General features: G+C 46.8%; 3 protein-coding genes and 2 long non-coding RNA genes across 8 annotated transcripts; 1 reads left to right on the forward strand and 4 right to left on the reverse strand.

Annotated features, from left to right (window-relative positions):
- Nucleotides 1–17,518: 17,518 nt before the first annotated feature.
- On the forward strand, nucleotides 17,519–23,439 carry LOC139057052 (uncharacterized). Of its 2 annotated transcripts, none has more exons than XR_011512552.1 (2): nucleotides 17,519–17,835; nucleotides 23,291–23,439. It is a non-coding gene; the product is annotated as an uncharacterized lncRNA (long non-coding RNA). The 2 variants fall into 2 exon arrangements; XR_011512551.1 differs by lacking the exon at nucleotides 17,519–17,835 and adding an exon at nucleotides 21,346–22,481.
- Nucleotides 23,440–24,781: 1,342 nt separating this feature from the next.
- Nucleotides 24,782–166,420, reverse strand: LOC139057673 (nitric oxide synthase-interacting protein). The gene is made up of 8 exons (XM_070536371.1): nucleotides 166,100–166,420; nucleotides 141,681–141,792; nucleotides 111,653–111,758; nucleotides 100,593–100,708; nucleotides 67,658–67,774; nucleotides 53,394–53,464; nucleotides 40,827–40,935; nucleotides 24,782–24,955 (listed from the first exon to the last, which is right to left on the reverse strand). The coding sequence occupies exons 1-8, from the start codon at nucleotides 166,273–166,275 to the stop codon at nucleotides 24,884–24,886; spliced, it is 879 nt and encodes a 292-aa protein (XP_070392472.1). The 5' UTR covers nucleotides 166,276–166,420; the 3' UTR covers nucleotides 24,782–24,883.
- On the reverse strand, nucleotides 88,250–99,190 carry LOC139057674 (uncharacterized). 3 transcript variants are annotated; one of them, XR_011512982.1, is made up of 4 exons: nucleotides 99,143–99,190; nucleotides 98,342–98,443; nucleotides 89,340–89,427; nucleotides 88,250–88,923 (listed from the first exon to the last, which is right to left on the reverse strand). It is a non-coding gene; the product is annotated as an uncharacterized lncRNA (long non-coding RNA). The 3 variants fall into 3 exon arrangements; XR_011512980.1 differs by lacking the exon at nucleotides 89,340–89,427; XR_011512981.1 differs by lacking the exon at nucleotides 88,250–88,923 and having other exon boundaries at nucleotides 88,969–89,427.
- Nucleotides 166,421–182,091: 15,671 nt separating the features above from the next.
- LOC139057788 (uncharacterized) lies at nucleotides 182,092–183,648 on the reverse strand. The gene has a single exon (XM_070536543.1). The coding sequence runs from the start codon at nucleotides 183,646–183,648 to the stop codon at nucleotides 182,461–182,463; it is 1,188 nt and encodes a 395-aa protein (XP_070392644.1). The 3' UTR covers nucleotides 182,092–182,460.
- Nucleotides 183,649–235,324: 51,676 nt separating this feature from the next.
- LOC135905190 (uncharacterized) lies at nucleotides 235,325–237,187 on the reverse strand. Its single transcript, XM_065436214.2, has one exon. The coding sequence runs from the start codon at nucleotides 237,185–237,187 to the stop codon at nucleotides 235,325–235,327; it is 1,863 nt and encodes a 620-aa protein (XP_065292286.2).
- Nucleotides 237,188–287,162: the final 49,975 nt, after the last annotated feature.

Genomic DNA, 287,162 nt, shown 5'->3' on the forward strand with positions numbered 1-287,162 from the left:
CCAAATTCCCTGAGTTTTCCAGGTTTTCCCTGAGTTTTCCAGGTTTTCCCTGAGTGCCTTTGCAAAATTCCCTGAGTGATGCAGAACTATGTTTTATGTCAAGTCGCGCTGAAACCATATCGCCCTATGCTGTCACTCTCTAGTAAGCATATAAAAAAAATTTAAAGAAAACCGACTTAATCCAATTTGAATACTAAGGAGTAGTGTTTCTGTTATTCAAAAAAAATATAAGGGAGGGGTTATTAAAATGCACAGCAAATAAAATGTCTTCGAAAAAATTTTCAAATCGAGTTGGACATTCTCTAGCACAAATAAAAAGGAGATGCATACAGAAGGAAACATTTTCGAATGTGAGCTATTTCTATGAACTGATAGCATGCTCAGTGTCATGCAACTGTCCTGACATACTCTCAGCTCGCACAAAACGCCTCAGTGTTGTGTTTCACTGCTTTAAAGAGTTTATATTGGTTTGGATGAGGGACACCTGCATCTCAGCATCAGCCAACAATTTGTTTTTTGAGCGCAGGCTCCTTCAAAGAAGTGGTCGTTCATTCCTCAGTGCGTCGATCCTTTCTGTTCTCGTCCTCCTTTCGCCGCGCGTTCGCCCCACGGACCACTTGAAGAATGCTCTTGGTCAATTTAAAGTCAACGTCCAATTTTTCAGACCCCCTAGGGGCCGCGAAAACTTCCAAAAAATCAGGCAGTCCGAAAAAATAAATTCCTGTCTTTTACTGCCCTTAAGGGCTAAAATCGACACATGTACGTCTGAAAATGCTCTGAATGACTGTCAGTGCACTTATTAGGTATATCGGTGCTCCTACTGTGACAGGTGAGGGCGAGTGCACACGGGTAAAATTAAGAAATACATACAGTGTCCCGCGACAATTGCCCCTTCCTACGCTTGTACGCTTCACCGCGTGACACGACTGTAATGAGGCGAAGCAGACTTTTGGGAAAGAGCATTATGCAATGCGCCGTGCTTTCCGAGCTTCGAAGACAAAATTATTGCTGTCAGCGGAGAAATGAAGAAACACGGCACCGAACGACAAGAAGCTTAACAGCGAACGTCGAAGCAGCTAGGCCTACCGTTGCCGCAGTGGTGGCCACGGCTGCCAGCGCATCTGCGTGCGAGAGCACCGGTTCAAGGCGGCGAGGTAATCAAAATAGCAGCGGTGGTGGTTTTCATTAATGCCGTCTCGGACCTGCGATCACGCAAAACGTTTAGAAAATCGGACGGCGAAGAGTTCTTGCGTCTGAATTTTCAGACGTTATGATACATTGACTCTTTGCGGTACGTGGTGGTGCCGCGAAGCCGTCCGAGTTATCGGGAATCCGGAAAGTCGGTCGTTGACTGTACACTGGCAACTCCTCCAGCCGACGACGATTCGTTACGAGTCCTGTCTGTTTCTCGAGCCAGCATACCGCGACTTTTGACCCTCTAAAAAAATTACAGCTAATTTTCCCTGATAGAAGCACAAATTCCCTGAGTTTTCCCTGAGTTTTTCCAGACTACTCAAAATCCCTGAGAATTCCCGGTTTTCCCGGTTGGTAGACACCCTGGTAGTACAGGCCTTGACCTGCTTGGCCCTTTTTTGAAGACGACTAGAGGGAATAAGTGGATCGCTGTCGCTACTGATTACGCGACACGCTACGCGATAACAAAGGCACTGCCGACTGCTTGCGCAACTGATGTCGCTGATTTTCTCCTTCATGACGTCATTCTCCAGCATGGAGCATTGCAACAGTTACTTACAGACCGTGGACGCTTGTTCTTGTCTCGAGTTGTAGACGACCTCCTGCGCTATCGTGCTACTGAGCACAGGCTGTCCATTCCTATCACCCACAAACGAACGGTCTTACGGAACATCTCAACCAAACACTCACAGAGATGCTGTCGATGTACGTTTCCAACGATCACCGCGACTGAGACGGTACACTGGTCTACGTGACATTCGCGTATAACTTGTCCCGACACGACACCGCAGGATACAGTCGATCCCGGATATATAGAACCCGGATATATTGAATTATTGCCTATATCGAACAGTTGAAAAATCCCCTTGGGAATCCCATGCAAAAGTATAGTGCTATTGTTCCGGACAGGCCGCCATTGGAATATGAACCTGGCAACGTTTAACGCTAGAACGTTATCTAGTGAGGCGAGTCTAGCAGTGCTATTGGAGGAATTAGATGGAAGTAAATGGGATATAATAGGGCTCAGTGAAGTTAGGAGGCCAAAAGAAGCATATACAGTGTTGAAAAGCGGGCACGTCCTGTGCTACCGGGGCTTAGCGGAGAGAAGAGAACTAGGAGTCGGATTCCTGGTTAATAAGAATATAGCTGGTAACATACAGGAATTCTATAGCATTAACGAGAGGGTGGCAGGTCTTGTTGTGAAACTTAATAAGAGGTACAAAATGAAGATTGTACAGGTCTACGCCCCTACATCCAATCATGATGACCAGGAAGTCGAAAGCTTCTATGAAGACGTGGAATCGGCGATGGGTAGAGTGAAAACTAAATACACTATACTAATGGGCGACTTTAATGCCAAGGTAGGCAAGAAGCAGGCTGGAGACAAGGCAGTGGGCGAATATGGCATAGGCACTAGGAATAGCAGGGGAGAGTTATTAGTAGAGTTTGCGGAACAGAATAATATGAGGATAATGAATACCTTCTTCCGCAAGCGGGATAGCCGAAAGTGGACGTGGAGGAGCCCGAACGGCGAGACTAGAAATGAAATAGACTTCATACTCTGCGCTAACCCTGGCATCATACAAGATGTGGACGTGCTCGGCAAGGTGCGCTGCAGTGACCACAGGATGGTAAGAACTCGAATTAGCCTAGACCTGAGGAGGGAACGGAAGAAACTGGTACATAAGAAGCCGATCAATGGGTTAGCGGTAAGAGGGAAAATAGAGGAATTCCAGATCAAGCTACAGAACAGGTATTCAGCTTTAACTCAGGAAGAGGACCTTAGTGTTGAAGCAATGAACGACAATCTTGTGGGCATCATTAAGGAGTGTGCAAAGGAAGTCGGTGGTAACTCCGTTAGGCAGGATACCAGCAAACTATCGCAGGAGACGAAAGATCTGATCAAGAAACGCCAATGTATGAAAGCATCTAACCCTACAGCTAGAATAGAACTGGCAGAACTTTCGAAGTTAATCAACAAGCGTAAGACAGCTGACATAAGGAAGTATAATATGGATAGAATAGAACATGCTCTCAGGAATGGAGGAAGCCTAAAAACAGTGAAGAAGAAACTAGGAATTGGCAAGAATCAGATGTATGCGTTAAGAGACAAAGCCGGCAATATCATTACGAATATGGATGAGATAGTTCAAGTGGCTGAGGAGTTCTATAGAGATTTATACAGTACCAGTGGCACCCACGACAATAATGGAAGAGAAAATAGTCTAGAGGAATTCGAAATACCGAAGGTAACGCCGGAAGAAGTAAAGAAAGCCTTAGGAGATATGCAAAGGGGGAAGGTAGCTGGGGAGGATCAGGTAACAGCAGATTTGTTGAAGGATGGTGGACAGATTGTTCTAGAGAAACTGGCCACCCTGTATACGCAATGCCTCATGACCTCGAGCGTACCGGAATCATGGAAGAACGCTAACATAATCCTAATCCATAAGAAAGGGGACGCCAAAGACTTGAAAAATTATAGACCGATCAGCTTACTGTCCGTTACCTACAAAGTATTTACTAAGGTAATTGCAAATAGAATCAGGAACGCCTTAGACTTCTGTCAACCAAAGGACCAGGCAGGATTCCGTAAAGGCTACTCAACAATAGACCATATTCACACTATCAATCAAGTGATAGAGAAATATGCAGAATATAACCAACCCTTATATATAGCTTTCATTGATTACGAGAAAGCGTTTGATTCAGTCGAAACCTCAGCAGTCATGGAGGCATTAAGGAATCAGGGTGTAGATGAGCCATATGTAAAAATACTGGAAGATATCTATAGCGGCTCCACAGCCACCGTAGTCCTCCATAAAGCAAGCAACAAAATCCCAATAAAGAAAGGCGTCAGGCAGGGAGATACCATATCTCCAATGCTATTCACAGCGTGTTTACAGGAGGTATTCAGAGACCTGGATTGGGAAGAATTGGGGATAAAAGTTAATGGAGAATACCTTAGTAACTTGCGATTCGCTGATGATATTGCCTTGCTTAGTAACTTAGGGGACCAATTGCAATGCATGCTCACTGACCTGGAGAGGCAAAGCAGAAGAGTGGGTTTAAAAATTAATCTGCAGAAAACTAAGGTAATGCTTAACAGTCTCGGGAGAGAACAGCAATTTACAATAGGCAGCGAGGCACTGGAAGTCGTAAGGGAATACATCTACTTAGGGCAGGTAGTGAAGGCGGATCCGGATCATGAGACGGAAATAATCAGAAGAATAAGAATGAGCTGGGGTGCGTTTGGCAGGCATTCCCAAATCATGAACAGCAGGTTGCCATTATCCCTTAAGAGAAAAGTATATAATACCTGTGTCTTACCAGTACTCACCTACGGGGCAGAAACCTGGAGGCTTACGAAAAGGGTTCTACTCAAATTGAGGACGACACAACGAGCTATGGAAAGAAGAATGATAGGTGTAACGTTAAGGGATAAGAAAAGAGCAGATTGGGTGAGGGAACAAACGCGAGTTAATGACATCTTAGTTGAAATCAAGAAAAATAAATGGGCATGGGCAGGACATGTAATGAGGAGGGAAGATAACCGATGGTCATTAAGGGTTACGGACTGGATCCCAAGGGAAGGGAAGCGTAGCAGGGGGCGGCAGAAAGTTAGGTGGGCGCATCATGAGATTAAGAAGTTTGCAGGCACGGCATGGCCACAATTAGTACATGACCGGGGTTGTTGGAGAAGCATGGGAGAGGCCTTTGCCCTGCAGTGGGCGCAACCAGGCTGATGATGATGATGATGATGATGATGATGATGATGATGATTGTTCGCGTATATAGAACTCCCGTGCAACGGCATAGCGATGTATCGAACTCCGTGCTGAGCTGCGCCCCGGCAAGTGCACTTCTCCCACCATCATCATCATCAGCCTGGTTACGCCCACTATACGGCAAAGGCCTCTCCTATACTTCTCCAACTACCCCGGTCATGTACTAATTGTGGCCATGTTGTACCTACAAACTTAATCTCATCCACCCAACTAACCTTCTGCTGCCCCTTGCTACGCTTCCCTTCCCTTCCCTTGGAATCCAGTCCGTAACCTTCAATGACCATCGGTTATCTTCCCTCCTCATTACATGTCCTGCCCATGGCCATTTCTTTTTCTTGATTTCAACTAAGATGTCATTTACTCGCGTTTTTTCCCTCACCCAATCTGCTCTTTTCTTATCCCTTAACGTTACACCTATCATTCTTTCCATAGCTCGTTGCGTCGTCCTCAATTTAAGCAGAACCCTTTTCGTAAGCCGCCAGGTTTCTGCCCCGTACGTGAGTACTGGTAAGACACAGCTGTTATTCACTTTTTTCTTGAGGGATAATGGCAACCTACTGTTCATGATCCGAGAATGCCTCCCAAACGCATTCCAGCCCATTCTTATTCTGATTATTTCAGTCTCATGATACGGATCCGCAGTCACTACCTGTCCTAAGTAGATGTATTCCCTTACCACTTCCAGTGCCTCGCTACCTATTGTAAACTGCTCTTCTCTTCCGAGACTATTAAACATTACTGTAGTTTTCTGCAGATTATTTTTACTCACTCTTCTGCTTTGCCTCTCCAGGTCATTGAGCATGCATTACAATTGGTCCCCTGAGTTACTAAGCAAGGCAATATCATCAGCGAATCGCAAGTTACTAAGTTATTCTCCATTAACTTTTATCCCCAATTCTTCCCAATCCAGGTCTCTAAATACCTCCTGTAAATGTTGTGAATAGCATTGGAGAAATCGTATCTCCCTGCCTGATTCTTAATTGGGATTTTGTTGCTTTCTTTATGGAGGACTACGGTGGCTGGGAAGCCGCTAAAGATATCTTTCAGTATTTTTACATATGGCTCGTCTACACCCTGATTCCGCAATGCCTCCATGACTGCTGTGGTTTCGACTGAATCAAACGCTTTCTCTTAATCAATGAAAGCTATATACAAGGGTTGGTTATATTCCGCACATTTCTCTATCACCTGATTGATAGTGTGAATATGGTCTATTGTTGAGTAGCCTTTACAGAATCCTGCCTGGTCCTTTGGTTGACAGAAGTTCAAGGTGTTCCTGATTTTATTTGCGGTTACCTTAGTAAATACTTTGTAGGCAACGGACAGTAAGCTGATCGGTCTATAATTTTTCAAGTCTTTGGCGTCCCCTTTCTTATGGATCAGGATTATGTGAGCGTTCTTCCAAGATCCCGGTACGCTCGAAGTCATGAGGCATTGCGTATAGAGGGTGGCCAGTTTTTCTAGAACAATCTGCCCACCATCATTCAACAAATCTGCTGTTATCAGATCCCCCCCCCCAGCTGCCTTTCCCCTTTGCATAGCTCCCAAGGCTTCCTTTACTTCTTCCGGCGTTACTTGTGGGATTTCAAATTCCTCTAGACTATTATTTCTTCTCTTATCGCTGTGGGTGCCACTGGTACTGTACAAATCTCTATAGAACTCCTCAGCCACTTGAACTATCTCATCCATATTAGTAATGACATTGCTGGCTTTGTCTCTTAACGCATACATCTGATTATTGCCTATTCCTAGTTTTTTCTTCACTGCTTTTTGGTTTCCTCCGTTCCTGAGAGCATGTTCAATTCTATCCATATAATAGTTCCTTATGTCAGCTGTCTTACGCTTGTTCAATAGCTTCGAAAGTTCTGCCAGTTCTGTTCTAGCTGTAGGGCTGAAGGCTTTCGTACATTGGCGTTTCTTGATCACATCTTTTTGTCTTCTGCGTTAGCTTACTGGCATCCTGTCTGACGGAGTTACCACCGACTTCTATTGCACACTCCTTAATAATGCCCATAAGATTGTCGTTCATATCTTCAACACTAAGGTCCTCTTCCTGAGTTAAAGCCGAATACCTGTTCTGTAGCTTGATCCGGAATTACTCTATTTTCTCTCTTACCGCTAACTCATTGATCGGCTTCTTATGTACCAGTTTCTTCCGTTCCCTCCTCATGTCTAGGCTAATTCTTACCATCCTATGGTCACTATAGCGCACTTTGCCGAGTACGTCCACATCTTGTATGATGTCAGGGTTAGTGCTGAGTATAAAGTCTACTTCATTTCTAGACTCGTCATACGTATGACGAGTCTGAAAGTGCTGAAAGTGACGAGTCTGAAAGCCGAAAGTGTACATGGAGGAGCCTGTACAGGCTCCTCCATGTACACTTTCGGTTATCCCGCTTGCGGAAGAAGGTATTCATTATCCGTATAATATTCTGTTCTGCAAACTCTACTAATAGCTCTCCCACCATACCCCACCCTTGCTAGTGCGCTTCTCCCATCGCATCCCACCCCCGCAATTGCGATTCTCCTCACGAAGCTCTGCGATCTCACGCGCGCTGCCCTGCACTCTGAGAAAGGGGCATGTAGGTCACTTTTTCTGTGATTGTGCAATTTCGCAGGAAAAAAAGACAGGAATATTACAGGAAAGGTGCACGAGCAAGCCATCAGTGTCACTTTCTGAAGAAGAGATACAGTTCCTCGGCTTATATTCGTAACTATTGCAGTATGTGCTTTCACTATGCCTTGCACACGTGTACGGTTCATCGATATGCATCGATGAATTTGGAAGCACCAAACGAGCACGGATGCTGATCAATTTTTTTCTGATCGCACAGATTGTCCTGTCGAGGACCGGATTCATCGACGCAAGGTCTGAGCATGCGCTGCATCAGGCCTATCTGCTGCTACCTCCGGCTGTCTGCCCTGTTGGCTTCATCGGACGAAACACGTCGCAAGAAGCTGTACCACGTGCACTACACTGGGACCACCTGATCAGCACGGTGACGTCGACGGAGACATCGTGGCACCCGGATAAAAGCAGCAGCCTTTTCGACGTTCCCTTTAGTAGACTTGGAAGCACCGAACGAGCATGGATGCTGATCAAATTTTTTCTGATCGCACAGGTTAGTGAAAGCATTTAGTCTCTTCAGTTAGATATAACGACGTAATGTTAACGGTGCTCCCAAGTCAACAATGTTGTGTTGCTATTTTGCGGGATTGTTTTAATGTTGTTCGCTTAATGTTACTAACATCTCGAGACGTGGAACAAAATCCAGGCCCTGACTCTGATTCAGATTAATGTTCCCAGCGGGAACTAATGAAACGCATTCTAAGAGAACAAAAGGAAACGAACAAAACACTGAAACAACTGTCTTCAAATATCAAGCACGTGGAGACAATACTTGCAGATTTGCAAGAAAGAATGACAGTTATTGAGAATGAAAGGGGATTAGGGAAAAAATGCGAAGACAAGATAGCACACCGCGAGGAATCTTGTAAATCTACCATGACGCAAGTAGAATTTCTGGCATCGAAGGTCGATGATTTAGAAAATAGAAGTAAGCGGAATAACCTAGTAATTTATGAATTAAGAGAGAGCTCTGATGAAGATGTTAAACCACTCGAAGAAGTGCGAGAGGGTATAATTAAGAAGATCCTAGGAATAGAAATTAACTCAATAGAATGAGTTCATAGAATCGGTACAAAGCAAAGCCAAAGGACACGCCTCGTTATTATCAGGCTATTCAACTTCGCTGAGAAAAACAAAATATTTTCAAGCTGCTTCAAGCTGAAAAACACCCAGATTTCCATATCCGAAGATTTCTCAAAGAAAGTACGCGACACACGTGCTAAATTATGGCGTTCTGCAGTAAGTGACAAGGCGAAAGGGGCAGAGGTATCTCTGGCATTCGATAAACTAAATATAAATGGCAAAACCTTTATATAAGGAATGAGTGTGAGGACCGAAGAATTGAACTATCTAATCCGATAACTTCTGCACATGCTGGCCCAGCAGCTCGTGATGGCATGTGACAACAACATACTAAATGTATCAGAGTGTTATCACTGAATGCGCGCAGCATAGTCAATAAGTTCAGCCTACTTGGAAGCATAGTTGCAGCCCATCAACCGCACACTATAGTCTTCACGGAAACCTGGGTTCACGAAAGCGTCTAGGATTCCGAAGTGTTTCCACCTTCTTATCGGCCCATACGGAAAGACAGAGAATCGCCGGGCGGCGGTGTAGCTGTCGCAATTAAATCTAACATAAAATTCACAGTTTTAAACAGCATACCTGACCATGAAAGCGTGTGGTGTAAACTTACATTTAATGGAAAAAGCATATTTCTGGGTGGTGTATACCGACCTCCGAATGCGCCCCCTGAATACCTAGACGTTATGCACGATTACATTGCACAACACACTAATTCACGTTCCAATATTATCATCACAGGTGATTTCAATTTACCAGGAATCAATTGGTCTAATCTTTCGCACAACAGCTCTGACGTAAAAAGTGCTAAATCCCTATTCTTTATGTCATTTACCTTCTCTCTAGACCAGCTAGTTTCCGAACGGACTAGAATAGCTGGTCCGTCATGTTCTGTGCTTGATCTGATGTTCGTAAGCAGTCTATTTCAAAATAATACATTAAACGTTGAAAATGGCATTTCGGACCATAAGATGATTGTATTCTCCTGCCCAATTTCAGGAAACCGTGAATGCGTTAAGCCATCAATTGCTGTAATCAGGGATTACCCAAGAGCGGATGACAATGCTATCTCAGAATATTTAAACGCCTGCTTTCTGCAGTTTTCATTACTTCATGACGTAAATGAATTATGGTTACGTTTTAAGCATATTGTACACTTTTGTGAAGAAAACTACATTCCCTCCAGAAAGAAGCGAGTGAACAGAGAACATCCCTGGGTATCGCGCGAAATAATGCATTTAAAACAAAAAATTAAAAGGAAGCGCAGAAAGAAAACCACACGTGACCTTCAAGATCTCGTACGCTTACTACAAGATAAGATCCACATGGCCAAGGAGCGTTTTTTCACTGTTACTCTGCCTTCTTACATGACGAATAAACCACAAAAATTCTGGCGCTACCTATCGAGGGAGCGGTATACCGTATCGCAGATTACTGTTTCGAACGAGACGGTTGTTCAGCCTGACGTCATAGCAAGCAAATTTAATGAATTTTTTCAATCTGTAGTTAACAGAACTACCTATAACGGCCCCTCTCCACGGTATCAGTTCGAGAATCCAATGCCTGAAATAGATATCGACCAACAAGGAATTTTTCGACTCTTACAAAAACTGGATGTAAAAAAACCCTGTGGCCCTGACCTTATATCAAATGCATTTTTGCAAAAACATGCAGTTTGGACGTCAAAATACTTATACGTAATTTACAGGCGATCTTTGGAAACTTCAGTGATACCTGAAGACTGGCGAAGGGCCACAGAAATACCTGTGCACAAATCTGGCTCTAAACTCGAGGTAAGTAACTATAGACCTGTTTCATTAACATGTGCATCCAGTAAATTGTTCGAACATATTATTTATAAGGCCATAATATTGCACTTGGAGAATAATAACCTACTATACAGCCGGCAACATGGATTCCGTTCAGGTCTAAGTACTATTACTCAGTTAGCTGAGTTAACCCATGATGTAGCTACCGCAATAAATAACAGAGGCCAAATAGATGCCATTTTCTTCGATTTTTCAAAGGCCTTTGATGTTGTTCCTCATCCGGATCTTATTACTAAACTAATTGCCATTGGTGTACACGAGAAAACAGTGTCATGGATCAAGAACTATCTCGAAAACCGAAAGCAGTGCATAGCCGTGAATGATATGTCTGATTACATCAACGTTTTTTCTGGTGTTCCACAAGGCTCGGTTCTTGCGCCCCTCCAATTTCTGATCTACATAAATGATATTCGTTCGTGCGTTCAGCCACCTATTCAAATGTGCCTATTCGCCGATGATTGCATAGTATACACAACAGTGAATACCACAGAAGATCAGGTAAAACTAAATGATTCGTTAGCTGCTATACAAAATTGGTGCAACATTTGGGAGATGAAACTGAATGCATCAAGAACTACCAGTACCTCCTTCACACACAAGAAAAATGCGCTTCAGTTTACATACACAATAAACAACATAACACTAAGAAAATACGAGGAGGTCACATATCTCGGGGTTACTCTTACAACGAAATTAAATTGAGAAACTCATATAAATAACATATATGACAAGGCCCTAGGCAAACTACATTTCTTAAGAAAACTTAGAAACACACCTCCTAGTGTTAAATTAAATGCATACAGAACCCTCATTAGACCTGCTTTAGAGTATGCTGACATTAGTGGCGTTGGCGGCACGTCCAGAGCCGGCCCTAAAACGATTTGTTCTGTTCCTGCAGGTGCGCAACTACGTCACAAGAGTTTCAAGTGGTTCATCGGATGTCGGATGCTCTTTTGCCCGGATGGCTTCGACGGTGTGGCAGCTCTGCTGAAAAACGTGGAACTTTTCCAGTTCTTCTTGACTTCGGTTCGCGTCACAAGATGGTGCTCTGATCAACAAGCGCCGTCATCGTCCCCATAAAAGCGCATCGCTTGCAAGCAGCAAGCACAGTTGGCGGCACGTCCAGAGCCGGCCCTAAAACGATTTGTTCTGTTTCTGCAGGTGAGCTGGTTTCGCTGTAGCAACTTTTCTGTACATTCCATGCCGCCAACTGCAAAACTGTCATTTGCTTGATCTACCGCGTGTGTTCTCTTGTGCGCATGTGTGATGGAGGGAAAAGATTGTGCTCAATGTGGGGTTGATTTTGCCGGCGAAGACCGGTGCATGGAATGCTCTAACTGTGCATCGTTGTATCACCTCGGTCAAGAGTGCTCAGGTGTGGCTGAAGGCACATTCTTGTCGATGGGCCCGAAAAAGAGAGAAAAGTGGCGGTGTAAAACATGTAGATCAGCGGATTCTTCCCAAGGCAGTTCTAGCCAGTTAACAGCTATTGCTGAAAAGCTATCGTTGCTGGATTCTATTCGTGCGAAAGTTGAATCTCTTTCCTTGGTTCCGTCGAAAATAGACGAACTGTTGTGCCTCAAGTCCGAGATCGAAGTAGTGAAAACAAAAATGCAGGAAATACACGACTCGCTTGACTTTCTTTCAAATAAATATGATTCCTTGCTGAAAGGATCAGCAACACGAGAGAAACAGGTCACTGAATTGTCTTCTAGGGTGATGGTACTTGAGGATCAGGTCGCTTCTCAGGCAGCTGTCATTCAAGACCTTAGAGGAGAAATAAATACCTCTGAACAGTATAGTAGGTCTTCAAACCTCGAAATTCATAACCTACCCCAACTTCCTAGTGAAAACTTGACTACTACTGTTGCTGAACTGGCCGCTCAACTGGGCATTGATTCATTCCTGCCAGGTCACGTAGTAGCTGTGCACCGGTTGCCCAGGAAGAGCAAAACAGCTCCAGTTTTAGTGCGCTTCCTTTTGGCGGGCATACGTGACAGCTGGCTGGCAAAGCGAAAGAAACTGGAATCTCTGGCGAAGAAAAATGAGCCCTCGGATTTCTTTGTCGAAAACTTGACGAAATACAACAGAGAACTGTTCTGGGAGACAAAGACTAAGGCCAAAGAGGCCGATTTCAAGTTCGTATGGGTGAAACATGGCGAAATTTATGCCCGTAAGAAGGAGGGTGACCCAGTTGTGCGCATAATGAGCCCTTGTGACTTGTCTCGGCTAGTCTGACACCTTCTATCCTCTGCTTTGTCTGTTGTAATCTTTTTCCTGATTCGTGGCTTCGTGCGAACAATTTCGAGACTTTCCTTCTTTTTTCTGTTCTTTTAAAACCAGGTGAAGGCACATTCACTGTTTTTCATGCAAACGTGCGTAGTATTCGCAAGCACTGGAATGAATTTTGTGTCCACGCTGGTGCAGTACGTGATATAGCTGATGTTTTTGTCTTGACTGAAATTAATATTGGGCAGGAACATACTGGTCTCTTTCAACTCCAAGGTTATCACAATCATTTTTTGACGCGCAAGGACGGCCGTGGCGGTGGAATTGCCATTTTCATTAAAAATTGTTGAATTTCAAGTCCTCTGAACATAATTTTCACAAGTGCTGAATCGCTAGCCCTTCGTATTCGCACACGATCTTTTGCCATCACATTGCTCGCTATTTATAGGCCGCCAAATCAAAGTGTTAGAAAGTTTGTGGACGAATTGCATCTACTTGCTTTTCCATCTGGTCACGTGTGCATGATAGGCGATGTTAACATTGACGTGCTGAAGAAAGAACGACACATTGTAGCTGATTACTTGAACACGCTTGCTGACGTTGGAATAGATTCTATTATCAACCTTCCCACACGTGTCGAAATTTTGGGTACATCGCTTGTGTCTTCATGCATAGATCACGTCAACGTTCGCACTGAGAACGACCAGGTACTTCCGTTTATTATTGAGCAAAAGCTATCCAATCACTTCTATGTTGGGTGTAGCTTTCTATCGTCTCAGCATGCTGCGGCTAACAACCCAGTATCACAGATAGAGGTTATTGATAAAAGAAAGCTGGACTCGTTGTCGCAAGGCTACGACTGGAAATCTTTCCTAGCAGAAGTTCCTGCCAGTCACCTGTATAAATCTTTTATTGCCGTTTATACGCAGGCAGTGCACTCTTGCAAAAACGTAGTCGTCTTAAAGCAACGAAAGCCGAAATGCCCGTGGATAAATGGAAATGCTCTAACCGCGTTAGCTGAAAAAGAACTAGCCTGGGCGCGTTGTCGGCGCTCACCTAATAATCAGTATCTTCGTGAAGCTTATAAGATGGCTCGCAATAAAGTCACTGCTGTGCTTAGAGGTGCCAGGCGACAGCACTTCCAAGGTAAATTTTCTGAATTTAGAAATAACCCGTCCAAGACTTGGTCCGTGGTTAACGAATTAAGGGGTCGTCCCCGGAAAGGCGCATACCAAACTATTGCGAAGAATTTCGGTCCACCATCTATAACGTTAGCAGACCAATTTAATTCCTTTTTCTCGTCTACTGCAGCAAGCTTGTCCGGTGATACGGCTAGTTATTGTATGCCACAATCGGTAGTTGACTCTGCATTCCTGCCTGAGTGTACCGAGGATAATATTCGCTATATTTTATTTAACTTAAAACACCACAAGTCGGTTGGATTAGATGGTGTATCTGTGGACGTCCTTTGCAGAAATTTCGAGGCCCTGAAGAATGTTCTTTTAGCAATTATAAATAACATTATAACCACAAAAGAAATACCGCCTGGCCTCAAGGAAGCGCTTGTAGTTCCTCTCTTCAAAAGCGGACAGGTCAATGTTGTCACAAACTACAGGCCAATTTCGATACTTTCGTGCATTGCTCTTATACTTGAAAAGCATATTTTTCACGTAATGCAGAGCTTCATTGATGCACACAACATAATGTCGCCTAATCAGTACGGATTTACTTGTGGGAGTGGCACTAGATTAGCATTAGATGAATTAACCGATTTCCTTAATAGTACTCTTGAAATTAGTGCATTCGCTTGTGCATTATTTCTAGATGTATCAAAAGCTTTTGACTCCGTCAACCATGAAATTTTACTTTGTAAACTTCATAGCTATGGCTTCCGAGGGCCTTTTCTAACTTTCCTTGAGAATTATTTGCACGGTCGAATTCAAGTAGTAGTTCTCGGCAATATTAAAAGCAAACTTACACAGTTGAGCGCTGCAGTTCCCCAAGGGTCGATTTTAGCTCCCCTTTTATTCAACTTGTACGTTAATGATCTCCGTCAAGCAATTTTTCGCTGTCGGGTGTTTCAATACGCAGATGACACGCTTTTAGTATCTCGTCATACTAATTACCATCAAGCCGTGGCTGAATTAAAAACTGACACTACAAATGTTATCAGTTGGTACCGTAAAAACTTAATTTCTATTAACCAGAATAAAACTAAATTAGTATGTTTTCACGATCCGCTGAAATCTATTCCTGTCATCACTCCACTGTTTCTTCATTCTCCTCTGTGTAACAATTGCTCTTGCTCTCCTATTCCATACCTCTCAAGTGTCAATTATCTCGGTGTTCATTTCGATTCTAACATGTCCTGAAACACTCACTGGCTAACGTTTGTGAAAGGCTGCGCAAAATAGCCTGCCTACTGCATTCTATTAAAGCACTATGCCCAATTTACGTAAGGAAAACAATAGCATACGCATTAGCGTACAGTGTGCTGAGATATGGAATCTGTTCTTTTTATTTCTGTTCAGTGTTTTCGCGCAATAAAGTTGATTCTTTTCTAAAATCCATAATTCGGGCGGTGATGTATGGTGTGCACATTACTAACAATTCCAGTCTTTTTTCATGCTCGCACATGCCCTCGTTCAGGCTGTTCTTCAAAGAAACGGTAATCCTTGTGTATATATATGGAACAATGAGTTCTGCCTCCCGTATGTCCCCGCCAGAGCATTACGTACACGCGACCGCTTTACCTTACCAAGAGTACGGACAAGATATGGCAAACGTTTCCGTGCCTTCTATGTACCTGATGTGTTAAATGACCTGCCAGATAAAGTTTTATCTTCCAGCACACGGAAAGAAGTTAAATCTTATATTTTTGATTTGTATGTGTAATTTGGTTTCTTCCCTTTCTTTCTTTCTTTCTTTCTTTAGTTTTATTTTGAGTCTTGTACATACTTGATTTACTGTGCCGCTCCCTGGCTTGCTCCATTCTGCCGAGCGCTGCCCCACAAGCCCATTGTTGGCTTGGGCAGGCTCGTATTTGTATATCATTTTCGAAATGAATAAATAATATATATATATATATATATATATATATATATATATATATATATATATATATATATATATATATTTGGGCCCCGCACCAGAAGTATTTAACCGAGAAACTAGAACGCATACAAAACTTAGCATTGAGATTTATATAATCACAATATTCACATCAAACGAGCATTACGAACCTGTGCGTCAAGGCTAACGTTCTATCACTGGCTCAACGTAGAATGAATTCCAGATTAATATTTCTACACTTGCTTATTCGCGACTCTTACCGAATACCACAAGCAACATACATTCAAGCGCCATTCAGACTTTCTGCCTGAACCAATCATAATAAATCAATACGACACCATCCCAGCCATAATAACATTCACAAGTACTCTTTATTCCCACACGCCATTTCCCATTGGAACATACCACACTCTACAGCCGTAAATTGCCCATCTGCCAACGCATTTATTGACAGTGTTGAGAATCTGGAATTCGAATGGTGATATTACCTGTATTTCATATGCAGCCTCTGTAGATGCATTCTTATGGTAAACGCTGTTTCTCCTGCTTCCCGGACGGCTCATTTAAACAGAGAGTATATATTTATCGAGTATGTTCATTTTTGTGTGTGCTAATGCTCTTTGTTTTGGATACACTAGTTTCACTTTCTTCATATTTTTTTTACTGTTTTCCACGTTGTAACCCCTCCTGCGTGAGCCCGATGAGAGCGTGCAGTATTGTAAAATAATAAAATATTAATAATATACACCATTGAATGTTGTTTTCTTCTTGTCACATTTGTTTCCACTCAAACAGTATATATACATCGATGCATGCGAAAATAAAATCTATAGTTGAAAGTGAAGCGCTGTCTCTGTGTATCCGTTTCTTTCTACGTCCTCGTCCAGTCATTCTTATACACTCTATCATGGATTCTAACTAACTAGCCCGCCAATGTGTTTTAACACTTGCCGTATTTACTTGCATAATGATCGCACTCACGTAGTGATTGCACCCCTGAATTTTGTTCTCAAAATTCCATTTTTTTTTCTTTCTAGTGTAATGATCGCACCCGAAACTTCCCACAGCGATATGTCGTGTGCCAAGTCTAGCTATTGATGATCGCACTTAGCATCTGTCGAATGCTGTCAAATGCTGCGCGACTCTTCAAGACCCCATACCAAGCAGTCTGCAAGCACCAAGCATTCTTAAGCAGATGCCCCATTTTATTCCCTTCATCACTTTCCACACTTTCATAAAAAAAGCTACAACCAAACTTGCCTTGGCTTTATTATTTGTGGGCGTTATAATGGTTGTGGTCAACAACAACATAAAGGGCACCTTTCGATTCTTCTCATCTGCACTCGTGGGCACGCAACTAATCGCGAGCAGCAACAATAGTCGCCATGTTTACACTGGTACATTAGAAGTGTACCCTATTCATACACCGACGCTTGTAACACAGCCAGGATATTCGCTCACCCTTAGTGAAGACAAATGCCACAGTTTCCGCAGCATACCCACCATGTGTTTCTATAACACTGGCAGCTAAGCACGCCCATCTCTGTTTCTGTCCCGTCAAAGTGGACATGGCTGCGTTACTGCCACAGACTTGTCGATATTAACGATATTGCTACGGAACAATATGTGCGATCACGAAAAGGCGAGCAGTGTGAAGACGACGACGACGATTGGAAGCTAGCGCGGGCTGTCGCCTCTTGGCCAACTGCGGCGTATTGCCTTGTAAATATACTTGTAAATAGTTTTTCGTCGGTGTCTTCCTACGTAACATATCTGGTGGAGGTGGACGTTCCCTGTACCTCGTCACGGAGCTTCGCAGTGGACGGTACGTCGAGCCTTCCTTCATGGCGCCCGGCGACGACAACTCGACTCCGCCGGCTCCGACACCTGCTGCCACTTCGACGACCTACATCACTCTCTCCGCTCCCCGTGATCCTGACGTATTCTCGGCAAAAGATGGGGAAGACGTCGATGACTGGATCAGCCTGTACGAACACGTCAGCCGCAATAACCGGTGGGACCCTACTATCATGCTTGCCAACGTAGTCTTTTACCTCGGTGGCACACCTCGAGTTTGGTATCGGACGCACGAAGATGAGCTGACCAGTTGGGATTCGCTTAAGCAAAAGCTTCGAGACTTGTTCGGCAACCCCTACGGTCACCAACTTGCCGCGCAGAAGGCGCTTTCCGGTCGTGTGCAGACGTCAACGGAGCCCTACGTCACGTACATTCAGGACGTCTTGGCTCTCTGCCGTAAGTTGACGCGCACATGACTGAGTCTGACAAGGTCTCTCGTATCCTCAAAGGCATTGCTGATGACGCCTTCAACTTGCTCGTATTTAACAACATGCCCTTATAAAAGAGTGCCGCCGCCTTGAACTCGCTAAAAGCCGACGTATCGACCAACAGTTTGCCCGTCTGCCCAACACCCCAGCGACATCTTCCTTTGCCGACGCTCCTCATCCCAACAACACTGGCGATGTTACCAGGATTGTCCGGCGTGAGATCGAGGCCGCCTATCCGGCTGCCTTCGACTCCAGCCCCTCCAATGCACCTGCAGTCACTGTTTCCCTGATCCAGGCAGTTGTCCGCCAGGAGTTCGCCAACATGGGTATTCACACCATCTGCTCGGCCCATCGCCCTGATACCCACCCGGCTTCTTCGATTCCACCCCGTCCCGCACCTTCTTACCCACCACGTTTCCGCAACCCCTCTGAATGGCGCACTGCAGACAAGCCAATTTGTTTTCACTGCCATCGAATTGGGCACATTTCTCGGCACTGTCGCAGTCGCTGGAGTTCCCTGAACCAGTCTACATATACTGCCTACTCTCGCCCCCAAGTGGCCTTTCTCGTCCCTATGCTGCCCGCTCAGATAATGCCGCCACCGATTCTCCTGCGCCGAACCGCCCCTATTCTCGTTCGCCTTCGCCTCACCGACGACAATCTCGCTCCCCCCAGCCCCGTCGCTCCTATTCGCCGACTCCCTTCGGACGCCGCTCCCAGCCGCAAAACCAGACGATGCAGCGTCTCGAGGTGACGCTGCATTGCTCCCTACGCCGCCAAATCCTCTCCTCACGTTGCCCACTCATCTGAGCCTTCTTGACGTGCAAGTCGACGGTGTTCCTGTATCTGCTCTCATAGACACTGGGGCGCATTTTTCGGTAATGAGCGCTGACCTTCGTAACCGGCTGAGGAAAATAATCACGCTCGCCTCGATGCCTGTTGTCCGTGTCGCCGATGGCGGAACAGCCCCTGTAATTGGTATGTGTGCCGCCCGCATCTCCTTCGCCGGTCGCTCCACTACCGTGCTATTCACAGTCATCGCCCACTGTCCCCACGACATCATCCTCGGCTTAGACTTCCTCTCCGCACATTCTGCTCTCATCGATTGTTCCGCCAGTACTCTCCGCCTTGACCTGCCTGTTCTGGATCCTGCTGAACCACACCCCAGTCGCCTCAGTTCCGTCGACTTCGTTCGCGTGCCACCTTCGGCACTGACCTACGTTGACCTTGTGTCATCCCCACCAGTCCCCGACGGTTACTACATCGCGGCTCCTATGCAAGACGTCCTCCTTACACACGGGATCACAGTACCTCATACAGTTTCATCTACTACGGCGAATTGCGTCTGCCTGCCAGTGGTCAACTTTGGCTTGACGACACAAGTGCTGCCACGCGGGATGTCTCTGGCCCAGCTTAGCTCATTCGAGGATCACTCAGTAGCATCCATTGCAGTAGACGACACTTCATCCGATACTCCTCTACCATCGCAGTCGGCAAATTGTACCATCGCTGACTTAGAGAAAATGATTGCGCCCGACTTGCCGTCCGAGCACGCTCGTGAACTCTACCGCATTCTGTTTTCCTACCACGATATTTTTGACATTAACGACCGTCCTTTGGCCCAAACTACAGCTGTCAAACATCGCATTAATACCGGCAATGCCCCTCCTATTCATCGCCGCCCGTATCGAGTGTCACCGGCTGAGCGTCAAGTTATTCACGCGGAAGTTCGCAAAATACTTGCCAAAAACATTATTGAACCGTCATGTAGTCCATGGGCGTCACCTGTTGTACTGGCCAAAAAGAAGGATGGCTCATGGCGCTTTTGCGTGGACTATCGGCACCTTAACAGGGTTACCAAAAAGGACGTGTATCCCCTACCTCGGATTGATGACGCCCTTGACTGCCTCCACGGTGCTCGCTATTTCTCCTCTATTGACCTTCGCACCGGCTACTGGCAGATTGCCGTGGACGATCTCGACCGCGAGAAGACTGCTTTTGTAACACCCGATGGTCTTTATCAATTCAAAGTGATGCCGTTCGGTCTATGTAACGCCCCTGCCACTTTTGAACGCATGATGGACTCCCTTCTTCACGGTTTCAAATGGTTCCCGTGCCTATGCTACTTGGACGATGTTATCGTATTCTCCCCAACGTTCGCTACGCACCTCGAGCGCCTCTCATCAGACCGAACGTTTTTCGTCGAGCCGGTCTGCAACTCAACGCATCGAAGTGTCAATTCGGCCGTCGCCAGATTACCGTCCTTGGACATCTCGTTGACGCGAACGGAGTGCAACCGGACCCAGGCAAGATCCATGCTGTCGCACACTTCCCTGTTCCGAAGTGTGTCAAGGATGTGCGCAGCTTCATCGGCCTTTGCTCGTACTTCCGCCGTTTCGTGAGAAATTTCGCGGCCATAGCACGACCACTAACCGAGCTTTTGAAAAAAGACGCCCCTTTCCAGTGGGGCAATAACGAGGCCTCTATATTCTCACATCTAATCGACATTCTCACAACGCCTCCCGTTCTGGCCCATTTCTACCCTTCTGCGCCTACCGAAGTCCGTACTGATGCCAGCGGTACTGGCACAACGCCAGCGTGGCCACGACCGTGTTATCGCTTACGCCAGCAGGCTCCTCTCACCGGCGGAGCGCAACTATTCCATCACTGAGCGTGAGTGTCTGGCCCTAGTTTGGGCGGTTGCGAAATTCCGCCCATACTTACATGGCCGACCCTTTTCCGTTGTCACAGACCATCACGCGCTTTGCTGGTTATGCTCACTGAAAGATCCTACAGGAAGACTTGGTCGCTGGGCCTTACGCCTCCAAGAATATTCGTATACTGTCACCTATAAATCTGGCCGACTACACAAGGACGCTGACTGCCTGTCTCGCTACTCGGTCGACGAGTCTGACGACGCCGACAGTAGTAGCGCCAATGGCATTTTCTCTGTGTCTGCCTTCGCTAACATCGCCGATGAGCAGTACCGAGACCTATCGCTGCGAGCACTTATCGAGCGTCTGCGCTCTACACCTACCGTTCGACGCATCGGTTCGCCGATATGTCCTCCAGGGCGGCATTCTGTATCGAAGGAACTTCCTCCCTGACGGCCCTGATCTTCTTCTTGTCGTGCCAAAACAGCTACGACAGACTGTGCTCTTTGAGATGCATGATGCACCCACTGCAGGACATCTTGGGGTAACCCGCACGTACGACCGCGTCCGCCGCCGCTTCTATTGCCCTGGTCTCGCTCGCTCCGTTCGACGCTATGTTGCTGCCTGAGATCCCTGCCAGCGTCGGAAAAACACCTCAGGTGCTACCTGCCGGTCATCTCCAGCCGATCACCGTCCCTGTGGAACCATTCTTTCGTGTTGGATTAGACCTGCTCGGTCCCTTTCCCACGTCATCCTCTGGGAACAAATGGGTAGCCGTCGCGACTGATTACGCCACCCGATACGCTATCACTCGGGCTCTCCCTACCAGTTGCGCCACTGACGTCGCGGACTTTCTCGTGCGTGACATTATCTTGCTTCATGGCGCCCCGCGACAGCTGCTTACTGACCGTGGTCGAAACTTCCTCTCGAAAATTACCGCTGACATTGTGCGTTCCTGTTCCATTCAACACAAACTGACTGCCTCATACCATCCTCAAACCAATGGCCTGACAGAGCGGTTAAACCGTACTCTTACCGATATGCTGTCCAAGTAAGTTTCCAAAGACCACCACGACTGGGATATTGCCCTTCCTTACGTAACATTGGCGTATAATTCTTCCCGGCACGACACCGCCGGATTTTCTCCATTTTATCTACTGAACGGTCGCGAACCCACCTTGCCCTTAGACACGGCACTTCCTCCTCCTGCGATCTCAACAAGCGAGTCTGCGCGCGACGCCATCGCCCTCGCCGACCATGCACGCCAGGTCGCCTGTGCTCGACTGACTGCCTCACAAACCACTCGGCAGTGTCAGTACAACGCCCGCCATCGTGACGTACAGTTTTCGCCTGGTACGCTCGTGCTCCTGTGGTCGCCCTCTCGTCACGTCGGACTTTCAGAGAAGCTCTTTTCGCAATACACAAGGCCCTACCGCGTGCTGCGCCAGGTGACGCCTGTGACTTACGCAATTGCTCCTGTGGGTTCAACCTCGTCCTCTCCTCTGGCATCTAGTGATGTCGTGCACGTCAGTAGGCACAAGGCCTACTACACTGCTTCCGAGTCCGATCTTTAGTCGCTCCGGGACGGCGCTTTTGCAGCCGGGGGTAGTGCTACGGAACAATATGTGCGATCACGAAAAGGCGAGCAGTGTGAAAACGACGACGACGATTGGAAGCTAGCGCGGGCTGTCGCCTCTTGGCCAACTGCGGCGTATTGCCTAGTAAATATACTTGTAAATAGCTTTTCGTCGGTGTCTTCCTACGTAACAATACTATTCATTACTCATGCGGAAGAAACTGTCTGAATGCGCGTAATGTACTTACGAAAAGAAAAAAAATGCGTTCGGCTTGCTCCGCCGGCCACCATTTTTGTTTTGGTGTACTGCACTGACAGCGGCAGCCACCTGCTTGTCATCCTGCAGCAAATGCGGGATGAAAAAAGAAAATGTTTCTTTTCGTGGGAAATTTAACCTGCGTAATAATCACACCCCTGAATTCACATCAATTTTTTTTTACAAAAAAGTGCAATTATTATGCGAGTAAATACGGTAATGCTGCACAAGATTTCTGCTTAGAGTTGCTTCTTATTGCCTAGTGTTTCGATATAACACATACAACATCTTATGCTGCTTTTGCGTGCTAATTGTTCTGTCATGTCAGGTGGCATCATTTTTCCTTATGATGAACATTTCGAGCTGTCATATCGAACTGTGTCCTAACATTTTTACTGTATACTGAAAAGCTAACTACTGTTCGTTTATCTTCCTTTCTTTTTATTTTTCTTTATTTCGCGTTCTTTGTTTATAATTTGATTCTCGTTCTGTTGATATTTATGTAACAAAAATTATGTTATTGCTCCACAAGTGTTACCTGTACCGCCCCCCTCACGCAATACTCCTTCTGGAGCCTGTGAGGTATATGAAATAAATTATTCCTGTTTAGAAGCAAATATTGCCAGCTTAAACTTTTAGTGGTGGAACTAGCAGACCTGCTTTTAAATGTTTTTGTATGTGTGTATTTTTCTGCCCAGATTCTTTCTTAACCACTTCTTCGAAAGGATGTCCTCTGGTCGAAGTGGACTAAAAACACTGGCAATCAAGATTCCTGGCCTGATGAAGATCTCGAAAGAGCAGTCTGTAAAAATACATGCTGTGCTAATAAATGCTTCTAGCAATTTTAGCAGCTGCGCCTGTTTTTCGTTCTGCATCTGATGCGTTGCAACTTTTTCTTTCACACCAATGGGCTTGTTAGACTAGCACATTAATAGACCCATTAGACTAATAAACCAATATGTCTATTAGACTAATACACTAACAGACCTAATAGACTGCATTGGTGTCAATAACCCATAGGCTATTAGATTTTGTATTAGAATTTTGCTATTGGCAGCAGTGCACGGACTAAAGCTTCGTCACAGAGGGCGGTGTAGACAGATGAAGAGGAGCATTGGAAACTTCACACCGCCTTGCATAAGAGCTCTCAGCTTAATCGGCACTTCGAGGAATAGATGGAGGTACTGAATTTAACAGGACAGTCGTCCCGACTCTCAAGTAAGTGTCCCGATTTCATCCAACCTGAACGGCCCATTATCCCAACTTTTTGTTTTTCTGCCTGGTAACAAGAAATAGATACGATTTCCTTTTTATTATGACAACTTGTTCGCACATCCTTCCTTTTATATTCTTTGGCACTGTCATAAACATAAAAATAGTTTCGTTTTTGTCGTGGTTCTAGTTGTGTTGTAGGTTCTAACCACTCACAGTACCTCTATCCATATTGGTAGCCGTGTTAGTCAGGTGGCTATACTGCACCTTGTTGCAAACTCTAAGGCGACTCAGTGAGGCCAGTCACTCTCATGGTGCACAATGATGTGGCCGATGTGCCCCCAAGCGTGACTTTCCCTCTTCATCAGTGTAGTGCTCGCACTCGTGCAAGCCTGACAAACTCATTCAATTGACAGAACCAATAAGCACCTTTATTCAGGGCACCTCACATTATTCACAAGACAAAGGGCACACGGTTTGGCAACTGCCAATCAGCAATATGCCAAGGTGGGACATAATCCACATACACGGTGAAGCCACCTTCGAGCATTTCAGTCAGGTGATAGCACAGTGGCATCATTACCAGGTTGTGGATTGAAAACACTGTGCCCTGTGGCACTTGTGATTTCTTTGGTGCAGAGAGCGTCTGTCCTACAGCGACTTCAAATTTACAGTCATGGAGAAAGTCGTGTATGCCCAGCGTTTGCCTGTTATACTGATGTCAGTTGCAGAAGCCAGGAATGGAAACGCCTTTTTTTTTTCTTTAATGCTTGCATGAAACCAGGCACACTGCCACAAGTATTTTGAGGCTTACCTGATTAACATTACACAAATGTGCTTGCAATCTTAGTGGAGGAATTATCTAGTCTTCATACCCTTTTTGATAAGGTGTATGCTAAACACAATCCACAAAACTGCTTCAGTGAGGAGAAGCTTCGTCATTTAGTCACAGATGAAAGTGAAGACAGCTTTCAATATGCAATCTAGTTTCATTCTATTTATTTGTTACTCAAACTTTACAGGTGGGTGCACACTGCAAAATGTGAACGAAAACATGTCCAGTATAGTATGCTCTTGCCTCACACAGTCATCACAGGCTTCTTGACCTTGGCATCAAGAGTGAGGTTGGTGCTTGAGTAGCCAGTGCCGCCCTGTCAAAGAAAATAAGCCATTATCAGGGCCAGTCACAAGATATTCCACATACCTGAGAAAGCTCTAAAACCTAGTCTGTCAGGAAGTGCTTAAAATAAACATGCCAGTGGAGCTATTAAGTCTTATCAAGAAATTTAATGGCCTTAAGAAAATTAGGAACTCGCACTAGCGAACAAAGTTCTTCACCATCACCCAATGAAGAATTCGTAAAGTATGGAAAGATGTTCCCAGATTCATATGCTATTAAAATGTATGTGGCAGTCAGTGAGATAACATTCTCTGCATTCACACTGACACAACAAGCAAAAAATTCCCTTTTTGTGTCTGCATTACTATGTTTCCTTTGTTCCAAGAGCAAGTGAGGCCACACATTTGGCTGCCCAATGTGGAGCTCTTGAAAATCTGGACAGTTTCGCTTGGTAAGGCAAAGTGCAACCTTTGTTTGAATCAAACAAGTGCAGACATAGCATGGATTTTGATTGCTAGTGTCAGTGGCATGCTTTCTCAAGAACAAAGTGATGGTTTCTGTGGCATCTTTGAACTTGTCAACATGCTAAGCCTTTTTGCAAGTGTATTCAGAAGTATAAAAAATGTGTGCCAGATTGATTAAAATAATAGGACGTTACGGCGGGCTAGTTGGTTCATAGCTTAAGACGTTTCTTTTAACTGCACGAAAAACGACCCACGAAGGAAACACACATCACATAACAAGCCATTAAAATACCCCCAAAAGCTAGGATGCCATACAGACATACATTGTACGCACATGCAGAACACATAAAGAGGAACATATCTATGGGATAACAATGGGACCAAATTTTAGATATCCACTGGACATCCATTTACTATATGCTTCAGGCATTTTTAGATATTCATAAAACACCCATCAAAATTACGTCAGATGCACATTGCATGAAAGTTTAGATGTCCAAGGAATGTTTACAAAGTTTATAGGCATTGTTTGTCACACAGAACTTTCGTAATGACTACGCCTTTAATACACTTTTTAAGTGCACGATGCAGCACAGTTGGCACTTACTATAAACAGCTTTATATTTCAAATAAAATGGTGTTTTACGAATTGAAAGCCCCCCTACTTACTGTAATGCCTTGTTGGCTTTATGGGTAAAGCACAAGCAAAGTCAATAAAATAAGTAAGTAGAGCAGTCTTAAGGCAGGTAAAGCACAAATAAAACATGAACAACATTAAGAATGAGGACATATAGAGGATGTCCTAATTCTTTCCGCTGTCCATTTGCGCTTTACTTGCCTTAAGATGTCCTCGAACCAACTTGCTCAGATACAGACCCTAGTTCAAAGAAAATGCAGTTAAACCTCAACATAACAAAATTTTCAATCTAACAAAGTATTTGTAGGAATCATCAGGAAGGCGGTGGCTGAATACTGCACCAAGGATAACAATTCCTATTCTGGTGAGGGAGCGTGTTTGTTTAAGCTAAATGGGCCTTTCTACTTGAGTTGTACTTGTATTAGTATAGCCCCACTCGCTCTCGGCATCTTTTGCCGGTGTCAGGCGTCACTCCAAGCCTGCAGATGGTCACTAGAGGAGGTGAAATTCAATCTCACTATCGTAAGGGGGAAAAAAAGTCTTACAGAAGGATTTGAACTTCGGACTATGGCAACTGAGCATTCGACATAGCTAAGTCAGATAAACCCGTAAGGGGCAAGGCTACCTTAGTGCCAACAAGTAAAGCGCAGATGGCCCCACACGCCTAAAAACTTCTTCGATTTGTACACAATAGATGGGTTTAGCTGATCGCAAGGGGTAACTCAATATAGAATGATTTCTAAGCGGTTCTGGCCTTGTAGTTCCGGAATTCTCGCATGCACAGGCAGACGTGAACTTGGCTAGGCAAACTACACAGGCGTTCTGACGACCTCGGACAGCACTTAAAACGAGTAGACATTGAAAGAAAAAAATTGAGATGGGCAGGTCATGTAATGCGCAGCTTAGATAAACATTGGACCATTAAGGTTTCAGAATGGGTACCAAGAGAAGGGAAACGCAGTTGAGGACGGCAGAAGACTAGGTGGAGCGATGAAATTAGGAAATTCACTGGTGCTAATTGGAATCGCTTGGTGCAGGACAAGGGTAATTGGAGATCACTGGGAGAGGTCTTCGTCCTGCAGTGGACATAAAATAGGCTGATGATGATGATAACAATGATCAAAGTGTCTAATACCCGTGTCACACGGGCGTTTGGAAGGCCTTCCAACCGATAGTCAGTTGACTCAAAGGTCAAGTTCGAGCTGCCACACGGGCCGTTTCGAAGGCCGTCGAGTCAATAGTCTATCGAGTCAACGGAGCACCTTACAACTCTATCGAAATCTCGACGGCCTTTGAGCAACGGAAGCGGAAACAGCGCGTACATGCCCTCTCGTTCACAGTGTGCTCGTACTCACGGTTAGAAAAAAGCATCAAACCAAAATGCACTAAAAATACTATATATGAGTGTTATTAATTATTCAATAAAGTATTTTTGCCACTTGACATGTGCGAACACACACCAAAACGGCGGCCGCATCGAGCGGCGAAAGCGTTGCCGCAGTTTCGCTACTCAACAACTTGAAAACTAAACATATATGTATGGCGATGTATAAACAAATGTTTGTGTATAAACAAACAAAAGAAATTGTAGGGCTTTTAAGAGGTTTTAATGTTGTTTAACTTTTCGTGACATGAAAACGAAAATAAAGATCCGCAGCGCCACACAATTTTGCGAGTAACGCCTGAACCGCTCAACGGCCTTTCAAAAGTGCCGTGTAGCAGCGCGACAACTCCTTTGAGTCGATAGAGTTGTGGCGTTTCGAAGGCCGTCGACTGGAAGGCCTTCCAAATGTGCCCGTGTGACACAGGTATAACTTTTCATAACCTGTCCACAGCACACCATGTATTTAGAACCTCAATATAGCGAACTTCGTATGCGATTTTGATACAACGAAATTTCGCTTGTGCGGCAAAGGAATGGCGAGAAAATAAATGGAAGCTTCCTTGCATGCAGATGAAATGATTAGGAAGTTTTAGATTAGGGGGCGCAAGCGGCTTGTGTATGCAAGATGCGCAGTAACGTGGCCCCTAGGTCTTGCGTACGCAAGCTGCTTGCGTCCCCTAATCTAAAACTCTCTACTGAATCCCAAGCGGCTGCTTGTAAGCACACCTCTGAAATCGCGCATGGCGTGACAAGAGCGATAGCTGAATTGGAGCTGCATCATGTTCCGTACAAAGTCCCAGTGCACTAGGATCCTATTGCGTCCCGCGTGCTTTAGTTGTGAGTGAAAGTGTGCGAGGGTGAATAATAATAATAATATTTGGGGTTTTACGTGCCAAAACCACTTTCTGATTATGAGGCACGCCGTAGTGGAGGACTCCGGAAATTTTGACCACCTGGGGTTCTTTAACGTGCACCTAAATCTAAGCACATGGGTGTTTTCGCATTTCGCCCCCATCGAAATGCGGCCGCCGTGGCCGGGATTCGATCCCATGACCTCGTGCTCAGCAGCCCAACACTGTGCGAGGGTGAGACAAGATGGCGGCTTCAAGAGTGCTGCCTTCCTGCGTGAGCAGAGGGAAAGAGGGGGAGGGGAGCTAGCTCGCAGGAAAGCGATCAAGAGGGCGCAAAGGCCAGGAGGGGGCGGGGTTGTAAGTTGGCGTGCTCGCAATTTCTGGCGCGCGTCTCGGCCGTGGCTACGCATGGTTGTAAGCGCGGCTGAGCGCATGTGCAGCCGTGCACACTGCTTTAGAGGTAATCTGCCACGTATGGAAAGAGTGGGCGTGCCGAGATGGCGTGGCATCATGTAGGCTCTCTTGCCGTGCATTTATTATTGGAGGTTGTGTAATCTCGAGTTTCAGTGACTCGTTGGAGCGAGAGGCAGACGAAGCATTCGCTCTCTGCTGCCGGCACTTTTTATAATAGTGTTGCCCCAGTGCAGGCGATGCTATCAGCCATGGAGGCGGAGTGCACACGAAAGCCTGGCTGGCTCCACTTTTTTTGTACCACCTATATGAAGATATAGTCGACGCGGCAAGAAGCTGTATCGCTCGTCACCGATTCCTAAATTCATCAAAATGATTTGTTTTCTCATTCAAACTTGATTTTTTTTTATTGCTCGATAATTTGCAAAATTCTGTGGCCTCTTCCCATGCAAGAAAAATCGATGGGTGACTGTACTTATTTACATAAAAGGTCGAATTTCAATATAAAAAAATTTTTATAAGGAAGCAAATTGACGATTTTTACCTACTTCGTTATATTGAGGTTTAACTGTAGTGCACTTTGGGGCTACAGTAAATATGAGGTTGTGTGAGGAATTTGGAAAGGAGTAATGGTGCTAGCACTAATTTTCATAAGTTCAATTCTGTGGATAAGACAACTTTTTCGGGTTGGTAGCAGATCAATTGATCAAAGGTCGATGGGCCTATTGGTATTGGGGTCCCATGGTGAAATCACAATGAGGCAACGCAGACTAGCATGGACTGGGACTCTTTTGAAGATAGAGAAGCACTGAGCAAAATTTGTTTTGAAGGAAAACGTAGGAAGATGAATGAAAAGAAATGGGTGGCTAAAGTGCACACATATCTGTATTTCAAAAGCGTGGACACAGAACGGAGGAAGAGGTCAAGAAAATTGGCAACCAAGTACAAGGTTACTTAAAGTGTAAATAGACATTACACAGTTGTCAAAAATAAACTGAGAGGAGTGCAGACACTTTTAGAATAAGGGTGCAAATTAACACAGGTGAAGGAGAAGGCATTAATCCAGTCAGCTTGAGCCCCTCTTCTAAAAGCTATGTGTAACCGCATAACCCAATAAGGAGATAGTAAATTGTATGCAAAGAATGTTAACAAAAAAAACTTGGATATTTACAAATACAGCAAGACAGAAATCTAGAGGGAACAACTGTGCGATAACACAAAGGCCTTGGTACTTGAGGCCCTAGTTGATTGCCTGAGGACCAAACATATAGACCGTATGCATAGTGCTGACAGCCCTGTGCACTCATGGGGTTCCTGCTAAGATTGTGAAGGGTATACATGCGGGCAAGAGCACTACGCAGGATGCATGCAGGCAGTTTGTGGATCGCATGGGCTCTGCTACAGGTCTTGTGGTGGGTGGAGTGTTCACCAAACAACATGGCCCTGCGAACGCAAGCTTCAGGGTGTCTACCAAGTTGACATTTCCAAATTCCCCGAGTTTTCCAGGTTTTCCCCGAGTGCCTTTGCGAAATTCCCTGAGTGATGCAGAACTATGTTTTATGTCAAGACGGGCTGGAACCATATCGCCCGATGCTCTCACTCTTTCGTAAGCATAAGAAATTTTCTTTAAAAGAACCGACTTAATCCAATTTTAATACTGAGTAGTGTTTATGTTATTCAAAAAAAAGAAGAGAAGGGAGGGGTTAGTAAAATGCACAGCAAATAAAATGTCTTCGAAAGAAATTGCAAATTGAGTCAGACATTCTCAAATACAAATAAAAAGGAGATGCATACAGAAGCAAATATTTTCGAATATGAGCTACTTATACCAACTGATAGCAAGCTCAGTGGTATGAGGCCCGAATTTTGTCACAATTGAGTCTCTCTCAACAGCTCATAAGTCAACCTCAACTGTCCTGACATACAGCTCGCACACGACGCCTCAGTGTTGTGTTTCACGGCTTTAAAGAGTTTATTTTGGTTTGTTTGAGGGACACCTGCATCTCGGCGTCAGCCAAGAGTGTTTTTTGAGCTCAGGCTCCTTCAAAGAAGCACTCGCATACTTCATTCCCCGTTCATTCCTCAATGCGTTGGTCCTTTCTGTTCTCATGCTCCTTCTGTTGCGCATTCGCACTACAGACCATTTCAAGCATACAAGCATTTCAAGGTCAGTTTACAGTCAACGTCCAATTTTTCGGACTCCCTAGGGGCCACGAAAACTTCCGAAAAGTCAGGCAGTCCGAAAAAATAAATGCATGTCTTTTACTGCTCTTAAGGGCTCAAATCGACACAGGCACGTCTGGAAAAGCTCTGAATGACTGTCAGTACACTTATTAGGCATAGTGGGGCCCCTACTGTGACAGGAGAGGGTGGGTGCATGCATGTAAAATTGAGGAATACGTACTGTGTCCCGTGACAATTGCCCCTTCCTATGCTTAAGCTTCACCGCAATACTTTTGCTAATGCTTCACTCCGTCACACAACTGTACTGAGACAAAACTAACTTTCAGGAACCAGCATTATGGAATGCGTCGTGCTTTCCGAGCTTCGAAGCCAAAATTATTGCTGACAGCGGAGAAATGAAGAAACACTGCCCCGTACGGCAAGCAGCTTAATAGCGAACATCGAAGAAGCTAGGCGTAGCGTTGCCGCAGTGGTGGCTATGGCTGCCAGCGGATCTGCGTGTGATAGCGCCGGTTCAAGGCGGCGAGGTAATCAAAATGGCAGCGGTGGTGGCTCTGATTATTGCCGTTTCGGACCTGCGGTCATGCAGAACGTCCGGAAAATCGGACGCCAAAGAGTTCTTGCGTCCGAAATTTCAGACGTTCTGATACATTGACTCTATGGGATACGTGGTGGTGCCGCGAAGCCGTCCAAATTATCGGGAATCCGGAAAGTCGGTCGTTGACTCTACACTGGCAACTCCTCCAGCCGACGACAGGGCATCAATGACGATTCGTTACAATTCCTGTCTGTTACTCGAGCCAGCATTACCGCGACTTTCGACCCTTTCAATAAAATTACAGCTTATTTTTTCCTGATGGAGGCACAAATTCCCTGAGTTTTCCCTGAGTTTTTCCAGACTACTAAAAATCCCTGCGAATTCCCAGTTTCCCCGGTTGGTAGACACCCTGAATATGGACCTATGTGCACAGTGCAAAAGACGAGGACTGAAGGAAGAACACAACACAGGCACTGTGTTTTTGTTCTTCCTTCAGCCCTCGTCTTTTGCGCTATGCACACATGTCGATATTGAATCACCAATGCCCAAGCTTCCACCTTAACATGAAGTCAACCGTGAACCGCAACTAGGAGTCACTGATATTGATTGTAAAAAGCTAATCCTATTTCTATCGTGTTTGCGGGTGAACCATTCAAAAATGCTGGGGGAGAGGGTCATCTTCAGGGGCTCTATGCAAAATTAAAAAGTTAAATTATGGGGTTTTACGTGCCAAAACCACTTTCTGATTATGAGGCACGCCGTAGTGGAGGACTCGGGAAATTTCGACCACCTGGTGTTCTTTAACGCGCACCTAAATCTAAGTACACGGGTGTTTTCGCATTTCGACCCCATCGAAATGCGGCCACCCGCCGTGGTTGCTCAGTGGCTATGGTGTTGGGCTGCTGAGCACGAGGTCGTGGGATCGAATCCAGGCCACGGCGGCCGCATTTCGATGGGGGCGAAATGCGAAAACACCCGTGTGCTTAGATTTAGGTGCACGTTAAAGAACCCCAGGTGGTCAAAATTTCCGGAGTCCTCCACTACGGCGTGCCTCATAATCAGAAAGTGGTTTTGGCACGTAAAACCCCAAATATTATTATTATTAGAAGTGCGGCCACCATGGCCGGGATTCGATCCCGCGACCTCGTGCTCAGCAGCCCAACACCATAGCCACTCAGCTACCACGGCAGGTTGGCTCTATGCAAGAAAAGTGGGATGATCCTGGCTGCCCACTGCACATGCATTGCAGGGGCACGTGAAGCCTTCTCGCAGTGGACTAGAAGGCAACGCTGTTGGTCATAAACATCTATGACCAACCTGTCTCATTTTGCTTAAAGTGTTTCAAGTATGAGGAACACATGACCATTGTTATGCAGTAACAGACAGCTGACAGCAAGACGCAGTTTAAACATGGAGTCAACTGTGAACTGCAACTAGAAGTTACTGATATTGACTGTCAAGATCAATGATCAAGCACGCATTTGCAGGCGAATCATTCCCAAAGGCTGGGAGAGAAGGTCCCCTTCGTGGGCACTATGCAAGAAAAGTGGAATGATCCTGACTGCCCACTGCACATGCATGGCAGGGGCAGGCGAAGCATGTTCACACATTACAGCTTGCCTTTTCACAGTGGACTAGAAGGCAATTGGCATCGAGCTCCACCACTGAAAAAGCTGGCGCCACCATCGGCGTGACGTGCTATGAGGAATCACGTGGACATGGCGGCCGCGTCGGGTGCTTCAAGAGCACCGAAGCGAGCTGAAAATGAGTTTAAGTTCCCTCGTACGTTGCGGTCCTCATTTAGTGGCGAGATTTTCCCGCTTCGAGTGTCTCCTTTACAACGCTTGAAAGCACTACAATAGGTAGTGGCTGCCTTTGAAGGCGCACAACATGGTAGGCTACTGCTCGGTGACGCAGTGCCGGACGTACGATGTCAGCCTTATTCACACGTAGCTGCAGGACAAGAAGCTGCGTGAAGCTGGCTAGTGAAACATAAAACCGGCACACAGTCATCGGCTACAACTCGGGTATGCAGCAAGCACAGACGCAAGGAAGATTTCTGCCACGACGCCGGGTCTGCTATGTTCAGAAAACGCGCACTGAGATGATCGCCCGAGTCCACTGCCCAACTACGGTCATGACTGTATGGTCTATGAACTTATAAATGCTATAGATACTGGCAAGTTCACTGGAGTGGAAAGGGAGCGGTAAGAAGCACATTAAAAAAAAGCATGGCACATGGTCATGTTTGTGTTATGAATTAATGCACTGGATTACAAATAAGAAGCAGCGGGAAATCGCACGCTGAGAACACCGATAAACATGCAGTGCGACGCAACTCGAGAAATAATATTGAAAAGTTCAAGAATATAGAAGAAAAAAAAGATTGAATCGTCGCGACGGCACATCACAGTCCCCCGTAGGCATCGAAGTCTCTACCATCAAATTATTTTTGAACAGCTCTGATGGCGCCCACACAACAATGGTTGCTTGTATACTGTCAAATGCTTATATGCTGAGGCCTAAAGCTCATGGCATGATGCGAAAACGCGCACGCGGCGAAAGCGAAACAGTGCGCGGACAAGCATGCAGACGCACAGGCGGTCGCTGTGAACCTGTGCAATCGCTCCACTGAGGCTTCATTCTATTACGCTCCATTTAGTTATACAAATACTATAAGAACATATTTCACATAGTTTGCTCTCAGCATTTGCCTACCTTTCACATAAGAAGCCTGTTTGGGAGACTCCATCGTGGTGACCGCGTGCAGTGGCATTCACTGTACGTATTCGGTAAAGAGATAGCGCCTGTAAACGATTCTGTGCTTTCAGTTTGCCCAAGATTATTATTTAGACAGTAAAAAACTTGTCTCATTTCGAAAGTACTTACAGAAATGTCTGGGAGAGCTCTCGTGTGGTGTTTTCAGTGACCGGTGACAGCTAAACATATGAGGAGCGCGCCACGTACCTCATACTACGCCAGCGAGGCGCTTTCGATAGATGGCGACTCCGTAACTCCTCGCCGCCAACGCTGTTGATCATAAACATCTAAGACCAACCTGCCTCATTCTGCTTAAAGAGTTTCAAGTATGAGGAACACATGCCCATTGTTATGTTGTAACAGACAGCTGACAGTAAGGCACAGTCCAGACATGAAGTCAACTGTGAACCACAAAACCGCAAAAGATACTAACTTTACGTCGTCCGAAGGCAAGAAAACACGGCTGAAGCATCAGATAACCAACAGCCCCTTGGAGACGCAAGTCAAGAACTGTGCCGACGTTGCAGTGCCATCATCAGTTGAACCAACGAACTTCTACAGTGCTTTTCATGCCTCACCACCTGCCTTTTTCTCATAGCTACCAGGGTACTCTGCAAGCTTTAAAGAGCCAGTGCGCACTCATACAGCTCACTTGAGGAGCCTGTAGAACAAAGAACCTGGCTGACAACCTAGAGACACTCACCACAAAGACCACTCGGTTTGTGGATACATATTCAATCAGCCAAAATACTATTAAGCAGGTGGAGGCTTCAACAAAACTTCAGGCCAACTGCCTGGACTGGTCCCAATATCGAGCCGGCAGCGCAACTGCTTCATTAACGAGAAGTGCTTGCCACACAAATATCACAAGCCAAGCATTTTCTTGCTTAGGTAAATTTGTTACCCTGAAAAGCAGTTGGTGAAGACAGCAGCCATGAAATTGGGCATGGTTCATGAAAGAGATGCCTTGGACGCATATTGTCACATGGTAGTGACGGTGAAGAAAGCAGCAATACGGTGGAATACAAAACTAGCTTTTATTGGGCGAACCTGTGCCCACAAAAACAGGCCACACTTATAGCACAACGATAGCGGCGAACACGGTCGGCGATCGTCGGAAATCTGATCAGCGGGTCAAGCGCGTCGGCTTTTATAGAGCAGTCGTTGAATGTTCCAGACTAATCGTTCGGACCCACGTGCCTTCCACAAAGTTCTACACCATTCGCATCAGGTGATGAAATCAGATAACATAAGGTTCGGCGACAACAGACAGTGGATAGAAGCATCGATAACTTTCCAGAAACTTCGGATACATGCAGACGCGTCCCACGCTGTGCGATTACATTTGTTAGGCGGCGAAACGGGGTTGCCCGATAAAATTAAGTACACGTGTCGATACCCCCCTCTTGAAAAGCATCGTCCCGATGCTACAAATATAAGAGAGCGAAACACAAAAGAACACTTATTAAACATAAGTAACAAAACAACGAAAAGAAACAAAGTCCATGGTCAGTTACGCGAAGCCCCAAAGTTCATTAACGCTGGTAGTACGGCTTGAGTCGCACAACGCGGACTATTTCAGGTCGTGAGGGGCGCCACTGTGATAGCGAAATGCTGTCTGGCACGACCTTATAGTTCCGTGCACCAATACGTCGGATGATCTTGTACGGTCCGAAATCGCGACGCAAAAGCTTCTCACTCAGTCCTCGTCGGCGTATAGGGGTCCAAACCCAAACACGGTCACCGAGATAATACTCGACGAAGCGTCGTCGGAGGTTGTAGTGTCGGCTGTCAGTCCTCTGCTGGTTCTTGATTCGCAGGCGGGCGAGCTGTCGGGCTTCTTCGGTGCGCTGGAGATACGTAGCGACGTCAAGATTTTCCTCGTCAGTGATGTGCGACAGCATGGTGTCGAGCGTCGTCATCGGGTTCCTGCCGTCAACCAGCTTAAATGGCGTGATCTGTGTTGTTTCTTGCACCGCCGTGTTGTAACCGAACGTTACGTGCGGCTGGACCGCATCCCACGTCTTGTGCTCGACGTCGACGTACATTGCTAGCATGTCGGCGAGGGTCTTGATCAGGCGCTCCGTGAGACCATTCATCTGCGGATGGTAGGTAGTTGTCCTCCTGTGACTTGTCTGGCTGTATTGCAGAATGGCTTGCGTAAGCTCTGCTGTAAAAGCCGTTCCTCTGTCGGTGATGAGGACTTCTGCAGGGTGTCTACCAAGTTGACATTTCCAAATTCCCCGAGTTTTCCAGGTTTTCCCTGAGTGCTTTTGCAAAATTCCCTGAGTGATGCAGAACTAGTCTTATGTCAAGTCGCGCTGAAACCATATCGCCCTATGCTGTCACCCTATAGTAAGCATATGAAAAAAATTTTAAAGGAAACCGACTTAATCCAATTTGTTATTCAAAAAAAGAATATAAGGGAGGGGTTATCAAAATTCACAGCAAATAAAATGTCTTCGAAAAAATTTTCAAATCGAGTTAGACATTCTCTAGTACAAATAAAAAGGAGATGCATACAGAAGCAAATATTTTCGAATATGAGCTATTTCTATCAACTGATAGCATGCTCAGTGTCATGCAACTGTCCTGACATACTCTCAGCTCGCACAAAACGCCTCAGTGTTGTGTTTCACTGCTTTAAAGAGTTTATATTGGTTTGGATGAGGGACACCTGCATCTCAGCATCAGCCAACAATTTGTTTTTTGAGCGCAGGCTCCTTCAAAGAAGTGGTCGTTCATTCCTCAGTGCGTCGATCCTTTCTGTTCTCGTCCTCCTTTCGCCGCGCGTTCGCCCCACGGACCACTTGAAGAATGCTCTTGGTCAATTTAAAGTCAACGTCCAATTTTTCAGACCCCCTAGGGGCCGCGAAAACTTCGGAAAAATCAGGCAGTCCGAAAAAATAAATTCATGTCTTTTACTGCCCTTAAGGGCTAAAATCGACACATGTACATCTGAAAAAGCTCTGAATGCCTGTCAGTGCACTTATTAGGCATATCGGTGCTCCTACTGTGACAGGTGAGGGCAGGTGCACACGTGTAAAATTAAGGAATACATACAGTGTCCCCCGACAATTGCCCCTTCCTACGCTTGTTACGCTTCACCGCGTTACATGACTGTACTGAGGCGAAGCAGACTTTCGGGAAAGAGCATTATGCAATGCGCCGTGCTTTCCGAGCTTCGAAGACAAAAATATTGCTGTCAGCGGGGAAATGAAGAAACACTGCACCGAACGACAAGAAGCTTAACAGCGAACGTCGAAGCAGCTAGGCCTAGCGTTGCCGCAGTGGTGACTATGGCTGCCAGCGGATCTCCGTGCGAGAGCACCGGTTCAAGGCGGCGAGATAATCAAAATAGCAGCGGTGGTGGTTTTCATTAATGCCGTCTCGGACCTGCGATCACGCAAAACGTTTAGAAAATCGGACGGCGAAGCGTTCTTCCGTCTGAAATTTCAGACGTTATGATACATTGACTCTTTGGGGTACGTGGTGGTTATAGTGTACTAGAACATTATTCTAGTACACTATAGTGGTGGTGCCGCGAAGCCGTCCGAGTTATCGGGAATCCGGAAAGTCGGTCGTTGACTGTACACTGGCAACTCCTCCAGCCGACAACGATTCGTTACAAGTCCTGTCTGTTTCTCGAGCCAGCATTACCGCGACTTTTGACCCTCTAAAAAAATTACAGCTTATTTTCCCTGATGGAAGCACAAATTCCCTGAGTTTTCCCTGAGTTCTTCCAGACTACTCAAAATCCCTGAGAATTCCCGGTTTTCCCGGTTGGTAGACACCCTGCTTCTGGAGCACCATGTCGCAACAGGATGTTCTCGACGAAAAATTTCGCCACTTCGGCTGCACTGCCTCTCGGTAGAGCTTTAGTTTCAGCGAAGTGGGTGAGATAGTCCGTCGCCACAACGATCCACTTATTTCCGGATGTTGATGTCGGAAACGGTCCTAACAAGTCCATCCCGATCTGCTGAAAAGGTCGGTAAGGAGGCTTGATTGGCTGTAGTAATCCCACTGGCCTTGTTGGTGGTGTCTTGCGTCGCTGACAGTCTCGGCATGTCTTGACGTAACAGGCGACATCGGCGGTTAGGTGCGGCCAGTAGTACCTTTCTTGTATCCTCGATAACATCCGGGAGAAACCAAGGTGCCCAGCGGTCGGATCGTCATGTAGGGCGTGCAGTACTTCTGGATGCACCGCCGACGGAACAAGAAGGTAGTTGGCACGGACTGGTGAGAAGTTCTTCTTCACGAGTAGGTTGTTTTGAAGCATGAACGAAGATAATCCATGCTTAAATGCCCTAGGGACAACGCTGGTGTGTCCTTCCAAATACTCGACTAGGGCTTTCAGCTCCGGGTCCCCTCGTTGTTGTTCGGCGAAGTCTTCCGCGGTTATTATTCCAAGGAAGGCGTCGTCATCCTCGTCATCTTGCGGCAGCGGGTCAATGGGGGCGCGTGATAGGCAATCAGCATGTGAGTGTTTTCGTCTGGACTTGTATGTTACAGTGATATCATATTCTTGTAGTCTGAGGCTCCACCGTGCCAGCCGTCCTGAAGGGTCCTTTAAGTTAGCTAGCCTACACAACGCGTGATGGTCGCTGACCACTTTGAATGGCCCGCCATAGAGGTAAGGGCGAAATTTCGCTGTAGCCCAAACGATGGCGAGGCATTCCTTTTTGGTTGTAGAATAATTGCTTTCCGCTTGTGACAATGACCGGCTACCGTAAGCTATCACGTGTTCATGTCCATCTTTTCTCTGGACTAGGATGGCACCAAGGCCTAGGCTACTGGCGTGATCCTACTCCGGGTGTGCCCGCATGCCTTCCACAAAGTTCAACACCATTCGCGTCAGGTGATGAAATCAGATACCATAAGGTTCGGCAACAATAGACAGTGGATAGAAGCATAGATAACTTTCGAGAAACTTCGGATACATGCAGGCGCGTCCCACGCTTTGCGATGACATTTGTTAGGCGGCGAAACGTGGTTGCCCGATAAAGATAAGTACACGTGTCAATATAAAGAAACTCAAGGAAAAAAAGCATGCGGACTTCCAAGTGTGGTAGGTCGGTTGCTGCATCTCGATGCAAAGTCCGTTGGGGCGACACCTGATGCCCTTGTCTCTTGCTGCAGCACGGGTCTTGTAGAAATCAAGTGCCGTTACACTTTGCGAGATGCCGAAGCAATTTCTGACCTGAAGACATGCTTATGTGATAGTTATAGTGCAGTGCAACTGCAGAGAGACCATGCATATTACTGTCAAGTTCGGACATAAATAGCTATCTGTGAGGTGGAGTTTTACGACTTTATTGTCTGGGCACCCAGTAAGACGGGATAACGCGTTCTGCCAGAAGATATTTGGTGGTGCAAGAGAGCTCTTTACAAAGGCCATTTTGCCTGAGCTTTTCTGTAGATACTTTACAAGGCAGTAAGTACCTGAAAGCGAAGGCCAACCAGGCTGTGCAGTGTACTGTTTTTGTAAAGGACCAGAGACTGGGAAAATGAATGATTGCATGTGACAGCAACAAGTGCCAATACAAGTGGTTTCATTTTGCATGTGTCTCTTTGAAACGAGCACCAAAAAACAAAGCATTGGTGTTGCCCAGATCGTAGTGTAGCAGTACACAAACAGAAGGAACAAGGAAATGGAGAAAATCAGTTAAACGCCTAAACTGGTCAGACATTACTTTGTATAATTTTTCTGCTGTGCAAAATATTTTTTTTTCTTTAATTTACTACAGATGTGATGTGACAGTGAGAAGGAAAGAAACTATTTAGCAATACCACACAGATCCCACTTTGATGCTTTATAGTGCACTGTCTATTTACATGACCTGTTGCAAGCACAATCATACCTGTTAACATTAACTATTTATTTATTTGAACCTATGAGGACGAAATCCATGCTGAGTGGGACAAATAATATGTTTACCTAAAAACTGACTGCGCATGTGTGGCCCTCTGCTCCCTGGAAAACCTTTAATTAAACTCCGCAGTCATAAGTGAGCGTCTGTCACTCTGTTTCTTCCCGCCCAAATTTCCGCTCAACAACACTACATGATGCACCAACTGGCCCAACAGTCTACGCTTCTACCTTAAAATTCCTGCATGCGTGTACAAATTATTTTCTCAACCAAAGTATTAAATATGCTCAGAACAGATATTGGTGTATGGTTGTTGGGGGCATAAAGATCTCCTTCCTTATAACTTGGTACTACTTTTGCTACTTCGAGGGTGTCAGAGTATTTTCCTGCTTCCAAGAAGTGATTAAACATATGCAACAGATAAATACCTAATATATTTATATTATCTTTCAATAACATGAAAGAAATTTCATCTAGTCCCACCGCCTTACTTACAGAAAGGTTTTTCACTACCATTAAAATATCCACCAACTCTATATGATGCATCGCAAAATTAATTGTTAATTTTTCTGCGTTTTGAAGGGCGAGTCCACATGTAATGAACTATTGATACTACAAACACTTTTCACGGAACTAATTGGGTCTGTTATAAACGGGTTTGACTGTGAACGAAACTTAAAATTCCTGACATGGAGTTTTCATATGCACATACGGGACAAAGCTGCCCCAAGCTTTATGAGCAAGCTTTTAAAGAATCCAGACAATCTACCCACATACTTTAGGCTGACACAACATGTACTTACCCTCTGCAGAGGGATAATGTCAGATTCCTTGAGCGGCTTGCTGTTGGTTGGGTCCAGCCAGTCTTTCTTCAGCAGCTTTTCCACACACTCCATTGTGACCACATTGCCCCTGCCATAACAAGAATACTTATAACCACATCACAAAGTTGGCTTTGAAATGAATTTTACAAATAAAAAGTCAGAAAGTGTGAACTAGACGCGGATGAAAAAAGGAACACATACATGTGTACGTACCGTCGAACCACTTATAACGATACTGGTTTTAACAACATATCGGTCATAACAACGAGAAGCCACTGCACTGCCAACTTTTATATGTTTTCCATGGTGAGGAGGAGGAGGAGGAACTTTATTATTGCAGGAACCGTTGCACGGTTTATTCCTGGCTGGTTCCCTCTGACAGGGCTCCACTGGCGATCGCGGCTCGCCAAGCCTGGTCAAGGGTAACCAGTTGGCTTCCAAGGTCCAGTTCGGAGAGTCTCGCCTGCCAAGACCACGTAGTGAGTGTGTGTGTTGTGACTCGTGGCGAAATTGCGTTGCCCGGACAGTCGGTGCATTCGTGTGTTATGTGCGCGAGTGTCGCTGTGTGGTTGCTACACCAGGGGCATATCCACAACGTATATCTGCCTGGGGAGATTGCATGTAGACGAGACAAGTGTGGGTATGTGTTAGTTTGCAGGCGGCGCCAGTCCCTTGCCTGGAGTTCATTGATAGCTTTGTGTGGGGGGAGCGTATTGTTTTCTTTCGAGACGTTGGTGCTGTAGTATTTGTTGACTTGTCGTTAATAACTCGTGGGTCGCTCGTCGGGGGCTGAAGAACGGTGTTATCTGCCGCTCGGCTAGTGAGACCTCGAGCTGCGCAGTCCGCCTCTTCATTGCCCTGCAGGCCTTCATGCCCGGGGCACAAGACGATACTGTGGGTCCATTCTAGTGAGCGACCCAGGATTCAAACGGCTTGTATAGGGAGTGTTCCATTCATGTATAAACGACACGCCGCTTGTGAGTCCATAAGGACGCAGGTGGATTTACGGAAGTGCGAGAGCGATCGCTGCTGCTTCTGCTGCTGCGCTGCATGTGGCGCGGATGGAGGCAGAGGCTACCAGGTTACCCTGATTGACAACGGCGAGTGTGTATTAAATAACCCACTTACTGCAATACCCCGTTGCCACATTATCAGTTATAACAGTGAAGTCTGGCTGCTGGGTAGTGAAATGCAAAATCCTCGAGAAGAAAAAAAAACAGAGAGAAATTCGAGCCACTGCAAGGTGAGCTACTGCTTCAACAGCCACCGTGCACTCATTTTTCAACCATCTCCACGCGCCTCTACCCCGTCGCCCTTCCACCACTCCGAAACATGAATGAACCATACCAACTACGCTGCTCGCAGATTGCTCACGTGTTGCTCGTTGGCTTCTCATTCAGTGCAGTTCTACAAATAGCTTGATTGCTTGCATTCGTCTCTGCCGGCCGCATCAAAATCGTTCCTGGTCACACTGTTTCTCAGCCTCGTTTGACCACCAGTTCGTTTAACTCGCCGCCGAAACGGAAGATGGCTGATGCACCCGCTGATCATTGGTAATGCACGGCGTAGCTGGTGAAAAGAAAGTGTACGGCTATAGATTTGGAAACTAACTGCTTCTAACTGATGAGATGATCATCACAAACGTGCTTGCATCAGATAACCATGGCGACGACGGCAGCGATGACATGGTAGGGCAAGTTGCCTCAACATTGTCCTCATAGGAGGCCCGGCAGATGATTCTTCGGCAGGGGCTTCGTTTTCGCAAGGAACCTTCCATTGCACTACGTGGAGTACCTGTATGCCTTGGAGAAGGATGTCGGTGTGATGTATGGTGCGCGACATGGTGCGGTGTTCGGGACGGTCAGGAGCAGACGACACTGAGTGCACGCGCGCCGATGTGGGAGAAGGAAAACAACGACGCCGAAGAGCGTCCGGCACGAGAACGCGCGGCGCATGAAACAACCAAAGAAGAAAAGCAACCAATCAGAAAAGACCACGGGGCGTTAGGCAGCCAATCCGAGAATGCCAAATCGGCCAGACCAGAAGGAAAAGGCTGGTGCGCAAGGAAGAACGAGCACACGCAAGAGGACACGCAGGGAGACGCCGGGGAGACGCCAGGAGAGTCCCAGGAAGCGACGGCAGGAGGAGGTCAACCACCGGAGCGGGCGTTGAAGATGGGCCGTCGGGTTCCGGACCCGAGCCCACCAGGACTTCACCCGACCGGGGCCTCCTGCCAACCTGTTCCTGTGCGTCGCCCGTCTACCCAAGCGTGCCGTCAGCTCCTCAACGCCGGTGAGCTGCGCCAGTGGGCAGGACGAGAACAGTCGGGCTACGGGCCCGAGTTCTACGCCAGCTGCCCGGCCAGAACGCCGCCCCGTCTATCGCGCCGCCTGCTGCCCGAGGCCGGCGTCCGAGTTTCTGCGCCCGTGGGCGAGAAGGGAACAGTCGGGCTACGGGCCCGAGTTCTACGCCAGCTGCCCGGCCAGTACGCCGACGCCGTCTGCTCCTGCCACCCAGCCGCCAGCTTTACCTCGCCTAGCCAGAGCTGGCGCGCTCCCGGCGCCCGGTCGGTCAGCTAACGCCGCAACCTTTGGTGAGACCGGCGCCACTCCTTTCGCCAGCTTGTCGCCGCGTCGCCACGTCGAGACTCTGACGCGTCCCCGCCCTCGTGGCAAGCCCGGACTCTCGCACTCGTTAACCTCATGCTAGCCCTATGTGTGTTCCTTACCGCAATGTCCGCTTGAGTGTTTATTTTATGCATGCTTTCTGTTTCCTTCTATTTACTTTATGCCTCCTTTTTAGTTTGATTAAAAGTCTCTGTGTGTGCGTCCAAACCAACGGCTTTGTCCTCGATTGGGTTCTCGGAGGCTCCGCCTAGGAGAACCAACCGAGCCATTGAGAACACGAACCTTTGCCCCCATAAGAGGGTCATCACAGTCGGCAAGCTTCACGTAAAGCATGCAAGCCTGACAGGCATAGGGTTTTCTCTTGCAAACAAATGAGAAGTCCATGGCGAGATGCTTGTAGTGATATCTCCTCAGCATTTCTTCTGGACTTCTCCAGCTGACAGGCTGCTGCAGCAGTCTTCTCGCAATTTTTAAAAGGCCCCTTTTGGCGCCATCAAAAGTGACGCCTCTGCGGTGTTCGCATATCGCTTGCCACCTGTGACACCTCTTTGCACTTGTTATAGCAGCGCCATTCTTTAACACTGGCAGCCATGGCTTGTTACAAGCAATCGGAGCGCCCAGGAAACAGTTAAACGAGTGAACACAATCAGTGGTGGGCAGGGGCACTGGCCTCCCCACCATTTTCTTACATCAGCTCTGCCATCCCCTTATTTTGATTTTTTTCATGCAGCCTGGTTGTAACAATTATCGGTTATAACAATGGGATTTTCATGGCACTTGAATATTGCTGTAAGTGGGTTCAAATGTATTCAAGCGAAGCTTTCTTTGCCTCTTCCTTCGACTTTCCGACTGCTGCTGCTGCTGCTGCTGTCTGGCACACTGCGTCTGGGGGGTGGTTCAGAGCATGTGTACACATGACAGGAGCGAGTTAGAGAGGAATGGCAATGCGAGAAACTCTTTTGGACTCCGCTGCATTCAATGTGCACAATGCCCTCTGGAGGTCTCTGGGAGTCGCCACATTAGCCTCTTGACAGCTGTATCTATCAGTCACTCCCTCATAAGTATTGCAGAAACTGCAGCACTTCCCGTTCTACTCAGGGGACTCAGGGGAGTCCACAGGGGACGTAGATAGAAAAAAGGAAAAGACATGTTATCCTGGAGGCTGTTAGAATCGCTAATCATTCAGTTGATACCAGCTATGATGAACTGGACAGCAGGGACTATACCTGTCATTTACACATGCTCGTTATGTCACATGCTGGCTACATAAGTGACGGCAATTTCCTGTCCAACTTGGTGAACAAGGAACCTGTACGCAGTTCCAAAACATCAGATATTTCATCCAACTCGGTCAGTGACCATGATTTTTCTCACTCCATGCCTGACCAGACGAACTTTCGTCAAATCCATCATTAAGATAGAACTGTTCCCATACGAGGAGGGGAGGTGACGTGAAAGGCCAAGGAAACCCTGCTGCTATATGACAGCGGTTGCTCGGAAAATGGATAAGCCTAAGTTCAAGGTACGCTACTACCGCTACCATGCTATTTCTGAAAAATACACACCATGCAAATATGTCAACCGGAAAAATTACGCATGGTGTGCAGAAGCAGAGCCGCATTACTTGAAGCGCACCACAGTGTTCAGGTGACACTATGGAAGCAGTCGACCGTCAAAGCAACACTTCTGCGCCCGCTGTGGTAACTTTGTAGCTATGGCATTGCTAGAGGTCACGGATTTGATCCCAGCTGCGGCGGCCGCACTTCAATGAGAGGGAAATAGAAAACACACGGGCACATAGATTTTGAATGAATGAATGAATGAATGAATGAATGAATGAATGAATGAATGAATGAATGAATGAATGAATGTTTGATGTTTAATGGCACAAGGGCCAAATATGGCCAAAGAGCGCCATGCCTGTGGTAATGAGTTTGCAGTGTAGTGATGAGCTCTATGAAGTTGGTGTGACGTGGCTGAAGAGGGGCCTTAAGAATGATCATTCTAAAATGTGTAAAATTTGTATTATAAGGTTATGGCCGTGACATGTGATGTGTACTATGAACATTAGGATGCATCTGAAAAGAATGATACGATCTGATTCTAAAATTGGCTAGAGCATTACTGCCTCCTTAGAGCCCTTGAAACACAAGGGCCTGGAGGCATGTGCTATGCAAAACAGATATCGCAGCGGCATCCTCTGGAATTAGGATGCTCTATGAAATTATTGGACTTTAATATAACATGTAATATAACATCATTAGGGAAACCGAGGACTGCCTTGGTGTTAAAAAGCGGTTCCTTACCAAGAAACATAGCCGGGTGAAGAGGGATGTAATAACAGTATGCAAGAGGAAAATGTTTCCTTCTCTTGGCTTCCCAGCGCTCCAACAGCACGTGGAGGACGGTCAGCCTCTCACCACATCTACCACAGGTTGGAGGTTCATGTCCAGTAAGTAGAAAATGATGGGTCCCAAATGTGTGTCCTATTCTGAGACGACAGAATAGGACATTTGTTCCCCATGATTTTGTTGCGGAGGGCCAAGAACCGAACTGTGGCTTTATCACATGCAGTTTGTTATTTATTTCTGTGTCCCACATGAGTTGCCAGTGGTTTCACAGTTTCTTTTGTAAAGGTTTCAGATCTATGACAGGGACCGAAGCCATAGCATTAACAGCATGTGATGCAATTGACGTGGCCATCTCGTCTGCCAAAACGTTACCTTCGATTCCCTTATGGCCAGGTACCCAGCATATAATGATATGCTGGTTAGTTAGATAAGCTTTGCACAGGTCGGAATAGACCTCAATAAATACGGGATTTTTGTGTTTGCAGAATGACATCAAGGTGTTAACCACACTTAGGGAGTCTGTATATTGTAACTAACAGTTACGATGGCCGTTTCTATGCAAACTAATTTATTCTGGGCAAACCTGTGCCCGTCAGCAAAAACGTCCCTTGAGCTTTGCTTCTTCTAACGTCGTTCTCTTCTTTTTCGCCTCCTGTCACGTGCCAGTCCGATTCTCGCGCACGAGCCGCCGGTCTGTCAGCACCGGCCCAGCGTTGCCTTGCGGTGCTTTTCTTGACGCTTGCGGTCTGGTGGCTCTTTGAAACGCAGTTGGGATGTGGCGGTCGTCTTGTGTTCTCGCAATGCTGGTGGCAATATATTGTTACGAGGTTAAAAACAGTGAGACGTATATTTACAGGATATTTACAATAATCGTAGCGGCTGACAAGATGGTAGACAGCGCGCGAAGTCCAGAGCGTCGTCTTCTTCCGACAAAGCTGACAACATCTTCTTCATCAGCGTGTCACATGACCCCCGGCAGCGGAAGCACCAGCTCGGTGCTAGTTAGGAAGCGGGCGAGTGATACAACTTAAGATGCGCGACATGGACCATGTCGGAGCGATGCTGAGCCACGGTGCTGGAGCACGCATACCTGGAGTTACTCTTCAGATCTGCGGTATCGCAAGTGACTAGCCGGGACCCAGTCCTGTCTCAGGTGGTCAAGGGGGTGTCTCGTGGGGATGAATTGGCTAAGCAGGCCTACAGCCACAAGGCCGCCAAGCTGAGGTTGCAGCAGGAAAGCGTATTGTGGGGTTCCAGGGTGGTGATCCCACAAAGTCTCCACTCCAGGGTCCTGCAGTTACTGCACGCGGTTCATCCTGGTGTGGAAAAGACCAAGATAGTGGCCCAGTCCCATGTTTGGTGGCCTGGCCTGGACATCGCTGACATGGTGCAGAGCTGCCCAATCTGCCAGGAGCATCAGCAGGCCTCATGTCATGTGGAAATCACCCCCTGGCCGTCCAACAGAGACCCTGGTGCCACCTACATGTGGATTTTGGGGCCCCTTTAAGGGCCATTACTTCCTGGTAGGGTTGGATGCCTTTTCAAAGTGGATGGAGGTTCTACCTGTCACCACTCCATCAGCAGGTGCGACCATTGCAGCGCTACAACAGGTCTTTGCTGCCCAGGGGTTGCTGGACATCGTCGTGTCTGACAATGTTCCTGCTTTCGCCAGCACAGAGTACCTGGCCTGGCTGACGAAAAACGAAATCCGCCACAAGTCTTTGTATTTCCCAAGTCAGCACAAGTCTTTGTATTTCAAGCTTCTCTGTCATAACGGTACTGCACCTGCACTTTATGGCTTGCCGAAGGTTCACAAGCCTAACGTCCGCCTGTGTCCAATCGTCGACTACACCCGCTCCCCTCTACAAATTGTCTGCATACCTGAACCACCTTCGGGCTCCACTCATTGGGAAGAGCTCCACCCATGTGAGCAACTCCTGTGACTTTATTGAAAAAGATTGTGACATGTCTCTAGACGACGACAAGGCGATGGTTTCGTTCGACGTGGTGTCGCTGTTTACCTCAATTCCAAATGACATGGCTGTGGAAGCATGCACTTCTGCTTTAGAATCTGACAGGACTTTGCCAGACAGGTCACCCATTGACGTTCCCGACCTCAAGGGGCTCCTCTGTTTTTGCCTTGGAAATATGTACATCTGTTTTGACAAGGTCTTCTACAGGCAAGTCCATGGTACGGCAATGGGTGCATCCATCTCTGTTACTGCTGCCAATCTTACGATGGAGTGCTTAGAATGGCGCGCTCTCGCGTCCTTCAGTCCTGGGCCAAAAGTTTTTCTGCGCTATAGGGACGAGTGTTTTTGTCTGATTCGGCGCAGCACTTTGGATTCGTTAACTGCACACCTAAACAGTAAGGAAAAGGCCATCCAATTCACAGTTGAGGCAGAGGTCGACAGCAGACTCCCTGTTTTAGACGTACTTGTCACCAGGCGCGATGGACGGCTCTCGTTCAGCATATACCGCAAGGACACACACACTGGCCACTACCTGAACTTTCAATTCGTTCCTCCTGATGCTCACAAAAAGGTCGGCTGCTGCCTCACTGCACAACCGTACGAACCGCATTTGCACCACAGCAGAAAGTCGTTCCACTGACTTGGACCACGTGCGAGGAGATCTCTCAGCAAGCAGCTGTCCCACATCTTTTTTGAGTGCTGTGGAACGCCATCTGTCCAATCCAGCTCATCCGGCTCATCGCCGACCACGAAAGCGTGCTGCCACACCTTACGTTCCTGGGATAAGCGAAACCTTGCCTCGCGTTCTACGCAGTTATGGCATTGAGCTCGCGCACGTGCCAGTGTGTAAGCTGAGGCAAGCACTCAATGGTGGTAAGGACAGGCTTCCGAGAGAATCATTTCCTGGCGTGGTCTATAAAATACCCTGCGCAGATTGCGACTACGCATACATCGGTGAACCGGGCAACTTCAAACAGAGACTGAGGCAGAATCAGAAAGATGTTGAAAAGAAACGTACAGTTTCGGATGCCCTTGCCGAGCACACGGATACAATGAGCCGTAAGATTGACTGGGATCGCTCGAGAGTTATCGGCCAAAAAAGAAACCTGAAATCGCGGCTGTATCTGGAATCGCTGGAAATACAAAAAAAAAGACACACGCTCAATCGAAATGAGGGAACCCTCCCCCCGTCATACACACGCTGCTTACGTCATGTTCTGAAGTATACATAAGCTTCCATGAACCTTCTGTCATCCCATTGTGAACAAGGCTTCCGTAGGGAAGCCGAAACATCTTTTACATTTAATCATTTTTTAGCATTTCTGTTGGTCAGTGTCCATGGTTTTATTGCTTCATATTGTGATGCAACATATCAGGGCTTATTTTTCACGGTTTTTATGTATATGGTGTTTAAGATTGTGTAATGTTTTCAATGCATTGTTCATTTGAATGCATCCCCACCACCTTGTGAAAGCCTTCAGTGACATCATCAACAATAAATCCATATGTTCCACTTATTCTGGTTGAATAAGCCGTTATATTTGTAGTGAGACACAAACACTTACAGTCCTCTTCATCGTCATCGGCACTTCTTCTTGTGCAGTGGCATTGTGTCCTTTGTTTACTGCTCTGAGAGAGCACGAGAATTAGAAAAAGAACTTTGGGGTCTTCTTAATCCCACTTTTAAAGTAGATGCGACAGCACTCCTGTATCATCCTGAATCTGCTCAACCTTAAAATAATCAGCACATGGATTAAGTCAATTAATGCGGATTAGCGGGTAGACTGGGGTTGATTAGTGACATGAGTAAGTGAGCTAATGTGAATTAGTTGGATTGGTGTGTTGAATAATTTGGATTAGAGGACTTAGCGGACCAGGTAAGGTGGATTAATGGGTCAGACCAACCTCGATACTTTTGGGGTCCCTGGCATTTGCAAATTTACAGCGCTCTCCCTCTCGACCAATCACAAAATTTAATCGTGCACAAAAAAGCGGGAAAGTTTTTAGGTGACGGACAACCTAACTGCTATAAAATGTTCTTCTTTATGCACATATTGCGCTGTTATGTTGTTTCTAGCATAAGATCGACATCTCGCAGTGATGTTAATAAGTAATTGCCTAATGCAAATTTTGTATTCCTCCAAAGGTTTTTGATACAAATATGTATATGAGGTAAGATTGTAGGAAGCAACTAAACTGAAAGAAAAAAAATCAGGGGCTATCAACTGGTTTGATGCGAAGGAAACCCAACAGCATTCTTCAATGCCTTCTCTTCCTTTGTGCTACTGTTCTGCAGCCATGGAGTACTAGCGACCACTACCGCTGCTTGTGACTTCACTAAGCTACTATCGTTACTAGGGCCCAATTGCTGTCACCTGTCGCTGAAGAGTCATTAGCAAGTGGCTCTCGCCAGTGTCTCCCTATAACCTGTGAGTCAATATAGCTGTTCCTTCTTTCTAGCTGGTCTGTTAGCAGTTGGAAGGTGGGGAGAATAAAACCCCTCTAAACCCCACCCGCAGCGCTTGACAGGTGGAGGCTGACGTCGACGCTAGACAGTTTTCAACTCCCAGCACTGCTAATGCTGCCGCGTTAAGGCTAAAATGCCATTGAAACTATAGGTACATGAAAAGCGCAGCAGATCAATCAAATTGTTTTTTTTTTAATCCGAAAGCATTACCTGCCTCATTTAGTGAAAATATGCGTGTGTGAAGCGACATTTCATGGTACCAAAAAAAAAAGAAAATGACGGACAAGCAGGCTCTCTGCTGCCCAAAGAGGCTGCCCGCTTTCCAGTAGCCTGCCCACCTGCCTGCCTGCCAGAAGATTCAAGCAAGGATGCCAGATTTGGAAAACAGCCCGTCATCGGCCGGCCAGAAAAGTGTGGCGAGGATGCATTATTTGGAGACGAGGTGCGGCCCGTCACTGGTAAGCGAGGGGAGTGGAGCACAAGGCGGTACTGCGGTGGCTACGTCTAGCCGTTGTTTTCCTCAAGAAAAAACTGCAGGGTAAGAAACTACAGGTTTATGAGCCAAGAATAAAATTAAATTTATTTATATTAACAGACTAAAATAAATTATTAGAGATAAACTTCTGGCCATAAAGAGTAATGCTTTCACATTCACAAACATAACCAGCCTTAAGTGTCCCTGCAAACCTTTTATTTCGCTTCAGCTAGTGTTGTAATCGTTAGCCTCCCATGGAAAACATTTCGCAGTGGAATGTACAGTTGGCTAAGTCCCAACATTTACAAAAAAAAAACTGCATTATGAATTCGTTTTAATGCCGATGGGAAAACGAAAATGTAGCACTAAAATAGTAAAAAATAAAAAAAGTTTGTTTTTTTCTCTGAACCCGTTTTAACCCATTTGAACCGATTCAAACGAGCACGAAATGGCAGGAACCGAATTCGGAACCAAACCCAGATCCGAACCCTAAAGGCTTGAACCCGAAGCTGAACCGAACCCGAAAAAATTCCGGTTCGGCACCCTGCCCACAGCCGAGTGTTGTCTGCACTGGGATGATGCTATCGGGATAAGTGCCGGCAGCAGGGCGCAAATGCTTAGTCTGCTTCTCACTCCAACGAGTCACCGTAACTCGAGATTAAGCAACCTCCAATACAGGAAAACCTCATTAAACCGTACCCGCTTAAACAATAGTTTTACTTTAAAAGAAGTAAAGTCAGATCCCCGACTCGGTGGCCATTGAACATAATGTGTTTTGTATCCGCATAAACCGTACCAGCTTGTTGCGTGCAGATCGGTTAACATGTAGTGTTTCCACTTTTCGTCGCGCAATCATGGCGGTGCGACGTCTTTATCGGGCGGCCCGGCAGAACAACAAGCCTCAGAAATCAACACAACGGCCTCCAAGCGCTCTGTGCGTTTGCGCGTTAAGCCACATCAACATCAACATCATTTCGGCGCCGTGCCTGGGAGCATTGTGGCATCATGCAAGCAAGAACTCGCGTCGTGCTGAAACACGGATATAAAAGACCCAGGGTGCTTATCTTATAAGAAAAATGGGCCATCGTTTGTGCTATCGAATGTGACGCGAAAAGTCGGCGCTGCCACACGTCATGGGTCTACTGTTGACTACAGGTGTGTGGCATTTGGAATGCGAAGAAGTTGCTCGGCAGCGCTGCTGCGACCACAAAGAGATGTCAGCTATGAGGTTAAATTTTTCGGCATTGTTGCCTCTGTTGTTGCCAAAGTGACGACTAGGAACAGTGATAAGGACGACACGGAAAGCAACAGCACGGGCGATTCAGGCCCAGCAGTGGCAGAAGCTGCGCGTTACGTCAGCCTTATAAATGCAATCGTCACGACGAGAACAGCACCTCACAATGAAAAGGTGCCCCGCGACTTTTGTAACAACACTGCGCCTGTGCACGGAGAATATGTAACGCCAACAAGGAATCTGCCATGCAAGTGTTTGCCGAGAAGAGGGGGCTGGCTGAAAAGCTGGCTCACAGCTTCAGCAAGTTTGAGGCTGCTGTTGTCACTGCTAGGCCGCCGCGGCATCAAACGAAAATAACACGTTTGTCGTATGAAGTAAATAAACACCATGTTTTGTCCCCTTTCAACGCACTCTCTTCGAGTTCCGTTTTTGACAGGTAAGTGGGCGATCTCATGCTAATTCGGTCAAGTAGTACTACCGTTAAGTACATACTTTTTCCGAGCTCTTGCCAACTACAGTTTAACGAGGTTTCACTGTACTAAATGCGTAGGAAGACAGCTAACATGATGCCATGCCATCTCGGCACCCTCACTCTTTGCTCAAGCAGCAGATTACCTCTGAAGCAAGGTGCACAGCTGCATATGCGCTCAGCTGCGCTTACAGCCATGCGCAGCCGCGGCCAAGACACATGCCAGAAATCGTGAGCACGTGCTTGACCATTTTCCCATGAATTCGCTCCCCTCCCCTCTTTTCCTTTGGTCATGTGGCGAGGCAGCACTCATGAAGCCACCATCTTTTTGTCTCACCCTCGTACACTTTTACTTGTCTCTAACAATCGTATCGCACTTGGACTTTATACGGAACATGATGCGGCTCCACTTCGGCGGTCACTCTTGCTGCGCCGCGTGTGATTTGAGAGGTGTGTCTGCAAGCAGCCCCTTGTAATTCAGTCATTTGACCGTCGGCGTCCGCGGAAGCTTACATTTATTGTCTCGGCATTCCTTTGCGGCAGAAACGAAATTTCGTTATATTGAAATCGCACAGGACACATTTTGGTATGTTGAGGTTTTAAATACATGGTGTTCTATGGACAAGATTTATGAAAAGTTAAATGCTTTGTTATATAGAGAATTTCATTATACTGAAGTTCGTTATATCGAGGTTTAATTGTACATAAATACCCATGGAAGTGGACGGGAAAACAGAGCTGCAGTAGCTCAATTGGTAAGAGCATTGCACGCGTAATGCTACATGGGTTCATATTCCACCTGCAGCGAGTAGCTTTTATATTGATTTATAATAGAGAAGTAATTCCCCCTATGCATTGCTTGTGGTGATTGTCTGTTGGCTTTATGTGATTATGACACTATGACGAGGAGAGATTTTAAAGACCAAAGCAAAAGCATGCAATGTACTCACGAGGTTCTCAGTGCTGCAACAGGTACAGAATTGCCAAGGATGTCATGTGTCACAGCACACATGTATCGAGCCTGAAAAGAAAAAAAAATTGCAACACAGCCAAAGGAAGTCGAGATTAAAATGTACAGGAATGTGTTATTTGTAAAAACACATGGTGTTCGAGACATCACTTGCTGGATCATGGATTACATCAAGAAAAGTGAATTTCTTAAGAAATAATAAAGAAACTGCAAAAACATTTATTTTATAACCCCCAAGCTTTGCAGCCCGACCGGCTCCTTTGGTTGTGCAAAGGCTGCTATTTCTACTAAATATAAGTTTGGTATAATGGGGAGTTCCTTGGGACATTGGCAAATGTAGCTGACAATTGCAGTGTGACACTTAGGCTGTGTTTGTTCCACCCACATTTATTACTGCCCACAGGTTTGCGTAATAGTCTACCCATTTTAAAAAGGTTGACATTGGCGGCATTTCTAGTTAAGCCAGGGCTTTGTGCTAACGTTTATGCCACTCATCAAACACAATCATATACGCTCTAGAGCACTCAAGTATGCAATTTATTGCAAAAGCCTTTATGTGCCTTATTTCTGCCAAATACAAGCTTTGTTTAACAGTGTCCCTTCGATCCACTGGGAAACATAGCGTAAATGGACATATAATGCTTGCAAGCACTAGGTAAATTATTTTTTCACAAGAGCTGTATTTATTCCACATGAATTTAACTATGCACGCAGATTTGACAGCCTTTCTCCTTCATGTTTGCTAAATTTGATCTTCATGGCATATGTAGTTACGCCAAGGCAATGGGCTAAATTTTATGCTGCATGTAAAACACAATAAAAGAATGCTCCGGAATGCATGAACACAATTTACTGCAAAGACTGCAATTAAACCATGCACTTCATACTTTGCCTACAGATTAACCATAATGTGGTCCTTATATTCTTTAGATTAAACAAGGTACCGTACTTATGGCATGATTTGTGTGCCAAGTGCACAAGGAAAATAACAAAGGTTTAGCGAAAGGAGGACAAGCGCTAGAGCTGATCGACAACCGGATTTATTGGCCAAGAACACACAGCTATATACATAAACAAGGTGATAGGGTTATCACACACTGCATCCAAGACGGATGTCACATGGGTAGGTCTATCAACTATTAGTAAAAGCTTCCAAAAACTCTGGCCATAAAACCCGACTACATTAGGGGTTGTTTTTTCTATTTTCTTCTTTATTTTTTTGCACTCCTTATCGCGTAAACCCACTGATGGTTGACTTGTGCACCTGTCACCTCGATCATGACGCCTATCCAGCCCATTTGCCTCTTCAAAACGATGCTTACAGCTGTTGCAGTGCAACAATAAGTTAGATGTTCTAAGTTCCTGGCAAATCACTTAGACCAGCTCAGCCAAATTGCTATTCTTATTCAGTGGCTTGTTTAGTTCACCAAGGTCAGAACCCCCATGCCGCACCACAATAAGGAAAAAATGAGGGTTCAGTGACTATTTTACCCTTTATTCAGGAAAAACATAAGACGTAACATTAAGAGACAGGAAGACAGCAGCGTGGATCAAAGAGCAAACAGGGATAGCCGATATTATAATTCACATTAAGAGAAAAAAATGGAGCCGGGCAGGTCATGTACTGCATAGGTCAGAACCGGTGGATCATTAGGGTTACAGAATGGCACGCTGCTACGCCAAACAGCTATCAAGCGAGCGATGGCTCAACCGTTGCGCCTCATTCGATGAATGTACCGGCCTGCATAAGCTGTGGTAGATACAGCCATAGTTAGCAAACGAAAGTCGATCAACAACATCAGCAATGTCATGCTGGCCACCGGGGACTTGGCCCGGGGCAGGGCCCGACCCAACCCGGGGCAGAGCCCGACCCAGCCCGGCCCAGCCCAGCCCCAGCCCCAGCCCCAACCCCAACCCCAACCCCAACCTTAACCCCAACCTTAACCCCAACTTTAACCCCAACCGCCCAGCCCAGCCCAGCCCAGCCCAGCCCAGCCCAGCCCAGCCCCAGCCCCAGCGCAACCCCACATCTAGCCCTAGTCCTAGCCCAGCCCCAGCACAGTTATTTTCCAAGTTATTTACATACGTGTTCTGTACTCCTTGATTACGTAATGCCGCTATGACTGTTGGTGTCTCTACTGAATCAAATCCCTTTTCGTAATCTATGAAAGCCATACAGAGAGGCTTATTATACTCTGCAGATTTCTTGATAACCTGATTAATAACATGGATGTGATTCATTGTAGAGTATCCCTGCCTAAAGCCAGCCTGTACCCTTGGTTGACTAAAGTCCAGTATTGCCCTTACTCTATTGGAGATTATTTTGGTAAATATTTTATATAATACTGGGAGTAAGCTAATCAGCCTATAATATTTCAATTCTTTAACGTCTCCCTTTTTGTGGATTAGTACAATGCTTGCATTCTTCCAGTTTTCTGGGAAACTTGCAGTCGATAGACACTTCGTATAAAGAGCCGCCAGTTTTTCAAGCATTATGTCTCCTCCAGCTTTGATTAAATCGACTGTTATTCCTTCTCCTGCTGCTCTTCCTCGTTACATGTTTTGCAAGGCCCTTCTGATTTCATCGCTAGTTATAGGAGGAGTTCCTCTATCCTGTTCATTACTGTTTCTAATCGAGGTATCCTGACTCCTCTGGGTACTGTACAGGTTAGTATAGAATTCTTCCGCTGCTTTTACTATGTATTCGAGATTGCTGATGATATTACCTGCATATTTTTCAGTGCATACATCTTGGTTTGTCCTATGCCAAGTTTCTTTCTCACTGATTTCAGGCTGCGTCCATTCTTTACGGCTTCTTCAGCCTTTCTCACATTATATTTTCGAATATCACTTATTTTCACCTTGTTGATCAGTTTTGCAGTTTTGACAGTTCCGCGAATTCTATTTTATCTCTTCAATTGGACACTTTCATTTTTGTCATTTCTTTATTAGGTCCTTTGCTACTTGGGAGAGCTTGCCTACTGGTTGCCTTGGGGCCTTACCTCCCACTTCAATTGCTGCCTCTCAAGCCAACCTAGTTACAGTTTCATTCATTAGCTCTATGTCATCATCATCCTTCTGTTTTAAGGCTGAATTTTGTTTGCACGTACCAGCCTGAATTTGTGTGCTTTTACCCTTGCTGCCTCTAGGTTGATCTGTTTCTTCTTGACCAATTTTGCTCTTTCTCTCTTCAAATTGAGGTGAATCCTAGCCCTCATTAACCTATGATCACTACACTTTACCGTACCTATCACGTCTACATCCTGCACTACGCTGGGATCAGCAAAAAGTATGAAGTCAATTTCATTTCTTGTTTCAACATTAGGGCTTCTCCAGGTCCACTTTCTGTTGCTACACTTCCTGAAAAAGGTGTTCATTATTCGAAGTTTATTCCTTTCTGCGAATTTTAACACTATCTCTCCTCTAGCGTTCCCACAATCGAAGCAGTAGTTGCCAATTGCTTGCTCACCAGTCTGCTTTTTCCTGACTTTCGCATTGAAGTAGCCCGTTACTACAGTATACTGAGTTTGCACTTTTCTCATTGCATTCAACATTTTCATAAAACTTATCTACTTCCTCATCGTCGTGACTGGATGTCGGAGCGTAGGCTTCTACTACCTTTAATCTATACCTCTTATTAAGTTTGATTATGACTACAGCTACCTTCTCATTAATGCTGTAGAATTCGTCAATGTTGCCCGCTGTCCTTATGGATTAGGAATACCACGTATTGCTTCTTGTCTAGGAGACCTCTATAGCAGTGGACATGTCTGTTATTCAGCAATGTATAAGCCTCACTAGTTCCTTTAATCTCAGTAAGGCCGATGACATCCCAGCACCATAGCCACTAAACAACCACAGCGAGTGTGTAGTAATTTACTTAACATACCAAGTATGCATCGTGATCATGTCTTACCTACATGCAGATGCTTGTGTAACAATTTTGACCATGTGCGGGACACCATCACCATCGTGTTAATTAAGATAAATTCAGGCACTCGAATCCACTACCTTCACAGGAGTCGAACTTTCGAGCTTATGTGGGAGTCAAACCCCCGACTTTTGGTGTTAAGGTCAAGTTTATTAGGGCACAGTTAATTAAAATTAAGTTAATTAGGACACTCAAGCCCTCAACCTTCGGTTGGAGTCAGACCTGCCACCTTTGGAGTTAATTAAGCAAGGTTAATTAGGGTGCAGTTAATTAAGGCACTCGAACCTGCAACCACTGGTGAGAAAAAACAAGTACAGTCGAACCTCGATATATCGAACAGCGCGGTGATCGCAAAATAGTTCGATATAGCCAGAATTCGATATATAAAATCACGTAGAAAACGCGTCAAAAACTAGCACAAATCAATCAATGAACCAATCGTGGCGCAATAGATACTCGCACGAAGCTTCAAACAAAATATTTATTTCGTTCGCTGAAAGTACTGAAGCAGCGTAGCCTGCTTCATATTGGCAACCGCGTGCTTGACCACGGCGTCCTCAACATAGTCCAAACGGTTCACAAGAGACGGTCCAGTGCCTTCTATTGCGCCGCACTAGCGGCGTACAACGGCCAAAGCAGCTACATCCTCAGTTGCAGTCGGGAGCGGGGCAACATCAGCGCTTGCTGGATCATCCTCGGCAGCATCTTCGTTTGGCCGCTCAGCAGTCACTTCTGCCGCGATCTCCACGTCTGTTGACTCCGCCACTGTTCCGGTGCTGTCGTCAGCGCCAACGAAGTCCTCAATGCACATGCTGTGTGGCCCAGCACCGACAAAGCGCTCCAACTGACTCCACGGCCGCCTCGATCACGCGCGCATGGCGGGGGCGCGGGCGCGCGTGATTGAGGCGGCCGGGCTGGCTTACGGCCGGGGATCGCGCGCTGTAAAGCGCGCGAAGCGCGCGCTCCCCTCGAGACCGGCCGTGGCTGGCTCCAAGCCGCCACGTGTGTACGCCGCTACGTTCAAATGGCGCCCTCGGCGCAACCGATGTGGGAGCTCTCGTACGCAGCAGTCTGGAACGCCCATCGCGCCGCCGCTATCTTCGAGAGTGTTGCGGGAAAGCTCGCCTCCTGTCAACAGAGCGCACTTGGTCTGGGGCGGCGGAGTTCGATATATCCATTTTACATCCGGCCCCGTTCGAAATAAATTAAAAATGCATGCGATTTTCCACGTGATATAGAAAGTGTTCGATATACACAATAATTCGATATATCCGTGTTCGATATATCGAGGTTTGACTGTAATAAGAATAACAGCGCATTCGAATGAGAATGTCAAGTAATTTGATTAATTTATCTCGAGTGTGCAGGCTTTCACCTTCATCCTCTTTGGCGTATGCTAAAGTGACCCTCAATTTTATTGTATTCCTTTTACACATTCTTTAGACATTTTGCATATTCAAGAAGCCTTTGGGTGCAGCCTTCCGCGTCAGGTTTACCAAAGTGGTGCATTTGCTTACATCCACATCTACAGCCACTAACTTTGTTAGCTTCAAATATTGTGGGAACAGTGCATTGCTGACATGAAACAACGGCAAAATATAGCAGAACATACATATATGCGCATACGAGTTGCATCATTCCACCCAACGACAAGTCAATATGAGCGGCCCTTAAACAGTGGCACTGTGAACCAGATATATATACAGTCAAACCTTGATATATAGAACACGGATATATTGAGTTATTGCGTATATCGAACACTTTCTATACCATCCAGAAAATCACATGCATTTTAATTTTTTATTTCGAACGGGCTCGGACGTAAAATGGACATATCGAACTCCGCCACACCAGACCACGTGCGCTCTGGTGACAGGCAGTGAGCTTTCCCGCAACAGCCTCGAAGAGGGCGGTGGCACGATGGGCGTTCCTGACTGCTGCGCACTATAGCTGCACAGATCGATTGCTCCGAGGACGGCATTTGAACGTAGCAGCATACGCATGCAGCGGCTAGGCTAGTTTGACAACTTCAACTACCCTTTGCACAATGTTGGCAAACCTTTGCACTTGTCGCACTGACTCCTCCTCGGTGCCGTGCTCTGTGCCTGCCACGCTTCGCGAGGACTGGCGGTTTGCATACACAAAGACGTGCGTCAGTGCGCACTCACTGTGCTCACTCATAGGCGCCTTGGCAGATGCCACTTAATACTTCGTTACTGACACTGTTTCAAAATGCTTCGATTGACAGACGTGGAGATCGCAGCAGACGTAGCGGCCAAACAAAGATGCTGCCAAGGTTTATCCCGCAAGCACTGATGTTGCCCCGCTCCCGACTTAACTGAGGCTGTAGCTGCTTTGGCCCTTCTATGCTGCAAGAGGTCACCAGCCTATCGCTTGTGGATCGTTTATACCATGCTGAGGACTCCATGTTTAAGTACACGGCCGCCAATAAGAACCAGGCTACACTGCTGCAGCACTTTCAGCCAAATATATAGGTACTTTGTGTGAGGCTTCAAGTACGAATTACCTGCACCACGATTGAAGCGTGATCGGGGATCGTTGTTCGGAGCGCGCATTCAGTTGCGCAGTGTGCAATTGGTCAAGGCCACCCCGACTTCGCACGGCTGACAAAGTCGGCACTGCCTAGGCTGATTTCATGCAGTGCAATTGACCGCGTGCTCACGGCAGACGACGTTGGCGCGACCTAGGTCAATTGCGTGTGCCGCAACCGATCGCATGCTCGGAACAACGATCCCTGATCGTGTCCTTGGTTCATTGACTGATTTGCATACGTTTTTTACGCATCCTTTATGTGATTTTATATATTAAATTCTGGCTATATCAAACTATTTCGCGATCACCGCGCTGTTCGATATTGCTACGGAACAGCCGCCACAGTGTGGCTGCACTGAGGAGGACGAAGACGACGTGTGTCGCAGAGTGAGGTGGTAGGCGAATAAAATCTATGCAGCTCAGATGGCTTGGAGGCGGGTCCACAGGGTCGGCAAGAAGAGGCAACTCAAGGCGAAGTGAGCCGGCCGAACAGACAATGAGGGCAGAATGATGGGCAAAAAAATCCAGACCGAGAACGAGTTTGTGAGGGCAATGCTCGATGAGTCGGGCAGAAGGTGAGTCGGGCAGAAGACATGCCAACAATAGTGACAGTCCCTCCGTCGGCGACTTGTACAACTCAGTTTGGGGCGGGCGTCAGAACTTTCTTGAGCCGACGGCGAAGAGCAGCACTCATAATGGACACATGCGCCCCGGTGTCAATCAATGCGCACACAGGAACATTGTCGACGAGAACGTCCAAAAGATTCTTGTTCATGGGTAAGGTGAAGCGAGGATTTCGTGCCAATGTCGTCAATGCAGCTTCACCTCCAGAAGCTGCACTGTCTAGTTTTCCGGTCGAGGGTGCGGTGAGTAGGTCGGAGAAGAAGCACGGCGTGACGGGGGCGAGCGAGATTGGCGGCGGGAGGGAGAAGGCGAGCAAGAGTAGCGGGGTCGTGTCAAAGGTGTCGCAGGGTCAGATGATGGTGCGGGCATAGAAGGGGCGAAGGAAAAGGATGCGCTAGAGGGGCGAGGGGAGTAATCAGGAAAATAGCGCGACGGAGAAGTTCAGCGGCTGCTGCAGTGGCGAGCGACATGTCCAATGCGTCGGCAGTTAAAACAGATCGGCTTGTCGTCCACGGTTCCCCATTCGGAGGGGTTGCGCTGTCCATAGAAGGAGTAAGAAGAGCGGGGTGGGGACGTGTGTGGAGACAAAGGTTCCGAGCGTACGGAACGAATGGATCGCACGCCGACGTTGGACAACTCTTGATGGACAACAGCCTGGATCAAGGAGATTGTCACCGGAGAATTATCAGGTAACGGGAATTAAGGGGCCGCTGGTTGTGCCGCTTCGACCTCACGACGAATGATGCGAGTCAAGTTGTCACATCGCGACGGCTGGTGGAAGAAGTCATCACAGGATGACGTAGCAGGTGTGTTGGGAAGTCGCGTAATGTGCTGGGATACCCGGCGGCTTTTAGCATGCTCAAGACGGTGGCACTCCTTGAGGATGGTATCGATGCTGGTGATGTTCGTAAACACCAGTAAATTGAAGGCATCGTCAGCAATGCCTTTGAGGACGTGATTAACCTTATCGTCCTCAGTCATGTTCGGGTCAGCCTTGGCACAAAGGGCCAACACGTCGAGAATGTACGACACTTAGGACTCGGTCAACGTCGGTACACGTGTGGCAAGGGCTTTCTTGGCGTTGACTTGTCGACCAAACGGATTGCCAAAAAGGTTGCGTAGCTTGTCTTTGAAGCGATCCCAGCTCGAGATCTCCTCTTCGTGAGTCTGGAACCATGCCAATGGCGCTCCGTCAAGGTAGAAAACTATGTTGGCAAGCATAATAGTCTGATCCCGCCTGTGACTGGTGCTGACACGTTCGTATAAGCGGAGCCAGTCGTCAACATCAGGACTGCCGACTCCGTTGAAAACACTAGGATCCCGAGGTGGGGAAACGGCGACGTAGGTCGGGGCTGCAGGCGGAGACAGTTGTGTAGATGAAGTGCCGCCAGCAGGAGTCGAAGTTGCATTGTCGCCGTTGCGACCGCTGCGAAGCTCTATGACGGGTACGGGGAACGTCCACCTCCACCAAATTAATGTTACGGGAAGCTGAAGCCGAATACTATTTACAATTTACAGGTAAGCTCACGGAAGCCAAAATGGCGACGCTATATCAAGTCGGCACACACGTCGTCTTCGTCCTCCTCAGTGCAGCCACACTGTGGCAGCTGTTCTGTAGCAATATATTGAGGTTCGACTGTATCTATATTCCAGCCATGCTATTATTACCGATTATCACTATGCTTTAACTTCATCATACTTCCAGTTTGCACATTTGATAAAGTATTATTAGAGAAAACTGCTCACACCAATGCTCAAGTATAGGCTGTGTAGTTCTCTCGTGAAAACGGAAATGCCGTTGCTGGTAATGTTGGTAAGTGAGCAATTTGTTAACTTAAAAAAGAACAAATAGGAATGGTTAAACATTCTTAAGAAAAGCTTACCAAGGCAGCTGGCAAACAAGCACTATTGGGCAGTAACTTGTCACCGGAGTGGGTCCCTTATCTTGCTTCAAGATCAGAACAATGACAGCATCTTTCCATGCAGGTACCCAGCAGTGCAATAATATTGAAAAATGTGAGCTGCGTCACTGGAGTATCAATGTGGAGCTCACCGTGCAAAGCTGTTACAGTTCTTCAAGGTGGCTTCTGGCTTGACAATGGTAAAAGAATGATTGGACCGTTTGTTTAGAATAATGTCTAGACTTACGGTCGAGTGTCTCGCCGTTATGTTTCTGTTCCGCTGTACTACATGTGTGTTCATATAAAGAAAAGGTTTGTGCTGTGTGTCTAAAAGAGGGAAATCATTAGCCAAGAGAACTTTTTCTGGCCACTGTGATGCATGGTTTGAAAATTTTTGAGCACTCCAGGGAGCTGCATTATTACTTCGTTACCCGAGACGCTAATGGACCAAGGGATGTGTCTGCCGCCAAGGCACTAGATGCCCACTTGCGGTCGTTTTGAGCATCTCTGCCCAACCAGAGGCCCTAAGCTTTCAGGCCGGTTGGCTCTTCTTGCTGGGTGGCGGAGCAGGCTGCTTCTGCTCAGAAGGGCCTACCACCAGTTCACTGTGAGTGGCATAAGGTGCTCCCTGCATAGATGAGACATCCCTACATGCCTGTTTGAGTGAGATGTTTTCTTTTACCCTGACTTACACAAGACCAACAATGTGCTCAGTGCCCACAGTCTGCACAGTCAGGTGTGCTCTGCCATACCACTGAAATAAGCTGGTGGGCCTATATTTGAAAGATTATAGGCCCATTAGCTTACTCCCAGTATTATATAAAATATTCACAAAGATAATTTGCAATACCTGGACTTTAGCCAACCAAGAGAACAGGCTGGCTTCAGGAAGAGATATTCTACAATGGATCACATCCGCGTCATTATCAGGTAATCGAGAAATGCACAGAGTATAATAAGCCTCTCTAATGGCTTTCATAGATTACGAAAAGGCATTTCATTGAGTAGAGATACCAGCAGTCATAGAGGCATTACGTAATCAAGGAGTACAGAACGCTTACGTAAATACATTGGAAAATATCTACAGAGGTTCTAGAGCTACCTTAATGCTACACAAGAACATCAGGAAGATAGCTATAAAGAAAGGGGTCAGACAAGGAGACACAATCTTTCCCATGCTATTCACTACATGCTTGGATGAAGTATTCGAGCTACGAAATTGGGAAGGCTTAGGAGCAAGGACGATGGCGAATATTTCGGCAACCTTTGGTTTGCCGATGACATTGTTCTATACAGCAATACTGCAGACGAGTTACAGCAAATGATTGAGGACCTTAACAGAGAGAGTGCAAGAGTGGGGTTGAAGATTAATATGTAGAAGACAAAGATAATGATGAATAGCCGGGCAAGGGAACGAGAGTTCATGATCGCCAGTCAGCCTCTAGAGTCTGTGGAGTATGCTTACACAGGTCAATTAATCACAGGGAACCCTGATCATGAGAAGGAAATTCATAGAAGAATGAAAATGGGTTGGATCGCACATGGCAGACATTGTCAGCTCCTGAGTGGAAGCTTACCGTTATCACTGAAAAAGAAGGTGTACAATCAGTGCATTTTACTGGTACTGACATATGGGGCAGAGACTTAGAGACTGACAAAGAAGCTTGAAAACAAGTTAAGGACCGCGCAAAGAGCGATAGAACGAAGAATGCTAAGCATAACGTTAAGAGACGGAAAGAGAGTGGATTGGATCAGAGAGCAAACTGGTAGAGCCGATATTCTAATTGACATTAAGAGAAAAAAATGGAGCTGGGCAGGTCATGTAACGCGGAGGTTAGATGATCGTTGGACCATTATGGTTACAGAATGGGTACGAAAAGAAGGGAAGCAGAGTCGAGGGCAGAAGACAAGGTAGGGCGATGAAATTAGGAAATTCGCGGATGCTAGTTCTTCTGCAAATTGATACCACGCCTTCTAATATCAAGCATTCGTTCTAGCAGTTAAAAAATCATTTAGTAAATGATTTTTTACTACCCAAAAAGTACCTCTTTTCCCACAGACAGGAAAGAGTTAAGTCAACCAATTCTTGTTCTGGTGCCACTCTTTGCATGCTGTTCATGGAATAGTGTTGGCTTATGGAGATTAGGATGTTATAAAAAAACAGCAAGTTTGGGCAATTTTTCATACTGGTCCTTGTTATGGACCTCGAGGAGGAGGTCACCACTGGCCATTTTTGCGGCTTTGTATTCGCATCCAAGTGTGTCAGCGAGACATATTGCAACAAAGGGTGAAAGGTTCTAACCATCTTTCCAGGATTCTCCATATGTATAATATGGAAACATGCAAAGGTTTGTTGCTGTTGAAAAAAAAAGCTAAAAACGTATCAGTGTGTCTTCTCTTTGAAACAGGACGATCAGACAGTTTCGGAAAGGTTGATGATGCCATCAAGCCCCATTAATTTCGGCAGTGATGCCCCCTTGCACACCACCAAGCACAACAAGGAGACGCAAGAAGTGGAGGCCTATTCTGTAAGTGTCCACCTAGTGGACATGTCCATTTCGTCTGCTACTGAAGTGCTGATTGGCTATGGGTGCCTGTGTCCTTCTGACGCGTAAACCAGCCCAGCCAATTCGAACTCCAGAAGCATACAAAATGGACATGTCCACTAGCTCCACACTTACAGAATATCCCCCCTCAAGGAATAGCAGACGCTAGCTCTATATAGCTACTATAATCTAACATACCCAAGGCTGGATTCTACACTAGGTTAAAGGGACACTAGAGGCAAATATTAAGTCAAGCTTAAGGGACAGATTCGTGCTTGAGAATCTCTAAGGCATCAATATTATCGCAAACAGAACCTTAATAATCGAGAAATTGAGGTAAATGCCGGACATCATTATCCTTCATCCGCTCATACTAACCGCTGAAGTGCCAGAAAACAAAGTCAACAGATTTTTGGATAACAAACTCAGATTAATGCAACATCACATGTGTTAGTCTTATGAGCTGCGAAGCAATAAGCCATTGCTACCTTTTACATCATCTCATTCTAAGCTGATGAAATGAGCCATGGCCAAATCATGCTATCACAATACGCTTAACAAATCTTGCGTGCACTCCATGCTAGAAAGCTTCAATCATCAAACTGATTGTCTTGTAAAGGCTGGTTATCCCAAGCAGCTGCTAGTGTCAGTGTCAGAAACTATCCTCAGTAGTTTGAGCAAAAACAGAAACGGAGAACGGGTAGATTCGATGACACGAAAGGAAAAAGAACAAACCACTGTAGTGCCTTATATTCGTCATGTCTCCCACATAATAAGAAGGACAGCTAAAAGAATATGTGTCAAAGTCATTTTCTCGGCTCTGGATAAGCTTAGGAAGATGTGCAAAATAATTATTACCAATTTCGTTCCAAGAGAGTGCAACATCAAACATGAAAATCAATTCATCTCTTGTAAAGAGGGTGTTGTCTATGCCATTCCCTAGTCATGTGGTAGGCTTTATGTTGGCCAAACGGGGAGATGCCTTAATGAATGCCTGAAGGAGTGCAACAACAATGTGCATAATACTGTAGAAGGGCATCTTGGCATCCACTGTAGGGACTGCGACAGCAAGGCTTGCCACCCTGACTTTGCTCGAACACACGTTTAAGTAACCAATTAACACGTGAAATCATCGAAGCAGCGCACATCACCTGGTCAAAAGATGCATGCATCAGTAGCCCCTCCTTATCGATTTCGTCCAAAGAACTAGCATTCTAAGCGGGGGGGATATGATGATTACAGTTATCTCCCTTGATCAGAATGGCATGTATGCTTGACTGTGAATTTATGAATGTTTTTTTGTTCTCCTGTCGTTTGGAGCTGTTATATATTCTTCGTTCCAACTTCAGTTGCAAACTTCAGTTGCAAGTCAGTGCACTCTGTGTCATGTCTCCCTCGTTGTCCCTGTCAAAATACCTAGTGTTCTGTTTAAAATGATTAGAGATTCCCCCGGAAAATTCAAGTACTTGGCCGATGATGAAAGCACTCCTCCGTTATATTCTGTCACTACAACTCAACCACTTGTTACAAAAACATCCCTGTATTGCATTAAAAGACAAAATAAAAATACTACTTGTCCAGTCCTATTTTACTTTTAAAAAAAGATCTCATTGAGGTTACCCTTGGCCACAACGCGGGCAGCCAAAAGGTTTCATTTGCGCTCGACTCTGCACCACCCATGCTTGCTTGTTTCGGTAGTTTCGTAATCGTGTAGTGCTGCGCTAGTTTTGCTGGCTTGCAAAAATCGCATAAACTGCAAGTAGCAGAGAATCTAAATTTCATGTGATGTTGCAAGATGCCCGAACGGCCGACACCACTTCACCAAAAACCAGCTGCAGCGGCGAATCCACCGCTATGCCTAGGCTCGGTTTCTCCATGGCCGTGCGTTTGCATTTTGGGCAAGAAACCGTACCGCCGTCTGTTGGGCGCTGTTTTACTCACCGGCGGCAGCAAAGGGCGATGATGGCGTATGCAACATCACCACTGCTCCAGCTGGGTGGTGGGATATTTGAATAACTAAAAACGTACTCGGACCTTTCAGGTGCAATTTTCTTGTAAACTAAGTCTTTTCTTGGCATGCAACGAGCATTGCGAGGTTTCTGGAATGGTATTTAAACAGTCCACGTCAACTTAGTATTTGCCTTTAGCCCAAGCCACCTGGGAAATATTGAAATTTGGGAAGAAAGAGGAAAACAGGATAGAAAAAAAAGTTGATTGGAAAGTAAGAGATCAAGGAGAGGGATAGGGAAAAGTGACCAGCTGGTTTCCCTTGGATGGGCCAGTATGGAGTGCCGTCTACATAAAGCTGAAGCCACAGGTGTGTGCTGCGTCCACTGAGGGGCCTTAAAGGCCCACGCATTTGGCATCGCCTCAACCGTCAGAATCCACCTTGTCCTGGATACAGCTAAGATGCGCATAGCTAGGTGCGGGAGTGTCTGGCACCCACGTGCTTCAGTCCTTTATGTTGTAAGAAAGCAAATGCCTGCTGACACAGACACCCCTGCAGGGTTCAGAAGATTTCCCTTTCTGCCATTTTGAGGAGTTCAGGAGGTCTGCAATTTCACTAGTGCCCACAAGGAACTTGATAATCCTGGCATGAACATTAGGGACAAATACAATGTAAATAAAAAATCAACACACAAAAAGAAGTACTCATTTGTCATGCAGTCACGATGAAACATGGTCTTGCCTTTCTGGTGATGAGTGGTGCCTTCTCGTCTGGATCAACAACAGGTGTGAACTTGACTGGAATCAGGTCCTTGGCTCTGATTGGCTTTCCACTCATGGGACACAGCACAACGTTTTTCTGCAAAGTGCACATAAAAGCACAAGATCCTGAATTTAAATCGCACTGTTGCCTACAACACATGTTGGTTGAACTGTTATGTTGAAGCAACAAGAAAATTTCAATATGTGTTCCTAACCATTCCAAAAGGTCAAAGCTGGCTTATAGCAATTAACTGAAATGAACAGATGACGCATGGATGAAAAAATGGAGGTGCCAGCTTTCAACAACCTTTATAACCGAAACAAGGCATGCGCAAGCGGTTGCATGACCTATTTTTCAGGAAATAGCGGAATACAAGACAGACTTAAGTGCACACATAATGTTCAAAGATATGTGTTTGCAAGAGTGGAGAACTGATGCTATACTCAAGCCCAATTAGAGAGCTCCACTGTGATGTCTGTGTTATAATCTGTACAAGGGGATTAACAACTATTGAGAACCCAGTCTGGGATGCACTGTGCACATTCCATGACAGCTAAGTGAACAGCAGACAGGAAAAGCGACAGTGGAAGATGACAAAAACAAGCACCAACCAATCATCATAATCATCATCAATTACTCTGTCTTCTACCTGATGCCTCAAATTTCGTCATTTCATCCTAGAATCAAATTCTCAAACATTCTCAGCGGTGCTTCTTATCCCATGACACCCATTCTGTCACTCGTAGACGACCGGTTATTTACCCTATGCATTAGGTGGCCTGCACAGCTCCATTTTATTCCACATCATCAGCAGATTTTTATGTCCAATGCAGGACAAAGGCCTCTCCCAGTGATCCCCATTTGCCTTCGTCTAGCACTAGATGATTCCAACATGTACCTGCAAATTTCTTAAGGGCAAGATACACTCCGGCATAACGCGTGCGCGCGGCCACAGGCGGCACGGTTAAGCGACGTCGGTGAAAAGCACACAGTCTACAGTCCGGCGTCACAGCGTGGCTGGTGTGCCCAGGTGCGCTTGGCGAACTGGACGCCGCCAATGGACATAGAGCGTGTTCATTTCACGCGGCTGCCGCTAGACCAGAATGCACTGCGCACTATAGCGGCAGCGAGCAGAAGGCAGAATGGCGGCCTGCGGTGCGCATACTGACACTGCGGCTGTGATTTTTTCAACATCCGTGTGTGATGACAGCGCGAGTGAGGACGCACTTATTGAGCGCCTGCTTGAAGCGATTCACAACTATCCATGTGTATACGATGTGAAACGCATGGACTAACACGACACAGAGCGGAAGAACAACACATGGGAAGCTATACGAAAGCAGTGTGGTCTCGCCACAGGTAAGCTGCATTTCGCAGCTCCTGTACTAGCTGGTGGTAGTCGTCGAGTTGAGGGTGCTTGTTGAATAGCTCTCGTATGTACATGGTCTGCTTCCGTCACTGACGTAGCCGACGTACTAGCAATATGAGTGCGATGTTCTGGCTGTCAGGCACAGCGGCCGCATTTCGATGGGGGCGAAATGCGAAAAGCACCCGTGTGCTTAGATTTAGGAGCACATTAAAGAACCCCAGGTGGTCGAAATTTCCGGAGTCCTCCACTACGGCGTGCCTCATAATCAAAAAGTGGTTTGGCACTTAAAACCCTATAATTTTTTTTCTGGCTGTCAGGACAAGTTAAAGGGAAGCGGAAACACTTTTAGAAAAAAATGAGTTCTCTGTGGCATTCTACAGTTTTGAATCCCCTGAACACGAATATCTGGTTCAAAAAGGGCAGAAACAAACGCAAGCGGCTGTTTTTTCAAGAAAACGCGCACCAGCGCCTCAGGGCATCGCGCGAACGCCGCTGTTGCCCGTGATTGGTCGGGGCCGCTGTGACATCGTTGGCGGTAGTCGCCGGTCAGCGCCGCGGCATGTCTCCGTTTCAGAGCGTAGCACCATTCATTTCTCTCTGGTAGCATGCGGTTCTGCTGTTCTGGCTTCATAGCTGAGTTGTAAGATGGAACGTTCTCGCTGTCTTTGACAGCTTGTATTTTACCCGTACATGTTTGAACCCACAGCCGATACGGAAAACGATGGCGGCAACGGCGGCAACGACGATGTTGAGTGTGCCAACAGCGAGAGCGATGTGTGCACCTTCTCACACGCTGGAAATCTTAGCTTCAAACTCTTCATTATATGCCTGTGTCACACTGGCTGCTTCAAAATCTTCGATTGGTGATGGTAGTGGAACAGGTTCATCAGGGGCTCGGTTCTCAAGGAGCTCTGCTAGTATCTGAAAGAGTGCAAGGCATGGATGTCATGAATTTCAGCATATCAGTATACATGAGAGCAGTTGGATTACTTACAATAATTGAAATACCTTTTCAGTAATTTATGTGATGGATTAGTTGTCTAGTGATATTAATGTGAAATATTTTGTCTAATTTCATGGCTAAAGTAATTTAGTAATTGCGCTAAATATGCACCAGTAAGCTGTGTATGGCGTCAGAACGTTGGTAATGTGGTGAGGTGTCATTGAGAAACATGGGGGGAGGGCATGAAAGTGTATGTTACCTTGAAGAAAGGTTGGCGTCCCTTTATACTTTGCTTTTGGTTTCTTGTATGCATGAAAACTTTTTGGAAGCAATCGTAAAGTAATACCATTACTTTTTTAGGGCGGTAATTGGTAATGTAATTCAAATCAATGAGCGTAATAAGACAGTAATGAGTAATGTAATATAATTACTTTCAAATAATAATTTTCCCATGCGTGATGCATAGCTAGTTCCCTAGGAACAAGGCCAAGAAAATTTTTTTTGCCAAGCAGCGATGCCTGTATTGAGCTGGACCACGTCGAACGTTGATAACTTCAATACCTCACAACGTTACTTCGTTAATTGAGCCCGTTCGCCTTGCCACGGGCGCGGCTGTGCTGACGCTCGCTTTTGCGGCATTTCGCTGCTGGTAGCAAGCTGCGAGTGCGAAATCTACGGAATGAAGTTTTTACACGCCGAGTTCAACTACTCTAACGCGAGCATGAAAATATTACCGTAACACCTCATGTCATGCGATTTGAACACGAATGCTGAACAGCTAAATCTGCGAGCACCGCGAGGTAGGACGAATAACAAATGTCACTGAATGCGCAAGCGTACCCCCGGCCAGTTATTTCACCGTATCAGAACAGCGCCGAACAAACAGCTGTAGTACAGTGTTCCGTGACAAAGCGGAGAGGCAAAACAGGATGAAAACGGCAAGCACTTTGCATGTAGGTGCATATTCCTGGCTGTGCCTCCACCTCGCTTCGTCGTAGACCATTTGTTCGACACTAAGGTGATCATCTGGTAAAAAATTGCCCGTGTGCACATTAAAACCCTTACCTCACGCTTTCTCCTCTTGGCGAAGGCCGCTTTTGGAGGTGGCGAGGTGTTTCTCTTGTAGGAGAATATAGACGGAACAACGCCGGGCTTCAGTCGCGCCGATTTAACTGGAATACCGATTGCCCGCATCGTTGTCAAGCTCCGATGATAGTCACTGTCGCGGAAATGGTCCGAGCACAGCACAGTTGATTTCGTCGGCACGAACTTATCTCTCCTCACTGCACGTACCGTATTTACACGATTGTAAGTCGACCCCTTTTTTTAAATTTGAAAGTCTGAAGTTGGGGGGTCGACTTACAATCGAAACCAAAACATGGCGCCGCCAAAAAAAACGATACCAACGGGAGCTACAATGTAGTTACAATTTTATGGTTCCTCTATGGCCCTACCCGTATCTTTTCGCTATCCCGCGTGTTTGTTCGCTTTTCGGAAGGGTTTTTGAACATTTTTGAGTTTTACAGTGCATGCAACAATGATGGGTGAGGGGGTGTCGATAGTTGATGGAAGCGCCGCTGTTCCCATTTGCGGCGGCACCCTCAGAACGGCGGCGCTTGCGGGGAGCATCGGTAGTTCATGGAAGAGCAGACAGCGCTTGCGGGTTTCTCTTTTCTGTTAAAAGGCTAGACGCGTCCACTTGACTGCCGGCTACGTGCTACTTCTATGCTTCCCCAGTAGTCATGAGTGCTCCAGGCCCACTAATCGTTCGGGACTCGTTCACAGCAACGTTCAAGAGGGTTGCCATCCTTTACGCCGAAGAAACAAATCGCTGCGCAGCGGGCCGCAATTTCGATGTTTCTAAACGGGTGGTGCGAGAGTGGCGACTGCAGCGAAGCGAAATTTTCACCTGTGACGGCAAGTGAGAAATTTTCCACGTGCCGAAGTCTGGACGCTTTCCGGAGCTGTATGCTAAGCTCGCGGCGTACGTCGCTGAAATGCGTGATCGGTCCCTGCCAGTGAAGTGCGACGTGGTCATGAAACAAGCCCGGACCTTCGCCTTAATTTTAAGGTTCTGCTCCGCCGTGAGTACAACGAGTGGCTGGCGGCAGAAGACTGCGAAATTACGCTAACCGGACCTGTCAAAAGAGCCTCCCTGACGGCTGCGTGTGGTTAGGTGCATTTGGCGTGGGCTGCTGTTCTGCAAGATGTTTGCCAAATTTGAAATTTCGCTGGACCACGACGCGCTGTGGGACCGCAGCAACGATGACGATGGCAGCACTAGTGAAGACGAGTAGTCCAGTGACCATGTCAGCTACTAATAAATTTTCGTTATCGAATGCGCCCTCGGGTATGCACTCTTAATTTTTTTTTTTCGGTCACGCGATATGGGGGGGTCGACTTACATTCGAGTCGACTTACAATCGTGTAAATACGGTACCCACTGCATTGCAAGCTTCTTTTCCTTCGGGAATTTGTGAAACACCACATTGTCTCGCCCACCTGTATTCGCGTAGCCGAATGCTGCATAGAACGAGGGCATGTTGGGCGCCCTTGGCTGTAGGCACTCACGCAGCACAGAAGGAAAGAACAGTTTACGAAAATCGCAAAACAAACGTGAGCGGCGGCGGCGGCGGCAGATCTCTCGTAGCGTCGTTCAGTAAAGCGCAGGACGGAAAGAGGCATGCCAGCACATGTCAGCACGCCGGTCCGCAGCTCAGTTGGCTCGGTCTCCGCCCATGACGTCGCTCTCGCCGATTCTCTCCTCTGGCAACAACCTCACCCGGCGCTCCGGGAAGCGATGGGGGCGTGTCCGCGCGGGTGATTTAGAAAGCGATTTCCGCCCCTTATATTAACAAAACGAAAAAAAATTTTCGGAACCGTAAATTATTAGGTCTGTTCTTCCCAATCCCAGCAATTCATGGAAATTGAAAACTGTTTCAACTTCCCTTAACGCCATGCCGCAAAAGTTTTCATTTTAGGCGCGTAAACAGCGCGCGCGCTACCTGAACGGCACGGGTATATGCAAGACGCGCATGCGCCATGGAAACAGCTGTTCGCCGTGGCTGTGAAGTTGCACTCCTGGACGCAGAGATGGCGCCAGCCTCGCGCTGCATGCGCACACCGAACTGTAGAGGAAGCAAATTTCTTGCACCCCTGGCATCGCTAGCGCAGCGTATCTGACTTCGCCTGCTGCGGCCTGGTGCGCCGAGAACGCCAAACTATATACTGGCCTTTAGTTTCGCCTCCCAAATAATTTCCTGCAGACCTCAAAACTCTAATGGTCCACTGGTTATCTGCCCTACATATTACATGACCTGCCCAGCTCCATTTTTCATTGTGCGCAACGCACTGAGGGGGCGGGGGTTCCGGCAGCTGCCAATGGCACAGCCACACATGGCCTCACAGGCTTTATCTTGGAAGCCATGTGCAATGAGGACAGGTAAGCAGTCGCTTGATTTATTGAATGTGACTATCGCGGCGGCAAAACTATCGTGGAAGGCGAACGTTTCAGAATACGGCTCCTGTTGGTCAAATGAGGCTGAGAAACCACGTGGCCAGGAATGATTTCGACGCAACCAACAAAGACGAACACGGGCAACTGCGCTGTTTACCGAACTGCGCTGAATGAGGAGCCAGTGAGCAAGATGCGAGCAGTGCACTTGGCGTGGTCCATTCGGGTTTCCAAGGGTGGCGCAGCATAGAGATATGGGCGCAGCCCATTCGTGTTCGGAGGGGTGGAAGGGTGGCGGGAGGGAGGCGCGCAGAGAAGGCTGGAAAATGAGCGCGCGGCAGCCACTCGAGCAGCGGGCCATTGTGCAGCAGCTCAAATTTCTCATTTTCTTTTTTCTTCTCAAGGATTTCGCATTGCCCTACCTTTCAACTCGGACACCAAGCAGCCAGACTTCATCGTTATAACCGACAATGCGGCATTGGGGCATTGTAGTGGGCGGGTTATTTCACCATGCAAAACATACAAAAGTTGACGGTGCAGCAGCTTCTCATTGTTATAACCGATATATTGTTAAAACCGGTATCATTATAAGTGGGTTCGACTGTACAGTAAAACCTTGCTAAACCGTACCCGCTTAAACAGTAGTTTCGTTTTAAAAGTAGCACAGTCAAATCCCCGCCTCAGTGGCCATGAACATAACATGTTTTGTATCCGCATAAACTGCAGCATTTGGAATGCGAAGTTGCTCGGCAGCACTGCTGCAACCACAAAGAGATGTCGGCTACACGGTTCGACTTTTCGCCATTGTTGCCTCTGTTGTTGCCAAGTGTCGACTAGCGACAGTGATGAGGACGGCATGGAAGACGACACAGAAAGCGACAGCACGGGCGATTCAGGCCTGACAGTGGCAGTAGCTGCGCGTTACGCCAGCCTCATGGGTCGGTATAACGTATAACTATTCCATTCTGTTTTTATTCCAAAATGGCCGTCACCGCTCACTTTTTGGTCGAAATTTTTGAGGCCGTGCCCATTTTGCCTGCCTATCAAGCGACGTCAGGAATGCTCAAAAACCGACATGTCAAAGTGACGTTTACACACTCATTATGCTCAATTATGCCCAACAAAAGTGCCAAAATTGTGGAATAACGGGCGAGTGCCCCGTTCCATTTGGACTAGAAAATGCCGGCCTTTCCGATTGTATTGGCGGCAGCTCGGCAGCCCGGGTGCGGGAGGAGGGAGCCCGAGGATGCGTTTCACATGCCAGACGATCTGTTTCGGCAGCACTTTCGCCTGAAGAAAGAAACTGTGCGGTGGCTGTGCAACGAAGTGGCGGAGGAACTCGGAGGCGTGAGAACAACAGCGCTGTCGGGGGAGCGACAAGTGTTGTGCGCATTGCGATTCTTCGCAACGGGCAGCTTCCAAGCCTTGGTAGGGAGCTAGGAGACGATCGGTGTGACCCAGCCTGCGGTCGGCAAGTGTGTGCGACGCGTGGCGGAGGCAATCGTCCATGCTGGGGCCCGCAACAAGTGGGTCCATTTGCCAAGGACGTCGGAGGAGAAGGCGGCTGTGAAGGAAGGGTTCCTTCGACACGGCTCCATTCCCGGCGTCATCGGATGCATGGACGGCAGCCTTATGGCCATCATCGCACCGAAGGGCGAGCACAAGGCAGCATTCATGTGCCGCAAAGGCTATTACACCCTCAACACAATGTTCGTAAGTATCTCAATTTTTGTCTAATTTGCCCGTCATAGCAACGCGTGGCTTATGCTGTGCGGAGTCTCGTCAGATCTGCAACGCAGGCATACGGATCCTCGCCGTCCACTGCTCTGCGACCGGGGTCAGACCACGACGCCCACGTCTGGAGAACTACGTGGTTGTGTCGTCGGTTCCAGGAGGGGCATATTGCCAAGGCCGGTGAACACCTCCTCGGTGAGCAGCAAGAAAATTTTGTACAGTTGCAATTCTGGCAGCATGCAGCAAAGCGGGCTCGCGCCGTGAGAGAATATTGAAGGCGAACCCCTGATGTTATAGTAGGTTATAAGTATAGGCGAGATGTAGAAATTTTTCAATGGTATCTGCACGAAACAAAGTGACAACACACCTGCGCTGTACTTTAAACTAATTTTTAATGTGAGTGTACAGTGCACGTGTTGTCACATTCTTTTTTACACTGATAGTCATTTATGAACGAAGACTACACAACTCGCACAGAGTTGCCTTGCTGCAAATAGGGATGCTACTGTGTCCCAGCTATTGTTATCTGTGATCACAGCTGGGTCAGGTGCTCAGCCTGTATATTTTTTTATTGCAGCCTTTCTGTAGTAGGTGCATGTTACATGACCCATGCTTCGTCTACTAAACTTTGTGCAGATTTCATACCATTTTTTATGATCATGCAGGTGACAGCGGCTACCCCATGGATGGCTCTTGACCCCAGTCACAGGCCACCCTCTCATGCACACTGCAGAAGACAGGTACAACACTGCACATGCTGCCATGCGGTCCGTAGTGGAGCAGTGCATTGGGCTTCTGAAGAGCCGCTTCCACTGCCTTCAGCGGTACCGCGCCCTCCACTACGAACCAGACTGTGCTGCCAACATCGTTGCAGCATGTGCAGTGTTGCACAACTTATGTCTTGACGAAGGTGACGTGTTGGATGATGTCAGTGATGACAGCAGCAACAGCAGCAGTGACGATGAAAATGGCAACGCCTCCCCACAGAGAGTTCCCCGAATGAAGGCAGCACGCATGATGTATTTGAAAGGCTGTGCTGCCCGGGATAATGTTATTAGCTCATTCGGCACGACTCAGCAGCAGCACCAGCACTACCTGCAAAGGGTGCGAAGGCGGCTGCGTCGACAGCAGCACCGACAGCAGTAATAAACACGTGCCTGACACTGCAGGCAGATGTTTATTACTGCTGTCTACACACCTAATAGAGAGCAGGAACCAATGTGAAGAAATGTGTGCAATTAGTGGATAGCGTGCCGTTTTTTTATCGAATCTGCTCAATCATAACCAGCGTTTTCACGTGTCCTCTGCCAGTGAGCTGTCACTACTGGAAATGATTGCATCATTCCACTATGACACTACATGAGAGCCCTTCATTTAGTACCTGTGGATAGAACACTTTGTGTTCATCTGCAGAATGCCGTAGCCACTTCTCTGGGCAGCTGGGGTTTGCCAAATGATTTGCTGCTGCTGCTGTTGCTTCTGTCATCTTGATGCATTTCGCTGCTGACATCACTGACACTGTCACCGCCATCTGCACTGTGCATGGTAGGATATCGGCCTTCGTCTCCTCACTTCCTATTTGGGCTGCAGCAAAGCACCACACTTCTCGCTGCACCATGTGTACTGCTCTCACGCACCTTGTAGGCCCTGCGCTGTTTTGCCACACAACCACCACACAGGTCCTTGACAAAAGGCCAGGTTAGGCAGAAAATGATCGTCAGGCATGTCAAGCGCATTATTCTCCCTTGAGAGAGTGTACATATGTAAATAGTTCCAAAATTGAAAGAACACAAATTGTGAATATTCATTTCAAGTGCCAGTTGCATTGTTTAAGATCGTTTATTTATATCTGCAGTGTAAATAAAAACATGTGATCCATCTTCAATGCCTTCTTTCATCAAAGCAAATGACGGATATTTACACAGAGCATGATTTCACGGCGACAACATAGCAGTGTGATATTCACTACATGGGACCCAGTACACTACCAATGGGCCGTTGGCAGATGTTAAATTGCATAAATATGACACGAGCATAATGAAGTTTTTTTGAACTCTGCAGAACCATTCATCTTCATCCAGCAACTTCACAGCAAGAAAGATGTGTCTTATCTGTTATGTAGTCAACATGTTTATAGCACAAAATATAGTTTCTTTTCAGTGACTAGTGCCATAATAAGATCACAATATAAAACAGCCGTCACATGCTTTTAAGGGACAAGAGAGAAAATGCTTGGCACTTCAAGCGTATTTCATATAACGGCTGCAAGAGCAGCCTGGCAGTGAATGTCAAAATAGTCGCCACATCGATGGCTACGTTACGTGTCACAAACTGTGCTCAACTACAATGGGGACTAGACTGTATTGCTATCATAGGTAAGGACACCTGAAATATCACAATAACTGTCACAAGTAACAGGCGCCTGGCGTTAAAAAAATTCCAATTCGGCCACTTTGTCTTCCGTAGGGGCACGAAAGGTTTGATATTGCAAACATGACATACATATGGCATGAGAATTCAATTCCAGTTATCACAGCATTCTAGTTAAGTGCACCTGTATGTGTGCGAGGCAATGTCGAAGTTGCCGTAAAATTGACTGAATAGTGCATATTTTCTTTGGAAAAGCGGTGAACATTGAAACATATCAGAAACAGAAAAACAAAAGTGAACAACACCTAACGAAAATATTGAAAAAATTTTATACATAATTTATAACGCCTCACTTGGGAAAACTTGCACTGCAAGTAAAAATACACATGAAAAGAAATTACATTCGACTCCCGATAATTCGAAGCTGCTTAATTGGAATTTTCGGTTAATTAGAAGTGAAGTGCTGGTCCCGTCAGTTTTGCATGTAATCCTATGAAAGGAATCGCTCGATAATTCGAAGTCCTCATCCAGTAATATTGTTTAATTGGAAGTTAATCTTCAGCCCGGATCCTCGAGGTAACCGTCATTCTTTGGTAGAATGTGCAATTTTTCAAGTGCTGCAACAGCTCCGTGCTCCACGTTGGTGTCATCGCCACCGCAGCCGTCCGCAACGTAGCCCTTCTTGGAGCGGCGCGATTATTCATTGCTACGGCTGCCGTAGCCTCTGCGATCAGCTCCGGCAGCGAAGCGGCTGCCGCACGTGGCCAGAGCCGATCGCAGAGGCCACGTGGGTGCCATAGGTGCACTCAGCGCTGCATACTGGCAGTGGCGAGATTGTGCGAGATTAGGCTTGCAGCGTGCGCGGCGTATGTCGAGGCGTGCGCTGTGGCGTGTGTTGGTCGAGGGCCTTTGTGTGTGTAGCTCGTTGGCTAGGTTGTTCCACGGGTGATCCTACGCTTCGGAATTAACTGTACATAGTCGCACATTTGATAGGCATGGCAAATCATGGCTCTTATCGCATGCTCGACCTGGCAACGAAAGTCGAGGTTTTGAAGGAAGTTGAGTAGGGAGGTGCCGCCAAACAAGACATAGCGCGGAAGTACAGGATCAAGCCGAACCCGCTCTCAAACTACATCAAGAACAAGCGCACGATAATGGATGCATCTGAGAATGACAAGTTCAAGACTTCTCGGAAGCGAATGCGCACTGGTGCTTACCCAGAGTTGGAGAAGGCTCTGCTGGTTTGGATTAGGGAGGCCCCGGAGCAACAAACTTCCTTTCAGCGGAGACATCGTTGCGATGAAAGCCCGAACGCTTGCAGCAATGTTGGGGATCGATGACTTCGTTTCGTCAGATGGATGGCTGATGCGCTTTAAAGATCGCCATGACCTGGTTTTCAAGAGCGTGTGTGGTGAAAAGGTGTCCGTTAACCAGGAAACATGCGCCAGGTGGAAGGACGGAAAGCTGCGTGAATATCTCGGAGAATACAGACCGGAAGACATCTTCAATGCAGATGAGACTGCACTCTTCTATCGGCTTCTACCAGAGAAGACCCTGACATTCAAGGACGACGACTGTGCTGGGGGCAAACGCAGCAAGGAGAGGGTGTCGGTGCTTATCGCGGCAAACATGACTGGCACGGAACGATGTCGCTTACTTGTGATCGGGAAAGCCGCCAAGCCAAACTGTTTTAAAGGCATAAAGACGCTGCCTGTGGACTATGAGCCGAACAAGAAAGCGTGGATGACGGCCGAAATCTACAAGACCTGGATAATGAAATTGGACCGCAAGTTTGCTTCTTCGAACCGCAAGGTGTTGTTCCTTGTGGATCACTGCAGTGCTCACGTGAATTTGCCAGCCTTGAGTGCAATACGCCTCCCATTTTTGCCTGCAAACACAACAGCTGTTTTGCAGCCAATGGACCAAGGCATCATCAAGAATGTTAAGGTCCTGTACAGGCGGCACCTCCTCGAGCGCATGATTTTGTGTATGGATAATTCTGCAAAATACAAGGTGAGCCTGCTCAGTGCCATTCACTTGTTAGCGTGAGCATGGCATCCTGTGAAGAAACAATCGCAAACTGCTTTAGGGCTTGCGGTTTTGTGGCAGCTTTTCCGGAGGATGCCTCAGCAATTTCATCGGAGGAAGCGTCAAATCAGTGCTTGACAACACTGATTTTGGTGATGCTCTCGGGGACGTCAATTTTGAAGATTACATCGCCGTAGACAAGGTGGTCGAAATGTGCGGTGCACTAACGGATAAAGAGATTGTGCAGATTATTCGGCCCCAGGAAGCGACCCAGGAAGGAGACGATGACATTGAAGACCAGCCGCCACCTAAGGCTGCTGATGCAGCTGCGGGCCTTGCTCTCGCAGAGTGCTTGTTCGCCACTGAAGGTAACGCAGAAGAAGCGTTCCACCACATCTACAGCCTGCAGAAATTGGTTTCAGCAGCGCGATTCGGCAAGAAGAAACAGAGCAAGATGACCACCTATTTTTCTTCGAGAAAATACTCGATTTCGCTACCTTATAATAAAGTGCTGCTTTTGTGTTTTCTGCTTAATTAGAAGTTCGTTTAAATCGCAGTTTTCTGTGGTCCCCGTGAACTTCGTATTAACAAGAGTCGACTGTACCTTGCAAAAAAAATATGATTAGGGACAGAAATGTACAGAAAACAGTCATATCATCCTTTAGTGCTACATACCAAAGAAAAACATGCATTCTTGTTTCAAGTGATATCACAGCACTATCAGTTTTCACTGCCACGGTCGCGCATGACATGCACATCATTTCACAAGGCTGGCTACAACTCTTCACAACAGCTTGTGAGGACGTATGGGCACCACCACCAAATGCTGCAGCAGTGATTTGAATGGAAAGATAGGCAACACTTGTACCTGCTAGCACTAAAGGGTGATATAGGGGGGAGGGAAAAAAAAAACCTGTCCCTCATGGCTGAGGCGGCTCGTGCAGGCCAGGAGCCAGGGCAGCCAGGAGCTGGCGCAGCGTGGTCACTATAAGGACAGTGGCCTCTCTCAAACCATGCAACTCTGCTGCCAGCTGCTGATGATGCTGCGAAACGAATTCACTTACTTCAGCTACAGGTTATGCAATGTAAATGTTTGATTCGCACTGTTTGCAAGTGTTACAGTTTCAGCAAGGTAACGAGAGGGCAGCGAGATCATATACATATGACATGAGAAATGGCCGTGCAAATGTATATGGTCTGTTATGTTAAGAACATGTGAAACGCAGCAAATCCTACGAAGCTGCCTCTGCCTGTCAGAAGACAGTATCATACCTGCCAACCTGGTGAGATAAAAAATCGGGAGACTTTATTTGCAGCAGCGGGGGGGTGTCGTTCAAACTTTCAAGCAGTGTTCGATGAGTCCTTTAGCAGGGACCTTGCCGTAGCAGGCTTTGCTCGCTTCAAAAGTTTGTCGGAGTAGCTCTGCTCGAAACATGGTCCAGACTGATGGCCCTTCACTAGCAGCAGGTTCTGGAGGGTTGCGTTGCACATTGATGAGCGGAACTCGGTCCTAGTTTTTCGCATCGTGCTAAAAACCCTCTCACACTCTGCGTTGCTGTGCGGCATCACGAGTAAATCCAGCATCACCTTGGCAACTCAGTGAAACATCTGTTTTCCGTCAGTATTTTTCATTTTTCGAATCATAGACCACTGCACGTCGCACCTTTCTTCATTCAGAATGTTCTCTGGAAAACTGTACGCTTGTAGTGTTGCAAACTCACCTTCAAGAGCATCTAAAGCATCTTCAGCATTGGAATCACGGGGCAGCAGCTGAGGGAAACTCTGAATAAAGTAACGCAGACTCGAGAGCGATGCCTCAGAAACAAATTTTAGGTTGGCCACCTCCGCATTCTTCAGAGTTGCGTTTTCAAGTGGGAATTTGTGCCTCATGTAATCGCACACAGTGGTAAATTAAGAGCAGACACAAGTGAAAAATTGCGTCTGATCATGTGGACTAAGTTTCTCTACCAATGCTGCTGTACGACACCCAATGACCAGATCACTGTCTGCTTTCTGATTGCGGATATCTTGATATAGAACTTCAAGCAGAGAAGGAGCATCCTTTACAGCAGTTGGCAAGACAAACCTAGTCAAAAGCTTAGTGAGGAGTTGGAGCAGAACCGACTGCAGAATATGTATTTGAGGTTCCTGTGATTGTAGCTGGCAATTGGCTTTCTCAAAAAGTGGGATCGCACTTTTAAAAAAAAGTCCGAAAGCCAAGTTAATGTCAGAGGTAAAAAAATGAAACAGCCTTTCTTCACGAGTCAGAACAGCTTCTTGTCTTGCAGACTCTGTTAACACTTTGGCTTTTTTTGTACCTGGGGCATCCTTCTTCTCAGTTGGTGCTTTACGCCTGCGACTGGCTTTGTCAGCCTTTGCACCTCCTGATGGTTCGGGCCTACGAGGAACCTGATACGACTCTAAAAAGGATTGGCACTGCTTCTGTGATTTGATTTCGTTCAAGAAAAAGCTTACTAGAGGTTGCCACTGGTCAAGAATTCTTGTCAGGCACTTGCCTAGTGACAACCAATGAGTCTGTTCATGCTTCAAAATTTTTCGCACTTCCTCGCACGAAGTGACTGCAAGCCAGAACGCTATTTTTCTAGCTCAGCAATTTTCGAATGCAGCAAGCTGCCAGGAGCGTGCTGGTATCAAGTTTCAAGGTTGGAAACGTTTTTTGGCTACTTTAGAAAGCACTTCTGCCTGAGCAACGCTGACGCCGACGCCGCGTTCAGACGCTGGGCACGCCTGGAGGCAAGCCTAGGCGAGCTACCGCCCGCCAGGCCTAACAATACTCAAGCCCTAAGAATCACTTTTCGCCAAGCATGGAGGTCCAGGTCGACGGAGAGGAGATGTCTCCCGAGGAATTCGGTGAAGATGCCGGCTGGTGCATGATCGGCTCCAAAAGCCGGTCCAGCCCCAGCGCATCGCGGGATAGACCTAAGAACGAAGCCTACTCCCGCACCGGCGAGGGAGACGGTCGACAACCGCCACGACGCTCACAGAACGTAAAACAACAAATACTCAAGGCCAGCAGAATGCCGGCTCTCCCGAGGAACGACATCAAGATCATCATTAGACGCAAGGGCGGCCTCAACACTGCAACGATTGGCGCAGTCAGGATTGCGTCAGCTATATACCGGGCTGCAGGAGTGTCCGATCAAGACGCCAGCGAAGACACCGTCTGCCCCAACACCCACCAAAATATCGTCGTTATCAGCACACCCAGCAGCACCAACGCAGAAAAATACAGGAAGCTCGAGGTCATCAGGATCGGCGCCCGCCAATACGAAGTCAACGCGTATGAAACGGCGCCTGATCATACGGCCAAGGGGGTCATCCGAGGCATACCATTCGAGGAAGACTCCAGGACAATTAACTCCAAGATCGTGAACGACAGGAACCCGACAGCCCTGGCAGCCAAGCGTCTTAGCAACACGAGCACAGCCATCATCGCCTTCGAAGGCCTAAATGTGCCCACTCTCGTCAGGTATGGAGGCACTCTGCTTCGCTGTTCGCTGTACAGGAAGCAGGTGGACATCTGTAACCAATGCGGTAGACTGGGGCACCGTATGGACGTCTGCCCAAATCCCCAGGACAAGATCTGCAGGGGCTGCGGTGCCAAGAACCCAGACCCCAATCACCAGTGCACGCCAAACTGCCGCTTATGCGGAGAGAAACACCCTACGGCAGACAAATCCTGCCGAGCAAAATTCAAGACCCCATATATAGTCAAGAAACGAAGATGGGAAAGGAAAAGAGCCGAAGCGGAAGCAGAACTCGAGGCGGTTAAGGAATCCGGAGAAGATCAAGCCCCCGCCCTGCAAAAGCCAAGGTCCAGATCCAGAGGCCGAGCCAGGTCCAGATCGACGTCGGCTACCGGGACCCCTCGTTCCCGCCAGCACAGCCAGTCGAGAAGCAGAGCTCGCAGTCACACCTTAGGATCGGGCCGAGCCAAGTCCAGATCCATCCAGGCCCTCCCAGAAAAGGTGAGCTGGGCAGACGCGGTCAAGGGTGCGCCAAGGCGCGGGGTCTACGGAGTAACTGCCTCAGAACCGCAAGTCACAAAGAACATAGACAATGAGATTATTGCAGAAATAAAACGTGAGAACGCCATGCTCAGGAGCCTTGTACAACAGCTAACCCAAGAGGTACGCGAACTGAGAAAGGTCACGCCTGCCGCGCAAATCCCCATACCCACTCCCGTCAGTACTCCTGCTCCGAGCAACAATGGCGAGGAACCGGACAAAGCAACCCCACCCGCGAAAAAGCAAGCCGTACAAAGCCAAGACACCAGCCGCGCCGAACAGGCGAGATCGGAAATAAAAGCCATGCTTACCGAACTACAAAGTGCAATCGGCAATCTGTCTTCCGCCATATCCGGCCTCACAACCAGGGTGGTCAAGCTCGAAGAATGTGCGATGTGGGCACCGTCTCTGTCGCAATCACCACAGCCAAACATGGGAACTCATAATATAAATCCCGTATTCTCAGACGTTCCCATGGTGGCACCACCCCCCGTGCACCGCTCCAGTTTTCCTACAGCTTCTTCTTCAAGACTCCAGGATGGCCAGACACGATAAAGAGTTATTGGTCTGGCAGTGGAACTGCAGAGGTATAGCGGGGAAAAAACCTGTCCTACAACAATACGTAAGAAACATCCAACCCAAACCCGATGTGATAATGCTACAAGAAACCGTGGGCGCATCGGCCAACATCCCGGGCTACCACGCCCTCGTCCCTAAATTCCAAAACGATAGGGGCATCGCCACACTAATCAGAAAGGGTCTAGTACCCATTGAACATGAGATTACAAGCCCGCAGGCCGAGCATATAATGATAGAAATTATTCCTAACAGAATGCAAAAGAATAGCATCTTCATATTGAACATATACAGTAGCCCATCCAAAAGACGGCAGCGTTTTCTCTCCCTGCTCAAAAAGGCAGCCGAGCTCGCTGGCCTGAACCCGCTAATAGTGGGTGGGGATTTCAACGCGCCGTGCCATGCCTGGGGATACGGCCACACCACAACCAAGGGCAAACAGTTATGGCAGGACTCGCAAGACTTGGGATACACGCTCATCACGGATTCCAGCGCCCCAACGCGTATGGGCAATTCGGTTGCAAGAGATACCACACCGGACTTAACAGTGGTCAAAAACATCGAGAGGGCTACCTGGAGAAACACCCTAGAAGACCTAGGTAGCGACCACATGATCATCGAGATCACGATCCCCCGAGTGGGAACCACCCTCCCAGTCAAAAGCTTCAAATGGACAGACTGGGACAAGTTCCGCAAGCACCGGGATATCAGGCAAGATGACGAGCCAATCGGTGACATTGACAGATGGATCGCAGACTTGACCAGGGATGTCAGGGAGGCCACGCAAACCATCACTCCCGATTTCCTGACGGAGAAGATGGACAGTAGCCTCGCCCACCTCTGGGAAGCCACGAAGTCCATACAAACCCGATGGCAAGGCCAGCAGTTCAATCGAAAGCTGAGAAAAAAGATAGCTGACTTAAACAAACAAATCGAAGAGCACTGCAACACCTTGAGCAAGCAACAGTGGGACGAAGTCTGCAATGCCGCGGATGGCCAACTCCACAACGGAAATACGTGGCGACTGCTGAGGCACCTGCTGGGCGAAACCCAGTGCAAATCCAAGCAAAGAGCCGACATGCAGAGACTTCTGCACAAAGAAAAAGGGGCGGCGAGCGAGAAGCAAATCGTCATGAAACTGCGACAAATGCCTTCCGCAACGACCGACGGTCGAGCACGGCCGGTACGCTGGCAGTCCTAGTCCCAAGTTAGATGAAGACTTCAGTGAGGCAGAAATCAGAACGGCACTCCAAGGACTCAACAGCAAGTCAGCCCCAGGACCGGACAGGGTTAACAACAAAACGCTCAAAAACCTGGACGACAAATCTGTTACCAAACTCACGGGCTATATGAACAAGTGCTGGAGAGAAGGCCGCATCCCGGTGCAGTGGAAGACGTCCAAGGCTATCCTCATACCCAAGCACGGAAAGCCGTTGAGTTTGGAGAACCTACGCCCAATCTCTCTCACGTCGTGCGTGGGTAAGGTCCTGGAACACGCCTTCCTGAACCGTATCAACAGCTATCTAGAAGAGACAGAAGCCTACCCCCACACTATGATAGGCTTCCGATCCCGCCTGTCCACGCAGGACGACGTCATGTTACAACTAAAGAACCAGATCCTTGACGACAAGACAAGAAACACCAGAGCCATCCTAGGACTAGACCTGGAGAAAGCATTCGACAACGTCGCTCACGAGTCGATCCTTAAACAAGTGTCTAATCTGAACCTGGGGGAAAGGTCCTACAACTACGTGAGGGACTTTCTGAACGATCGCAAAGCCACCCTCACGGTTGGCGACCTCGAGTCCGAAGAACGAACCCAGGGAAGTGCAGGTACCCCGCAGGGCTCAGTTATATCTCCGCTCCTTTTCAACTTAGTCATGCTGGGTCTCCCCAGCAAACTACGCGAAATCGAAGGAATCCACCACGCTATATACGCAGACGATATAACGATATGGGCAGACCGCGGCAGTGATGGGCAAATTGAACACGCACTACAAACGGCCATTCACAAAGTGGAAGAGCACCTCCAAGGAACGGGCCTCAAATACACCCCGAGCAAGTTCAAGTACTCCTTTACTGGCCCACGCGCAGAGGCATGCCACCAAAGAGCTACACAGGACCCCGGGAGTACGAGGAAATCGGCCTGTACACCCAAGACAGAAACGCAATCCCCAAAGTAAACAAGATCAAAATCCTCGGAATGATCATTGAGGCCCACGGAGCTAACGGTGATACCGTGAGGAAGATCGAAGGCAACGTCATCAGTGCCACGAGACTCATAAAGAGAATAACCAATAGACACGCGGGCATGAAGGAAGACAACGTCATTCGACTGATCCACTCATGCGTTGTCAGCCACATCGCCTATGTAGCCGCCTACCACAACTGGTACGTCGCGGAAAAGAACAAGATTAACACGCTCATAAGGAAAATGTACAAGATAGCCCTGGGCCTACCGGAATCGACGAGCACCGAGCTCCTGACTCAGCTGGGCATATACAACACCATAGAAGAAATAGCCGAAGCACAACGCATCTCGCAGCTTGAACGCCTGCCGACCACCACGACGGGAAGACACATTATGAACACGCTCGGCATAACGTACCACAACCAGCATGGCCAGAAAATGCAAATCCCCAACACAATCAGAGAGACCATTACGGTGGCAACCATCCCAAGAAACGTGCACCCCGATTACAACCGAGGTAGACGAAAGGCAAGAGCCGAGGCTCTGCTCCGTTCATTCGGCAGGGACAGAAACGCGCGCTTTGTCGACGCAGCCGAATATGCGAACGGCCAAACATACGCCGCCGTAGTCATAGACGCAGAATCAAAAATCAGAAAGACATGCAGTGTATACACCAAACACTCGGAAATAGCGGAGGAAGTAGCGATTGCGCTGGCCCTCACAGAACAGGAATGCGAAGTCGTACTAAGTGACTCGCAAACGGCAGTAAAGAATTATGCCAAAGGTAGAATTTTCAAGGAAGCCATGTCCATTCTGGCCAAAGCGAGCAGATCCAAAACCGCGAGCTCGAGGATCATATGGTTCCCCGCGCACGTCACCACGGAAGGCGACGCGCTCCCGAACCTAAACGAGACGGCGCACCGGACGGCGCGAGACATGACCCACCGCGCCGAACAGGGCAACGCCTCTCGCACGATAGCGAACGCTTCTCGAGCAGAACGGGACAGGCTCACAAGATACAACGACATCACCAGTGCGTATTTGAACACCAGAAGGATATACCAACCGCCGAGTCCCAAATTGAACAGGAGGCAGGCCGTTGCCTGGCGACAACTCCAGACAAACACGTTCCCTAATTCATTCCGTCTCAAACGTATCTTCCCAGATAAGCATCAGGACGACACGTGCAAATTGTGCCAGGAAGGACCAGCAACACTCAAACACATGCTGTGGGAGTGCAATGTAGTTATAGGAGGGATGGCAGTTACTCCGGAGACCCTGTCGTCGAGGTGGGCCGCCGCTGTGCGCAGCTCAGACCTCGGAATCCAGACGTGGGCAGTCCAGCAAGCCCGTGAGGCGGCGTTGAGGTAGGGCCTTGACGTTCCTTCGTGGGAGACCTGAGCCCGGGTCGCGTTAAACCTTGCCGGACGTACAAGAAAGTTGTATCCATCCATCCATCCATCCATCCATCCATCCATCCATCCATCCATCCATCCACAATGTGCATCTCTTGAAATTCAGACAGCTTGTCCTTGCGTTTAGAGCTCTTCTCCAAGTAATTAAAGATGTCCACAAGAACCTCATCAAACTTAGCCGGCAAGCACGCGGCTCCTTTTTTGGCAGCAAGGTTAATTAGATGGCACGGGCAGCCAATCACAACCAAGTTTTCTTGTGCCTCCTTTAAGACTGCAGCGACGCCATTTTTTTTTTCCCCCTAGCATAACGTTTGCGTTGTTGGCGCAAAACGCAGTACAGTTTGACACGGGCACTTCAAAGGTCTCCATTGCCTTCAACACGAGGTTCCCGATATTTCTTCACTAATCACACACTGCGACATACACGCAGCAACAACAAGATGCACAATGGAGGAAGGCATGCACAGGCATGCATGAAATGCAAGAGCGACATTGGCTCAGGCTTTTGTTGGCTTTCTAGGCACCGCAGTCGGCTGCTTGATCGATGATACCGATGGTGCTAGTGCAGCCTTGTTGGTGATGCTGACGATTACGATGTGGCTGTAGATTCCGCGGTGCCAGTTTCGCAAAAACCATTATTGCGCGAACAGAGACCACTTTTTGGGAGATATCAGGCAGTAATCGTACAATCGGAAAGTTCAGTAAAAAATCGGGAGTCTCCCAGGCGAATCTGGAGGGTTGGCAGGTATGCAGTATTGGTGAATAGTTGAATTGTTGAACAAAAGGTGATCCTGCTGTGGTGATACATGCAACCATGGAAATGTTTTGCAAGTTGCTATGTGTTAAAGAACACCACAAAGGAGATGCATAAACGTGCATGAGCCAATGAGCCAAATGACTACAGATGCCTCTCATGTGTAATATGGTTGTAACGTACATAACCATGCGCACTAATCACCTCTTTAAAAAATGACCTGGCCAAGTTGTACGTTCCTGCCTATTTTGCTGCAGCAGCACCTGGTGGAAACTGGTGGCCTCCGCGTTCACTGCCTTGGCCAGCTGCCCCTGCCGCGCATACTACCGCAGATACTGGCTGTTGGCGGGGTGGCCTGCGGGGCTGCTGCCGAGGTGATGGTCCTTAAAAACAAAATCAGTAGACTGGATAAACAAATTTTGCTCCATCCTGCGTAGAGATTTTACTGGTTCATTGTCAGGTGGAAGCCCAGAAAAATAATTCTAGCAACACACCGTTCACAAAATGAACAGTAAATTTGCATAAACAAAAAGGCACTACACCATTATAAAATGCAACACTAATAATACTTTCAGCTTGTATGCTGCACAAGCTGCATGACAAATGGTGTTAATAGTCAAACAGATTATTGTTCTATTTTGCAGTGACATTTAGACAGGCACTTTTTCTTTGCCATGTAAATAATATAAATACATAATTTCTGTTTAAAAGGTCTTGACAGATACTGCTTTTTTGCTTTTAGTGATGTGTTCGTATTGCAATAGCTGCTGAAGTGCCGTATGTGCAGTGCCACTTGTACCCGGCTCGGTTCCAATGGACACGTGGGCAGAATGTGGTGGGGCAGGGGGCACTGGAACATCAGGACGCACCTCCTCACTGGAGGTGTCCTGCTGGAACAATAAAGTACAGTAGTCATAATGTGATTAAGTTCCATCAACTGGTTGCAATGTATATTTCACTTATAGTTTTTCAATCAGAAAATTCTTAATGCAGCATAAAAACACGGGGAATGCGGGAGATGGAAATTCAAGACGATGAGCAAAATGTGAACAAGGTGAATGCAGGAGCCAACGTTTCAACAAGTGGACTTGAAGAAGACAAGTCCACTTGAATGAATGAATGAATGAGGTTTTATTATTAATAGACAAGGTATAGTACAAGGCAATAATATACAGGAGGAGGTCCCGAGGTCAAAGACTGTAATGGGACCTCCTGTATAGTGTATAAGTAAAAATATAAACAACAGTTGCAGCAAATAATGTAAAATATTCAAAAGATAACAAAGTTAGTATTGTTTTAGGTTTGGCAGTACTGAACATATCAGCTGCAGACATGCTAATAAAAAAGTATAATAATTATTATTACATTCGACTAATTACAGAACTATAACACCATTATGAAAGTAAATGGATAATGAGACTTAACCAAATGAACTTTAATTTGTGTTGTCAAGAGTTCGACAAAAGTTCGTCTGGTCAGGTAACATGAAGAAATTGTGGCCACTGACCAACTCAAGGTGAAAAATGTGGGGATGCGCGACCCTCGCGCCTCCCCTGATGTTTTTCCCGCATAGCGCGTCTCCTGTAGTGCGGCTTCGCTGCACACGCGGCGGTCCGAGTGGTACAGGCGCAGTGCGAGAGATGGCGCTAGTGTTGCGCTAGTGTTGCGGTCGTGGCTCGCGGACGCTCCTGTGGACGAGGCTTCAGCGACTTCGCTCGTAGCTAAGTGCTCTTTTATCTTAATTAGCTAGTGTTTTGAAGTGTGTTCTTTTGCATGGAGTAGGGGCGCAAATTTTGAATTTTTGGTAGGAGTAGGAAACGTACCGGCTTTGTCTAGGTCTGGCGGCTCCCCCGTTAGGCCTAGGGGGTAGTTCTTTCAACTAGCTCTTCGGATTCTTACATGGAGTAGGGAGTGATAATCCTTTGTTTTTGTTTGGGATAGCGGTCGAGGTCGGATTTGCGTGAGTGATTCGGCGAACTTGCTCGTTGGGCCTAGGGAGGTCGGCCTAGCGATGAAATCGAAAAACGTGAAGGCCGCGGGGGACGGGGAGCAAGTGCAGTGCGACGAGTGCCTGCGCTGGTGCTTCCTCGACGAGACTGAATTCCAGAATTTAGCAGAAGCGGTGGGGTCTAGCTTCACGTGCAGGTCGTGCGAGGGCGTCAAGGAAGCCGTCCAAAAACTGGAAGGGAATTGGGCGGCTAAGTTTGAAGAGCTTAAGGCACACCTGAGGGAGGAGCAGGAGAAGCGGGTAGCACTGCAGGCGAAGGTTGAAAATTTCGTCAAGGTGGAGGCGGCCCAGGCCGCGCAGTTGGTGAGGACTGTGGCCGAGCTTGGGGAGGCGAAAGAAAGGAGCGCCGAACTGCAAAGGCGGCTCGACGCTCTTGAGACTCGGGCAGCGGATAATGTCGGGTCAGGACACCAAAGCGAGGGCGAAGTGGGAGGCAGGGAGCCAAAGCAAGCGGTCGCCAGCTCGCCGCCGGTGAATCGGCGTAGCTATAGCGAAGCAGCGCAACACGCCTCGAGTGAGGCGACGCTGCAGCCACAGGAAGCCGGGAAGCAGGGAGAAGTAGGGGAGATTGAAAGGGTGATTATCGCTGGCGACTCAAACATGGCTGGGTGCTCAAAAGCAATTGTGGAGAGGGTGAAAGGCGACAAAAGAGTGGCGGTAGGGACATTTCCAGGGCAGACACTGGGTTCTGTCATGGAGCGAGCAAAAGAAAAGCTCACGGAAAATGCCCACGTGCGCAACCTTGTCGTATTAGCAGGTGGGCTAAATGACGTCCTTAACAGGAAAGGGCCAGGACTAGCCCAGCGCTTGGCGAAGGGGGTGGACGACTTGCGTGAGCTAGCCCCTCAGGTGCAGATCGTGGTGTGCACGGTGCCGGAGGTGCCTGTGCGTGACAGTCACGTACAAAGAGCCGTAATGGCTGCCAATGAGGCAATATGGAAAATGAGCCGAGAGAAAGGCTTCGAGGTTGTCGAAGTAAACAGGGAAGTGAGAAGTTGTGGTGGTTTTAAACGAGATGGGATCCACTTCAATTACAGGCTAGCACGAGAAGTGGGCTGGCGACTTGGGGGTCGCGCTGTTGCTTTTTTAGGGGGCCCGCGGGCGCTCAGGAGGTCAGAGTAGGTAGTAATAAAGAAGGTCCCCTAGGGGAACATCAGAAGAGCATCGCCGTCGATAAGAGAAAAAGGAGGAAAGCAAGAACAAGAGCTCGCCATGCAATAGGCGACATAAACATGCAGGGCGGCAGAAGAAAGGAAAAGTGGGCAGAGATTGAGGAGCAGTTACATAGAGAACAAATAGGGGTGTATGCGGTAACAGAAACGCACCTAAGAGACTCAGAAGAGCCGCCAGTTATTGAGAATTATGTATGGAAAGGGTGCAACAGAACTAAGTCGGAAAGAAAGGGAGGGGGAGTCGGAATGCTCATCCATCAGGGAGCCAAATGGAAAAGAGTAAATTCACAATGTCAAGAGCATCTTTGGTTATCAGGTACAATGAGTGGGAAAGAAACTTGGCTGGGAGTTACGTATTTGTGGACCGGAATAAATTGCACAGAGAAGAATAAAGAGTTAGTGGAATGCATAAGCGCTGATATTAGGGGTTTCGGGAATGGTGCTGAGATAGTCCTATTAGGTGACATGAATGCCCACATACAGGATTTAGATGGCTATACCGACAATAACGGGAAGTCAATGCTAGACCTTTGCGAGCAACATAACCTCGTGATCGTGAATACAGGGCCTAAGTGTGAAGGACAGATCACGTGGGAAGTGGGAAACCGGCAATCGACCATTGATTACTGTCTGACGACAGAAGGAATTCATGATAAGTTGAGAGAAATGGTCATCGATGAGGAAGGGTTTAGCAGCATAGGGAGTGACCATAAACGCATCATTTTGAAAATGGGATATGTAGTTGGGAAAGAAAGCAACGAAAGCAAAATGGCCAGTCCAAATTTGAACGCTGAACAAATAGCAAATATAGTCACTAGAGTGGAGGAAGAAATTGGCAAGTCGCCAAGTAAGGAGTGGGAATATGGTGAGCTTCTAAGTGTAGTAACGACAGAAATACGGAAAGAGAAACAACATGTTCATTGGAAAGGAAAAAAGAAACCGAAAAGCTGGTGGAACAAGGAGATACGAGAAGCCATCGCCGAACGACAGAAAGCATCTCGAGAGCACAGGCAGGCAAAGAAGGCGCAGTTGCCACAGGATGAAGTAACCAGTAAATGGGAAATATACCGGGAGAAAAAGTCTATGGTTCAAATACTGGTGCAAGCAAAATTAAAAGGTGAAAGTGAAAGTTGGTTGTCAGAAATACGTGAGAAAAAGAAGGCCGCACCTAGAATATTTTGGAATCACATAAAATTATTAGGCAGGAAGTCAACAACAATACAACAACATATCCTAGACGAAGATGAAAACAGACTGGAAGGAGAAGTAGCAATAAATTACATCCAAAAAATAACAGCCGAATCTTTCCAAGGCAAGGACGCGGTTGTATTTGAAGAAAAAAAAGAGCATGAAAGAGACCCAAGGGGGAAAGGAGCTAGTGCTTACAAATTTAAACTGGAAGAAAGCGGAAGAGAAAATTCCTAAGCGCACAGCCACAGGGCTAGACGAGGTTCCCGTTAGGCTGATAAATGAACTGGGACCAAAAAGTAAGGAAGCTCTCGTGAAAGCAGTTGAAAAAACTTTAAAAGATAGACGAATACCAGACAGTTGGCGACAAAGTAGAATGAATTTAATTTATAAAGGTAAGGGGGAGAAAGACAGAATTCACTCGTATAGACCATTGACCATTACATCGGTAATATACAGGCTAGCAATGCAGGCAATCAAATTAAAGCTTCAAGCATGGGCAGAAAATAATGGCATTTTGGGAGAGCTTCAGAATGGCTTTAGAATAGGTAGGCGTTTGGATGATAACTTGTTTGTTCTTACTCAGTGTATTGAAATATCAAAAGCAGAAAGCAGACCGCTGTATGTGGCCTTTTTGGACATGACAGGAGCATACGACAACGTAGACCGCAGCATTTTGTGGGATATTCTGGAAGGGGAAGGCTTAGGTAACGATTGTATACAGCTTTTGAGAGAGATTTACCTAGAAAATACTGTTTGCGTTGAATGGGAAGGGATGAGGAGCGCGGAGAAAGTTCATATCAACAAGGGACTGAGGCAGGGGTGCCCTTTATCCCCACTGCTGTTTATGATGTACATGGTGAGGATGGAGAGGGCGCTAGAAGGAAGTAATATCGGGTTTAATCTCTCATACAAACAGGCAGGTACAGTAATAGAGCAGCAACTCCCAGGTTTATTTTATGCGGACGACATTGTGTTGCTCGCAAACAAGCAAAGTGATTTGCAACGTCTGGCTAATATCTGCGGACAGGAAGGCAACAATTTAGGTTTGAAATTTAGTGTTAGAAAATCGGGTGTTATTGTATTCAATGAAAACAGTGAACAGACAGTGGAGATACAGGGCCAAGAAATACCTCGGGTGACAGAATATAAATACCTTGGTATATGGATAAACGAAGGCAACGGATATATGGAAACACAGGAAAAAACCATAACAGTCAAGGGGAAGAGAAATGCAGCCATAATGAAGCACAGAGCGCTATGGGGATACAATAGGTACGAGGTCCTCCGAGGTATGTGGAAAGGGGTAATGGTTCCAGGACTTACTTTTGGAAATGCGGTTGTTTGCTTTAAATCAGGGGTACAATCAGGACTCGACGGGAACCAAAGGTCAGTGGGTCGCCTCGCATTGGGCGCTCACGGGAAGACTACAAATGAAGCTGTGCAAGGGGATATGGGCTGGACTAGTTTTGAAGTGAGGGTAGCTCGCAGTAAAATTGAGTATGAAGAACGGCTGAGGAATATGGAGGAAAGTAAATGGGCTGGGAGAGTGTTCAGGTATCTGTACAGGCAAAACATTGATTCACAGTGGAGGAAAAGAACTAGGAAGCTTACCAGCAAGTATGCGGCCTGTGAGGTGGGCAACACAGCAACAAAGAAGGTCAAGCAAAAAGTCAGAGAGGCTGAATTAATCTCATGGGTGGCGGCAATGGAAAAGAAACCTGCCATGAGCAACTACTTAAGGGGAAAAAACGAAATTAGGAAAGAAACCATTTATGATAACTCAAAGGGAAGCTCATTACTTTTCGAAGCGAGATCGGGATGCCTTAGAACACGCACCTATAAAGCGAGATATAAGAAGGAAGAAGAAGCATGTGCTTGCTGCGGTAAAGCTAGGGAAACGACGGAGCATATTTTATTAGAATGTGAAGACGTCTATCCAGCGGTCGATTTAGGCACCACTGGCCTCCTTGAAGCCCTTGGGTTCAGCGGGAGCAGTGGTAAAGCAAACAGGTCCGCAATAGACATCAGTAAGAGGCGATTGGAGGATTGGTGGAAGAAAAGTAGAGAAACGACAAAGGACGGAGACGTACAAAAGCACAGTTCGCAATAGGGTATCAGAAAATTTGGACGTGGTAGTTCAGTGTTTTTTTTTTTTTCATTGGTTAACCTAGGTAGGATATTAGACAGCATAGTGGCAAGAGCTTGGTGGCGCAAGCCACCGCCCCGTTCCAAAGGGGACGCTCATAACATCCATCCATCCATCCATCCAGCGAGGTTACTTGGGCGCCGAAAGGAAGGCGCTTGCTCTCTTGGGTTCGAGACAGCGAGCGTGCCGCACGTGCAGCAACTCTCTTCCCCGGCGGGTCGCCGAACAGCGCGGACATCCCGCGTGCGCGGTGACCGATGCATCTGCGAGACCGCCTCGCGTGGCCGCCATCGAACGCGCCATGATTCGCGTGACCGTACACGCGAACGACCAGGCGCTGGGATCCAGCATGGAGCGAACATATTCGCTGGCGAGGACACGGTGAGTCGAACTTCTAGATTTGTCGCGCGCCCATCAGCATGTTTTGTGGATAGCAACTCGGCTAGCAGGCATTGATGTATGAAAGGTGCAATAAATGCCCTTGTGATCGTTTGCACTGCTGTGTTGTCGTTCCTTTGTTCCAAGAGTACGGTGTGAGATATCCCCTATCAGACCCCACAAAAAACACACAGACGTTTCAGAACATAATATTATGTAAGTGTTGTCACGTAACCCGTGCAGGTCCCGAAACGTCTCTGTGTTTTTTCACCTTGACTTGGTCAGTGGCCGCAACTTCTTCATCTTTAATTTGTGTTGCGTAACCAAATGTACATTTGGAGGGGAAAAGATACTTATCCAAGTGGTTGCAGATGATCAAATGTGGTCTTTTAGTTGCCGTTTAAATTGAAATGATTTACATGACTTAATAGCAGGAAGTAGTTGTTCCAGAAGGAAACGGACAAAAAGTGGACACTCTGCTTACCATAATTTGTGCGTACCATTGGAAGAATAAAGTTATTGTTGAGTGCAAATCGCGTAAGATTAGTATTCATTAGACAAGACTGAGGTATCAGACTGTTGCGGTAAGCATTATCTAGTTGTCGATATAAAAACTACCAAGACTAAAGTTAATAAGCTCGTCCACAGTAAGAATATTATATTTATGTAATAAGTATTTGGAATTGAAATGGTTAGGGCTGAATGTAATTATTCTAACAGCCTGGTTTTGTAGTACTTGTAATGATTGTAAGTGGGTACGATACGTATTGCCCCAGCATGCAATGCAATATTTTATATGTGAATTGCTAAATGAGTAGTATAAAGAGAGTAGTGTTTCCTGGTTAAACACATACCGAGCTTTTAAAAGTGTCCTTATTCCATATGTTGCCTTCCGCCTAACGTTGGCTATGTGTTGATGAAATTTAAGGTTAGAATCAAGTTCTACACCCAAGTATTACAGGAAGTACCGTATTTACTCGCATAATGATCGCACTTTTTTTGTCAGAAAAATTGAAGCAAATTCAGGGGTGCGATCATTACGCGGGTTAAATTTCCCGGAAAAAAAAAATTTTTTTTCGCCGCGTTTGCTGCGGGATGCGAGATTGCGGGTGCGGGACACCAAAACAAAAATGGCGGCTAGCGGAGCGAGCCGAACGCGCCGAACGCGATTTTTTTTTTCTTCTCGTGAGTACATTACGTGCATTGAAACAGTTTCTTCCGTATTAGTGATGAATAATATCGTTAATATCGGCAAGTTTGCGGCAATAACGTAGCCATGTCCACTTTGAGGGGACAGAAATAGGTGGGCGCGCTTAGCTGCCAGTGACAGAAACACGACGGGCATGCTGCGGAAACTGCGGCATCTGTCTTCGCTACTTTCCGCTAAGGGTGGGAGAATATCTTAGCTGTGTTACAAGCGTCGGCGTATGAATAGGGCACACTTTAACGTATCGGAGTAAACGTGGCTACTATCATTGCCGCGCGCGATTTGTTGCGTGCTCACGAGTGCAAAAGCAGATGAAAAGAATCGAAATGCGCCTTTATTGTTTTTGTTGACATCAGCCATTATAAAGGCAACAAAGGCAAGTTTGGTTGTACCTCATTTTGTCATGGAAGTGCGGAAAGTGATGAAAGTAATGAAATGAGGCATCTACTTAAGAATGTTTAGTGCGTGCAGGCCGCTTGGCTTGTCTTGAAGAGTCGTTCGCGTAGCATTCGACAGGTGGTAAGCGCGATCATTATTCGCTAGACTTAGCACACGACATAACGCTGCGGCAAGTTCGGGGTGCGATCATTACGCGGGAAATAAAAAAAATCGAATTTTGACGACAAATTTTAGGGGTGCGATCATAACGCGAGTGCGATCATTATGCGAGTAAATACGGTACTACGCGGGATAAAATTATTACCAAGGTAGAGCGAAGAAATGAATGCGGATGAGCGTTGGTGGGATGTGAATAAAACAAATTTAGTTTTAGACGAGTTTATGTTGAGCTGGTTAATATTGCACCAATATAACACGTTGTTTAAGTCGGTATTAAGTTTATAAACTAGGTTCCCTACACAAATGTCAGAGTTAAAGATAGTTGTGTAGTCTGCATAAAGAATGCAGTTAGAAGAAAGCAGGTAATTAGGCAGGCCGTTCACATATCTTAAAAACAAGAGTGGACCAAGTGTGGATCCCTGAGGTACACCAATGTTTGTTGTCATTGATTTAGAAAGAACACCATTAATTCTAACTCTTCGTGTGCTATCTTTTAAATAATTTTGTATCAAAGTTAATGCAGGACCTGTTATCCCTATAGATTCAAGTTTAAAGGAAAAATTGTGGTGGTTAATTTTATCAAAGGCTTTAGTTAGATCCACGAAAGTGATCCAGCATACATGTCCTTATCGATTGCCATCTTTAATTGTTCAGTTAGGGCGATAAGAGCAAGTTCGGTTGAATAGCACTAGCGGAAGCCGAATTGGAATGGTGAAAGAATACTAAATTTAGATACGTAATTAGCTAGGCGCTTTTCTACCAGCCGTTCAATAACTTTGCTAAAGAAGGGTAGAATGCAAATGGGCCTATAATTGTCGAAATGTTGGCTCCTGCACTCACCTTGTTCACTTTTGCTCATCGTCTTAATGCAGCATGTGACATACCAGTGACTTAGAGCTTTGACAACTCGTTGCTAATGCTTTACGGATTAACGAGCCATGCGATCCATCACAAGGTGTTTCTTAACAGCATTGCTTAAACAGCAGTGGGGCAGCATTTCCATTCTTGCAAAGTACGGATATGATGTGCTGGCATGTGTGCTGAATTGTAAGAAAACACACACAAGCACACAACGGCAAAATATTCACCACGGTGTAACTGCCCGAAATCGGTACACACAGCAACTAAAATTGCTACGTACCTCAGCGTCGTCAGCGAAGAAGTCCACAGGAGCGGAAGCTGGACCGGTTCGCCGTCGAGCACGCGGTCCTCCAGGCTGCCCAGCTTCCCACCTCCTGTTTTCCTGCAAATGCATGAACACCGTGAGCTTATACACTCCGAAGATGTTGCTAGCCGCGGGCTCACCCCTTCTCGGCATCCACCTGTGCCGCGATCCTCCGGCAGTCATAGCACAGCCAGGTCCAATACAGGCGCCAGTGCCGGGCTGCTTTGACTGCCGGACCAATCGCATTCAGTGCCGTCACGACCTCCTTCCAGAGTGCTTCTTTTTGAGCAGCACTCATACTTGGCAAGAGGCTTGTGGCACCTCTCGCCAAGTATCAATGCTGCTCAATGAATTCGATTAGCATGGTGGCCTGCGCCGCCGAAACGCGCGCACTTTTAGGAGCAGCCGCCATTTCTTCTTCTTGCTCTCAATTTTTGCCGGACTGCAGCGAATTAATACCAGCAAATCGTACCGTTTCAGATATCGCTATGCCGTTAAAACATGACAGGTACTTTCATTTAATGTGTTGTTATTTTATCACGACATAAGTGTTATGTTAAATTTAACACAATTGAATAAAAAAAAAAAACTTTTCTCGTGCAAGTTATATCCAGCAGAAGTATCTGTACCGCCAGCACGGGGGAATCTATCACTGCACAGCAGTGAGTGGCAGAAAAAAAAAATTAAAAATGGGCCTCTGTTACAGACTACCTTCGATTTAAATCAGGACCTACATTCGGAGATAGTTGCGATCGTTTATAGAAAATGTTTACTTACCAGCTATCTGTTGAGATGCCTTCCAACCTTCATTGATTCTTCCGTATCCTATGCAAAAAAAGCAAAAGTGAACACCATGCAATCACTGCTGATGTTCAGATGCTACTGCTCAGTCATTAAGCACAAGAAAGAATGACGTGTTTACTCACCGAGTACTACGCTTTCACAGTCTTCATGATGTTCACAGCTTCCAAAATTCTTCTCGGGCGAAAGTACATCTCGTACACCGAGATTTCATCTAATCAGGCAGCGTTACGGGCAAAAATACACCAAGTGCGGCCCACAGAACCAATCAGCTGTTTTCACGTAGCCGCCATCTTACGTGTGCGTAGCGAAATGGATTGGATGCAGAATTGGCACATGTGTGGCTATGACTCGAAAAATTAAAATATTTCTGTTTACTTTCAAGCCCGCTTCAACTTATCTTGCATCAAAAGATTACAAAACAATTTTACTCTCAGCGACATACAATTGCTCTTTTATTAGGCATTAATATCTAAATGTTAGTTGCCATACGGTCCCTTTGCAAGTAAAAAACAAGCAAAACATGCTTCCAGCAATGATGGAGGCTGCTGATTGGGCAGATTGAAAAACGTCGCAGGTTCCCGCACCCCGTACGCAGAAACAGTCGTGCCATTTTGACATCCGGAGTTTGGAATACTTTTTATTTGGAATAGAGCTACGTTATCGCACCCATGAATGCAATCGTCACAACGAGAACAGCATTCGGCAATGAAAAAGGCGCCCCGAGACTTCTGCAGCACTACTGTGCGCGTGCACGGAAAGCAACAGAATGGGCAATTCAGGCCCGATAGTGGCAGAAGCTGCGCGTTACGTCAGCCTTACGAGTGCAATCGTCACGACAAGAACAGCACCCGGCAACTTCTGCAGCACTAACGTGCGCACACACGGAGCATACGTAGCGCTAATGAAGAATCTGCCATGCGGGTGTTTGCCGACAAGAGGGGGCTGGCTGAAAAGCTGGCACGCAGCTTCAGTAAGTTTGAGGCCGCTGTCGTCGTGCTAGGCCACTGCGGCATCAAATGAAAATAACTTTTGTCACGCGAAGTGAATAAATACTGCATCTTCTTTCCCTGTTTCATCGCACTCTCTTTCAGTTCCGTGTTCAGTTTTCAACAGGTAAGTGGGCGATCTCATGCTATTTCGGTTAAACAGTACTACCGTTTAGTACGTACTTTTTCCGAGCTCCGGCCAACTATGGTTTAACGAGGTTACACCGTATAAACACATTTCCTTATATAGAGGTTCAAAACATGCCATTCTATGGACAAAACATTATATAATGGTAAATAATTTGCTATACAGAAACTTTAGTCAGTACAGTTGGTTATATTCAAATTTACCTGTACTTCCACCTGCTTCCTTCTCGCTACACTGACTGGATTAGACTAAGGAATTCTTGGGAAAGAGCATCATCACATGGACTTACAGGCTTGGCAGTCCTGTCCTTCTTGGCACTTGGTGTCAGGCTGGGCACCCAGAAGCTGGGCAGCTGGGAGTCCTTGCCATTCACCATGTTGGACACACTTGGACTGTCCTCAGAACCTGGAGCACCATTTTACAACATTGCTGCCTTGCAACCAGAGTAGAGCTAGAGAGGCAGTAGGGGATCCCTACTGAATGCTAAATTTTGCATGCTGAGTTTGCCATTAGCTGAAATTTCTGCAGTCCTTTTCCGTTCTCATGCAAAAAACTAGTGAATGCTAAATTTTGCAAGCCGATTGAGGAAGCCAATCAGCTGAAATTTCTGCACTTCTGTTGTTTCTGTAGTTATGCACAAAATTATAACCACTGGGCGACCCTTCAGCTGATAGTTGACGTTTGCAGCCCGTGCAAATAATCAATATTTTAACATTTTCAATCGAATCTTGGCGCATTCTTGTAACAGTGAAAACTAGAGCACATGAGAAGGGTTTAAATATGACCTTGTTGGTATGACATACTGCAAGTGAAGCACAAAAAGCAAGGGCGGGTACGACACAAACATGTTAAAAAAGAAAAAGAACTATCGGTTTTAAATATTGATTAGGCTGCACATGGCATCCAAGGCACTTGAAGGCCACTTATGTGCGTACATTTACTTGCACTCTGATTCAAATAAAACATGTGAGTGTGTGCCGTAAGACCCTTCTAACATTGCCACGAAGCTCTTTGGTCGCCAGCAAGCGGCGAGTGTGGAAGGCTCTGCCCCCTTTCCCGTTTTCCCACATGTGGTTAGTCAACCGCATTTTGGCCGTGGCAACCATCGCAGCTGCCCGTATCCCCTTCTTTACCTAGCGTATCATTCTCTTCGAGAGAACCCTCAGCGATGTCAACTATATAGCTAGCTGTCCTGTCCGAAGTGTTAGTTGCAATCGTAATAAATGCTTTCTGAGGGTGCACATGGTTGTCGTCTATTGTTTCCTCGAGCTTGTACCGGGCCGTGGTTGATAGGCAGGCATACACCAACTGTGGGGCTCGGTGTGCCAAGCAATAGCGTCGGTGGCATCTCCTCCCTATACTGACATTTGGCTGGTTGGTTGGTTGGTTAGTTGGGGTTTAATGGCACAAAGGCAACTAAGGCCATGCTGCACCAGTCACAAGACAAAAGGAAACGCAAGGTTAGAGGAGGCAAACCTGCATTGCATTATAATTCGTGTAAATAACCGGTTGTCTCTAAAAAGTGGTACAGGTTAGTAAATGGCACTAGCGGGTCATCTGCCAGTAATAGGGCAGGGTGTAAAGGTATATTTAAATTATATAGGTTGTGTAAAAGCTTCCGTCACTGTGTTTCAAACTGTGGACATGTTATAAGGATATGTATTACTGTAAGAGGTTGATTGCATTTTTCGCAAGTCGGCAGGTTTTCTTTTCGGAGGAGAAAGTTGTGTGTTAAATGTGTGTAACCAATCCGAAGACGACACAGGATCACCTCGTAGAACCGTTGCTGGGGAGTGCACGACTTCCACTCACCAATTACGGGTTTAGCAAGATGTAGCTTGTTATTTAAGCAATTGTCCCATGTCTGTTGCCATTTGGACATGAAGGCCTTCCTAATCGCCGTGATACTATGCCGATATGGAAGCACCGTGTTTGTTATGTATTTGCGTGCTGCCATTGATGCACACCTATCCGCTGCTTCATTTCCCGGTATACCGACATGGCTTGGTACCCAGCAAAACCTAATTGACCGGCCGTATTTGTTTAATGTTACCATGTTTAAAATATCCCCTATCAGGGGTTCACATTCCGATTTCGCATGTAGAGCCTTCAGTGTGCTTAATGAATCAGTGTATATTACTGTGTTTTCGTGTTTGTCAGCGATGCTCTTTTTAACTACAGTCCATATTGCGTATACTTCAGCTGTGTAGACAGAGGCATGTTGTGGTAATCGAATACTTATTTCCCAATGTTCCGTTGCGGCCCCCACACCCACGTAATTTTTTGTTTTAGAGCCATCGGCATAAAATTCCATGTAATTTTGGTATTTCTCCTGAAGAGCGCGGGATTCTTGTATAATGTGTTCGTGTGGGGTGTCTTTCTTCTTTAAATGTGTCAATGTTCAGTAACATAACGGTTCAAAATCGTACCACGGGGCCAAACGCTGTGGCTTTCTGGCAACCTGGAGGACTTCGTGAGGAATGTCATAATCCCGAACATATTCCTCATATCGCAGGATTGGCGGCTTAATAATATTTGGTTTGTTTGTATAGTGTAAGCGTGAGTTGCACTGTGTGACTATGTTGAAGCATGTGTGTTGTGGCGAGGACTGAATTCTCAGTACGTAAGAAAAAGCTAGTAGCACTCTGCGCCGCTTTAAAGGAGGTTCATAACAGTCAACATACAAACTCTGGACAGGCGATGTTCTGTAAGCACCACTTGCCAGTCGTAGTCCAAAGTTATGAACTGGATCAAGTCGTCGGACGTAAGACTGTCTGGCTGAACCGTATATGATGCTACCATAATCTAATATGCTGCACACCAAAGTACGGTAGATGCATAGCAGGCATTCACAGTCAGAGCCCCAGCACTTCCGGGACAGGACTTTGAGGATGTTAAGTGCATTGTTCGCTTTTATTTTAAGCCTCTTTATGTGAGCGAGAAAGTTCATCTTTTTATCAAACAGAACACCCAGAAACTTGTGTTCTTGTTTTACTGGAAGTGTGGCTTCTTGTAGCTTAAGGGTGGGATCTGGTTGTAGGCCCCTTTTTTGTGTAAAGACAACACTAATAGTTTTTTCACTTGAGAAACGAAAACCGTTTTCAGACGCCCACTGTGTTAGTTTGTTTAATGCAATTTGAATTTGCCGTTCGCAGGATGTCAAGTTGGATGCACGACACGCAATTTGTTGATCATCCACATATAATGAATGCATTACAGAGTATGGAATTACCTTTTTGGCAGAGTTCATTTTCACCACAAACAATGTTGTGCTTAATACGCATCCTTGTGGCAAACCATTTTCCAGAATTAATACACGTGACAGCGCCGTTCCTAAACACACCTGGAATGTTCGGTCCGACATGAAATCGGCTAGGCATTTGAGCATTCTACCTCGGATTCCTAAATCTGCTAAATCCCTTAAGATGCCAAACCTCCACGTTGTATCGTACGCCTTTTCTAAATCAAAGAAAACAGTGAGACAATATTGTTTGTGTAGAAAGGCCGCACATATCTCGTCTTCTAGCCGGACTAGGTGATCTGTTGTGAAGCAACCTTTCTTGTATCCACACTGATGGTTATCTAGCAGGTTCTCCGTTTCAAGGATGTATGTCAATCTTATGTTGATGATGGCTTCATAGGACTTCACAAGACAACTTGTGAGTGCTATGGGTCTATAACTGGTTGCTTGCTGTTGTGGGAGGTTTTCCAGCATGCAAGAAAGGGATTATGATGGCTTTTTTCCACTCTTTGGGCATTTTTTCCGTTTCCCAGATTATGTTGAAGAAATCAAGCAAGGTCTCAACTGCTTTAGGGGATAGGTGAGCTAGCTTTGCATAATGTACCCTGTCCAGACCGGGTGCTGTTATTTTGCCAGTAGTAAGTGCTCTGTCGATTTCTGGAAGTGTTAAAGCGACGTTATACATTCTTTCTGAACTTCCTGGGGTCGGAAGCTTTAGTTTTTCTGCTAATTGCTTATGTTTTAGAAATGGAGCAGCGTAGTTCTCTGAGCTTGATATATCACGGAAATGTTGCCCTAAAATGTCTGCTTGTTCTTTTATATTTCTTTGCGTGCCTGGAGGCGATAGTACGGGGATAGTGTAAGAATCATAGTCGCCTCTAAACTTACGAACGTGATCCCACATTCATTTGGATGTTATTGAGCTATTTATAGACGAGACATAATCTTCCAAGACTGTCTCTCGGCTTGTCTGCGTGTGTACCTAGCTTTCGCTTTTGATTTCTTGAAAGAGAGTAGATTTTGTTGCGTTGGGTATCGCCGAAAGATACCCCACGCTTTGTTTTGTAGTTTTTTTGTTTCTGTACATTCCTTCGTCCACCAGGGTTTCAGGTTTTTTCTTAAGAAACCAGAGGATTGTGGGATTGTCTGTTCTGCTGCAACGAGTGTGCAGGTGGTAATCTTCTCATTCATTTCGTCTATTGTTAGCTCATCTGATATGTTATCCCGAGCGGCCTTTTCAGTAAAGAGAGGCCAGTCTGCTAGGTGGGGTTTCCAACAGGGTGGTCTTAATGGTATGGTAGGAAAAGGAGATGTCCTTTAATTAATAGCAGGCATATGGTCACTACCATAGGCGTTGTCAATAACACTCCATTGAAAGTCGCCAAAGAGAGATGGAGAGCACAGTGCCAGATCTAAGCAACTCATAGCTCCTGTGCTTGGGGAGTAGTAAGTTGCCGCACCGGTGTTTAAAAGGCATATGTCATTTGTTAGGACAAAATCTTCAAGCGTTTGACCCCTGTTGTCAGTAGTTTTACTACCCCATAACGTGTTATGTGAATTAAAATCACCACCTATTAAAAATGGTTTAGGTAGCTGGTTTAAAATTAACTCTAGATCTCTTACGGTAAAATGTGAATGCGGCAGAATGTATACTGAACAAATGGTGATGGTTTTGTGAGCTAAAACGGTGAAAGCAACGGCTTCTATATGAGTGTTAATGGGAACTTCTCTGGCTGCTATACCACCTGGCAGGACAATGGCTACACCACCTGACAGCCGGTTCGCCTGAGTATGGTCGCACCGTACAACAGTGCAACTTTTTAAAATGTTTTTCTGTTTTTCGCCTAGGTTTGTTACCTGTAAGCACAGGGCCACAGGAGAGAAGTTTATTAACATGTCTTTAATGTCACCAAAGTTCTGTAAAAGCCCTCTACAATTCCAATGGATAATAAAAGTCATCTTAATATTGAAAGATAAGAAATGGCACTACGGAAAAATTAAGAGGCGAGGTATAGGTGACACGGATTTAAAAGGCTAATACAAATGAGGGATAACCTTTAGGTTATCGCTTTCTTATTTTGAGTGGTTATTGGGATTTTGTCCCTATAACGGCGCTCGAGAGAGCGCTTGTCCTTGGGTGTCAATGACACTGGGGTTTTTGTGTCGACCTCCATCACTCTCTGTGAGGCGGTGGGGACCGCCTTGGGGTTCGTTTGATCTTAGGGCTCTGCGGGACTGGTGTCTGCAGGGCCTGCGAAGATGATGGAGCAGTACTGGCTACTTCCACCACGGGGGCGGGAGGCATCACTACGGGGCCACTGTGCATGGGCTCGCAAGACTCCTCAGGCCTCTGTGACGATGCCCCCACCTTCGTCACTTCGGCATAACTGCGTCGCGAAAGGTACGACAGTCGATTGCTGGCTTCGAAGAACGAGATTTTTTCTTTAAGAGTTAGTGCAATTGCTTCTTTTTCTTTTTTCCAGCAAGGGCAAGACCGCGAGTAAGCGGGATAATCTCCTTTGCAGTTAACACAATGTGGTGAAACGGTGCAATTCTCAGATTGGTGATCGTCAGAGCTGCATTTAGCACAAGTTGTTTGTCCTCGGCATGCATGTGAAGCATGTCCAAATCTTTGGCACTTGAAACATTGTCAGGGATTCGGGATATATGGTCTCACATTGACTTTGACATAACCTGCATCGAGTGAAGTAGGCATTACGCTTGTTCCGAAGGTGAGTATAACATGTTTGGTGGGGATTTCTTCATAGTTTTTGCGGTTTACTATTCTTTGTACTTTGGTAACATTTTGTTCCTGGAAACCTTCCAGCAGTTCCTCGTCGCTTAAACCAATAAAGTCTTCTTCAGATATTACTCCCCTGCTTGTATTAAGTGTTCTGTGGGCTGGAACAGTCCCTGTCACCTCGCCAATACTGGTAAGTTCAGACGGCTTATCTGCTTGATTTTTATTATTCAGTTCTAGGAGGAGGTCCCCGCTAGACATTTTGGAGGCTTTGTATGTCTGTGCGATTTGATCTTTTGAGGCATTTGGCTACCAGGAATGGAGAGAGCTTTCTAACTGGCGTGTTGCTTTCATTGTGGACTACATAGTATTTGGGGAAAGATGGAGCGTTGCTAAGAAAAGAGAATTGGAATGGTACTTCGGTGCGGCACCTTTTCAGACATCGATCATAGACTACAGAGGCTTACGCTGCCATAGGAAAATGTGTTTGTTCGGCAGCAGCACCGACCGCCCACCATAGAGCCCAATGAAGGGGACGTGGCACAGCTTGCGTACAAGTCTGCACGACGCCAGTCGTACGCCATCACTATAACTAAATATGGTGTACCCAAGGTAGGATAGCCACACAAGGTTAACCCTTGCCGCCAAGGAGAAAGGAAGTAAACAGAAGAGAGAAGAAGATAGGAAAGGCCAGAAAGTGAGAGAGAAAGACGAAGATTTGAGGAGAAGGATACAGGAAGAGGCGACTGCCGATTTTCCCCGGGTGGGTCAGTCTGGGGGTGTCGTCTACGTGAAGCAGAGGCCAAAGGATGTGTTGCCTCCGCCAGCGGGGCCTTAAAGGTCCAAACACCCGGCATCGCCTCAACCCCCAGGATCCCCCTTTCCCCAGACACGGCTGAGCCGTGCACGGCTACATGTGGGAGGGTCCAACCCTCGTGTGCTCGGGTATGTGGTGTCGCAACGCACCAAACGCCTGCTGATGCAGTCGCCCCTGCGGGATGACATTTGGCGTTCCCAACGTGGGGCAAGCTCTTTGATAACAGGACGACAATCGGTTCGGTGCAAAGAAGGCTTCATTTGGACCAGCGTTAGGCCTTGTCCAAAGGCGTGATTGCTAGCTAGGCTGGGCATGTGCGTTCTTCAATGCAAGTTAACGCTGCATCAATGTCACCAAACTTGTGTGGAAGCTGAGATTTGCAGTGAGTTCTCGTCCTAAGAAATCGACAGCGCGAGGGCCGTGGAGGGCGTGCAACGAAGAGTGGGCCTAAAGCGAGTGAGTGCAACAGCCAACACAGTGGCTGATTTTCCTGGAAATATATAAATAGTCTCCTCTCTGTATCTTTGGCTCTGGGAGCCGGGCACCAGAAATGCTGGCTAGAATGTCAGCGGGGCGCAGTCCCACAAGTCCACTTGGAAGCTGCGTGTTGAGCAGTGAGCAGGGACCACTTAGTTAGGCCTGTATCTCCTTGCGGCGGCTTTATGAGGCTTTTCTGGCATTGATATCCATCATGGACGCGATTAGGCCTAAGGCGCTTCGAAGCTGCTGGTCGCATGTTCGAAGATGACCGCCATGCCGTGTCACTTAGCAGGTGCAAACGGATTAGCTAGTTTTGCTATACTCAGCCGAGCGGAGAAACCTCAATCAAAATAGAAAGCTTATTTGGTTCAGATGGATTCAATATTTTGCAGGTGGAATAACAGAAAGCTCGGGGGACCACAGAGCACTTCGTTCAGATGAGCATCACTCACTTTCATGCTCTACTATAACCAGAAAAATTCTGTCGAAGCAAATAACTTCATTCAAACGAACTTGATTGTTGTTTTTGCCGCATAAAGCTATGCAATTGACGTGTGGTTCAGCATTGCATCAGACGGCCGATGCTGTGGCAGCCTCTACTGCCTCAATTCTAAAAATGTTTGTGGAGCGCATTCCAGCGACTTTGCAGAACGAGTGAACGCGCCCGGACTTGCCATTGCTGCCATCGTCCCTGCCTGTTGTCTCGGCCTCAAATAACAGTGGAGGCCCTTCCCAGTTCCCGGTCCAATGCAGCAGCATATCACAACCCCAATAAGGGAGAGCCACCATCACATACTCCTCCAATGGCGCATCGGTGGAAGGTTGCTCTTGCAAGCACGCGCGCCGCTTCATCAAAGTCCTGACCCACTGTTGCCGGGTGGACATTGTGGCACAAACTTTGAGGGAAGGCCACCATCAGCCCCCATCATTGTCAACCCCTGCAACAGCTGCCGTATCTGGACAGCCGCAACATGGGCTTGTGCTGCCTATTGACATGGATTCTGCCATTTCCTGCCCGAGTTTCCCTTTGCATCTCCCCGGAAACTTCGTCACCGCTGTCCTTTCAGCGATCTCTCCACCGTAAGGGAACATTTAAGAAGGGAGGGATGTGAGAATGCTCAGGTCCCATGTCCGTCACATGCGCGGCAAACGTTGCGTCCAGTGCACACGCACCAAGCAGGTTGGGGAGAGGGGAGCCTTCCTTTCACGGGTGGCGCATAGGAGTCGCAAGGGCTATCAGCGCCACTGGGTGTGTCACATGAGATCTCTCTGGCATCACCCAACTCTCTTTGGTGGCCAGCAAGTGGTGAGTGTAGTAGTAGTCTCCGCTACCATTCCCGTTTTCCCGCATTTGGTTAGTCAACCGCATTTTTGCCGCGGCAGTTGTCGCGGCCACCCGTATCCCCAGCTGGTAAATCGGAAGCCCCTTCTTTACCTACCGTATTATTCTCTTCGAGGGAACCCTCAGCGATGTCAACTATACAAACGTGGTTGTCGTCTGTTGAGTTCTCGGGCTTGTAATGGAGTGCGGTTGACGGGCAGGCATGCGCCAGCTGCAGGGCTCGGTGTGCCAAGGCCCCGTGTACCGACAACACTGGACTTGGTAGGCCACCGGCTGTGCAGGGTCATACCACAACTCACATTGCTTCATTATTTGAAGAGGTCAGAGAAATCGAAACATCATGTTGACATGCTGCCAGGAGGAGGTTCCCACCAAAGCAGACATTGACTTTTCCATCCTGCCTTTCTTTTCTTGGAAAGCATATTTAGCGCCAGCAAACAAGGACAGAAGGGGGACGACACCACAATGCGCTCTTTTCTCCCTTCTGTCCTTGTTTGTTGGTGCTAAATATGCTTTCCAAGTCAGTTTACCAACAAGCCCAACAAATGGCAATGGCAATGCTGAAATTTATTTCTTTTCTTTTTTTCTGCACAGCACCATCGAGAGGAAGGGCCTTCCATATGAAATTTCAAGCAGTTTTGTGCCATGCTGCCACTTAATAGTTTGTAGGCACAATTTCAACCTCATGATCTACTTGCCACAATTGTGCGTTTCTGACGGCCAAACCTGGTAAGGGGTCCTTTAACATTCTCCAGATATTAAGTTAGTGGGTTTCTGTCTGTTACCTTTCACGTATCTCCAGAACTTATGAGGCGTTGATTTGACAAATTTAATGTCAAGGTACCTTTGTACGAAAATAGCTATGAACATTTGTAGGAAAATAACCACGAATGGCAGAAAACTTGCCTGCAACTTGGCGCCACTGCATCTTTCTTACCTAGATAACTTTCTGTGAATCCATCAAAAGTACCCTTTTCCCCTTTCTTCTTTTTGATAATAGTGCAGATATTCTGCGCCAAAATATTAGCTTCACAGGTGTTAACTGTGTGGCGCTGTACGTTGTTGAATGCTGTTTCAGCCCGCCGTGAGCAGGCAAGAAACGGGGCTATGCTTTCCTTTAGAGTGGCAGAGCAAAGCAAAATAACAACTGGACAATGAGATAAACGCACAATCCTTGTTATGCACTGATGCCCTCTCCCGAGTAATTCTAGCAACTAGCCCAAATTTTTAAGCTAGAGCGTAGGTTTGGGCATGTTGGTATTCCATAACATTTAGGTTTTTAACGCACAAAAACGGACGAGAGACCAGAGGTACAACACGGACACAGCACTGTGTCTGCATCGTACCTCTGCCTCTCGTCCCTTTTTGTGTGCTAAAAACCTAAAAGTTTTAAGATAGCTTTTATATTGGCAAGCATGCATCCTACGTAGCCATTTGCAGTTGAATAGTGCACAGAACTTATTACGTGCTTGACTCATGGTCTTGAATGTTTCCTCAGACACAAAAAATGGTTTATTGTCAGTGAGCCTTGGATGTAGCAAAAATATTTCTGTATTCAGTTTCGACAAGCACTAGACACTGCAGTGGTTGCACGAAGGTGACACATGCGAAACCAAGTCCCACTGCCACGACCGTCACTGCACCAACTTTATTATGCATTCACTCATAGTCACATTAATTATGGTATTGCTGCTTATGGCAACATGTACCAGTGCCACTTATCTTCTGTTCAGCACATGCAAAACCAAGCTCTGCACATTATTTCTAACTTCAGTTGAGATAATATTAATATCATATGGGTGGAGAATAAATTGGCAACTACTCATTTATGCGCAGTCAACATAATTACTATTCTTTTCAGGTTGATTAATAAAGATCTCACACACAATTTTATTTCCTTAGATTCCTTGAAGAATGTTAACCCTACTCATTTTGCATAGAAAAATAATTTCTTGCGGCCTAAAGCTCTTACTAATCACAGTAAAATGACAGCATCATTCTGCGCTATTAAAATGTGGAATTCTCTTCCCTACCCCATCAGAACATCACCATCTTTTACTGCTTTTAAAAAATGCTTAAAGCCCATCTTTTAAATAAATAATTCTGTTATGATTTTTTATTGCATGTACTCTGTACTTTTCTTGTCTTTTTTTTTTCTTTCTAATTTATCTTTGTAATTATTTTATATGGTAACAATGCACTGTTACTGTTCATGTTAACTTTCCTTACATATATTCAATGTTCATGCAAATTTATATTTTTATGAAATACTTATGTCATCACAAAACAGATTCATGTATATATAAATTTTCGTTTTTATGTACCCATTTTTTCTGTTGGTTTGGTTGATTCTATACTTCTCTGCAAATTTTGTAATTTGTATCCAGTAATCATGTACAGAGGGTCCCGGTAGAGTCTTGTGACCCACTTCTGCATATCCTTCTCGTAATCGTACTCTGAAAAATTATTATTTGATTGATTGATTGATTGATTGATTGATTGATTGATTGATTGATTGATTGATTGATTGATTGATTGATTTTATTCAAGTGGTACATCACGTACACAGGTATTTGATATTTTCCTAACCCCAGTGGTTAGGAAAATATCAAATGCTTCAAATCTTCAAAAGAAATCATTATGAAAGCAAAAACTTGACCAAACATAAAACAACACAATGCAGGGATTGCAATGGTGCAAGCAAGGGGTTTAACATTGGACACACATACCCATAGACAAGGAGGTAGATGCTGTGCTAACAATGGTACGCTCCTTGCAAACAAAGGACTCGGCTTTGGAACGCTCTTCTGCAAGGGCCAGCTCCTGCAGTTCCTTCTGAAAAAACCAAGACAGTATCCTCAATGCCTTGCCCCACAATGGTGAAACCAACTGTACGCATCTGACCCATCCACACTACTAATGCTCATCAGTTACGCTCACTGTAATGAGCCTTTGAATAAGAGGTACTTGATCAATTGAGAGATCATGGTTCCAAAGCACAAATTATGTGACAAAATAAAAAAAGTTGCAACAAATTATGCAGCATGTTTGGCTATTGCCCCAAGCAAAGCTAGCAGAAGCGCCAAAAGTGCTTCCAATAATGTCTTTATACACCCCAGTTGTAAGTTGTAGAGTCTGTGTTACCTTCGTCTTGTCTATAAAACTATAGTACATCATGTTCAATAAAAAATTATTAGTAAGAAACTCTCGAAGTGTATCAAATCTACTCATAATTGATTTTGGAGACAACTTTCTCAAGAGGACAATTTGTAACAGAAGAGCTAGTAGTTTGGCGAGTTGGTACTGACGTGAACCAAGGGGTTGGAGTGGAGAGCCAGAACCAGAGGATTAGCACAGCAGGCTCTGAAAGAGAACGGACCAGCTCCTGCTGTGCTTGCACAGACCAACTTTTTCTTCCTTCACAGCCAGCACCAAGGCACCGGCTGAGAGCGGTGACCCCCGCATTTGCAGCGTTGGTGAGCGCCACCGTATCAATTGATATTACTGGTTGCACAATGAAGGGAAGGCAAGCTTGACACAAGTGCAACTGGTATCTTTACTGAAACTTATTCATTTATTAGCATCCCCTTCAGGACAAATAGCTGTTAAATAGCTTGCTTGAGCTAATCAGGTAACCTACATATTTATCAGTCTAGCATGTTGTCTACCACTTCTTAATCTTTTCTCCATTCCTTAAAACCTCTATATGCACGTTGTATAGTTATCCGTGCCTGTAACAGATCCCGTCCTATCAATGCCTTCCCTGTCTTTTCCACCATACTCTAATAGACTTATCTGCACTACTGGTTGGTTAATGCTTCCATCCACTTTAAATCCCAGCGCTTGAGGAAGGTAGATGTTTCTAATAGGTCTCACTGAGTGAATATCTTCAAATTGCATTAGGATGTGCTGAGTTGTCTCTGAATTAAATTATGTGTTGCGGGCACGGCACGCATGCAAGCATGACTTCCAACGTGTTCGTATTTGCTTGTCTGCAGGTCCCTTTTCTCGTCGCCGCCACGAATGCAAGTGCAATCGCCACACACTGCAAGCCGGAGCGTCAACCTAATCATCTGGATCTACTGCAGACGCAACTACTGGGCACGTGCGACGGCGATACGTATATCGGAAGCATCCACCAATCATCGACGACCAAGTCACGGACCGATCCCTACTTAAACAAGCCCTTGGACCCCCCCGGACTCAGTTGCGGGCACGGCACGCATGCAAGCATGACTTCCAACGTGTTCGTATTTGCTTGTCTGCAGGTCCCTTTTCTCGTCGCCGCCACGAATGCAAGTGCAATCGCCACACACTGCAAGCCGGAGCGTCAACCTAATCATCTGGATCTACTGCAGACGCAACTACTGGGCACGTGCGACGGCGATACGTATATCGGAAGCATCCACCAATCATCGACGACCAAGTCACGGACCGATCCCTACTTAAACAAGCCCTTGGACCCCCCCGGACTCAGTTGCGGGCACGGCACGCATGCAAGCATGACTTCCAACGTGTTCGTATTTGCTTGTCTGCAGGTGAGACACGACACTTCCTCACTTAGAAGTAATCATTTGTCACTGATTGTCGTGCCGTGCCCCCGCACACTAGCGCTGCTTGTATGTGATTGTTGGTCTGTATGTCTCAAGCTTATCACAAGTGGTGATGTCGAGTTGAATCCGGGCCCTGGTTTGACTACAGATGAAAAACTTGAACAGATTATGCAAGCGTTGAAAGACCAGAGTAAAACATTAAGTGACATTAAACGTGATCAGAGAGCAGTTCAAAAAGAAGTGAAAGAAAATGGTGCCGCCATGAAACTTATTGAAGACCGCTTAACTAAACTTGAGTCTTCTTTTTCTAAACTTGATGACACACAACGGACGATGTCTCGTCTGAATGAAACAGTCGCAGTGCTATCTAGAAAAGTTGATGATATGGAAAATCGCCAACGCCGCAATAACCTTATCATCTTCGGTTTGCCTGAGCAAGACAATGAAACACAGGCAGATTTATCGAAACTGATGCAGGACAAAATATTTTCTGTGATTGGTACTTATCCTCGGAGCATTGAGCGCATGCACCGTCTTGGAAAAAAGCAGTCAAAAGCACGACCAGTTATTTTTCGGCTGTATGATTTCAAGGAAAAACAGGAAATTATGAGCAACTGTCCCAAGTTGAAAGGCATGAATATTTCGATAAGTGATGACTTCTCAAAGAGCGTGGTGCACAGGAGAAAGTGCCTATGGGAAAGCGCTAAAAATGAGAAATCGAGTGGGAAGCGAGTGCGCCTAGTTTATGACATGCTTTACGTGGACGGCAAGGCGTATTACTGGGACGATGATACTTCCACACGTAGACCATGCCGGGAGCCGCGTCGTCGTGACATAAGTAGCAACAGAGGCGGCAGAGAAAAGCCCTACGAGAGGCGACACAGCTCTGACAGCAGTCACGAGTGTCCCTGATAGACTAGTAGTTTTAAACGTCAATGCTCGGAGCATATGCAGCAAATCTTCACTTTTGGAAGCTGTCCTCTTGGAACATGAACCGGATATCGTAATTGTAACTGAAACTTGGTTAAATAAATCAATCGAAAGCGCTGATTTCCTTCCTCCGAACTATACGGCTTGTCGCAAAGACAGAGGATCCAGAGGAGGCGGTGTTGCTATTGTTTATAAAACTTCAATGGTCTTCGTTGAAATTTCATCCCCTCCAGAACTGGAGTGTATTGTGGGTACCACAGAGATCGGTGGTCTGTATTTTGTAATTGTTGCAGTATATCGCCCCCCTGGCACCTCCGAAGAATACATGCTATTGCTGAATGATTTCTTACTTGAAAAGTTTGGCAACAGCACCTGTAAGATTATAATGGCCGGAGATTTTAATTTACCAAATATTGACTGGGCATATTATCAGGAAGGTCAAAATAATCAGGCCGTGTCTCGTGTTCTTCTGAATCTGACTTTTTCCCTTGACTTAACACAAATAGTAACTATGCCAACACGAACCCACGAATCGGGAGAATCACTACTTGATTTGGTGTTTCTAAGCAGATCTGTCACACAATCCAAGTACTGGTGTGAAGTCTTAGAAGGGATTTCTGACCACAAAATGGTGATCACGTATGTCTCTACCACATATACCAGAGCAGAGAGGAATAAAACTTTGCTAGTCTCCGATTTCTCTAAAGCAGATGATGTTGCAGTATTGGACCATTTAGAGGAAAGTTATGATGATTTCAGCCATTTTATTTCGCTAAATACCACGTCAGTAAATGATGCTTGGGAGAAGTTTAAAAGCGTGGTATTAAAATCAATGGCACTATTTGTTCCCAAGCGCCCCAAAAAAGTTAACAGAAAAAACCCATGGATTACACGGGGAATAATTCATAAAAAGCGCCTCCTGAAACGAATGAGGTCTAGAAAATTCTCTACAAGAACACGTCATTGTATTCATTCCGCTTCACATGAACTTAAAATGGAAATTATTAAAGCGAAACATTGTTACATGAATACAACACTTACTAATTTTATTAAATCCTCTCCGGGAAAATTTTGGAGATACATTTCAGGGCCCAAATCCGGCATTCAATTTCTGACAAGTGAAAATAAGACTATCACGAACAGCTCTGAAATGGCTTGCCTCTTCAATGAATATTTTGAATCGGTCTTCACATGGGATGATGGTTCTACACCCGTAACAGTACATTCCATTAGGCACTGCATATCTGAGCCAACTATTAGACAAGACGGCATTTTGAATCTGCTCCTTAAACTAGATGAGAAAAAATGACCTGGCCCTGATCAAATTCCCAACGCTTTTTTAAAGAGGTACGCCGAGTGGTGCTCATGTTTCCTTTCAGATATCTATACTAAATCTCTAGAATCTGGCGACGTTCCGAGAGACTGGAGGCGGGCTAAGGTAGTACCGATTCACAAACAAGGTTCCAAACATGACGTCACTAATTACAGGCCAATCTCTTTGACAAGTACATGTTGCAAAACGCTAGAGCACATCATTAGTACCCACCTAACTAAATTTGTGGAAGAGAACGACGTTTTGGGTAAAAACCAGCATGGCTTTCGCCGAGGGTACTCCACAGTCACTATCCTCACTGAAGTTACGCATGAAATCGGCCAATGTATTGATGGAAAGGGTCAAATAGATATGATCTTTATCGATTTCCGCAAAGCATTCGACAGAATATCCCATAGAAAGCTGCTTATGAAGCTGTCTCATTTCTTAGGTAATACCAAGCTATTCAAATGGATTGAGGCATATTTGTCACAAAGGGAACAATTTGTTTCATTAAATTCTGTTAGTAGTACCAATAAACCAGTTCGATCGGGTGTGCCGCAAGGATCTGTTATAGGTCCTTTACTTTTTTCCATTTATATTAGTGATATGGGAGCAGGTTTTTCGCCGCAAATATCCATCAAACATTACGCAGATGACACCGTTATATATGCTAAAATATGCACTCCTAATGATCAACAGGAACTTAGTAACCATTTACAAAAAGTTAGCCTCTGGTGTGATGAATGGCAAATGGAATTGAATACATCAAAAACTGTTTGTATGCGTTTCACGCGTAAAAAAGATCCTTTAATATTCCCCTACAGCATTAACGGAGCCGAATTAGCTGAAGTTATGGAATATAAATACCTAGGAATTCATCTCGCACATGATTTAAACTGGTCGGTACATGTCGACAACATCTGTAATAAGGCCATGTGCACACTTTGGTCGTTACGACGAAAACTTCACGACGCCACACCAGAGGTAAAAACAATGGCCTACAAAATGACTGTACTTCCTGTACTGACTTATGCAAGCCATGTTTGGGAGCCGTACACTCAAGAGAACGCACTAAAATGTGAGCGCGTACAAAACAGGGCCTTGAGGTTTATTTTTAACACATACGCTAGAACGCAGTCCGTCACGGAACTTAGAAATAGAGCTGGCCTCATGACTGTCAAGCAAAAAATGCAGCTTAGCAGGCTGACATTCTTTTTTCACGTATTAAGCGGAGACTATAAGGTGGACTTAGAAAAACACATCACATTAGAGAGACCTGCTAACCCCAGAACAAAGCATCCAAAACATATTAAACCACTTAAATATAGAACAGAATCCTTCAAAAATTCCTTCCTGGTTCGAAGCATAGACGATTGGAACAACTTGCCACACGATATAGTAGAATGTGCTGATTTACAATCTTTTGTAAAGGCTGTTACCAATTATTTGTAAATGGTTGAGAATACGTTTTATTGTTAGCTGTTCATTCGTTGCAGTTGTTTGGGCGCGTTACTTTTTTTTTTTGACCCATATAGTGCTATAACATACTCATTGTAACTGATGTTCTTTGTTGCTTCATATTTGTTTGTTTATATGATGTGCCTTCCTAGCCTGATTGTTTTGTATTGAATTGTTTAAACATCTACTATGTCTAGTTTGATGACAGCAATGTAACCGCAACTCCTGTCTTGGCTTGTGCTGACAGTATGAATAAATAAAATTAGTGTTGTAGCAAACACAGGCCTTATAATGTTGGGAATATTTGCTTCAGTATGCTTTTGTCCTTGGGCATCCAGCTCAGACCTCAAACAACGAGGCACTGCCCTTCGTGTTATCATACAGATTTTCCCTTCTAATTTCTTTCTTGCCATTCTTGTAAATCACCATGGTCTTTTTTGTGTACAGTGCTCACGGAATGAAACGCGTCAATTTAGGGCTAAGTAATGCACACACTTTCGTTTCCACCGGCTGCAGTTCGTGTCGCATCGACGTAATTCTGGCGCGTACACTTACATCGGGCTCCTCGGCACCTTTGGAGACCAGATTCCTTGCGACATGACATGATGCTCTCGCGTACTTTGCACATATGCAGGGTTCTACTAAATCAGGGTGTCTACCAAGTTGACATTTCCAAATTCCCTGAGTTTTCCAGGTTTTCCCTGAGCACCTTTGCGAAATTCCCTGAATGAGCCAGAACTCTGTTTTATGTCAAGACAGGCTGACACCACGTTGCCCGATGCTGTCACTCTCTAGTAAGCATGCTGAAACAAAAAAATGACTTAATCCAGTTTTAACAGTAAGGAGTAATATCTATTTTATTTAAAAAGAAAATAGAAGGAAGGTGTTAGTAAAATGCACAGCGAAAGAAATGGTGAAGCCCATTCCAAATTGAGTTGAACATTTTCAAATACGAATGAAAAGGAGATGCATACATAAGTAAATATTTTTTAATATCAGCTATTTCTATCAACTGATAGCAACCTCATCTGTATGAGGTCCTGAACTTTGTCACAACTAAGGTTCTCTCTCAGCAGCTGGGAAGTCAACCTCAACTGTCCTGACATACTCTCAGCCCGTACACAACATCTGTGTTGGGTTTCACTGCTTAAACAATTTATTTTGGTTTGGATGAGGGACACCTGTGTCTCAGCGTCAGCCAACACTTAGTTTTTTTAGCTCAAGCTCCTTCAAAAAGGCGGCGGCACCCTTCCTTTCCCGTTAATTTCTCAGTGCGTCAGTCCTTTCTGTTCTCATCCTCCTTCTACCACGCTTTCACCACATGGATCATCTGAAGCATCCTCTTGGTCAGTGGTACAGTCAACATTTGATTTTTCAGACTTCTGAGGGGCCACAAAAAAAATTGAAAAAAAGGGCAGTCTGAAAAAAATTAATGCATGTCTTTAACTGCCTTTAAGGGCTAAAATTACCACAGGCACGTCTGAAAAAGCTCTGAAGGCCTGCCAGTACGCTTATTAGGCATATCAGGGCTTGTACTGTGACAGGAGACGGGGTGTAATTAAGGAATACATACTGTGTCTCGTGACAATTGCCCCCTTCCCACGCTTGTTATGCTTCACCGCCTAACAGTAGTGTACTGAGGCGAAGCTAACTTTCGGAGACTGGCATTACGCAACGCGATGTGCTCTGCGAGCTTCAAAGCCAATTGCGAGGATTACAAAGGCGGAGTCGGTGCCATTGGTGATAGCGGCGAATTCTTTCAATGCAAAACACGGCACCGCACGGCAAAAAGCTGAATAGCGAACATAGAAGCAGCTAGGCCTAACGTTGCCGCGGTGGTGGTTACGGCTGCCAGCGGTTCTGCCTGCGAGAGTGCCGGTTCGAGGCGGCGAGATAATCAAAATAGCGGCGGTGGCGGCTTTGATTAATGCCATTTCAGACCTGCAGTCAGGGCAATATACATTGACTATATGGAGTACGTGGTGGTGCCGCAAAACCGTGCAAATTATCGGGCATGTCCGAAAAATCGGGCGTCTAGAAAATCGGTCGTTAACTACTCTGGCAATACATCGTGCCGATTACACGGCGTCAATGACGATTCGTTGCGATTCCTCTGTTACTGGAGCCAGCATTAACACGACTTTCGTTCCCTTTCAATAAAGTTACAGCTAATTTTCCCTGATAGAAGCACAAATTCCCTGAGTTTTCCCTGAGTTTTTCCAGACTGTTCAAATTCCCTGAGAATTCCCGGTTTTCCCGGTTTTCCCGGTTGGTAGACACCCTGTAAATGCTCCGTGTCGCGTTTCATTCCGTGAGCACTGTACATTCACTGCATCCAATTAACTTTCTCTGTGTCACTCATTTTCTTTCTAATGACATCTCTCTTTCAGAGAGATGATCGCCCATAACCTCCAGCGAAGCAGACAGTAGAGGGGTGCTGTGCACACGGCCGTGTCACCAGCCATGTGCACAGCACCCCTTTATTTTCAATTGTACACCCTCGCAGCTAACACACCTTCAGTCATTTCTGCACCCACCCGCCTTATGCCCTCTCCCCTTTAGAAGAACCATGCCTATATATACTGCGCCAAGGAAAGCATATGTTGCCTTAAAAGAGACAAGTCCATTTGTCGAAAAGTTGGCATCTGTTTTTACCTTGTTCTCATTTTGCTCATTATCCTGGAAATGTCACATGGCCTCCATAATCAACAACGCAAATTGTATGTTAGGTTACTTGCGGAGAAACGTAAGCAAATCCCTTTCATTGCTGAAACTTCTATTGTATAAAACACTACTTCAATCTAAGTTGCTAATACGTTGCTGCTATTTTGGACCCTTGCAATGCTACTCTGGTTAATTACCTTGAAATGGTTCAGAATAATTCCACCCATTTTATTCACTCAAACTTCAATCATACTTCTAGCATATCTTGTATGAAAAGCAACTTGTGTCTACCACCTTTATCACTGTGCAGAAAGGCGTTTCACGTATGCCATTTTCACAAAGTATTTCATAATCATATCCTTAGCAGCTAAGTGAGTTCATTCTAGCACCTACCAGGGTGTCTACCAAGTTGACATTTCCAAATTCCCCGAGTTTTCCAGGTTTTCCCCGAGTGCCTTTGCCCATTTCCCTGAGTGATGCAGAACTATGTTTTATGTCAAGACGGGCTGAAACCATATCGCCTGATGCTGTCACTCTCGAGTAAGCACATGAAAAAAAATTAAAAAGTGACTTAACCCAATTTGAATACTAAGGAGTAGTGTTTATGTTATTCAAAAAGAGAATAGAAGGCAGGGGTTAGTAAAATGCACAGCAAATAAAGTATCTTCGAAAAAAATTGCAAATAAGTCGGACATTCACAAATACGAATAAAAAGGAGATGCACATAGAAGCAAATATATTCGAAGATGAGCTATTTCTATCAACTGATAGCAAGCTCAGTGGTATGAGGCCCGAACTCTGTCACAATTGAGATTCTCTCTCAACCGCTCGTAAGTCAACCTCAACTGTCCTAACATACTCTCAGGCCGTGCACGACGCCCGAGTGTTGTGTTTTACTGCTTTAATGGTGGAACCACACGACGGACAAAATCAGCCTTTTTCGCAATGGATGGCGCATCACGTGACTACGCGTCACGGATTTTTGCCGTCCGCGCGTCGTCCGCGACCCCCACGCACGGAAAATGCCAAACTATTTTTCGCATCCGGATTTTGGGGGTCCAATGCTGCCGATTTAGTCTGCCATGCTCTACAGTCTGGCAACAAGCTTGGCTTTGGGATCTTTCTGAAACAGCTTCATCGCTGCTGACACCATTCGTGTCTGCTCGCGTGCGCGTGACTCGCACAAGAGCGAGTGAAATGAACCTGAGTGACGAGGCAACTTTGTTCTTCGATCTCGTGGAGCAGTTCCCCGCGTTGTGGGACATGACTCTCACCGATTACGCAGACACGAGAGCGTAACGAGACCTCTTTCGATTAAACAAGCACTCGTCATCATCGAATTCGGACAAAACAACAGCCATTGCGGCCAACCGTCGTTTCCTTTCAATCTCCATTTTCATTCAGAGTGAAAAACGCGTATGAGAAAGTATTTTTTACACTGACGGCATCATCTACAGTGAGTAGAAACAAGCAATCATATTAAATTACGGCTACTGAGATCCGCCCGGGCCGCCGCAGCATCTTCAAGGCCATGTTCAGCCAATACAGCCACTCTAAGCCTACACGCCGAGAATCTGAGTATCTCTTTCGGAAACGGTGCCCACTCATCACGAATGCATTGCTGTCGAAGCTTCTGGACACAAATTTAACCCAAATACAAGCCTCAGTTTGAAAGTTACGGGCCACACAGTGGACGACGACGACTTGACAAGTTCGAGACGAACGGCGGTCGCTCCGGGCGGTGCCGCCATCTTTATTTTTCCGGCGCGGTCGGCTGCTCAGTCTGTTCGTCGTCTGGATGCGCTTCACAGCCGGACGTGCAGTGGAATAAGCGTCCGCGGCACAGATTTGCACGAAGCCGTCCGTCGTGTGGATACACCATAAAGAGTCTATTTTGGTTTGGATGCGGGACACCTGCATCTCGGCATCAGCCAAAACTTTGTTTTTTGAGCTCAGGCTTTTTCAAAACGGCGGCAGCAAGCTTCTTTCCCGTTTATTCCGCAATGCATACATCATTTCTGTTCGTGTCCTCCTCCTGCCACTCGTTCGCCCCAAGGACCATTTGAAGCATCTTGGTCAGTTGCACAGTCCACGGCCAATTTTTAGAACTCCCTGGGGGTCGCAAAAACGTTCGAGAAATGGGCCAGTTGGAAAAAAGTAAATGCGTGTCATTTACTGGCCTTAGCGACTCAAACCGCCACAGGCACGTTCGAAAACGCTCTGAAGGCCTGTCAGTACACATATTAGGCATATCGGCGCTCATACTGTGACAGGAAATACCGGGTGCACGTGTGTATAATTAAGGAATACATACTGTTTTCCGTGGCAATAGCCCCTTCCCACGCTTGTTGTGCTTCACTGCAATACTTTTGCGCATGCTTCACCATGCAACATTTCTGTACAGAGGCGAAGCTGACTTTCGGGAACCGGCATTATGCAACACACCGTGTTTTCTAAGTTTCTAAGCCAATCGCGACAGCAGCTGAATTGCTGACAGAACAGCAGAACAGCGAACAGCAGAATTGCTGACAGCAGCTAATTCTTTCAAAAAAATTTCGGCACCCAATGGCAAGAAGCTTCATAGCGAACGTCGAAGCAGCTAGGCCTAGCGTTGCCGCAGTGGTGGCAACGGCTGCCAGCGGATCCGCGTGCGAGAGTGCCGGTTCGAGGTGATGAAGTAATCAAAACGGCAGCGGTGGTGCCTTTGATTATTGCCGTTTCGGACCTGCGGTCACGGCAAAACGTCCGGAAAATCGGACGGCGAAGGGTTCTTGCATCCGAAATTTCACACGTTCTGATACGTTGACTCAATGGCGTACGTGGTGGTGCCGCGAAGCCGTCCAAATTATTGGGAATCCGGAAAGTCGGTCGTTGACTGCACACTTGCAACTCATCCAGCCGACGACAGTGGTGGCTACGGCTGCCAGCGGATCTGCGTGCGAAAGCACCGGTTCAAGGTGGCGAGGTAATCAAAATAGCAGCGGTGGTGGTTTTCATTAATGCCGTCTCGGACCTGCGATCACGCAAAACGTTTAGAAAATCGGACGGCGAAGAGTTCTTCCGTCTGAAATTTCAGACGTTATGATACATTGACTCTTTGGGGTATGTGGTGGTTATAGTGTACTAGAACATTATTCTAGTACACTATAGTGGTAGTGCCGCGAAGCCGTCCAAGTTATCGGGAATCCGGAAAGTCGGTCGTTGACTGCACACTGGCAACTCCTCCAGCCGACGACGATTCCTTACGAGTCCTGTCTGTTTCTCGAGCCAGCATTACCACGACTTTTGACCCTCTAAAAAAATTACAGCTAATTTTCCCTGATAGAAGCACAAATTCCCTGAGTTTTCCCTGAGTTCTTCCGGACTACTCAAAATCCCTGAGAATTCCCTGTTTTCCCGGTTTTCCCGGTTGGTAGACACCCTGAATAACATTATACTTTTAGGTGATTTTAACTTGGCCGGCATTGATTGGCCGACACTTTCACCGGGACAGACCGAGGTTTCAAGTTGTGACCAGCTTTTGGAGCTAGCTTTCTGTTTAGGCCTAACCCAGGTAGTGACAGATTATACAGTACAAGAATCTGTGAGACTAAGTCATCAATACTTGATTTAATTTTTCTGTCAAATACTTTAATACCATATCTAGAAATATGTAAAACGGAGGATGGTCTTTCGGACCATAAAATGGTGCAAGCATTTTTAAGCTTAGTACCTGTACCATACCCATCTGCTCTTCATAAAACATTTTTCAAGTTTTCCTCTGCCAATGATGTTGGTATGTTAAGAGTTTTTAGAGGGTTCTTTCGACCATTTTGTTCATCTCTTTGAGTCAAATACTAGTACAGATGATTTATGGGACTACTACTTTGCAACGGTCATGGATTGTATTAAAAACTACATACCAAAGTGCTATAAAAGAATTAAAAGGAAAAATCCTTGGATTACAAGGGAAGTTATACATCTAAAGAGAAGATTAAGGCGAAAACGTGGGGACTGTTCGAGGAATCCAACCCCCGATAAGAAGATCTCAATTCAACACATGAACCATGACCCGAAATGCCTTATAAAAGAATCTAAAGACAAGTTTTATGATGTGACACGAAGTTCCTTAAAGAGGCGCCGCAGAAGTTCTGGCAGTATGTCAACCCATCCACAAAACCGTTATCCTCAGGATCCTGCAGTACTGCTGCAATGCAAGCTGATAATTTTAATACTTACTTTGCATCTGTTTTTACTAAAGATAATGGTCATACACCTCATGTAGCCTACACAGCTGCTAGGCCACCCCACCCATTGCAGACATTGAAATCAATGAACAAGGCGTTTTAAATCTTCTGCTGAATATTGATGTTAAGAAGAGCCCTGGTCCTGACGGCATTCCAAATGAATTTTTACGTAGATATGTAGAATGGAACTCTAAATACCTAACTAAAATTTTTCAGTCCTCTTTTGATAATGGTTGCTTTCCGGTAGCATGGAAACGCACAAAAATCACACCTATACACAAAAGTGACAGTACAGCGGAAGTGGCAAATTACAGACCAATTTCTATTACAAGCACGTGTTCTAAGCTCCTCGAGCACATTGTTAATAAACGATTAGTTTCTTACTTGGACAAATACAACTTGTTTTTTCCTGGACAGCATGGTTTCTGAAAACAGCACTCAACAACCACCCAACTCATTGAAATTGTACATGACCTCTCTGATGAAACGTTAAACTACCGTGGTCAAACAGACATAATCTTCCTCGACTTTGCGAAAGTTAACCATAAAAATAAATTCTGTATTTCAGAGCCCCACCATCACTCAGTGGTTTTCATCTTACCTTTCTTCTAGAGAACAATACGTTTTTTTCGGGGAGTGCACATCACGCCCTTCTCGTGTTGTGTCCGGAGTTCCGCAAGGAAGTGTCCTAGGTCCTCTTTTATTTCTGATCTTTATAAATGATTTGCCCAGTAATATTAGTGTCCCTGTCAGACTGTTTGCTGATGACTGTGTGATGTATAATAAAATTCGAGATATTAATGATCAGGCCAATTTACAGTCTAGTCTGCAAATAATAAAAAAATGGTGTGACGACTGGCAGATGGAACTAAACGCAGCTAAGTCTGTTGTTATGTCCATAACGAGAAAGAAAAAAATTTTGCATTACCCTTACAATATAAACAGTATAACTATTACCAGAGTCGATAAACATAAGTATCTAGGAGTAACGTTCACTTCTGACCTCAGATGGAATCAACACATTGATGCTGTATGTGGTAAGGCGAGCAAAGTGCTCTGGAGCCTAAGACGGAATACAAGTGCGTCGACACCTGAGGTCAAAATTTTAGCCTATAAATCCTTAATACGTCCTATCTTGGAGTATGCTAAAGCTGTATGGGATCCCTACACTAAATCCAACCAACAAAAGTTTGACAGAATCCAGAGGTTAGCGTCAAGCTTCATATTGACACGTGTACTTATCTTGATGGGGCGACCACGTTTCGCCACTTAACTGTAATCGCACAGCGAGGGACGCGCCTGAATGTATCCCAGGTTTCTGGAAAGTTATCGATGCTTCTACCCGGCTGTCTGTTGTCACCGAACCTTGTGTTATCTGATTTCATCGCGTAACGTGAATGGTGTAGAACTTTGTAGAAGGCACGCGGGTCCGAACGATTAGTCTGGAACATTCGACGACTGCTCTATAAAAGCCGACGCGCTTGACCCGCTGATCAGATTTTCGACGATCGCCGACTGTGTTCGCCGCTTTCGTTGTGCTATAAGTGTAGCCTGTTTTGTGGGCACAGGTTCGCCCAATAAAAGCTAGTTTTGTATTCCACCGTACTGCTTCTTTCTTCGCCGTCACTACCACGTGACATCTGGTGGAGGTGCTTTACGTCCATGTACCGGACGCCCCCTACAAGCCGTAATACAAGCCCGGACCGCAAAGACAACACCAGCGCCGTCCCTGAACATCGAGCAAGCCGCCGTCTTCAACAGCTGCCCCCGGAGCACGGACTTCTACCTGAGAAGACCAAGAAGATTGTGGACAAGGCAACCCCAATGGCAGCCCCAGCATCCCCCATCGTGCTGCAGAAGCCCAGGGAACCTCCGACGTTCCGCGGATCAACATTCGAGGACCCGGAAACCTGGCTCGAAACGTATGAGAGGGTCGCTAAGTTTAACAGTTGGGACAGCGACGACAAGCTGCGGCATGTCTATTTCGCATTGGAAGACGCCGCCAGGACGTGGTTCGAGAATCGAGAAGCCACCTTAACGACGTGGGACCTTTTCCGAAGCGGCTTCTTGCACACGTTTACAAGCGTCGTGCGAAAAGAGCGAGCCCAAGCTCTACTAGAAACCAGAGTGCAGCTGCCATACGAGACGATCGCAATCTTCACGGAGGAGATGGCCCGTCTTTTCCGGCACGCTGACCCGGAAATGTCGGAGGAGAAAAAAGTTCGCTTCCTGATGCGCGGCGTCAAGCAAGACCTTTTCGCCGGACTTATTCGTAACCCACCGAAGACTGTGGCTGAGTTTTCTGCAGAGGCATCGACGATCGAGAAAACTCTGGAGATGCGCACCCGGCAATATAACCGCCAGGGGCACACGCCGCAGTATGCCATCCAAGGACTAGGTTCGGACGACCTTCAAGAGACCATCAGGGCCATTGTGCGCGAAGAACTGCGCAAGGTCCTGCCTTCGTCGCAGCCTCAAGTGGCCTCTATCGCCGACTTCGTGAAGGAAGAGGTGCACCGATCCCTTGGAGTTCCTGAGGTGCAACCAGAACCACCGCAGCCGGAAGCAATGACCTACGCCGCCGCCGTCGCCCGCCGTCAAGGCCCCCCTGCGCGACCGCGCCAAGCTCCTGCAACACCGCAATTCCGTCGTCCACCGCCGCCGCCACCAGCGCGCCCACCCGTCGTCCAGCGCACCTATACGAGGAAGACGGACATTTGGCAAGCCCCCGACCACCGCCCGCTCTGCTATCTCTGCGGAGAAGCCGGCCATGTGTACCGCCCATGCCCATACCGCGACATGGGACTGAGAGGGTTCGCCGTCAACGCGCCGCGTCCACAGCTTGGGGAGCGCCCACGTGACATTGCCGATTACCTAGCCGCGACTCAGTGGAACTCTCGACGACCGTCCCGTTCGCCGTCACCAGGCTGCTACCTGTCGCCGCAGCGCCGTCCATACACTGGCCCAGCCCGGGGCCGCTCTGCGAGCCCATACCCGGAAAACTAAAAGCAGCAACCGATGGAGGTGCGGTTGCTGTTCGTCGAACTGACGAAGATCCTCCGCCGCCGACGAAGACGACGAAGAGACCATCTCGACGACATAACGACACGCCGCCGTCCCGACGAAGTCTGGAAGCCAAAACTACACCGACGAAAGACGACTTGACGACGCGACGTTCCAACCTCAGTTCAACACGACGCAGCCGTGATCCAACGCCAAGACCTAACTGCAATGCCAGACAAAGAACAACCGACCTCGACGTGATTCTCGACGGCCACGCAGTCACTGCCTTAGTCGACACAGGGGCCGATTACTCCGTAATGAGTGGACACATCGCCGCCCAGTTGAAGAAAGTTAAGACCGCATGGGAAGGCCCTCAGATTCGCACCGCTGGAGGACACCTCATCACGCCGACTGGGATCTGCACTGCAAGAATAACCATTCATGACCGGACTTACCCTGCCACCTTCGTTATCCTCCAACAGTGTTCACGAGACGTCATTCTCGGTATGGACTTCCTGGACCAACACGGCGCAATCATCAACCTGAAGTCGAAGTCAGTAACGCTGTCGGAAGATAAAGCAATGCCGCCGGAGAGCACTCGTAGTCACCACGCCTTGAGTGTGCTCGAAGATCAAGTGAGCGTCCCGCCTCGCTGCAGCATCGTTATTTCGGTCAGCACCAAAACACCCGCTGACGTAGAAGGCGTCATTGAAGGCGACCAACGTCTACTGCTAGACCATGAAATTTGCGTCGCAAGAGGGATCGCTCGACTGCATGGAGGGAAAACTGAAGTGTTGCTGACAAACTTCAGCCAGGAGTTCAAGCACATCAACAAGGGCACGACGATCGCATACATCGAGGAAATTCTGGAAACAAGTAATGCGTTTGTCCTCTCGGACTCCGCCGCATCTACCCCGACGACCATGGTTCCCGAACCAGACTACGACATTAATCCGAATCTCCCTATGCTTAAGCAACAGCAGCTCAGAAGTCTGCTCCGACGATACAAAGGCTGCTTTTCGACGTCATCGAGGATTCGACAAACACCAGTCGCCAAGCATCGCATAATCACCGAGGAATGCGCTCGCCCACTCCGTCAGAGCCCTTACCGAGTTTCGGCGCGAGAACGTGAAGCTATAAGAGAACAAGTCGACGAAATGCTGCGCGACGACATCATCCAGCCGTCGAAAAGCCCATGGGCATCCCCTGTTGTTCTGGTAAAGAAAAAGGACGGAACCCTACGTTTCTGCGTCGATTATCGTCGTCTGAACAAGATCACGAAGAAGGACGTATACCCCCTCCCACGGATAGACGACGCATTGGATCGGCTCTGCAACGCTAAATACTTCTCGTCCATGGACCTAAAGTCTGGCTATTGGCAAATAGAAGTCGACGAAAGAGATCGCGAAAAGACCGCCTTCATCACCCCAGACGGCCTCTACGAGTTCAAGGTTATGCCATTCGGACTGTGCTCGGCGCCTGCAACGTTCCAGCGCCTGATGGACACGGTTTTAGCAGGATTGAAGTGGCAGACCTGTCTCGTATACTTGGATGACGTCGTCGTCTTCGCCGGAAATTTCGACGTTCACCTTAGGCGGCTGGCAACAGTACTAGAGGCCATCAGGTCATCAGGACTTACTCTGAAGCCGGAAAAGTGCCGCTTCGCTTACGAGGAGCTTCTATTTTTAGGCCACGTCATCAGCAAATCTGGAGTCCGCCCCGACCCGCAGAAGACAGCTGCCATAGCAAAGTTCCCACAGCCCATCGACAAGAAGGCAGTGCGTAGATTTCTTGGCATGTGTGCCTACTACAGGCGATTTGTCAAGAACTTTTCACGCATCGCTGAGCCGCTGACGCAGCTAACTAAATGCGACGTCGAGTTCAAGTGGGAAACGCCGCAGGCCGAGGCATTTCAAGAACTCAAACGACGCATGCAGTCGCCGCCCGTACTTGCGCACTTCGACGATCACGCCGATACCGAAATCCACACTGACGCCAGTAGCCTAGGCCTCGGCGCCGTCCTGGTCCAGAGAAAAGATGGACTTGAACACGTGATAGCTTACGCTAGCCGGTCGTTGTCAAAAGCGGAAGGCAATTATTCTACAACCGAAAAGGAATGCCTCGCCATCGTTTGGGCTACAGCGAAATTTCGCCCTTACTTATATGGCAGACCATTCAAAGTCGTCAGCGACCATCACGCCTTGTGTTGGCTAGCGAATTTAAAGGATCCCTCAGGACGGCTGGCACGGTGGAGCCTCAGACTACAAGAATACGACATCACCGTAACATACAAGTCCGGACGAAAACACTCAGACGCCGATTGCCTATCCCGCGCCCCCATTGACCCGCCGCCGCAAGATGACGAGGATGACGACGCCTTCCTTGGAATAATAAGCGCGGAAGACTTCGCCGAACAACAACGAGCGGACCCGGAACTTAAAGGCCTCGTCGATTGTTTGGAAGGGCACACCGACGTTGTCCCCAGGGCATTTAAGCGCGGATTATCTTCCTTCACGCTTCAAGACAGTCTACTCGTGAAGAAGAACTTCTCGCCAGTCCGCGCCAATTACCTTCTTGTTGTCCCGTCAGGACTTCGTCCAGAAGTATTGCATGCCCTACATGACGATCCGACCGCTGGACACCTCGGATTTTCCCGGACACTATCGAGGATACAAGAAAAGTATTATTGGCCGCGCCTGACCGCCGACGTCGCCCGTTATGTCAGAACATGCCGAGACTGTCAGCGACGCAAGACACTGCCGACAAGGCCAGCCGGATTACTACAGCCAATCGAGCCTCCTTGCCGACCATTCCAGCAGATCGGGATGGACTTGCTGGGACCCTTTCCGACGTCAATAACCGGAAATAAGTGGATCGTCGTGGCGACGGACTACCTCACCCGCTTCGCTGAAACAAAAGCACTGCCGAAAGGTAGCGCAGCCGAAGTGGCGAAATTCTTTGTCGAAAACATCCTGCTGCGACATGGCGCCCCAGAAGTCCTCATCACCGACCGAGGAACGGCCTTTACAGCGGAGCTCACCCAAGCCATTCTGAAATACAGTCAGACAAGGCACAGGAGGACAACGGCTTACCACCCGCAGACGAATGGTCTTACGGAGCGGCTGAATAAGACCCTCGCCGACATGCTAGCGATGTACGTCGACGTCGAACACAAGACCTGGGATGCCGTCCTGCCGTACGTAACATTCGCTTATAACACGGCGGTGCAAGAAACAACACAGATCACACCGTTTAAGCTGGTTTACGGCAGGAACCCGACGACGACGCTCGACGCCATGCTGCCCCACGTCACTGACGAAGAGAATATTGACGTCGCTAGCTATCTCCAGCGCGCCGAAGAAGCCCGACAGCTCGCCCGCCTACGGATCAAGAACCAACAGAGGACCGACAGCCGACACTACAACCTCCGACGACGCTTTGTTGAGTACCAGCCCGGCGACCGTGTTTGGGTTTGGACACCGATACGCTGACGAGGACTCAGTGAGAAACTACTCCGACGCTATTTCGGACCCTACAAGGTCATCCGACGTATTGGCGCTCTGGACTATGAGGTCGTGCCAGACGGTATTTCGCATTCACAGCGGCGCCGCGCACGATCTGAAGTGGTCCACGTGGTGCGCCTTAAACAGTTTTACGGACGCTGACGAAATTTCTTATTTTCTTTTGTTGTTGTTTTCTTTGCTACGGGTGTTTTTATTTCGCTTGTATGTAGCATCGGGTCGATGCTTTTTAAGAGGGGGGTATTGACACGTGTACTTATCTTGATCGGGCGACCACGTTTCGCCACTTAACTGTAATCGCACAGCGAGGGACGCGCCTGAATGTATCCCAGGTTTCTGGAAAGTTATCGATGCTTCTACCCGGCTGTCTGTTGTCGCCGAACCTTGTGTTATCTGATTTCATCGCGTAACGCGAATGGTGTAGAACTTTGTAGAAGGCACGCGGGTCCGAACGATTAGTCTGGAACATTCGACGACTGCTCTATAAAAGCCGACGCGCTTGACCCGCTGATCAGATTTTCGACGATCGCCGACTGTGTTCGCCGCTTTCGTTGTGCTATAAGTGTAGCCTGTTTTGTGGGCACAGGTTCGCCCAATAAAAGCTAGTTTTGTATTCCACCGTACTGCTTCTTTCTTCGCCGTCACTACCACGTGACAATATTTAACAAGTATCGCTGCTGCCAATCCCCCACTGAACTTTGTAAGCCTGCCGACTTACCTCCGCTAGACTTATGTACCAGGTATGAGCGACTGAAACTAATTTACCTTATCATTAATGGTCACTTGCTTGTCGACAAACACAACTTCTTCAAAATCCTGACAAATTAAATATCCAGACATCGTCATAGCCAGTACATCACACCCCCTCAGGTCAGAAATGACTGTTTCAAGTACAGCTTTGTCCCAAGAGGCATTACGGAATGGAATGCGCTCCCCGACTCTGTCATGTCGGCCTCATGCGTTGAGGAGTTTTTGCAATGTGTACACGTTATTCTTTTTGCCGCTAACTAATATGTATATAACTTTGCCAAAGGTGTATCCGTTCATTTTGTTTCTTATATTTTGGGGGAAGTTTGTAAGGTGCATAGAATCTAAACTGATACGCGTCCCTGCTGAAATGTCTGCAGTTGTTCATTCACTTGCTTTTTTTGTCATACTGTATTCTTGTATGTGTTGTATTTTCCACTCCTGTAATGGCCCTTCATGGGCTGACAGTATTATTAAATAAAGAAATACAGTCGAACACGGATATATCGAACCCACATATATCGAATTATTGTCTGTATCGAACTCGTAAATTATCCCCTTGAAAATTCTGTGTTAAAGTATAGACATTTGTACGTTTATATCGAACGATATTTTTACCCGCCATTGGATATATAGAACACCGCGCGATCTCGGCACTCGCTGCACCCGCGAGCTTCGCGCCTCCCCCGAAAGGCTCGGAAAATGCGAGAGCGAGAGAGGCTCGGACTGTTTCAAGTTTTATTGCTTCATTCATAGGTGGTACATATATGCAGTAGAAGTTATACAGAAAGAGGTCCCACAGTTATAAACTGCAGCGGGACCTCTTGTTCTTAGTTACATAATAATACATAAATAAAAAGGCGTCAGTTGCGGTTACAAACAAAGAATGAATTACACAATTTCTACAGTGTTAAAGTAATATAACCTATGGCAACACATCACAACAAAAAATAAATTACATCAATAAGCAACATAAACATGCTTCAAAGAAATAGATACAGTTTACAGGGTGTTAATATAAGCTCTCAGTGAACGTTGGTATGATGATAATGTAGGTGAGGATTTCACGTGAGTAGGTAAATTATTCCACATTTTCACACTAGCAAAACCAACAGTTAGTTTGCCATAGTTGCTGCACGATTTTGGAAGTAAAAGGTTATTTTGTAAAGAGAACCTGGTAGTGTTAGGATTAGCAAGACTATTCCTGCCAATGACATAATGTAATTGTGGGTTATGAAGAAGGCGGTAAATAACGATGCTGTGATTGTACCAGATAATTTTATTTATTGTCAGGATACGTAACTCAGTGAAGATGGGGGTAACATGAGCGTTATAAGGAGCTGAAGCGATGATACGGACAGCGTTATTTTGGATGTGCTGCAAGGGAGCTATATGACAGCGATATGTAAGACCCCAAGAACTGATGCAGTAATTTAAGTGGCTATAAATGAAGGCATAATACAGTGTCAGGAGAGTGTGCTTTTGAAAGTACTGTCTGGCCTTTAAAAGCACTCTGATTCCATAGGCAGCTTTCTTTTTTATGAAGTTGACATGCAAATTAAATTTTAGAAAGGAGTCTAATTGAACACCTAAAAATGAGCACTCATTAGATGGAAATATTGGGTGAGAAGCTATGTACAGTGGTAGAAGGTTATGTCGAGGTTTACTGTGTGAACTAAAAACCACAAACTTTGTTTTCTGAGGGTTAATTAGCAATTTATTTTTTTTTACACCAACTACTGACATTATTTAGTTCATCATTTAAAAGCTCAGTTAGCGTAAAGATGTCGTTATGTGAGGCGTAAATAGTGGTGTCGTCCGCGTACAAGAGACATTCTGTAGAAGTTAGGCAGTTTGGGAAATCATTAATGAAGATTAGAAATAAGAGGGGACCGAGTATGGACCCCTGTGGAACGCCAGTGTTAATTATTTTTGTGTCAGACAGCACTCCTGAAATGCAAACCTGTTGCTGTCTGTCGTATAGATAGCTGCGCAGTAGTTCCAAAGATGGACCTGTTATGCCATATGCGCCGAGTTTAGTAAAGAGAATGTTGTGGTTAATGGAATCGAATGCTTTCGAGTAGTCAATAAATACAGATCCTACGAATCTGCCCCCATCAATTTCCGCTTTGATCTTGTCAGTAAGGGTGATTAAAGCTAGGTTAGTAGAATATCCAGCACGAAAACCAAACTGTCTTGGTGTTAATAATTGGAACTTATCCAAGTAATTAGATAGGCGCTGTACTAATAGTTTTTCTATTACTTTACTGAAGCACGGCAAGATGGATATGGGCCTGTAGTTTGCTAGTAAGGTGACGTCTCCTTTTTTGTGCACAGGAATTATTTTTGACTTTTTCAAGTCACTAGGAAAAATGGCAGTTTTAAAGATTAAATTGACAACGTGACTGCAAGCTTCACATATGCTGTCAACAATTTCTTTGATATGATACGAGCATATGGAATCTAAACCAGGACTGCAATTTTTAAGATTCATAATTGTTGCTCGAACTTCACTGGGTGTAGTTGGGAAGAGATAAAATGATTGTTGTGTCAAGCGTGGCATGTGAGTGTCATTACCCCCAGGGATATCAGGCACAGTACCAAAAAAGTTGCTGAATGCGCATGCAATATCTTCAGGGTTTGTAAGTGTGCAGTCTTTTTCTTGTATTTTCGTTATTCTATTCCTAGTAGTATTCTTATTCAGAAACACATTAAGTATCTGCCATTGTTTCCGGGAATCGTTCCCGGTTTCATTTATTACATTTTCATAGTAAGTTTTCTTTGCTTGTTTTAGTAGATTTGTCAGTAAGGCGCAAAACTTCTTGTACCGAAACTTAAGAGATTGGTTAAATGGTTTTTTTTTTGCATTTACGATACAGATTTTCTTTCCTGCGCATGCTCTTCAACAATCCTGGTGAAAGCCAAGGGTTTGATGGGGAGGCAAAATGTTTACGGCACTTAACTATTGTTGTTGCTGAGGATATACAAGTTTTAATTGTGCCAGATAACTCAGTATAAGAGGCTTCAGCGTCATTTAATGATGTTACGCGCGACCAATCTGAACTGTTAACTAGCTCTATGAAATGTTCTTTGTCAAACCTGGGTTTAGTGTACAGAGTTTCGATGGCGTGATTAAGACGTGGAAAACAGAGCACAATCGGAAAGTGGTCGGTTATGTTGCTTCGTACGATAAAAGCCTTAGGGGGATAAATCAGGTTTGTTAGTGCATGATCGATGAGAGTAGTCGAGTTAGACATGCACCTAGTGGGTAGTTGTAACAATGACTCGATACCGTATCCATGACAGATGCTAATGTATTCTCTGCTGTAAGCGCAGTTCTCATCCAGAAGATTGATGTTTATGTCTCCCATGATAACCATGTTCTTGTTTTCATTCGAGACAGTGTGAAAAATTTTATCTAGAGCGCAGCAAAACGTGTTTATACTAGAGCTGGGTGATCGGTAGATGCAGCCAAATACAGTGCTTTTTTCACCGGTACTGAAACATGAATTATTGATTTCGATCCATACTGCTTCGCAATCGGGCATACTAAGATTTAAATCTAGCCGGCGTTTATACTCTATATCTTGTGAAATAAAAATTGCGGAACCGCCGTGATGGGATGACACGCGATGACAATATTCCGGAGTGTATGATGGAAATGAAAACAAATTCTTATCGCTATCGCTTAACCATGTCTCTGTTACACAAACCAGTGAAAACGAAATATTGATCGATGATAACAGCAGGTGAAACTCGTCAGTGTTTTTTTAGACTTCTTGCATTGAAATGGATAGCTGAGCAGCTGGGATTTGACAACAACGATGCCAGTTCGTTTGATTCAACGTAAGCCATGTTGGAAAAAGTGAGGTGCTATTACGCATGGTTAGTGAAAATCGCGAGATCTGCCTCGTTTCGAATTCGAAAAACCCTGCTGTCTGTGTTCTTCCGTGCCTTGATTAGGCAGTCATCAGTCCATAGGAACTGCCAGCGATTTTCTTTTTTCAAGGATAGAGCTTTCGAAAATATCTTTTTGTTTTCTTGTGTCAGATGGTCGTTGACGTAAATCGGCTTAGACTCAGTTCCATGAAAGCCTATGTCGCGAGTCTGTAGACGCGCCTTCCGCGCCTTGCTTACGAACTCTGCTTTCTTTGCCCTCGAGGTGAACCTTGCAATTAAATTTTTCGTGCTTGAGACAGATGGCACTCGATGGGCAATTTCGATGTCGTCTCTCGATACCGGGCAGTCAATTTTACTTCCAACAGCCTGAAGAATCGCCACACAGTCTTCGCCTTGAGTGCAGGGTACACCCTTTAGTTCAACATTATTTTTGCGTGAGTATTGCTCTAGCTCACTTACTTTCTGTTCCAAGGCTGCGTTTCTAGTTGTAAGTGCCAAGTTCGTAATCTTCAGTTTCTCGTTCTCAGACTTCAGTTCCTCAACAGTTTCATTTAAGTAAGCCAGGCTCCCCTGAAATTCCTCCAAGTCTTTCTTGAAGTTACCAACAAACGTTTCTGGTTCAGTGGCCATCTTCAATTTAACGCGCCAAATAACTGTACTCCCGCTGCGCCCGCTCTCCGCGGAACTGCCTTTTTTTTTTCCCTCTCTCTCTCTCTCCCAATGTCTCTCATCCTTCCCCCGCGTAGGCAGGAACGAAGGCGCCGGCGGCCTCCCCCTTTGGCTTTTTTTTTTTCTTGTTGCTTGGCTCAGCCAACCACCGCTCGTGCCTTTCGTACGTCGCTGTCGCCCTCGGTGGTGGCCATCGCGAGCGCTTTGTTGGCGGAGGCTGCGCACGTGAATTCTTGTGTTTTGTGCGCGTTCTTGTGTTTCATGTACATTATTGTTTTGCGTGCGTCTCATGACACGTGTTACTGGATCGTGGTGAGCTGACGCGGAAGCAATGGCCGCAGCCAGCACAAGCAGCGTCAAGAAGCGCAAGAACCTGGACTTTGCGACAAAGCTGAAAGCTATTCAGCGTGTTGAGGTGGGCGAGAAAAGTGCGACGGTGGCAGACGACTTCGGGATTCCTCGGAGCACTCTAAGCACCTTGTTAAAAAACAAGGCGGACATAAAGTCGAAAGCGGCGGAGCAACAAACGTCGGGAGCTTGTCGTGTGCACGCTCCTGCCCACGAGAAAGTTGAAAAGGCCCTCTATGCGTGGTTTTTAGAGGTGCGGGCTAAGAACATTCCGGTGGATGGCCCAATGCTAATGGCTAAAGCTAAATGGTTTGCCGCTGCACTCGGTGATGACAACTTCGCCGACAACACAGGGTGGCTGCAGAGGTTTAAGAACCGCCATAAGATAGTTGGCAAAACCATTTCTGGGGAAAGCGGAGCCGTCATCAGCCAGGATATCCAGCAGTCGATTTCGAAGGAATGGCCGGAAATTTGCGCGAAGTTTTCATTCGCGGAAATCTTCAACGCCGACGAGACCGGGTTGTTTTGGCAGATGCTGCCCAGCAAGACGCTCGACGTCCGGGGCACCACGTGTCACGGGGGCAAGATGAGCAAAGTCCGCGTGAGCATTCTGCTCGCTGCTAACATAGATGGCTCTCAAAAGCTCCAGCCCTTTGTGATTGGCAAAGCAAGGGCACCGCGCTGCTTCAAAAACTGTAAGCAGCTCCCCGTTCGCTACGCCTTCAATAAGAAAGCGTGGATGACGCGTCAGCTGTTTACAGAATGGCTGCAAGCGTGGGACGCCGAACTGGGCAAGTCGGGGCGTCACGCTTGCCTTCTCGTCGATAATTACTCGGCTCATCACACCACCTGCGAGCTCGAAAACATCGCGCTCAAGTTTCTGCCGGCGAACACGACAGCGAAGTTGCAGCCGCTCGACCAGGGCATCATTAAGTCCTTCAAAGTCGGCTACAGGAGGCGACTCATTGATAGGCTTTCGGTGAACCTCCGCATGGGCACCGAGCTTAAGATTGACCTGCTGGGGGCCATTCAAATGATGACGGGCGCCTGGAGAGACGTGAAGCAGGATACCGTGGCCAACTGCTTCCGGAAGGCAGGCCTCGTGACGGCCAAACTTCCCGAAACGTGCGAAGACGGCGACGGCGACAACGAGTGCATGGACGACGCGTTTCGCGAGTTGTCGTCCCTTTTCCCGGCTGTCGTTCCAGCCGAAGTGTCTGCTGACGATTTTGTGGACGTTGACAGCAACGTTCAGGCTGTTGCTAGCCTCGCCGACGAGGACATTGTAGCTGCAGTCGCAGGGACCCAGGCCGACAGCTCGAGTGGCGACGAAGATCGTCCTGACGAGGGGGCGGCTACACGCTCGTACTCTGCCACTGAAGTGGCGGCCGCGTTCAGCTTGATTCGCCGTTGTTGCGGCGACATGGAAGGAACCGGGCTTTCGCACCTGAACAGCCTCGATAAGATCGAGGTTGGCGTCTTTAATTTCATTTGCAAGGCGAAGAAGCAGACAAACATAAGCGATTTTTTTTCACACAAATAAAGCATTACGTTGCGGCTTGTGTGCGGAAATAGTTGTCATTCTTGAATGCGCCGATCGGTAGGTCATCGTCCGCCACAGGTAGTCTCTGGGCCTGCAGTTTTTTATACCGAATTTTTAATATATCGAATTAATTCGTGATCCCCTTCGAGTTCGATATATCCGCGTTCGACTGTAATAAAATAAATAAATAATCATGCTACCCCATCTTAGCTTAATATGATTATGCGGTGCAGCCAACGTCTACTCAACTGAGTGATTGGCCGCTCAGGAGTTAGATTCTGGGATGACTCGCCAAATCGGAAAACACCAGAGGTGTTTCCATTAAACACCTTTCCGTCAACTTGCATGATGAATTGCATGTTGTTCGGTTGCTGGTTGCCGTGGCACTTCGGCGATAAAAACGCTGTAACAGTGCAGGATAATTTCATTTCAGCAGTGCACTTTGGAAACTAGCCATGTCACGGGTACTGGAAAAAGAAAGACGACGCATCGTAGATCTATGCCTACAAAACTATTCTCAACGCATTATATCGGAGATAACAAAAAGGCCACTCAAAACTGTAAATAGAATCGTCCAGGCTTACAAGAAGGATGGAAGAATTGCGGATGCTTCCCCTAAAGCCCGGCAAAGAGTGACCATTGTTGCGGCGGCTGCTGCAAAGCCAACCTCCACCGTTCAAGAAATTAAGAACAGTCTCAGGCTGGGCGACGTCCCTGACACGACTATCAAGCGTCTCCTCTACGCCCCAGCCTAATAAAGAGCGCGAAAAAATGACTGCATTTTTACCCTCATCATTTATAAAAAACATGCTAAGTGATTTATGTGGTGAGAAGCTTGTTTCTGTTTATGTATACTGATTAAGCAGGCTGTTCGCAAGTTGTAGATGGAACCAGCTGGAAAATGCTCCAGTTAGTGAAGTGCGGCTTCCCGCAATGCCGCCTCGGGCACTCAGTCACCTGGGTCTAGCGAAGTGTACTTTACAGCAAAGCAAGAGGCGGCGCGCTCCAGCGCTGTAGCAGACGACGCGAAGCACCTCCCCTGTGTTCACCCTAAGGGTGGACAAGGCTGTACACATATAGCAGGAAGAGCTCACCAGACTGACTGGGCGGCTCGCAGTGACTGTCTCTTCAAACAATGGGCCAGTTTCAACTTAAATCCCTTTGGCAATCCATCGTTGGCAGGAACAAGGATTGGAGGGTGCTCACGTCACCCATGTCGCATTCCCCTTTTGTCGCGGCAGCAGTCTTGGTGCAGTGCGCCATCAGATTTCTCAGTTTGACCCACAGGAACAAATCGGCAGTTTCATGGAACTTTACAGGTTATCAGTCACAAGGGCAACCACTTCAGGAGAATGAGGGAAGTGGGAAAGGGGGTGGGGGGGGGGGCGCCCGTTGCCTCGATTATAGGCACGTAGTGTGGCACAACAGCACCCCCGCTGCCAGACAATGCATCAAGAAGTTGAGCTATCCAACGCGACTCAGACGATTGGATGCACTAGTTGAGCAATTTCATTTATTGATTGGAGGAATAGGCTTTGCTGCTCTTTCCGCCGGTAGACTTCTCTGCTGCTCGGCCCTATGAAGGTCTGTTGGAACGACTGGGAATCATTTGTACAAGCCAGAGACAAAGGAACAGCATGCAAGATCCCGTAAATCTTTCGACAACATGCAGTTAGCTTTCCTTGGTGTCACTGCAGACTGGCCTGACGCTTGGGGAAGAATTAACATCAGCAGCGGCTCGCTGACTACAGAGAGACACACAGTGTTTCGCAATGGATGTGCTATTCACTGGTGGAACTCTCACACTACTGCTTGGAGGAACTTCACTTCAGTTTCAAGTGGACGCACTGGAAATTGGCTAGGCCAGTATCGGCAATTAGCAGGAGCACAGTACCAGATTTCCGTGTGTAAGCTCTATGAATGTGAAAAGAAGCTTCATTTTCAAAGATGTTTGACATTTCCACTTGAGAAAACAAAGCGTGAAGACATCAGCGAGGATCCTGCGGTGTCTTAATTTTTCTGTGACAGTCAGCAACAACGACATCGCACGCTTCCAGTCTGACATGAATGCCATTGTTTACATTGCGGGGCATGTTGCTCATACTGCTTTGAAGGTTTCACGTTTTGCTTGTTTCAGCAGATTAGATTCAAGTGGAAAACACTGCCATGACAGCTAACCAGTCGAGAGGAAGGCTGAAATTTCCACAGCCTTGCACCATGAACAAGGTATTGGTGACAAAGTAAGTTGCAGAGAAGATTAGTTGCCTTGGGAGAATATAAGAAAGATGTTCTCTCCTGCAGCAACCCACGTGACTTTTTTACTCTGCAGGCATTTTCTTTGCTGGAAGAACAGACCAACATTGCCATTCCACATAGTCTCTTGCACTTGGTAATTCACGTGGCAACCAATGTTGTCTCGACCAACTTCTTCGGACTAAGAAATGACTAAGATGGCACCCAGGACAATACGCAAAAGGCGACAGCACGGAACGCAGCAACGCCGAAGAAAAATTATAGTCCTAATGCAATAAAATTGTTACTACAATGCGTAATTGCTTGTGTCCTTTGGTTTCTTAATAAAGGGGTTAAACTAGCTACAGAATGCGCCACTTGTGCTTACAGAGGCTTCTCAAAGACATGGCACCGCATTTTGCACCCATTACAGGCTTGGAGAACAACAGTAGAAGTGAGCACGATGCTCTGAAATAGCGTAACACCGTGTCTTCACGGACCCTCGGAGTGACGTCATGGAACCACTGGAAAGGCCATAGTTTATATAAGGGGGTGTTGGCGGAGCACAATGGTGGGCGACGTGAACACAAAGCAGCTGGCACCATTTTGTGACACGCTGCACCAACTTGCGATGTTCTCCGAGCTTTCGCAATTGGTCTGTGGGCGTTACACACCATGCAGTAATGGCGAGAGATACAAGCGCGTGTAGGCCAACTTTTCGCACCGTCTTGGCATTGTTCATTTAAGGGGAACTTAGCAACACAAATGTCACAATTATTCTGTGCAAAAAACGCTGTCCACAATGCAAAATTTCAATTGCTATGACCGATATGCAGTGAATAACATAGCATTCTATATGGATTTTTTTCTCATAGCCCTAATGCATAAGTTGATAATCTTAAGTCAACTCATTGTTATAGCTGATATATTGTTATATGTAGTATTCTTATAAGTGGACTGCACTGCAATCGAATAAACACTGACATCTCAAGGTGCTCTGCACACACTTTGTGCGGCCTCGCTAGATGGCGCAGCATGTTCAGTGGGAAGTGTGAGAACCTGCATGCATATACGTCTCATAAATAATCTCTGTGGCTGAAATATGGTATGTCACTACATTGCTTCAATGCCAATTGCATTAGCGTGGACATTCATCGCGAGATGGGTTCTGCGAGAATTTTTATCGTACAGTTTGGATGTTGTCAAAAGGAGCGATGTTAACTCATTTATTTTCAGGGTTTCTTACTGTTTACTGCATTGGTTTTTGTACCAAGTGATGGTTAGTCTTTTCTCTGCGTCTTTTTCAGGCTGCTCTTACAACACCAGAGAATTGCCTCAAGGCATCTCACATCTTTACTGCACAGCTCACAATGACACAACACCTTCGGCAGGACCAGCTACAAGGAAGCCAGTAGCACAGGCTGGTAGCAGACCTCCTGAGTAGCCATCATCGGTGGCAATCCTCGAGATAATTGGGCCACAATGTGTCCGAGCCTTAGCCCACTTTTCCTCTTAACGCAACCATTATTCCATCAGAGATGACCAAGAAGATTGCCCAAGATAATGAGTTAAGTGAAGCTTCCCAAGTATCAGAGATAAGCAAAGGCTTGGTGGCCTCCTCAATAGCTGAGCAGATAATTCAACTCACGGCGTCTCTCTTCTGTTGAGCTTCGTACTCCTTGAGGAGGCGTGCATTCTCCGCCTTGTGCCGGATTATGTACTCCAGGATGCACTCCTTGTCATAGAGGTAGCCATCGGGCCTGCACCACAATAGAAAACTTGGTGGGACTCGGTACATTGTGGTTTGTCCTGCGCTGCAGCCCACATCCAAACACACAATGTGCAGTTTTCCCTGGAGTGACACCACGTGTTCTGGTTGCTCTAATAGTAAACAACGAAGTGGGATTGCCGTGGTCTTCAGGCACAATAAAAATTAAATTATGGGGTTTTATGTGCCAAAACCACTTTCTAATTATGAGGTACGCCGTAGTGGAGGACTCCGGAAGTTTCGACCATCTGGGGTTCTTTAATGTGCACCTAAATCTAAGTAGACAGGTGTTTTCGCATTTTGCCCTCGTCGAAATACGGCCGCCGTGGCAGGGATTCGATTCAGGCACACACTCTTTAGACGCGATGAATAATAATATTGAATTGGCCAACACACACTAAGAGAGTATTCGCACAAAGCCATGCCTAGAAGTAACCAACAATTTACCTCTTCAGTTTTTCTTTTAGTTACAATTATTACCTTTATTTAACTGTAAGTAAGGACAAGTAAAATTCTTATGCTTTCCTCATAAAGGTGAGTACAAATGGATTTAAATGTTTGCGCAATAACACCTTGAGATTACAAAGCGTCTGCCTCTCCTTTCTCCTATGCCATACTGCGCCATTAACATGGCATAACTTGTCTAGTTTTATTTGCACAAAGTAGGCCACAGTTTCAGCAGGTAGTGGTAACACCATACAGCATGCTCCAGACATAATTGTGACGTCAATATTTGGAAAAAAATATAAAATCAGCCTCTAACTTAGGGGCCCTCTATTTATACATTCCAGAGTGATCCCTACGTAGATTCAAGAATGTACAATGCTATTCACATCATGCCCTGATTAGACCAGACTCTTCGTTACACAGTCAACGACATTCAACAACTTTTGGACACAACAGGCATGTTTTGCGCCAAGCGATAACTGTGATAATCGGGTGATAAATAGCCACCAGTACAAAGTGAAACAATGTATGTGTGACAATATAAATGCCTCAATTTAGGCAAAGCACTATATCATTGAGCCAGTTTTGCCATACTTGCTTCTATTTTTGCTCCCATATTTGCTCCTCAGGCTAATGAGCCAAGAAATTATCAATCTACTGTATTTTTTTACTTTATCTGGGCCAGCCAAAAAATAATGGAACCCATCTTGTATATATATTTCTTGTAGCTTATATGTTACACTCTTGGACATATATGTCCCTATGTACCTATACCTGCCAACATGTGAACATTATTATTTGTAATGACCAGCAAGCATTTTCTAGAAATTTGCTCTGAGCATGCACCTTTTGTGGGATACATACAAACTTAACTTCGCAGAAAGCTAGGAACAGCAGAGGCTGAAAAGAAATGAATTGTATTTAAGTATTTTCTCAGACTTTGCTGTTGCGAATTTCAACCCCTTCTTTTCCCTAGTTATGGCACCCTTTGGCCAAATACACCCTTGCACCATTAAAACCCATCAGTGATCGTCACCACCTTCAGGAACGTGTCTGAATAAACTTTGTCAAAGCATTACCTTCGAGATGCTGCCCGATCTCGGAGGCCATAAGATCGGCACAGGTATTATCACAATTTGTTTCATTGGACGAACATTATGCAATTTGAGCGACCCCCATCATTCAATATCTTTTAAACTTTTTCGCGAACAGAATGTATGTTTTGTGAAATTGGACAACACATTTGTAAAATAGTAGAACAAGCTCAAATTCATACACTTTACGAAAAAGTCAGGAGAGTTGGCAGGTATGTAAGGGTAATTAACATTTACGTGGGCTTCCGAGCTGCTTCCTCCGTGAAAGAATTTCTTGTGACAAAGAACCACAGGTGAACATTGTAAATCTTGCAGCAGGTAAACATGCTGTCTTCAAGCTTTGAGTTGGCATAATATGTTGGCACCTCTTTCGAGTAGGAGCTTAATGCCTTGTTACCTTCTTTGAGCTGGCAGGAGGTGATAGCTCATCACGAGGCTGACACCCCAGTTGGCTTTTTGCCTTGTTACCTTCGAGTTGGCAGGAGGCGATAGCTCATCACGAGGCTGACACCCTTGGAAGACCTTCATTTCGTCTGCCAACGTTATGAAGATGCTCCCTTTTTGCTCGGCATAGCCAGTGCTTTCTTTTACAAACATTTTTACGAAGCTCTCGAATCTCCATAACAGAAAATATTTCTAGTGTTATCCCAACTTCCGATTGTTTTCACAGGGGAATTATCTTTATTTCCTTGTGTTGCACGCAGGAATCCGCTGTGAATCGCTCAGTCCTCTACGTCTCCTTTCATCTGATGACCCTTTAACTGCACGCATAGCTTTTGGGAACGAAAATTGCGACATTTTTGGCTGACACATTCCCAAACATTCCTGGTTTCTTTGGTGGCTTAGAATGGTCTAGCTGCCCTGGTCCTTCTGCATTAATTTCTGAACCAACATTGTCAGTGCTTCTTCTAAGAATTGCACATCTTTGTCAAGCACTAAAGCATCATAATCGTTGCTTTCATGAAATCTTACAGAATCTCTGTTTTGATACGACAAATTTTTGCAGTTTTCCAGCCATACTTTGCAAAATAAAACTTTCATTTGAAACGAAACTGGCCACATGTAAAAGCACAAAATTTACAACTTTCTTCATTTGAAGCGGCACTATAACATGAAAAACATCACCCTCAAGCGAACACCTCGAAGTAGTATTCGGTGTTCCATTATGGTACGCTGGGACATATATTTCCTGATGACTCTTTTTTATTAAAAAGGTAGTTTCCATTTGTTTAAATTAAAGAATCTTGGTTTGCTAAAATTCCTTAGTCACTGCACTTTATATCTCACACATTATCTTCCATGATTGATTAGAAAAATCTGCAACGCAAGTACTTTATTGGTCGACAGTGAAGAGTCTCTCTGTGGCGTGACCCCAGCAATGTTTCTTCAGGGTTTGGTCATAGCGCTGCTAACCGAAACAAAATGGTTTGATAATGTAAGCTCTATAGTCGAGTAAATTGGCACCAGTAGGTTCCTAGAGGCAAAACATATTTATCGAGGCGTATTTCAAACTGGGAAACATAGCGCAGAAAATGACACAGGGACAAGCAAAAATGCAGGACGAGCGCTAACGCTCGTCCTGTGTTCCTGCTTGTCCCTGTGTCATTTTTTGCGCTATGTTTCCCAGTCTGTATGTATCTCACCAACATGCCCAAACTTCTTCCCTGCTAAAGCGTATTTCAAGTCTGAGGAAACAAGTGTCCTGTGTACGTTAAGGTGTTAAAACAATATATAGTGCTGTACATCTACACTTCTCTCCTTCAACGAGCACAACACCAAGTGCATATTTAGACTAATAGCACTAACATAAAACTTAGACATGAGAAAATAGAAGGGACCAACATGGCTCTGACTTTCAACTCGTTTATTCTTTTGGAAACAAATGCTTTTATACGATACACGGAAAAAGCACAAACACGAGTAACAATCGAAAAAAAGACGAGAAAATCTAAGGATTAAAAAAGTCGCAGTTTCGCCTAAAAGGTGAAGCATCGATTGCGATAGCAAATTAGCAGAGCCATACGAACTAAGTATGGTACTTTTATTGGCCGTACGAACTTGTGAACATTTGCTTCCTAACTAAATTAATAAGCATGGTGACAGCACACACAGCAAACATGAACACATCACAGTCAATGACTGTGGACACCCGCTGTCAAAACGCTGCCACGAGGAAACATGGCAGCGGCAGTGAGCAAAGCCACATTTGTGTTGTCTATCGCTTCCATGCGCACTGAGAGCCAAGAACTTACAGCACGTACAAAGCTACGAGCCACCGTCGCACCTATAGACTATGTCCTCAACACAGATCACTCTCAAGATACGACCACACAACCATGCGCAGCCACCACATACGCAGCTGCAGCCGGAATAGAACGTCACCCCCTCCCTCCCTTCCTTCCTGCAAGGCTAGGTGCCTCGCGCACCGGGAGCGCCTCCCTTTTGGGCAGGCTGAGCAGCGATCATCGGCTCCCCTTACATGCTTTCGCCTGCACACGCCTTCACACGCAGCACAGTGCATGCGTGGGGGCATTATTGCCCTTGAAGAACCACACGGCGGCAGAAATGCGCCTGGAGTGTCCACATAATTGCTATCACAGTAAAACTATATACAAAGCACCAAAATTCAACATGATATGCATACGTTATAGTGCATCCACATCCAAGGTTTAAAAACTTGAATGCATATTTTTGAGTGGGCATTTCAGAGGGCCACCGGTCAACACCATGGCAAACCCATTCCTGCTTTTGCGTAGATTCTACTCAGCTTGACTGGACCGGCACGCACACCCAATGGAGCAATACGTGTCACCACTGCCAGACTTTACAGAGTCTGCGAGCCAAAACTGCTGCATGACATCGACACTTGGATGGCGCCTCCCCCAAGTTCCACGGACACGACCTACATAAGAAGCTCATCGTACGCTGATCACTCATTTATTTATTTATTTGTACATACTGCAGTCTATACAGACCAAGCACGTGGGCTTATTTCTGCAAACACTCATGTAGGACAAGAATAGTATATGCTCTTGTGCTAGACATATGGAACAGAAAAAGGAAGAGAGCAAAAAGAAGAAAAAAAGTAACAAGTCGGCCTTTTTGTATTGCAAAGAACGATATTCACACCATCAGAAAAATGCACTGGGATAGTCAATATCACATCAACATAACAAGTTCTCATCAGAACAAAATGCACTTGCATAGGCGATAGTAAAAATAACATGAATAAAAGAGGGGAAAAAATAACATTCCATATCATTGTGCAAAATACATGAGTAGTATCCGCTCAAAATTATCAGCAGAGAAAATTTCTGAGGGTAGATCATTCCACTGAACAACAGTACGAGGAAAGAATGAATTTTTAAACAGGTTAGTGTGTGCACGGAAAGGGAGCAAGTTGTGAGCGTGACGGTGTCGAGACACGCGTGACAGGTAAGGTTGAATGTACGTTCATCCATTAAATTCAAGCGACTTGTCGTACATTGTGAAAAGAAATTTTAGTCATGCCACAGTTCTTCATGCTTCTAAGGTAGGGATATGGTTTTCGGTCATTAGTTGTGACGGCGAAACAGTGGACCTAAACTTGTTGAAATTGAACCGTACTGCTCGCATCTGAACCATATCAAGCTTATGCTTATCCTTTATGTAATAAGGGTCCCATACTATTGAGGTGTATTCTAGTTTTGGCAATATACAAGTTCTGTATGCTAGAAGTCTTAAATATGCAGGTGCTGTTTTCAGTTTATGATGCAGAAAGCCAAGCTTTCGAGAGGCGGATGCACAAACGTTCGCAATGTGTTTCGACCACGATAGAGTGTTGGTAATCGTTATGCCTAGATATTTATATTCCGAGACTTCCTTTATTTGTGTACTATTGATGCAATATGGAAATGCCATAGGTTGTTTTTTGTTCGTGACACGAAGTAACAGTTTCATCAGCATTTAGGGTCATAGACCAGGTGGTGCCCCATTCATTAAGTCTGGCTAAGCTAGAGCTTAACTGAACCTGATCATCATGGCAAGTAATCTCTTTAAAGACAAGACAATGATCTGCTAACAATCTGATTTTAACGTGTGCATGAATTGTGCTAGTTATATCATTAATACAGATTAAGAAAAGGATCGGGCCAAGTACGCTTCCTTGAGGTACTCCGGACGGAACTGGTAATGCAGTAGAGGCATGGTCATTAACGTCTACGAACTGACTACGGTTTGAAAGGTAGGCTCTCATCCAATTTATGATAAATGTAGGAAGGCCGAGCTTAGTAAGTTTTCCAAGAAGTTTACCATGAGGGACGCGATCAAACACTTTACTGACATCAAGGAAAATAAGATCAACTTGTCTGGAAGAAGCAAGCGTTACAGCGATTTCGTGAACAATTGTTAAAAGTTGCGTAGATGTCGAAAGTTTCTTTCGAAAGCCATGCTGAAATGGAGAGAGCAAGTTGTTACTTTCAAGAAAATTAGTTTATAATGAGCGATGATGTGTTCTAGTGTTTTTCAGCTCGTGGATGTCAACAAAATGGGACGATAGTTTTCAATGCTTAGGCGATCACCCTTCTTGTAGACTGCAATGACACGAGCCACACGCCAGTCATCAGGTAAAGTCGCTGTGCTCATAGATAAAGAAAAGACAGCTGTTAAGATGTGTGCAACACGCTCGGTGGGCATGTTCAGTGGGCATGTCAGCGGGCCACCGGTCAACATCATGAAAAACCCGTTCCTGCTTTTTGCGCAGGTCAGTAATAATTGTTCCACAGTAAAAACTAGCAACCATTGCCTGGCCCTGCTGGCATGCCCCAAAAGTGCCTGTGTGGTGTACCTGTACATACAGGATATTTTGGTTTCATTGCTGACACTCTGTGGTGATATCGAGGCTAATCCCGGACCGAACACTAAGGAGCTGCTATTGCAACTTCTGGGTGGTCAGAAGAGTATGCAGGAAAGACTGGATGCAATCGAGGCAAAGCTTAAGCGGGTGGAGGAATCAGCAGCAACAGTAAAGGAGGTAGGCATGAGGATCACTGATATGGAAAGAACAATTAAAACTCTCAAAAGAAAGTTAGTTGACATTGAAGACAGAAGTAGGAGAAATAACCTAATTGTGTTTGCCATTCATTATATATCATCATCATCATCAGCTTGGTTACGCCCACTGCAGGGCAAAGGCTTCTCCCATACTTCTCCAACTACCCTGGTTATGTACTAATTGTGGCCAAGTTGTCCCTACAAACTTCTTAATCTCATCTATCCACTTAACTGCCACCCCCTGCTATGCTTCCGTTCCCTTGGAATCCAGTCCGTAACCCTTAATGACCATCGGTTATCTTCCCTCCTAATTACATGCCCTGCCCATGCCCATTTCTTTTTCTTGATTTCAACTAAGACATTTCTTACCTCACCCAATCTGCTCTCTTCTTATCCCCCGTAACGTTACACCCATCATTCCTCTTTTCATAGCTCGTTGCGTCGTCCTCAATTTAAGTAGAACCTTTTTTGTAAGACACCAACTTTCTGCCCTGTAGGTGAGTACTGGTAAGACACAGCTGTTATACACTTTTCTCTTGAGGGCTAATGGCAACCCGCCGTTCATGATCTGAGAATGCCTGCCAAGCACACCCGAGCCCATTTTTATTCTTGTAATTATTTCAGTCTCACGATATGGATCTGCAGTCACTACCTGCCCTAAGTAGATGTATCCTCTTACCACTTCCAGTGCCTCACTACCTATCGTAAACTGCTGTTCTTTTCTGACACTCTTATTTCTGAGTTCTCTTCCGACACTGTGTGTTTTTTCGTTTTTCCTCCTTTGTTATCCCTTTTAATACTGTCCAGGAGAAGAGGTGTCGTGTGTACTTCATCTTGTACCCCCCTCCCCCCCACCGTAACGCCTTGGCGCTGTGGGTTCCTTAATAAATAAATAAAATAAATAAACAAACATTACTTCAGTTTTCTGCAGATTAATTTTTAGACCCACCCTTCTACTTCGCCTGTACAGGTCAGTGAGCATGCATTGCAATTGGTGCCCTAAGTTACTAAGCAATGCAATATCATCAGCGAATCGCAAGTTGCGAAGAGGCCATTGAAAGGAGCACGATTTCAGACAAGAGAGGACATTATGGCTGCAACGATAGCTGAGCTGAACTCCATTCCGAAAGAGGCCTTCTCGGAATGCTTCCAACAATGACAGCACCGCTGGGAGAAGTGTGTGGAGTCCCAAGGAGACTACATTGAGGGTGATTCGGTTTCCAACGCTCCAGTTATGCCAGCTCTTTTTTCTTCGTCGGATACATTTCTAACAGACCTCGTGTGCCTTCAACATAATGGCTCAGAGGGAACAACCATGCAGAACACTAATGGATGATCGAACATGGAACAGCTGTACAGGAATAGGCCATCACTAGCTCAGCCGCTTCCTCTGGCTGTCACAACTGTTGCCGAAAAATTGGGGCTTAGTTTTTCAGATCTCTACAAAACTGGACCTAGTGATCTCATTACTCCTTGGTGCCTCCGCCCAGTTCTGTGCGACATGTCTTTTAAAGCGCTTGACAAGAAAAACGTGCCACGCGAGTCTATTATGCAACACCTCTTATCACTGGAAGACAAGTACAATGCAATGTCCTTTTTTTACGGACGCCTCAAAGAAGGCTAAGGCAGTCTCATGTGCTGCACACTGTCACTGCTATAATATTAGAAAAAACCCTCAATAGAAACTCCAGCATATTCACTGCCGAAGCATATTGTCACATAGTGGTGACGTTGAAGAACACAATAGCACCACTGTGAACGACAAAACTAAATTTTATTGGGCGAACCTGTGCCCACAAAACAGGCTACACTTATAGCACAACGATAGCGGCGAACACAGTCGGCGATCGTCGAAAATCTGATCAGCGGGTCAAGCGCGTCGGCTTTTATAGAGCAGTCATCGAATGTTCCAGACTAATCGTTCGGACCCGCGTGCCTTCCACAAAGTTCTACACCATTCGCGTCAGGTGATGAAATGAGATAACATAAGGTTCGGCGACAACAGACAGCGGATAGAAGCATCGATAACTTTCCAGAAACTTCGGATACATGCAGGCGCGTCCCATGCTATGCGATTTACATTTGTTAGGCGGTGAAACGTGGTTGCCCGATACAGATAAGTACACGTGTCAATACCCCCCTCTTAAAAAGCATCGTCCCGATGCTACAAATATAAGAGAGCGAAACACAAAAGGACACTTATAAAACATAAGTAACAAAACAACGAAAAGAAACAAAGTCGAAAGGTCAGTCACGCAAAGCCCCAAAGTTCATTAACGCTGGTAGTACGGCTTGAGTCGCACAACGTGGACTATTTCAGGTCGTGAGTGGCGCCACTGTGATAGCGAAATGCCGTCTGGCACGACCTCATAGTCCACTGCGCCAATACGACGGATGATCTTGTACGGTCCGAAATAGCGACGCAAAAGCTTCTCGCTCAGTCCTCGTCGGCGTATAGGGATCCAAACCCAAACACGGTCACCAGGTTGGTACTCGACGAAGCGTCGTCGGAGGTTGTAGTGTCGGCTGTCGGTCCTCTGCTGGCTCTTGATTCGCAGGCGGGCGAGGTGTCGGGCTTCTTCGGTGTGCTGGAGATAGCTAGCTACGTCAACATTCTCTTCGTCAGTTACGTGCGGCAGCATGGCGTCAAGCGTCGTCGTCGGGTTCCTGCCGTAAACCAGCTTAAACGGCGTGATCTGTGTTGTTTCTTGCACCGCCGTGTTGTACGCAAAGGTTGCGTACGGCAGGACCGCGTCCCACGTCTTGTGTTCGACGTCGACGTACATTGCTAGCATGTCGGCGAGGGTCTTGTTCAGGCGCTCCGTGAGACCATTAGTCTGCGGATGGTAGGCAGTTGTCCTCCTGTGGCTTGTCTGGCTGTACTGCAGAATGGCTTGGGTGAGCTCTGCTGTAAAAGCCGTTCCTCTGTCGGTGATGAGGACTTCCGGGGCACCATGTCGCAGCAGGATGTTCTCCACGAAAAATTTCGCCACTTCGGCTGCACTGCCTTTTGGTAGAGCTTTAGTTTCAGCAAAGTGGGTGAGATAGTCCGTCGCCACGACGATCCACTTATTCCCGGATGTTGACATCGGAAACGGCCCCAACAAATCCATCCCAATCTGCTGGAATGGCCGGTGAGGAGGTTCGATCGGCTGTAGTAATCCTGCTGGCCTTGTCGGTGGTGTCTTGCGTCGCTGACACTCTCAGCATGTCTTGACGTAATGGGCGACGTCGGCGGTCAGACGCGGCCAGTAATACCTTTCCTGTATTCTCGACAGCATCCGGGAGAATCCGAGGCGCCCAGCGGTTGGATCGTCATGTAGGGCGTGCAGTATTTCTGGATGCAGCGCTGATGGTACAACAAGAAGGTAGCTGGCGCGGACTGGTGAGAAGTTCTTCTTCACGAGCAGGTTGTTTTGTAGCGTGAACGAAGACAATCCACGCTTGAATGCACTAGGGACAACGTCGGTGTGCCCTTCCAAATACTTGACTAGGGCTTTTAGCTCCAGGTCTCCTCGTTGCTCTTCGGCGAAGTCTTCCGCGCTTATTATTCCATGGAAGGCGTCGTCATCCTCGTCTTGCGGCGGCGGGTCAATGGGGGCGTGTGATAGGCAATCAGCATCTGAATGTTTTCGTCCAGACTTGTATGTTACAGTGATGTCGTATTCTTGTAGTCTGAGGCTCCACCATGCCAGCCGTCCTGAAAGGTCCTTTAAGTTAGCTAGCCAACACAACGCGTGATGGTCGCTGACCACTTTGAATGGCCTGCCATATAGGTAAGGGCGAAATTTCGCTGTAGCCCAAACGATGGCGAGGCATTCCTTTTCGGTTGCAGAATAATTGCCTTCCGCTTTTGACAATGACCGGCTAGCGTAAGCTATGACGTGTTCATGTCCACCTTTTCTCTGGACTAGGACGGCACCGAGGCCTAGGCTACTGGCGCCAGTGTGGATTTCAGTATCGGCGTGCTCGTCGAAGTGCGCAAGTACGGGCGGCGACTGCATACGTCGTTTTAGTTCTTGAAATGCGTTGGCCTGCGGCGTTTCCCACTTGAACTTGACGTCACATTTAGTTAGCTGTGTCAGCGGCTCAGCGATGCGCGAAAAGTCCTTGACAAATCGCCTGTAGTAGGCACACATGCCAAGAAATCTACGCACTGCCTTCTTGTCGGTGGGCTGCGGGAACTTTGCGATGGCAGCTGTCTTCTGCGGGTCAGGGCGGACTCCAGACTTGCTGATGACGTGGCCTAGGAACAGAAGCTCATCGTAGGCGAAGCGGCACTTTTCTGGCTTCAGAGTGAGCCCTGATGACTTGATGGCCTCTAGTACAGTGGCAAGCCGCCTAAGGTGATCGTCGAAATTTCCGGCGAATACAACGACGTCATCCAAGTAAACGAGACAGGTCTGCCACTTCAATCCTGCTAAAACTGTGTCCATCATGCGCTGGAACATTGCAGGCGCCGAGCACAGTCCAAATGGCATAACCTTGAACTGATAGAGGCTGTCAGGCGTGATGAAGGCGGTCTTTACGCGATCCCTTTCGTCGACTTCTTTTGCCAGTAGCCAGGTTTGAGGTCCATCGATGAGAAGTATTTAGCATTGCAGAGCCGATCCAATGCGTCCTCTATCCGTGGGAGGGGGTATACGTCTTTCTTCATGATTTTGTTTAGTCAACGATAATCGACACAGAAACGTAGGGTTCCGTCCTTTTTCTTCATTAAAACAACTGGAGACGCCCACGGGCTTTTCGACAGCTGGATGATGTCGTCGCGCAGCATTTCGTCGACTTGTTTTATAGCTTTGCGTTCTCGCGTCGAAACTCGGTAAGGGCTCTGGCGGAGTGGTCGAGCGCACTCTTCGATTATTATGCGATGCTTTGCGACTGGTGTCTGTCGAATCTTCGATGACGTCGAAAAGCAGTCTTTGTATCGTCGAAGCAGACTTCTGAGCTGTTGCCGCTTAATCACGGGGAGACTTGGATTTATGTCGAAGTCTGGCTCGGGAACTACGGTCGTCATGGTGGATGCGACAGAATCCGAGAGGACAAACGCATTGCTCGTTTCCAGAATTTCCTCAATGTATGCGATCGTCGTGCCCTTGTTGATGTGCTTGAACTCCTGGCTGAAGTTTGTCAGTAACACTTTCGTGTTTCCTCCGTGCAGTCGAGCGATCGCTCTTGCGACGCATATTTCACGGTCGAGCAGTAGACGTTGGTCGCCTTCGATGACGCCTTCTACGTCAGCGGGTATTTCAGTGCAGACTGAAATAATGCTGGAGCGAGGCGGGATGCTTACTTGATCTTCGAGCACACTCAAGGCGTCGTGACTACGAAGGCTCTCCAGCGGTATCGCTTTATCTCCCGACAGCGTTATTAACTTCGACTTCAGATCGATGATTGCGCCATGTTGGTTCAGGAAGTCCATACCGAGAATGACGTCTCGTGAACACTGTTGGAGGATAACGAAGGTGGCAGGGTAAGTACGGTCATGAATGGTTATTCTTGCCGTGCAGATTCCAGTCGGCGTAATCAGGTGTCCTCCAGCAGTGCGAATTTGAGGGCCTTCCCATACAGTCTTAACCTTCTTCAACTAGGAAGCGATGTGTCCACTCATGACGGAGTAATCAGCACCGGTGTCCACTAAGGCGGTAACTGCGTGGCCGTCGAGAAGCACGTCGAGGTCGGTGGTTCTTTGTCTGGCGTTGCAGTTAGGTCTTGGCGTCGGATCACGGCTGCGTCGTGTTGAACTGAAGCTGGAACGTCGCATCGTCAAGTCGTCTTTCGTCAGTGTAGTCTTGGCTTGCTGACTTCGTCGGGACAGCGGCGTCGTCATTAGGTCGTCGAGATGGTTTCTTCGTCGACTTCGGCGGCGGCGGAGGATCTTCGTCAGTTCAACGAACAGCAAACGTACCTCCATCGGTTGCTGCTTTTAGTTTTCCGGATATGGGCTCGCAGAGCGGCCCCGACCTGGACCAGTGTATGGTCGGCGCTGCGGTGACAGGTAGCGGCCTGGTGACGGCGAACGGGACGGTCGTCGAGAGTTCTACTGAGTGGCGGCTAGGTAATCGGCGATTTCACGTGGGCGCTCCCCAAGCTGTGGATGCGGCGCGTTGATGGCGAACCCTCTCAGTCCCAAGTCGTGGTATGGGCATCGGCGGTACACATGGCCGGCTTCTCCGCAGTGATAGCAGAGCGGGCAGTGGTCGGGGGCTCGCCAAATGTCCGTCTTCCACGCGTAGATGCGCTGGGCGACATATTGGCGCGCTGGCGGCAGCGGCAGACGACGGAATTGCGGCGTTGCAAGACCCTGGCGCGGTCGCGCAGGGGGGCCTTGACGGCGGGCGACGGCGGCGGCGTAGGTCATTGCTTCCGGCTGCGGTGATTCTGGTTCCACCTCAGGAACTCCAAGGGATCGGTGCACCTCTTCTTTCACGATGTCGGCGATCGAGGCCACTTGAGGCTGCGACGAAGGCAAGACCTTGCACAGTTCTTCGCGCACAATGGCCCTGATGGTCTCACGCAGATCGTCCGGGGCCAGTGATTGAATTCCTGCGTAGTGGGTAGAGCTTGTACGGCAGTTGAAATGCCGGTTCCGCATTTCGAGTGTCTTCTCGATGCTGGTTGCCTCGCGAAGGAACTCTTCTATGGTCTTCGGTGGGCTTCGTACCATTGCGCCGAAAAGTTCTTCCTTCACACCAAGCATGAGAAGGCGGACTTTCTTCTCCTCGGGCATATCCGGGTCGGCGTGGCGGAAGAGACGGTTCATTTCTTCCGTGAAGATGGCAACGTTCTCGTTCGGTAGCTGCACTCGGGCGTCCAGCATTGCTTCGGCCCTTTCCTTGTGCACGACGCTCGTAAAGGTGCGCAGGAAGCCGCTACGGAAGAGGTCCCATGTCGTCAAGGTCGACTCCCAGTTCTCAAACCACGTTCTGGCGGCATCTTCTAAGGCAAAGTATACATGCCACAGCTTGTCGTCGGAGTCCCAGTTGTTAAAACTCGCGATTTGCTCGTAGGTCTCCAGCCAGGATTCTGGGTCTTCAGTCGCTGCTCCATGGAAGGTCGGTGGGTCCCGAGGTTGTTGTAGGATAACGGGGGACGCTGGGGCAGCCATTGCGGTTGTTTTGACCACGATCTTCTTTGTCGACTCAGGTAGAAGTCCGTGCTCTGGGGGCAGTCCTTGCAGTCTGCGGCTAGCACGCTGGTCTTGGGCGATGTTGGTTTTGTCCTCGACTTCGGGCTTGGATCGCGGCTTTGCGGGGGCGTTCGGTACATGAACGCACAAGCACCTCCACCAAATGTCACGTAGTGGTGACGTTGAAGAACACAGTAGCACCACTGTGAACGACAAAACTAAATTTTATTGGGCGAACCTGTGCCCACAAAACAGGCTCCACTTATAGCACAACGATAGCGGCGAACACAGTCGGCGATCGTCGAAAATCTGGTCAGCGGGTCAAGCACGTCGGCTTTTATAGAGCAGTCGTCGAATGTTCCAGACTAATTGTTCGTACCCGCGTGCCTTCCACAAAGTTCTACACCATTCGCGTCAGGTGATGAAATGAGCTAACATAAGGTTCGGCGACAACAGACAGCGGATAGAAGCATCGATAACTTTCCAGAAACTTCGGATACATGCAGGCGCGTCCCACGCTGTGCGATTTACATTTGTTAGGCGGTGAAACGTGGTTGCCAGATACAGATAAGTACACGTGTCAATATGGTATACGACTGGCTGTGGATCATATATGACAACATAGCATACAAAAAGCTATTATCTACACAGATGCTCCAAGTGTTTCGTGACTGCATTAGCTGGAGGAAAGCTGGGGGATAACCCTGTTTTAATTCAGTTGCTGAAATCCATTTATGATGCTTACAATGAAGAACCGGTACCCAGCATACCTCGTGGCATGCTGGGTACCGGGAAATTGCGATATAACAGGAATTGAGGTGGCAGATCAAAATACTAGAGAAGCTGGTCTACGTGATGACACTGAAGTTACTAAGGTCTCTAGTCAAGATATTAAACCTTCCGTCCATAACTGGCTATGCCAGCATTGGCAGCATCCTTGGGATAAAGAAACTGAAAGCAAATTAATAATAATAATAATACCTTTATTCATAAAAACAAGTGGTACAAAGTGCCAATGATTTAGGAAACAAGTTGCTACAAAAGCAACTCGAATGGTCCTAATAACCAGAGGATCCAAAAGGCAGCAGACAGCAAGGAGCGAGAGAAAAGAAAAAAGAAGAAAAAGAAAGAGGAACAACGAAAAGGGAGAAAGGAAAGAGAGTAATGGCATGTAGTACATAGATCTCACTTAAACAATTTGCTTCGCACATAACACAGCTTGGGAAAAACAAACAATATGGATATATAGATACATAAAACTCTTAAAAAGAAAAAAGATTAGGTACATGGTTAAACCAAATTCTTGGGACAATAGAATTTATACAGTTCTCTGCCAGAACAATTACGTACATTGATGGATGCAAATCTGAGATTATTCAGCAGAGTGGGGACAGTGTAACAAGTCATTTGATTACCATAGGTTGAACGCACATGTGGCACATGCCAGTATTCCGGGGACCTGGTGTTATAACATGGGATGTTGTGTTTTAATCTAGCCAGAGATGAAACAAGGCGTAAGTTCTGTTTGGGTTCTTTTAGGTATCCAAGAGCAAGGCTGACTTTATCACTGACATTAATTATCACTGACTTTAATTACCCAAAGTTTTTTAAATAGAGGCTCAGATGGGGAGTCAAAGGGCATATCGCTAATTACGCAAACAATTTTCTTTTCTATTACAAGCAAACGTTTAATATTTGTAACAGTAGTGGTGCCCCAAATAAGGCAGCAATAATGAAGGTGGCTCGCAAACAAAGCATTATAAATTAACATGTTAATCTTCCGAGGCATGTAGCGAATAGAGAAAACGCATCCAGTAATTTGGGAGAGTTTGCCTGCAAGAAAATCAATATGATCGCTCCAGCTTATATTTTCATCGAAAAAGACCCCGAGTGTTTTCACAGAAAGGACGAGTTCAATTTTAGAAGACCCTAAGACTACGTCCCTACAAGCACAGGTATTCTTATTTTTCGGTTGAAATAAAACTGCCTTTGTTTTTTCTACACTAATCTTGAGAACATTTTCTAGAGACCATAAATATATTTTTTACAAACAAGAGTTAGCCACTGACACTAGCTTCGGAGCATTATTGGACAAAAACAGAACAGTAGTGTCGTCGGCATAGATTAAGAATTTGGCATCGGGATCACTATTAACGAGATCATAGACATAAAGAATAAACAGAAGAGGCCCAAGGATACTGCCCTGGGGAACACCTGCCATGACACAAGAAATGTTGGACAATTTGTTGTTAATGAACACATATTGGCATCTGTGCTGCAAGTACGACCGAAATAATTTTAAGGCGACACCGCGGATACCATAGTAGGTAAGTTTATTTAATAATAGTTCATCACTGATGGAGTCAAATGCCTTACTAAAGTCAATAAATACCCCTAAAGTGAGCTGGCCGTCCTCAAAATTTTGTAAAATGTATTCTTTCTGCTGAAGAAGTGCAAGCTGAGTCAATCTGTGTTTGCAAAAGGCATATTGCGAGTCAGTGAGCAGGCTCTTAGTTTCAAGGAAGTTAGATGCACGAATAAAAATTATTTTTTCTAAAGCTTTCAAGATCGGAGTATCGATATTAACCTGTACTTGGACATAGCTGTTTTATCACCTTTCTTGAATAAAGCTAACACTTTTGCAGCTTGCATTTTACATGGGAAGACACCACTAGCAAGTGATAGGTTATATATATGCGTTAACACTGGGGCAATTACATTGAGAACATATTTAACAGGTTTCATCTGCAAGTTACCTATATCGCATGTGCTACTGTCTTTTAAACTTGAAAAAATACAGAAAAGTTCACCTTCATCAGTCGGCCAGAGAAAAACGGTGTCATGAGGCGTGGCTTTAATATAACGGCAAGCACTGATATTTGTGGGCAACGTACTAATGTTGGTGAAACAATCATTGAAAACATCAGGTAACATTTCAGCGCTAATATTAACCTTATCTTTCTTAATAATGAATAACAGGGAGTAGGGAATCAGGTGAATGACCAAGTAGCGAATTGACCTTCCACAATACTTTCCTACTATTGCTCGAACAGGACTCGAAATATTTGTTATTATTACGAATCTTAACAAGCCGCAGCTGCTCATTAAGTCTATTACGGTATCTCTTAAAGGGGTGGAAACATGAAAATTTTCGTTCATGCGTTCCTCGATTCAAGCGTTGCATAATGCTTCAGGAAGCACGATACACATCGCGGTATTCCTATATACCCGATAAATAATGTAATAACAGCATGATTATATCGAGTGATTTCGGTTTTGGTTTCTGGGCTCCAGGTGATGCTATGACGTCGTAGAAGAGGAAACGCAACACGGCTTGGTCACATGGATTACAAAAAGTAGTGACGTAAAACTATGCCGTGTCGTCTGCTTACGCATATGCATGCTCTGCCAGCAGAGGTAAATAACTGGCGACTCGAAGTGCATGTCGCGATTATTATATTTATTGTGAAGGCGACAACAACGGTAAGAAAATATTGCGGCTTGTGAGAGTCGGTAATTCACTGCAAAGTGCCGTCAGCTTTAGCTTTGATGTTGTTGTGTCTTCGTCATGCTAGTTCTGCGCATGTGCTGAACACTTCCGTTCCTTCTTTTCGCTCCCACTTCCCTTCCCACTTCAGGGAATAAAAGCTATCACATGCCCCTAAATAAACGTCTTCTATGTTCAAGCGGTCTGTGCCTCGTGACTGTTCGGGCCGCGTGCCGTGGAAATGCTACAGTGGCGATGAGCCAGGATAACCCCCATTCGGTGAAAGAAGACCCGGAATCGGCAACCGCGAAGGCAGGCTCGCCGATGGCAAGCATGGCTCATCATATGCTCCCTGCATTCAGCGAAGATACAGATAAGTGGAAGCCGTATCTCATTAAGGCAGATGCCTACTTTGAAGCTAACGGAATCACCCATTCAGCCAAAAAGAGAGCACTTCTCGTGGCAGCATTGAGCACGCAAACCGTGCAAGTATTAGCCAGCAAGGTCGCACCGTGAGCTCCAAACGCGTTGAGCTTTGAGCAAGTTGTCGAGGTGCTAAATGAGTACTATGATCCAAAGCGACATGAAATAACGGAAAGTTTAAAGTTTTTTTAACTGCTGCCAGATGAAAGGAGAATCTGTCATGCAGTTTCTGGTGGAAATACGCTGCATAGCCGATAACTGCAATTTTGGCAACGCCCTGGAGCGGATGCTCAGGAATCGTATTGTATGCGGTGTGCGGTCAAAGGCCCTACAGAAGCAATTACTGGCAGAGGCTGACCTCACGCAAGCGGAAGCAGACGCGCTCGCAATTTCAGCTGAAACTGCCGAGAATGATGCTATGAAGATGTCATCTGAGCCAAAGGCTTTAATGAAACTGCAGGCGGCTCGAAAAACGCCCTCCGGGATAAACAGAAACGCTGTAAAACATCTAGAATGCGGAAGGTGCAGCAGCTCAAAACACGATGATGTCAGTTGCGGATGGGCAAATGCACGTTGCTATCGCTGTGGGCGGCGGGGACACCTTGCTAAGAAATGTCAGTCACCCTAACCACGGAAGGTTAGCTACCAGAGCGATGCATGCAAATACACTGGCTATAACGGAAACAACGCCAATGGACGAGAGCAGTGACGAAGTCCACCTTTGGAAATTGTTTCGGAACGTAAAAATTTTATCAAGCCGCCAATCCACCGCTCATTTACATGGGGCGCGTTCAAGTAGCCATGGAAGTCGACACCGGCTCGCCAGTATATGTCATTTCTCTGGAACTGTACATGAAGCATCGAAACCATTGGCCTGCCCTGAAGCCGTCACGTGTGAAGTTGTCTTGCTACGCAGGGCGGTTACCGGTGCTGGGCGACCTGACATTACGTGTGGGCTTCAAAGACGTGCTCGTGGACTGTCCCCTCGCAGTGCTTGACTGTGAAGGGCCAAGTCTTTACGGAAGAAACCTGCTGACGCTGCTGGACAACGCTGGTGCACCGGTGCTACATGTGACACCGGCCTGCGGAGCCACAGAAACGAGCAAAGTGGACACCTGCAAGGTTAAGGCCATTTTCACAGACTACCAGGACATCTTTACCACGGAACTCGGTCTAATGAAGGGTCCTCCAGCAAGCCTGCACCTCAAAGATGGAGCAATTCCAAAGTTTTGTAAGGCCAGATCTCTTCCTTATGCTTTACGCAACAAGATAGCTTTGGAGCTGGACCGACTCGTTTCCCTTGGCATCTTATCGCCAGTCAGCCATTTGGATTGGGCAACGCCCATAGTACCGGTGTTAAAGAACGATGGCTCGGTGCAGATTTGTGGCGATCTTAAAGTTACATTGAATCCGGTTTGCGCAATCGAACAGTATCCTATTCCTATAATAGAGGATATGTTCGCAGCTTTAAGTGGCTGTGAATGTTTCAGCACCCTCGACTTGCGCGACGCTTACAGTCAGGTGCCTCTAGACGAAGCTGCACGCAAACTTTGCATAATCAATACGCACAAAGGCTTATTTTGCTATAACCGGCTTCCGTTCGGAATATCGTCTGCACTGTCGATCTTCCAGAGAAAAATCGACACAATTATCAGTGGCTTACCCGGAGTTCAAGCCTATCTTGATGATATAATCATGCGCGAGGAAAGGCGATAATGGAGAGCGACTGAAAGCCGTCTTAGAGCGTTTTCGGGATCATGGGGTTAAGTTACGCCATGACAAATGTAAATTTCGACAACCGGCAGTTATATACCTCGGACATCGCATTGACGGCGAGGGCCTTCATCCAATAGAAAACAATGTGGAAGCTATCACGCGCACACCTTATCCACGGAACGTGACCGAACTACGGGCATTTATCGGAATGTTGACTTTCTACGCGAAAGTTTTGCCAAACATGTCAACGTACCTAGCACCGCTGTATCAACTATTGGAAAAGAATGCACGGTGGCAATGGAACGCACCGCAAAAGGCCGCCTTCGATGCAGCAGAGGGAAGTCTGAAAAATGCCCCAATTCTTGTACATTTCGACCCTGCAAAGGAACTCAAGCTAGAGTGCGATATGTCTTCACTGGGTGTCGGAGCAGTTCTGTTTCACTCTATCAACAACGTAAATAGACCGATAGGTTTTCGCTCAAGAGCACTGACCCAAGCAGAGCGGAGCTACTCCCAGTTAGGACACGAAGCGTTGGCTTTGGTTTTCGGTGTGACAAAATTCCGGGACTACCTTCTAGGTCGTGAATTTACGTTGGTTACGGATCGTCAACCACTCGTCAGCCTGCTGAGACCCGACCGCCAGACACCGACTATGGCGGCTGCGTGAATTCAACGCTGGGCGCAGTACCTCGGCGGCTACAAATACAAGCTTCAGTGTGTTCCTGGGAAACAACTACTGAACTTGGATGCCCTCAGCAGACTACCACAGCCGACCACTGGAGACGGAGGCGAAGGTGAGCCCCCGGAGTACATACTCACACTTGAAAGCTTAGATGAAAGTGTGGTCTAAACGCGTGAACTGAAGGACCTAACGGCCGTCGACTCGGCATTGCGTAAGGTTCAAGATTACGTGTTACGCGGTTGGCCAAAAAGCAAGACAAACATAAAGCTTAGAACGACAGAAAGCTGAGCTAGTTGGTAAGGATTCATTATGCAAAATGGAAGTGAGGCGTGCAGACAGGACACAAGAGTAGAGAAGTAGACAACACGAACGCCAACTATCAACTGAAGGGAACACTGAGGAGAAAAAAAAAGAAAGAAGACACAAAAACTCATCTGCGCATGCTCAGGAATGGTAACACCACATGTCAATCGGGTACACGTGCCGGTCTACGTGACAGATAACTGTTAAGGCACTTAATCTCTTCCTTATGTAAAGTAATCGAAGGCTGACTCACGCATGCACTTCCATCATTATAGATAATAGGGCAATTGAGCAATTATAGATTATAGCAATTATAGCAATTATTGAGCAATTATAGATTATAGGGCAATTGAGGCAAGCAATGGACACATCAACACGTGATCAAACATGGCAGCACCCACGGGATCACCATGAAAAGGGTCACTAAGGCTTAAATACTGAAGCCATAACTTAGTCCAGGACCACAGGTGTCCCCGTGACCAGGAACACCTGCCCAAATTTGACCTTTACACACAACATCCAGTTTGCTGACTGAGTGAATACTGAGGAAACCCTTCATAGCAACCATTGCCTCATCAACACAAATATTCACACAAGCCCCATGGCATGACCCATCAAAAAAGCTGGCATACCATATTAGACGAAATTCAGGCAAAATTGGCAGGACACTGTTCCCATACACATGCAAGGCTACCAGGCCTGGCCCCAGCAATCGCTTGCTAGCTTGCATTCTACAAAAACACAGATCGAGCGCTCAGAGGCGGTCTTGGATGTGGATAACCACCTCCTCCACCTTTGGGAAGCCCAACACAGCCTCGTCCGCCGCTGGCACCATCAGAAACACAATAGGAAGCTAAAATTTAACATAGCAGAGCTTAGCCAGAAGGCAGCAGCAGAGTACGCGGCCCAGCTTGCCGACTCTGACTGGGTTAGCCGCACGACAAATGTCCAGCTGAAACACAAGGCGTCTTTTTCGCACCCTCATTGACCCCACACAAACCCGCACTGAAACACTTGCAGCGAACTATCCACGGCTTTGCTAGTAACATGACTTGGCTAGCGCGCAAGCTAAGGTACCAGTACCTTAGTAGTGCCCAAGATGCCCGAGGGCCAGCATACTCATATGCAGGCTCTGAGAATGCCAAGCACCTTTCCAGCTCCATGACCTGAAGGCAGCCCCGGCCAAAATGAAACGTGGCGCCACACCCGGACAGGACAAAATTAGTCAAGCCTCTGGCAAACCTGTTGGACTTGACTAACAATTCACTATTGGCATGCTTCAATTGTATCTGACTGGGAGAAGAGTCCCTCCCTATCCATTGGAAGACAGCACTTGCCATCTTTATTCTTAAACGTGGCAAAGCTATGGATACGGACAACCTCCACCCCAACTCTCTCCCCTCTTGTGTGGGCAAGTTAATGAAGACGATGGTGCGGGACCGGTTGTCTACTTTCATGAAAGACCACAACACATTTGCGGACACCACGTTCAGGTTTTGCCTACACAAATCCGCACAGGATCCTCCTCCAATTTAATCGGGAAGTCCTAGACCCCACTGAATGCCCCCACAACAGCAAGGTGGTCCTGGCTTTGGACCTTAAGGGAGCATTCGTCACTCATGAAATCATCTTCACTCATCTCTCTCAAACCAACTGCGGGCGTAATGCTTTTCACTACGTCTTACAATTTCAAACACAGAGACATGCATACTTGCGCATACAGGACACCGAACACAGCCCATACACTCTAGGTTCCAGAGGTACACCACAGGGCACTGTCCTCTCCCCCTTATTGTTCAATCTGGCCATGAAGAACTTTCCTGCTCAGCTGGAGGCTGTCCCCGGGGTGCAACATGCACTCTATGCGGACATCACCACCATCTGGGCAACACAAGGCTTTTTGGGAGACATGTGGGCCAACTTGCAGCAAGCGGCAACCATAGTGGACCAACATGCTCACGCTTGCAGCCTCCCATGCTCCCCCCAAAAGTCTGAATTCGTGCATCTCTGCCCCTCACCCAAATGCACATCCAAAATTGCTCTCTCTCTAGAGTATGGTCAAATATCTGAACCTGAAATTATAATCCTCGCACTTTTCATCAACCAACACCGCCGGTCCGACACAACCCTAGGTAAGCTGCAAAAGGTGGGGGGACAGGTGGGCCGCATGGTCCACCGACCTTCCAACAAGAGCGGGGTCTCAGATGTAAACATCCCTTGAAACTGGCCAACGCATTTGTGACTAGCCGAATATTGCATTCGACTCCATACTTCCATCTCCGCAAGCATCAGGACGCCGCCCTTGAGGTCATCCTCCGAAAGATAGTTAAGCCGGCCCTTGATCTCCTGGTCTGCAGCTCTAACCAGCGCCTTCTGGGCATGGTGAATACGTATCGGGATCTCAAGGAAGCTCATCTTACCAATCACACAAGTCTTTGTCAGACACTGTCGGGTCGCCGCCTCCTTGCCCAACTACACCTCCAACTTCTCAGGCAGATGGAAGAGCACGTACATATGCCACAAGGACGGCGCTATGCCCTGCACGTGCACCCTCTTCCCCAGAACATGACAAGCACATACCATTATGGCAGATGCTTGGTGAGGGATGGTTCACAGCCACAGTGGTCCACGAAGGCAAAAGAGTTAACAGCCTTAGCTTTTGTGCTAGGGACATTACATATACGGAGAAAGTCACCACCACGTTGGCTGCATCGGATTACTCTCATACTATCATTAACAACTCGCGAGGGGCCTGTCGGAACTAAAAACAGGGTCAGATTCCTTTCCTGGCCTACCGTATCCTTCAATCTAGCTGCCGACCCGGGGACCCCCATCCCAGATATGTCATTTGGGCTCCTGCTCACATGGGATTAGAGGGAAATGAGGCAGCGGACACTGCCACCCACATGCTTTCTCCCCGTGCTCCTTTCTTCTCTGACCCCACCGATCAGCTTGACCCCCAACCCAATCTACTCGTTTACAGAAATTACAGCCTATTATCAATCCGGCCACGAACTCTACCCCTGCCCGTGTAGAGGCCTCAAAAAGGAGGAGGGTCGCCTCCTGCTCCGCCTGTTTACCAACACTATGCCATGCCCGGCAGCTCTCAAACATTTCGATCCGGCCTTTACCGGAGCTTGCCCGCACTGTGTGGAGAAGTCCTCGGATCTCTACCACATGGTGTGGGCTTGCCCATCCAACCCTGCCGGCGAGGACTGGGAGGCTGCCCTGCTTGGCTGCTCAGACTTCCGGGCTCATTAGGCCCTAGTTGGGCACGCTCGCGCGGCAGCTACCGCCCCTGGAGTTCCGTACTAGGGACTCCACCTAGTGCTTGTAAGGGGAGGCCCATTCGGGGTTGTCCCGGGCGCACCTCCTTATAATTTTTGTACGGCCACTAAAAGTTTTTAACCACCACCACCTTTCTACAGGCGGCGACACAACTTTATGCTGCGCCGTCGCAGCAGCAGCTCGCATCAAATTCGCACTTTTTTCTTGAAAAAAAGAAACCGTGCAATTAATTGTGCCAAGTATTATAGTAAACGAAGCAGAGTTCGAAATGCGATCTTTCTGCAGAATCTGAGCAAGAACAGTGCAGTGGTGAGCACAAAACCTTTTTAAAAAACATAAAAGCACATGACGGGTGTAAATTTAACAATTAACAGATACTACATTTCTCTGTGCTGCATGTCTGTCACCACCACGTTTCAAGCGAGATGCTCATAATATCCATGTATCCAACTTCCCCACAAGTGACAACTTCCATCCTCAGGGGCTATCATCCTTCCAGCACCGATTCAGTTTGCGTACCATAATTGTGCGCTAAAGCTTTTATTCCATCGCCAGGAACCCCTTTCGCGCTATCTCTGATGCCACGAACGGCACCACCATTTCTCTCCCCGAAACTTCCACCGGTGCTTTGCATCAGCACGAAACACAGAAACAATGCACCCGAAAATAAGAAATAAAAAAAGACAAGGGCCTGCTTACGTGATGACAGGATTTCGGCACGGCTGCAACGACAGGCAGCAACAGTCGAAGTCTTTGACGGCATCCTTGCCGAGACGCATTCGCTGCGTCCCATAGCCGCAAGACTGTGTGTCCTTCTGTTTTTCGTGATATGTGTACACCGCTCCTGCAGTGCAGTTGCGGGCGTGCCGAGTCATCCTTAACTGCGCACTTCGATATCTGTCCTTGAACTACAACAAAGTAACCGAAAGCGTATATATAAATAAAGTAAGCTACGCTAGGTGCCACTGACCAATGCACCGGCCCAACCAGGCCCCGTACACTACTCTCAAGTTCAACAAATGGCCATAGAATAAAGAACAATATTAGAGAAGGGAAACTGTACCTTCCGCCGTGGTTCGAAAATAAGCAGCGGCAGCGCCTGGAACTTACTTTGGCGGACGCCAGATGACGTTGCTCAATCCGGAAGCGGTGACTCTGGTGCGAGTCTCGTGTGCGGACGGCGGTACGGACGCTCCTGTGGTCGAGGCTTCAGCGACTTCGTTCGTAGCTAAGTACCTTTTTATCTTTATTAGCTAGTGTTTTGAAGTATTTTCTGTTGCATGGAGTAGGGGCGCAAATTTTGAATTCTTGGTAAGAGTAGCAAACGCACCGGCTTTGTCTAGGTCTGGCGGCTCCCCCTATAGTGTACTAGAATAATGTCCTAGTGGCGCGAGCAAGAGGGAGGGACAATGCGCCGGCTGAAGCAAATGCCAGTAGCCGCCGCCGGTGGCGCTGCTGTGCTTTTTTCTAGCTGCTGGCGCGCGGTCGAGCCGGCTTAGACACGCTCTGCAGCTGTTTGCTCTGTGTGTTTTCGGAGCCGTGTTACGTTCAACGTGGCCATGCTTGTGAAAAACAGTGGATGATATGAAAAAAGAAGGCGTATCCCTGCATCTACTGCAGCACAGGAGGTTCGATGCCAAAAAGAAAGACGGGCACCCATTTATACGCTCCGGGCTGCCACAGCGATTATCAGGGCGCTCCGAAAGCGTCATTGTTCGCCGCACCAACGCAAAATGAACTTGGGAAGAAATGGGAGAGCGCAATCTGCGAACAGCAGACAAGCATCTCACTGAATCTTCAGCGGTATTTCATTAAAACTTTTTTCTGGGAGAGTTGGTGCATACTTGACATAAAAATTGCGTGCTTGTGTCTCGTCCTTGTTACTTTGTGGTTGCATGTGTTTGCGTTGTTACAATTTTTTATGTTCAGTGGTATGTGAGCGCCACTTTGAGCCTCGATACATTTTGAGCGATTACGTCCGCATCAATAGCACCGAAATTCGACTTCCACGTGGGAAGCTGTCGCTGGCGCGGTGCCTACCCTTCTGCCCGACTGTACGTCCTACCTTTCTGTCGCACCTGTTGAAGAGAGGCCAGAAAGGAAGAGGCCAGCCGTAGAAAGTGCACCGATGGTAAGCACGAAGCCACGTAAGAGCGCACGGACCGCACAAAATGAAGAAAGAGCGGGAGATTGTCAGCTCCGCCAACCACTTCGCGAGACTGCGTAAGATGAAAACGGACAGTTTGCGGAGAATGAACCATTCGCAATTAGCTCGCTCCAAGTAGTGAATGTTCCCTCAAGCTCTGGTGCCACTTTAACTGTGGCAACGACTCAACCGTAGTTTTCGCGACAACGTAGGTACAAAAGCATGAAAGGCTCGAGATATTGCATGAGAAAGTTCTGCATTTTAGTGGGCGTGAAGACGAAGTGTCTGCTCAAGTGTACTTTAGAGGTGGGCAGTGCCAAGACATAGTTGTATGCTCCCTTGCCGCTGCGAACCATTTGCTACAAGACTCTGAGAGCCGCATCATCTGCCACGGAATAATGTCTGAAAGTGACTTTCATGACCTTTCACGTGTTTTAACTCGAGGTTGCAGCCTCCTGCTGTGGTATTTGGGACTCCAGCATGCAGTGACAGCGGCCTAATTTTCTATATCGCTGGTTGTGGCGAGAAAGTGCATTTTAAAGACAGGCTGTGAAGCCGGCCTGAACTTACTACTGATCACAAAATGGGCAGCAGGAAATTTGAGGCTTGCAAAGTTTACCATATGAAAGACAACGGTGGTTTGTCATATCCTGCCTCCCCTCTGTACAAGTTTATGATAAACTTGGACAAAGACTTCATAGTTTGTTTTAGTCTTCTTGAGTTGCACGCAGTGTTTTAGATTTAGCTAGGTGTTTTAGCTAGGTGCTGTTAAAGCCAGGCTGCAGCATCAACTTGGCTGCCCTGATCACTTCGAATCCATCACAGCAGAACTCACTGCTTTCTACATCACAACCAGGCTAAATTTCTTCACAAGAAGCGTGAATAAGTGTAATGAAAGAAGGCGCCAGGCATCAAAATATAATAAACTCAGTTGATGTTCCTAGAACTCCATGCTACAAGGTGTTTTTTGGTCATGTGTTTTAACAGTAATAGTTAATTATAATGGGATTTGATGCTCGGTGTCTAGGGAAGGTACACTTTAGGGTTCCTTTATAGCTGTGCTATTTTCATTGTGAATAATTAAAAAGAAATATTAACCTGGATTTCTTTCGAGCGTCACTCTGACAGTATGTGCTGAAGATGCGGCGGATTTCTTAGGAGCTAAAATTTCGGAAAAAATTGTGAGTTTGTATGTACGCAATTGCATAGTCAAAAATGAATTCATTCCGGGGTTTAATGTGTAAAACACACTAAGATCTAATTATTAGGCACGCAGTAAGGGGGGGGGGGGGAGTACATGAATGGTTTTGACCAACTGGGGTTTTATAACCGGCAACACGGACATGTTTGCATTTTCCCACTATGAAAGTGCAGCCAACGAGTCCATTATTTAATCCTACGCCCTCGGGGTTAGCAGCGCAACGCCGAACTCGCGACGCACTTTCCGGTCATTTGCGACAAGGACGCGATTTAAATGTAGTGGTAAATGTAGCTCCATAGAAGCAAGGCAGGCCCAGATATATTGGCTTTCGAGCAGTAGATGAGCAACAAGAAGCTCAGTTAATTGCCAGCTGGCACAGGTGATATGACGAGCGCAATGAAAGCGTCGGACGGTGCGAGAGTACGCTAGCAGACGACATTGTCGATACTATGGTATCGATGTGGCCTTCAAAATCTTCCTTTACACAATACTTTGTTAAATACAATCCTGTTCTGTTATAATGAAATAACCATGTCCGTAAAAAACCCTCAATAACACGGACCGCCTCAAAATCAGCGAATATGAGAGCAGCCAGCCTGCTAGAAAAGGTCGCAGTGGCGACACCTGGTGGCGTCAACGGAAAGAGGCACGCGCGCTCCTTTCCGGTCGTGTCACTAGGACATTATTCTAGTACACTATAGCTCCCCCGTTGGGCCTAGTTGGTAGGAGGCATAGAGTTTCTCACCATAACACCTAGAGGGTAATCTGGCGCCACCGTCTATGGGAGTTTCTTAAGGGGGCACCGTGCCGTCATGGGAATGACGGTATATGTGTCTGCGAGGCTCGTGTTGGCTGGTGTTGTAAGAGGCTTCGTCTAAAACGTGGATATGGCTACGCAAATAACGCGTTCTCAAAGTAAAATCTTCATAAAATGTTTCCATTCACGCATATTACATGTTTACTCACCCACGATGCATGACCAAGCGAAGAAAAGCAAGAACAGACGACCAACTGTTTCAAAGCGAGCGCGAACCTTGCCGTCTGTCCTCCAACTTTAGCGGCCCGCTGATACTTTTTACGTAACATGTAGTCGTACACACAATAACAAGTTCTCATAGTTAAACAAAACATGTTTTCGCGTAATAACAAAGCTAAAACAGCTTTTCACGTGCTGTTCTAGTAGAAAATGAATCATTGTGACAGACGGAACGGTACTTGCCAAGCGCGTCTTCAAGGTGTCCTGTCTCTACGAGAACGATGTCAATCCGAATCCACAATATACCGGCATTCCCACGCATACCACAGCGCAGCAGCGCCAGATTTCCCTCTAGGTAATGTAGTGAGAAACTCTATGGTAGGAGGCATAGAGTTTCATATTAGTATACCTAGAGGCAAATCTGGCGCTGCGATCGTTCAACCTACATGGGAATGATGGGAAGTACAGGCTTCGGATTGGCATTCTGTTGACTGGCGAACTAGTGTACAAGTATTTTTTTAAAAGTTTCGGTTTCGCTCCAAGCGCAATTGCTATAACCTGCAGTTGGACAGTGCAACGCAAAGCTCTCTGCGTTTGTTAGGTTGCTCAGAGTGCCGATAGCGCGCTGGGCCAGCGACTGGGACGATGCTTGTGTCGCGGTGTGGCGTCGAAGCCGTGACGAGAAAGCGGCGGCATCGTAAACGTTGAATGAACATGTTTTGAGCGTTTAGACCTTTGTTTGTTAAGTGTGTTAGGTTGGCACTGTAGCGTTACGTGCTTTATGAAACTTCAGGATAGAACAAAGAAGGCACTACTGATACAAGACATATACAATTGTACTTCTAGTGGCTTGACAATCAAATTTTATTGAGGGCTTCATTATGTGCTCGTTTATGTGCTCATTGAAATGCGTGTTTTAGGACTTTGAGAACACAAACTTACTTGTGGTAGGAAAGATAGCTGCTTCCTAGCTGTAGTCTAGTGTCGCACAATGGGTACCCGCAAAGCCACGCTGTAACGCTTCGGAAGCGGTACGCCAATATAAAATATGATGGAGCATACTCGTAGGAGGCCACTAGCGTCCTGCGTAGCACGGCAGCAGATGTGCTTAAAATTACATGAAGGCGTTCAGCAATTGTGACAGCCGACGCAACCTTTCGAAAGAGCGAGAGAGTTCGCAAGTGCCTGTCGTCTGCGAGAAAAGTCTCGCGTTTGCAGCGAGCAGGCGTCGTAGCAGACGACACTTGTAGAATTCCTCTCAAGGGCGCAACGCTTTGTCACAATACAACATTTTTATTTCCAGAAATACTTGATGACTATTTTTATATAAGTACATGGACGGTTGTTTTGCTGTTGCAAAAATGAATAAATAATTATTCTTTGGCGTTAAATTGGGAACAGAATCGCACAAGTATGCATACCCTGGCGTGTCCTGCTGACAAACCATAGTAAACCATGCTTCCATCTCAACGTCATGCAAAGTTTATGTAGCGTGTTGTGCATCATATAACATACTGCGGAAATAGAATTAGATTTTACGCGATAATATTTGAGTATAGCGTTGTTTACTGCGCCAGAAGCAAACGCCACTAGTCTAAAGACCGAAGTCAATCCGAAGCCTGTACTTCCCATCATTCCCATGTAGGTTGAGGCGACGCTCATGAGAACCCCCGTAGACAGTAGCGCCACATTTCCCTCTAGGGTATTTTTAGAAACTCTATGAGATGAAAGCATGGTTTACTATGGTTTGTCAGCAGGACACACCAGGGTATGCATACTTGTGCAATTCTGTTCCCAATTTAACGCCAAAAAATAATTGAGGAGTTTCTTTTCGAATTGAGCCAAATCCATAAACCGAAACTAGGTCAGATAAAACGGTAATGACAAGAAAAACTACGCAACTTTCTCATAGAAAACCCGTTGCAACGAAATGGGTCAAATACCGCCAGGCGAACGTGTTCGCAGATCGTATTTCGTATCGAAATTGAGCCAGATCCAGCTGTTACACGGATCAAAATGAGCCAAATCCATTTGCCCAATAGGAGAGCGCTTTTGGCGTGACGTCATGTAGCCATGGCAGCCTCCTTGTCAGTTCCCGCCAAGGAGTTGGTTCCCGCCTGACAGCTCAGAGTGTTTCGTTCGTGTTTTCGCGAGTTCTTCGCTTTTCTGATATCGTGTTTCATGGATTCGGATGGCAATGAAGAGATCAGCGAAAATCTATCCCTAGACGTCGACGACGAAGTGAAAAGAAGCCGCATCACCACCGTAAAAGCAAGAATGCGCCGTTGCCAAAATGCAAAATGCAGTGCCCTGCTGCCAATGTTATTATAACTTTTCTGTCAAGATTACATGATGCCATTCTCGAAAGCCAATTTCAATAAAGTTTTCATAGCAATAGCGCCTAAAATCCAGCGTTTCAATTCAATACGAGCCAAATCCAAAGTTCTCACCCTAATATTGGGCATATTTGACGCATAATTTTTCATTACTTGTGGTCGTAAACTTGCCCTAGCTGACATGTAAAGCATATCATATAATAGCTTTGATAGCGTTGCATTTAGGTCCGGTAACAAATTTTTGCTTTTTTCTCAACTTCTGTTTAGGTGGATTTGACCCATTTCGAAGGAAAACTCCTCAATTATTTATTCACTTTTGCAACAGCAAAACAACCGTGCATGTACTTATATAAAAATATTCATCAACTATTTCTGGAAATAAAAATGTTGTATTGTGACAAAGCGTTGCGCCCTTGGGAGGAATGCCAAAATCTGGAATGCTACAAGTGTCGTCTGCTACGACGCCTGCTCGCTGCAAACGCGAGACTTTTCTCGCAGACGACAGGCACTTGCGAACTCTCTCGCTCTTTCGAAAGGTTGCGTCGGCTGTCACAATTGCTGAACGTCTTCAAGTACTTTTAAGCACATCTGCTGCAGTGCTAGCTAGGACGCTAGTGGCCTCCTACGAGTATGCTCCATCATATTTTATATTGGCGTACCGCTTCCGAAGCGTTACAGCGTAGCTTTGCGGGTACCCATTGTGCGACACTAGACTACAGCTAGGAAGCAGCTATCTTTCCTACCACAAGTAAGTTTGTGTTCTCAAAGTCCTAAAACACGCATTTCAATGAGCACATAAACGAGCATATAATGAAGCCCTCAATAAAATTTGATTGTCAAGCCACTAGAAGTACAATTGTATATGTCTTGTATCAGTAGTGCCTTCTTTGTTCTATTCTGAAGTTTCATAAAGCACGTAACGCTACAGTGCCAACCTAACACACTTAACAAACAAAGGTCTAAACGCTCAAAACATGTTCAACGTTTACGATGCCGCCGCTTTCTCGTCACGGCTTCGACGCCACACCGCGACACAAGCATCGTCCCAGTCGCTGGCCCAGCGCGCTATCGCCACTCCGAGCAACATAACAAACGCAGAGAGCTTTGCGTTGCACTGTCCAACTGCAGGTTATAGCAATTCCGCTTGGAGCGAAACCGAAACTTTTAAAAAAATACTTGTGCACTAGTTCGCCAGTCAACAGAATGCCAATCCGAAGCCTGTACTTCCCATCATTCCCATGATGGTTGAACTATCGCAGCGCCAGATTTGCCTCTAGGTATACTAATATGAAACTCTATGGTTCCAACATTTCCCGGTAGAGGCGTCGTAATAAGCGCAATTTTATCTTACAAACTTTCTCTTACAATTACCGAAGCATTTTCTTTTACATAAAAACAGGGCAAAATTATCATTGCTAATTAGATATTGTACTCTTTGTTAGTGAGTTTATTGTTTCTTCGCCATTATAAACGCAAATAGCGTTCAGCATCATCGATCTTTCACGTGACCTCTGGCCTAGATTTAAAATTTTTACCGGCATTTCCGAGTGCACGGCGGCGCGGATTCATTCGTTCGTACACTCAAGACTGGTTGCTTATGGGAACAAAGAAAAACTGCGCAAAAAAAGGACAAGACAAAGAAAGAACCACACGACACAGGCGCAGACTAACAACTGGTTTAATGCTCCAACGCCTCTTTCCTACCAACAACAGAACGCATGCGCACCAGCCACAAAGACCAATGCCGCTATCATGTAGTCGAACCTAGAAACGCCAACTCCTTGCGGTACAAATGTATGGAAGCCTCACTAACACATTTATCTGGCCCTAATCTCGCGATTTCTAAAGCTTCGATTACTTCACGCTCTTTCTTATCCCTTGCGCGTCGGACAATCTTAGTCCCGCCGAAAAGTGGGGTACAAACATTGCCGTCATGCCTGCAGGTCTTGCAATGCTTAGGAAGATACTGTCCTCTAGAATCGTCAAGGGAATTGGCATGTTCTAATAATCTAATATTAATGCAGCGGCCTGTTTGTCCAACGTACACGTTGCCACAACTCAGTGGAATCTCATAGATGACATTCGCACTACAGGGCACAAACTTGTTCCTGTGGTTAGTGCTGCACTCGATTTTCTTTTTCCTATCAGGTCTAACTAAATTGCACAGACTGGACAGCTTACAAGGTGCTGAAAAGAGAACCTGTATGCCGAATTTACCCGCGACCCTCTTCAGGCCGTGCGAGACCCTGTGGACATAGGGCATAAATTCATACTTCCTCCTCTCCTGTGGATCCACCCTACGAGGCTTTGAACTTGGTCGGAAGGACTTCAGCAGGGACTCAGCAACAGCCCGAAGAAGGGCCAATGGAAAACCGGCTGCGCCTGTGTCGTGTGGTTCTTTCTTTGTCTTGTCCTTTTTTTGCGCAGTTTTTCTTTGTTCCCATAATGTCATACCAACTAGCCCCTCACCGTACGCTTCTAGACTGGTTGCTTCTTTGTTTCTAAAACTAGTTTCTTGCGCTTCGATGTAACTTGGGGTGAAGTCACGTGTTTGCAAGCGGACATGTAAGCCCGGCAGTTGGGTTTCGGTCGTGAGCCATTCGGAACAGGTCTGCATCGAAACGGGAGCTGGATTTTGCTGCGGCTGACAACGGCAATAACGGTGAGTCGTTTAACACCGCTGCTTCAATCGTTATATAATACCCGTCTCATTACCTTCCAGGCGGGCACAAGTTAACGAACTAGATCCTGCATTACATATGGGCAGTGAGGATCTCAGTTGCTGTTTCCTAAATAAACCTTTACTTGCGAGGCTGTCGTTTGGTTTACACACACAACCAAGAAAGAAAGAGCGATATCGGAACGCGCGTCTCATTTTTCATGTTATTGTAGCCGTGGTTGTAGGTGACTGAGTAGCCTTATGAATATACATATTAAACTTTTTTTCCGAGTCGGCCGGCAACGTCTTTCGTCCACAAAACCGAATAATCCTTTGGTAAAATGAAGTGAAAGTACAGAATTTAATGTATTAAACAGTTGCAAGCATGATAATTCACCCATATTTCGTACTTGTTGGTTCCAAATGTTCTTGCTGTTCAGATTGGTTTACCGTAGGGCATTTATTTTTGCAGTAGTGAAGCGGTGCATCACGTTCGTGCAGAAAAATAATGCATCAGTTCTAATTGCTTCATGACTTTCATGCATTTGCTTGTAGAACTAGCAGTGTGATCACTTCTAGTGTATAAATGAACCCACAAATGTTCTCATTTGTGATCTTAATAGTACTTGCGCTGTTGACATATGCATTGCAGTTAGGCAGACATCAATTTTATGGACAATAGCAATATTTATTTAACATGCTGCTTAAGCACCCTAGAACAGACAGTGTACATTTGCATGTGTTCTGTAGTTGCAAATCATTACAACATATATGTCACACTTTTTGCATTTCATATTGCAAAACTTTGCTTTTTCAATTTCTGATTCAGTCAAAATTTCTGTTCCAGACATGCAGCAGTGAGGACGGCACCAGTATAAAGCAACACACTCCACGCACTAAACAGAAGCTGCTGCCTGCTACAACAAGGTCATTGTGTGGACGTTGGCTACTACTACAAGGTAAACAATACATGGTTTCGAAATAAATATGTTTCATATATGCTGTATTGGCTTGCTGTTTGCAGCAGATATGGATGTCTGTTCATATTTATAATTCAGTATAATTGGTTCGAACATAAAAGAAAACAAACAAGAGTTTGGCTAATCTGTGCTGTATCTCATGTGTCACCGTTTTGCCCCAACAGAGTCTATGCCAAGCACATCTTGGTCATCACAGGAGCTCCTATCTGCACCAAGAGGAAGGGCCTGGAGCCGAATTTGCAAGGCTTTTACACCAAGAACAAAGAAGCACATGCACAAGAATATGGATGAGATATCAAGTCTGCAAAGGACTGTGTTAAGACTGCAAAGAGCTTCAGCCACCATTCCACCAGCACGGACATTTGGCTGAGTCATCCAGGTAACTCAAAAAGGACTTTCTAGAAATTCATCTTCAGATGCACCTGCAACATCTGACCAAGCACGGGCGACGCTTGCCAAAAGATTGAGTTCCATCAGTTTGCCCTTAATCAGCTTCCTAGCCATGTTAATTCCGTTTGTGCCAAGTGTAATTTTTCTTCTATAAATGCAAGCTTCGTCATTGCCCATTTTTGTTAGAGGTCATTCATCCTCATCCAAATATAAAGGTCAACCGATTCTTCGCTGATACTTTATACCAGTCACTGTCTAGCAGCCTAACATATCTGTAGCAGTATCTTCTAGTGTATGTTGTCATGTGCAATTACTCTCCTGAAATAGCTGATGCAGCATCGGCATGCGTCTTGCATTAACCTATGCACATGTGCTATGCACCATTTTACTTTTCTTGATGTTTTTAGCCTTCAATGCTTGCAGAGCAGAGTGGCTTCTCTCTTGAATGCAAGCTTTCTCATTTTCCATATTCCTGGTCTCGTTGATGATTGCTCCTCTTCCTTGATAGCCTGGGTCTTTGTGCAAGCTACAGTGAAGTGATTGATTGCAGAATCTGGTTTTGCTGCCACACTTGGTTGTGGTAACTGTGTTACGTTTCTCAGATGTGGGGGCCTGGTCAGTTGCATTGGTAAGCAGTCCCTCGAGGTAAGCATTTGCTCCTGCAGTCCGCAAAGCGACATAGACTCCCAGTATACACACACCGTAACTGGTGCGCCCCGTTCGTTCTGGCCTGCTGCAGCCATGGGCAAATTGTGCTTGTGGTCTACCTCGGCCATGATTTGCTCAAAACGGAGACCAGCATATGTGCTTACATGGTTCGAAGTGTATGAAGTTGATAGCCGTATGGGTGGAAAGGCCCGCAAAAATGGCTGCCGAAGGTGATGCCCACAAAAGTGATTTGTCCACATTGCGACAAAGTGGGACACAAAGTGTGAGCCACACATAGCGGCCCCCGAAAGAAAATAAATGTGCAGGTTGGAAAGGAGTTAACGCTAAAATGCCGGGTAGTCCATGTCGCTGTGTTGGTTGCGGCAGCAGATGCCTGCGTCACCTGATTGCTTCGCAATGGAAGTTGCTCATCTTCAACGGCAACTGTTGGTTCAAACAGGTGCAAGGCTCTGTCCAATCTGTTTGTACCGCAGGTTGTCGCTCGTTACCAGACCACCACATGTGACAAAGGCAAGCATTATGCCTGTAAGATGGTTCGTAGCCAATGTATAATGTATAGTCTGAACCTCATGCGGTGACTGATTGCCGTTTAATTTTGCTGTTATGTCACTTGGTTACGGTCGCAGTTTTATGTTTTTCGAATATTGCGGCCTGGTCGGTTGCATTGGGAAGCAGTCTCTCGAAGTAAGCATTCGCTCCTGCAGCCTGCACAGCGACATAGACTCCCAATTTTCATGCACCGTGATTCGTGCTCCCCGTTCGCGCTTTCCTGCTGCAGCAATGGGCATATTGTGCCTCTGGTCTTTCTCGGCCGCGATTAGGCATGAACGGAGACCAGCATACGTGCTTACATGGTCGGACGTGTATGAAGTTGGGTGGAAAGGCCCGCAAAAGTGGCTGATGAAGGTGATAACCACGAAAGCGACTTGTCCATATTGAGACAATGTGGGACACCAAGTGTGAGCCACACATTAGCGGCCTCCAAAAGAAAAGAAACATGCAGGCTGGAAAGGAGTCAATGCTAAAATGATGGGTAGTCCATGTCGCTGTGTAGGCTGCGGCAGCAGATGCCTGCGTCACCCGACTGCTTCGCACTGCAAGTTGCTCATCTTTAACAGCGACTGTCGCCGCAAACAGGTGGGACACTCTGTCCAATCTGTTTCTGCTGCTGGTTGTTGCTCGTTAGTAGACCACCACGTGTGACGAAGTTGGGCACTATGCCTGTAGGTAGGCAGCTCAATGTACCCTAAGAGACCCGTGTATGTGAATGCTCACTGTTGCCATATGGTTCGTCGCCAATGTATAATGTATTGTCTGAACCTCATGCGGTGACTGATTGCTGTTTAATTTTGCTGTTATGTCACTTGGTTATGGTCGCAGTGTTATGTTTTTAGAATATTGCGGCCTGGTCGGTTGCATTGGGAAGCAGTCTCTCGAAGTAAGCATTCGCTCCTGGAGCCTGCACAGCGACATAGACTCCCAATTTTCATGCACCGTGATTCGTGCTCCCCGTTCGCGCTTTCCTGCTGCAGCAATGGGCATATTGTGCCTCTGGCCTTTCTCGGCCGCGATTAGGCATGAACGGAGACCAGCATACGTGCTTACATAGTCCGATGCGTATGAAGTTGATAGCTAGATGGGTGGAAAGGCCCGCAAAAGTAGCTGATGGAGGCGATGCCCACGAAAGCGACTTGTCCATAGCGAGACAATGTGAGACACCAAGTGTGACACATTAGCGGCCCCCGAAAGAAAAGAAACGTGCAGGTTGGAAAGGAGTGAACGGCTAAAATCTAGCGTAGCCCATGTCGCTGTGTAGGCTGCGGCAGCAGATGCTTGCGTCTCCCGATTGCTTCGCAATGCAATTTGGGCATTTTTAACGGCGACTGTCGCTGCAAATAAGTGGCACACTCTGTCCAATATGTTTCCGCTGCTGGTTCTTGCTCGTTAACCTGACCACCACGTGCGACGACGACGGTGAGCTGTTTACGAGCTCGCGTCAATGATTCCAGCGTATCTCGACATGCAAATTTTATTTCTGCTATTGCACGAGAATGTACACTGCTTGTCTTCTGCCAATAAAGTCGCGCGTTCTGTTCACTCACTTGTGGCTTGTTTGTGTGGGCGTCAGTAGAGGCTCTTGGCAATTAGAACTCACCAGCTACGCGGCAGCGAAGGCATTGAGGCATGCCGCATAGCCTGCAGGGCAAGCACGGCGCGTACCAGCGTACGCGACCGGCAAAAAACGGCCATATTGAATTTTGCGCTAAAAAAAAAATTGCACTTCCGCTGGATGGATGGATGGATGGATGGATGGATGGATGATTGTGGCTCAACCCTTTGAATCGGGCGGCGGCGACGCGCGCCACCATGCATGCATACCTATGTTTTCACTCCTTTACTTTTGCGTTGATATTGTCCACCAATCAGATAGCCTCCGTTTAGTTATTTTTACCTGTTCAAAGTCTATTCTACTTTCACTGTCTTTGAAACCCAAGGCTTTGAATAGTTCCCCGTTAGATTGAACTGCAGGGTGAAGTTGTTTACAAGCAAGTATCAGGTGTTCCGCCGTTTCCTCCTCCTCTCTACACGCCTCGCATACCAAATCTATCTCCTGGTATCTGGCTCGGTACGTTTTAGTCCTCAGTACACCTGTCCTGGCTTCGAACAACAATGAGCTTCCCTTAGAGTTATCGTAAATATTTTCTTTGGCTATTTCTTGCTTAAACGTCCTGTATGTCTCCAATGCCGATTTGGTTTGCATCTCTGTACTCCACATACCCCTCTCTGCCTCCTTAACCTTTTTCTTGACAGATGATTCCTTACTTGTTCCCTCGCTACTGCCCAAGTATTTGCTTGTCAATTTTCTAGTTCGCTTCCTCCACCTCGTGTCAACATTCCTCGTGTATAAGTAACTGAAAACCTTCCTAGCCCACCGAATTTCCCCCATTTTTCTCAATCGCTCCTCAAAGGCTATCTTGCTACTAGCCTCTCTGCCCTTGAAAGAAGACCATCCCAGATCCCCCTGCACTCCAAGATTTGGTGTCTTGCCATGTGCTCCCAGAGCGAGCCTACCCACCCCACGTTGCCTAATTTCCAACTGTTGCCGGGTCTCTGTTCTAATACATAGAACCGCATTGGCAAAAGTCAGCCCTGGTACCATTACCCCCTTCCATATCCCTCGTACTACCTCGTACCTATTGTAGTTCCACAGTGCCCTACTCTTCATAATCGCTGCACTTCTCTTACCTTTAGTCGTTAGATATTTTTCGTACTCTGTCAGATACTCAATGCCATTATTTATCCACACCCCAAGGTACTTGTATTTATCGACTATCTCCAGCGTGGCCTCCTGTATCTTATGCTCGCCGCAACTGTTATCATTAAAAATCATGACTGCTGATTTTTCTTTGCTAAACTTCAAGCCTAATCTGTCTCCTTCTGTACCACATATGTCCATTTTTTCCTGCAGATCTTCTGCATTGTCAGCCATTAATACAATATCATCCGCGTACATCAGTCCTGGTAATGACTGTTCAATCAATTTTCCTTGCTTGAGAAATGATAGGTTGAAGCCGAGTCCGCTTTGCTGTATTTTGGCCTCTAGACCTTGTAGGTACAGCATAAACATCAGAGGCGACAATGGGCACCTCTGCCTAAGCCCCCGCCGAATCATTACAGGCTCCGAAACCTGCTTTTCCCATTGTATAATCACCCGGTTACCTTTATAGATATCTTTTAAGAAATTGGTTACTCCATCTTGCACTCCTAAAGTTTCCAGAATGCCCCACAAGCCCTCTTGAAGTACACTGTCATAGGCTCCCTTGATGTCCAAAAAAGCCAGCCATAGGGGTCTGTGTTCCTTTTCAGCTATTTCAATGCACTGTGTTAGCGAGAACAGATTGTCTTCTAGCCTCCTATGCTTCCGGAACCCATTTTGTAGCTCTCCAAGTACCCCCTCGTTCTCTACCCATGCCTGCAGTCTGTCCTTTATAATCTGCATAACCACCCTGTAAACCACTGACGTCACTGTTATAGGCCGGTAGTTATTTATGTCAGCTTTGTCCCCCTTTCCCTTATATATCATTCTCATCCTACTTAGCCTCCATTCGTCAGGTACTTTACCATCCACTAGCATTTTGCTCACCACCTCCCTCAATGCTTTCTTAGATTTCGGGCCCAATTTCTTTATTAACATAATTGGAATACCATCGGGGCCTGCCGATGTGCTACTTGGTACCCTCTTCTCCGCCCTTTCCCACTCTTTTTGTCCAATCGAAAGCAGTGGGTTGACCGGGCTATCCCTCTCCGCCGTACTGCATGTACCATTTGTCTGTTTTGTAAATTTTTCCCTCATCATGGTTCCTATATGCTCCATTGCCCCCTCTCCTTCTAACCGAGTACCTTGAGCTGTTACTATATACCTCTGCTCTAGGCTTGTCCTATTACCCAAGGAGTTCAGATGTTGCCAGAATTTCCTAGCTGCCTGTTTATCTTTTTTATTGCTTATTTTTGACATCCATTGGGACCCTTTTGTCTTGATTTTCTCGTTGATCAAATAAGATGCTTCCCTTTTGCATTTTATGTAGTTTACCCATTTCCTCTCTACTTCTGCTTCAGGTTCTCCCTTACTTTTGGAATACCTGTGTTCCCTGGAGGCTTCCTGACGTTTTTTTATGGCCTTCTTAACCTCTTCATCCCACCAGCTCTTGAGTTTTCGTATCCCTTGCCTTGTTTTCCTGACTCGCACCTTACCTAGCTCACGCTCAAATAGTCTCATTAACTTTGGGTAAGTCCAATCAGTTTCAGTACCCTCTGATATTTCCTCTTCAATTTGTTTGGCCGCTATTTCCACTTCGTCTTCTGAGTAAAAAATCACATCTGGCGTTGCCTCGCGCGTCGTTCGTGTTTTAGTTTCCCTCTTAAAACTCAACTTGATACGTTTGTGGTCGCTACCTATATTTCTGGAGCCCTGTTCATCTATAATCATGGCTCCTAATCTATCGTACATCCTATGTGACATTAACGCATAATCTATTGTCGAGTGTCGACCCCCTACCTCCCATGTTATGGTCCCGTCACACTTTTCAGTAGAGTTACAGACAACTAAGTTAAGCCTCTCACACATATCCAGCAGCAGGTTACCTGTGGAGTCTGTGTGCCCATCCATATCTTCAACATGCGCATTCATGTCTCCTAATACAATTACTTCACATCCTTTTCCCATCTCATTGATGTCCGCTGCTATACAGTCCAACATTTTTTTGTTTTCCTCTTTAGCATTTGACCCTGTCCAAAGGTATACAAAGCCTAGAAGTGTTTTCGCCCCTGCTACTTTTCCTTCTAGCCATAAATGCTCCTTGCATTCCTGTTTGACCCTTTGCCAATTTGTATTTTTATGAATGAATGCTCCAATTCCCCCACCCTTTCTGCTACCCTGCACTCTGTTGCAGTATTCCCATGCATAATCAGGGTTACAGGGCGGTTGTTCCATGTCCCTAAGATGTGTCTCTACAAACCCATAAACCATTAAGTTCTCCTGCCTTAGTTGTTCTTCGATTTCCTCCCATTTTAGCCTATTTCTGCCACCTTGCATGTTAATGAACCCTATGTCTGACTTAATTTGGCTCTTGCGCTTATTCCTGTCACCTCTCCTACAGTGCCGATGTTCGCGTGTTTGCGGCTCCTGCCTCGAATCGTCCACGCCTACACTGCCTCTTTCAGGGCTCTGGGTCCCCCTAAAAAAGCTGTTGCCTGGCGACCCATCCTGCCCCCTATCCTTTTGCCAGTGGCACCACTGTAGTGAATACCATCCTGCACAAAAGGCCGGAAGCCGGTTCCGTACACGTCCCTGTTGACCTCCATCACGCTGTACCCGAGTCGTCCGCTCAGACTCCTAATGACCCGATTGGCTTCAACCACCCTCCTTTCTACCTGGTAAGCCTGGCCCTGGACCTCTGGAATAGTGCATATGGTCACATGCACCCTCCCGGAGGCCTCTCTAAGCTTACTCAGCCCAGTCTCAATGTGCCTCTCAAGGTCCTGGCTTCTCCCCTTAAGCACGTCATTGAGCCCAGAATGCATAATGACCAAGCTGTCGCTCTCCGTGCTGACCCCAACTACTTCCCGCGCCTTGGTCATTGCTTCCGCCATGCCCTTGCCCGCTTGCACCTCCACCTGTACTCGCCCGTCCGCCTTCACTCTCGCCATCACGCCCTGTTCGGCCCTCCCCACATTGGAGTCCCCTATCACCAGGACCCTTCTACGTGCAAACCGTTCGACTGCAGCCTGTGCCTGCTGCCCCTCCCTTTGCGCCCGCTGGCGCCCCTGTGACTGCAGCGTCGCGTCACTCGGGGCGCGTTGTGCAGCTTCACTATAACTACGCCGTTCCACCGGCGGCGAGCTGACGACGGCTTGCTTTGGCTCCCTGCCTCCCACTTCGCCTGTAGGGTCTACCCTACTTTCCGAGTTTTTGCCAACACTTTGTTGACCTGACTCGACCTTCTCCGCTGCCCGCTTCTCCAGCGCGTCGAGCCGCCTTTCCAGTTCGGCGCTCCTTTCTTTTTCTGCCTCCAGCTCGGCCACGGCCCTTACTAACTGCGCGGCCTGGGCCGCCTCCACCTTGACAAAATTGTCAACTTTCGCCTGCAGTGCTACCTGCTTCTCCTGTTCCTCCCTCAGTTCTGCCTTAAGCTCGTCGAACTTAGCCGCCCAATTCCCTTCCAGTTTTTGGACGGCTACCTTGACGCCCTCGCACGACCTGCACGTGAAGCTAGACCCCTCCGCGTCTGCTACATTCTGGAACTTAGTTTCGTCGAGGAAGCACCATCGCAGGCACTCGTCGCACTGCACTTGCTCCCCGCCCCCCGCGGCCTTCGCGTTCTTCGATTTCATCGCTAGGCCTTGTTCCCGAGGCCCAACGAGGAAGTTCGCCAAATCACTCAAGCAAAGCCGACCTCGACCGCTATCCCAAACTAAAATAAAGAATTATCACTCCCTACCCCATGCAAGAATCTGAGGAGCTAGCTGAAAGAATTAACGAAGCCTATAGATCCCTCCTACCATAGAGTTTCTAAAAATACCCTAGAGGGAAATGTGGCGCTAGTGTCTACGGGGGTTCTCATGAGCGTCGCCTCAACCTACATGGGAATGATGGGAAGTACAGGCTTCGGATTGACTTCGGTCTTTAGACTAGTGGCGTTTGCTTCTGGCGCAGTAAACAACGCTATACTCAAATATTATCGCGTAAAATCTAATTCTATTTCCGCAGTATGTTATATGATGCACAACACGCTACATAAACTTTGCATGACGTTGAGGTGGAAGCATGGTTTACTATGGTTTGTCAGCAGGACACGCCAGGGTATGCATACTTGTGCGATTCTGTTCCCAATTTAACGCCAAAGAATAATTATTTATTCATTTTTGCAACAGCAAAACAACCGTGCATGTACTTATATAAAAATACTCATCAAGTATTTCTGGAAATAAAAATGTTGTATTGTGACAAAGCGTTGCGCCCTTGAGAGGAATTCTACAAGTGTCGTCTGCTACGACGCCTGCTCGCTGCAAACGCGAGACTTTTCTCGCAGACGACAGGCACTTGCGAACTCTCTCGCTCTTTCGAAAGGTTGCGTCGGCTGTCACAATTGCTGAACGCCTTCATGTAATTTTAAGCACATCTGCTGCCGTGCTACGCAGGACGCTAGTGGCCTCCTACGAGTATGCTCCATCATATTTTATATTGGCGTACCGCTTCCGAAGCGTTACAGCGTGTCCTTGCGGGTACCCATTGTGCGACACTAGACTACAGCTAGGAAGCAGCTATCTTTCCTACCACAAGTAAGTTTGTGTTCTCAAAGTCCTAAAACACGCATTTCAATGAGCACATAAACGAGCACATAATGAAGCCCTCAATAAAATTTGATTGTCAAGCCACTAGAAGTACAATTGTATATGTCTTGTATCAGTAGTGCCTTCTTTGTTCTATTCTGAAGTTTCATAAAGCACGTAACGCTACAGTGCCAACCTAACACACTTAACAAACAAAGGTCTAAACGCTCAAAACATGTTCATTCAACGTTTACGATGCCGCCGCTTTCTCGTCACGGCTTCGACGCCACACCGCGACACAAGCATCGTCCCAGTCGCTGGCCCAGCGCGCTATCGGCACTCTGAGCAACCTAACAAACGCAGAGAGCTTTGCGTTGCACTGTCCAACTGCAGGTTATAGCAATTGCGCTTGGAGCGAAACCGAAACTTTTAAAAAAATACTTGTACACTAGTTCGCCAGTCAACAGAATGCCAATCCGAAGCCTGTACTTCCCATCATTCCCATGTAGGTTGAACGATCGCAGCGCCAGATTTGCCTCTAGGTATACTAATATGAAACTCTATGCTTTCATCTCAAAGTCATGTAAAGTTTATGTAGCGTGTTGTGCATTATATAACATGCTGCAGAAATAGAATTAGATTTTACGCGATAATATTTGAGTATAGCGCTGTTTACTGCGCCAGAAGCAAACGCCACTAGTCTAAAGACCGAAGTCAATCCGAAGCCTGTACTTCCCATCATTCCCATGTAGGTTGAGGCAAAGGGAGAAACTTAGGGCGCAAACGCCCCCAGATTTTCTCTCTCGCAGCTGGCGATTCCTCAAATGACCGTCTCGTGAAAAAATCGACCGCGCGCTGCTGCTAACAAAACCACCATAGTAGAATCACTTCAGGATGCTTACGTTAGTTTGAACATCTTCCGCTAAAGGCGCCGTAAAAAGCGCAATTTTATCTTACAAACTTTCTCTTACAATTACCGAAGCATTATTATTACATAATAAAGAGGGCGAAATTATCATTGCCAATTAGATATTGTATCCTTTGTAAGTAACTTTGTTTGTTTGTCACTATAAACGCAAATAGCGTTCAGCATCATCGATCTTTCACGTGACCTCTGGCCTCGATTTAAAATTTTTACCGGTATTTTCGAGTGCATGGCGGCACGGATTCATTCGTTCGTGCACTCAGGCTGGTTCCTTCTTTTTTGCTAAAACTAGTTTATTGCGCTTCGATGTCTCGCGTTACTTAACCTGGGGTGAAGTGACGTGTTTGCAAGCGGACATGTAGTCCCGAAAGTTGGGTATCGGTCGTGAGCCATTCGGAACACGTCTGTATCGAAACGGGAGCTGGACTCTGGTGCGGCTGACAACGGCAATAACGGTGAGTCGTTTAACACCGCTGCTTGAATCGTTATGTAATATTCGTCTCATTAACTTACAGGCGGAAACAAGTTAACGAACTAGATCCTGCACAACATATGGATGTTGAGATCCTCCGTTGCTGTTTCCTAAAAAACCGTTACTTGCGAGGCTGTCGTTATACACACACAATCGGGAAAGAAAGAGCGATATCGGAACGCGCGTCTCATTTTTCATCTTATTGTAGCCGTGGCCATAGGTAACTGGGTAGCCTTAACAATATACACATAAAACTTTTTTTCGAGTCCGCCGGCAACTTCTCTCGTCCACAAAACCGAATAATTATTTGGTAAAATGACGTGAATGTACACAATTTAATGTATTAAACAGTTGCAAGCCTGATAATTCACTCATATTTCGTATTTGTTGGTTCCAAATGTTCTTGCTGTTCAGTTTGGTTTACCGTAGGGCATTTATTTTTGCAGTAGTGAAGCGGTGCATCACGTCCGTGGAGAAAAATAATGCATCAGTTCTAATAGCTTCATGACTTTCATGCATTTGCTTGTGGAGCCAGCAGTGTGATCTCTTCCAGTGTATAAATGAACGCACAAATGTTCTCATTTCTGATCTTAATAATACTTAAGCTGACAAATTTATGGACAATAGCAGTATTTATTTGACGTGCGGCTTAAGCACCCTAGAACAGACAGGGTACATTTGCATGCGTTCTGTAGTCGCAAACCATTACAATATATATGTCACACCTTTTTGCATTTCATATTGCAAAATTTTGCTGTTTCGATTTCTGATTCAGTCAAAATTTCTGTTCCAGACATGCAGCAGTGAGGACGGCACCAGTATAAAGCAACACACTCCACGCACTAAACAAAAGCTGCTGCCTGCTACAACAAGGTCATTGTGTGGACGTTGGCTACTACTACAAGGTAAACAATACATGGTTTCGAAATAAATATGTTTCATATATGCTGTATTGGCTTGCTGTTTGCAGCAGATATGGATGTCTGTTCATATTTATAATTCAGTATAATTGGTTCGAACATAAAAGAAAACACACAAGAGTTTGGCTAATCTGTGCTGTATCTCATGTGTCACCGTTCTGCCCCAACAGAGTCCATGCCAAGCATATATTGGTCATCACAGGAGCTCCTATCCACACCAACAGAAAGGAGCTGGAACCGAATTTGCAAGGCTTTTACACCACGAACAAAGAAGAGCATGCAGAAGAATTTGCATGAGATATCAAGTCTGCAGATCACTGTGTCAAGACTGTAAAGAGCTTCAGCTACCATTCCACCAGCATGGACAAATTGGCTGAGTCATCCAGGTAACTCAAAAAGGACTTTATAGAAATTCTTCGTCTTCAGATGCACCTGCAACTTCTTATCAAGCACGGACGACGCTGACCAAAAGAGTTCCATCAGTTTGCCCTTAATCACCTTCCTGGCCATGTCAATTCCATTTGTGCCAAGTGTAATTTTTCTTCTATAAATGCAAGCTTCGTCATTGCCCATTCTCGTTAGAGATCATTCATCCTCATCCAAACATAGAGGTCAACCGATTCTTCGCTGATACTTAATACCAGTCACTGTGTAGTACCATAACATATCTGCAGCAGTACTTTTTAGTGTATGTTGTCATGCACAATTCCTCTCCTGAAATAGCCGATGCAAAATCGACATGTGTCTTGCATTAATCTACGCACCATTTGCTATGCACCAGTTTACTTTTCTTGATGTTTTTGGCCTTCAATGCTTGCACAGCAGAGTGGCTTCTCTCTTGAATGCGAGCTTTCTCATTTTCCATATTCCTAGTCTCGTTGATGATTGCTCTTCTTCCTCGATAGCCTGGGTCTTTGCGCAAGCTAGACTGAATGATTGATTGCAGAATCTGGTTTTGCTGCCCCACTGGGTTGTGGTCGCCGTGTTACATTTCTAGGATGTGGGGGCCTGGTCAGTTGCGTTGGTAACAGTCTCTTGAGGTAAGCATTTGCTCCTGCAGTCCGCACAGCGACATAGACTCCCAGTATACACGCACCGTAACTGGTGCTCCCGTTCATTCTTTCCTGCCACAGCCATAGGCAAATTGTACTTGTGGCCTGCCTCGGCCATGATTTGTTCAGAACGGAGACCAGCATATGTGCTTACATGGTCCGACGTGTTTGAAGTTGATAGTCACATGGATGGAAAGGCCCGCAAAAGTGGCTGCCGAAGGTGATGCTCACGAAAGCGACTTGTCCATATTGAGACAAAGTGAGACACCAAATGTGAGCCACACATTAGCGGCCCTCGACAGAAAAGAAACGTGCAGGTTGGAAAGGAGTTAACGGTAAAATGCTGGATAGTCCATTTCGCTGTGTTGGTTGCGGCAGCAGATGCCTGCGTCACCTGATTGCTTCACAATGGAAGTTGCTCATCTTCAACAGCAACTGTCGGTTAAAACAGGTGCAATGCTCTGTCCAATCTGTTTGTACTGCTGGCTGTCGCTTGTTACCAGACCACCACATGCGACGAAGGCAAGCATTATGCCTGTAAGTAGGCGGCTGAATGTATCCTAAGAGACCCATGTATGTGAATGCTCACTGTTGCCATATGGTTCGTGGCCAATGTATAATGTATTCTCTGAACCTCATGCATTGATTGATTGCTGCTTCTCCCGCCGCGGTTGCTCAGTGGCTATCGTGTTGGGTTGCCGAGCACGAGGTCGCGAAATCAAATCCCGGCAGCCGCGGCCGCATTTCGATGGGGGTGAAATGCGAAAACACCCATGTACTTAGATTTAGGTGCACGTTAAAGAACCCCAGGTGGTCGAAATTTGTGGAGTCCTCCACTACGGCATGCCTCAGAATCGGAAAGTGGTTTTGGCACGTTAAACCCCATAATTTAATTTTTTAAATTGCTGCTTAATTTCGCTGTCATCTTACTTGGTTACTGTCGCCATTTTATGTTTTTCGAATATGGCAGCCAGGTCAGTTGCATTGGGAAGCAGTCTCTTGAAGTAAGCATTTGCTCCTCCAGCCCACACAGCGACAGCGGCTCCTAATTTACACACACCGTGATTCGTGCTCCCTGTTCAGCCTTTCCTGCTGCAGCCATGGACAAATTGTGCCTGTGGCCTTTCCCGGCTGCGATTAAGCACAAACGGAGACCAGCACATGTGCTTACATGGTCCGATGTGTATGAAGTGGGGTGGAAAGGCTCGCAAAAGTGGCTGATGAAGGTGATGCCCGCGAAAGCGACTTGTCCATATTGAGACAATGTGGGACACCATGTCTGAGCCACTCATTATCGGCCCCCGAAAGAAAAGAAATGTGCAGGTTGGAAAGGAGTCAACGCTAAAAGGCCGGGTAGTCCATGTAGCTGTGTAGGCTGCAGCAGCAGATGCCTGCGTCGCCCGATTGTTTCGCAATGCAAGTTGCTCATCATTAATGGCGACTGTCCCTGCAAACAGGTGGGACACACTGTCCAATCTGTTTCTACTGCTGGTTGTCACTCATTACCAGACCACCACATGCGACGAAAGCAAGCATTATGCCTGTAAGTAGGTGGCTGAATGTATCCTAAGAGATGCGTGTATGTGAATGCTCACTGTTGCAATGGTTCGTAGCCAATGTATAATGTATTGTCTGAACACTATGTGGTGAATGATTGCCGTTTATTTTTGCTGTTATCTCACTTGGTTACGGTCGCCGTGTTATACTTATCGGATGTAGCGGCCTGGTCAGTTGCATTGGAAAGCAGTCTCTCGAAGTAAGCATTTGCTCCTGCAATCTGCACAGCGACATGGACTCCTAATTTACACACCGTGATTCGTGCTACCCGTTCAGCCTTTCCTGCTGCAGCCATGGGCAAATTGTGCCTGTTGCCTTTCTCGGCCGCGATTAAGCACGAACGGAGACCGGCATACGTCCTTACATGGTTCGACGTGAGTGAAGTTGGGTGCAAAGGCCCGCAAAAGGGGCTGATGAAGGCGATGCCCACGAAAGCGACTTGTCCATACTGATACAATGTGGGACACCAAGTGCGAGCCACACATTAGCGGCCCGCGAAAGAAAAGTAACGTGCAGGTTGGAAAGGAGTTAAGGCTAAAATGCCGAGTAGTCCATGTCGTTGTGTTGGCTGCGGCAGCAGATGCCTGGTTCACCCGATTGCTTCGCAATGCAAGTTGCTCATCTTTAACGGCGACTGCCGCTGCAAACAGGCGGGACACTCTGTCCAATCTGCTTGCGCCGCTGGTTGTCGCTCGTTACTAGACCGCCATGTGCGACAACGGCGAGCCGTTTACGAGCTCGCGTCAAATATTCCAGCGTATCTCGACATACACATTTTATTTCTACCATTGCCCGAGAATGTACACTGCTTGTCTTCTGCCAATAAAGTCGCACGTCCTGTTCACTCACTTGTGGCTTGTTTGTATGGGCGTCAGTAGAGGCTCTTTGGTCTCCTGGCATTTAGAACGCACCGGCTGCGCGGCAGCCGAGGTATCAAGGCATGCCGCATAGCCGGCGGGGCGAATACGGCGCGTACGAGCGGATACAAGCGTACACGACTGGCGAAAAGCGGCCATATTTGATAATGCTCTAAAAAAAAAGGTGCGCATTTCCGCTGGATGGATGGATGTTATGAGCGTCCCCTTTGGAACGGGGCGGTGGGTTGCGCCAAGCTCTTGCTACTATGCTGCCTAATATCCTACCTAGGTTAACCAATGAAAAAGGAAAAGAAAAAAAACGCTATGAACTACCACGTCCAAATTTGCTGATCCCCTATTGCGAACTGTGTTTTTGTACGTCTCCGTCTTTTGTCGTTTCCCTACTTTTCTTCCACCAATCCTCCAATCGCCTCTTACTAATGTCTATTGCGGACCTGTTTGCTTTACCACTGCTCCGCTTCCTGTTTTAGCATCGTCATCTGGCGTCCACCTAGGTAAGTTCCATGCGCTGCCGCTGCTTATTTTCGAACCACTGCCAAAGGTACAGTTTCCCTTCTCTAAAGTTGTTCTTTATTCTATGGCCAAACTGGCACGAACGTTGCAGCTATTGGCCTCGAGCTCCACGATGGATGGATGGATGTTATGAGCGTCCCCTTTGGAACGGGGCGGTTGCTTGCGCCTCCAAGCTCTTGCTATTTTCGGACGTCCGCAGGACCTTTGAAGATAATCCCATTGGAGCACCAGCGTCCTACAGATGCCCAGCAGAGATCAAAAACGGGACATTCGGACGTCCCTGGGATTGACGTTCATAGAAACGTCCCCCGAACGTCATAATGGGATATTCGGACGTCCAAGAGATGTTTAAATATGGATTATTCTTATTGCATAACCCGGAGTACATCCCAAGGACATTTTTAAGAGGATGTAGGACGCTTCTGGGACATTTTACCAATCGTCCAAAGGACGTTTGTGGGACATTTGGTTGGGGATTGAGGATATCCACAGGGCGTCCAAATTGATTACAAATTACCATAATTGGGACTTTCCTCAGAATGGGCCCTACAGTGCAGCAAGCCTGCTGCAGTTTACATACCATTAACAAAGTAAGCTGGTTTTGTGATGACTTAATTGTAGGCAATGATGAAAAGGAACTGCATGGCTCTTGAAGATCCATCCCAGCGGTGAATTTCAATTCAAGTTTATTTTGCATCTATACATGTACAGATGACAGGAGTACAGACAGAAAGCCAAATGAATTCGGCTTGACAAGGTCTGTACCCCCTACAGAAATGGTACCGTGCACAATAAAGAGAACAAAAACATAACATAATGGATAAACGAGAAAAAAAAAGGTGAACATTGCATAACAGAAATGCATAAGAGTAAAAAATGAATAGAATGCTGCAAGAAATTATATACAGAAAGTGAATAGTATAAAATGATACAAATAATACAGCCTTGAAATTCACATCTATAAATAGTAAGTTATATGCAAGCAGAGAAAATTGGTTAAGCATTCATGGCGTCAGTGTATACCAGAGCAACACAAACAAATCCAGGAATCCAATAAGTCAACCAAATATTTTTGTCATGCAAAAGCTGAAGTACCAGGAGATAAGCCAGGAATGCAGCCCACCGCATCTCAAAGCACGTTAAATGAAGGCTGCAGTGCAACTAAGCATTGTGCACATGGTTCCCTGCTACGCTAAGCAAATACATTACATACAACTTGATAAAAATGCATTAATTCAAAACATATAGACATGCAACCTATACTTCTTTGTGCTAACAGGGACGAAGCTACAGAACTAAGTTCTGCAGGCTGCTGAATCATTTGACAATCTCATTAAAAATACAGCATTTATTTCTATAGAACAGTTGCAGGAAGATCACTCGTTGAACTCTAAAATGCACTAACAGTTTTTAGTAAAACCCATCAATGCAAATAAAACTCGATAATTTCATCATACAAGTTCAGCTATTGGGAGTTATTTATACCGCACCATGGTTAGTAAACGTGCACATTATTCAAACTCTTTACAAATGCACTTTGGGTAGCAAGAAAATTTAAGAATTCGCAGTGGGGCCACTATGGAACTTATCACAAGGCTTGCTGTGGGCTCACTGTCGTGGTCGCAGGCACAGCAATGAAAAATTTGCTGAAATGTTGATATGTTAGCCACTTTAAGTTGCCAGAGCCTTTCCCTAGGCCATATTCAGTAGTTACATACACAAACACGAGGTATGCTAAATTAAGATGTCACAACTACATTAGGCAATTAACAAAATTACTCGAGGCTAGTTCAGTGGTCATATATAGACAAACAGCTGCTGTATGATCATCCATTTACACTCTAAAAACAGTTGCACCCTTTGGGGTGTATATTTTCCACAGAACAGTAATCGTCATCTGACTTGCCTGCATTTCCTTTCTTTAACGCTGCAAGCCTAGTACTTCCATGTCACGAACGGCATGCGCATTATCAGCATGACAGAGCATTCTCGACAGGAAAGTAATGAGCGCAGGGTTTTCAAGAAAGGAAAGGCAAGTAAGACAGATGACGATTATTGTTCTGTCTCAAATTTACACCCCAAAGGGTGCAACTGTTCTTAAAGTGTAGAGCAAATGCACTGTGCATTCATAACAAGTTCTGGCAAAGGTAACCAGAGCAAACATCGACACTTTCGTGTGTAGTGACAAGACCATTTCAGTTGAGCTAATAATTCGCAGATGCACCTCGGCCAGTAAAAGAACTTCAAAAGCCCTATGCAAGGGTGGCGGGTACAAAGGAAGTTAGTAGGAGGGCTACTGTGGGCTGGCTCACTTCAACGGTCGCGGGCCCATAAATACAATATTTACTGGAAAGTTCAGAGGTGTCTTAGCCATGACCGAAGCTACTCCACTTTCTGCAGGCCTCCTTCAGCGGTTGCACACAGTAGAAGTACTACATATTTTATAGACACACTGGGCATTAAAAAAATTTACTCAAGGATCACTTAAGCAGTTGCAAACACGAACATTACTGGAGAGTTCACAGATACAAAAGCAGTTACAAGACACTTGCTTCAACACAATACCAAACTGATGTCACAAGTACTAGAGTTACAAGACACTTGCTGCACTTGAGTGGTCACAAACATAAATTCACCATAAGTGAATTTGTGTTTCTGTTTCTTCTGCTTCTGTTTACTTGCTTAGAGGCTTGAAGGCCTCTAAGCAAGTAAACAGAAGCTGAATGTGACCTCTCCGTGGCCACAGCCAAATATTGCTGAAACGTCACAGGTACCCTGGCGATTACACAATTAACTAAAGCTTGCAGCATGATCGCTTCAGCATTATATGAGTTCACTCATATGAAAAGCTAATACAGGATTTGTATGGCCTTGCTTCAGCGGCCACACAAAAACAATTTCATCCTAAAAATTCACGGGTGTCAGACAGCCTCGATGGAAGTTACCAGAGGCAGAGCGTGGCTGTTATTCCATGGCAGCAGATACAAATACTTGTGAAAAGATTGCAGGTATCTTGGCGACTAAACATTTTACTAAGGCTCACTGCAGGCTGGCTCAGCGGTCGAAGACAACTACATTGCAGTTCCCGTGTACTAAGAAATTTAGTGGGGCATTTCTGTGGGCTTGCTTGAACAGTCCCAGAGACAAAAAGTAACCCAGAGATCACAGGTATATCAGCCCATAAGGAAGTCGCCACACGCTGGGTGAAGTCTTTCGTCCATAGTTTCAGATGCAGAACAGAAGAGATCCGGGGTACGCTACACAATTAGTAATCCTGAAGGATCGGTTCCAGTGGTCGCAAACAAGAAAATACATTGCTGAGACCAGAGGTACTAAGAAGGTTAGCAGATTTCCGTGGGCTTGTTTCTGTGCTGGTCATCAACGAAAAATGATGTCGACTCAAAGTGACACCAGGCTCATGGCAGGAACACAGCATGGCTGTAAAGTATGCAATAAAAACGTGTTAGAAATGTTTACGAAAATTGCTATTTAACAACCTGCACATTTAACAGCAATCTGCAGGTTCTGACAGCAACTTTGCTTCTTTGTGGCTTAATACAAACTCGTTGAGCGAACAGTTATCAGAAAAGTAATGATTTCATCTCTGTACAAAGATAAAAGGAATTATCCTAGTGATTTCGTCAGCATAGCATAGTTTCGTCCGAAAAGCGAAGCAGCGATTGGAACAGCAAATTACCAAACGGCTATATTTAAGCAGCTGTACTTGTTATCGCCACTTTAAGTTACAGTAAACCTTCGCTTCCTTGTTAAATTAACAAACAGTGTCGTGCGCAAAGCCAAGCATGAACACATCTCCCTGACGGTAAACACGCTGTATGAACGCTGGTGTGAAGAGGGGGCGGTAGTAACACGCGATCGCTTCCTGCTGCTTCCAGCCACAATGCCTTTCCAGAGCCAAATTTACGCGAACTTCGACACTAAGCTGCGCGGGAACAACGCCCACGAAGCCACTACCCATCGCGGCGCACGTCCGCGTCAGCGGAATTTCATCAGGAGTGTCCGTACAATTCCTATCGCAATAATAATACAAAAATTAGGCGATTGTCGACTATATAACTCCAGTAAATATACAATGACAACATGGGGATGCAACAGGCTCGTAATCTTGTCCAGCGCGTCGCGCACACATGTCAGCACAAACGCTGGCCCAAATGATAGCAAATGCGAGAAAACTGAAGCAGCACGCTTGCTCAACCGCCCTGTGTGCGAGGTGCTGCCATTGAAATACAAATGCCTACAATATAGTTCCGTTATTTGGAACTTCCACCATTGTATTGGTCTTGCAAACGCGATTATGCGAATAAAACTCCAACAATAGACAAAACTTAGGCGACACGGTAAATCACCTGACAGAGTGAGTGAACAAACTCTTATTGTGTCCAGCAAAACGCGATAAAACGCGCACCCGACAGAAATTTAATTAACAGTCAAATTAAATTATGGGGTTTTTACGTGCCAAAACCACTTTCTGATTATGAGGCACGCCGTAGTGGAGGACTCCGGAAATTTCGACCACCTGAGGTTCTTAACATGCACCTAAATCTAAGTACACGGGTGTTTTCGCCTATCGCCCTAATCAAAATGCGGGCGCCGCGGCCGGGACTCCATTACTAAATATAGGACAACGTGCGAATTCGGAGCGATAGCCTAATAGGCGTAAACGATTCGATCGTTACAGACATCTGAGACGTAAGCTTGACCTCACCAGCATACTAGCATGCACCTGAGAACGTGTGAAAGATGTCGCCCAAAATTTCGCTATTCCCAGAAACGAACGTGTAGGGCATTGTATGACAGAAACGCGTGGGAAAATTCAGCAGCACGGCAGGCCAACCATCACGTGCAACAAGTGCTGGGATCGCGGTAAAAATTCCCACAAATGTGTAGTTATTTCAACCGCATGCTATTTTACGATCGCTCTCGCAGTCGCAGTTACGCAAAGAAAACTCAAACGGCAGACGAAGCTCAATTGGCGACACGGTTAATCAGTGAGGGCGGTAGCGTGACGCAAATTTAGCAGTCAAATGAAGATCGACAAACGTTCCCCATTATTAATACGAAACAATACGACCACGTGCGAACGAGCTATAGTATAAGTAGTGTAAATGTGTCAATCGTTACAGGAAGCTGAGGCCTAAGCTTGATCTTATTACCCTCATAATAGCATGCATCCGACTACATGCAAATAGGCAGCAGCCTAACAAGTTGTCCCAAGGTTTCGTTATTTCGAAAAATGTGCATGTCACAGTTTGGCACAGATATGTATGCTGTACGTAATGGTGAAGTGGCCGGACGCACTGCTGAACTTTACCACGCTTGTCTTTACGGTTGGTATACCAGCCGTAAAGACAAGCGTGGTAAAGTTCGGCAGCGCGGCCGGCCCAATTAGCCATCAAGCGCAGCAAGTGCTCCGATCGTGATACAGATGCCTACATCTGTATTCCACGTCCCAAGTTCACGTACAAACGTGCACGGTTATTCCTTCTTCTGAGGTCAGCGACAAGCTGTCCCATCATACTTCAAAACCACGATTTCCACTTATTGTGTAGGATCCCACCCCTCTTTATAACGCCCTGCGTGACATTAAGAGTATTGAAATAAGTAAATTCAGTTGATCCATCCTTACGCAGTTTTTACGATTGCTATCGCGATCGTTAAGCAAACAAAACAGCAATGGCAGACGAAGCTTAAGCAACACGGTTACTCACTACGAGCGTGTGATGGAGTCAACCCTCACTAACTCTTAAGGCTGTTTCACATGCTGCGACTGCAACGACGAAAATCGGTGCTGTCGCACGCGTCGCAATGCGATTTTTAGAGGGCTCATTTCACATGATTGCGATTTCAACAATGCGACTGGTGCGACGCCCAGGGTTGCTTAGTGCCAGGTTTCGTGGCACGCGCTGCATAATTCTTTTACTGTAAGGAATAAAACGTTTACACTATAATATTATTGACTTCTCTTGATTGTAAGCAAATAATATGTACGTTTACTCATTTAAAAACGTTAGTTAAAATTTGTCTTGGGGTGCGCGACGGCGGTTTCTGTAGTTCAGTGCGACATCGCGCACGTAATCAGCTGTTCGCAGGTGGTTCAGCGATGTGTGTTGTCTTACCTTCTATGACCGTTTCGTTCTGCCTGTGCTACAACAATCTGCAAGATGACCTATCGACAAGTTCATATAGCTACCCTCACCGTATATGCAGTATTCGGAATTCGGCTGCCACGAAGTTGTCGTGTCAGCCCAACAAGATCCTCGCGCTACCCGTGCTCGGCGTCAGCTTCTGGCGAAAGGATGCGTGTATATTGCCTGTCATTGCGCATATTTGGTGCCTGCTCCTAGCCATATTCTTACGCCAAACGCAACAAGAAGCACCAACCCGAACGCCCGCGTGTGCCCCTGAACGAAGCCTCAAACGATCTGTGTGATTACGACGTGGAATGAAAATTGTGTTGTGAAATTCAACCTTAGCGCTAGCCTGGTTCGTCCATCGCCGTGCTTGCGCTGCGAATATATATATATGGGAGCCCCCTCTCAATGGTTCTAAAGGCGCAAAAGCCGACGCATCAAATGTTTCTAGCAGTTACCGACACTTTTTTAGAAACCAGTACGTTGTAACGTAGCATTCTAAAAGACACGCTTCTCGTCCACTTTGTTGTCCCGTGTCTCGCGCTGGTAGTATACTCGGAACTTCTAACAAAAAGACCATATCAATACGCGCTATTCATAATGCAGGATCGTAGGCCCACGGCAGGCGCACTTGCCGTAGAATTTTTCAGCTTTCTGCTCAGCCTCGCACGCCTCTCACGGTTAGCCTGTCTTGTGGAAATAAATATTATTATATTATTAATGTTATTATATAATATAGTTTCTTCACTGTAGTTTATAGCAATCATCCAGATTTCTTAAGCTAGTCATGCATTCAACCTGTATCAGATCAACATTGGTACGACATGCTTATGGGAGCCATTTTAAACTAGATTGCTCAGCCAGAGAAAGTACCAATGCAAGCCTCAATGTTTATTCCGATTTCGTATTCCTAAACAGATTATATTGGCAGAATTTTATGCCTGCTTGCATTTCCTGCAATTCAATGTTCAGAGCTGGAAAAACTGATTCCTTTTCTTGCTGTCGAATGGCTGCTTCAATGTCGATAGCAAGCTATAATTATTCATTTCGAAAGTGTTAAGCAATGACTATATGTCTAAGCTTATCAATGCGTTTTTGTTCCACGAACACAATTAAGTTTTCTCTCTCCCTCTCATTGACAGCCATGGAATGAAACCGTTCACTTTCATAAGTATCAGGATGCAAACATTCTGAAATTTGTCCTGAACATTTGTCTGCGTCCTATAGTGTGCATGTTTGTATTAAGTTCTGGGGTTACAATCGCAGTGATCTACACATATTGTTATATTGCAACAAACAAATTTATTTCACTTTGTTTTCAAATCTACAATGTGGCCATGCAGTAACGACTGCATTAATAAGCAAAAAAGAAAACTGCAGATTCAGTGTACACGTTGGAATCTATGCGAAGTGAAGTTTTTGTCAAGTGGTCAATTAAATGCTGTTAAAGTAACTGCGATATATACAATTTGTCTTATTTTCAACAATCCAACCTCTCATCTTTTGCAAGGTTTGCTTATGCACCACATAGGTCACAACCTTAATGTCATGTAATCTATATGCATTACACTGTTCACAAACCATATTGAAACGCAAACGGCAGTTAATGTAGATGCACGCTGCGAGACATCAACACAGTGACGTTTCTTGAGCAAGGAATGGTGCGAGGTGTATGCAGATGAATGAATGACGTGCTTATGTACTTATTTGTTTATATACCTCGCAGGCTGCAAGGTTGGAGTATTATGCAAGGGGGAATAAAAAAGTTGTTACGAAAGGAAGAAGGGCACAACATTAAGAAAAAAACCAGCAAAAAAAGCAGTACCACTACATTGCACCAACTAGCCCAATGTATTTTGCTGGCGCAACATTATACAATACTTAACAAACAATAACAGAAAAAGTTACTGCACATGCACCCTGTACAGACGGTAAACCAGCGAAGCTGAAATGTGCAGCCCCGGTTTTTATCACTGGGTTAATTCCAATGGCTTATTCAAGTCTTTCTATATTATTGGTTATGTCTGTGTTTCTTAATGAGGTTATGCACATGTGCACATTGGCTATGCATTATGCACATTGGCTTGGGTTTATCACATTGTTTATTCGGAATGCCGCACACTGCACTTTGCAAGATCACCATCTTCGAAAGTGCAATGAGCAGTGGTTCATTGTGTTAATCCAGGTGGTCCATCGAAGTCTTTCTGAATTATGTTACGCATTTGTGTTTTGTAATGCGTTAATCATAATGTTTATGACTCAGTTATGCACTGTAGTTACCAAGTGACACACCGGGGCTGCACATTTCATTTAATTAAATACAGGGACACATTTTTGAACCTATAGGGAAGTCTGAGAGAGACTTCTGCACGCGCGCTCTGCTGCTAGAGAGAAACGACGTCACTATCGGTGTAGCCAATGGCCCGCCACACCTTTGCTGCAAGATAATTATGACATCATGATCTTGTCTTAACCCCGTCCCACTCTGTGTCCCTTCCTTGCAATAATGCGTATATAAATGTTTATGTGTTAAATTCATAAGCATTTCTATGTCTACCCAACAAGAAATGTCTCCGTCCCTCATGTAAGACGAACAATGGCTCACAACCCCCGAAACAATGGCTCATACCCCTACGCTAGGGTTCTTGTGATCGGACCATGAGTGTTTCGCCTAGGCATATACAGCTTCACTCTAAAAAGAACGAACACCTTTCTGCTAGATACCAAGATAATCTCATGAGGTGTACTAACAAATGAAAGTTTATTGACCATGCCGAGTAAATGCTGGTCGACAAGCAATAAACCGAATTTACACAAAAAGCAGAAGCAAGATCTGATGTGTGTCCATACAGATCCCAACAGGAAACGCATCCATCTCTGAAAGTGTAACAGCGGCCATGCTGACACAAGATTCTCCCAGTGTATTTGCATCTACAGCATCCATAATTTCTCTAGGCAGCCGATCTCCACAGAATGCTAGCTTCTTCCTCTACAATGCACTCTCCACATCTGAGCGTGCATTGTAGAGGAAGAAACCTGCATTCTATGCAGATCGGCTGCCTAGAGAAATTACGGAAGCTGTAGATCTAAAAATGCTGGGTTAATCTTGTCATCACGGCCTCCGTTAGAAATGGATGCATTTCCCGTCAGGAAATGCACATGAATTTTTGCTTCTCCTTTTTGTGTATGTTCAGTCTATTGCTTGTCAGCGAGCATTTACTCGGTGTGTACATTAAACTTTTGATTGTTAGATCATCATGGTTTTCTTGTTTGTCCTATGTGTTCTTTGGTGCCATTTGCAGCCAGGCTATTCGTTTTTTTTTTTAGACTGCAGCAAGTCACTTTAATGGCCCTCATGATACCTTATAAAATCTTTTATTTGGCCAATGTAGCAAGAATGTACAGTGTGAAGCAGTAAGAACAGGGCATGCTAACGTCTAATTAAAAGGTTTATTGTGAAAATGCAGTGATCTGTAAAGGTTACCACAAAGTAGTACAGCAATAAAACCTGATAAAGACTAGTGCTTGATGAAACCAAACGTAAAAGCAGGAAAGGAGGAAAATACATATAGATATACAAGTCCAGGGAAAAAAAACAGTGATCACCAAGTGTGCAAGTGGCTACCTTCCAGGAAACTCGTTTTTTTCCCAGTGGCATGGAACTGGAAGAATGTGCTTGCATAAGCAAGCTGTCAGTCTGTCTATTTGAATAACAACAGTGTTTCTTGAAAGGTGCTGGCATGCAGGATTGGCAATTGTAATGATTTTTTCCTGCACTTGGAATTTTTCTGTATTTTCTTTCTGTAGCATTTTTAGTTGTGCTTGGCAGCATCAAGCACCAATATTTATCTATCCTTCAAAGATGTCTTTCTTTTTCTGGGGAAAACTCGGGGAAGGCAGGAGTTGGAAATTCAAGACGATGAGCAACATGAGAAAAAGGTGAAAGTAGGAGCCAACGTTTCCACACGTGGACCTTGAAGAAGACGAGTCCACTTGTCGAAACGTTGGCTCCTGCTTTCACCTTGTTCTCGTTTTGCTCATCGCCCTTTTACAACTCGCCACATTTTTACAAATGAACCTCAGTTGAAAGTTAGTCCTCATCCATATCTAGTGTCATCCTGTTGATACTGCTTCATGCTATGCACTCTTGCAACATTTGTGTGTGTGTGTGTGCACACGCGTGGATTTGGATGCGAGATCGGGCCCTTGGGCAGAGGTATCATTCCTCTCCTGTGCAGCCTTATGAATTCATTAACTATGCTGCAACAGAAATGCGATGGACAGGAACGAAGTGAACACACAGAGCGCTTCGTTCTTGTCTGTTGTCTATCTGTTGCACTTTAGTTAATAATGAATACACACAAACTCATCTAGTTTTCAGTTATTATGTCAGGCTTATAAGCCCGCTTGTGTCCTGGAATATCTGCATGGCTATGTATCCTATAATTTAATTTCTGGCCATGTGCTGGCAAGTCGCGTGTTAATCTCCTGATTTTCCTGACAATCTTGTGTGATGTGCAGGCCCAGACAGTTTCTGGTGAATCCATGCAGGGTGTTGTGCAGGGTGTAATCTGCATTACAAGTGCTGCTTTGCTTTCCGTTCAGCTTTTCTAGGTGTAGGATGACCTGGAATGGTACTCACTTATATGGGGTTTAGTTTTATGTAGTGTCATACTACTGTTACACTGCTATTGCCAGATCATTGTACTATATGTGCCTTATGTTTGCTTGTATCTTCATGATTAGCAACCTCCTCTGTGTGTTTGGCAGTTGCATATAGTCTCCTGGCCTAATTGTTTGCCCCCATATTCCATGGTATGGGCCTGTTGTGTTTCAAGTTCAGGTACTCCCGAGGTTGTGTTTCTGAAGGGAGGGGTAGTCGTCTTTGCATCTCATATGCTAGCTGGCATAGTATCTTGGGATGAGGTTCTGAGCTTTTGAGACAAAGAATTTGTGCTGCACGCTGCAACTCTACTCTGTCTAGGTGCTTGTTCGTTAGCTCTTTCTCATAGAGGTCTTCAAGCATGGTACAGTTGGAAAGACCTGTTATTACTACCCGATGCTTGTATTCGATGAGTTGTCTTTTTTTGTGTGCTGCTGGTAATTCATACCGTACCATACCTTGGACACAAGCACAGCATCTGCGATTTTCTATAGTATCCGCTCGCCCACCGCCGTTATTTCGAGATTATTCTTTTCACCAGGTGTGGAAGTTGCGTCCAGGCATTGCATAATTGTTTCACCCACATGCTGGCTCTGCCGTCATGGGCTTACACTAGCTGAGGATTTGTGGATGTTGACTTGCGGGCATATTTGTCCAGCTATGTGGATCACAATGTGCAATCTGGGGTAGTTCTTGATTCTAGTCTTCCTTTTCTTTCTGACGTCGATATGAGCTGACTTATCAGAAAGCGAGAGGCCAGACTAGCCAAGAAAGTCTGCAGTGTTGTCGAGGGCTTGTTGCATCATTCTTGATTTCTGTATAAGATAGCTTTCCCACAGACTGTAATACACCATAGGCTGTAGCGTTTCTTGTAGTATGCCCTTGTTGTTGGTGTGTGTGGGCTAAACGTACCTCCAACTCTCACCTGGAATTTTCTGTCTTTCAGAAAGTTCGTTCCTCTTATTAGAGCAGCATGAGGTACTGCTGTTAACCCTTTAATGACGAGACATATAAATAGCGAGAAAACATGTTTATTGTTCTATCTAAATATGCAAAACACGTCAAGAGTAAGCATAATCAACAAAAAGAAAAAAATATTTTGCAGAAATTTTTCAGCAATAGAGGGAAAACCCCAGGCAGGAAACTGGAAGTGGGTTTCACCCCAATGAAGCCACCTAGCTTTATTTTCAATTTGTATAGACAGCTCTTATCATATGTGAACCATAGGTGCCCATTTCATTTGCTTTACATCAGATGTGCGACACCACTGCAGCTGCATACGTTGCATTGGCCTGTCTCCTCTGAACTTGCTTGCACGAGACAGTGAGTCGCGTGCCAAACTTCTTCTGCCTCGTCCAGTGTTCCTGCTCTAAACCAACAAATGACGCTTGCTGCCTGTCATTCAGTGTTGGCCGAAGACATTTAGCTAGAAACTTCGTACTCTATACCTAAACTCGACAAGAAAAAAATTCTTTTTTGGTGTGTTGCCTGTAGGCAACACTCGTCAATAAAGGGTTAAAGGCCTCTTCACTCTGTTCATTCTTTCATAAGCAGTATTACACAATGTCCTGCAATAAAGTTTCTGCTGCTTATGGCCCACTCATATCTGCCAGAAGGCACAACTCTTGAAAAAGGTTTTCTTTGTGCTATGTGTGCGACGTAGTATGAGCATTCATGCCTTGACATTTAAACATCTGTAGAACCAGCTCCTTGACAGAGTACTTGCTATACCTGATCATGCTTACTTGTGCAGTGCTGTTGAACAATACATATTGATGCAATGAATACTTATACACTTGAATTATCACGAAAGATGGTTGTTTTACAATTCTGCACTTTGCTTTCTATTGGTGTTAGATTTTGCATAAGCATGCCCCCCGTGCAATAGCATTTTGAAGTGTAAGGGTTCAATAAAAGGTGATGAACTAAATCTAAGTGCAAGAGCTTTTTTTTGCACCTATGACTCCCATCGAAATGCGACTTCCATGGCTGGCAAATCAATCCCTCGCCTTGTGTTAGCAGCAGAATGCTATAGCCACAGTGGCAGGTGAACAAATTGAAGAACAATATTTCTGTCTATAATTTTTTTTCTTGCCTGTATGTAAGTAAAGTTTGGAATAAGTTTGCCATTGCAAAAAAGCCCAGTTTGTGTTCTTTTATTGAATAAACCACATATTGTGTATAGTTGAAATGCAGAAATTTGTTCTAAAATCCTCAGGTGATATATGTTCTTGCAAGTAGCATGGTATTTCATTACTTATAAAGATAGTAATCGCAGCGGATATCGTTATATGGGTTTACACACTAATATATGTGATCACAAACTCATTAGAAACTTACTAGAGACATGTAAGGCATGAATGTTTCTGCACACTTGATCAGCTGTGAACGTGCAAGAACTGCTTGTACTGGCTGACTTCACTGCACAGTTTTGATTTACTTTTCTTCAGCGTGTCGTTTTATACTGTTTTATCCCCACAAGAACAGGCTGTTTGCCTGCTTTTCGCATTGTTGCACGAGTTCTACATAATAGTGCAGGAGGGTACGTTGTCACTGTATTTACTTAATCTACTAGCTGTACAGTTAATTACCTTGCAGAGCAAGTGTTCATACAGATGCAGTAAGGATACAAAGTCCGCAACATAGTCAATGTTTATTGGTTTCTGTGCAAGAAAAAAAAATTCTCCAGAGAAGAGGTGCAACTAAACGTGCATGTAATATTTTATTCAAGCCACGGATTTAATGCTATCGTAGCAAATTCATTACGATAGCCTACACTTTTGCTCTGTCAAATTTAATAATAGGCAAGATAAGCTTTCAAGATGCATCGGGAAATTCATGCTTGAAAACCGACAAGAAAATGCAACTGAACGGTACCGCATTCAGCGCAACGTTGAAACTTCGGCTACTTTGCTGTCTTGTCATTTGCCCTTGCCGAGGTTGAAATAATTCAAGCGGCTCCGTAAGCGCGATTTTTGCATGCTACACAACAAAAGAAAATTGTGACGACCTCGTCGTCTGCTAGGGATCGAACACCTCCTAGCACTGACAACTCGCAAAGGCGTACGAAGCAAACGTGAAAATGCACTTCATTTGCTGTGTAGCGTGTCAACAAACGCATAGCAATCGGAGAATGCAATCTGCGGTACAAGTTTTTTATTCTCCCTTCGCGTACGTACCGAATTCGACGATCCACGTCTCCGCGCATTGCACTTGTCGTTCGAGACACCATTTTCCAAAACAAACCGGCGAAATAGCTCCGTTGACAGCTCTCCGCGCAATTTCGACGGAAAATCGCAGCGATCGGTGCGACTGTGCGACCAACCGGTTGGTCGCAGCCGAAAATCGGGGGGTCGGCACTGCGACTGCGATTTTCATCGCAAACGACGGAAATCGCACTTCCGGTGCGACGAAAATCGCATCATGTGAAACAGGCTTTATAATAAAGAAATTGCGACCACGTGCGAACGAGCTCATCAGCGCTCACATTTCGTCGTTACAGAGCTGAGACGTGAATTTGACCGTAACACCATACTAGCATGCATCCGTTCGCGTGTACATAAGCAGAAACCTAACAAGTCGCCCAGATGTCTCGTTATCGCGACAACGTGCACGACACTGTTATCCAAAAAACGATACCAGCCGTAAATACACGAGCTGTTAAATTCAGCAGCGCGACCGGCCATCACGGCCATCACGGAAATTCTGAAATCGCGATACAAACGACAACAAAGTTCTATTATCCCGAACGAACGCAGTTTTACTATTACTTTGGAAATCCCTGTTACGCAAACAAAACGCCAACAGCACACGTACCGAAGTTTAAGCGACACGGTTATCACTACGAGCACGCGAAGGAATCAGTCAAGTAAGAAAATGTTTCACTGTTACGCACTAAAAAATACGACCTCTTGCGAACAAGCCATTAAGCCCAACAGGCTAACAAGTCGCCCTAAAGTTTAGTTATTCCAAGAAAAGTGCATGCACTGTTAGTAAGAATATAGGAGCCCTTAAGACAGGCGTACTAAAATTCAGCAGCGTTGCCGGCCATAACGTGCAGAAAGTGCCCCGACCGCGACACAAATGCGTACAAAATTTCAGCTATTTCAAGCTTACGCAGTTGTACGATTGATTGCTATCGCAATCACGGTTACGCAAAGAAAACGCAAACGAAGCTGAAGCAAGGCTATTCTGGACAGTGTGTGTCGTGAAGCTATTATAATTAATATTCATTTTCTTATTATTCGCCACTGCATGTTCAGTAAAAACAACGATAACTTTCGTGGGCTCATCCTGTGTGCTACAGGGGAGTCAACGGTTCTAAAGTTTCGAATTCAGAATTTTTTTTAGCGGATATCAGCGCTGCGCAGAAATATAGGACAGAGTAAGCTCAGAAGTTTGCAGAAAAGTAGTACGATGTGATCAAACGCAACACAACGCATGGTCAATCGCCGATTGATGTTACCGTCGCTGCAAAAGATGGGGATGTACTACAATGCCCGTCCTTCGATTATGCGCAGACACGACACTTGCGGGGTTGCTAATAGAAAAACACTGATTTCATGAACTGTCACTTACCTCCTGATAGGCGTAAGACGTACAGGCGCCGCAGAAATGGAGCTCCAAAGCGCATGACAAAAACGTTCACCTGGAGCTGACCACCGCTCACCCTGGAACTCATGAGCACATGGCACAACGATACAACCACCACGTTCAAAGAGAGCGCGCGAACTGAGCGTGTGAGAGCGTGAACCTTTGCAAGCCTTCAGGCATTCCGAGCTTGCAAAGAAGGGCGAAGAGATCCAATAAGACCACGTCGTTAAGTCATGTGACCGACTACGCGCTAATCAGCGCAAAGCGTGCGTGTGCATGCAACAGACAGTGGTGATTCGACTGGGTAAAGACAGTCACTGCTCTGTACAACGGCAGGGGTTGCAGGCGTTGCAGAGCTTGCCATACTCCTCTTTCTCGACATGTTCGGAGAGCGTGGGAGCATTAGCCCCGAGAACGAACACGAGCGGCGCTGCGAGCGCCGCTCGCGTGACGTCAGGGCACGGACTCGCGCCTGTCGTCTGCTACAGTTCGGGCGTTGTCCGGGCGCTTTCTGCGGTGTTTTCGTTTGTTCGCCCTCGTTCTCTCTGCTTGTATACTTATGGTGGTCGTCTCAAATATATTTTTACGACGTCTTCCTTTGCGAACATTTATTCAAAGAGCTAATTTCTTAGACAACAATGCAGCTCTCGAAGGCAACGCTACAGTGCCAGCCGAAGCGACGCAGACCAGCCCATTGCGGGTTTCTCATGCGCGGATTGACAATCGCAAAAGCATAGCCTATAGGAATCCAGTTATGATACCATACCTGCCGCGGCGCAACAAATATGTCACAAAGCTGGCTATATATGACTTCTACAGCAGTTACGTTGATTTTATTCCGCTAAAATAAGTTTGCTCACGACGAGTAGTTCATGGTATAATATCGAATTTTTGCATTTCCTCACAGAAACGCTCGGCAGTAGCACGGGGACTTAACTAATACTGGAGCTTAGATTCTACACGCCTCACTTGCTTCTATAACTGCCTGTCAACATTAGGTGGTTCTTCACGTGTTTATTTTTTTTAAGCGGCGGAAATTTGAAGTAAAGTTAATGAAGGCTTACAGCTATTTACATAGTACAAATAGGAATGTACCAATATATATTTCCTTTTCCGTGTTACACGTTCAACTCACCTCTTAGGGCGCGTTTGTTAATGAATAATAATGTAAGTTCCTCTTTTTTGTCTATATTACCAAGTGTATATCATTTATTTATTTCAATGCCGCAGTGTGTTTTGCATTGTTATTGTGGAAATATTTCACTGTTCTTTCATATATTGTATAACTGCAATGTTTTATGGCCACTATATAAATGTAATTTATATGGCCCTTGATGTGTTACCCCATGCAGCCATATTGTACCTAAGGGGTCGAGGTTACCTCAAGCCGCGTCTGTGCGACTTTTTTCCCTAATCCACCTCCACTTACCACTCCTCTGTACATGTGTGTGTGTAAATGGAAATTAATAAATCAAATCAAACTCACTTGAGAAATTTACTGGTGCTTGCTGCTTGAGGAATATACATGACGAATCTGTTTGGCGAACTGACACAGGCTGCTCGGCCCAATTTTTTTAGTGAAGTATGCCTGCTGGACCGCATAGCTGCAGCCAGAAAGAAGTCGAAGCGTCAATGATTAGTAGTATGGGACATATTGAAGATATCGAAATTCCCCCGGTGGAGGGCCAGAAATCAAGTGAATGTATATGCAAGGCTTGTGGTGCTTTCTTTATGAATGTTTGCGATTGGATTGGAGCAAACTTAATTTGCCTGCAAGGTTCTTTTTTGTGTACCGACGAAGCGAATAGTTATCCGTTTGTATATTTGAATAACGCTGGATCGAGACATGGTGAGACAGAAGGTGCTTGAATTTTCCTTTTGTATACAGGAAATCTAAGCTGCGGTGTAGCAGCTCGAGAATACTTTAGCCATTCCAGTTGGCGCTGTAAAAAACATGCTTTATGGTTTTAATTCGAAGTTGTAGTGAACTGATGGGTTTCGCGAACATAGCGTGCCTCGCCATACGGACAGTCGATTGCTACCGTTACGTGATCAGGGGTGTGCCATATTGTCGATAAAGGCTACTGAGGGCCACAATGAAACATTTCATCACTTTCAATTGAGTGGCTCTCGATCTTAACAATGAAACTTTTCTCTCAGGTGATTGCTGCTTTGGTGTTTGTGAATTAACTATGTAAATACTCTACATGACGCGCCGTCGTGTTAGCAGCCATGAGCAATTCGTTTTTGGAGGCTTGTTTCAAAGGGGGATGAAAGTAGCAGCAAACTTTTTCATAAGAAATGCGCGCCTAACTATTTTTTTACGCATTATTGAATGGCCATATTTGAGTAGAACAACACACCAGAGTAATAGGAATAATGATGAGAGCTTCGCTGGGCAGTGTCTTTCTAAAATCAGATAACATGTTGAGGCCAATTACCAAATTTTTCTTCCACGTAAAATGCAATGCCTCTCATAGCTAAATACTAAAGGAATGTTAAATGTTTAGCGAAGCATCATACACAACTTCGCGCATTGAATTTGCAGATATTCTTTTTTTAGTCAAAATTTACCGATAGACACGGCGCATATATGCATTGCAACACCTAGTAGACCCCTTTAACGCTACTTAGCTTGCGATATCCAAGCCGCAAAGTTTCTCGACTCACACGCTTTTGAAGAAGAAACTGTGGTTAAGGTATGGCAGCTGAAAGAAGCCGACGTATCCTTCAATACGTACGGCTCGAGCCACCCATACCCCAAGCATACACGAAGGGAACGAGCGCGCGCGGCAGCCGAGCGAGCCGGAGCGAGCGGCGTCCTGGCCGTGACGTCACTCGCGAGAGGGCGCCACTCCTAATTCTCGGGGCTAATAGGACACGATTGATTCGGTTACGCGGGTTACGCTTTGCGGTATATAGGTGGTAATGCGCAGCTGTTTCGGCGTTCTACCTGCCGCTTAGTGACGTTTCCTCCCGATATGCTTGTGCAGTTTCGGTCGTTCATTTCAACTTCTCCATTTATCGTCTGCATTGGAAGTTTGATTATGAGTGCAGCAACTTCATATTGCTGGCTGACATGTCTTTTCGGAAGAGCGTGCGCTGAAGGCAGCCGTGGTAGAGATTTATATGCCGCGATATGATCACATAGTACGTGTTGGACTGTGTGTTCGTACCACATAAGGCCGGTACGGGACATCCCGTTGAACACATCCTTCGGACATCCATAGGATTAAAGTTTTGGGATTTTGTTTAGATCCCAGAAGTTTAATTGTGTGGATGTCTGAAGGATGTCTTAAATAGGACATCCCGAAATAATGTCCACATGTTATCCACTGGACATCCTGACCGGGACTTGGACGTTCGGATCTTATCGGGATGTCCAGAGGATATTCGTGGTCCAATGGGTATGAACTACCACGTCGAAATTTTCTGATACCCTATTGCGAACTGTGCTTTTGTACGTCTCCGTCCTTTGTCGTTTCCCTACTTTTGGCGAAATTGGCGAAGTGGCGAAATTTTCCCGCTTCGAGTGTCTCCTTTACAACGCTTGAAAGCACTACAATAGGTAGTGGCTGCCTTTGAAGGAGCGCAACATGGTAGGCTACTGCTCGGTGCCGCAGTGCCGGACGCACGTAACGGAGGCCGGTGTCAGGCTTATTCAAACGTAGCCGCAGGACAAGAAGCTGCGTGAAGCTTGGCTCGCGAAACATAAAACCGGCAAACAGTCATCGGCTACAACTCGGGTATGCAGCAAGCACAGGCGCGAGGAAGATTTCTACTACGGCGCCCGGTCTGCGATGTTCTGAAAACGCGCTCTGATACGCTCGCCCGAGTCTACTGCCCGACTAACGTCATGACGGTTTGGTCTATGAACTTGTCGATGCTATAGATACTGGCAAGTTCAGTGGAGTGGAAAGGCAGCGGTAAGAAGCACATTTAAAAAAAGCATGGCATATGGTCATGTTTGTGTTATGAATTAATGTACTGGATTACAAAAAAAGGAGCAGCGGGAAATTGCACGCTGAGAACACCGATAAACATACAGTGCGACGCAACTCGAGAAATAATATTGAAAGTTAAAAGAATTTAGAAGAAAAAAACGATTGAATCGTCGCGACGGCACATCACAGTCCTCGTAGGCGTCGAAGTCTCTACAATTAAATTATTTTTGAACAGCTCTGATAGCGCCCACGCAACAATGGTTGCTTGTATACTGTCAAATGCTCATATTCTGCGGCCTAAAGCTCATGGCACGGTGCGAAAACGCGCGCGCGGAGAAAGCGACACAGTGCGCGGACAAGCATGCAGACGCGCAGTCGGTCGCTGCGAATCTGCGCGATCACTGCATTGAGGCTTCGTTCTATTACACTCCATTTAGTTATACAAACACTATAAGAACATAATTCACATAGTTTGCTCCCAGCGTTTACCTACCTTTCACGCAAGAAGCCTGTTCGGGAGGCTCCATCGCTGCGACCGCGCGCAGTGGCGTTCGCTGTACGTATTCGGTAAAGAGATAGCGTCTGTAAACGATTCTGTGCTTTCAGTTTGCCCAAGATTATTATTTAGACAAGTAAGAAACTTCTCTCGTTTCGAAAGTACTTACAGAAATGTTCGACAGAGCTCGCGCGTGGTGTTTTCAGTGAGCGCTGACAGCAAAACCTATGAGGAGCGCGCCACGTGATCCCTCATACTACGCCAGCGAGGCGCTTCCGATAGATGGCGACTCCGTAACTCCTCGCCGCCAATAGTGTACTAGAATAATGTCCTAGTGACACGACCGGAAAGGGCATAGAGTTACTATACTGACTCTAGAGGACAAGCTACCCATAGGGCCCATGCATTAAAACCGGGAACCGCAAGAGCGCCGCCATGTTGCTACGCGCCGAGGTTGCCAGCTCCTGAGACGCTTGCATGCTAGACTTGGAGACAGTAGTCAGTTTTAATCCGGCAACAGTAGCAGCGTAGCAGCATGGCGTCTCGCTTGAAGTGTTGTGTTGTGTGCGTGCAGCCGTGTGTTTGGGCTTTATAAGTCGGTTCTTTATTCTATGTTGCGGGATGGTGTGGGTGTGGTTCATGTTGGCCGTACAGCTGGCAGTTATGCAACCGAGGGATGATCCTGTTCAAGTTTCCGGCGGTATGCGGTTTTCAGCGGTCACGCCTGTTGCAGGAGTGTCACTCGACGACGTTACGAGCTCGAAGCTGTGGTCACATTCCTCGTTGGCGTTCCGTAATTCTCGTTCGGGCGCGGTATGTTGCAAAAGCCGCTTTCGGGTTTTTTATTATTATAAGTAATTAGCTGTAGGGCACATGTAACCGACCAACGGAAGTCTCAGGAGAACACCTGAGATGATAGTAGAGCAGGCGGCGCAGGAACTCCAGGGCACCCGAGGGACAGTGGGGGGTTCAAAGCTCGAAGCAGAACGGTACGTAGGTTGGGGCCGCCGAGGCAGGTATGTGCCAGGGAGTGTTCGCACGGACAGCTCCCCTGGCACACGCAGCCGTGCCTCGCAAGGTCGAGATACTTTAAAGGCACCTGCGCCCATGATCTTTCTTTTGCCTCGGCGCAGTGAGCACGATTAACGAGAATAATGTGGAGGGCATCCGGTGCAGTCGCGAATGCGTCATGACAAATGTAGCTCGCGTCGCCTGGCGTCTGTAGTAATATCAGAGTTGGTTGTATGAACTTTATGCATAATACGCTTTGTTACGGTACCTTAACGGAATGGGTCTAGAGGACGGTGTTGGTACATTTTTTCGTACAGCCCTAATCCTATACCCCCACTACAAACACACACATACCCCCTTTTTTTATGTATACATACAATTCCTTGCCATGACGGATCATAGCCTCCTTTATTTTTGAAAAATAGAGGAGGCTATGGACCGATTGACCAGTTCAGTATGTCAACTTGTCAGTAACTGTCGTAGGAATCACTATAATAAACACAATTCCACGATCGGATTGTTTACTTTCATTTTTTGTTGTAACACTGAGGACTACATAGAACTTTATTTTGTATATGTGAGGGAAGTATGTGGATATCACGAGCTTAAGCCAATGTGCTATACACAGACAAAGCAGCTGCTACAACATGAACTGCATTGAGGGCCACACCTCACATACGTAATTAAAGGTGCAAAATATAGGGGGAAGCTTCAAAATACGCTCTCTAGCACTGCAAAGTATAACATATATTGCATGTGTACAATAAATGTTCAAAAATACAATGCATCAATGTCCCATTTGCCTTCAAGTTTATTATGAAGTTCAAGTTTACTGAAGTTTATTATGAGCATATGTACAACAGGAATCTACTAACACACCCGCAGTCAAGGTGGCTGTTCCAGGTGTGCTGGCTGCCTCAGTGTAAGAAAAAGAAATTGGGTGAATGTCGACACAAGTGCCACTGCTTCTTGCCTCTGACCTGCACGTGCCTCCGCGGCATCTTTGTGCACAAGTGTGCTGGCGTGGCGAGGCGTAGGAGTCATCTGAGAGAAAGAGTATCGTTTACATGGAGAAGTGGCTGTTCACATTGCCTGTCGCTTTCCCTCAAATGTTTCCTTGGCGACTAGGGTGACACACCCGCAGTCAAAGTGGCTGTTCGAGGTGTGCTGGCTGCCTAAACGAAAGAAAAATAAAGAAATTAGATGAATGCCGATACCAGTACTATTGCTTCTTGCCTCTTACCTGCATTTGCCTCCACGGCCTCTTGGCTTGCGGAGTCTGTATGAGGGAGCTGCTGTGGCTAGGCGTAGGCATTGTCTAAGCAAAAAGAAAAGGCCATTTAAATGGGGAATTATGGAAATAAATGCAGTTATGTCTGCTTCTTGCACTCTTCTTGCCTAAAAGTTTTCAAACACAGTGTCCAGTACACACCAGCACTTTGACTGCTTCTGCTTATTACCTGCAGGTGTTGCTGCGAGATCCTTAGTGTGGCTGCGTGCAGCATTGTAACACTTGGTGGAGGCATTTGAAGTGGCAGCCAAAAATATAAAGAATCATCCTTGTCTGCACGAATGCTTTCAATTTCTAAATGTAGTGGTAACTATCACTATTAGTGCAAGGCCCCTCACATCTATGTGAAAAGTGCCATAGCTTGAAACTGAATTTTTCCTTTAGTGTTTCACAAGGCATCGGATATGTCCACATTAGATGTGATGTGTTTGTTTTTATTTATCCCAGTCTGGAGAGAGCATCATTAAATGGCTGAAATACTATAGCGCCAAACAGACGACACAAGAAGAGACACGGACGAGCGCTTATGTCCGTGTCTCTTCTTCTTGTGTCGTCTGTTTGGCGCTATAGTACTTCAGTAATATGCACCAACTAGCCCAACAAAAAGTTCTGCTGAAATACCATTAAATGGTTTTTTTTATTTCTGCGTGTCTTGTTTTTTGGTTTATTTTTGAATTTATCATGATGCTAAAGTGACTTATGTAATGGCAATCAGCTTTTGTTTTGTAGAAAAACAATGCATTTCCTGACCCATTGTTTGACATCCCCTCACTCGCATAATTTTGCAGAGTATTCTACCTATATTGACTTGCTTGACCTCCACTAAAGAGTCTTGCATTTTCAAATATGACTCTTTCCTTAAAATCATTGGACACTTCTTAATTTCTGTACCTTGGGCTTCTGATACTCTGCAGTCACCATTTTTGCTTGTTTCTGACTAGAAATATTTTCTTTAATTTAGAGCTTAAATTTTACGTTTGGAACACATGGAAGGGCTTGCCATTGCATATCTGCATAAAATGGAAACATGTTTCATTAAACATTTGCAAAATCCAATTGAAGATTGATGAATGCAACTTGCAGTGTGATATGACTGAATGAGCCATAAAAGTAACTCATCTCACTTGGTAAATTAAAGCGCATATTAGTGTGATGTACAAGATACGTTACACTAATGTGGTGGGTTCTCTTGCTTATACAGCAAAATAATCCGTGTGCGAGAAAAAAAAATTATTTTTGCATAGCCCTTGTACACACCGATTTATGGAAAATGAGCTGGAGCTGTCCACATGATCTACTTATTTTACCTGCGAGTATGGTCAACAAAAATGTGTCCCAGCCGCTAAGTGGTATTCGGGATTATGTTAGTATTGCATATGTGCCTGTTGTCTAAAATATTTGAATTTTGAAAATACTCGCAGGGATCTGATGTGCATACCTGCAGTTTATGGATACATGTAAAAGACTCAGCATCAAGTGCAAGTGAACGGTCCCACAGGCCCGGAGTCGATCATGCAAATAGATTCGCTGCACAAATTTGTGACCAGAAAAGATATTCCACATGAAATGGCATGCAAGGAAGTGTTGAAAATATTGTACAGTTAATAAAACGCCCAAGCTATTAATATGTGGGTTGATGCACTCGTTATGCAAAACGGAGGTGAGGCGTGCAGACAGGACACAAAAGTAGAGTATTTACAAGCAAACAACACGAGCGCCGCCCACTTCTCTACTCTTGTGTCCTGTCTGCATGCCTCAGCTCTGTTTTGCATAATGAATCCTTACGAACTAGCTCAGCTTTCTGTCGTTCTAAGTCTCGATGCACTCGATTTCGTCCGCATTAGGCACTCGCCTCTTGATTACTTCGTGGCACAGAAATACTCGGCATCAGGCTGTTTTTCTGCTGTGGCCTCTGTAGAAGCATGATTGTTCAAACTGCAACAATTAAACAGATTCTTTGAGTTGCTTGTGGCTTCGCCAGTACAATTCCGGTGCGCTGGTCCGCCTGTCCAGCAATTTCCTACTGAAGGGAAACCTGCAAATAAAAACGCCGCTCCGCATGCAGAAAAATGCTCTACTGTGACGCTTCTCAAACGATTGTGATGTAGCACAAGAGCTGCCTACTCGCGTGATATTCTCAACAAGGAGATACATTTGTTTACTTACATGTGAAGATATATGCCAGACCACTTCGGGGCTTCGGTGGCTCATAAGGCACGAGTGTGCCATAGCGTCCGATGTCGACGCGCGATCGCATGTCAAACCTAAACGAAACTACTACGCATCCAAAAAACAGATTCGAAACCGAAATTCGCGTCATCCTTTATTGCAAGAATGCGCACATCGTGGTTTACATAAGTCACAGACTTAGCGATCGCTTTCTGTAAACTTAATATTAACGTACCACCTTCATAAAGCCATCAGGTATGCGCTTTTAGATGACAAAGCATAAGGTGACCTGTACTTGTTCTCAGCTCTTTCAATAGTAATTGCGCTGGCCACATTGACCAGTAGCAACAGGGCGGCGCCCTAGAGGTTCCCACTTTTCCGGCCCAGCTTTTCCTCTAGAGTTGTTCTACTAAACTGGACATTCTGGAGTTCTGGACATTCCGCCATTTTCTTCGATGCGTGACGTAGGCGCGACGCAAACAAAATGGCGCTGGTAGCCCAGTTTTGCTTACGTAACGTGACGCCAACTTGACGTTTCGCCTAAGAAACTGAAATGAAGACACCGAATGTAGCGTTATCGGTAAAGCAAAACAGTTTTCCTCCGCAGTAAAAATAAAGCAGCTATCTCAAAGCGTATGATTGTTCCGTCGAAAACGCTTCGCGCTTCCGCCGTCTGCTGCGTACAAGCCGTCGTCTGCTTCAATAGCTAGGATGCGTGTCCCCGGAAAATGCAATGAGTCATCGCATGTTGGCGCCAACGCGCTTGTTTTCTTGCTTGAGACAACATACGCGACCTACCAGTGGTGATGCGCGCACGTTCTAGGCCACGTTATCGCTATTTCGTGAAACGCAAGTGACTCAGCTCGACTCGGCTGGCTGAGGAACGGCCGAATATCACCGATAGCGTTGCGGGCGCCAGAGATAACCACTAGCGCGACGCAAGCGCCGGCGCTGCCATCTCTTGTTCATTTCGCTGGTTACTCGCACTGTGGGAGGAAACTTCAAGGCGCCGCCTTGCGTACATTTCTTTTTATAAATTAGAAAGAGGCCATTGTCATAACGTCTGATTGTGCGAAAAGGCATTATTCTCGATTACAATACAAGTGCAGCAGTGAAAAGTGGACAACATTGCTGAAAGTTTGCTATGTTCAACCAATATTCTTTTCTATAAACGCGTTCTTTAAAAAAATGATGGCCCCAAACACAAATGCCAACACCACCCGAGAGCGATGCAAATACTATGAGCACGCGTTATGAACAAAAGATTTTCGTGGCGCCAAACGATGGGGAAAATGTGGCGATACGCATTCCTCTCGGCTGCCATTGCATATGCACTCTAAAAACTGTTTGCACCCTTTGGGGTGTATATTTGTCCCACAACAATAATCGTCATCTGCCTTGCTTGCGTTTCCTTTCCTGAAAACTCGGCGCTCGCTACTTTCCTGTCGATAATGCTGCGTCACACTGATAACGCGCATGCCGTTCGTGACTGGGAAGTACCGGGCTCGCAGCGTTAAAGAAAGGAAACGCGGGCAAGACAGATGACGATTATTGTTGTGGGACAAATATACTCCCCAAAGGGTGCAACTGTTTTTAGAGTGTGGCTGCTCATTAGCATAATTCGCGCGGCTCGTCGCAGCAAAAATTATGGCGGGAAATCTCAGCAATGGCGGCCCAGTGCAACTTTACGCATCGTCAAAATGACGATTACGAAACAGCCCTTCCTGTGACGCTCCTCTCGAGATATTCCTTCAGCCAATCAGCAAGCTGGCATGGCGCATATCTTGAATCGCCACCACATATTCGCGCAATCGCAGATGCATTGCACTGGCTTCTGCACGCTACGCTCACATTCTTTTTGAAGCACTAACATCACAATATATCTGCCAAGGACCAAAAAAATGTATTAGTCCATAAAATTTGCAGCTCCACGTCACGTTTCGTCATCTTGATGAAAACGCAAAATGACGTTTCGCAAAACTTCCGTTTCCCGGCAAAAATTTCTAGGCACGTGAGCTCGCCACAGCCAATAACAGAGTAAACATGGCGGATAATGGCGGCTGTGCAGCCGCCATGCGTGTCCAGAATAGAGCCCTAGCACCCAAGTACATGGATTTGTCTGATCTTCGTGCTTGTGGATTCAGACGTCCTTGTGGCTTTGTATATTACGCTATATAAATCTTATTGTCGTATATTTCAGCGCAATCTATATTCTTTGAAGTGCAGAAGATGCCAGGAACGCGTACAATTGCTATTAATTGCAACAATTGAGCTTTTTGTAGGAAACTCTATGATATATAAGTCATAGAGTTTCTCACTGCATTACCTAGAGGGAAATCTGGCGCTGCTGCGCTGTGGTATGCTGTTAGCAGATAGCCAGGAAGATTTGCAAACTCTGGTTAATTACTGTGGGGACGAAAGAGACAGTTTAGGTTTCCGTTTTAGTGCAGCTAAGTCCGGTGGGATGTTTTTCAACGATACAACTGATCCGGAGCTTACAATACAAGGCCACGAAATACCCCGAGTGGCCGCATACAAGTATCTCGGGGTATGGATAAACAAAGGACAGATGTACACGGAAAAGCACTAACAGTCTCTACTAGCAAAAGAGCGAAGAGATGCCGGGATAATGAAACGTAAGGCATTGTGGGGTTACAACAGGTATGAGGTACTGAGAGGCATTTGGAAGGGAGTAATGGTGCCGGGGCTTACTTTCGGGAATGCGGTCCTGTGTTTAAGGGCAGAGGTTCAGTCGAGACTAGAAGTAAATCAGAGAGCTGTGGGAAGGTTAGCACTAGGTGCCCACGGGAAAACCACAAACGAAGCAGTACAGGGAGATATGGGCTGGGCATCATTCGAAGCACGGCAAGCTCAGAGTAAAATCCTATACGAAAAACGGCTGAGGAAATTGGATGATAACAGGTGGGCAGCTAAGGTGTTTAAATACCTATACAGAAAGAGCGTTGACTCACAATGGCGGAAAAGAACTAGGAAGCTAACCAGTAAATATGCCAGACACGAGGACGAAAAAGGACAGAGCATTAAACGACAGGTTAAAAATGCGGAAGGTAAAAATTGGATAAATTCAATGGAAAAGAAGCATAGTGTAGAACTATATCGATACTGGAAACAGCAGATCAGGAAGGAAGCGTTTTATGATAGCTCAAGAGGCAGTGCCCTACTCTTTGAAGCTAGATCAGGATGTCTTAGAACGCGGAGCTATAAAAAGAAATTTAACGAAGAAGAAGACACATGACTGTGTGTGGTAAATATGTAGAAACAATGGAACACCTCATACTAAAATGTGATAGATGACGCCGAGTAGGTCGGACGCGCTCCGATCGGCTCCTGCTTTTTCTAGATATCTTGCAGGTTTATGAAGTGGTGACCCGTGAACTTTGCGTGTATTATTTCAGTGAAGTTCTATCGAACACGTGGATAGCAGTTTTTTGGAGGTGGGTGGAGTTTCTGAACATTTATCGCCGATCTTGTGCCGACCACGCCGGACTGAGTGCTAGCCCTAACGCTAAACGCAACGGCGCCGGTCTCGACGACACGCTGGGCTGCTACCACTGGCCTGCGTTAGCCTGTAGGCCCTAGTTCACCGCTTTTTCTGCGATGGAGAGTGAAGACGACGGGGACGTTTTAGCCCCCGAAGGTTTTGGGAAAGATTCTGGCTGGATAAAGGCTCAACCAGACGTACGCGTTCCAATGCGCCCGCACGCGCCGCACCACGCCTGGGCGCGTACGGCGTCAGGCGCGGAGGCTGTTTCGCGTGTAGGCGCGCGGCGGCGTGGAGACCTACAACCGCTAGGATTTCTGCGCCCGCGCCGCAAGCTGCCGCTCGCGTCAGTAGCATGGCGCACCTCACATGAACACGGCAAGCCAACGTCACGTCCGGAACGACTCTTCGCGCGACGTTCAGGCAAGCCCAGTGGCTAGAATGGGAGGTGTCAGCATCGGCTGGGCTGCGACGCGTATGGCGGTGCGGCATTTTTTCATGACAGCGACAGGTGGCGCGCTCGTCGTCTCCGAGATGCCTAGCGTGATGTGTTTGAGCAATCTCTCCGGCTCCACGCGCGCTTCGTGAAGTCTGTGGTGAAGTTAGCTTCGCCTTCCCCGCTTTTGTTTGCTCGTCATAAGGAGTTCTGAGTAGCCTTCTTGACCAACGCCACTGGAAAAATTTGGTCGGTATGCAGAGTAAACTGGATGGTCTCCTGGATGTGGGCCACCTATATGAAGTTGACGAAATGGTAAAGCATTGTGATGCGATGCCAGATCATCGTGAAATGGTGGGATCAAATAGCGACTCTCGCATACCCTACTACGTTAGCGGGTAGTTAGCAGGAAAATGCTAATGAGAACAAAGTGCGAAGAGTGTTCTCTAGCTGTTGCTTCAAGTGAAAGACTCGCGCCTGCTTCCGGAAGAGTCGTGCCTTACCAATCACAAGGATAGAGGAGGGCTACTTTACCCATCTCAAGCACTGAAAGACTTGGTTGCTGCGATGGAATATGCCTTCACGCATTGTTTCAGCTTTAACAAGTTGAAAGCTGACAGCATCATGGGCCTTATTTTCTGCCTGTCAATAAATAAGCTGGATGTGGTTGGCTGTGCGCAGCATAGCGTAGAAATAACCAACCAAGTTATACAACTTTTTGTCATCACGAGGTTGCACGTCCTTGCCGCAGGAGAGAATGCATCGAAGCAAGGGAAGCGAGAAAAAATGAAGTACCTCAAGTTGAGGCGCACAACATAACTTCATAATTGCAAAGTTTATATGAGCAAGACCAACATAAAGCGTTTATAATGTAAACCAGGAATTGTTCCCATCACATTGTAAGCACAGAAATATCTGCATATCTGAACAGAATTTCCCACCCGACAATTTATTGTTTGGACTGCACCTCGTTCCCCGTTTCTGGGTATATACCTCCTTTATATATTGGATTTGCGCTCCATTTCGTGTCATATTGTTTATTTGAGAGCTAACAACTATGTATATAAAGTCGTGTGTATTATCTTATTAACAATAAAAATTCTTTTGTTTTTGTAAGGCATTTTTGGCGTTATCTGAGGGGTACTAAATACGCGAACTTAGTTCTTTGCAGGTTTCTAATATTGGAAACCAAATTTCCCTTAGCGCTCTCATCATGCTCAGTTTTGACCATTGGTGCCTACAGTTCTACCTTTCACTGCAAAATTTTAAAAAACTTGAAATAATCATGTTTCACTCGAGCGGCCCGTTTCAACTGATGAGGCGCGCACCAACTAGTAGACGATTAGGACAAGCGCCTGTAGCTCAAGACACTAATAAAGTCACGTCAAACAAAACTTCATACGGCACCCCATAATAGTCCCTTAAAATGTAAAAGCGGCACTGGCAAACTGCAAACAACCGCCTACTGCGGAAGCTTTCTCTGTTTGGTGCAATTATGAGTTTCAGAAGTGTTGCAATGAGCGCGAAGCTAAAGCGCGGCGATAAAATGACCAAAATTTAGTACATAGTACGTTAGGCCAGCTGCAGTGATAAAGCCGCCTAGCCTTTAAAATGATTTTCCGATGCGCGTTTTGTTCCCCAACAAGCCACGGAGCGAGAAAGCACTTCACAGCGGAACCAAATAACCGCAGCGAACCTTAGCCAGCGTACGGGAGGCATCTCGGAGCCGACAGCAGCGCCGCCGCATCGTACTGGTGATGCTATGCCGATGCTGCTGCAGGTTTCGCTGTGCTCACAATACTTATATTAGGTCGTAGTTGAGCTGAGTGACCCACAAGGAGTCGTAAAATCTGTTTCTGAAATATAAAAACAAATTTTAAGCTAAAATTATTGTGTTTTCTTGCAATATGTAACACATTGCTTAACATGGCCGTTAAGCGAAGGCAAGACTGCCTTGAACATGGCAAGCTAGCAACACTGCGCCGCCGCGACGAGACGCGCGGCTACGCGCTGCCATAGAGTGTCCTACAAATTGTAATTTTGTAGGAAACTCTATGCGCGCTGCGACTCGTGCATCGTTTGGGTGCGCGCCCTCTTCCTCCGTCGGGCGCGACGCGACGTCGAGTCAGCGCGGCGTGCGATTGGAACGCGTACGTCTGGTTGAGCCTTAACAGTCGCCAAACGGCGCGTTTGCAAGAACGCTTCCAGGCGTCTTGGCGCAAGCTCGTCCGCGGCCCACCCTGACGGCCAAGATACGCTGCCGGACCGAAATAGATATAAAGAAGCTAAAAGCAAGATTATCCGGGGCAGCAAGATGCCACCACTACCAAAGGACGAAATGAAGATTGTGGTCAGACCCAGAGGCGGACTGAGTATTACCAAGGCAGGCCCAACAGTGGTCGCACAAGCCATATGGGCTGCAACGGGTATCAGTACGACGGAAAGAGAATGGGACACTATGTGCCCCAATCCGATGCAAAATGTGAAGGTGATCAGCACATCTAGCCACGAACACGCGGTTCGTTACGCCGCTGTGGAGAACATTACAGTCGCCGGGAAGCAGCATGAGGTGAGCGCGTATGTTGCTGCGCGGCACGCCACTTGCAAGGGGGTAATTCGGCGCATCGCAATCGAGGACGGACCTGAGGTCATTGACAGGAAGATCGTCAACCGGAGAAATCCACTCGCGCTCGGTGCCAAAAGAATCAAGAATACTGGAACTGTGGTGGTGTTATTCGAGGGATATAAGGTCCCAAATTACGTTGTGTATGGGGGCACTCTGATCAGGTGCACGCTTTACCACGAACAGATGGATGTTTGTTATACCTGCGGACGCCTTGGACACCGCTCCGATGTCTGCCCGTCACCAAAGGAAGTGGTATGCAGGGGTTGTGGAGCAACCAATCCCGATGAACAACACAGCTGCGATCCAAAATGCAAGTTATGCGGCGAGGCCCACCTGACCGCAGCTAAGGAATGCAAGAAACGCTTTCAGACCCCGTACGTAGTTCGACGCAGGAGAGGAGAACGCGCTCGCAACGCTGAGCGGGAGGAAAGAAGCAAGCCATCACCACCCTTCAAGAATGAGCAACATTTTCCAGCTATCTCCGGTGAAAGGCACCCACGCTCTCAAGACTCATGGGCCCCATCCGGCACCCGAGGCCGTTCCCAATCCAGAGGGCGATCCAGATCCCGGGGGCGCTCCAGATCCAGATGTCGGACAGCGTCTAGAGGGATGAGAATACGCATCAATTCCGGAAGCCGCATTAGGCCCGACAGCCGCACCAGGTCCAGTTCCAGACCCAGAGGGCACCAGACAGGACCGGCTCCTGGATCGTCGAGACCAACCACCTGGGCTGACATTATCCGTGGAGGACAGGCAGAGGTGAGGTCGGGGGCATCCTCAAAGCATGTGACAGGAAGCGCGCATAAAATAGCACAACTTGAACGCGAGAATGCGAATATGAGGGAGGTTATTAAAAAGCTTACGTCCGAAATCGCGGAGATCAAACACGCGAGAGGAACGCGTCCTCCGCCTGCGTCCGCTCCGTCGGAAACACCCCAACCTATGGAGGTTCCTATAGCGGAGGGCGAACAAGATGAGGCGAGACCCTCTAAAAAACGAGCAGTGGCTTGTGAGCAGGATAGTCTTCCGGGACGCGCAAGGTCAGAAATTCACGAAATGTTTTCAGCGCTAAGCGACAGCGTAAGGCAACTGGCGGAGAAGGTGTCCCAGATACAACGCGAGATGGCCTTTCAAACTGAAAGTATGAACAAACGTGTGTCCAAAATAGAATCGTTCCTAGAGAACGCAATGTTGCCAATCTCTGGTCCTAGCGTCAATGTCGTACCACATACTACCATTGGGTCCCCTATAACTGGTGACAATTCATCCGCAGAATATGGGGACAAAAGTAGAAAGCAACAAGATGGCGGGCTCAAATGAATCTTTTGGCATTTGGCAATGGAACTGCAGGGGCTTTCTTAAGAAGAAAACGCCTCTGCAGCAGTACATTTGCAGCAATTCCGAAAAACCACATGTAATCCTTATTCAAGAAACCCTATCTGCTGAAGTCAATTTGTCGGGATATCAATCGATTCTTGGTCAAACTGGGAGGAGAGGTGTATGCACCCTTGTAAGTCGTAAGCTCACATGGAGAGGTGTATGCACCCTTATAAGTCGTAAGCTCACATATATCACTCACGACCTGGGGATGGCCACCTGTAAGGCAGAGCATGTGATGATAGAAATCATATTAGGCCGATTGAGCCGCCAGAGCGTTTTCATTCAAGGGGTGGAGACATCAAAATTTCCGTTCATGCGTTTGTTGATTCAAACGTTGCGTCATGCTCCCGGGAGCACGATACACACAGCGGGATTCATATATATCCGATAAATAATTTAATAATAGCATTAATATATCGATCGATTGCGGTTTCGGTTTCTGAGCTCCGGGGGATGCTATGACGTCACAGAGGAGGAAACGCAACATGGCTTGGTCACGTGGGCCACAAAAAATAGTGACGTAAAACTATGCTGCGTCGTCTGCTCGCGCATACGCGTGCTGTGCCAGCAGATGTCAACAACTGGCGATTCGAAGTGCATGTCGCGATTATTATAATTATTGCGAAGAGCGACAACAACGGTAAGAAAATATTGCGGCTTGTGAGAGTCGGTGATTCATTCCGAGGCGCCGTAAGCTTTAGCATTGAAGTGAACCGGGAAAGGCCTAGCGACGATATCGGCGGCGCCGAACGATCAGAGCCGTTGAAGCTGCCGTCGGTGCCAGAGTGACCACTCCTCGGTCGCTGATTGGCCGCTTCGCCGTACGGCTGCCGCGCGAATGGGTCCCGGGCCCGTCCTCTCTACGGCAAGGAAATCTTGCCGTTCGCGAGCAAAACCGCCGTCGCACGGGGGCCCGTGAACGGGAAACGGCGTGCGGCGAGTTTCCGTGCCGGTAACGTGGACATGCCCTCACACTGAGAAAGGCCAAGCGAACGAGTGACCGCTCCGCGCTGCCGAACTATGCGACTATGCCGGGCGGCGTTTGTGTTCTCCACTTCTCTCCTCTTGTGTCCGTGCCTGCACGCCTTACCCCTTTTTTGCATTAAGAAAGGATTTCTATATGCCTGTAGCTCGGTCATAGTGGAGGCTATACTCGGTCGCTCGGCTCAGCAGTCTCCGCAATCGGCATTTCATCGCTACTCATCATACGTCACGTTTTTGTGCTGGTGTGCTATGACGTCAATATTTTCGTTCCTCCTCTGTGACGTAGTAACTGCCGCGCTAGCGATGGGTCTCGACTAAGAGAAGGAGTTTTTAATCACTTTTTGGAGAGAGAGAGAGAGAGTAAACTTTAATGAGCACCAGCAGTTCAGTCGGCTGGGCCTAGGCCTCCCACGATGGGACGTCGAGGTCCTGCCTCTTCGCCGCTTCGTAGGCCTGCTGGGTCGCCCAGAGTTGGTCTGGAGCTGAATTAAAATTATTTTAAAATGTTTGCAGCGTCCAATACCTCGTTCTGGGTGTCCTTGCATACGGAAGCAGCCTACAACATGCTTTTTATAGCCTCAAAATTTGGTGTCCCAACCCCTTTAACGTGTATAGTAGCCCCAATGACCTTCGCCAGCGTTTCAAAGCGCTTCTAAGGAAGGCAATCAACCTCGCCGGGACTAATCCTTTGGTGATAGCCGGGGACTTCAATGCCCCGCACTACGCGTGGGGCTACATGTACAACACGGTCAAGGGAAAGGAGTTATGGCAGAATGCTACAGACTTGGACCTTACGCTCGTCACTGATAAGTCTTTTCCGACCAGAATGGGAACATCTTCGTGCAGGGACTCGACTCCGGATTTAACGTTCGTCAAGAATTTGTCAAAGGTGCAATGGACTAACACTGCTGTTGATCTTGGCAGCGATCATTATATTCTCGCTACACACTTTCCAACAACACCTAAGAGGCCGAAGGAGTTCTTCTTCACGGATTGCGACAAGTTCCGCAAGATAAGGAATGAGCGCCAACCTCCAACCACCAGACTGAGCCTTGAACAGGGGATGGACCAGATCAGGGAAGATATCAAGTGTAACACTCACAAAATATGCACGGACCTTCCCGTGGAAAAGATGGCTAGTCGCCTAGCCCATCTACTAGAGGCTAAGCAGTCACTCCTCAATCGATGGAAGGGCCAACGGCTAAATCGCAGACTACGCAAAAAGATTGCTGAACTCAATAGAACCACAGAAGAGTACTGCCACACCCTCTCAAGGCAACAATGGGACGAGGTGTGCAACTCAATTGAAGGTCAAATGCGGAATGGTCGAAACTGGAATCTTTTAGAGCATCTTCTGGACGACACCAACACAAGGTCCAACCAGCAGCATGTGATGGCAAAGCTTCTGCATACAGCCACACGAACCAAGACCACGGAGGAAGTCCTGCAGAGCCTGGTGGAGAAGTACCTCCCTGTTGGTCCTCGGCAAGGGACATCGGTCGCCTACGCAGACTACCTTGGGCCACCCAACTCCGAGCTGGATGCAGACATCAGCACAGAAGAGGTTAGGAGGGCGCTGCATGAGCTTAATAGCAAGTCTGCTCCTGGTCCCGACGGCATCACAAATAGGACCCTCCGTAACCTGGACGATCACTCGATAGAATACCTGACAGAAGTCATCAACGAGACATGAAAGGAAGGCAAGGTCCCGGAAGCATGGAAGCGGGCACTTACAGTACTGATCCCCAAACCTGGCAAATCATCAAGCCTGGACAACTTACGACCAATATCGCTCACATCCTGCGTTGGCAAGGTCGCGGAACATGTCATACTCAACAGGCTCACGAGGTTCATCGAACACAAGGAACTCTGCCCCCACACGATGATTGGCTTCAGGGCAGGTCTGTCCACACAGGGCGCCATGAAGCTCATCAAGAGTCAGATAATCGACAATGACACGCGGGACACTCGGGCCATCCTTGGATTAGATTTGGAGAAGGCTTTCGATAAGATAGCCCATCAATTTATACTGCAATCGATATCCGAGCTTGGTCTGGGCGTAAGATTCCATGATTACGTCAGGTCATTTTTGCACCGAAGAAGAGCGACTCTCCGCGCAGGAGACATGATCGCGGAAGAGGTGGAGCTTGGAACAAGGGGCACTCCACAGGGCTCGGTGATCTCGCCCACTTTGTTTAACCTGACCATGATCGGCCTTTCCAGAACACTCTCACGAGTCGAGGGCATCAGGCATACCATCTATGCGGATGACATTACCATTTGGTGTGTTGGAGGAAGTGATGGACAGGTTGAGAGTGCGTTACAGGAGGCCATCGAGGTCACGGAGGGCTATCTTCGACCCACGGGATTAAACTGTTCGGCTAAGAAGTCAGAGCTTTTACTATACCGCCCCTTAAGAAGAGGTCGTAAGCCCATGGGCTGGAGACCACTGTCTGACAGCACCATTTGTCTTCGCACGGGCAAGGGAGACAAGATTCCTAGGGTCGACGCAATAAGAATACTCGGCATGGTAGTCGAATCTACTGGCTCTAACGCGCAAACGATAATCAAGCTCACGACCAAGACGGACAACGCAGTACGTCTCATCCGAAGGGTGGCTAACCGCCACCATGGCCTTAAAGAAGACAATCTGTTACGGTTGATCAACGCCTTTGTGCTTTGCCACTTTGCCTACGTGGCGGCTATGCACAGATGGCAAAGAGCAGAGAGGAACAAACTCAACACGTTGCTCAGAAAAATAACTAAGCGAGCCCTGGGTATACCGATCTTCACCAACACCAATCGCCTCCTCCAGCTACGTGTGCATGACACTCTGGAGGAGATTGCAGAGGCTCAGGAAAGAGCGCAACTTGCCAGACTCTCCACGACCGCAGCCGGTAGGAGGAGCTCGGCTACCCACCATCTGCAGAAGCACCAAGAAAATGCCAGTTGCCACGGGACATACGAGGTTTGATCTCCGTATCGCCGATACCAAGAAATGTACACCCTGGATATAACAAGGGTAGAAGGAAAGCAAGAGCTTCAGCCATACTCAAACAGATCCAGACAGAGGGGCGTAGAGCCTGCTTTGTTGACGCAGCCGCATATCGGAAGGGGTGCTCCTTTTCTGCAGTAGTGGTGGATTCCAAACAGCGACTCACGAACTGTGCATCTGTACGAACCGGAGATCCGGCGATAGCCGAGAGGTGGCCATTGCCTTGGCGATGCTTGATGACAGCAGCGACGTCATCTACAGTGACTCACGGTCGGCCATTAGGGCATTTCAGTGTGGAGTGATCTCAGAACAGGCTTTTGGGCTGCTTCGTAAGACAGGTCCGGATAGAATCAAGTATCGCTTGCTTACTTGGTTCCCAGCTCACGTTGGGCACATGGCGGGTGTCCCCACGAACCTCAATGAGACGGCCCACGCTGCCGCCCGCGCACTGACTGACCGCGCTGGCGCTGTAACGGCCGAAGAGAGAGTTACGCATGGTAGGGACGCGCCTGCCACTTATAATGAACTTCTTAAACACTTCTATCTCTCGCGGCGACAATACCCTCCTCCTCACCCCAAGCTCACTAGGCCTCAGGCACTGACATTCAGACTGCTGCAGACAGAAACCTATCCCAACCTGTTCACGTTACATGCGATATATCCGGAGATTTACACTGATGACGCGTGCCCTGCTTGCGGGGATAGATCAACACTTTCGCACATGCTCTGGGGATGTATCTCTATAGCAAGCCCTGACCTCATCTCAACTAGGTGGGAGGCGGCCCTCCGCAACCCACTCCTGGCTGAGCAACGTTGGGCTGTCCAGCAGGCCCACGATGCGGCTGGCAGGCTAGGCCTGTCGGTCCCGACGTTGGAGCGGCCCGCGACGTGCTAATACACGTTCTGCAGGACTGTAAAATAAAAGTTACTCAATCAATCAATCAATCAATCAATCAATCCCGACGTCGATGCTGCCACAGTCACCCTTCCTGAGGCCCTATAGGGTTCAGAGATAATGATAGTCATGTAAATAAATGTGCGGTGGAAATTAGCAAAAGGCGATTGGAGGATTGGTGGCTTAAAAGCAGAGAGATGACACAAGGTTAAAAGGGTAGGAAGACGTATTTAAAGAAAATCGAGAAATTCAATAACACAACACAGATAAAAATAAAAGGCAAAATAAAAATCTGAGCATGGTGGCAACTGCCATCGCCCCGTTTCAAAGGGGACGCTCCTACCTTCCATCCATCCATCCATGCATGGGAATGCCCATAGAGTTACTATACTAACTCTATGGGAATGCCGGTATATTGTGGATTCGGATTGGCATCGTTCTCGGAGAGATAGAACACCTTGAAGACGCGCTTGGTAAGTACCGTTCCATCTGTGACATTGATTCATTTTCTTCTAGAACAGCACGTGAAAAGCTGTTTTAGCTTTATTATTACGCGTAAACATGTTTTGTTTAACTATGCGAACTTGTTATTGTGTGTACGACTACATGTTACGTAAAAAGTATCAGCGGGCCGCTAAAGTTGGAGAACACACGACAAGGTTCGCGCTCGCTTTGAAACAGTTGGTCGTCTGTTCTTGCTTTTCTTCACTTGGTCATGGATCGTGGGTGAATAAAGATATAATATGCGTGAATGGAAACATTTGATGAAGATTTTACTTTGAAAACACGTTATTTGCGTAGCCATATCCACGTTCTAGACAAAGCCTCTCACAACACCAGCCAACACGAGCCTCGCAGATCGCAACTCAAATCAACATTAGGGGGCGCTGCGAAGCCTGGCCCGGTTTGGCGAAGAGGGTGGACCAGGCCCCGCACACTCTCAAGTTCAACAAATGGCCACAGAGGGCGAAAAATAAATCGAGGCGTGTTTCAGCGTAAGCGCGGAAGTAGAGCTACTGTAATTTGGTCGCATACTTTAATTTGTGCTTTTTCTGCTAGGGGCGCTGAACATGCTGAATGGAATGGAAAAGAGTAAATTCACAATGTCAAGAGCATCTTTGTTTATCAGGTACAATGAATGGGAAAGAAACTTGGCTGGGCGTTACGTATTTGTGGACCGGAAGAAATTGCACAGAGAAGAATAAAGAGTTAGTGGAATGCATAAGCGCTGATATTAAGGGTTTCGGGAGTGGTGCTGAAATTGTCCTATTAGGTGACATGAATGCCCACATACAGGAATTAGATGGCTATACCGACAATAACGGGAAGTCAATGCTGGACCTTTGTGAGCAAAATAACCTCGTGATCGTAAATACAGCGCCTAAGTGTGAAGGACAGATCACGTGGGAAGTGGGAAACCGGCAATCGACCATTGATTACTGTCTGATGACAGAAGGAATTCATGATAAGTTGAGAGAAATGGTCATCGATGAGGAAGGGTTTAGCAGCATAGGGAGTGACCATAAACGCATCATTATGAAAATGGGATATGTAGTTGGGAAAGAGAGCAAGGAAAGCACAATGGCCAGTCCAAATCTGAACGCTGAACAAATAGCAAATACAGTCACTAGAGTTGAGGAAGAACTTGGCAAATGGCCAAGTAAAGAGTGGGAATATGGTGAGCTCATAATTGTAATAAAGACAGAAATACGGAAAGAGAACCAACATGTTCGTTGGAAAGGAAAAAAGAAACCGAAAAGCTGGTGGAACAAGGAGATACGAGAAGCGATCGCCGAACGACAGAAAGCATCTCGAGAGCAGAGGCAGGCAAAGAAGGCGCAGTTGCCACAGGATGAAGCAACTAGTAAATGGGAAATATACCGGGAGAAAAAGTATATGGTTCAAATACTGGTGCAAGCAAAATTAAAAGGTGAAAGTGAACGTTGGTTGTCAGAAATACGTGACAAAAAGAAGGCCGCACCTAGAATATTTTGGAACCACATAAAATTATTAGGCAGGAAGTCAACAAAAATACAACAACATATCCTAGACGAAGATGAAAACAGACTCGAAGGAGAAACGGCAATAAATTACATCCGAAAAGCAACAGCCGAATCTTTCCAAGGCAATGACGAGGTTATACTTGTTGAAAAAAAGAGCATGAAAGAGACCCAAGGGGAAAAGCAGCTGGTGCTAACAAATTTAAACTGGAAGAAAGCGGAAGAGAAAATTCCTAAGCGTACAGCCACAGGGCTAGACGGGGTTCCCATTAGGCTGATAAATAAACTAGGACCAAAAAGTAAGGAAGCTCTGGTGAAAGCAGTGAAAAGAACTTTAAAAGATAGACGAATACCAGACAGTTGGCGACAAAGTAGAATGAATTTGATTTATAAAAGGAAAGGGGGAGAAAGACATAATTCACTCGGGATTCACTCGGAGATCGGGATGCCTTAGAACACGCACCTATAAAGCGAGATATAAGAAGGAAGAAGAAGCATGTGCTTGTTGTGGTAAAGCTATAGGGAAACGACGGAGCATATTTTATTGGAATGTGAAGACGTCTACTCAGCGCTCGATTTAGGCACCACTGGCCTCCTTGAAGCCCTTGGGTTCTGCGGGAGCAGTGGTAAAGCAAACAGGTCCGCAATAGACATTAGTAAGAGGAGATTGGAGGATTGGTGGAAGAAAAGTAGGGAAACGACAAAAGACGGAGACGTACAAAAACACAGTCCGCAATAGGGGATCAGAAAATTTGGACGTGTTAGGTCATAGTGTTTTTTTTTTTCTTTTCTTTTTTCATTGGTTAACCTAGGTAGGATATCAGGCAGCATAGTAGCAAGAGCTTGGTGGCACAACCCACCACCCCGTTCCAAAGGGGACGCTCATACCATCCATCCATCCATCCATCCGGTCTATCACGAGTCGGCTAGGGAAGTGGCTCGTGGACGCTCCTGTGCACGAGGCTTCAGCGACTTCGTTCGTAGCTAAGTACTCTTTTATCTTTATTAGCTAGTGTTTTGAAGTGTTTTGTTTTGCATGGAGAAGGGGCGCAAATTTTGAATTCTTGGTATCAGTAGTGAACGCGTGAGTAAACGTACCTGCTTTGTCTAGGTCTGGCGGCTCCCCCGTTAGGCCTAGGTGGTAGGAGGGACCTATTTGATAGGCTTATTTAATTCTTTCAGCTAGCTCTTCGGATGCTTACATGGAGTAGGGAGTGACAATTCTTTAGTTTGGTTTGGGATAGTGGTCGAGGTCGGCTTTGCGTGAGTAATTTGGCGGATGTGCTCGTTGAGCCTAAGGACGTAGGCCTAGCGATGAAACCGAAGAAAGGGAAGGCCGCGGGGGACGCGGAGCAAGTGCAGTGCGACGAGTGCCTGCGCTGGTGCTCCCTCGACGAGACCAGTTTCCAGAGCTTAGCAGACGCGGAGGAGTCTAGCTTTACGTGCAGGCTGTGCGAAGGGATAAGGGAAGCAGTCCAAAAACTGGAAGGAAATTGGACAGCCAAGTTCGAAGAGCTGAAAGCAGACCTGAGGGAGGAGCGGAAGAAGCGGGTAGATTTGCAGGCGAAAGTGGCCGAGTTGGTCAAGGTGGAAGCGGTGCAGGCCGCGCAGTTAGTAAGGACCGTGGCCGAGCTTGACGAAGAGAAAGAAAGGAGCGCCGAACTGAAAAATCGGCTCGACGCACTTGAGACACGTGCAGCGGAGAATGTCGGGTCAGGACACCAAAGCGGTGGCAAAGACTCAGAAAGTAGGGTAGACCTTACAGGCGAAGTGGGAGGCAGGGAGCCAAAGCAAGTGGTCGCCAGCTCGCCGCCGGTGAATCGGCGTAGATATAGTGAAGCAGCGCAACACGCCCCGAGTGAGGCGACGCTGCAGCCACAGGAAGCTAGAAAGAGCGGCACCTACCTTGAGGCCACGCGGAAAAAGCAGGAGCCCAGGGGACAATGCCCTTTGTCGAGTCAGAATCACGCGGAAAAGGACACAGGGAAGCAGGGAGAGGTAGGAGAGAGTGAAAGGGTGATTATCGCTGGCGACTCAAACATGGCTGGGTGCTCAAAAGCAATTGTGGAGAGGGTGAAAGGTGACAAAAGAGTGGCGGTGGGTACATTTCCAGGGCGGACACTGAGTGCTGTCATGGAGCGAGCAAAAGAAAAGCTCATGGAAAATGCCCACGTACGCAACCTTGTCGTAGTAGCAGGTGGGCTAAATGACGTCCTAAACAGGAAAGGGCCAGGACTAGCCCAGCGCTTGGCGAAGGGGGTTGACGACTTGCGCGAGCTTGTTTGTTTGTTTGTTTGTTTATTTATACTGTCAGTCCAAGGATGGACCATTACAGGAGTGGATAGAAATACAACACATATACAAAATATCGGTACATGTTGAACAAAGAACAATACAATAGCAGTATCTGTAAAAAGTGACATGCAGTGATCAAAGACAAAACACTCGTAATATGCGCATCAGAAACAAATGCTATGATGCAGTCATATCCGGAAAAATAAGATTCTCTAAACCAGCAGTAAAAGCACTGACAGAGGAACATGTGACAAGTGAATTGGGTAATTCGTTCCATTCCTTGATTGCCCTAGGAAAGAAACTATACTTGAATATATCATTCCGTGTAACTGGCGGGTGTATGTATAAACTGTGCTTGTGTCTGGAGCGTTGATCTGGTGAAATTATACAGAAATCAGTGAAATTAAGTTTAACCTGGTTATGAACAATTAGGTAGAAAAATTTCAGCCGGTCAAACTTAGTCCTTAGTTCTAAAGCGGAGAGGTTTGCACGTCTGCATAGCTCTGTAGGAGAGTGCACGCGCCGATACTTATTAAATATGAATCTGGAGGCGAGTCGTTGAACTCTGTCAAATTTATGACGGTTGGTTACAGTGTGTGGGTCCCATACAATGTTAGCGTATTCAATAATTGGCCTTACTAATACTTTATATGCCAAGCTTTTCACTTCAGGAGTTGCGCTGTACAGTCTTCGCCTGAGACCCCATAAGACTTTATTTGCTCTGCTACACACCTGATTGATATGCGCATTCCATCTCAAATCTTGAGTAAATATTAGTCCTAGATATTTATATTCTGTTACTCTATTTAGTTCCTGTGGACCTATGCTGTATTTGTACCACAAAGGCACCTTCTTTCTTGTTATGGTCATACAAACTGATTTTACTGGGTTCAGTGACATTTGCCATTCATTACACCATTTTAATATTCTTTGTAAATTGTTGTTAAGTTCTAACTGGTCACTTAAAGATCCGATCCTATTGTATATGACGCAGTCGTCTGCAAACAACCTTAGTGGAACAGTTATATCGGAAGGCAAATCATTAATAAATATAAGAAATAAAAGGGGACCCAGGACACTGCCTTGGGGTACTCCAGACAAAACTGGTTTGGGCATGGATTTAATTTTGTTTATTTCAACATACTGCTCACGAGACTGAAGGTAGGATTTAAGCCACTTAGTAATATTTGGATTTCTAAATATTTCATTCGTTTTTAAGAGGAGTTTAGGATGTGATACTTTGTCGAACGCTTTGGCGAAGTCTAAAAAAATTAGGTCGACCTGTCCTCGGCAATTTAAAGTTTGTGAAAGATCGTGAACGGTTTGAACAAGCTGCGTTATTGTAGACAACCTCTTGCGAAAACCATGTTGTGCTGGTGATAATAACTCGTAAGCTTCCAGGTAATTTGACAGATGTTTACAAACTATATGCTCAAGTAGCTTGGAGCAGGTACTCGTAAGAGAAATAGGCCTGTAGTTTCCTACCTCAGATGTGCTCCCACTTTTGTGAACTGGAATTATTTTAGCTTGCTTCCAGGCTGTAGGAAATGTTCCCTGGGTGAGTGAAGATTGAAAGACTATGGTAAGATATTTAGAAACCCATGGAGCATACCTATATAGGAACTCATTCGGGATGCCATCGGGGCCGGGGGATTTCTTAATGTTAATGCGCAGAAGAAGGTTCAGGACTCCTGCCTCGTTGATGAGAAGGTCAGATGCTGAAGGGCGGTCAGAGGTGTCACGAAAGTACGGTAGTGTGCCATCATCATTGGTGAACACGGAGGAAAAAAAGGAATTGAAATTTTCTGTACGTTCTTGGTTAATCCTTTCATCCTCGTCTTTGTGTTGTTTTTTAGAAGGGTTCACATATCTCCAAAATTTAGTAGGTGCGTTATGAAGGAAATTTTTCAGTGTTACATTAAAGAATCTCTCCTTGGATTCCTTAATCAGACGGTTTAAGTCGAGCTTCATGTTATGAAGCAAAGTCTTGTTTTGAGTGCTAGGATCTCGACAACAAGCTTTTCGTTTCCTTTTTATCCTCCGTTTGACATGTATTATTTCCCTTGTAATCCATGGGTTATTTAGTTTACATTTTTTGACGCCTATAGGGATAAATCGCGTAATGCAATGCATCGTAACCTTGGAAAAAAAGTCCCAGAGATCGTCAGTGCCACCATTGGATTCATAAACAGACACAAAGTTATCAAACGACCTTTCAAGGTAATCCAAGACACTAACATCATCAGCTGCTTGAAAGTTTAGATATTGGATGCTTGAATCCTGGTGCAAAGGGTACGATGACATGTTCATGGACAGAATAACCATTTTGTGGTCAGATAGCCCTTCATCAACAAGACAGTCAATCACATGCGGTGTCAAAGCATTTGAAATTAGTATAAGATCAAGTACAGATGACCTTGTTGCACACTCCCTAGTATATTGGTTAACAAGCTGGGTTAAATTGTATGAATATATTAAATCCAAGAACAACTCAGAAGATGTAACATCTGTGTCACCGACTACATATGAATCCCAATCAATAGCAGGGAGATTAAAATCACCTAGTAACAGTATGCTATCTTGTTCTTTCACGTGCGTTTCCATGAATTCTCTTAGCAGCATAATGTGTTCTACTGGGGAGTTCGGAGGCCTGTATACCGCTCCGATGAATACAGTGCGATTATTCAATTTTGTAGTAATCCATACAGCCTCAATATTTCCTGGTACTTCTAAAGTGGAAAATATGATATTTCGTTTCACCAAAATGGCCACGCCTCCGCCTCTTCCATCTCGATCCCTCCTAACCAGCGAATATCCGGGTGGCGCGATTTCGCTATCGATTATATTTTTATGCAACCAGGTTTCAGTGATCACAGCAATGTCAGGAGCGTGATCAATAACTAGAGCTTCAAGCGCATGCGCTTTGTTTATCAGGCTTCTTGCATTTACGTTGATCATTTTGAAACCAGCATGTTGGCCCTGCATGCGTCAATTATCACTTGCTCCTGCATCAGTTCGCAGTTTGCACCTTTCCTCACGTTCTTCATTCCAGCTGTACAGCGTATTGTTTACTTTTAATTTATCAAAAAGCAGCTTTCCTGCCTTCTTCTCCTCACTCGCCGAGGCCCATAGCTTTTTTCTTATTCTCTGCACTCTTTTAGAGAAATCTTCGCTTACGCTGTAATCTGTGTCTCTCAGTTTTGTGCAGTTCTGCAAAACTGTCATTTTATCCCTATAGTCTGCCACCCTCAGGATAACTGGTCGAGTTCTACCAGAAATCCTCCTGCCTAACCTATGAATTCGTTCAATAGAAGATACATTCACTTTCAGAGTAGCGCTGAAGATTTCGTCCTTTACTTTGCTTAATAGGGTCTCTTCATTTTCGTGGTCATCTTCTTTAATTCCTCTAATGATAAGATTATTTCGTCGTGAACGATTATCCAGATCATCCAGATGTTTTACCAGAGTAGATGTTTCAACGCTGTGGTCAGCTACAATTCCCTCAAGAGTTGCGAGCCTGTTCTGAGTCTCGTCTAAGCTTTGTACCTTACTCTCGATAAGAAGAATCCGGTTCTGCATGTCTAGGATTCTTGTTTCAAACGAGTCTTGCTTGTCTTGAACCGCAGTGAGTTTAGACAAAATGTCTTTCTGGTTTTGGAGCATTTCCCTGCACATTACTTCTGTTAATGGACCTGGATTTTCCTCCACGTCCCCAGAGAGACTTAACAACAGGGCCGCAATAGAAAAACAGTCGCATATAGAGTCAACGACAGCCTGTGGACACGGCAGCACTATAAGACCAAGAACATCACTACGGAAGCCATTTTTTCGGTCACCAACCTGCATGAACAGCGGCACGTCAGGCGACATCGTCACGGCGGTGCTGCCGTGTCCACTGAAGCTGGTAGGCGAAGGGTATGCTTTTATAGCATACAGCTGATCCCTTCTGGGCATGCGTCCTGACGTCATCGTGCCCCCAGTTGGTGAGTCGAAAAGACCATCCACGTGTCGATGCGCCTGGATACTGGTGAGGTCAGCAGACTGGCCGAAGTATCCGCCCCCGCAGAAGTGTCGCGGCAGGCCAGCATCGTAGCAAAGCATGATGTTTCCAGCGTCGAAGGGTTTCGCAGCGCCTCCAGCGATGAGACTAAGGCATGCGCAGAGAACCTGCATGAACAGCGGCACGTCAGGCGACATCGTCACGGCGGTGCTGCCGTGTCCACTGAAGCTGGTAGGCGAAGGGTATGCTTTTATAGCATACAGCTGATCCCTTCTGGGCATGCGTCCTGACGTCATCGTGCCCCCAGTTGGTGAGTCGAAAAGACCATCCACGTGTCGATGCGCCTGGATACTGGTGAGGTCAGCAGACTGGCCGAAGTATCCGCCCCCGCAGAAGTGTCGCGGCAGGCCAGCATCGTAGCAAAGCATGATGTTTCCAGCGTCGAAGGGTTTCGCAGCGCCTCCAGCGATGAGACTAAGGCATGCGCAGAGAACCTGCATGAACAGCGGCACGTCAGGCGACATCGTCACGGCGGTGCTGCCGTGTCCACTGAAGCTGGTAGGCGAAGGGTATGCTTTTATAGCATACAGCTGATCCCTTCTGGGCATGCGTCCTGACGTCATCGTGCCCCCAGTTGGTGAGTCGAAAAGACCATCCACGTGTCGATGCGCCTGGATACTGGTGAGGTCAGCAGACTGGCCGAAGTATCCGCCCCCGCAGAAGTGTCGCGGCAAGCCAGCGTCGTAGCAAAGCATGATGTTTCCAGCGTCGAAGGGTTTCGCAGCGCCTCCAGCGATGAGACTAAGGCATGCGCAGAGAACCTGCATGAACAGCGGCACGTCAGGCGACATCGTCACGGCGGTGCTGCCGTGTCCACTGGCTATCCGCTCAAGTGCAGATCGTGGTGTGCACGGTGCCGGAGGTGCCTGTGCGTGACAGTCACGTACAAAGAGCCGTAATGGCTGCCAATGAGGAAATATGGAAAATGAGCCGAGAGAAGGGCTTCGAGGTTGTCTAAGTAAACAGGGAAGTGAGAAGGTGTGGTGGTTTTAAACGAGATGGGATCCACTTCAATTACAGGCTAGCACGAGAAGTGGGCTGGCGACTTGGGGGTCGCGCTGTTGCTTTTTTAGGGGACCCGCGGTGCGCTCAGGAGGTCAGAGTAGGTAGTAATGAAGAAGGTCCCCTAGGGGAACATCAGCAGAGCATCGCCGTCGATAACAGAAAAAGGAGGAAAGCAAGAACAAGAGCTCGCCATGCAATAGGCTACATAAACATGCAGGGCGGCAGAAGAAAAGTAAAGTGGGCAGAGATTGAGGAGCAGTTACATAGAGAACAAATAGGAGTGTATGCGGTTACAGAAACGCACCTTAGAGACTCGGAAGAGCCGCCAGTTATTGAGAATTATGTATGGGAAGGGTACAACAGAACTAAGTCGGAAAGAAAGGGAGGGGGAGTCGGAATGCTCATCCATCAGGGAGCCAAATGGAAAAGAGTAAATTCACAATGTCAAGAGCATCTTTGGTTATCAGGTACAATGAGTGGGAAAGAAACTTGGCTGGGAGTTACGTAATTGTGGACCGGAAAAAATTGCACAGAGAAGAATAAAGAGTTAGTGGAATGCATAAGCGCTGATATTAAGGGTTTCGGGAATGGTGCTGAGATTGTCCTATTAGGTGACATGAATGCCCACATACACGATTTAGATGGCTATACCGACAATAACGGGAAGTCAATGCTAGACCTTTGCGAGCAACATAACCTCGTGATTGTGAATACAGGGCCTAAGTGTGAAGGACAGATCACGTGGGAAGTGGGAAACCGGCAATCGAACATTGATTACTGTCTGATGACAGAAGGAATTCATGATAAGTTGAGAGAAATGGTCATCGATGAAGAAGGGTTTAGCAGCATAGGGAGTGACCATAAACGCATCATTTTGAAAATGGGATATGTAGCTGGGAAAGAGCAAGGAAACAATGGCCAGTCCAAATTTGAACGCTGAACAAATAGCAAATATAGTCACTAAAGTTGAAGAAGAACTTGGCAAGTGGCCAAGTAAGGAGTGGGAATATGGTGAGCTTCTAAGTGTAATAACGACAGAAATACGGAAAGAGAAACAACATGTTCGTTGGAAAGGAAAAAAGAAACTGAAAAGCTGGTGGAACAAGGAGATACGAGAAGCGATCGCCGAACGACAGAAAGCATCTCGAGAGCACAGGCAGGCAAAGAAGGCGCAGTTGCCACAGGATGAAGTAACCAGTAAATGGGAAATATACCGGGAGAAAAAGTATATGGTTCAAATACTGGTGCAAGCAAAATTAAATGGTGAAAGTGAACGTTGGTTGTCAGAAATACGTGAGAAAAAGAAGGCCACACCTAGAATATTTTGGAATCACATAAAATTATTAGACAGGAAGTCAGCAACAATACAACAACATATACTAGACGAAGATGAAAACAGACTGGAAGGAGAAGCGGCAATAAATTACATCCGAAACGCAACAGCCGAATTCTTCCAAGGCAATGACGAGGTTTTACTTGAGGAAAAAAATAGCATGAAAGAGACCCAAGTGGAAAAGGAGCTGGTGCTGACAAATTTAAACTGGAAGAAAGCGGAAGAGAAAATTCCTAAGCGCACAGCCACAGGGCTAGACGAGGTTCCCGTTAGGCTGATAAATGAACTGGGACCAAAGAGTAAGGAAGCTCTGGTGAAAGCAGTGGAAAAAATTTTAAGAGATAGACGAATACCAGACAGTTGGTGACAAAGTAGAATGAAGTTAATTTATAAAGGTAAGGGGGAGAAAGACAGAATTCACTCGTATAGACCGTTGACCATTACATCGGTAATATACAGGCTAGCAATGCAGGCAATCAACTTAAAGCTTCAAGCATGGGCAGAGAATAATGGCATTTTGGGAGAGCTTCAGAATGGCTTTAGAATAGGTAGGCGTTTGGATGATAACTTGTTTGTTCTTACTCAGTGTATCGAAATATCAAAAGCAGAAAGCAGACCGTTGTATGTGGCCTTTTTGGACATTGCAGGAGCATACGGCAACGTAGACCGCAACATTTTGTGGGATATTCTGGAAGGGGAAGGCTTAGGTAACGATTGTCTACAGCTTTTGAGAGAGATTTACCTAGAAAATACCGTTTGCGTTGAATGGGAAGGGATGAGAAGCGCGGAGAAAGTTCAAATCAACAAGGGACTGAGGCAGGGGTGCCCTTTATCCCCGCTGCTGTTTATGATGTACATGGTGAGGATGGAGAGGGAGCTAGAAGGAAGTACTATCGGGTTTAATCTCTCATACAAACAGGCAGGTACAGTAGTAGAGCAGCAGCTTCCAGCTTTATTTTATGCGGACGATACTGTGTTGCTCGCTAACAAGCAAAGTGATTTGCAACGTATGGCTAATATCTGTGGACAGGAAGGCAACAATTTAGGTTTGAAATTTAGTGTTAGAAAATCAGGTGTTATGGTATTCAATGAAAACAGTGAACAGACAGTGGAGATACAGGGCCAAGAAATACCTCGGGTAACAGAATATAAATACCTTGGTATATGGATAAACGAAGGCAATGAATATATGGAAGCACAGGAAAAAACCATAACAGTCAAGGGGAAGAGAAATGCAGCCATAATGAAGCACAGAGCGCTATAGGGATACAATAGGTACGAGGTCCTATACGAGGTATGTGGAAAGGGGTAATGGTTCCAGGGCTTACTTTTGGAAATGCGGTTGTTTGCTTTAAATCAGGGGTACAATCAGGGCTCGACGGGAACCAAAGGTCAGTGGGTCGCCTCGCATTGGGCGCTCACGGGAAGACTACAAATGAAGCTGTGCAGGGGGATATGGGCTGGACTAGTTTTGAAGTGAGGGAAGCTCGCAGAAAAAATGAGTATGAAGAACGGCTGAGGAATATGGAAAAAGTAAATAGGCTGGGAGAGTGTTCAGGTATCTGTACAGGCAAAACATTGATTCACAGTGGAGGAAAAGAACTAGGAAGCTTACCAGCAAGTATGCGGCCTGTGGGGTGGGCAACACAGCAACAAAGAAGGTCAAGCGGAAAGTTAGAGAGGCTGAATTATTCTCTTGGGTGGCGGCAATGGAAAAGAAACCTGCCATGAGTAACTACTTAAGAGGAAGAAACGAAATCAGGAAAGAAACCATTTATGATAACTCAAAGGGAAGCTCATTACTTTTCGAAGCGAGATCGGGATGCGTTAGAACACGCACCTATAAAGCGAGATATAAGAAGGAAGAAGAAGCATGTGCTTGCTGCGGTAAAGCTAGGGAAACGACGGAGCATATTTTATTAGAATGTGAAGACGTCTACCCAGCGGTCGATTTAGGCACCACTGGCCTCCTTGAAGCCCTTGGTTTCAGCGGGAGCAGTGGTAAAGCAAACATGTCCGCAATAGGCATTAGTAAGAGGCGATTGGAGGATTGGTGGAAGAAAAGTAGGGAAACGACAAAAAACGGAGACGTACAAAAACACAGTTCGCAATAGGGGATCAGAAAATTTGGACGTATTAGTTCATAGTGTTTTTTTTTTTCTTTTTTTCATTGGTTAACCTAGGTAGGATATCAGGCAGCATAGTAGCAAGAGCTTGGTGGCGCAACCCACCGCCCCGTTCGAAAGGGGACGCTCATAACATCCATCCATTCATCCATCCATCCATCTATTCGGTCTGGCTACACTGTGCAGTATGGCGGCTTTACGGAGGTCCCCGCGTACGCTGTCCTTGGTGGAAATATTAAGTTTGTTGCACTGCGATAGTAATTCGCGCTGTTTTGTGGGGGGAGAACGGGTAGTGGACGCCGAGCACCTCATTTTAGTCGGTACCAGTGGTGCAGTGAGTAATTAAGTAGAAGTGGTCGCGCGTGTGTGCAAACCTCCGGCGTGACAGCGGACCCGCACGAGATTGTGGTGAGAATCGCCGACGCATTCCGGGACCCATCGATCGTGAAGGCAAAGTGCTCGTGCACTGCTGGATTGTCGCAAAAGTGCTAGCACATCTCGGCTGTTTCTCCTGGCACCTTATCCTGGAACATTTGGTGTAGTTGTCAGTCCCTTTAATGTTTCATCTCTACTGAAGTACTATAGCGCCAAACAGACGACACAAGAAGAGACACGGACGAGCGCTTTGTAGCTCCAAGCGCTCGTCCGTGTCTCTTCTTGTGTCGTCTGTTTGGCGCTATAGTACTTCAGTAATATGCACCAACTAGCCCAACAAAAAGTTCTGCTGGAATATCTTTCATCTCTACATTGCGTTTCAATGCTGTTCATATTGCAAGGATCGTATAAAGTGAAATGTTCATGTGCGTGCACCGTTGTAAGCAGAAGAGATCCTATTATGTGCCAAACTGCAACTTAGCTTCACCTTGTGCTGTGGCGCTTGAGGTTACCTATCACAATACATATCCTGCTTTTTTTTTTGCCGACACGACTGTTCGTTTCCTATGGCTCATACGTTATTGTTTCACAATTTGTGCACGAGCAACTGCGTGATATCAGTGGCGACTCAGGCAGAACTCATGAAACCAACTTTTGTTGTCTTTGTTTGTGCCCTTCTTAAAGGGGCCCTGAAACTGGCAGGCTGCATAATATAGATACCACGACCACCACAAGCTCTGTTCGCAGGACGATCGGACAGCCGTGTGTATTGATTGGTCTCTGTAAGTGATGTAGCTCCAGGCGTCCATCTCGCGTTTAGAGTGTGCCACGCATGCCTGAACCACAAGTGCAATGTGTCAAAAAAAAAAAAACTTGACCAGGACCTTGCTCCGTTGCCATGCACCGTGTAGCTTCCAGCACACTAGCTGAGACAAAAGGAGAAAGCATTGCATCGGTGCAATAACTACTAATTCCGCTTACACTTCAATGATTTTTTTTATTCAAATACCCTAAAGGCCCAGCAGGCATTACATAGGGGGGGAACAACAGTTAGTACAAAGCAACGCAGTACTACGATGTGTACAGAAGTCGCTTACCATTAACAGCATGCTAAATATAAAAACAAAATATAAAGATACATATCAACAATAATCAACAAACATTCAATTGTTACAGAGAGTAGCGTTATATATACATACACATGTGTGAAGTGAGGAGAGGGGAAAAATGAAAGTTACAGCTCAAGGTGACATTTCAGGCCGGTTACAAACGCTTCGTAATCAATGACAGATGCAATGGTGCCAGGCAGAAGATTCCATTGACGGATGGCTAGGACGAGCGGCGAATGAAAGAAGAGGTTAGTGCCAGCAAAGATGGGTTCGACTTTGAGTTGGTGGTCAATGCGTGGGAATATGCGATGCGCTGGCGTGAGATGGGATATAGCAAAGGAAGAGTGGCTGTGATATAATTTGTGGAAAAAGGACAGTATGAAAAGCGTTCTACGTCTTTCGAGAGGAGGTAACTTGAGAGCTTTCTTTATTTCAGTGACGCCTGCCGTACGCGAGTAGTTCTTCGATATGAATCGAGAGGCTTTATTTTGAAGAGGCTCTAATTTTGTTATTAAGTATGCTTGGTATGGGTTCCAGATCAAAGAGGCGTAATCCAACTGCGAGCGCACTAATGTGGTGTATGCTAAATACTTAGTGTCTGCATTAGCTGAACGCAGATTTCGTCTGAGAAATCCGAGTGTTTTAGAAGCCTTGTTAATGACCGCATCTATGTGAATGTTCCATGAAAGGTCGGATGCTAAATGGATCCCTAAATATTTTATGACCGGTACCGATTCTACGGTCATGCCGTTTAGAAAGTAATGGCAAGGTTCTGGGTCAGTTTTTGTGGAAAATGTCACGACTTTTGTTTTCGAGGTATTAATTTCCATTTGCCATTGTGTGCACCAATTGTTAATCTTGTCTAAGTCCGATTGTAGTTGAAGTGAATCAGAAGTTCCAATTATTTGCCTGTATATCACGCAATCATCTGCGAACAATCTGACCGTAGAACTCAGGTTATTGCTTATGTCATTAATATAAACTAAGAATAAGATAGGTCCAAGTACAGACCCTTGTGGTACTCCAGATTTAACGTGGGAGAGGGTTGATGAATGACCATTAACAAAGACTGATTGGTAGCGATTGGCCAAAAAATTGTTAATCCAAAAAATAACCTTCGAATTAATGTTCAGATTGTCAAGTTTTTCAATTAGACGTTTTTGTGGAACTTTGTCGAACGCTTTGGCGAAATCTGCAAATACGGCGTCTATTTTAGAGTGAGCATGAACAGCGCGATGAAGGTCAGTAATTAATTCGAACAGTTGTGTTTCTCAAGATCGACCGTGGAGAAAGCCGTGCTGATTCGCAAAAAAGAAGTTATGCTTCGCCAGATAGCTCATGATGGCCGATGAGATTATGTGTTCTAGTAATTTGCAGCTGATGTTGGTTAGCGAAATTGGTCTGTAATTTGACGGGTTAGAGGCATCACCAGATTTGAAAACGGGTATGACACGCGCAATTTTCCAGTCGTTTGGGACACTGCCCGTATCTATAGATTGCTGAAAAATTGCGGCCAACATTGGGCATATTACAGGCTTTGCTATTTTTAGCAATTTAGGACATATTCCATCGGGGCCGGGTGCCGAGTTAATAGGGAGACGGTCTATGGCTGAATATACGCCTTCTGGCGTGACAGTTATGTCAGGTATAGTTTGGCACAGCGTTGGGAATTGTAGGTCAGTAGGTAAGGGGCCCTCATGAGTGAATACTGAGCAGAAAAATTGGTTAAATTCCTCTGCTACTTCAAGGGAAGTAAGAAGATTACCTTCGTTATTTATGGATACTGAGGAGTTTGAACTGTAATTTGGATTACCAACCCGCCAAAATTTTTTAGGATTGTTTTTTAACATGTTTGAAAGGTCACTGTTAAAAATTTTTGCAGCAGGCGATGTCCTTTTGTAGTGAGGTCACTATGATCAGTCGGAAGTGTTTCAGTGACCCTTTAAGTGTTTGTTAAGTGCTTTAAGTGCATGTTAAACTTTTATGTCACTTACTTTCCATTTATTGATATGTTGATAGTAAGGACAGCTCTATATGCTCTCTGGAGGTCAATAATTATCATTCACTGATGTTAAGTCTGCACAAGTGTCTTCCCATGTTGTATTACTAGTGGTTTAGTTATGCTTCCCAGGACAGCCATTTGCACTCCCAGGACAGCCATTTGCACTGTATTCAACAAATTGGGAAGAAGCATAAATTATGGTACATATACCAGCTGGGGTCATTTGAATCAAACCATTCTTTCAGGGTACTCAACTCTGGTGGCCAAACTTTTTAAATACTCATCGTATGCAGGTTTGACACTGTTCCATGTTACTTCTCATGTTCTGTTTGGCAAGATATACCCTCATATGCTAAAGAGTGCAACAAAAATGGGCTTGAGTTTTTTAAAACGTATGAGGCAAACACCTTGACACTGAGTACAGTGAACAAAATATTGAGTGCATGTGGTTTATTTTGTGAAAAAATACAAGTAAGGCAAGGGACAACAAACAGCCATTGAAGAATAACCACAACTCTATGCACACAGATCATAAGTGAACTGCAAATATCTCGGTATACCACAAGATGAAAACTTGCATCAGAATGCGTAGCGTAAATCAGCACGTCAATGAAGAATGCAAGTTGCAAAAGAATATTCATTGCTAATTTACAAAAAGTGTGTTGAAGTTGAAGTCTGCAGGTTTGGCCAATGCAAACAAGTGCAGCATGTAGATCACATGGCAACGACCGTGTCTGAAAAGTATGAAATGGCTGAGGGGCATAAAAAATGCTAAATTTCCAAACAGAAGACAGCACTTACTCTTAAGGCCGCCACGCTTTGACGGAGCCAAGGTCACACGCACAAATGCCTCTATGCAATACAGGCTACTTGCAATATCGCCAGCCATGGCACATGACTTCAGGTGAATCACCTAATGCCGAATATGCGAACGTGCCACTGGAATTGTGAAGAATTTTAAAAAAAAATGCGGGGTACGACACATTCATGTGACATGGTCTTTTCGCTTTGGTATTGGAGAAGGCAGAGAAAAAACACTTGCGCACCCTAGTCGAGGCAGAGACAAAATGTCTGCTGGTACTAACGCTTGCCTTCTGGCAGCATGGTAACAGGACAGGTTCTTCCATTTCCCAAGATGTGGCAAATTTCCTGTTAGCAATGGCTTCAGGTACTTGGCTTACAGAAACCAAGGTTGTCCAAGTGGCATCGGGTGAGTTAATTTGAAAATCTTCGAAAAAAAAAAAGGCTTTCTAGACGACACCTTACATATACCAGTGTATAACCAAAATTTTCAATAGGGCCTGGTGAGGGTCCCTTACGAGGCCATGCACAATTAAGTTTTCCTAACAAAGAAAAATAAACTCGGGCAACGTAGCAACACATGTTAAGTTCAAATGGGCTGCAACAATACACAAGATTGTCGAGATGTAAAAAAAGGCAAATAAAACATTAGAACAGGCTATAGTAAGGAAGTACACAATGGAAACAAGGAATATAAAAAAATTGTTGGAGGTGAATTTATGTGCCAAAATTGAACCAACACCACCATTTTAGGAGGGGCACTATAAAAGATTACTTTTCAATGAAGGAAAAGAAGTGCTTTCCTCACACTTCCCACTAGATGAAAGGAGTTGAGACACCAAATTTTGAGGCTATAAAAAGCATGCTGTAGGCTTCCTCTGTATGCAAAGACACTCAACATGAAGTGCTGGACACAGAAAAGTTTAAAGTATGTTTTCATTCTCTTCCAAAGAGTGCCTAAATGCTCGTTCTCGTGATCGAAACCCATTGCTACCGCGATTGACACCGATGTCACTGTGTTGGAAGCACAACGAAAGTTTTAGTGACGTCATACCACATTAGAGTGACGTGCAATAAGTGGTGACCCACAGCACCGGGCAAGCCTAGAGAGGCTTGAGTCTAGAGGGCAATGAGCCACGTCAGTCGTAGAGTCATAATTGGAGCTGCCGCAGCTAGCCAAGACAACTGTCGGCGTGGTTTTGTTTGCCTGCACTGGTACATAATGTGTGTGCGAGACCAGACGATGCAGCAGTGTGCGCGTCACAGCTTGGTGGGCCCACGTGACCAAGCTTCCTAGACATTGACATCACTGTCCAACTTTGCGCCCACAAACTGAAACTGAAAATTGTTCACATAAATAATGCGATATTAACTTATTTACTGCAATATAAGAGTATTCGAGAGTGCACCATGCTTCCTGGAGCAATAACAAACTTTTGAAACAAAGAACGCGCAAGCCAAAAATTTGATGTCTCAACCCCATTAACGTGACTTATTTTGCCATACAGAGACTGGCTGACCTGTATCTTAGTGTTACTGGTTTTAAGATGAAGCCTGAAATTCTTGGTAAATTCTTTCAGAAATAACGTAATCAATACTCAGAGGAAGATAATACTTCTTACAGGAACAATATGCTTTTAGTTTCTAATTAGCCACGCAATTACATTACCAGAGCCAAACCACTTCATCTGTAAGAGGACAGCCCAACGAAGGCCTATTTCAAATGTAATATAAGGACAAGTGCTGGCTTCATTTCTGCTGGTAAGGAACACGGCGCTTCCACTCCTGTAAAGTTTTTAAAAATTCCTTGCATGGAAAGCACGAACCACTTTTACGATGCACATAATACGTTTGGGAAATGTATTGGTGCACGACTCACAAAAATCGATGTGTTGCTAAAATCGATGATGAAAGGTTTGTGATGTTTGCAGCTATTATGACAATGTCCTCGAGTAATCCCGCCATGCTCCATGGGATTCTTGTTGACAACACGGAATATTTTCATTAGCTGTATAGCACGCTCTACATAAGCTCTTGCTGATGCTATCTTTTGTGTCCTAAGTGAATCACCCTTTGACATCTGCTTTTGTTTTCTGAATGGAGACCTGATTAACTCAATTAAGTTGTCCGCACAAATGTCATCAATAAGAAAGCCACAGTCTGCCATTATGGCATCTGATATCGGGTCTAGTTGCTTGACGAGGCAGCTTTGCTCAAACAGGGCCTTGTCTGAGGTGCGGCCTCCATATCCTTGACTTATGTAGGCACTAAGACCACTTGTTGTAACAGTCACCATATATTTAACCGTGAAACCTTTCTTATAGAAGGGGTAGGTCTGTAATGCACATCGCAAACAGTTGGGCTGGCTAATAGGAATTACGGTGCAATCTACAATGACACGCACATTACTGAAGTGTTTAAAACAGACAGGCAAATGTTCAACATCATCTTTTGGTGGCACAGCCGCAGTTACTTTTAAAATTTCAGACATCAACTGAGCAGTCTCTGCAATTATGTTGCTACATGTAGTTAGAGAACAGTTAAAAAGGTGACTCAAGAATGCAGTGGAAATATTATGCTTCAATTTCACCAATGTCAATGCAATTGTTTTTACACATCACTGGTGCCGTCCTGAAAGTGGATGAATTTTTGTGTAGCACATCACACGAGCATTCAGAACATTGAATGATGGCAGGCCTGTGAATGTATTTACGTTGCTACTATTTATCGTGTTCACAAACTTTTGTGGAAAAGTACCCGATGTCACTTGGACAGCCTTGCTTTCTGTAAGCCTTGTCCTTGAAGCCATTTCTAGTAGGAAATTTGCCACGTCTTTTTCTTCTCTTGAGTACTCTGCCAATAATGTCCGGGGGCCAGGGTGGCAAGCACATGCCTGTCACAAAACAAAAGCAAGAGTTATAATGTCTGACATATCTGACGCGAGATGCAGCTTCTTTTTGTCATTCCAATAATGCACGTCAATGTGTTAAATTCAATGTTGGAAGTAGGAAAGCCAGGGTTTTTGCATCAGTTAATTTGCACCCATCACACACCACAATCCTTTCACGAAGTTAATCCAGAAAACATGCTGCCGGCTAGGTAAAGACAGCTACCATATCACAAATATATAGAAAAAACAAATTGCCATATTTGCTATGTCCTTGTCCCTTATGGCGTTTGCAAGGCTTTGGTCCATGCTGTTAGGGGATGGGAAATCGTCCTGCAATGTCAGATAGAGTTCAGTTCAAGGAACCAGTGGTTAAGCAATGTGTGCACAAGTTGCAGTTAATGTGCACCCATCACACACCACGCGCTACAATGCCTTTACGATGTAAATCCAGAAAGCATGCCAACGTCTAGGTAAAGACAGCTACCACAACACATACATACACAAAAAGAAATTACCATATTTCCTTTGTCACTTATTTGGTCCATACTGTTGCTGTCAGGGGATGGGAGATCGTCCTGCAATGTCAGAGTTTAATCCCTAGGAATTAGTGGTGAAGCAATGTGTGCACAAGCTGCAGGCAGCCAATTTACCATGGTGGTCGTGCTGACATGTGCATGGGGCAACACCTTTGCTTCTAATGGGGAGGCAGCAGTTTCTTTGCTTGATTCATTCTGTAATGCATTAAAAGGTGTTGACATCAATTGCATGCTTGTAGACATGGTGTATGTACCATAAGACTATAAGTGCTGCACCATGCAGTCAAATTAACTTACTCTGGCTGACCGATACGCACGTCGGCGAAGTCTTGCCAGTGAAAGCTCTTTCATATGAGCATCCTTGTTCTCATCATAACATGACGTCCTTAGTAGGTTTTCAGTTGGTATTGCATTTTTTTCAGCCGCTGTCTTTGACATGCTACATCTGAAAAAATAAACGAATTGTTTATGCTTTATTGTGCCTCAATATGGGCTGCACATAGAATTTTTTTTCATTTTACCTCAGAAACAAGGCCACAATATTTATAAAAAAGCATTTGCAAAGAAATGAAGCACGGTTTGAGTGTGCAAGGCTATGCAACGTTGTACACCGAATGTAGCATCTGCAAAACGTAGTTGAAAGCTGCTCATAACACAAAGTACACAGGTGCAAACACCACCACATGACCGGAGTAGTTTTGCCACTGACTTGGGGATGATTTAATAACACAGATAAAGCTACCTTAGGTACTAATACTGCACATACATATGCGACACGTCAGTAGACGGCGGACGCCGTAAATTTTCCTCGCAACTAGCAAACGCGTGTAAAATTGACATGTGGCTGTCGCGTAAGTGGCAAACTTCTGCAATGAACGTGATAGGCTCGCCGTCGGTGCGAAATACCAGTGTCATATGGCCACTCTTGAGCGCGTCGGAGATTCTCAAGTGCAAGTGGCAAATTCGTAATCAGTCGCGCTGGGAAGTGCCCGTGTGCAGTGCGCCTGTGCTGCAAGTTCATCCGCGCCACGCATGATATTTATACCGCTTTAGCATGCCACATACGTGGCACGTTTACACTCAACACTTCCCGAACTTGCTAGTACATCATTCGTAAACATTTGAATCTCCGACGCCCGTATAAGTTGCGCGAGACGTGCTGGGCATCAAAAGCCTCCCGAGTTACAGCCGGGTGTAGCCAACGAGCGCAGAGGTGACGTTCCTCGCAGAAACCGCTGTGAAGCGTCGAACATGAGCTCTAATTACAGCCAATGTGGTTAACGAGTGCACTGGAGACGTTCCTCGGAGAAACCGCTGTGACAGGTCTCGAACCTGTGCTCGAATTTCGCGTTGCGGCTAACATATGCAGCAAATTATGCATAGCCCAATCGCCAGTGCTGGCAATGTGAAACGTGTTTACATAAGGTGACACGGCGACATGTATAATGGACACGCACAATAGTCATGCATTAGGTTCGAGTTCACAAGTTCACAAGTTCACAATAGTGTCTCACCTGGTAAGGAGAAATTATCCCGTGCAAAATGCCGTGAGCAAACAGTCACTGTCAGCGTCACAGCCTTGCCGATGCGGAGGTTAGCGATCCACTTGGTTCTGCGGCTTCAGCCTTTCGACTCGGAGGGAAGTGCGTGAACGGAAATATCGCTGTCCTTCCATCTCGCTGGCACGCACCGAGGAACACAGCAGAACTGCTTGGCCGTTGGCTTTTTCTTTACTAGTAGCTCCATTCTTCCGTCCGCAACAGCAGCCTCTACGGCACACACGGCGACTGGACCTCCGTATGGCGTTTCTCCCTACTGCCGCTAGGTGTCGCATGAATTGCTGGAGTCATAGAGTTTCATATTAATATACCTAGAGGCAAATCTGGCGCTGCGATCGTTCAACCATCATGGGAATGATGGGAAGTACAGGCTTCGGATTGGCATTCTATTGACTGGCGAACTAGTCTACAAGTATTTTTTTTGGCAGTTTTGTTTTCGCTCCAAGCGCAATTGCTATAACCTGCAGTGTGACAGTGCAACGCAAAGCTCTCTGCCTTTGTTATGTTGCTCGGAGTGGCGATAGAGCGCTGGGCCAGCGACTGGGACGATGCTTGTGTCGCGGTGTGGCGTCGAAGCCGTGACGAGAAAGCGGCGGCATCATAAACGTTGAAAGAACATGTTTTGAGCGTTTGGACCTTGGTTGGTTAAGTGTGTTAGGTTGACACTATAGCGTTACGTGCTTTATGAAACTTCAGAATAGGACAAAGAAGGCACTACTGATACAAGACATATACAGTTGTACTTCTAGTGGCTTGAAAATCAAATTTTATTGAGGGCTTCATTATGTGCTCGTTCATGTGCTCATTGACATGCGTGTTTTAGGACTTTGAGAACACAAACTTACTTGTGGTAGGAAAGATAGCTGCTTCCGAGCTGTAGTCTAGTGTCGCACAATGGGTACCCGCAAAGCCACGCTGTAACGCTTCGGAAGCGGTACGCCAATATAAAATGTGATGAAGCATACTCGTAGGAGGCCACTAGCGTCCTAGCTAGCACTGCAGCAGATGTGCTTAAAAGTACTTGAAGACGTTCAGCAATCGTGACAGCCGACGCAACCTTTTCGAAAGAGCAAGAGAGTTCGCAAGTGCCTGTCGTCTGCGAGAAAAGTCTCGCGTTTGCAGCGAGCAGGCGTCGTAGCAGACGACACTTTTAGCATTCCGCTCAAGGGCGCAACGCTTTGTCACAATACAACATTTTTATTTCCAGAAATACTTGGTGAGTATTTTTATATAAGTATATGCACGGTTGTGTTGCTGTTACAAAAATGAATAAATAATTATTCTTTGGCGTTGAATTGAGAACAGAATCGCACAAGTATGCATACCCTGGTGTGTCCTGGTGACAAACCATAGTAAACCATACTTTCATCTCAAATTCATACAAAGTTTACGTAGCGTGTTGTACATTACATAACATACTGCAGAAATAGAATTAGATTTTACGCGATAATATTTGAGTATAGCTTTGTTTACTGCGCCAGAAGCAAACGCCACTAGTCTAAAGATCGAAGTCAATCCGAAGCCTGTACTTCCCATCATTCCCATGTAGGTTGAGACAACGCTCATGAGAACCCCCATAGACACTAGCGCCACATTTCCCTCTAGGGTATTTATTTAGAAACTCTATGGCTGGAGTTGCGAATCATTCCCATGACGGCACGGTGCCCCCTTAAGAAACTCCCATAGACGGTGGCGCCAGATTACCCTCTAGGTGTTATAGTGAAAAACTCTATGATATAAGGGGCCGCGGTAGTTGCGTTTTGGCAATAAAGACTCTTTATTCTATGATAAAGATGTGAGTTCGTCACTACTAGGCGTGCTGGTCTGTTCCTTCGGTGGCTGCGTTTCGCGGGCCATACTCAATTGTATCAACTGGCGACGAGGTGAAAAAGGATTTCTGCTGCTGCGCGCACTACGTCCGAGCCTTACTGCTGCCACGATACTGCTACTTCGGATTCTACTTCTGTGATGGATGCCAGGGACTTCGCCGCTGCTGAGACGCATCCTTTGTTGACCGGTACTTCTGCTACCGCGACGAGTCCAAGTTGCTGCTCATGCTACTTTTGAAGAGCGCCTTCTTATTTACTACAGCAACGACTTACTCTATACGGACTTTCAGGCGCTACTGCGGAAAGCGTCGTTACATCCTGCGACCTATTCCTCGGAATTAGAACGGCTGAGACGCTACCCGGACGCTAACCCTACTTGGAACGTTTCTGCTGCGACGCGTCCGTGAACGCCAGGTATGCCGCGCCTCCTGCGTTTCAAGTGAGTCATCGTTCCCGCATGGTTCGACCACCCGTTCAACATGCCAAATTTCGGCAGTCTCGAGCCATTCGAGGGCGGAGGAAATGACTGGCCCTGCTATGTGGACCGACTCGAAGCATTTTTCGCGGCGAATGATGTCGCCGAAGACAAAAAAACGTCCGTATTTATCAGTTGTTGCGGACAGAAGACGTATGCGTTGCTTCGCAATTTGGTGAAACCCGACAAGCCGAGTGACAAAACGCTTCAACAGATTATTTTGGTTCTTGGAAACTACTATTGCCCGAAGCCGTCTGCAGTCGTGCAGCGTTTGCGTTTCAACTCCCGAGTTCGCGCGGAAGGCGAATCGAATCTATCAGCGAGTTCATTGCAGCGCTGAAAAGCTTCTCAGGGCATTGCAACTTCGGTACCGAACTAGAAGACATGATACGTGACCGTATTGTATGTGGTGTGAACAACGCAGACATTCAAACAAGATTGCTGGAAAAGGTGGACCTCACTTTCCAGGATGCCGTGCAGACAGCCCTAGCAATGGAAGAAGCGAAAAGGGACGCTGGGGATATTGCACAAGCTAACCCTAACGGCACCTATTCGACCCACCGCGTCTGTCGGGCTACGAGGCCGTCACCTGCTATCGCTGCGGGGGTGGACACCTTGCATCCGAATGCAAGTATGTGAGGACCGTCTGCAATTACTGCCACAAACGGGGTCACCTGGTGAAAGTCTGCAATACGAAACGAAAGGACAGCCAAGCCCGAAGCAGCAGTCCTCACGAGCAGCGTTCGCCTACCGCACGAAATTCGCAGGGGTCAAGCAACCGCCTTCGCGTGCACACAGTAAAAGATGAAGATGCCGTTGCAGTTTCGCCTTCAGAAGTCTGCGACATGTGGAATACTAACTACGCCGAACCGCCTCCGCCTTTCACCGTCACCGTTGACGTTTGCGGCAAGCCGCTCCACACGGAAGTGGACACGGGGGCAAGCGTCTCCGTCATTGCCAAGTCGCGGCTCCTACAGCTTCTGCCTTCGGTTAATGTGCAGCCGTCGCAAGTGTTTCTACGAAGCTATTCCGGGGAACTGAAGAAAGTCGAAGGCAAGGCTGACATTCTTGTGAAGTTTCATGGCAAGGAGGCGGATCTACCCATTTTTCTGACCGGGGACAATTCACCTACTCTGCTAGGACGCAACTGGATGCGCGAGCTGGGCATCGGCCTCTCCAATGTTGAAGTAAATATACATGCCCTTTCTGACATCAAACACCTAGTCCAAGACTTCGCAGATGTATTCGAAGAAGGTCTTGGTACGTACAAAGGTGCTGAAGCGTCATTACATGTTCCTTCAGATGCCCCACCTCGGTTCTTCAAGCCACGCATTCTGCCATATGCCTTAACAGATGGAGTCACGCAAGAAATACAACGATTAAGAAGAGATGGCATCCTTGTTCCAGTGAAAACATCCAGGTGGGCTGCACCTATTGTTCCTGTGGTAAAAAAGGATGGGCGCATTAGAATCTGTGGAGACTTTAGTGTCACCACCAACCCAGTAGCGACAGTGGACAAATATCCAATTCCAAGGATTGAGGACCTGTGGACTGTCCTTGCAGAGGGTGAGAAATTCACCATATTGGATTTGCGTGACGCGTATCAGCAAGTAGTTCTTGATGAAGCCTCCAGAGAGTACGTCACAATTTCGACACACATGGGGTTGTTTCAGTACACCCGCTTGCCTTTTGGAGTCTCGTCAGCTCCTGCTATATTTCAACGTGAGATGGAGAACTTGCTGAGAGAACTACCACATGTGGCCGTCTGTTTCGACGACATTCTTGTCACAGGTGCTAATGATGCTGAGCATTTCAACAACCTTCGTGCTGTGCTTCGTAAGCTTCAAGAATCTGGCCTCAAAGTGAAACTCCAAAAGTGTCATTTCTTCGTGCCACAAGTGGAGTATCTTGGGCACATCATCAGCAAGGAGGGCCTTTCCCCGAACGTCGACAAGGTGGCAGCCATTCTGCATGCCCCAGTGCCAAAAGACGTCAAAGAACTTCAGAGTTTCTTGGGACTTGTCAATTTTTACCGACGTTTTTTTGCCTAATCTTTCTGCATTTCTTTCTCCCCTGCACTCTCTTCTTTGTGATGGAAAGAAATGGGAGTGGGGGCAGGACCAGCGAGATGCATTCACAGCCTGCAAACACCTGGTGGCCTCAGCTCCAGTTCTCGTATATTTCCGCCCTGACACGCCTGTGTGCCTCAGCTGTGACGCATCACCTTATGGCATAGGTGCAGTTCTGGCCCACAAAGATGCTGATGGCCGGGAACATCCCATTGCTTTTGCCTCACGGAGCTTGTCAAAAGCAGAACGAAATTACAGTCAACTTGACAGGGAGGCCCTGGCACTCGTGTTTGGTGTAGAGCGGTTCCACCAGTACTCGTGGGGCATACCATTTGAAGCATACACTGACCACAAGCCACTTCTCGGACTGCTGGGTGCCAACAAGCCTGTCCCTGTGCAAGCATCACCAAGGTTAGTCCGGTGGGCTCTCAAGCTATCTGCGTACAAGTACGCACTGGTATACAAGCCTGGAAGAGAGCTTGGCCCTGCTGATGCTTTGTGCAGACTGCCACTACCTAACGACAGCACCACACTGCCTGCCCCTGCCGAGATTTTCATGTTGGAGGAGGCCTATCCTCGACTTCTTTCACCTGCTGTGGTGGCACGAACCACCAGGAACGATCCAGTTCTGGGTCATGTTATGCATTCTGTATTGAAAGGAGAGAGCCTTCCAGCTGGGCCAGAGCTAGTGGAACCCTTTCAGCACAAGAAGCTCAGAATTCAGTCTCCATGAAGGCTGCCTACTGTGGGGGTCACGAGTAGTAATTCCCAAATCACTGCAGGCCCAAGTTCTTGGAGTACTTCACGCCAGTCACCCTGGTATTGAAAAAAGCAAAATGATTGCCAGGAGCCATGTCTGGTGGCCAGGCATAGACAATGACATTGCCAACAGTGTGAAAAGCTGCGCTACGTGCCAGGCTCAACAACGGGCTGTGCAGCCGGTCCCACAGATGCCATGGCCGTTTCCGCACCGACCCTGGTCACGGCTCCACATTGATTTCGGGGAACCATTTCTAGGACACACGTTCTTAGTCATCGCGGATGCTTTCTCGAAGTGGATAGAAGTTTTCCCTGTGTCATCCACATCTGCAGAAGCTACCATTTCTGCCCTGAGAATTGCGTTCGCTCAGCATGGCCTCCCTGACGTAATAGTTTCTGACAATGGCCCGGCGTTTACCAGTGCACAGTACCTTGAGTTCTTAACTCGAAACGGAATTCGCCGCATGCATGTACCACCGTATCACCCCGCTTCCAACGGTGCAGCAGAACGAGTGGTACAGACTGTAAAGAACAAACTCAAGAAGTCTGGCTCTGGCGACTTCAAGACACAGATTTCCAGGTTTTTATTTCATTATCGGACAACCCCACATGACCACCATGTGAGCTCCTAATGGGGAGAATGTTCACGACTCCTCTGGATGTCCTGCGGCCTAGCCTACAAGCATCGGTGCTATTCAAACAACTGAAACAGAAGTTGAATGCTGACAGAGGGTCACGGCAGGCTCCATTACTCCAACCAGGAGATAAAGTGTATGCAAGAAACTTCCGCACAGGTGCACCATGGGTACTTGCCAGTGTTTCAGACGTCAATCCACCGTCGGCCCAGGTTCTTTGTCAAGACGGTTCGACATGGAGCCGACACAATGACCACTTGCGCCTTGCGCAGATAGCAAGACTTCGTCCTGCTGGAGCAGAAGTTTCTCCTCAACTGGGGCAACCACCCATCCATTCTCCAGCTATCCCGGATGTGCTTCATGAGAGAGAACCAGCCATACATCTGCCAGCTCCACCCGACGTGCTGCATGAGGAACAGTCACCGGGAAGCGTATCTGGAAGTGACTGTGCCGTGGACAACCCTGTCATGGCTGCACCTTGCACTCCACAGTTACGCCGTAGCACAAGAACTCGGAAACCAATGTTCAAGTACTCCCCGTAGCATACATCTTAAGAAGGGAGGAGTGACACAATGTTAAATGTTCTAAAATGCAGCGCCCCCTGGCAGCTCTGTTTGTTTTGTGTTGCTGCTGCGCCATGCCTGGTGGGCAATATAAGGGGCCACGGTAGTCGCGTTTTGGCAATGAAGATGTGAGTTCGTCACTACTAGGCGTGCAGGCCTGTTCCTTCGGTGGCTGCGTTTCGCGGGCCATACTCACTTGTATCAAACAGCTTTTCACGTGCTGTTCTAGCAGAAAATGAATCATTGTGACAGGCGGAACGGTTCTTGCCAAGCGCGTCTTCAAGTGTCCTGTCTCTACGAGAACGATGCCAATCCGAATCCACAATATACCGGCATTCCCATGCATACCACAGCGCAGCAGCGCCAGATTTCCCTCTAGGTAATGTAGTGAGAAACTATGCAGCAGGCTATGGTCGCGCAAATAGCGCAAATAGCGGCTGGCATAGAGGAAGCAATAAAGAAACATCCCATGGAAAGGTGGGATTATAATCAGTTAGAAGTACTCATTAGTACAAAAATAAAAGAGGTAAAAGGAGTAAACCGCTGGAGAGGAAAGGGGAAGCCACGAAGTTGGTGGAATAAGGAAATTAGAGAGGCCATCGAACAACGACGGTGGGCATCTCGGGAACACAGAGAAGCAAAGAGGGCGCAGTTATCTGAAGAGGAAATAGGCCAAAAATGGGAATATTATCGACAAAAGAAACAAGTGCAGGTCCTCGTCCAGGCGAAAATAAAGCAGTCCTCTGATCGCTGGTTGGCTGAAGTTCGCGATGCAACTAAAGGGGGGTCAAGAAAATTATGGAACCATATAAGCTGGCTGGGTAAAGCTAATCACAGAAAAGAGGAACAGATTCACGATGCCGAAGGAAATTGTAGAGGGAGATGACGCTGTGAACTACATTGGTTCAGTTATAGCAGAGTCATTTAGGAAAGACGATAGGGTAATCGCCCCAAGTGAGGGAGCAACACAGAATAGCATAATATAAAACAGCTTAGAATTGACCAATCTTAACTGGAAAAAGGCGGAAGCAAATGTTCCAAAATGCACGTCCGCGAGGATAGACGAAGTTCCAATCAAGTTAATTAGTGAACTTGGCCCAAGAAGCAAGGAAACGCTGATAAAAGCATTGGAGGCAGTCATAACAAATAAGCAAATTCCGCACAGCTGGAAACAGAGTAAAATGAATTTGATTTATAAAGGGAAAGGTGATAAGAAGAACATAAAATCTTTCCGACCAATTACGATAACATCAGTTATATATAGGCTGGCGATGCAGGTGGTGAAATTAAAAATGCAGTCATGGGTAACAAGTAATAGAATACTTGGAGAACTTCAGAACGGGTTCAGAAGTGGTAGGCGCTTAGATGATAGCCTGTTCGTGCTTACTCAGTGCATAGAAATAGCTAAGGCGGAAAATAGACCTCTGTATTTAGCCTTCCTGGACGTAAGTGGTGCATACGACAATGTGAACAGGGAACTCCTGCGGAACATATTAAAAGCTGAAGGTATCGGTAATGAGGTAATTGATTTTCTACAGGAACTATATCGAGAAAATAATGTTGAAATAACAAGGGAAGGAATCAAGAGTACGACAACTGTCGAGGTTCACAAAGGATTAAGGCAAGGTTGTCCTCTATCACCGCTGCTGTTCATGCTTTATATGATAAGCATGGAAAGAAGGTTACAACGAAGCAATCTAGGGTATAATCTGTCGTACAGATTAGGCGAAAAGGTTGTTGAGCAACGACTACCGGGTTTAATGTATGCGGACGATATTGTACTGTTAGCAGATAGCCAGGAAGATTTGCAAACTCTGGTTAATTACTGTGGGGACGAAGGAGACAGTTTAGGTTTCAGTTTTAGTGCAGCTAAGTCCGGTGGGATGTTTTTCAACGATACAACTGATCAGGAGCTTACAATACAAGGCCACGAAATACCCCGAGTGGCCGAATACAAGTATCTCTGGGTATGGATAAACAAAGGGCAGATGTTCACGGAAAAGCACGAACAGTCTCTAATAGCAAAAGGGCGAAGAGATGCCGGGATAATGAGACATAATGCATTGTGGGGTTACAACAGGTATGAGGTACTGAGAGGCATTTGGAAGGGAGTAATGGTGCCGGGGCTTACTTTCGGGAATGCGGTCCTGTGTTTAAGGGCAGAGGTTCAGTCGAGACTAGAAGTAAATCAGAGAGCTGTGGGAAGGTTAGCACTAGGTGCCCACGGGAAAACCACAAACGAAGCAGTACAGGGAGATATGGGCTGGGCATCATTCGAAGCACGGGAAGCTCAGAGTAAAATCCTATACGAAAAACGGCTGAGGAAATTGGATGATAACAGGTGGGCAGCTAAGGTGTTTAAATACCTATACAGAAAGAGCGTTGACTCACAATGGCGGAAAAGAACTAGGAAGCTAACCAGTAAATATGCCAGACACGAGGACGAAAAAGGACAGAGCATTAAACGACAGGTTAAAAATGCGGAAGGTAAAAATTGGATAAATTCAATGGAAAAGAAGCATAGTGTAGAACTATATCGATACTGGAAACAGCAGATCAGGAAGGAAGCGTTTTCTGATAACTCAAGAGGCAGTGCCCTACTCTTTGAAGCTAGATCAGGATGTCTTAGAACACGGAGCCATAAAAAGAAATTTAACGAAGAAGACACGTGTACTGTGTGTGGTAAATATGTAGAAACAATGGAACACCTCATACTAAAATGTGATGGTATCAATCCCGATGTCGATGCGGCCACAGTCACCCTTCCTGAGGCCCTAGGGTTCAGAGATAATGATAGTCATGTAAATAAATGTGCGGTGGAAATTAGCAAAAGGCGATTGGAGGATTGGTGGCTCAAAAGCAGAGAGGTGACATAAGGTTAAAAGGGCAGGAAGACGTATTTAAAGAAAATCGAGAAATTCAATAACACACAACACAGATAAAAATAAAAGGCAAAATAAAAATCTGAGCATGGTGGCAACTGCCATCGCCCCGTTTCAAAGGGGACGCTCCTACCTTCCATCCATCCATTACTAGACTAGCTTCAGTTGTAAAACTCCCCGCCCGCGCGCTTACAGCCGCTGTCGCCACTTCTGTGACAGCCGCCAGAGGTACAGTGTACTAGATAGGGGCAGTGTGTTCAGACGGCGCCGCGCGCCATGCACCGCTTTGAAGCCGGGAGCGTAGACAGGTCCCGGATGTATGCGGCGGCGCTGCAGTCGCATGGGCTGTACGGACGCGTTCTCCGTGAGTTGCGGCCAGTTGCAGCGTGCTTGCCATGTGCTTGCTCTGAAGGGCTCTGAAGGAATTCCTCGAGTTTCTGTCTCGTTGGGAGTCACATGCAAAAGGATTGCCATTTGTTGTTGGGCATGTTGGTAGCCTGACTTGGAAATCATATTTAGCGCCAGCGAACTAGGACAGAAGGGAAACGACACCACAATGCGCTAACTTCAACTTCATTTTCAGTAAACACCCGCCTATTTAACTGTGCATGGGTTAAATAGGTGGGTGTTTCCTGAAAATCAAGCTGTTGAAGTTAGCGCATTGTGGTGTCGTCTCCCTTATGTCCTTCTTCGCTGGCGCTAAATATGCTTTGCATTGCAAAAGGACTTTGCGGCTTGAGCCAGTCGACGGCAGATAGGCTCCGTGTGAAATTGTGCAGCACTTTGGCTCTGTTAGAATACTTGGAAGGAGAGGTTTTTAAATACCTATTGACATCTAGACTAAGCCAATAAAAGTTGGAGAACTTCTTGTGTGGTAGTCGTGCGGATCCAACGATCACCCAACGCCGTCTCAATTTTTGATTGTTGTGAATTGCCTTTTTATATATTGGCGAAGGCGATTCAAACAGGGAATACAGAAGTCAGTAAATATTTGGTATCGCTACTTCACTCACCTGATAATTCTGACAAGGAAGGGGACGTTGCGTAACAATTGACAAGTTAGTTTAAGCTGGAAATCTGACGCTGGTAGAGCAAAGGCTAAACAATACTCCGGCAGAGCACCGGGTTTATGTGGAGGAAAGGAGTGATAACCGCCTCATCCATTATATATGGCAGGGTATGTCGCGCAGAAATTTTTTATTCGCAAGAAATGTGAGGACTGCCGCTCTCTTCTTTTGCAAAACTCTAGTGTCAGTAGCAGCCTCAAAATTCACGACATTTGTGACAGGGGTGGATTGCTGTATCCCTCCAAGTTGCTTTTCGAAGCACTAAAGAAACTTGAGGGAACAAATTTACAACCTTCTTCAACAAAAAGGAGCTTTGCAGCGACAGCATAGTTGATGTCATGATTCTAGTTAAAGCTTTAAATTTGGCTATATATATAGCTTAAAATTACATGCTGATAATTTCACATCAACAGTTGTGCGTCTTTATGTCCTAACAAGGCTGCACTTTCACGTTAAAGGTGTTAATCAGTGAAGAGAAGCACCACGGAAAAAGAAATTGCACTTTATAGTTAGCTACACTGTTCTTAGCAGGCTGGTGCAACATATGCATGCGGACACTTCTCTGTGTTTTTCTTCTGAATGCACAACTTCTTCTGGTGCATTCAAAAAGCTAACTTTGTGAATATAATTAAAATGAATTAAGTAATTTATTTGCGCATTATAATTCCGCTGTAGGTCTCCGTTGTTTGGGTAGGAATGTACTTGCACTGTTTTTCTGTGTTTTGGCATGATGTGTGTAGTTTTGCAGAGATCCCTTTTACTTGGCGTCATTCCTACCTGTTGTATTCGTTCCATAGGAATGTAGGATGTCGGTGTGTCTCATACTCGCACATGAGCCTGACGTTCGGGAACACTTCATGAGGTAAATAAAAAAAATGTCACGAATAAACTGTGCAAATGTAGTTGCGGGGCGCTCGCGAAACCGAATGAAAGAACGAGGGACAAATGTTTATCGCGAAAGAAGGTAAATGACAAGCAGGGAAGCTCTTTGGCTTTGGGCTATGTACGTACATATTGTTTTGCCTTCTCTCCTACAACAGCGGCTGAGGAACTAAGCGCTTGACGTTGGCTCGCGGATGCCGCGGCCGCTTTTTTATGAATGCGAACCGCAAAAGAAAATGTGCGCACCTGGAATCCGAGTTAGTTTAAATCAATTCGATGTCCTTAACTACGGCGTTATTTGCAGCCGACTTTTTCGTTCGAATAATTTCTACTTACGTGGCAGCGTGGCTCAAAACAAATTTAACGGCTTTACGCCACAACTTCGGTGTCTGCAGAACCTTTGCTGTTAGGTGAATAAATGTGTCTAATGGGCGTTGAGATGCGCTAGGAGTGCACATACAATTCATCTCTTATATGAAGTGAGTTTCGGGGATGCATCTTAACACCCGCCGATGATTTGTACGTCTATTTGATTGCGACAGAAAATGATTATCAAAATATCAGCATGCAGTGCTGGCGCTGCGCCGTACGTTCCGTACAGCCCATGTTCCTACAGCGCCATCTCGTGCTATCTACATGAAGCGCCTCAGCGGCGAGGGCTTCCTGAACACACTGCCCCTATTCTAGTACACTGTACCAGAGGGCAACGCTATTCCATCGGGCTCCACTGCACACGCCTCGTCGCAGCCTTGAGCTCGTGCGGACGGGTAGTTTGCGCGTGTTTCACGCTCGCTGGCGTTCTCCCTTGTCCGAATTAGCGATACCACGAGAAAGCGGTATCCACCTACAGCAATAAGATTTATCGCGCCAGTTCGTTAATACTGTAAGAAGGGTACACTGCACGAAACGAAGAAACGCATACAGCGAAGCGCAGAAGCTGCGTTTCTATATGCCGTGTGTTTCTTCCTGTCGTCTTAACGTTTTAACGTTTCGCGTAGTTTAGGCTCACGAGCCAGAATATCTGGCCATAGTGCGTGATTGTAGGATGACCATCCCCACCGAAGCTTCTCACCACGCCAAAGAAGCGCTACAAAAAGAAAGATGAAGTCGGTCTTTGTGCGCACAAGCCACAAAAAAAAAAAAAACAGGAAGTCGGATTTTTCATTCCGTGAAGATGCCTAATCAGCGAAGCTGAACCGTGCGGCCCCTGTGTTTATCACTGGGTTAATCCCGAGGGTTCATTAAATTATTACTCAGTTACGAGGTTACACACACAATCGGCTGCAGTCCGCAGTTGTCGCTTGCGTTCGATGTCTCGAGTTTGCTAGGCGGCGTAGTTGGCAGCCTTCGCCTGCGATTTGCCGCTTGTGATTCTTCGAAATTAAATTTCTTGAAAAATTAAATATTTCCGTTACGTAAGACTATGAGTGGCTCGTACTGCCTTAAGCAATGGCTCATACCCCCGTAAATGCGGTCTCCCCATTACGACGACAGAAGTGAAGTGAAATTCTACGCTGGATAGAGATAGAATAAACTTTAATGTCCAACAGAAAAGGCGATCTACCCACCCCCCGACACGCAGGTCAGGGGGCGAGTGCCGCCGCCTCAGATGCAGGCTGGGAGGTCTTGGGTCCCAGCAGCCTCTTCAGCCAGTTGGACGAGCCGGAGCTGGAGCTCAGAGTCCGAGCTGCGCAGCAGGGTCTCCCAGGTGTCTCTACTATCTATTTTGTGCGTTCCCCCGGGAGAGTACGGACATTCCCATATTATGTGGTCAAGGGTCCCTATCGCCCCACAAAGATTACATTTATCGCTCCTGGCCTTGGGGAACATGTGGTTCGCCATAACCGGGTGCGCATATGTATAAGTTTGTAGTCGTCTCCACGCGACTGCTTGTCTGTTGTTTAATTTTGGGTCTGGCGGGGATACCAGTCTACGAGCCAATCTATAATGCTGCGTGATCTCCCCATATTTTAGCATGCGCTCTCCGCTCCCTCGGTCATCGAGGGGCCCCGTAGCGGCTCGGCGGTAGAGATCTCGAGCCAGCTCGTGGGCCGCCTCGTTGGCGGGACGGCTTCGTGCGCCGGAGTCCAAATTATTTGAATTTTTCTATCTAGCTTTCTCTGGCCTAGGATTCTGGCCGCTAAGGGCGAGATCCTTCCCTTGCTAAAATTTTGTATGGCAGTTTTGCTGTCACTGATCAAAAATTTCGCGTCCGCTCCAGCGCAAGCTAATGCGATCGCAATTTCCTCGGCAACTTCTATGTTGCGCCCGCGCAGAGTGACAGCGGTCACGGGAATACCCCGGCTGCTGACGGCCGTTGCCACCGTCTGCCGCTACCTCCCGCCGCGTCTACATAGGCCACCTCATGTTCCGGGATATTACCGAATCCAATTTTTAATGCTTCGGCTCGTTTATGCCTCCTGTCTTTGCAATGTTCCGGGTGCATGTTTTTTGGCAGGGGATAATCAGATTTTTTCTAACTTCCCTATCTATTTCCACCTGTTGGGTGGGGCCTCTGTCCGGATTTATTCCAACTATGGCCAATATGGCTCTTCCTGTCCTCGTGGTGCTAAGTCTCTCAATTTGATAGGTTCGCACCGCTTCCGCCAGTTCTGCCCATGTGTTGTGCACTCCTAGAGCCATCAGTCTCTCTGTTGATGTACACATGGGCAGTCCCAGCGCTCGTTTTACGCATTTTCTCATTAGAGAATCAATCTTTTCTCTTTCCACCACTTTCAAATCGAGATATCGTTGCATAGCTCACCCGGCTGAATATGTACGCCTGTATTAGTTTAATTAAATTTTTTTCCTTTAGCCCTCGGCCTTTGCTGGCCACCCGCCTAATTAGGCTCAGGGTCTGTATTGCGTGATTCTGCAGCCTCTTGACGGTCTCGCCATTGTGGCCGTGTGACTGGAGAATCAGGCCCAAGATTCTAATTTGCTCGACTATTGGTACCTCTTTACCCGACACTTTAATTTTGATCTCCGACGGTGCCTTGCACCTTAAGTGTTTCGGATTGTATATAAACAATTCTGATTTCTGCGGCGAGCATGCTAGGCCTCTCTCGGCCGCGTAATCGACTATGATGTCGGTGGCGGCCTGGAGCAGGCTTTCGACGGCTGAATCACTTCCCCGGTTGACCCAGAGGGTGATATCATCCGCATATATACTAAATTTTAATCCCTCGAGCTTTGCCAATTGGAAAGATGAACGGCGACGCAGCCAGCTGTGGAAGACGACGACGAACGCGGGAGCAGTGGCACAAGCGCGTGCCGTTGATTTCGCAGAGAGTTCCCGGTCGGCACAAGGAATCGCTCCGTTTCACGCCGAGCGAAGCGTCGCATTGCTGGGAGCACAGAAAAATTGGTGCGCCGAACTGTTGACATCGTTCCGATAGCGGCCTATGCAGGCAGGTACGCAGCACGCCGGCATCGTCTGCTGATATTATGAAACTCGGCGAAGGCTACAGTTCCACGGATGACATGCTTGCTGAAATTCGCCGTCAACAACGAACCACAGAATACACCAACGCTGCACTGCGTGCTTAGTCCGGCCCGCCCGCGTAGCCGGCTAGTGAGTAAGTGAAGCCGGGCGCGACTGCAGCGCCACGAAGGCGTGAGCGGGTGGCGGTTCCGCGCAACGGCGCCGAGTTTTAAAACTGAAGCTAGTCTAGTAACGTTGGCTCAACCTGAAAGCGGCATAGCGTTAGTAGAACAACTCTAGAGGAAAAACTGAGCCGGAAAAGTGGGAACCTCGAGGGTGCCGCCATAGAGTTTCCTATTGTATGAAACTCTATGGGCGCCGCCACGGAGGAAGGAAACTAAGGAGAGGCCCTACCCCCTCCGCGCGCTAGGAGAAAAGTGTGGCGGAAATGACATAGTAGGTTCTCATTTTTTGCTGCTTTTTTATTTCTTTGCTGCATGGCCCCGCCTTTTGGGCCACAATGGCGGCGTTGTTCTGATTTTTTGAGCGCTCACACGTGTTGCTCTGGCAGGTTTCGTGCCGTGGCAAAGGCGCTGTGCTGTGTGGGCGCGTTTGCGTTAGTCACAATAGGGAGTTTTAGTGTTGGGGACGCAAGCGGCTTGCGTACGCAAGAACTAGGGGCGACGTTACTGCGCATGCGCAGACCGCAACGTCTACTTGCGTCCTTGGGTTGTTGGAGCGGCCGAAAACATCGCTGCCCCTAAGAGGTCACGTTACCCACGTGACTCTTGCGGTGTAGGAGAACTTACGAGCAGCTAGCGGGTAGATAATCTAATAAATATTTCGTCAAGTGTCGACAGACGTCGTTTTTATGTGTATTAGAGAGGCTTAGGGTGTCTGGTAATCGGATAAACGCAGTTGGGGTGTTGGGGCGGAGCCATAAACAGGAGTGTCCTGCTTGGTGCATCCACCTGGCGGCGCAAAGCTCAAATCGACAAAAGCAGCTAATATTGCTGTAACCAAGTCTATTCTACTTCGCTGCTGGTGTAAATTATCGGCACTGGCTTAATTGTGTTGCTGCCAAAAATTTATACTCCCAGAAAAGTAAAATACACTTGGTTACTGCAATATTAGCTGTTTTTGTCTGTTTGAGCTTTGCGCCACCAGGTGGCAGCACCGTGCAGGCCGCTCTAGTTCATGGCTCCGCCCCAACGCCCCAGCCTCCGTTTACCCGATTCCCGGACGCTGTAAACCTCTCTATTAACTGCTTCTAATAAAAAGAGTTCAATGTACTTTACTTCATATGCTTCATTTCATATTTTATAACTTGATAACGCAGCAACGATCAGACGTTGGTGGTGCTGCGAGCGCATGCGACCTCTTTGCGGTTTGCGTTTGGGGCCGCTAACCTATAACACGTTTCTGCTTGCGTACGCAAACGCAAACGCACCCAAGCGCTTGGGGCCCCAACGCCTTGCGTCCCCAATACTAAAACTCTCTAATAGGGAGTTTTAGTGTTGGGGACGCAAGAGGCTTGCGTACGCAAGAACTAGGGGCGACGTTACTGCGCATGCGCAGACCGCTACGTCTACTTGCGTCCTTGGGTTGTTGGAGCGGCCGAAAACATCGCTGCCCCTAAGAGGTCACGTTACCCACGTGACTCTTGCCGTGTAGGAGAACTTACGAGTAGCTAGCGGGTAGATAATCTAATAAATATTTCGCCAAGTGTCGACAGACGTCGTTTTTATGTGTATTAGATAGGTTTAGCGTGTCCGGTATTCGGATAAACGCAGTTGGGGTGTTAGGGCGGAGCCATAAACGGGAGCGTCCTTCTTGGTGCATCCACCTGGCGGCGCAAAGCTCAAATCGACAAAAGCAGCTAATATTGCTGTAACAACGTCTATTCTACTTCGCTGATGGTGTAAATTATCGGCACTGGCTTAATTGTGTTGCTGCCAAAAATTTATACCCGCAGCAAAGTAAAATACACTTGGTTACTGCAATATTAGCTGTTTTTGTCTGTTTGGGCTTTACGCCACCAGGTGGCAGCACCATGCAGGCCGCTCTAGTTCATGGCTCCGCCCCAACGCCCCAGCCTGCGTTTACCCGATTACCGGACGCTGTAAACCTCTCTATTAACTGCTTCTAATAAAAAGAGTTTAATGTACTTTACTTCATATGCTTCATTTCATATTTTATAACATGATAACGCAGCAGCGATCAGACGTTGGTGGTGCTGCGAGCGCATGCGACCTCATTGCGGTTTGCGTTTGGGGCCGCTAACCTATAACACGTTTCTGCTTGCGTACGAAAACGCAAACGCACCCAAGCGCTTGGGGCCCCAACGCCTTGCGTCCCCAATACTAAAACTCTCTAATGTCTTGTTGCGCTGTGTTACCTGCACCGTGCTCTGCCGGATGTTGCGCGAGCGAGCGCGCTCCGCGCGCGAAACCACGCGCAGCGCGGCGTGGTTTTGTGAAAGATGTAAACAAGAGAGGAGGGTGGCACAAAAGGCGGAGCATCGCCATGAGCAATGCCAACTTCCGGCTTCACTTTTGCTTCACAAAGAGGGACGTCAGGGCCTCTCCTTAGTTTCCTTCCTCCGTGGGCGCCGCCCTGTTGCTACTGGTCAATGTGGCCAGCGCAATTACTATTGAAAGAGCTGAAAACAAGTACAGGTCACCTTATGCTTTGTCATCTAAAAAGGCATGCCTGATGGCTTTATGAAAGTGGTACGTTAATACTAAGTTTACAAAAAGTGATCGCTAAGTTCGTGACTTATGTAAATCGCGATGTAGTACGCATTCATGCAATAAAGGATGTCGCGAATTGCGGTTTCGAATCTGTTTTTTGGAAGCGTAGTAGTTTCGTACAGTTTAGGTTTCACATGCGATCGCGCGTCGACATCGGACGCTGTGACACACTCGTGCCTTATGTGCCACCGAAGCCCCGAAGTGCTCTGGCATATACCTTCACATGTAAGTAAACGAATGTATCTCCCTGTTGAGAATATCACGCGAGTAGGCAGCTCTTGTGGTGCATCACAATCGTTTGAGAAGCGTCACAGTAGAGGATTTTTCTGCATGCAGAGCGGTGTTTTTATTTGCAGGTTTCCCTTCAGTAGGAAATTGCTGGACAGGCGGACCAGCGCACCGGAATTGTACTGGCGAAGCCACAAGCAACTCAAAGAATCTGTTTAATTGTTGCACTTTGAACAATCATGCTTCTACAAAGGCCACAGCAGAAAAACAGCCTGATGTCGAGTATTTCTCTGCCACGAAGTAATCAAGAGGCGAGTGCCTAATGCGGACGAAATCGTGTGCATCGAGACTTAGAACGACAGAAAGCTGAGCTAGTTGGTATGGATTCATTATGCAAAACAGAGGTGAGGCGTGCAGACAGGACACAAGAGTAGAGAAGTGGGCGGCGCTCACGTTGTTTGCTTGTAAATACTCTACTCTTGTGTCCTGTCTGCACGCCTCCGTTTTGCATATAACGAGTGCATCAACCCACATATTTATAGCGTAGGCGTTTTATTAACTGTGCAATATTTTCAACACTTCCTTGCATGCCATTTCATGTGGAATATCTTTTCTGGTCACAAATTTGTGCAACGAATCTATTTGCATGATCGACTCCGGGCCTGTGGGACCGTTCACTTGCACTTGATGCTGAGTCTTTTACATGTATCCATAAACTGCAGGTATGCACATCAGATCCCTGCGAGTATTTTCAAAATTCAAATATTTTAGACAACAGGCACATATGCAATACTGACACAATCCCGAATACCACTTAGCGGCTGGGACACATTTTTGTTGACCATACTCGCAGGTAAAATAAGTAGATCATGTGGACAGCTCCAGCTCATTTTCCATAAATCGGTGTGTACAAGGGCTATGCAAAAATAATTTTTTTTTCTCGCACACGGATTATTTTGCTGTATAAGCAAGAGAACCCACCACATTAGTGTAACGTATCTTGTACATCACACTAATATGCGCTTTAATTTACCAAGTGAGATGAGTTACTTTTATGGCTCATTCAGTCATATCACACTGCAAGTTGCATTCATCAATCTTCAATTGGATTTTGCAAATGTTTAATGAAATATGTTTCCCTTTTATGCAGATATGCAATGGCAAGCCCTTCCATGTGTTCCAAAGGTAAAAGTTAAGCTCTAAATTAAAGAATACATTTCTAGTCAGAAACAAGCAAAAATGGTGAATGCAGAGTATCAGAAGCCCAAGGTACAGAAATTATGAGAAGTGTCGAATGATTTTAAGGAAAGAGTCGTATTTGAAAATGCAAGACTCTTTAGTGGAGGTCAAGCAAGTCAATATAGGTAGAATACTCTGCAAAATTATGCGAGTGAGGCGATGTCAAACAATGGGTCAGGAAATGCGTTGTTTTTCTGCAAAACAAAAGCTGATTGCCATTACATAAGTCACTTTAGCATCATGAGACTGCTGCTTGATAAATTCAGAAATAAACCAAAAAAGAAGATACGCAAAAATAAAAAAAATAATTTAATGATGCTCTCTCCACACTGGGATAAATAAAAACAAACGCATCACGTCTAATTTGGACATGTCAGACGCCTTGTGAAACACTAAAGGAAAAATGCAGTTTCAAGCTATGGCACTTTTCACATAGATGTGAGGGGCCTTGCACTAATAGTGATAGTTACCACTACATTTAGAAATTGAAAGCATTCGTGCAGACAAGGATGATTCTTTATATTTTTGGCTGCCACTTCAAATGCCTCCACCAAGTGTTACAATGCTGCACGCAGCCACACTAAGGATCTCGCAGCAACACCTGCAGGTAATAAGCAGAAGCAGTCAAAGTGCTGGTGTGTACTGGACACTGTGTTTGAAAAGTTTTAGGCAAGAAGAGTGCAAGAAGCAGACATAACTGCATTTATTTCCATAATTCCCCATTTAAATGGCCTTTTCTTTTTGCTTAGACAATGCCTACGCCTAGCCACAGCAGCTCCCTCATACAGACTCCGCAAGCCAAGAGGCCGTGGAGGCAAATGCAGGTAAGAGGCAAGAAGCAATAGTACTGGTATCGGCATTCATCTAATTTCTTTATTTTTCTTTCGTTTAGGCAGCCAGCACACCTCGAACAGCCACTTTGACTGCGGGTGTGTCACCCTAGTCGCCAAGGAAACATTTGAGGTTAAGCGACAGGCAATGTGAACAGCCACTTCTCCATGTAAACGATACTCTTTCTCTCAGATGACTCCTACGCCTCGCCACGCCAGCACACTTGTGCACAAAGATGCCGCAGAGGCACGTGCAGATCAGAGGCAAGGCAGAGGCTCTGGTGTCGACATTCACCCAATTTCTTGTTCTTACACTGAGGCAGCCAGCACACCTCGAACAGCCACCTTGACTGCGGGTGTGTCAGTAGATTCCTGTTGTACACATGCTCATAACAAACTTCAGTAAACTTGAACTTGATAATAAACTTGAAGGCAAATGGGACATTGGTGCATTTTATTATTGAACATTTATTGTACACATACAATATATGTTATACTTTGCAGTGCTACAGAGCGTATTTTGAAGCTTCCCCCAATATTTTGCACCTTTAATTACGTATGTGATGTGTGGCCCTCAATGCAGTTCATGTTGTAGCAGCTGCTTTGTCTGTGTATGCACATTGGCTTAAGCTTGCGATATCCACATACTTCTCTCACATATACAAAATAAGGTTCTATGTAGTCCTCAGTGTTACAATAAAAACTGAAAGTAAACAATCCGATTGTGGAATTGTGTTTATTACAGTGATTCCTATGACAGTTACTGACAAGTTGACATACTGAACTGGTCAATCGGTCCATAGCCTCCTCTATTTTTCAAAAATAAAGGAGGCTATGATCCGTCATGGCAAGGAATTGTATGTATACATAAAAAAGGGGGTATGTGTGTGTTTGTGGTGGGTGGTATAGGATTAGGGCGGTACGAAAAAAATGTACCAACACCGTCCTCTAGACCCATTCTGTTAAGGTACCGTAACAAAGCGTATTATGCATAAAGTTCATACAACCAACTCTGATATTACTACAGACGCCAGGCGACGCGAGCTACATTTGTCATGATGCATTCGCGACTGCACCGGATGCCCTCCACATTATTCTCGTTAATCGTGCTCACTGCGCCGAGGCAAAAGAAAGATCATGGGCGCAGGTGCCTTTAAAGTATCTCGACCTTGCGAGGCGCTGCTGCGCGTGCCAGGGGAGCTGGCCGTGCGAACACTCCCTGGCACACACCTGCCTCGGCGGCTCCAACCTACGTACCGTTCTGCTTCGAGTTTTGATCCCCCCACTGTCCCCTGGGTGCCCTGGAGTTCCTGCGCCGCCTGCTTTATTATAATCTCAGGTGCTCTCCTGAGACTTCCGTTTGTCGGTTACATGTGCCCTACAGCTGGATCAGTACTTACAATAATAAAAAAAAACGACCTATCGTCGCGACGATAGATCGCGAAAGGGGCTTTTTCAACATACCGCGCCCGTGCGAAGAGAATTACGGAATGCCAACGAGGAATCTGACCACAGGTTCGAGCTCGTAACCTCGTCGAGTGACACTCCAGCAACAGGCGTGACCGCTGAAAACCGCATACCGCCGGAAACTTCAACAGGATCATCCTTCGGTTGCATAACTGCCACCTGCACGGCCAACATGGACCACACCCACACCGTCCCGCAACATAGAATAAAGAAACAACTTAAAAAAGCCCAAACACACGTACCGTGTGTTTGGGCTTTTCCCACTTCACTTCACGACACTACAAGCGAGATGCCATGCTGCTACGCTGCTACTGTTGCCGGATTAAAATTGACTACTGTCACCAAGTCTAGCAAGCGTCTCAGGAGCTTGTAACCTCGGCGCGTAGCAACATGGCGGCGCTCTTGCGGTTCCCGATTTCAATGCATGGGCACTATGGATAGCTTGTCCTCTAGAGTCAGTATAGTAACTCAATGGAAAGCGGGGCTCAACGGCGGTGCTCGTTATGGCGGCTCACGGACGCTCCTGTGGTCGAGGCTTCAGCGACTTAGTTCGTAGCCAAGTACTTTTTTATCTTTATTAGCTAGTGTTTTGAAGTGTTTTCTGTTGCATGGAGTAGGGGCGCAAATTTTGAATTCTTGGTAAGAGTAGCAAACGTACCGGCTTTGTCTAGGTCTGGCGGCTCCCCCGTTAGGCCTAGTTGGTAGGAGGGACCTATTGATAGGCTTTCAGCTAGCTCCTCGGATTCTTACATGGGGTAGGGAGTGATAATTCTTTATTTTAGTTTGGGATAGCGGTCGAGGTCGGCTTTGCTTGAGTGATTTGGCGAACTTCCTCGTTGGGCCTAGGGACGTAGGCCTAGCGATGAAATCGAAGAACGTGAAGGCCGCGGGGCACGGGGAGCAAGTGCAGTGCGACGAGTGCCTGCGATGGTGCTTCCTCGACGAAACTAAGTTCCAGAATTTAGCAGACGCGGAAGGGTCTAGCTTCACGTGCAGGTCGTGCGAGGGCGTCAGGGAAGCCGTCCAAAAACTGGAAGGGAACTGGGCGGCTAAGTTCGACGAGCTTAAGGCAGACCTGAACCTTGCAGACACCTGAACCTTGACCTGGCAGACCTCCTTGTTCCTGAAGGAGGAACAGGAGAAGCGGGGAGCATTGCAGGCGAAAGTTGACAATTTCGTCAAGGTGGAGGCGGCCCAGGCCGCGCAGTTAGTAAGGACCGTGGCCGAGCTTGAGGAAGAAAAAGAAAGGAGCGCCGAACTAAAAAGGCGGCTCGACGCGCTGGAGACGCGGGCAGCGGAAAAAGTCGGGTCAGGACAACAAAGTGTTGGCAAAAACTCAGAAATTAGGGTAGACCCTACAGGCGAAGTGAGAGGCAGGGAGCCAGAGCAAGCCGTCGTCAGCTCGCCGCCGGTGAAACGGCGTAGTTATAGTGAAGCTGCACAACGCGCCCCGAGTGAGGCGACGCTGCAGCCACAGGGGCGCCAGCGGGCGCAAAGGGAGGGGCAGCGGACACAGGCTACCGTCGAACGGTTTGCACGTAGAAGGGTCCTGGTGATAGGGGACTCCAATGTGGGGAGGGCCGAACAGGGCGTGATGGCGAGAGTGAAGGCGGACGGGCGAGTACAGGTGGAGGCGCAAGCGGGCAAGGGTATGGCGGAAGCAATGACCAAGGCGCGGGAAGTAGTTGGGGTCAGCACGGAGAGCGGCAGCTTGGTCATTATGCATTCTGGACTCAATGACGTGCTTAAGGGGAGAAGCCAGGACCTTGAGAGGCACATTGAGACTGGGCTGAGTAAGCTTAAAGAGGCCTCCGGGAGGGTGCATGTGACCATATGCACTATCCCAGAGGTCCAGGGCCAGGCTTACCAGGTAGAAAGGAGGGTGGTTGAGGCCAATCGGGTCATTAGGAGTCTGAGCGGACGACTCGGGTACAGCGTGATGGAGGTCAACAGGGACGCGTACGGAACCGGCTTCTGGCTTCAAGTTCAAGTTGCATTTTTCTTAACTCGCGATCTTTATCGCGTTCCTCTCTCTCTCTGTTCCGTTCTTCTCTTTCCCATTCTTCTCTGTCCCATTCTTCGCTTTCTCTGTCCCGTTTCTCTCTTTTTTTCAGAAGTTCAAACCCCATTTCAATTTCTACCTCACTGACCTTTTCGGAAATTAGCTCCAATAATTCCGATTTTAGCATTTCCTTGTGCACATCCAGGCCAAGTTCCTCACCAACAATCAACAATTCGTCTCTCAGCAGTGTCCTTAACTCCATGATTGCTGCTTTACTGCCCTGATCCTGCTCTCTAAATCTAGCTAGGAAAACACAACCTAGCTAACACACAACAATCTAGCCTCCCTACTGTTCTAAACAGAACAACCACAAAATGAAGCCTAGAGAGTCAAAGCAAGAACCAAGCACCCACCGCAGTCACAGCAGCACGTCGCAAAGTCCATCTCACCGCTGTCAGCCAGTTGTCAGGATTGGGGGCTCAATCCCGTCGCTCGTGATCCGTTGTCAAGATTGGAGTTGGGCATGAATTAGAAGGTAGCTGGCCCATGCTGTCGTCCAACTTATCCACGCTGAGGACGTTGATGAAGGGAAGGACTGCTTCTCATCGAGAACGAGGAATATGGATTTATTTACAATATTTATATCAGTCTAACATGACTGTTTGAGAAAGTAAATCAGTCTAACATGACTGCTTCAGAGAGTGTCAGTCCAACTTGACTGCTCAAGAGAAGTGTGTCGAGCACCCACAGAACAGCAGTTTTTAAACACTCGGTCCTCCGGCGATACAAGGCGGCGAATGTTCGTTTCGTCATCGCAAAACTAGCCGCCTCCCGCGGGACGGCCTACGCACACAAAGGCACACACATTCCAATGCCCGGAGCCGACGTCAGAGGGGAGCCGTTCCGGGTAGCTCGGAGCCATTCTGGGTAGCTCGTTGTCTTGCGTCCCGGTCGGCGCGTGGGAAGCAACAAAAAACGGCTTTACCGTGGCAGCTCGCGCACGCGTAGCAGATCAGGTCCGCGCTGGGGAGTTCGGGCACAATAGTTCGTCCGCCAAACTCATTCCGTCACAATGGCGATGGGGCTAGAGGATGGCGGCGGTTTTCAGCACAAAGCCCGCTTCATCGAACGCATCCTAGCTGAAGCGACGGAGAGTGGGGGATGCGCGTCTTGTTCCCCAGTCATAATTGGGTGACAATCCTGCATTGCAGCTCGCCATTCTTAAAGGGCCCCTGAAACGGTTCGGACAAATTTTGTAGACGCGTAGGGTACAGCTTAAGTAGAACATTCGCACCACATTTTAAGTGAAGCGTTACGTATTAATGGAGCTACAAGCGATTAGAAGTTACCCTCCTCCCCAGCCACGCTTTTCCTCCTCAACTCGTTCGCCGAGCGAGCGGGGCTAAGCTCCGCCTTCACTGGTACTGCGTCACGATGCGACGTCACATTGTCCACTTCGGGTTGTTTCGGAGCCCGCCCCCGCCCGCGCGATACCTCTCCGCTAGCTGCTTGGCTGTCGACCCCAAGCGAGAGCTGTCGAAGCAGCGTGCGTTGCGAGCATTCTGTCGTAGTGCCGAACGTGTCTGGTATTCCGTTAACCACAGGCAAGCTGGTCATTTCGCCAAATGACTCGAGGCATAAACTCAAGCTGATGAAGGAACTTTGGCGTAGACGTACGTGTGCGGCCTGATCGGTCTGCATGGTCCAGACACTTGGCGCAGCGCTTAGCCAGCCAAACAAAGCGCTAATATTGCTCTAACCAAGTGTAAAACATTGTAAACATTTATAAAAACAACGTGTTGATGATTACACTCCTGCGAAAAATACGCACCAGCAGCAATACGCTTCGTTGCTGCTACTGTGTATGGTTGAGTTCTATGCAACCAGGTGGCTGCACCGTGCAGACCATTCACATTTGCCTTTCTGCTCATCTCGGCTCATCCCGTTACGGCAGTCAAGCGGCCAGACCCTGTCCCCTTGAGCTTATGTTTGCCCTAATGCGGGACTCGCGAAACGCTATTGCGTTAGTAATCTTCCGGAGTAAAGTGACGGCCACAAACGCACAAATCCTGGCGACGATCGTATAGCGGCAGTCCGATGCGCAGCAGCCAGTTCGCTCGTACGCTGCCTTGCAGAGGTACACGATGTCGCAGCTTGACATATTGCCAGTCGCTACGTTTGCAGTCCACAAGGCAACAAAGTCGAATCATAGTGCTCGCGAAAAGACTGAGACCAACTCTGACCGCGGAGCTCTCGTCAAAATGGAGCACGTTGTAACAAGCAGACGACACTTGCTGTGTGCCGGAAGTGCTTAAGTGTACTGAAAAATTGTTCTTGTGCATTCTCTTTCTGCTACTTTCTCTTTACAAAAACAAATTAACTAACATTCCAACTATTACGAAGATCATTTGTTTACCATAAAGTCGGAAAAATTATCGATCACGCGCCCTGGTCAGCCAATCGGATAGCTCGCCCCACTGACGTCATATGGGTTATTTCGGTCATATGGGTAGGGGCGGCTTAAAATTCCGCCGAGCAGTGCGCTGCGATCGGCAGCGATGTGCATTTTTAAAACCTTATAATAAATTACACGCTTTACGCAGAGCACTTAGATGTGTCAATTAATGATCAGAAGCACCTACTCTAACGACTCAGTACGTTTGTAGAAAATCGTCAAAAGCGTTTCAGGGTCCCTTTAAAGGGCCCCTGAAACAGTTCGGACAAATTTTGCAGGCGCATAGGGTACAGCTTAAGTAGAACATTCGCACCACAATTTAAGTGAAGCGTTACGTATTAATGGAGTTACAAGCGATTAGAAGTTACCCTCCTCCCTAGCCATGCCTTTCCTCCTCAACTCGCTCGCCGAGCGAGCGGCGCTAAGCTCCGCCTTCACTGGTCCTGCGCCACGATGCGACGTCACATCGTCCACTTCCGGTTGTTGGAGCACGCCTCCTCCCGCGCGAGACCTCTCCCCTGGCCGCTTGGCCGTCGACCGAGAGCCACCGAAGCAGCGTGCGTTGCGAGCATTCTGTCGTAGCGCCGAAGGTGGCCGGTATTCCGGTAACCACAGGCAAGCTGGTCATTTCGGCAAATGACTGGAGGCATAAACTCAAGCTGATGAAGGAACTTCAGAGTAGACGTACGTGAGCAGCCTGATCGGTCTGCACGGTCCAGACACTTGTTGGCGCAGCGCTTAACCAGTCAAACGAAGCGCTAATATTGCCCTAACCAAGTGTAAAACATTTTAAACATTTATAAGAACAACGTGTTGATGATTACACTCCTGCGAAAAATACAGACCAGCAGCAAAGAAGAATGCACTTCGTTGCTGCTACTGTGTATGGTTGAGCTCTGTGCCACCAGGTGGCTGCACCGTGCAGACCATTCACATTTACCTTTCTGCTCATCTCATGGCTCATCCCGGCACAGTCAAGCGGCCAGACCCTGTCCCCTTGCGCTTGTGTTTGCCCTAATACCGGACTTGCGAAACGCTATTGCGTTAGTAATCTTCCGCTGTAAAGTGACGGCCACAAACGCGCAAATCCTGGCGCCTATCGGATAGCCGCAGTCCGACGCGCAGCAGCCAGTTCGCTCGTATGCTGCCTTGCAGAGGGACACGATTTCGCAATTTCCCATCTTTCCAGTCGCTACGTCTGCAGCCCACAACGCAACAAGGGTGATTCATCGTGCTCACGAAAAGACTGATCGACACTCACGGCGGAGCTCTCGTCAAAGACTGCGCACGTTGTAACACAAGCAGACGACAGTTGCTGTGTGCCGGAAGTGCTCAAGTGTACTAAAAAACTATTCTTGTGTGTTCTCTTTAAGTTATTTTCTTTTTACAAAAACAAAGTAACTAACATTCCAACTATTACGAGCATCATTTGTTCACCATAAAGTTGGAAAAATTATCGACCACGCGCCCTGGTCAGCCAATCAGATAGCTCGCCCATGTGACGTCATATGGGTTATTTGCATCATATGGGTAGGGGCGGCTTAAAATTCCGCCGAGCAGTGCGCTGCGATCGACAGCGATGTGCATTTTTAAAACCTTATAATAAATTACACGCTTTACGCAGAGCACTTAGATGTGTCAATTAATGATCAGAAGGACCTACTCTAACGACTCAGTACGTTTGTAGAAAATCGCCAAAATCATTTCAGGGTCCCTTTAAGGGGGGACGCGGGTTTTAAATCGCGAAAAATGGCCCAAAAATCGATTTTTTGAAAATCACATTTTCAGTTTCTATAACCCCTTTTCTATCTGATACCCAAATATCATCACTGTAAACCACTTAGAAGTGCTCTAAAAAATTCGTTTTATCAGCCAAGGTGGCGAAAAATCTCGCAGAAATCAAGAAAGAACAGCGTTTTTCACGCCACGATATCTCCGTAACGGCGCGACCGAGCGCCGCCATCTTGGTCTCGTTGGAAAGCGCATTTCTCCGTCTTCAAATTTGCCGCTTCAGCGATCTCCTCCATACAGAAACAAGCGCACAAAAAGCAAATGATTGAAGGTCGTGCCGGAGTCTGCGATTGGCCGCGCCTGCCACGTGACTCCAGCGCGGTTCGCCATTGGTCCGGCGCTCGCGTAGTCTGCTCGGCTCTTTGCACCTCGCGAGTTTGATGTCTCCACTCGCCGCAATCTCGACGTGTCAAACCGGGCGCTACGCGGACATCGCAGTAGCGTGGCCGATCCCTGCACTTGTGGACGTTTCAGACTCGCGGCTAAGCATTCCGAGCATCGGCGACGCGGACTTCGCAACCAACATTCACGCGCGGAATCCTCGGACATGCGGCTAAGCCTTTCAGCACTCGGTGTTTCGAATTCGTGACAAGTACGTATCGCGCACGCAATCCTCGGAAACGCGGCTAAACATTTCGCGCATAGGGAGTCTCCGACTCGGCGATCATGCACATCGCGCGCGGACTGCTCGGACCGTCACCTAATCATTTTGTGCATCGGCGCCTCCGACTGCGCGAGGGTCGACTCCTCGAGCCCGCGTCTAGGCATTTCGCGCGTCGGCACCTCGGACTGCCCGAATAAGCGCATCGAGGGTCGACTCCTCGAGCCCGCGTCTAGGCATTTCGCGCGTCGGCACCTCGGACTGCCCGAATAAGCGCATCGAGGGTCGACTCCTCGAGCCCGCGTCTAGGCATTTCGCGCGTCGGCACCTCGGACTGCCCGAATAAGCGCATCGAGGGTCGACTCCTCGAGCCCGCGTCTAGGCATTTCGCGCGTCGGCACCTCGGACTGCCCGAATAAGCGCATCGAGGGTCGACTCCTCGAGCCCGCGACTAGGCATTTCGCGCGTCGGCACCTCGGACTGCCCGAATAAGCGCATCGAGGGTCGACTCCTCGAGTCCGCGTCTAGGCATTTCGCGCGTCGGCACCTCGGACTGCCCGAATAAGCGCATCGAGGGTCGACTCCTCGAGTCCGCGTCTAGGCATTTCGCGCGTCGGCACCTCGGACTGCCCGAATAAGCGCATCGAGGGTCGACTCCTCGAGCCCGCGACTAGGCATTTCGCGCGTCGGCACCTCGGACTGCCCGAATAAGCGCATCGAGGGTCGACTCCTCGAGTCCGCGTCTAGGCATTTCGCGCGTCGGCACCTCGGACTGCCCGAATAAGCGCATCGAGGGTCGACTCCTCGAGTCCGCGTCTAGGCATTTCGCGCGTCGGCACCTCGGACTGCCCGAATAAGCGCATCGAGGGTCGACTCCTCGAGCCCGCGACTAGGCATTTCGCGCGTCGGCACCTCGGACTGCCCGAATAAGCGCATCGAGGGTCGACTCCTCGAGTCCGCGTCTAGGCATTTCGCGCGTCGGCACCTCGGACTGCCCGAATAAGCGCATCGAGGGTCGACTCCTCGAGTCCGCGTCTAGGCATTTCGCGCGTCGGCACCTCGGACTGCCCGAATAAGCGCATCGAGGGTCGACTCCTCGAGCCCGCGTCTAGGCATTTCGCGCGTCGGCACCTCGGACTGCCCGAATAAGCGCATCGAGGGTCGACTCCTCGAGTCCGCGTCTAGGCATTTCGCGCGTCGGCACCTCGGACTGCCCGAATAAGCGCATCGAGGGTCGACTCCTCGAGCCCGCGTCTAGGCATTTCGCGCGTCGGCACCTCGGACTGCCCGAATAAGCGCATCGAGGGTCGACTCCTCGAGCCCGCGTCTAGGCATTTCGCGCGTCGGCACCTCGGACTGCCCGAATAAGCGCATCGAGGGTCGACTCCTCGAGCCCGCGTCTAGGCATTTCGCGCGTCGGCACCTCGGACTGCCCGAATAAGCGCATCGAGGGTCGACTCCTCGAGCCCGCGTCTAGGCATTTCGCGCGTCGGCACCTCGGACTGCCCGAATAAGCGCATCGAGGGTCGACTCCTCGAGTCCGCGTCTAGGCATTTCGCGCGTCGGCACCTCGGACTGCCCGAATAAGCGCATCGAGGGTCGACTCCTCGAGTCCGCGTCTAGGCATTTCGCGCGTCGGCACCTCGGACTGCCCGAATAAGCGCATCGAGGGTCGACTCCTCGAGCCCGCGACTAGGCATTTCGCGCGTCGGCACCTCGGACTGCCCGAATAAGCGCATCGAGGGTCGACTCCTCGAGTCCGCGTCTAGGCATTTCGCGCGTCGGCACCTCGGACTGCCCGAATAAGCGCATCGAGGGTCGACTCCTCGAGTCCGCGTCTAGGCATTTCGCGCGTCGGCACCTCGGACTGCCCGAATAAGCGCATCGAGGGTCGACTCCTCGAGCCCGCGTCTAGGCATTTCGCGCGTCGGCACCTCGGACTGCCCGAATAAGCGCATCGAGGGTCGACTCCTCGAGTCCGCGTCTAGGCATTTCGCGCGTCGGCACCTCGGACTGCCCGAATAAGCGCATCGAGGGTCGACTCCTCGAGCCCGCGTCTAGGCATTTCGCGCGTCGGCACCTCGGACTGCCCGAATAAGCGCATCGAGGGTCGACTCCTCGAGTCCGCGACTAGGCATTTCGCGCGTCGGCACCTCGGACTGCCCGAATAAGCGCATCGAGGGTCGACTCCTCGAGCCCGCGTCTAGGCATTTCGCGCGTCGGCACCTCGGACTGCCCGAATAAGCGCGTCGAGGGTTGACTCCTCGAGCCCGCGACTAGGCATTCCGCGCGTCGGCACCTCGATCGGACTGCCCGAATAAGCGCGTTGAGGGTCGACTCCTCGAGCCCGCGACTAGGCATTTCGCACGTCGGCACCTTGAACTGCGCGACTAAGCACATCGCGCGTCGGCTCCTTGTATCTGCGGCTGTGCATTTCGCACATCGGTACTTCGGACTCGCAACCAAGCACATTGCGCGTTCACTCTATTATCATATTGTCACGATAGCTCTAACAATATCTATCATACCACCCCTTCATAAAGAGAACCTCATCATGAGCTTTGTTCACTAGGCCCCTTGGGCTGGCACACACCTGGCTGCAGAAGTCATCGAGGCATCATACAAAAGTAAAATTCTGGAAAGCACCTAGCAGCTGCATATCTATCACTGGCTTTCTGATCCTAAGTTCCACAGCCACTGTCAGGTGAAGATGACTTGGAAGGCTACTTACACTCAGAGCCTTCGTTCAGTAACATGGTCAATTATACCGAATGAATAAATGCCTCAATGATTGTAATGGAAACTGCTATCAATCAGACAGCCTGCATGTGCAACACTGGAACTATATTCATGCCCACACAGAGTTCTACACTTCGGTTTGAAACCCAGGCACCATGCTCTTTGTAGAGCATGGTGCCTAATAAAGTTTCTTGTGCTAGTTCAGTGGCCAGTGTACTATTATTTTGAGAGTGTGCAGTCACACATTTAGTATGGTGTAGGGGTTGAGGGACGGACATCAGGATGAAAACCAAACTTGGTAGGATTTATTCTACATTATATACAGAGAGGTGAGAGTCAAGTAACAGTTGTACAGTCATTACGGGCCGGCAGCAACTCGGACGCTGCGGCCCGCGGCAAGAAGTTCGAGAGAGGTGAATCAGGGAATGCTCTGGTCTCTCTGGAACGCTTCTTATAAACCCTTCGAGCACTGGAAGTCGCGTCATGTTCGACCAATGGGAGAGTCCGCTCAGATGACGCCACTTTCAGCCAATGGTAGGCGCCCGTGCGATGGTGTCATACCCGGCGAAGAGAGTCGGCGCCTGGTCCTCCTCTCTTGATCACTTGATCCCCCTGCGCTCTTGCCTCGCAGAATTGCAATCCACTTCTTCTAAGGTGGAGGAGGGGGGCGCTCATGCTCCATTGTACAAGGGCCCACCTGCTCCCGGTGGCTCGGCTCCGCAGTGGTGGCAAATGCCTTCTTCAAAGGCGAAGAGGGGTGATGATTGGGCTCTATTGTCCGACGGCCCCTTCTAATCCCGGCGGCGCACGACCTGGGGGCCGCAAACTTCTTTGCACTTGTCTGGTGCTCCTCTGGAATGTGCTTTCCTGCTTCTGCATTCCTCAATTAGCTGTGCTGCGATTCGAAGTGGTTTGAGGAACTCGAAGTAGCCTCAGGAAACGGCGCCATATCTAACAGCTCGTCCTCGCCCCGGTTGTTCTGAATGGCCGGTGAACTCAATTCGCCTGCCATGAGGAACGCTGAAAGAACCTGCAGGGTATTGGTGTCGAGCCTCGTTTGACGAACTTCGGGATCCTGGGCCCTGGAGAACATACGTCAAACAAACAAAACAACACGGCGCTGCCCCACGTGTAAGCGCAGGCTCTTCACCCCTGACTCGCCAGGCTATTACTGAGTCAAAATGAACCCGGAACTTTTATTTGCCCAATTTTGACAAAACAGTTCCAACCACCCTTCCAAACAGCTATCCATTTCTCCTCGATTGCCGACAAGACCAGAGTACTACTGTTGTTGCAAAACAAAATGTCGTTGACGTTGCAAACAACAAATGAAAACAGCCGAACATAACTTAAGTGGCCTAACTACACGAACAGCATGTTTCCAATCTATCGCAGTGGCGTACTTATCGCACGTATTGGTGCCACTGAACAATCTGGTCAACCTCACAAGTACGTAATCACAAGCGCACTAGCCCTGTGGTCGCTAAACAGAACGCGTACTTGCGTTGTAGGCAAACCTTTCATTTACGCTTACTCACGTTTCTTCCCTGAAAGTCCTACAGGACACGTGACTTAAACGAACAATTAAACTCGCGGGACTTACACACTCCGCAGAACTCTTAAAATGATGCGTCTTCTACTAACTCTTTCCACGCACGCTCACTACAGAAGTCAGAATACGGCTGCCCTCAACACACACCACCAACCCAGTCATAAATCTGCTTCCTTCCGTCCACACAGGACACGCGCTAATGGAACTAAGATCGCTTCTCAGTGCAAATCACGCACTTACTGAAAACCTACGCGCTTAACCTTGGAAAATTCAAAAACACTTCAAAAGAAAGAAGGTTAAATAACACACGCGCTTTACCATAGGCCTTCCGGCGATAACCTTGACCTTCAGGTTACTCACACACACACACAAAAAAAGCCTATCTACTTATTAATGAGCATCTCGCGAGACAACAGGTTTACATAAAACGCATCTTTCAAATCTCGGAGCTTTCTCAAACCAAAACATAAACAAAGCTCATGCCTTAAACGTTGAAAGAAATCCTAGTCTCAAATCGCGAAAACTTTCCGATGCTCAAAAACAAAACAAAATAACACGTTTTACTTCTACGGAAGCTCTCTTGGCCTCCCTTTTCAAACGCTTATGACTGACTCATACTTTGAGCCGTACTCGGGGTGGGCGTGGTCTGAAAGCTACTCTGGCTGCCGAGAGACAACAAAAGGGCTGATTCACTATCAGCTCCCCCAAGACGTTACGGTCTCCTGCCAATTTGCGTCCTCCCGCCCCGCTTTCAACAGGACCTCGACTGACCGCGTCGCTACTCCCCACCTGGTCTCGTCCTGCCACCTTGCGTTTCTTCGAACTGCACGCTGAGCTGTGAAAAGAACTACGGAACGACGAGGAGTTTAACTGCCTCATGCCCTTTGTCCGCGTCCGTGCAGAACATGCTTCGCGGTCGCCTTTTGACCCGTGGCTCGAACGTTTTTGATGCGTCAACATCGTCCGTGACGACCGCACCTCTTTCCTCGCGCCTTGCCCTTTTGGGTTTCTCGCCATTTTTGGCGGCGCTACATTAATTACCGTCTTTCGGTCTTTACCGCGCTTCTTTTTACGGCGCTTTCTCCTTGCACTCGTTTTCATGTCGCCTCGTACCTCGTGCTGGCCGGTACACATTTCGTCGGCCCGGATCGGTCTCTTACCCGCACAGTCTGAGTGATTTACATTTAAATCAACCCTCTCTCTGCCTCGACTGGCGGACAGCTCAACCGACTCTGGCACAATGCAGCAGGCTTTACTCGAGTAAGACAACTCGCACTCTTGCGAACTGCCCTCTGCTACATTGCCCAGCTCATGCTGTGCATCGGCACACAGCCCGTCGGTATCGATCGCTGTCTCACGCGCACAGTCCGAATGATTAATAACTGAACCATCCCTATCTAGGCTATCTAGACTGGCGGAGAGCCGCACCGATCCCTGAACAATGCAGTTCTCTCGTGAACTACGGAGCTCGCCATCCCGATAACTACTCTCAACTGCATCGTCCAGTTCGCACCTCACTTCTGCACGCAGATCTGGCTCTACATGGGTGCTCGCGTCCGTCGGGTCAGCAGTACCCTTTTCTTCGCTAGCAACCTCGCTAACATTACCAGCGACGCACACACGCGGTAACTGTGCCAATTTGTTCGCAGCTGGCCTAGCTGTCTCCACAGTCATCTGTTGGCACAGCACCTCGTCGCTCTCACTACGGCCTTTAACGGCCTCTGTTGCCACTAAGGCATCGTTAGCAGCTAGCCCTTTCCCTTCACTTATGACTCTGCAGCTAATCTCACAGGCACTACTCTTTTCGACGGCTTCTGGCGAAAATTCGCTCGATGCTGCCTCATTCTTTCGCTCTGTACTACCTACAGAATTCTCAGACAGCCATTGTCTCTGTGCCAATAACTGATCACAATGCTGTATCTCTTTGATCAGTGCTGCCTTCTCTCTCTCATACTTTGGTCACGCTCAAGCTTACGTTCCCGATACTCACGTTCGTGACGCTCACACCTAAGAGTAAGTTCTTGAAGCTCCTGCTTCCGTTCATTCTCGCGTTCTTCACGCTTACTCTTACTCTTAAGTTCACGACGCTCTCGCACACGTACACGACGCTCCCGCTCCCGTGGCTCCTGTATCACCTCCCAAGCAAGCTCAATGCTTTTGTCATCATTGCCACTATCGTTAATCGCCTTTATGATAGCTGGCGTTTTCATCCGTTCGTCCGCCTGAACTCCCAAATCGTCGCACACCAAAACCTCGCCAACCTTCTAAGATCCATGGCAGCTGCCCCGACAGGTGGTTAAAACTGTTTTCCTTAATTAATTTGTGCAAACACACAATGCATCAAACTCCCGATTCCCAGAACTATCAAAATGAACACACAACATTTGAGTCTGGCGAATCATAAGGAAAAAAACCACGCGCTCACTTACGGTTGCAGCACCTTGCCATCCGGTTCATTCGTCCGCTGTTCCCGGTTCCTCCGGACTCCCTGGCTCGAAGGCTCGCTCCTTCTTCGCTACTCCCAGTTTCTTCGGACCTCTTTCGACGAAGGCTCTCTCTTCTTCGCTCTTCCCGATTCCTTAGGATCTCTCTCGACGAAGGTTTATCCGTAGCGCTGCCACCAGCTGATGCATTCGGAGGCGATCCTACCGCTGCCAACCAGATGTAGGGGTTGAGGACGGACTTCGGGATGAAAAACCAAACTTGGGAGGATTTATTCTACATTATATACAGAGGTGAGAGTCAAGTAACAGTTGTACAGTCATTACGGGCCGGCAGCAACTCGGACGCTGCGGCCCGCGGCAAGTTCGAGAGAGGTGAATCAGGGAATGCTCTGGTCTCTCTGGAACCTAACTGGTGTAAAACTTGGAAAATGGAATTAAATATTAACAAATGCAAGGTCATGCGTATTTCTCGCTGCTCTAACACTCCCCCTTCTTATTGTCTTAATGGCATTCCTCTTGATTCCGTCACATCATATAAATATGTAGGCGTACGTATATCACGAAACTTAACATGGAATGCCCGTACTGAATACGTTGCCAGTAATGCTAATCGCATGTTGGGGTACTTACGTCGCAACTTCTCTTCTGCTCCTTCGTCCTTAAAACTCCTACTTTATAAATCACTAATAAGAGCTAAACTTGAATACGCGTCATCTATATGGGACCCTGGGCATGAAAATCTTATATTCTCTTGAACTTCTACAAAATAACTCCGTTCGCTTCATTTTTTCAAATTACAACCGTACTGCAAGTATCACAGCCATGAAAACTAACCTTTCTCTCCCATCTTTAAAATCCCGTCGGAAAATCAGTCGCCTCACTCTATTTCACAAGGTATATCATCACGTCACGCTACATGACGATCTTATTACACCACCGGAATACATCTCCAATCGCACTGATCATCGGCACAAGGTTGGCATCCAAAAATGCAAAACTAAAGCTTGTTTTCAATCATACCTTCCCCAGACATCTGTCGAATGGAACCGCGTCCCTCCCGATATTGCAGCCATTGAGGATAATCAACGATTTCGTGATGCACTAACAACCTTTGTTTGTTTTGGAGAATGTTGAAATTATGTCCTAACAAAATTCACTGTATTGTATTTATTGTCTTTGTAACCTGTATTACCCACTCCCCTCTGTAATGCCTTTGGCCCTGAGGGTATAATAAATAAATAAAATAAATAAATACAAACCCTTCGAGCACTGGAAGTCGCGTCATGTTCGACCAATGGGAGAGTCCGCTCAGATGACGCCACTTTCAGCCAATGGTAGGCGCCCGTGCGATGGTGTCATACCCGGCGAAGAGAGTCGGCGCCTGGTCCTCCTCTCTTGATCCCCCTGCGCTCTTGCCTCGCAGAATTGCAATCCACTTCTTCTAAGGTGGAGAAGGAGGGGGGGCGCTCATGCTCCATTGTACAAGGGCCCACCTGCTCCCGGTGGCTCGGCTCCGCAGTGGTGGCAAATGCCTTCAAAGGCGAAGAGGGGTGATGATTGGGCTCTATTGTCCGACAGCCCCTTCTAATCCGGGCGGCGCACGACCTGGGGGCCGCAAACTTGTTTGCACTTGTCTGGTGCTCCTCTGGAATGTGCTTTCCTGCTTCTGCATTCCTCAATTACCTGTGCTGCGATTCGAAGTGGTTTGGGGATCTCGAAGTAGCCTCAGGAAACGGCGCCATATCTAACAATGGCCATTCTTACAAAACATAGAGCTTCAAAATGGTGCCATTTGTATTGCTGTAGATTCACTTCAGCAAAGGCTACATTTGTTTGAAACTTCAAATGCGTTTATTTCAGTTCGATGTTTTTGCACACTGTACTCCGCCTTACGGGCGTTTTTTCTGGGTTGTCTTTGGCCAAAAATGACAAGGGTGGTATCATTTTATTCGTATTGAAATGATCTGGGGGGTGATGCTATTTTTATTACTCTTGCACCGGCATGAAAATTACATTCAGGTATAGTACTCGCTGCTAATTAGAAAAAAATGTTCATAATAAATGCAAGATTGTTTTCTTGTCCGCAAAATGCTTCCAAATGAAAAATAGCATCACCCCCTACAGTAGGTCTTTAGCAATGGTGTCATGCATTTAGTTTTTGATTTAGCAAGACGGAATCATCAAAAAGCCCCGTAACGAGTTTGACATTAATTTGACTTCAGACCTCAAAATTTTTCAACTGCTACAGCTATCAAAAATCTAATTACAGATCTGAAATCAGCACGAAAAATTACCCCTGCTAAATGACCTGCTAGGCTGCAGTGTGCCAATTCCTGTTGCTGTT

This window comes from Dermacentor albipictus, chromosome 3, assembly GCF_038994185.2.
Source record: "Dermacentor albipictus isolate Rhodes 1998 colony chromosome 3, USDA_Dalb.pri_finalv2, whole genome shotgun sequence".
NCBI lineage: Eukaryota > Metazoa > Arthropoda > Arachnida > Ixodida > Ixodidae > Dermacentor > Dermacentor albipictus.

Excerpts from the sequence above, each read along its gene's own strand:
- LOC139057673 (XM_070536371.1), bottom strand. The coding sequence starts at position 166,275 with ATGACTCGGCACGCCCGCAACTGCACTGCAGGAGCGGTGTACACATAT. Across the intron at positions 100,709-111,652 it reads ATCTACCTCCTTGTCTATGG|GTTCTGAGGACAGTCCAAGT; the intron begins GTATGTGTGTCC and ends ATGGTGCTCCAG. Across the intron at positions 24,956-40,826 it reads ACATTATCCCTCTGCAGAGG|GGCGGCACTGGCTACTCAAG; the intron begins GTAAGTACATGT and ends TTTCTTTGACAG.
- LOC135905190 (XM_065436214.2), bottom strand. The coding sequence starts at position 237,187 with ATGTCGCCTGACGTGCCGCTGTTCATGCAGGTTCTCTGCGCATGCCTT.
- LOC139057788 (XM_070536543.1), bottom strand. The coding sequence starts at position 183,648 with ATGAAATCGAAGAACGCGAAGGCCGCGGGGGGCGGGGAGCAAGTGCAG.